General features: G+C 41.5%; 13 protein-coding genes and 1 non-coding gene across 22 annotated transcripts in view; 7 read left to right on the plus strand and 7 right to left on the minus strand.

Moving 5' to 3' along the window:
* Window positions 1-18,016: 18,016 nt before the first annotated feature.
* LOC141005174 (elongation factor 2b-like) lies at window positions 18,017-25,048 on the plus strand. The gene is made up of 13 exons (XM_073476956.1): window positions 18,017-18,153; window positions 19,214-19,428; window positions 19,970-20,151; window positions 20,439-20,650; window positions 20,885-21,063; window positions 21,250-21,355; window positions 21,619-21,871; window positions 22,049-22,244; window positions 22,361-22,727; window positions 22,887-23,240; window positions 23,374-23,556; window positions 23,721-23,853; window positions 24,679-25,048. The coding sequence occupies exons 1-13, from the start codon at window positions 18,151-18,153 to the stop codon at window positions 24,870-24,872; spliced, it is 2,577 nt and encodes an 858-aa protein (XP_073333057.1). The 5' UTR covers window positions 18,017-18,150; the 3' UTR covers window positions 24,873-25,048.
* Window positions 21,465-21,532, plus strand: LOC141005471 (small nucleolar RNA SNORD37). Its single transcript, XR_012179863.1, has one exon. It is a non-coding gene; the product is annotated as a small nucleolar RNA SNORD37 (small nucleolar RNA).
* A 2,053-nt stretch (window positions 25,049-27,101) lies between the features above and the next one.
* On the plus strand, window positions 27,102-31,747 carry hmg20b (high mobility group 20B). 2 transcript variants are annotated; one of them, XM_073476281.1, is made up of 9 exons: window positions 27,102-27,154; window positions 27,536-27,637; window positions 28,850-29,050; window positions 29,335-29,455; window positions 29,609-29,661; window positions 29,754-29,820; window positions 30,072-30,287; window positions 30,596-30,728; window positions 31,098-31,747. In XM_073476281.1, exons 1-9 carry the CDS (start codon window positions 27,107-27,109, stop codon window positions 31,108-31,110), a joined length of 954 nt encoding a protein of 317 aa, XP_073332382.1. In that variant the 5' UTR covers window positions 27,102-27,106; the 3' UTR covers window positions 31,111-31,747. The 2 variants fall into 2 exon arrangements, with proteins under 2 accessions (XP_073332382.1, XP_073332383.1); XM_073476282.1 differs by having other exon boundaries at window positions 29,612-29,661; window positions 31,098-31,211.
* A 1,899-nt stretch (window positions 31,748-33,646) lies between these two features.
* On the plus strand, window positions 33,647-82,805 carry unc13a (unc-13 homolog A (C. elegans)). Its single transcript, XM_073476613.1, has 43 exons — window positions 33,647-33,668; window positions 40,014-40,043; window positions 40,152-40,251; window positions 42,046-42,163; window positions 43,448-43,571; window positions 43,806-43,876; window positions 44,127-44,181; window positions 44,872-44,901; window positions 46,279-46,474; window positions 48,138-48,257; window positions 49,651-50,463; window positions 51,405-51,498; window positions 52,603-52,649; window positions 52,833-52,911; window positions 55,212-55,286; window positions 55,387-55,606; window positions 56,376-56,603; window positions 56,912-57,053; window positions 57,665-57,834; window positions 57,965-58,080; window positions 59,725-59,888; window positions 59,977-60,130; window positions 60,348-60,416; window positions 60,817-60,906; window positions 61,035-61,169; window positions 62,893-63,026; window positions 63,189-63,274; window positions 64,219-64,345; window positions 64,447-64,543; window positions 65,341-65,484; window positions 65,570-65,647; window positions 65,857-65,934; window positions 66,106-66,194; window positions 66,277-66,423; window positions 67,664-67,787; window positions 72,085-72,114; window positions 73,335-73,391; window positions 73,538-73,618; window positions 74,393-74,540; window positions 75,295-75,351; window positions 80,187-80,279; window positions 81,761-81,920; window positions 82,517-82,805. Exons 1-43 carry the CDS (start codon window positions 33,647-33,649, stop codon window positions 82,803-82,805), a joined length of 5,481 nt encoding a protein of 1,826 aa, XP_073332714.1.
* A 2,681-nt stretch (window positions 82,806-85,486) lies between these two features.
* Window positions 85,487-100,828, minus strand: LOC141005379 (unconventional myosin-Va). The gene is made up of 35 exons (XM_073477221.1): window positions 100,455-100,828; window positions 99,737-99,847; window positions 99,485-99,653; window positions 98,257-98,401; window positions 97,981-98,137; window positions 97,737-97,880; window positions 97,553-97,634; window positions 96,997-97,104; window positions 96,789-96,901; window positions 96,415-96,683; window positions 96,213-96,294; window positions 95,619-95,759; window positions 94,919-95,050; window positions 94,683-94,766; window positions 94,467-94,583; window positions 94,278-94,375; window positions 94,098-94,184; window positions 93,561-93,881; window positions 93,250-93,406; window positions 92,877-93,116; window positions 92,568-92,777; window positions 92,293-92,386; window positions 92,046-92,194; window positions 91,720-91,926; window positions 91,501-91,601; window positions 91,281-91,395; window positions 90,944-91,049; window positions 90,450-90,575; window positions 89,824-89,975; window positions 89,432-89,521; window positions 88,451-88,583; window positions 88,070-88,367; window positions 86,920-87,094; window positions 86,747-86,827; window positions 85,487-86,654 (listed from the first exon to the last, which is right to left on the minus strand). The coding sequence occupies exons 1-35, from the start codon at window positions 100,479-100,481 to the stop codon at window positions 86,493-86,495; spliced, it is 4,983 nt and encodes a 1,660-aa protein (XP_073333322.1). The 5' UTR covers window positions 100,482-100,828; the 3' UTR covers window positions 85,487-86,492.
* An 806-nt stretch (window positions 100,829-101,634) lies between these two features.
* mbd3b (methyl-CpG binding domain protein 3b) lies at window positions 101,635-106,978 on the minus strand. 2 transcript variants are annotated; one of them, XM_073476749.1, is made up of 7 exons: window positions 106,875-106,978; window positions 105,459-105,618; window positions 104,755-104,892; window positions 104,459-104,549; window positions 104,098-104,275; window positions 103,446-103,598; window positions 101,635-102,996 (listed from the first exon to the last, which is right to left on the minus strand). In XM_073476749.1, the coding sequence occupies exons 1-6, from the start codon at window positions 106,889-106,891 to the stop codon at window positions 103,451-103,453; spliced, it is 732 nt and encodes a 243-aa protein (XP_073332850.1). In that variant the 5' UTR covers window positions 106,892-106,978; the 3' UTR covers window positions 101,635-102,996; window positions 103,446-103,450. The 2 variants fall into 2 exon arrangements, with proteins under 2 accessions (XP_073332850.1, XP_073332849.1); XM_073476748.1 differs by having other exon boundaries at window positions 106,660-106,963.
* A 6,109-nt stretch (window positions 106,979-113,087) lies between these two features.
* On the minus strand, window positions 113,088-143,473 carry tcf3b (transcription factor 3b). Of its 7 annotated transcripts, none has more exons than XM_073476018.1 (21): window positions 143,031-143,473; window positions 139,974-140,070; window positions 137,587-137,659; window positions 131,424-131,497; window positions 130,668-130,740; window positions 129,364-129,404; window positions 129,005-129,137; window positions 128,033-128,079; window positions 123,142-123,241; window positions 122,945-123,045; window positions 122,120-122,243; window positions 121,912-121,970; window positions 121,107-121,182; window positions 120,460-120,521; window positions 120,058-120,246; window positions 119,189-119,300; window positions 118,826-118,973; window positions 118,476-118,529; window positions 117,560-117,795; window positions 117,303-117,454; window positions 113,088-116,603 (listed from the first exon to the last, which is right to left on the minus strand). In XM_073476018.1, exons 2-20 carry the CDS (start codon window positions 140,046-140,048, stop codon window positions 117,309-117,311), a joined length of 1,923 nt encoding a protein of 640 aa, XP_073332119.1. In that variant the 5' UTR covers window positions 140,049-140,070; window positions 143,031-143,473; the 3' UTR covers window positions 113,088-116,603; window positions 117,303-117,308. The 7 variants fall into 7 exon arrangements, with proteins under 7 accessions (XP_073332119.1, XP_073332118.1, XP_073332121.1 ...); XM_073476017.1 differs by having other exon boundaries at window positions 120,058-120,249; XM_073476020.1 differs by having other exon boundaries at window positions 120,058-120,249; window positions 122,120-122,213; window positions 143,031-143,472.
* A 15,551-nt stretch (window positions 143,474-159,024) lies between these two features.
* On the minus strand, window positions 159,025-175,200 carry zbtb7a (zinc finger and BTB domain containing 7a). Its single transcript, XM_073476425.1, has 5 exons — window positions 175,083-175,200; window positions 174,802-174,920; window positions 165,171-165,734; window positions 163,183-164,084; window positions 159,025-161,057 (listed from the first exon to the last, which is right to left on the minus strand). The coding sequence occupies exons 1-5, from the start codon at window positions 175,198-175,200 to the stop codon at window positions 160,622-160,624; spliced, it is 2,139 nt and encodes a 712-aa protein (XP_073332526.1). The 3' UTR covers window positions 159,025-160,621.
* Window positions 175,201-179,628: 4,428 nt separating this feature from the next.
* map2k2a (mitogen-activated protein kinase kinase 2a) lies at window positions 179,629-190,484 on the minus strand. The gene is made up of 11 exons (XM_073476552.1): window positions 189,616-190,484; window positions 188,782-188,992; window positions 187,034-187,180; window positions 186,823-186,900; window positions 186,420-186,471; window positions 183,593-183,717; window positions 182,786-182,999; window positions 182,542-182,606; window positions 182,353-182,414; window positions 181,570-181,615; window positions 179,629-181,457 (listed from the first exon to the last, which is right to left on the minus strand). Exons 1-11 carry the CDS (start codon window positions 189,702-189,704, stop codon window positions 181,347-181,349), a joined length of 1,200 nt encoding a protein of 399 aa, XP_073332653.1. The 5' UTR covers window positions 189,705-190,484; the 3' UTR covers window positions 179,629-181,346.
* A 3,302-nt stretch (window positions 190,485-193,786) lies between these two features.
* On the minus strand, window positions 193,787-205,252 carry pias4a (protein inhibitor of activated STAT, 4a). Its single transcript, XM_073476679.1, has 11 exons — window positions 205,164-205,252; window positions 202,690-203,071; window positions 202,490-202,574; window positions 202,338-202,379; window positions 202,020-202,110; window positions 200,318-200,446; window positions 199,118-199,223; window positions 198,802-198,875; window positions 198,521-198,681; window positions 197,387-197,538; window positions 193,787-197,104 (listed from the first exon to the last, which is right to left on the minus strand). Exons 1-11 carry the CDS (start codon window positions 205,188-205,190, stop codon window positions 196,830-196,832), a joined length of 1,524 nt encoding a protein of 507 aa, XP_073332780.1. The 5' UTR covers window positions 205,191-205,252; the 3' UTR covers window positions 193,787-196,829.
* Window positions 205,253-208,385: 3,133 nt separating this feature from the next.
* On the plus strand, window positions 208,386-209,948 carry foxq2 (forkhead box Q2). The gene is made up of 2 exons (XM_073475884.1): window positions 208,386-208,886; window positions 209,574-209,948. Exons 1-2 carry the CDS (start codon window positions 208,386-208,388, stop codon window positions 209,946-209,948), a joined length of 876 nt encoding a protein of 291 aa, XP_073331985.1.
* A 24,928-nt stretch (window positions 209,949-234,876) lies between these two features.
* On the plus strand, window positions 234,877-250,783 carry onecut3a (one cut homeobox 3a). Its single transcript, XM_073477028.1, has 2 exons — window positions 234,877-235,915; window positions 250,491-250,783. The coding sequence occupies exons 1-2, from the start codon at window positions 234,877-234,879 to the stop codon at window positions 250,781-250,783; spliced, it is 1,332 nt and encodes a 443-aa protein (XP_073333129.1).
* Window positions 250,784-257,955: 7,172 nt separating this feature from the next.
* On the minus strand, window positions 257,956-275,653 carry atp8b3 (ATPase phospholipid transporting 8B3). Its single transcript, XM_073476426.1, has 27 exons — window positions 275,629-275,653; window positions 274,140-274,231; window positions 273,910-274,023; window positions 272,699-272,797; window positions 272,040-272,101; window positions 270,946-271,018; window positions 270,587-270,657; window positions 269,770-269,861; window positions 269,488-269,646; window positions 267,700-267,788; window positions 267,417-267,610; window positions 267,102-267,310; window positions 265,855-265,886; window positions 265,436-265,592; window positions 264,854-265,042; window positions 264,588-264,700; window positions 263,819-263,986; window positions 263,424-263,535; window positions 263,225-263,300; window positions 263,019-263,142; window positions 261,945-262,131; window positions 261,577-261,800; window positions 261,393-261,476; window positions 261,054-261,278; window positions 259,958-260,096; window positions 259,554-259,684; window positions 257,956-258,135 (listed from the first exon to the last, which is right to left on the minus strand). Exons 1-27 carry the CDS (start codon window positions 275,651-275,653, stop codon window positions 257,956-257,958), a joined length of 3,420 nt encoding a protein of 1,139 aa, XP_073332527.1.
* A 9,350-nt stretch (window positions 275,654-285,003) lies between these two features.
* The window catches only part of LOC141004268 (uncharacterized), a 3,769-nt gene continuing 414 nt past the window's right edge, over window positions 285,004-288,358 (plus strand). The window contains exons 1-2 of the mRNA XM_073475691.1: window positions 285,004-285,133; window positions 285,700-288,358. The exon at window positions 285,700-288,358 is cut by the window's right edge and continues 414 nt beyond it. Of these exons, the coding sequence (XP_073331792.1) occupies window positions 285,709-286,719 (1,011 nt within the window). The 5' untranslated portion in view covers window positions 285,004-285,133; window positions 285,700-285,708 and the 3' untranslated portion in view covers window positions 286,720-288,358. The remainder of the gene's footprint in view (window positions 285,134-285,699) is intronic.

Below are 288,358 nucleotides of genomic sequence, written 5' to 3' on the forward strand. Positions count from 1 at the left end.
TGAGTTGACCCATATGCGCAGCCATAGCCGTCTGGAACTCTTCCTGTCGGGAGATGCGGGCTTCCTGAGCTTGCAAGAGCCCTGTCAGTTGTTCTGCCTCTGCTGAGTCCATACTGGCCAGAGTATACTGTCAGACCTGGACTTAAAGAAGGACTCAGGTGCAGAGGGTTATGCAGATCAAGCAGGTTTTATTTCTTTGAATTGCTTCACGGCTCTTAAGAAACGAGTGATAAACAAACCGGCTATCAACTTCAACTTCTCTAGGTAATTTGCAGGGAGAACAAAACAATGAATAACAGAAAATCACTCCGAAGAGGAAACAAAAACCTGAAAAAACTAATCTACTCTTTCGAGGATTCTTAGCTATGAAATCTCAAACAACATAAAGCGCTCCACACAAGGGAGGTTCAGGAATTTACAAAACTTTATTCTACACTAAATCTAGGAAACAAAAATAAATACTATGAACAAAAAACCACTCCGCAGAGGGGAAAGAAAAAGGCTATAAATCAAGGCTATCTTAATAATGCTTAGAAAAAACTACAACTCAAAATCACTCTTCTTAAGAGGAGGGAAGAAAAAACAAGAATACCAACTTAGACTCTGTAGATGAACACTTGACGTAGACATGGACCATGGGAGCTGGAGACACACGAACGAACATGATACTCTGGCACAGGACAACATGCAGACGCAGACTTTAAGCACAAGAGGGTAATTGGGGACCAGGTGAAAACAATCAGGGATCAGGGGAGACGTCAGACCGGTGACACAAGAGGAAGGGCAAGTGACCTGAAACGAGAGGAGAGTTACTTTTCAAAATAAAACATGAAATTCACAAGACAAAAATCCCCAGACGAGACACCCCTCACCGCGGTGTGACAAACTCTACAGAGTGTTTAGTGTCTTTCAGCTCATGGTTTGGTTTACCAGCCCACAATTTTACTGTTGAGGACACTGTCAACACTCTCGATAACCAGCTGGCAGGACAGCTGGCAACTTGCTGGTCAACATATACATTTAGCAGCTGCAGATTTATCCAGGAGCTGGTGGACACCAAAGCAGAGTTAAAAGGACAGTAGAGATTGGACTTACATTCACTACATTTGTGCACACAAAGATGAGTCCAAATTAAAGTTAATGTTGCTCTGTCTGCTGGATGTGTAAATAAGTGTTACAAACAGCCTTATCAACTTTATTAGGTAATAACAACACAATGCTGTGTTTACAGGTTGTTGCAAAACTGCTGTCATGTCTGGTAAATATGTAGCCAGAGCATGCCATTTAGCTTAGCATATCTTAATATAATGGTAGCATTCTGAAGTCTATTTGCCCGATATCTGCTGGCCAACAAATAGTCAGGCACATAACCTTTCTTTATAGGTGCTGGTAATTGGATTTTGTTACCTTTGGATAAAGTCTGGCTAGCTAGGCGTATCATAGCTGTCTTTATGTAATTGTAAGCTAAATATCTGCTGGATCTAGCTAAATCTTTACTGTATAGACATGTTTTGATCTTCGCATCTAACTGTTTTAAAAGACAGCAAGTAAGAGTATTCCACAAAATGTCAAACTATCCCTTTAAGAAGCAAACACTCAACACAATTACTCAAAACCTATACCTAGATTTATGACCTGCACGTTCTACACACCAAGAAGAACTTAGCTTTTTTTTACAAGGGGTGGACTGTGTCAGAGAGGTGTTGATTCAATGCTGATCTTTGTTATGTAATGACACGTGTTACTCTCACTTCAGTTGTCATACATTTCATTGGGGTAAAATACATATGAAAAATGAGGTCTTGAGGACTCTGTAACTATGGAAAACTTCCACAACCTCCTGCAGTTTGTTTACTGAGCTAAGAGTGAGGGGAGAGCTGAGCTCAGTCTCAAAGGATCTGGAAGGCTTGAAATTCCCTGCAACACTTAGGCCCATATGTTGGCATCTCTTCAGCGTTTAATGTGATTTAAGCTCATATCCCGGCAGGGTAACTGCCAACCTATTTTGGCATGATATTTTTATTATAGGATGGATTTTAGATCTGACTGGCAGAAGCCAGAATAAATAATGTTTTTGTCTGAACAGTACTCTTCTGCATGCTCACCTCAGGGAAATATCCTTATCTATTAAAAGTTTTTTGTCTTTTTTAAATATAAAGGATCATGCAGCAGCTGGCCTAAATCAGTATATACATGTGACCACATGCCAGCATTTTGTAAAAAGGAACAGCAAGGCATTTTTTTCCCTCAGGAAGCCAACTTAATTTCCTATCTTCACAGCAGTGATGCTTCTGATGGCTCAAGCTCAAATTAGAAATGCAGGTGCCAGTTACAAAAACCATCCATCCAAATGTGGCAAGAAAAATCACTGAAGTGAAATCCTCCACACAGGAGAATATCTCAGAGACAGTTTCATTCACATTATACAGAGGCCAATCAAATGGAAATGGTCTGAGCAGCTCTTTTGTTGCAGAGCCTTCAGCTCTGCTTCAAAAGAGAGCGGACTGCACCCAAACTTGAAGCCGATAAAATACAGTTTCTTACCTAAAGAACATTTTTTGGGACATGAAGATATGTTAATAAGTCATGCAGGAAAACATCATTATGTTTGTTGGATAAAGCATGTTTAAATCCTTCTTCGCAGTTAAAAATCAGTAACTCGAAATGTTCGGCGCATCTCAGCTTTTACTGTGCTCAATCTCAAAATAACTCTTTTTATTTTGCAACGTGTTGTTGTGCACACACTTTGTACCCACTACCGTCAGCCTGCCATGGTCTATTGAGACTATTGTCAATAGAGACGTTGTTAGTTGCTCACAGAATGGATTTCTGCCTTGTTGATTGTTGAACACGAAAGCAAAAATGCTGAGTATTGAAATAAGCCCTCAGTCGTTGGGGACTGACACCCAGGACTGACTGACGGATTTTTGTTTAAGTGAGTCTGAGGCTGATCTGCTCTTAAGATTTAATGTACACAGTACTTTCACTGGAGATATCTCAACATGCTGACATACTGTATAAGCTACACAATATATCACAAGGTATTTAAAAAATACACCATCTGAAAACAAAAGACCCCCAACTTTGCAAATAGTTGTACCATTTTGTCTTTGAGGTTACTTATATGAAAGGACCCACATACTGCAAGAGGACTAGAGCAGCAATCTCTTTTGTTGGCACATTCTGCCCTACACAGGATTAGACATGAAGAAAGTTTGGCCTTTGCCTGATTTTCCATAAAAATGAGTTCAGTATCAAATACCTACACATCCACTGAGTTTATTGTATGAAGAACGCTGGTTATGGCATACTTACAGGTGCAATATGTAGTTTTAGGGAAGAAATTCTAATCATCCACTGATTTTCAACGCAATTTCATACTGTTTTATTTGTTTATATGTGGCAGACCCTGCCACCTTTCTAGCTTCAAACAGTGTTCTGGGGACCTTGTTTTCCTCTGAGAACAGCTTGTTTATTCAGTTATGGAAAAAATAAATATTTCTGAGTTTGTATTTTTACCTCATTAGTAATGTAAATATTAAGATTATGCGTTTCAATTTATTTTTCCAAAACTTCAGTGTTCCTTTAAATGTATTGATTTAGTCTTACTGCACTATTTTCTTCTATTCTTTGAAGTACTTTATACTGTTTTAACTACGACAGCATGCATGTTGTTATTTATGGACAAAAATTTTTGCTGTGCCTCCTTAAGAAATGGCACCTAAATTTCACAAAGCTGATGTCGTAAAATTTCGAGTGGCTTCCTCTTCTGCTCACAGTGTGATGTCAGCTAGTAGTCTAACCAGTGTGATAAGATGACTAAATCATGTCTAGTTGTTGAGTTTGATGAGACAAGTATGACATTGCTTTTACCAAGGAAGCTAAATTTAACAGTTGTTAATATTCACTCCATTGTGTCCAGCATAAAATAATAATTGCCAGAAAAATTAAAATCATGTGATTAAAATGTATCCATCAATCTTTTGCTCTTTACTGCTTCAAAATTCTGACCCTTAATAAAAACCCTTAATCAAAATTTCATAAACCAAGTAGCCCAGACTGCCCCAGTGTAATGCTTTGGGTAAATTTCCATACATAAAATCAGATATGAAAATATGTTAAAGATAATTAACAACTTTAAAGTATAAAGATTATGAATAAAGTAGATTCTTACTACATTCAATGCCCAAACATCATTTTCAGGTTATGTCAGGCCAAACTTGAAAGTTATTGTTTTGCTTCATCAGCCCAGCACAGTCTGTGAAAGTGTAACAGAAAACTGAGGACACTGTTCAGCCTTGGAAATGGTCTGCTTTAAATTTAATCCTTTCTTTTCTTGTCACAGGAGAAACACAGTAACACCTCTGTAACACCTCTGCAATGACACAAACAGAACTCTTGTCCTGCAGTCAATAACAATGTTCAGACCAATTCTAAGAAACCAAAACAACAATCTGCTTGTCAAAATTTGAAAACAAAAAAACCTTATATGTGCCTTTGTATACTTGTGTGCACAGCTTTGTTGTCATTGCAAAAAGGTGTATGTGCTCTATTTATATTGGCACTCAAGTGAAAGTATGATAATAATCAATAATTTTGTGCTATCGTCCTTATTTTTCAATATAGTGGCGAAAAAGAAAGGAGAAAATATGCCTCGCAGCACGTTGTTCAGAAAGCTGTCTGGCTGGTAAACCAATTTATTTTCACAGCAGCAGGGAGTGATAAAATTGTTATCTCCTTCATGATGATTCTGTCTGCTTTTTCTCTTTACCTATTTGATATTAATCAGTAGCTCAAATAATTTCTCATCATGCATCACTAGACCATATAAGACAAGAGCAATTCTTATGTAATGTTTGTAGACATGATAACAGTGGAAGAGCGCAACATGTGGAATCAGAGAGCACTATGGTTTGGATGAGTTTTATCTGTTCTGTGGTAGCAGACTTTATTAAACATCTTTGATAGATGGTCAATCATTAAGTTTACATATTAATAACAGTTATTATACAATCACATTATCAATAAGATATTAATATTTTAGTCTTTAAACCATTTACTGGATTTGTAAATGTAAACATTATGATATATCAGAGTACGTTGGTTATGGTTATCATTATCGTTATGTGCACCACAATGTCACCAGTTTGATTCCAGCTGTCGCCCTTTGGTGTCTGTCATCCGTTTCCTGTCAGCCTTTGCTCTCCAATAATGGTGAAGAAATGCCAAATAACAACAACAACAACAACAATAACATTATAAATCACTGTTCCCTAATGTAATGGAATTGTATTGACTTTGATAAACTGTGTATCAATCCCGTTATCAATACATTCCAGTTGATGTATTTCTGTGTGGTGGGACACGACTGGATGATTAGTTTTCTCTTTAGTTTTAAGTCAGAAAATGATGAAATAGAAGAGCTAAAACTGGTTGTCAGGTGTCAAAAAATAAATGATCACTTCCCCTTTAAAGGAGCAGTGAAACAAACCTTATATATGGCTCCGTACCCCTGCAATACATTTTTCTTTTAAACGAGAAAGAGACAACTTGTCATAATGTGACCTTCATTTTTGCTGGAAAAACCAAGCACAATGGCAGACCGAATAGCAAAGTGAAAGCGAGGTTTATGGGGAGCCATTTATCTGTGCGGTCGATATTTACATGGATGCAAAAAAAAAAAAAACTTTTGTGGCTGTTTTGTTTGTGACAAAAACCCATTACTATTGTGTCATAAAGCCCCATCGATTAAATATTAAGATGCTTGTTTTCATGACCTCAGCAAACCGACACACTGTTTTCATTAGTCTATTAAGTAAGAGACAGGAGGACACCTTATGCATGGTAATGTTGATTGAATTGCTGTTATAGAGGGCCAGTGTGACAACAGTGAAATAAGACCTTGAGATTGTGCTTTTCAGAAAGCTGCTTGAAAGTCTCCTATTCAGGACGCACTCATGTTATTAGACCAGATACTAACAGCATGGACAACACAGCAACGTGATAAGTCAGCATGCAGACAGCACAGAATAATCCCCCTCCCGGGTGCATTGAAGAAGAGCAGAGCTGTAACAGGTTGAATATAGGAAGCAGTGGCCATAACAGTAGTCTCATATCAATGTAAAGAGTGAATACAAGTATGAAGATCTAAAAAAAATCAGGCCACTGAAATGCGATGGTTCAGGAAGAATTGCAGTCGACTGACACAGCAAAGCATGATATCAAAGCCCCTTTCAGCGTTGACAAAAGCTGGCCTAAAGTCAGCATGTCAGCAGCTTTCAGGCCTGTGTGTGTGGTTAACTGCATGCAGTACTCCAGTAAGCCGCCTTCTGGCCATGGAGCTGGCTCCAAGCTGGCTTTTGTTTGTTGTTGGCATTGTTTACATTGTGGTGACACAACCACAATAAAATCAAGACCATTGATTTCTCTCCCTTAATCCGACTTACCTATCATGTGACGTATCAGTAACCTGCCCCACAAAACTGAACCACTCTTGATATGAGCGCCACTGCAATGTAGAGGAATACCTTCCCCTGGCTCCTGTTAGTCTAGCTTCAACTGAAGAATACTTGTCAAAGAAAAAGATACTGGAAAAACTGCACATAATTCAAGCCTTTCTGCTGGCACCCCTGTCTGAAGGAGCTTAGAGTGTCCTGCCAGAACTGGGTCATTATTCATTTTGAATTTTTGGGCTGGTTTTCAAAATGCCATTCCCTTTTAAAGCTCGTCTGCATTCAGTGATGTAACGCCTACAAACAAAAAAAGTCAAATGAGACAAATATAAGCTGTCAGCCATTGCCACCTGCTGCCATTTCATTCACACTGGTGAAACACAACTAGTGGCAGCTGCATGGCATAACAGCTTTGTACTCACTGTTGTTATATACGCCTACCTATCCCCTCCACTTTCTCTTCTCTTCTCTTCTCTCTCTGTTATCTCTTATCCTATCTTACAGTCCACATCCATTCAGTCATTGGTAAAACGCACAACATGCTCACTCTGAAAGTAGAAAATAAAGACTACTTTAATCACAGAAAATGTTTTGAAAGTCAAAACCTTTCCATCAAAATACAAACATTGTCTAGTTGTCTAGTGGCACCCATGATTTTTAGAGGGATACTTATATCCTCTTCAGGATTTAGAGGGCATTGTACAAGTCATACTCTCATAACCACTGATTAATAGAAGTTTTAAATAGCCATGATATTGTGGTGCCAACTTTACCATAACCTTCTGCTCAGTTTGCGTTCTTGTTAAACACAAAGTTTGGTGAAAATTGAGAGAATTTTTTAGGAAATAAAATCTAAAATACAGATTTTTATAACCAAGATAAACTGTCTATAAATGTGTGACTCCTTCAGTAAATCAAAAAGACATAACCAAATGATTGAGGTCACAGTTCAACAACAGACTGTTCCCTCCTGCCTGCAGCCTTTCATTAAAGTGATTGCATCAAATAAGATTATAGCACTTAGTGATTATTACCAAATTATGCTTCTGCAACAAAGCATAATAATTTAATTCTTAGCATAGATTTTCACACTCCCGGGAACTGTCTGAGCACAGTGGAGAGATTGGTAGGCACAAACGCAACGCATTAAAGTTATTATGTCATCGTGATGAGATAAAGCATTTTGAATTCACGTTGTCATAGATAGAATGAAAATTATTGGTGTTGACCTTAAAGGTAAGATTTAAAAATCACAAGTGACCCCTCCAAATTCCATCTGCAGCTCCAGTGGACAGGTAACACTTTACTCAGACCTCAGTTTACAGGTCTGGAAATTTCATGGTAAGTATGTGGCAATTAACAAGTAGTAGTAGTATTTAATAACTAATTAGTATTTTAACAGGAGTACATTCAGTACATTCAGCACTAGACTAATCCCACCAAGATGCACCACAGAGCACCACAGGAAATCATTCCCGCCTGTGGCCATCAAACTGTTCAACTCCTCGCTCTGAGTGTCAGACACTCTGAGTCAATAGGAGGACTCTGGACGCTTTGTTTCTCTCTCATTTACAGTGTGCAATGGCAAATGTGTTTTCAACTTTGGCATTATTTATTGCTCTGTACATATGTATATTTATTCTAGTGGAGTGTACATTTCTTGTTTTTGTTGTTCTTGTATATGTATATATATATACATATATGTATTATTATTATTATTATTATTATTATTATTATTATTATTATTATTATCATCATCATTATTTTCTGCATATTTTGAACTTTGAATGGGAGCAGCTGTAAAGTAAGCAATTTCCCCTCGGGGATCAATAAAGTATTTCTGATTCTGATTTTGATTCTGATCATTTCTTTGAAATTACCCCAAAAATACCTCAAGTGCCTCATTTTTTTTTTCTTTGATCCAACATTTCTCCTAAAGTGATGAAAAAGCTTTCATTTTCACATGCCAGAAACATTGGCATATGTTTTCTTAAGCTTGTTTATACAGTCAAGGAAATGAATTTATTCAACAAAACTATTTCACTTTGTCAGATCAAAGGTTTAGTTTGAAAGTTCAGTCTTGTCCCTGGAAATTTAATTTGGTTTATTTTATCTTTTATCCGCATACGTCAAATAAGTTTAGTCTAAGAAACCCAGTGTGACCCCATCTGCAGCACAGCACATCTCATTCTTAGCCTTTGAGTCCTGACTCAGAGGCTGAGATGCAATTAACCATGATGGAAGTGGATTCATGCCTCTGTTGACTAAAATATCATTTTAATTAGTTACCACCCACTTTACATGCCTTTGACCTCAGATATCCAAAAAACACAAACTCAAAATCAATTTAACAATGTGGCCACAGTCTACATGTCGAGGTGTCATTGGGAAAGAGACCGATCCCCTAAATTTCCCCATCGGTGAGTGTGGAGTGTGCATATGAATGATTACCACATCTGATGAGCAGGTGGTGTCTTGTATGATAATCGAGAAGGCTGTGAGAGAAGTAATTCACTCTGCCACCAGCGTAAGAATGCAGTCTTGTATCATAAAGTGCTTTGGTCGGTAAGACTGCAGTCAGTTTTCCTCTCGTTTGTCCGGGCAAATACACCCCCACGCATCTCTAAGCACAGTTACAGAAGAATGTGGCCAAGAGAGGCCTTCCTGCATTTCGGCGTGATGCGTGGGCTCTCACTTTCCAGTAATGGGTTTGCCCTGGTGGTGACTGGTCCTCTGTCTCCACACTCAGGTAAAAAATTGAATTCATGTCAGTTTCAGAAAGCTCACTCACAGTGCTGCTCCTTTTATTCCTACAAAATACTAGGTCATAACTTCATTCTCACAAACTCCCTGAATCAAATAAAAAAAAAGATTGGGCCAGCCAAAAGTCTCAACACACAACCCATAGCGCAGTCACTTTTTCAAAGTGGCATTGATGGATCGTGTGTTTGCAGGCCAGAGGGAGAGGGGGCAGTGCTAGATCTTTACAAATGAAATACATTTGTCTTGTTCTTTTAGCTCCAAACTAATTATCACCTTTCTCTACACCACTTCGTATAAGAATGTACAATCAAGACCCTGACTTTTTCTACAAGTTACTACTTGTGATCTGCTTTGCCACTGCCTTTATGGTACCAGTAAGTGGCAGTCATCTCAGGGAGGTGTATGCCAAAGAATTAGACATTCCAGTGTCAGAAGGCCTGGCCAGCACAAAAATGATAATAATAATAATAATAATAATAATAATAATAATAATAATAATAATAATAATAATAATAATAGTAATGGGAAAACAATTCTTTAAAGTAACCTGGTTCATCCCGCCACCAGGATACAGAGTCATGAACAACTTATTTTGGTTCCTTTAAAGTATTTGGTAATATAATAAGAATAATTATCTTTTCCTGATTGTGGATGCTACAGAGGTGCCAGCAAACAAGCAATATGTGATTTCCCAAAGCATGCCCGTTGCATTAAACTAAGTCAATCATCACAAATGCAAAAATGTTTTTTCCTGATTTTATCTTCCTGTTGACCGCAGTGTTGCGTCAGTCCAAACTAGAAATTTCCAAACCAGAGCAGCTACTTAAATCACTGCAGGCAAAATGAACATGGATGGATAATTTTGCACTCAGACTGGTAAAACCCGGGGGAACTGCTACTCAACACTGACAGCTGCCTCAGGGCTACAGGTACAACACTGTGATGATCACACTCAATCATAATTTCAGTTGATACAGAATGAGTTGGTGTCAGGGATAAATCGCTAGACTGGATAGTCAGGGGACTTCAGCAATGACATGGCTTGACTGAACTGTTTTCTGAAATAGCAGGTACAAGGCACGCAAATCAAATCAACAGTTATATCTGTCATATCTATGACAATTGCTTTGCTTTGTTTAACTGCGAGCACAATTTTATGACAGATGTGACATGGCTGGACAAGCAGACCAGGTGCGATAGTGTTAATGAGAAATTTTCACGCAGTTTACTTCCTGTTCTCTCCAATAATTAACACTGTCAAATGTGTTCATATACTGTAATTCCATAGAATTCATCACATAATGGTCAACCTATCATGTGAGTGGAGATGGAGATGAATCCATGCCCTTACATACACACACAATGACGTCCTGCATTCACCACTTAGCCCTTTGTCATATTGTCTTTCATACCCGTCCATCCATTTGTCTGTGCCGCCCTGACAGAGCTCACTTCAAACAGAAAGCTGCGCCACACGGACACAAAGAAATGTCACACAAAAATGACTTACTGTGGCCAAAGTGATATGTGTTTTTATCAATAATGACAGATGTAGGTGAAGTATGATTTGATTGTTAAAATTGAGGAATCTGAAGCTGTTTTAGTTGGACTTTCCTGCATGGTGACAGATTCATTGGTGAAAGTGCCAGTAAATGAGCAATAACCGATACCAGAGGAGAGGGTTGCATTTAACTAAGTCAATCATCACAAAATGCACAAATGTTTTTTTCTGATTTAGTTTTCCAGTTTTATGCGCTGATGACTGCAGTGCTGCTTGCAAAAAGAAACTAGAAATTTTCACAGCAGGCGACTGCAGATGAAACACACATAGACGGATAATTTGGCACTCAAAACTGGTAAAACTCTAAATCACCATGTGGCTATGATGCCACATGGTGATGAGGTGGAACATCACACTGACCCTCAATTACAGTACCTCAATACAGAATGAGACAAACAGCTAGACTGGATAGTAAGGGAACTTCAACAATAACATGGATTGATTGAACTGTGCTTCGAAATGGCAGGCACCACACAACACAGACACACATATATATACACAAATACAAACATTAAATTATCTTTCCAAAATGCCAAGACAGAGTTTTTCAAATAGCTTAATACAACCCATGTTCACATTTTCCTAACAAGTATCCTGTAGTGGATGTGTTAAGACTCTGACAAGTCTTCCCTGGTGGTGTGCTGGTGTGTCTTTGCCAGGTCAGCGAAATACTGATTCGGCATTTAATCTCAAATTATCTGTTTATACAGTCAGTTAATAGAAATGTATTCATCCATTCATTATCTAAACCTACTGATCCTGTGCGGGGGCTGGAGCCTATCCCAGCTGACATTGGACAACTGAATGAATGAATGAATGAATGAATGAATGAATGAATGAATGTGTTGCTTGTCCAGAGCAAGAATCTGGATAACATGCTTGAGGGAGCAGCACTTTAAGGACAGGAGGATCACCAAAGCTGTCCCTTAGCTGACTTCTCCAAACTCAAAAATATTCTTGTCCCTGTACAGCCTTGTCCCTCTTTCTCGTTCTAGGTCAAATAGAGTGCTCCCATCTACAGACATGCAACTGAAAGTTTGAGTTTCAAATCTTTCTTTTTATAGTGTCTCATATGTCTACATTTGTTTATGGGCTACAGTGCCGACAAACCAAAGAGTCCTCCAAAATATGCTGGTTGTCCTTTCCCTCTAAAGTGACACATTAGCTGTGATTACATGGACAATATTTGAGTGGAATGAGCGAAATCATTTTAAGGAGAGATTCCAACTTGACTGCTTACATTGAGGAAAAAGTAAAGTGATGCAGTAAGATGTGTATTTCAATGCCCTAAAGCATGTAAAGCAAGATTCACCTGGTCCATTCTGACATCATACACCAGCCAATAAGACACAGACACCTACAAAGTGACTGCCAAATGCAAGTATTGTTTGTAGTTTGTAAAACATGAAGACGAAAAAGTCGTTCAGGCAAAATCAGGCGGACTGATTATAAAAGTTGATATTCTATTGTTGTAGGTGATACTTCCTCTATGGGATTTACTTATGGATATCTCTAGGTGATTTGATCTACTTTGATACTCCAGACTGAATTACTATTATTTAATAACAATAATGATATTATCGTGATATCTCTAGAAAATGTATGCATCGAGGTTTGATATCTAAACTTTCCTAAAAGCAGAGGAAAGCCATTTAAAAATCAGTGACATCATCACAATGAAAGGTCTATGGGCCAAGCTTGAACTGCACATATTCAGTGGGCCGCATAACCAGGAAGTAAACCTGGAAGCTAGAAAATTTTTCCGGCGGATGCGCCAGGCGAGCAATTCTCATTGGACTGAGTAGACGGCATCTTTGCTCTCAGTGTGAAGTTCTATTATTAGATCTATGGGTTGAAAAAAACACTTGCAGAGCTAAGGAGGACACGTGGTGGGCGGTACCTGCTCAGGCCTGTGACAATTAACCAATCAGAGCAGCCTGGGCCCTAAAACTGAATGTTCAGACAGAGGGTGAATAGAGGTGCTGCAGCCATGGACAGTATCAGAAAATTTTGTTTTTTCAACATTAAAGCCTTGTTTTCTGATAGATAACCAAAGTAAACTATGAGCCTGTAATTGGGCATGATATGGGACCTCTAAAGTCCTCCTCCATGCAAACGTGTTTTACTTCGCTTGGACTTTTTGACCTTTGCTGTGCAGAATGATGTGTTTTATGTGTGTATAATCAGGTTTTTACAGTCTTGTAGGGATAACATTTCTCCTTGCTTTTTATTGTTTATCTACAAGCTTGATTTTGGGACAGTTGTGGTCTGCAACTTTACAGAAATGTGATGACGAAACTGCACATGCACAGGACTTTTCACCAAGGTAGAAAACATATAGGGCATCAGACAATCATATCAAAATATCATTGATTTTATGTCTTAGAACATGTCTGGAGGAGATTGTTGAGCATTCTACAGAAATGATTTATTGCTCATGTCAGCTAAAGACACACATGACAAACCACATACTTTCCTGGTGCAAAGGATAAGATTATTGCCTTTTATTTGGCTGTGCTACGTGTTAGTATTTTTGAGAGGCGTGGTATGGCAAGTTTTTCCCCACTCGAATGGAGGGCCTAAGGACAGAGGATGTCATTCACTCTTTTTTAATCAACATACTTGGGGAATAAAGTTGATTGCTATTCTGAATATCACCAATTATAAAAGTTTGTTATATTTACACTTTTGTGCTGTTTTTTGTCAAAGAGTTACTTCTGTCAGAAGGAGTCATGCATAATCTTCTACACTCTCAGGTTAGGTTATTTGATGAGACAAATGGGTGTTTTTGTTATTTATTTTCCCCTTCATTTATTATTAATAGCACATTCTTGCTGTTTGCCATAATAATGATACCTGAGAGGGGCTCCAGGGGACAGAGTGCAGCACTGTGCAGTACTTATAAATGAGAAAGTACAAATGTGCTTTGAATATATTAAGGGACTCTGAAGCACATCATTTAAACACTGCTGTGATGTGAGCACCGGGACGTGACAATGATTTGTGTCTTTTGTTTTTCTTCAGACAGAAGTTCAGAAATACCATGGCTGCTGTCTGGAGCTAGACTTGACTGTTATCTTATTAGATATAGTGTATTTTGTTTATCTGTGTGTGATGTCTGGGCTCCTATGTGAGGAGTAGGTGAGGTCAAGGATCAAAGCAACAGAGCAAAAAAGAGAGAGGAAAACCGGATAAATCACAGATGTTGAAGACTTTCAGGCCTGCGTGCATTTCTAAGGATCAGACTGAAGCAAATACTTGGATACAGTGTGTCAGACTTCTGTCTCCTTCTGTCACACGAAGTGCCAGCAGAACATGAATTCTTCTTAAACTTAGCACAACAACAACATTCCCCAAGATGGCTATTGTGGGAGAAATCACATTGTCCCTCAAAATCTTTGGTGTCATTTCAATCCATAGTCAATTACTCAGGCTGAGCAGCCTGCCATTTCTCCACGTCAATCATTCTGTGCGAGTGTCTTTAGATATGACAGCAGGCTGAGAGCTACAGCACAACACTGGAAAAGCAGATCAGGTGCGATGGCGTTAAATGAGAACATTTTACACACTCTCCTTCCTGTTCTCACAGATAATTAACGCTGTCAAATTTGTTCAAATTACTATGTTTGTGCTTTTTGAGCATGCCCCAATTGTTTTCTAATTGAGTTCCTGATGCACCCTCCCTCTCTCCTCGCAGAGTATGAATCATGGAATAATTTTATGCTTTTTAAAGAGCGCTTCTGTGACACAAGCACGTCCATACAATTCATCACGTAATGGTCAATCTATCATGTGAGTGGGGATGGAGATGAATGTACATTCACACACATTAACATTCTGCATTCGCCGGTTTGTCCTTTGTAGAAATACAGTCTGGTCATACTGTCTTCCTTACTGATCCCTCCAGTTATCGACCATGGCGACAGAGACTGCACCACACAGGTGCAAAGAAATGTCACACAAAAATGATTTGCTGTGGCAAAGAGTGATTTCTGCTTTCTATCTTTAATGACAGGTGTAGGGAAAATATTAGTTTAATGTCAAATGTGAGTACATCTGAAGCCGTTTAATTGAAAGGCAATGCATCTGTGAGGTGGTCTTGCATGTTGACTCATTGGTGATTGATTGGAGAAAATCAACAAACCACCAAGATTAGAAAAAAGCCTTTACAATCTCTGTACTGTATGGGTAAAAACCATTTTGTACACCATTAATGACTTACAGGCAGCATTTTATTCAAGGACCTTCCTCTTGCATGGGTATTATGCAGGTATATAATATTTTCTATGGTATTGTGTTAATTGAATATATTCTGAATGTTGGAGACAACAAGAGATGGTCTTACAGGCTCCATTTGTTGCAGCCTCCACTTGGTCAATAAATCCTTTCCTCAAAAAAGCGCAGCAGCTGAAATGTTAGATATTTTAACAAAAAAAGATTGTAGTTTTAAGATATGTGCAAATATGAGTCGCCTGTCTATTCCTAAATGTGTTACAGGTGTTACACTTCAATAAATTTGTATTAAACAGCACCATTCCTTGGAGCTGACATGAGGTAGAAACCCATCAACCTGAAGACAGTGTGAATTACAAAGATTCCTGGATGAAATAACAACACATTTCGTCATTCATGTTCCATTGTTCATTTCCACTGAGAGTTTAAAACAAACACATCCTTTGAAGGTAGAAAGAACATCAGTCTTTAGTCGTCTCCCTCTCCACCAGACTGTCAGTCTTCAAACAAGTTATTTTGTTGTTTCTCCCTCCCTCCCGTTCTCTTCATATGTACTAGTGATGTATAATATAATATTTACCTCCAAAATGTAGTGGAGTGGACGTATAAAGTAGCAGAAAATGGAAGCACTCAAGTAAAGTAAAAATTGTACTAAAGGGCAGTACTTGAGTAAATCTACTTGATTACATTCCATCACTGAGAGCCACAGAGTTGGAGAAAGCCTTGATTATAAAACAAACAGGGTCCAATTAAAGCAACAGGAGTAAAATGCAGGATTGACCTTGTTTCTTTTAGTCAGACTAGTTTAACCTGAAATGAATGGTGTAATAATTCCAGCACGATCAAAGAAGACATCTATCAGGATTTCACATTGATTGCATTGATACCATGATGAAAAGTATTGTTAACCTTGTCTAATTGTCTTAAACACCTCTGTGAGTGCAACATAATCACTGCCTCATTCAGTAAAGCATGAAATGATCATCTCAATAGCGCAGTTCAGTACCTGAGTTTAATGGGACTGGAGTGCTGGAAGCTGAAGTTTCTGGAAGTTAAGCTGGGGCACCATCTGCTGGAAAAATATAATAAGACATGTTGTGAAGAATCTGACAATGACAAAATGAAATATCTGGCCCAACACAACACTACAACATTTTTGTTTTTCATCAGCAGGATAGGTTTGGGACAGTTTCCAGCATTTAAATGATCTGTTGAACCACATTTTTGATTCCTGGTCTGCCGCCCACTTCCATGTGTGACCACATGTAACAGTTTCTGGCCAGTGTTTTCTTTCATAATGCAGCATTGATATTGTTTCATAATCATTTTGTGCTGATAATTATGTTTTTTTTTTCATATTTATGAAGCAATTCATTTCCATTTGCTTTTTTTTGCCAGAGAAGGCAAAGTACAGGGATTAACTACGGAACAGGTGCAGTACGTGATCAAAAAGAAAAGATTGCTGGATAGAAGAATGTAATCCCTGACATGGTTGATTTATTGTACTGGACAAGAAACACATATTATCATTCATGGCAAATGAAAAAACAACAAAAATCTGATTAAAATGCGGTAACATTTTGCATTCTCATTCTAGAATAACACGGCAAATATCACTGCATTTATGATGCATTTATGTGTAAGCATGACTTCAGTGCTGTAACTGTTAAAGTAGGAGCTAATTTTGATGCTGCTGGGTAGCATGATGTATGATAATACATCAGGATTTATTTGTTGATGACATTTTGTGTAAAAAACCTATCTACAGCTTGGTATACAGTATAAATACAGTAGAGTAAATGGTGCATTATGTGCCTCTCAATCATAGTAGACCACCACTGACAGATTACCTTTTCTAGAATCCTGCCTATTTCTATGCAGATCTGAGTCACTTAAAACATTATAAGTGCCCATTTTACACATTTAGTACTGAGATTTGATTACTGCCAATTTATTGAGGAAAAAGATTAGTTATGAATATTATAATCTACATTTTAAACTGGAGTGAGGGACTTGCAGCAGGCCACCAGCACCTGATGACCAGAACATGCATATCCAATATACTTTCAACTTATATTAAGGTCATTTAAGGACTTTATGATGCCACTATGTTCACCAGAATGGACTACGAGCCCCCTGGTGGAGAGGAGGAGGGAAAAAAGGAAGTCTTAAAATGTGGAGACAAAACACTCCAAACAGGAAAGGCATGTGAGCCTCCTGTTTAATTCAGGCATTTTGTAGTATAACCCCATGCTAAAAATACATTTCTTTCACTGACTCTGAGTTACAAAAGTGTGTTAAATATCTGAAAGTGTAGTATTATAGGTTTTCTGTCTTTCAGTTGATTAGTGATTGCATTTTCCTGGTCAAAATATCCCAGCAAATGCAATTTACATTTGTTTATGGAATGTAACTCAGCTCATTGCATTGTATATGAGTTTTATGTTTTGATATTTGCATTTATTTCAGTGAAAGATATAAAAAATAAAAACAAATATGAGGAGATACAGCAAAATCCAGGAACCTTATTATTTTCCATGACCAATATGTGGAATTTCATGGTTGGAAAAGGATTATTCTGTAAAAAATTAAAGTCAGGCAATTTATTTAATTGCATCATAAAAGAAAGCCCCTGGTGTCTGAAGCTAAACAAGACATACAGTATTGTAAATTGGGGAGAGTTCAGTTTGGCTTCTAGGCAAGCCATTCCTTCTCTTTCTTATTGGAGCATATCCTATAAATTAATCATATAAAAATTGTAATTTACACGTTATATTTATTGATATACAACAACAAAAAAAGCATGTTTTAAAGCTATTGATGCCTCGTGTTCACCAAATTCTGGATACAGCGAGTAAATGCTTTGTTGCTGTTTCATTATTAATGGCCGTCGTGTTTTAAATTAATATTGGACTTCTCCTTCGGGCTCCTTCGATTCCTTCGATAAGCAAACTTGTGATCACGAGCAGAAGCAGCGTAATGACATTTGTACGTGACGACGCACAGGGATGACGCACGTATTATAAAGCCCTGTTTTCTGACGTCAGCGGCCTCTTCCCTGCCTATGCCCTCGTGAGGTGGGCAGCGTAAAAATTTCCTGTCTGTTTTCGCCACTAAGCGAATCCAAAACCATCCGCCAACATGGTGAGTTTCTCTCATTTTTTCTGAGTAATTAATGAGTTGTGGGACACACAAGGTGCCTTCGACGTTAGTATTTATAATTTTGCATGGACACTTTGACGGATGCTATGCTACTTGCTTGTCATATCTATGGATCGGGCTTTGATCAAAATGGCAGCCATTTCGTTGTCTGTAACGTTATCCGTTATATGTAATTAAAGGAATAAACTTCTGAATTGTTGCTGAATTCTTGGCTTTTTTACCTCTTTTAAAACATGTTCTGAAAAGGCGATATGCCGGTCGGCCCTTTTGTACAGGTTGAAATGGCTGACGTTGGGAGCCAGTGCTGTTAGCTAACTTTTACCATTGGTGGCCGTTTTGTAATCCAACGTTGGGTGTTTTCTTTGAATTTCTTGCTCAGATCAAGATGAACGTAGTTGTACCAGGACACACGTATTTAAAAAAGGCAGTCTGGGTGTAGGGTTAGCGATATGAGTTTGACGTTGTAAGGGGTAGAGGGGGGGGGATGACTTGCCGGCATTTAGCGTTTCTGGCCCGCCCGGCTAGTTTAGCTTTCAAGCCAGTGTTAGCATCTAGCATAGTGTCAAAGTCTGTACACGTGGCCTACAAGAGCCGACACACCGTGCCGGCTATTAACTTGGTTCAACGTATTTATACCAACTATTATTCAATTGTCATCTTAGTCAAAATATCAGTTGTTCACCGGCTGTACTGTGAAACATCGACAGGGAGCTGTTATATATTTCGGCTCAGTGTAGATGACGGTAACGTCACAGCTGATGTGATGCTGATGGCGGACACAACGCCCTGGTGGAAGTGCAGCACAGTTAACGTTGCGTCAGCAGCAATTTTCGATAAGCTGTGGGGGCAGTGAGTGTGAAGCCAAGTTAAATAACAATCGTGTGCGCACTAAACAAATGACAATATGATAATCCGTGGCCGTAAGTTATAAAAACTGGAAGATGCACAGCCAATGTATTTTAAGACTCTTTTGCTACGTGTGCACTGATTTGTTTGTGTTTTCTCTTTTCGTGAATGCACTAACCTGATTTTGCCCCCTCAGGTGAACTTTACCGTAGACCAGATCCGTGCCATCATGGACAAGAAGGCCAACATCCGTAACATGTCTGTGATTGCGCACGTAGACCACGGAAAGTCAACCCTGACAGACTCGCTTGTGTCGAAGGCTGGCATCATTGCCTCAGCTCGTGCTGGAGAGACCCGTTTCACAGACACAAGGAAAGATGAACAGGAACGTTGTATCACCATCAAGTCTACGTAAGTGTCTAGTCATATTTGCAACTGCACTCTTATACTGTCTCATCTCTACTGTGTTTGCAGTGTAGAGTTTTGTAGCAAGCAGATGATTAACATAAATGGTGGTGTGGGCATACTTTTTTTTTTTTTTTGTTCATGCAGCACCTTCCCAATTTAGTCAAAACACGCTTGAGTGATAATTTGTTCCAACACCTAATAGTTGTCTAAGTGGATTTGCTTTTACTCTAAATCACACATGTGGTTATGTCATGGCTTAAGATTTAGCAAAGTATGCTGTTTGTTTTGAATATCAACATAACTTTAACTACTGTTCTGCTATTCTACTACTGTTAAGTATAAAAACCAATTGGCAGATTTCTAAAACTTGCATTTGGGAAGTCATTAGGTTTCGTCAGTGCTATATTGTAAAGCATTGTATGGAAGACCTTTTGTGAATAGGAAACTGTTTGGATGGCATTCCTCGATTGGGAGGAAGAACACATTAAGTGGCATTTTTTATTTTGACATCTGACTTTGTCTAACAAATTGTTCCAACTTGCAGCGCCATCTCCCTGTTCTACGAGCTGGGCGATAATGACTTGGCCTTCATTAAGCAGGCCAAGGATGGCAATGGCTTCTTGATCAACCTGATTGACTCACCAGGGCACGTTGACTTCTCCTCTGAGGTGACTGCTGCCCTCCGTGTCACTGATGGAGCCCTGGTTGTGGTGGACTGTGTGTCTGGTAAGGCCATGGCTGACCAATCCTCAGCAACATAAATGCCTAATGCAGAATATATGCTTGTCTTGGCTAATAGGTAGTTTGATCATAATTGACTCCAAAAATATCTCGAATGTTTTTCTTATGAGAAGCTTGTTCCATTTAAATGCATGTGCAGCAGGAAAACCTGAGGTGCTAATTTACAAAATAATCAGAAGTGATATGTTAACAATCAGACAAATAGTGTGAAATTGGACTGACAACCTGATCACCTTTCTGTACATTAAACTATCATTGTGTATCCCTGCCAGGTGTCTGTGTGCAAACTGAGACAGTGCTCCGTCAGGCCATTGGTGAGCGCATCAAGCCAGTCCTGATGATGAACAAGATGGACCGTGCCTTACTGGAGTTGCAGCTTGAAGCTGAAGACCTTTACCAGACTTTCCAGCGTATTGTTGAGTCGGTCAACGTCATCATCTCCACCTATGGAGAAGATGAGGATGGACCTATGGGCAACCTCCAGGTGAGTGGCTTCCTGAACCACTTTGAACTCTGCTTTACCCTGAGACAGTAAATTTCAAACATCTGGCAGAATTTGCAGGATAAAAGCCCCTGAAAGGAGACTCAAAATCAATATTTTTCTTTAAGCTTTTGTCTAAAGTAAAATACTCATCAATTATCAACATGATTAAATAAATTTCTTTTAAAGATTCTCATTCGTACTGATATCCTAATGTGGTGTCATGAATTCTCCTAGATCGATCCAACCATGGGAACTGTTGGCTTTGGCTCTGGACTCCATGGCTGGGCTTTCACCCTGAAGCAGTTTGCTGAGATGTATGCAGCCAAGTTTGCTGCCAAGGGCAACACCCAGATGTCACCAGCTGAGCACTGCAAGAAGGTGGAAGACATGATGAGGAAGCTGTGGGGTGATAGGTGAGTCTCTTAAGCAGAGCTTGATTAGCAAATGAAAGCACATGTGATTGGGGAATGGGATGCAGAGGGGTAAGATGCACATATAAGATGGATTTAAGCATAGAAAATGACTTGTTTTAAAATGTTTGTAGAAGTTTGTCTGACAGCTGTATTGGTAAATCTTAACACAATGTTTGTATACTCAAGGTATTTCGACCAGAGCAATGGAAAGTTCCTGAAGAGTCCTACAGGAGCTGACGGCACCAAGTGCCCCCGCACCTTTGTTGCCCTCATCCTGGACCCCATCTTCAAGGTAACAAGATTTGGAGTTTATTTAAATGTTCTTCAGCACAGACATACATTTCCTAATTGGGTAATTGAGTGTCGGCAAATGTTTTTTGTTCAAACTCAACTGTGTGCCTGAAAGTGATGACTTAAACATTCTTCACTTTGACCTGAGTAACCAGTGATGATATTTTTCCGTCTGAGAAGGGCACAAAAGTTGGTTTACTGAAACTTTCTTGGCTGGGCCGTGTTAAATTGCAGCCTACTAATTCAAAATGACTTCCATTGTAGGTGTTTGATGCCATCATGAACTTCAAGAAGGACGAAACCGCCAAACTGATCACGAAGCTGGAAGTCAAGTTGGATACTGAAGACAAGGAAAAGGAGGGCAAGCCTCTTCTGAAGGCTGTGATGCGCCGCTGGCTGCCTGCAGGAGAGGCTCTTCTGCAGATGATCACCATCCACCTGCCTTCCCCCGTCACTGCCCAAAAGTACCGTTGTGACCTGCTTTATGAAGGACCCCCCGATGATGAGGCTGCTATGGGTATGACATTTACCTTAGTTTTGATCATGAACAGGAATTGAAGGTTGTAACATCCACAGCACATGCATGATTTCAGCAATTCCTCTTGGGGATACCTTGGCAGGGCAGCGAGGCAGATGTGGCTTGGATTTGTTGTGGTTCTTGGAGTCAAACTGTCCATTTTTTGTTTTTAATCAGGTATCAAGAACTGTGACCCCAAGGCTCCTTTGATGGTGTACATCTCAAAGATGGTCCCCACCAATGACAAGGGTCGCTTCTATGCATTTGGCCGTGTGTTCTCTGGGTCTGTCTCCACTGGTCTGAAAGTGCGCATTATGGGTCCAAACTATGTCCCTGGAAAGAAGGACGACCTCTACTTGAAGCCGATTCAGAGGTTGGTTGCAACATTTGGACTATCGATCAATAACTAGATATGTATTGGCTGGTATTGGGTATGTGTATTAAATTTATCAGATGTTGGTCACATCTAACTGTGTTGGTCTTTTCTAGGACCATTTTGATGATGGGTCGTTATGTTGAGCCCATTGAAGATGTGCCATGTGGTAACATCGTGGGTCTGGTTGGAGTGGACCAGTATCTCGTCAAGACCGGAACAATCACCACCTTCGAGCAAGCACACAACATGAGAGTGATGAAGTTCAGTGTCAGCCCTGTGGTGAGGGTTGCTGTGGAGGCTAAAAACCCTGCTGACCTGCCAAAACTGGTAGAGGGTCTGAAGCGTCTGTCCAAGTCTGATCCTATGGTGCAGTGCATCATTGAAGAATCTGGAGAACATATCGTCGCTGGTGCTGGAGAGCTCCATCTGGAGATTTGTCTGAAGGATCTGGAGGAGGATCATGCTTGCATTCCACTCAAGGTGATTAAAGCAACTATTGAGTGAACTGATGTTCTTCAGTAAAAACCCATTTACACCAATGAGTTTAATGTAAAATCTATATAAATCAAATGGATAAAAGATGTCTTTATTTTATCCCTCAAGGTGAACATTTCTGCATTGACACTTGTTTTCTTTTAGAAATCTGATCCAGTGGTGTCCTACAGAGAGACCGTGTCTGCAGAATCCAGTGTTATGTGTCTGTCTAAGTCACCCAACAAGCACAACCGTCTGTTCATGAAGGCCCGTCCCCTTGAAGAGGGCCTGCCTGAGGACATTGAGAAGGGTGACGTTAGCGCTCGCCAAGAGCTCAAGGCCCGTGCCCGCTACCTCGCTGACAAGTATGATTGGGATGTCGGTGAGGCCAGAAAGATCTGGTGCTTTGGACCTGATGGAACTGGCCCCAACATGTTGGTGGACGTCACCAAGGGAGTGCAGTACCTTAATGAGATCAAGGATAGTGTTGTGGCTGGCTTCCAGTGGGCAGTCAAGGAGGTAAGTGGTCAGCTAAAATGGTCTTGAGTTCCACTAAAATCTATCAAGTTAAATCATTGTATGTTCTTCCACCCAATGATCAATGTATATACTTATATTTCCTTTACAATTGGTGCCTCTGTGTTGTCTTTAGGGTGTCCTCTGTGAAGAGAACATGAGGGCCATTCGCTTCGACATCCATGATGTGACCCTGCATACAGATGCCATTCACCGTGGTGGTGGTCAGATTATTCCCACAGCTCGCAGAGCTCTGTACGCATGCGAGCTCACAGCTGAGCCCAGAATGATGGAGCCTGTCTACCTGGTGGAGGTCCAGGTAAGTGTCACTGGAGATGTAGTCTGTATTGTTTCTTCTAGTTACCTGAGCAGAGTTTAGCCTTAGGAATAAACCTTTCTTTAATTTTGACGTTGCTCAGACAATCAGACTTTTGCTTTCACAAACAATTTTCTTTGACTCAAAATCTCTTGTCTACTTTGCAGTGTCCTGCAGCAGCAGTCGGTGGAATCTATGGTGTGTTGAACAGAAGGCGTGGTCATGTGATTGAGGAGCTCAGTGTCATGGGAACACCGATGCGCCTTACCAAGGCCTACCTGCCTGTCATGGAGTCATTTGGTAAGTCGTCTTTTAACAAGGGATTCTGGCAGAGCAGCCAGTGTTAATTTTGTTGCTTGACGTTTTAGCTTAGTCTGACTTATTAGGGCAGCATTTTATTAACTTCAGTTAGCAAAACTAATGTCATTTCTATCTGAAAGAGATTAAAGCCATAGATTGAGTCATATGGAGATTAGTTATTCAAAAATGCTGTTTGAAGTTTTATCACACTAAAATTTCACTCACCTGTTTGTGGTCAAGTCTTGTATTCTTGTAGCTGACAGACTTCCTGTCCCAAATGTTTTGACAGGGCTAGGGCTGCTTTTGTTTTCAGTTGGATCATAGAAGTGGTCTTAAGTTTATTTAACTTGCAAGGAACTTGTCGCAACCCAAGATCCTTGCCTCTAATGCAACACGTACCTAGATAGTTTAACTTGGGGAGCTACTACTTAATGACCATGTCAAAAAGGAAAAAGATGAGGTGCTCAGTGTAATTTTACTTGAACCTTACAGACTTAAAACAGTCCACAAATGTTTAAAAGCCTTGGAAATGGTAGATGAAAAAATGTTCCCAGTGCAGTGGGTTGTATGAGTAATGGACAAATTGTGGTCGGTAAGTTTTGTCTTTATAAAAAAAATGGACCAATCATATAACTATGCGTGTTTTGTAGACATTCACATCTTTTTGTACCCTACAAACCCAGGCTGGGAAGCCATACCTATGTGATATTAAAAGCCCCTTTTTGACTAGAGGGGAAAATGAATGTCGTCTTCCACATTTGTTCCACTTTTTACCCATGAGGTAATGGAAGTTATTGAAACATACTTTGCTTTGTCTGTTCCCAGGTTTCACAGCTGACCTCCGTTCCAACACTGGTGGCCAGGCCTTCCCACAGTGTGTGTTTGACCATTGGCAGATCCTCGCTGGAGACCCAACTGACCCCGCCTCCAAGCCCGGTGTGGTTGTGACCGAGACACGCAAACGTAAGGGTCTCAAGGAAGGTATCCCAGCCTTGGACAACTACCTGGACAAATTGTAAAAGCTTGGGACCCCACGTGGCTTTTGCCTCATTCCTCCCCTTCCCAACAAATTATGTCTACATTGTGGGACCGGACTGTACAGAACAGTGAGCACTAATGTTTGCCAAAAGGATTGACGATAATGAATAAACACCTACAAAAATTGTAAACAATAAATAAAGGAAAATAAAAACTACTGGTTCAGGCTATTTTCTTTATGGGGCTAATCATGTGAAAGCTTTTAGACTTTTTCACTCCTGATTTCAAATGAATTGATTTTAAGGACAGCTGTACTGATGAAGCAAGTCAGACTGCTGAAGTGTCTTGGCTGACACAACAAGGTTTACAATATTTCCATAATGGGAGCATAAGACCATCTTGTTCACTGGTATGTGGCAAGGGTTTTTGCGGTGTGGTCAAATCTATTTTTTTTTTTTTTTTTTTTTTTGTGGATGAAACAAAATCTGCGATTTCATTCCGTTGTCGTCCTTCTGAAGATGCAGGAGTTGGGTGAATAGGCAGAGACCTAAAGGAAAAATGACAAGGTTACCAGAGATGCATTTCATTATGAGTTTAGTTTAGCTCTTTTTGCCAAACATTTGCAGGTATACAGTTAATTTTTTTTTCTCATTGTAAGGCGAGTCTTGAGACAAAACAAATGATTCTCACTGGTATTTTGATAGACAATTGTCAGTTTGATATTTTGTAGACCTGTTTGAGAAGATACTGGTATACACTAACAACAAAGGCGAACAATTGCCATAAAATGTCTACGAGACAAATATTAAATTTTTTTTGATGGTTACCACCAGATCTTTTGTTAGTGTAAAAAGGTAGGCCAAGTAATTTGATTTTGTGGCACCCCATAACCAAACAAGCTGAACTTTGTCTCAAATGTTTCCCAGACATGACATGAGCAGATGGCTAAAGTGACTCAAACAAGATAATCTTTCAAGATAAAACGGTTTTGACTGTACCCTTGTAGCCTAAAAACAATATAATATGGTATTATCTACCATATTGCCCTTTTCATGCTTCTAGGTTTGTAGTCAATAATCTGTTTTGAAAAAGATGGGTGGAGCCGGCAATCCACAACCATTGCTGTCCTTTTATTTGTAGGCTTATTCTGATCTGCCCTTGCAAATCAATATCGGGAACTAATTGTCAAGAATCGTATTTGATAGGTAACAGCCAATCATATTCACGGGGATCAATGAGTATGTTTATTTCATGATATTGTCAAAAGGTTTGTTTTCTGATTTTTTTAAGTGTCATCGCTGTGCTCTGAAAGTATTTACCATAAGTGTGCAGTAACCCTGGCTTTTTCCAAGATGAAGTCATAGAAAAATCAAAGAAAATAAGATTATTAATCTAATTCTTCTAAGAAGAAAGTCACATCCACAAATCCAAATGTAATAAATCTAAACCCTGATTTATCATACTTGAAAATTAATTCAAGCAATACAGAAAGACTGTTTTCTCCTCCAGATGCTGTTCCACTCTGTGACCTGTGGAGGGCAGTAAACTCACATGATTCTTAACTTTCCAAAGCACCTGGCACTTAACATTTATTATAACGATCACGACAAGCACCATATCCAGGTAGTCAATGAAAGCATAATAGCAAACGACCACTACCGGTGTAGACTTTCAAAATAAAACGCAGGTGGACTACAGCTGTTGGTGGTGGGTACGTGTTTTCGGCGTGTTGAAGCTCGTGCCTTTTAATCAAACGTTACCCAAGTATCATGGAAACAATTACGATACGATATGAAAAACTTTATTAATCTCCCAAGGGTAAACCTCAGTGTCACCATAAATATAACACAACATCAAGTAGACTAGAGTCATATGGGAGTACTATTTATAAAATGTAGAATACAAATGACTTAAATAAAGTGAATAATGGGGTGAATGTTAACATACACCTTATTAATATGATAAAGGGATACATGATAAATATATAAATAAAATATAAATATGACAAAGTTCAAACAGACTATGCCGCTTTTGTACTTCTAGCTTTTACAGTCATTCGGGGATTTCATAGTAGTTAAAGTCATTAGGGACAGTAAAATAATAATAGTAAAATTAACTACTTACCACTATATTGTATAAAAGTATACTTTTGAGGTACTTGTACTTTACTTGAGTATTTCTCTTTTGTGCTACTTTATGCAATCCTTTAAGGGGGGGGGGTCAGATAGGGGGATATCCAAACAACCAATCATGACTCTCCGCGCCGACCAATCAGATGACAGGCAGCGTTCTCTTCCTGTTTGGCCGAGGGATTCATTATCGGGTGAGTTAGAAGACGTTTATCCCAAAAAGTACGACTAATTCTACAAAATTGCTATTGTTCTAAGTGAATAAACATTACTGTATGTACTGATATATATTTTCCTGTATTTAATATTTCCTTGGGAAAAGTAAGCGCTTTGTTTTGCCTTTTTTGTGTCTGGATATTGCCCGTTGTGTGTGAGAACTGCACAGAGCGAACAGTTAGCCGCTCTGAGCTGCTAGCAGTCAGGTTAGCTTAACAAGCGGCAGAGCTACGGGGGAAATAATGCTGAAATTTACTAGTGTTCGCATCTTTATGTACAGCTTCCTCTATGTTATTCAACACCGAAGTCTTCCCTTGGCATAACCCTAACGGAATAAGACCGTTTTTATACGTTCATAGTCAGTTGCACGGGCGAAGATCATGGGAGGGATCAAACAAGAGCAGAGTGATGCTTCACATCAGCCCAGACCTTCACATTCAGCAGAACAACCACAAGAAGAGGTGAGTCCTCCTGCATCCGACCAGGATCAGCACGATGTGTAAATTGCTTTGATTGTGCATCCTTAGTTGAAGGAATAAGGCTGTCAAGTTTGGCAAGTAAAGGTGTGATTGATCACTTTGTTTCAGGAATAAAACTGTTTACTATCCATTATTGTCTTTGGTAGCTAAAGGTTATTCACACTATTGCAACATCCCTGCAATAAATCCTGCATTCACAAAGGTTATAATGTTGCAGGAGGGGACGAATGATTGTATTGAAAAGAATAGAATAACTTCATTGTCCAGCCGGAGCAGGAAAATTGTCTCTGGTCTCACCCAGTAAAATACAAACACAAACATGTCCACAGGATTAAAAACAAAAACAAAACACATCACGTCAATAAAACAAAGATCTCTCAACTTTACAACTGTCATTGCATTAATACCCAGTGTTCAGCATACACTCCTCCTATTTAAGTTTACTGTAATTAGTTGTCTACATAAAATGCATTTGGGATAGATGAGCCCTGGTAGATGTTGTTCTTTGCCATATGTATTTCATTTATTTTTATACAGGGTATACAGCATATGTGCTTTTTTATGGCAATGTCCTGTTAACAGCTGAGCAGAATAGTAGAAAAAACAAAATAACAGGACAAAGTGTTAATAAATAAAATGGGGAATTGAAAAGAAATAACCTCACTTTTATGTAATACAATTCTGCAGCACCACTAACTACAGCCTCTTAAGTGAGCATAAAGTAAAAATAACACTTCTCTGAAACAAATACCTCACGGTATAACCTTCACGAGGTAGGATTTATTGCAGAGTAAAGTGTATCTCGTGGATCAACACAAGATCAGTATGGGAAACATTTTCAATTACTAAATAATTGTTCTAAGTTATTTTTTAATCCAAATGCCCCAACAACTCTGGTTCCAGCTTCTCAAGTGTAAAGATTTGCTGATCTTCAATATGACAAATAGAAATTCAAGTTTGAGTTTTGACTTTGGGTCAGACAAAAAAGCCATTTTCCCTATATTGTATTTGCTGACATTTAACAGAACCAATGATTCATAGAGAAAATAATCTGCATATTAACTGATATTCAAAAACATTTTTTAGCTGCAACCCTGGTATGTTATTATGGTAGTTTTCTACTGAGCAAGATCGTTTTTACAGATGAGTGAGCAGTCCCAGCATTCATGAAAGTGTTGCTCCCCCTCTCTGCAGCCAAAGAAGAGAGGCTGGCCGAAGGGAAAGAAAAGAAAGAAGGTGCTACCAAATGGTCCCAAGGCACCAGTGACGGGATATGTCCGCTTCCTGAACGAACGCAGAGAACATATGCGGGCCCGATACCCTGACTTACCTTTCCCAGAAATCACCAAGAGACTTGGAGCAGAGTGGACACGGTTAGCCCAGAATGACAAACAGGTAGTTATTCAAGTTTTGCTGCAAATAGCATCATCATCTGCCTTGTTTACTTTTCTAAAGATATCAAATCCTGTTGTTTGATTTGATTTTTAAAGGATATTTCACATCAGTTGTGTTTCTCAGCGCAATATTTGTGAAACGTGTGTGTGCTGGCAAACATTTTTTATGATAAAATGTACCACATGACCATTTTCCATATAACATGCATAATTAAGCACTTGTCCATTAGCAAGACAGAATCTTTTTCTCAGTAAAGCAGCATGACATTATTTGTGCTCTGACAGCGCTACCTGGATGAGGCGGAACGGGAGAAGATGCAGTATGCCCAGGAGCTGAAGGAATATCAGCAGACTGAGGCCTATCAGATCACCAGCGCAAAGATACAAGACAAGAGGATCAAGAAAGGTGACAATTTATGTAATATATGTCATGTTGGTTATTGCCCATGCATGCATAACCACCACATCCCCAGGGAAAATAGCAAGATACTCCCTATGTACTACTTTATTACTCTGTGTCTTGTGAGCTGTAAGAAGCACTTACAATTTTCTCTTTCAGAAGACACGCCATCTGTCATCATCAGTACTAGTTCAGAGTCGTCTTTATCAAAGGTACATGACACATCATATCGTCTCGCTGTATATTCTGCATCTTATTTTTACAAATGTTTCAAACAGCTGAGTTGTCTGATGTTGTCCATTAGGCTTCTGACCTTTCAAGCAGATTCGACATCCCTATCTTCACAGAGGAGTTCCTCGATCAGAACAAAGGTAACAGAGGAACTGGAAACAGGAAATGATCATGCTGATAGATCACAAGCCCCCCTTAACATGGCTTAGACAAAACTGCATGATTACCTTTGATATGATAACCTTATTTCCCTTCGGGGATTAATAAAGTTATCTATCTATCTATCTAAAAGGATATTTCACTGTAAATTAAATTCCATATAGCTTTAAACAGATCATGTAAGATTTACACTTTCATCAAATCCTGCTCTATTTCTCTCTCGGTGGTATAGCGCGAGAGGCTGAGTTGCGCCGGCTTCGTAAGGCAAACATTGAGTTTGAAGAGCAGAATGCAGTGCTTCAGCGCCACATTAAGGACATGTACAACGCTAAAGAGCGCCTGGAGGCTGAGCTGGGGCTGGACGAGAAGCGAACACAGGCTCTGCACCAACACTTGGTGTCGATTAAACACACACTGGTCAACAGTCTGTCAGCAGTTCCCCTGCCAGGTTAGTCAGCACTCAGTTGGCTATATTTAGCCAGAGCGGGTAGACAGATGGATATTAGAAAAATGTATTTGCCATCAAGAATATTTTCATGCTAGATTCATTTTGTTTCATACTATAGTATAAATACATTGATAATGTTAGCAATGTTAAATGACCAGTACATGTAAGTCTTCGATTTCTGGTTATAACAACAGCTGCTTAGAACACCTATTTCCCTCAGGATTGGATTGCCATATCAGTGCTTAAATTCTATGATATTTCACCTTGAGGGGACTTAGAATGAACTCTTCTGTATCTTTTCTGAACAGGTACAGGTGAGACAGCATCTCTTGGGAACCTGGACTCATACCTGAGTCGTCTCAATGGAGTGCTGGAGGGAAACCCTCACAAGCATCGTGCCCTGCTCAGCCAGCTTTGTGAAGTCCTTTCTCATCTGGACAGGTAACTAATGTCTCTCAGACAAAACCTGGTAGGGTTAAAACATAAAAATGGAGATCAGGAGCCATAATTAAGTGTGTCTAGTGCAGACTCTGGAGGAGTGTGATTGATTTTTTTAATTCACTATACTACTATGTAATACATTTATATGTCTTGCAGTGTAAGTAATCCTCCGAGTCATGGCACAGATAAATGCTTAACCCGTGAAACCAAAGATGTGTTCAAAACTTGAACTGCCTGACAAGGAGAAAATTGTCTCAAAAAAAGACGTCTCTTATTATTCACATATTATTGGTCCAACAGGGTTTTCTATTAATTTTGTATATAATTCTCAAGTGATTTTTTTTTCTCTTTTTTTTTTGTCTTTGCCAGTGAGAAGTTATGAGGACACTGCTTTTCATCCTGCAACACAGGGACACATGACCGGCTCTGTTGTATTAGTTCAAGTCAGTGCCATTCAACAGAGCATGTGGATATCTCAAGGAGAGTAAAGACAAGGGTACAAATACTTAAAAATACCACACACGCAGTCCTATCTACATGCCTCTTCTCTATGAATATATGTATTCTGCAGAATACGTGTATTCATGCACATTAGTTTATGTGAATGTAAATCTGTGTGGCATTGTTGAGGCTTTTAACAGTTCAGGAATTTCGTTACATGTAGTTTTATCTTCTGAACCGCATATAAATTTGGATTGACTGCGACCCTGTTGTGTAGTTTTAGCAATTACAACAGGCCCCTGACCTGTCCAACAAGACGAGCCTGTTTATTATGAGTTTACAGTAAATACCATTTGGTATTTGGTGGGTGGGGACTTCGTAGTGTTATCGAGTGCATGAAAAAATGTAAAGGGTGAAATAAAATGTTGGGGTATACATGTTTGGATTTACCAGCGGGTTGTTAAATGGACAAGCAGTTTCACATGGTGTCAGAATATTATTATATATTTGTGAAGTATATTTGTATTTTCTGAAATGTTCATTAAACTACACTGAAAACATTTCCAACAAAAGGTGAATTTGTGCAGTTATTCCTTTTTTAAATTGTTGTGAGCCATGTGTAATTATTTAAAAAGCCCCAACTAAAGTTTAAATCAGATCACAAAACAACATGGTTTCCCCTCTAAAATATGCATGGCTAGATTCCACTAGAAGTTACTGGAAAAATATGCTTTTGTGTGAGCGTCTGATGGTGACCTGACCCCAAATGACAGAAGGTAAAGATGCAGTCGATGTGGTATTCCAGCAGGGGGAGCTGTTGAACTACAAAAATAAAAGCATTGAATCTTGGACCAGTGTGAAAGGTCATATTAGTCTGGTGATTGGCATTTCTTTTTAAACTGGAATGATGACAATGGGATGACCTGTGGTTAATGTGCAACACAGTTTAATACAACTGAGCTTAGCTCAGGTTTTGCCAATGCGATTTGCGGTCACACTATGGTACAGATGATGTGTTTCACTTTTCCGTAGTCTGTTGACTTATGCACCAACAGTTTGTCTGCTCCAGTCAAGTATCACTTAAATCCTGCATCACTCGTGTCTAACCATTACCTTCTTACAGGAACGTCCCTGCAGCAGTCCTCTGTGAAATGTAGAAATCTTAGACTCTTGAATTCCTGCTGCACGCAGCCTAATAACCATAGGCATAGATTTCAGAGAGGACACACTGGACACACACCTCTTAATATTTATGTGCATTTGCCCCCCTAGGTAAAAAATGAAATGATTACTGGGGCAGTATGCAGCCTCAAAAGCAATTGTTGCAATCTGCCATAAATCAGAAAGAAGAAGGTTAAGTTACTTAATTGTCTCCTGTGGGACAAATTCGTCTTAGATAAAGGGACCTGCTGCATCAAACAGACATTACAGTGAAAACACATTAATAAGAGCACATGTGCAAAGATTACCTGTGATAAAAATAACCAAGCAAGTTGATCACAAAGTCAGGCACACTGTTAAAACTTAACAAAGTTAGCACACATCTCCAACTATACGCATCTTGGTATAAAATTTACAAGCAACGACACAACTCTCTTTACATGCAACGATAGGTGGAACCTGCAGTTATTATTATTAATAAGTTTAACAGACAGGGGGACAAATGAATGTTTAGGAGAATGCTGCAGTGCTGTTTTGCTGTGAAGCTCCAGAAATGTTTTGTGGACTACGAAACTTCACCTGACCTTCCATCAGCATGGGGGTGAGTAGATAATGTCCACATTTATCATTTCTGAATGAACCTATCCTTTAAAAACATGCCTTTCAGATGAGATTCTGTTAAAGATGCACAGCATGATGGTATTATAACTGACACTCCTGCTGTCACTGACTCACTGCTAATTATTACCCAGAAGTCCTCTGAAGTAGTTTCCTCAGAAGAAGGCAAAAATAAATGATCACAATATTCTTCACTAAAAAAAACCTCCATGTTCTGATATTATCTCAGGATACCAAGTTTGGATCTCCTCAGACATTTTAGAGTGTTTAAAATATGGAGGGAGAGGCTAAAGATCAGGTGTTTGACAATCTCCACCCCCCCACCGCTCTGACGTCACTGCCAGGAGCTGTCCACAGCAGCGGTGGTGCTGAAGCTGAACAAGATGGCTGTGTGTTGGGGAGCGGAGAGCTGAGAGAGAAGGAGGGGGCGACAAGAGGCTCGAATTTAGACGGACAAGCCATCAAAAAGACAAGAGAGGTTTGCGACGCCGGCGCTCACCCTCCAAGTGGGAAGATTTTTTTGTTTCTGTGAAGCGTAACGAGCTCCTGCCAGGCCCCTGTCCCTGCTGGCGACGGCAGGCTTCTCCATCTCCAGCCCCGACGGTTCATTCACAGGGTGTATATCCATCGCACAGATTAGCTCAATTACGGAAGCTGGTGAAGAAAACTGGACCCTGGACTAAAGGCGCATATAAGAAATGTCATTGCTGTGTGTTGGAGGTAAGAGAAAACTCACAATCCGCGTCTTGGCACGACTTGCTGCCAATTTCCTCAACCTGCTGTAGTGCGAGCGGCTTCAGTAGCTGCTAGTCTTTTCTTTGTAGCTTTTTAGGAATTTACCTGTGAAGATATCGATCCATACATCAGTGTTTTTGGAATAGCCATCTTGCACAGTAATGTTGAAATCTGCTAAAGGGCAGTTTGATGCGAATTCAATTAATAAGGCGAATACTTGACATCAGCTTTTGCATGTTTCTGATCGAATTAATTTTTTTCTGTAATTCACCTTAAAATATTTCACGCCGACAGTCTTGTTCGACAGCCTGTGTTCGTTTCACAAAAACCTGGCATCGCTACAACCGGATCGATTTATGGAGTAGGTGTATGCTTTCTGGCAGCCGCTGTCAAACATAGTAAAACAAGATGTAATCCACTCTCAGTTTGTGCCCGTGTGACAGAAGCGGTGGGTGTTTTTATGTTTCATGTCAAAGAGCTGATAGCATTTTGATTAGAAATCATCTCCAGTGCAGACATTTCGTCTCAGTTTTCATGCGTAATTGCGCGGAGCCAAAAAAAAAAAAAAAAGGCGTGTACAGTAGCCTGCGGGTGTCTTTACAGTAGGGTACTTCTTGAAGCGACGCGATTGGGTGCAGCAGTCTTAAATCCACATGCCTCCTATTGATTGAGCTCGATAATGACAACCACAACATGTTCTCTCTCTGAATAATTCAAGATTCCTCAGTTGTGTCCAAATTGGTTTTCTACTGTATGAACAGGCCCTACTCATCTGTGTCATGACAGTGTCTACTCTCAGTTATCGAAGGTGTATGTGTCTTTTTCTGCTCAACCTATGAGGTTGCCTATGAAGTGACACAAGTAGAAAGTTACCCAACATCTGTTTTAAATGTAAGAGCTTATCAGTGAATCCATGATAGGCTCTTAAAAGTCATTCAGTCGCTGTAAAAAAAATAACATTTTCAAGCAGAGTATATGTGGTTGTATCTAAGATACAGAGATATGTTGGTTTTGATTGATCACGTTGGAGTTTTGGGCTCCAAATAGGAGCGAAAGACTGAAGACTTCCCTTTATTAAGACTGCATTTCTTCGAATTAATCAAATCTGAGTCCTTTGCTGTCGGACATGATTTTAATTGAATTGCGTAACTGTCTAAGGGGAAACTGGCTGGGTGGATTGTGCAGATGTCTTGGGAGTGAAGTACCATTATCCTGTGGATCTCCTGTAACCTTCTCAATAACCTCTGGTCAGTCCCAGATTCCACTTTGGCTCCAAAAGTTAAAGCACAATTCAACACATACTGATCCTGTCATTTATCCCTGTCCTTGGAATTGTGCTTAAAGTTTCATCAAAAATAACGAAAAATGCTCCAATTTTAGGGTGATTAAGTTTTGTTTTTTGTTTGTTTGTTTTTTTTACACCGCCTCTTAACTTCTTCAGGAGAAGTTACAACATTCCTCAACAGCTTCAAACACCGTCAAAAACACCCAGACTTATGAAGAGACAGTAATCTGCTGCTTTCTAAAATCCTCAGTGACTTGCTGTGAGTTTCCCTCGTTGTGACAGTTAATAACAGCTTCCTAATAACTCCTCAAATTAAGAACACATTTGCCCCATGCACTGTGAGACTTGTAGACCAGTTTGCGTTTATTTACTACTCCTGGACACTGGAGAAATGTGTTGCCTGATTTATCGTGGAGCACTGCAGAAATGATGGAAAGGTGATTCCCTCAAGCTTCTTCTTCAGAGAGGTTGGTCCCGGCCTGTAGTGTTTGTAAAGAGGCTGCTTTACTGTTGGCACCAGTGCTCGAGCTGATTGCACAGATGTCAGGAATGAGATTCAGGCTCATTGGTGGTCCCTTTATGTCCTGAAGCTTTGTTGGCATAGCAACCCCAATGGTAATTCAGGTCTCTGCTGGCATTTTCTCATTAGTTTCTATACACAGTATTATAGGCCTGCAGCTAGGTTTATATTGATATTATATTTCTTTCCAGTGGCTCTGAGAAGAATGAGCCCCATGGTAACACGAGTCGGGCCGATAAACATTGCGGTGATCCGAGATGTGTGCATGGTCTACTTCCATGTCTCGTGATGTTAGAGGCAGCCTTTGAAATGATAGCTTGTGCCACAGAAGCTGCATAAGCGTATTCAGACCTGGCAACCAGCCTCTCCCTGTCACCCCCTGTAGTGAGATGCCAATTCACACATAACTTTAGAACAGAGTGAGTCATGAGAGACATCCTCATTAGTGTCACCTTCTTTCACCACAGCACCATCCAAACATCTATTTAAAACTATTTAACATACAGTATGTATTCAGATCATTATGGAAGATTTCCTGCAGGAGAAGTCAGAAAGTCCAACATTAGATTTGAATGAAATTAAGCACAAAGCTGTCCTTGGCTGGTTCTGTGTCTTATTACCATTTCAAACACACTGCTGTGTTATTGTAATAATGACTAGGTAACTGGGAGTCTGGAAATAATTAGGAGCAAAGTTCAGTTGTGTTTTAATGGAAATATATACAGTACAGCGGATAATGTAGCATTCATATCATGTGATTAATGAATCCAAGGCCGCATATACTGTAGGATCACTGTTATATGTGTTATATGTAGCCTTGGAATGCAGTAAATACTTGTACTTACGTTTTCAGTTTCTAAGATTTACCACCACCAAGGAGGTGATCTTTGTTTGTTGGTTGGTTTGTAAACAGGATTACACAAAAGCTACTGAACAGGTTTTCACGAAACTTTGATGGAGGATGTGTTTAGGTGGCTGGTATCTAAGAGTTGATGTGGATTCTAGATCTGGTGAGCTTAAATTATGGTTCAGCAGTTTACAATTTAGAGTGATACAGGGCTGCAGAGTTTGTTCTTGAAATCGGCTTGATCGAATTAAGGAGGACTGTTGGGCCTTGGCTGAGGTATGCGCTCTACTGAGTGCCATTCTAGGTCTAACATGTTTCAGTTAGTCTGTATTATGGATGGGACAATAAAAAGATTTTGTCACGGATCACGATAAAAAAAACTCAATAAGTTGAACGGGATAATCGTACATCGAGATAAACATGAATATCCTCACGAGTGACTTGAAAAAGCTGTTTACTTTGCTGGCGTACAGTCCTATATTGGTTTTACTCAGTCTGTCATCCATGGATGTAAGGGTGGTTTGCACATTGTACGACAGGGAGATGAGGTTACCAAAATGTATTTATACTTTATTTGTGCAGGAGGACCTTGTGATTTATTATTACTTATTTAAGATTCTTTGTTTTTCATAAAAATAGATGTGATGGAATAAATTATACTATTTTCTCACTAAATGTAAAGTGATTGCAGTATGTTGTAGTGAGATTTTACGTTTTATTTTAAACTTTTCAGAATATTTTGATGACAATGGCATAATATCGTGTTGGACGTGGTAATGATGACATTAAATTTCCTGTAGTCTGTATGAATGCAGTGTCAGTCATCAGTGACTACCATTGTGTCATATTCTAATTGCTATTATTGATATATTTCCGGAGGCATACTGCAGGTGTGTGACTGATTTTTCTCTGGCAGTGAGTGAGCGATGCTGTAACAACCTCTCAATCTTTGTCACTTTTTCTCACTTAATTGTGCACTTGAGTCAATTCTCTCCCTTTTTTGTCATAATCTTCAGATTTCTCTTCACTGCATCCCCTGCCTGCAGGTTTATATTGTTGTTCCTGGTGTCGGTGTAATTGCTCTGAATTGTAGGCTCTTTGAAAGCTTTTGATTGGAAAACCTCAGGAAATAAAAAGCCCCTTTTAGCTCCTCTACACCGGGGCATGAGTGAGTGTATTTGTCAAATTTTTCTGCAGCACAGAAAGAGAAAATGAGATTCTGTAATTGCTGTGGAAGGTACTTTCTGTTGAGGGTTTGCAGAAAATATATCACACTCCGTTTTTTCACCTACTCCTCTTCACTCATTCCCCCTGTGCTTTAACTGCAGCGATGGTGGTTTAGTCTTATGCCTGTGAGCTGTAAGCAGCACCCCCCTCCCCACCCACCATCCCCACACTCACACACACCCCCTTTCCGGCACCCCCCACCCCTGTCACACTGAAGTGGTTATTTTTAGTGTTGGGGATGCAGCGCGCTCTGCCCGCATCCGGCTGCACAGAGAGATTAATGGAGCACGAGAGAAAGAGATAGAAAGGGAGCGCACGTGCATACTCGCCACATGGCAGGGGGAGCTTGTAGGAGCGAGCGATGGAGTGAGAGGGAAAGAGAGAGAGGAGCGATGACTGGCGGATGGTGTGGAGAGGACAGTGTATGGCACAGAGTGTTGGCAAGGGTGCAGCCAAGGTGCATCTGTCATTTACTGTCTGTTTAAAGTAAAAAAATAACTCATTTGGACGCCTCTTTGTCAAATGAATATTCAGTGCTTCCTTGGAAAAGCACCCTCCTCACCCCTCCGGCGTGACTGCCTTGTCAGCAGCTAAATCATCAGAAAGGGGATTTTACTTTGAAGTTGGCTAAGAAGCTCCACCAGACCACTCACTCGGGCACCTGCCTCATGAATCAGAGAGATGTTTAAATGATAAGTATAAGTGATTAGTATTATCCAAGGGACAAGGGTTTGCTGAGGTGACGCTATTTTTAGAAGCCAATTTGTCCACATTGATTATCATGCTAGCTCTGCTGTCACTAAGAAAAATGACTCTGAATGAATGTGTTTCTTTGTCATCATCGCTTTTGCCACCCTGGTGATGCTTGATCGGCTAACAGGGAGTGTTTATTTGTTTAGTTCTGTCTATTTCAGAGTGTTGGACTGTGGGTCACACATTATAAATGTACACTTGCGCTGGGAATTTGTTGTTGTGGTCCAATTAGATTGGTTCTAAATTATTCCTTGTATTTCTTTCCTAAAATGTAACATCAGTGAAAAGATGCAATCAGCAGGGATTAAAAAAAACAGAGCTCTGAATATTAATACCTCACTGCTGAACATGGGGATGCTGGGCATCGGCAGGGTGTCTGATTGAATGAATAATGAATAGGCTTCTGACGTCACTGGTTTTAAAAGTCAGTCTGGTACTTTCAGAGGTCCCTGCATGTAGAAGCTGGCACTGGCACCTCAGTGGAGCCTCATCTATTGTGTGAGACAAAAAGCAGTGCTGCTCGGCCTTTTATCCAGCACCCCTTGTCGCCCAGCCACGCAGGAATACATACAAATACATTGTTCGGAGATGACGAGGCATGTGGCCGCTCTCCTCCATGGCATCACCTTTTACTCTCACCTGCACAAACTGTCCTTCTGGCCCTGTGACTCAGAGATCATGACATCTCCTGCTGTACGGATGCAGACTTTCATATTGAGATTGTGGCATTCAGGCCAAAGAGGACAGAGGAGTCCCAGCCTGAGAAGAGCAAGATCCCCCCCACTGTCCCCCCTTCACTCTCTGAAATGCCAGGCTCCTGCCAATCACCAGCCAACCATACTGTCATGCACATGAGCTACAGGCAGAGGCCCGGGGATGGTTTACTCTCATTACAGCTACAAAGTCTTTTTTATGTGTACTTGTAGAAGTAAACAAACAATCTGTAATTTTACTTAAAGTGGAAATAGATGACTATTTGATTTTCCCTTACTCCAAGTGTTTCCCTGTGGTGTTAGGCACCACTGTTGCAAAGACAACATTAGCAGCCTGGCTACTGTCCAACACAAAATAACAACTGTGTGAATTCCAATTTGACCCAATTTGACCTGATATCAGCGCTATGAAAAGGATTAAGTAAAAGAAGAGTTAAACAACCAGTGGGCAGGTTTTGTAACTTACTGATCTAGTAGAAAGAATGCTGGTTTAGAAACCATCTCATGTCCCAGTGGTGAGGGGGAAGGTTCTTTTTCTCTTGCAGTTTGGTAGCGACCAGGGAAAACAATGCCTCTTCGTGTTTTCAGTGAGGCAATGCCAGACGCACTTCATTTGTGCCATTATGCGACCTTCAATTTTCCGGGAAAAATCCAGCCTGGAGGCACACCGACTAGCACAGTGAAAGCAAGGTTTATAGGGAATAAAATCTATACGAGGGTGTTGTAATTTTTATACAGCCATTACAATGTGCAAACAGTATTTACTTCAGAATGATAAGTTACAGCAAAAGAGTTGTCTATTATCAGCTCAAGTATTAAGTATTGAACTTGGGTGAATTTTAAACCACCCTCGTTACAGAGTAAAAACAAAAGACACTTGGAAAAACTCTGAATGTTATATTTGCATGTTTAAAAATGTTATATTTGAGATCACTTTGTCCATAGTCATACTAATCTCTTGTTTGTTTTCTCAATTTGTTTGCAGTGAAGAAAGCCAAGCTCGATGGACCCCAAGGTAAGGATATCATGCATTTAATACTTATTTTTTTACTGATTCGGACTGTTTCATATAAACAAACACACGGTAGCGCGACTAATGGGGTTTGCTTTTTACTTTTTGCAGAGAAATTTAACACATACGTGACCCTGAAGGTGCAGAATGTTAAGAGCACAACCATCGCTGTGCGAGGAAGTCAGCCATGCTGGGAACAGGATTTCATGTTGTGAGTGCTTCTTGTCCTCTTTCACGTCTTCTGCCCCTTTAATCCCACCATGTCTTTTAGCCCCTCTCTTCTTCGGTATATCTTTTTTTTCCCCGAGTCAGTTGGGGCTGAAGACTACACGTTTGTTAGATGGTGTGGAGAAGAGAGCTTATCAGATCCCTGTCGCCCACTCCTCATGCACGCTAGTGACTCGATGCTACGTGAGCCACTCCAAGCATAACACACCCCTATTTAAAAATGAACTGTTGGCACTACAGTAGTCTGGCATCACCAGTGCTGAGCCATCACTGGAGAAAGGTTTGGCTGTACCCTTCATCATTCTACAGGGAAAAGGAAACGCTCTGGCTTGTTTGTATTTCTTTAAACCAATCACAACAGTTCTTGGCTATGCAAAGCCCAGGAGGCAGCAACCGTGCCCCTGCGAAATAGTGTCTGGGGGGACTTGCTATCTCTAGACGATATCTCTAGCTCTGCTGCATCGATTTGGATCATGTGGTAAAACTGCCAAAGAGTGGAAATATTAATAAATTGACTTTCATGCAAGAAATTAATATTTAAGTATTAGAACTTAAAATCATTTCAATTTTCATTTTCAAAATCATTCTTATTTTTAGTTTGACATAGTTCGAAATATAAGAGTCTAGATCTAGTATGAATCAGGGTTCCCATGGGTCCCTTTTTTTTAAAAAAATAGTCATAAATAGATAGAATTTGTGCAAGAAACATACCTTAGGCTCTTTTAATATTTTTCAGGTGTGGTTTGTGAGCTTCTGCTTCTGTGTGCTAGTTCCCATTAAAAAAATCTTATGGTTGTAACAGTATTTAACCTTCATTTGTGTCTCCAACTGTGCCGTGTTGGGTGTTAAAATATCAGGGACTTGGGCCCGGAAAGTGAAAAGTCCTTAAATTGAATGTTTAAGAAGGAGTAAATACCATTAATTCACACAAATAGAGATGTCACCTCTGGGGCTCAAGTCTTCAGCACACAGATGTGCACCGCAGGGCAGCAGGGTCAGCTGTGACATTTATACCAGGAGTTATTTTTGCCCGATTCCTCTCTGTCTCGCTCCCTTTGAAGAGCGAGGGGATGATATAACACCTGTGATGTTTGAGCCGCTGCAGCACAGTTCACACACCCAGTGTAGAGGGTTTCTCCTGGATTCAGTACACCTCTGCCCCTTTTTTCCCCTTTTGTGAAGCAACATACCATTCAGCCATTTGCCAAATTACTTCTTTGCCTCCTAAAGAAACAGAAAGATGCATTTTCATATCAAAGCACTGACTATTATTAGCGTTTGATTCAGTTAAGACAGCCAGTGGGCTTGAGAAGAGGCACTGTTGGACAATGAGAGATGCTCAGTGAGCTGATAATCTGCCAGTCAGATTTTTAATCACTTTACAAATCACTTCCAGACCTTAGCTGTATGGACTGTATATGTTGCTTGATAGAAAAAAAGTGACTCACAGAGTTCACTTTTGTTTGTCATACAGGAGTGATATAGATAGCCTCTGCTTGCGCTCTCTCTATATCATTGACAATCACCTGCTCTTTCCATCTTCGTGCCGAATGACTCATTTCCCTCGGCAGATTGAATCACAGTGCATATCCATCACCAGATTTGAGTGAAGCTCCTGATGGCATAGACTGTATTTCCATTGAAACCTCTCTGTGCAGGGAGGTGTCTGTATACAACCCCGTCTCTCAGCTCTGTATTATCTTACTCCCTTTCTTCTGCTTTTTCCTAACCCGTTTCTCTTGCTCTTAATCCACCTCTTCCTCTTTCTGCTGAGCAGCGAAATAAACCGGCTGGATCTGGGCCTGACGGTGGAGGTGTGGAACAAAGGGCTGATCTGGGACACCATGGTGGGCACCTTATGGATCCCCCTGCGCAACATACGGCAGTCCAACGAGGTACACTCCCTCTCTTTGGCTCAGACATCTCCCAGCATAAGGTTTAATCGGCTACACTTTAAGTACAAGATTAGTCTGGTCAGAGTGATGAATGAGTACAATTATTGAAATAACCTAATAACACCTGACTTTTAATGTTACTTTAATTAAAACCATGATGTGAGACTTGGAGAGTGCTTTGAGTTTCTTTAAATTATCGACATGTTTATGTATGAATATATTAACAGTGAGTAAGTAACAATGTGTAATCAAACAGCTAGTGATACACTGTTGTCGTACTAATGGAGATTATAGTAAGTCACATTGAGAAAATTAAGTTTTGCGTCAGTTCATACTGGAAGTTATACTGCTGCTGCTCTGATCAGCTGACAGCCTCTGATTAAATCATTGTTTCCGATCAGTCACACACCAATCACAGCCCATTCTCACAACAAGGCAGTCCATTAAGATATGGCTTCCTCCTCACATATCCCTCCTACTCCTACGCTGCTGCTAGCACCATTTTAGTTTAGAGTCCTAACAGGGCTCAGAAGTTAGGAACGGCATTGCTTAGGACTCACTCTTGTATACCCTGCAGGGGTTTTCTGCTTTGCGCTCCCCTGTGTTGTCTGAGTATGCTGCTTGGTTAATTCAGGGGACATCTTAAAAATAGATCCATCAGTACCAAGCATAACTGTATTTCCATTTGTTGCAATAAATGGTTAATGAGTAGAGTGTTCTTGACTAAGTAATAATTAAGACAGTTTACCACTGCATATGACAGTGTGTTTTGTTTTGTTTTGAAAGTGGTTAGTCTTGCTTACGAGTTAGTAAACGATTTGTTTTTTTATGTTTCAGTGTTTGTTGATGTTTTTTCCATCTACATACTGTTTTGATTTATAATGTAGTCCTGCTGCATAATATAACACATCTGCTGATGCCTTTGTGAAATATACTCTAATTGGCTCAATCAATAGTACGTGTCACACCCAGGCTCGTTATGTTTGTGCACAAAGAATTGGAATTGGTTAAATTCTGTAAACCACTGAATTGAATGAGATAGTAAGATGGTGTAAGGGACGTAGGTATTTCCTTGGTATTTTTGATTGTCCTACGTATTTAATTAATCTTCAGGTGCTGTAACCAGGCACAGTGACATTCACGAGTCTTGCCATCACTGTGAGGCACCTAAGAGATTTGCGCTATAGTCAAAGCTAATGATAGCCTGATAATTAGTCTTTCCAGTGAGTAAGTCATGTCGCAGTCATATTTCTCTGCCCCTCTGCTTCCTCGATTTTTTTCCAGGAGGGTCCAGGCCAGTGGCTGACCCTGGACTCCAACGCGATCATGGCTGAGAATGAGATCTGTGGAACCAAAGACCCGACCTTTCACCGGCTGCTGCTCGACACCCGCTTTGAACTGCCACTAGGTTTGGCCTTTCATCAGAGTTATATTTATCCTGCCTGATGCTTTATACTGTACTTTGTTCAATAGTTGCTACTGCTAGTCCTAAAACGAGCACATTTACTGCTTATTTTATTGCTGCTATGACTACAGCGCTAACAGTACCTCTAAAGCTGTTACTTTAGTTGAAAGTTCACTCTCAACCTTGGAAGCATTTGATGTAGAGAAACATGTTGCGTGTTTGTGTCGTGTGCTGCAGACATTCCAGAGGAAGAGGCCAGATACTGGGCCAAGAAACTTGAACAACTAAACGCCATGAGAGATCAAGATGTAAGATCCACATCACTCTCTGCACCATCTGTCTTCTATATTCCCTCATCTATTTATTCCTTTCTCTTTCTTTCATAACCCCGTCCTATTGTGTTTCCTTTCCACCTCTTTCTTTATCCTCCACACTCCCTCTAATTACAATCTGTTGCTGCCAATATGAGCAGATTTGCCAAGACAATATTTTTTCCAGCGAAGTAGAATTGCTGGATGTTATTTTTTTAATAATATGCCTGTTTTTTTTCCCCCTCAGTATGCCTATCAAGAAGAACAGGAGCGGCCACTTCATGCCCCATCCACACAGTGCTGTGAGTCCTCCATCCACCTCCTCCTCTTTTGTCCTTTTTATGCCTCCTCCTTTTCCCCCTCCTGCTCCATCACACAGACTCATACTGAGAACAGGGCTAGACAGGATGTAGAAATGAGGCTGATAGATGAGGCAACGGAGGGAAGCTGAGGGACGGAGGGAAGCTGATGTGACAAATCATGCATGCAAGCCTGTCTGAACACTAGAAATGACTTATAGGTGCGAGATGTGTGATGAATGTGAACTGACATACGCTGGGTTGTCAGACACAGACCGCCCTGCCTGACTGTCTGTCTAGTGATGATGACACAGGGGAGCAGGTGGATAAGTGTGTAGAGTGTAAATCTGTGGACAGGAGGGGTTGGTGGGTGGCATGATGCTTGTGTGTGTGTGCAGAGATGGTAACAGCATGTGTGCGTTTTCTGTTCTTCGTTACTTAGCAGCGCCAAGGCCAGCAGCATTTGCACAAAAGTTGATTTTGATCTAAGCTTCTCTAAAGACCTTGTGCTTTTCTTCACTCTCACACGTACATACACTGATGAGCGCTTATATATATACATTTTAAATGATTATTGCTCAGGGCTGCAAATCTCTACATATTTGTTTACCTGGCTCTGTAGACTGCTGATGTGTGTAATTTGTGGCCCAAACCTCATTTGTTTTTTTCCCTCAACCCTTTATCTCCTCGCAGGTAATTGGAGTCTGTGGGGAGATCAGCAAAGTAAGTTTCTTTCAAGCGCTTCTGCTAATGACTTGGAGTAATTCTGTATTTATTGTCCATGTCTCACTTAATGTAATGATCTCCTCGGTAGTTTTCCCCAAAGACTATTAGCTACCAAGAAAATATAGTTTTTTCCTCCACACATCCTGTCTGAACTTCATCTCAGCTCATATCTGTGTTCCCTTGATGGATTTAAAGTCAAGCTGTTAGAATTAAACTGAGTAAAGTTGCAGTAGAAGAAACTGGTGTGGTGTTTGATGAAGATACATTTTTATTTCTTCTTCTCATTTTTCACTCAAAGCAACAAACTTAGCAAGCAGCTAAGTGCTGCACAAACTTTTCTTTGCCCTGATTCTTGTCTGTCAGGTTTGTCTTACCCAAGCCCCCAGGAGGTGCGTCAGGCTTTGAAGCCAATTTTTTATAGTGGTCAAACCATTTGATTAACATTTGGAAAGTCTAAAATAGCTGCACGATTAAATTATTGTATTCCCACTCAAGTTAGCTTGGAGCTAAATCTGAAGTTAGTCAGCTCTGCGCCAGCACTATAGAGCTCACAAGACGGACACTATGCAAAAAGATCCAGGCAATTTTTATACCTGGATGTCAAACTGTTTTGGCTTCATGTGTCACATAACATCTTTCATAGGAATTAATGGGGCCCTGCCTGTGACGCTGTATCCAGTTGTCATTATACATCCATGTTCTTACCTTATTGCTGAAGGTTGTTGGGTCTGGATGCTGCCTGAAATAAATACCTGCAGGTATTACTTGGGGCTGAAAAAAGGTTCTGTGGACTATGCGCAGATATTATAACATATACATAATATTACAAAATAATCTGTATTTGAATTTGCAGTTAATATTCTCCGAAAAAGATTCTTGAAATGGAAGTAACTCAAAAATGAGATACTAAATAGATAGTTGTAGTAAAAATATGACAATGATGTATCAGAAAGTATCTGGTATCTATAAAGGAAACTGATTGAGAAAATGATGGTTACAACACAGAGGTTTACATAGCATTTCCAGTTTTTGTTATCCTACCATTGTTATAGAAAATGTGACCAATTTAAGCATAATTTTTCTATACACTCACTCAATTTTAAATGTTTTTTTCACTGTTTCTCTCCATTTCTGAAACCAAACTTACATCCTTCCTTTTCCAGTGATTGCACAGTAGTTGAAAGTCAGTTTAGCATTTGCTGAATGATTCACATCCTGCATGTTATTATGCAGGTTGTCCTAAATCCAAACTTCATTGGTTAAAACATAAAAACCATCTGAATTATTTACGATACAAATACAGTATAATACAATTCTGACCAATCGTCTCGCCTTCTCACTCTGTCCCGTCTCCTGTTGTGTTTGTGTGAACAGACGAGGACCCAGACAGCGCCGTGGACGACAGGGACAGCGACTACCGCAGCGAGACCAGTAACAGTATCCCACCTCCCTACTACACCACCTCCCAGCCCAACGCTTCAATGCACCAGTATCCCATGAGGCAACAGCAATACAGACACTCCTACACCGATGACATACATGAGCTGGACTACGACCACAGAGCCATGAGGTAACAAGCACCTGACAGCCAACACATAGCTTCAACTGAGACTCGAGTTTTTTGTTTTTTTTTCATGAGATTACCATGGCGGGCTGTCAGAATGTACCAGCAGCAGGTAGAAAGGGCTTAATTCTGGTGAGACAGGAGGAGAAAAACACCAAATGAACTGTAAGATGTTGAAAATGTAATATCCCATCTTAAACAAATATTCTGTAGCATTTATCCCTCAGACAGCTCAGCCCCGACAGACGACCTTGTTTTGTTTCATTTTATTGTACATGGTAACATGTTGTCCCACTGTGCTCTCCTCCTCTAGAGAATAACCCTGGCCTCAGTGTATACAAGCATGCTGGGGCGCACAGTTCTTGTATACAGGTCATGTATGAAGTGGGCCGTTGTGGTTATCTTAACTGTGTGCATGTGTGAATGCGTGCGTGTGTGCGTGCCTGCATCTTTGTGTGCACGTTGAGTGTGTGAGCATCATAAAACCCCATGTGATCTTTCCTGCGCCGACTTCTTGTGCAGATAATAAATGAACTGCTGGACATGACAGTATCTCTGAACATTGTTCGACATGTTTTCAAAGGCGGCAGATGATCAGAATGCATTGCTCAGAAAAGCTGAAGGTTTTGATTTGGTTAGATGTAGATGGGTAAAATAAATCTTCAAGTGCTCAACCTCAGTAGGAGGGCTTTGTGTAGAAACTTAAAGGATACGTTCACTTTTTTCCAAGTATGTCTTTAAACAATATTTAGATGTTTATATGAACATTGAAACAGGTTGCTGTAAGCAGTCTTCTTGTTCATATTGGTCAAGTTCTTTTAAATCGGTCCTTTAGACCGCCTTAGCCATAACTTTAGAAATACATTCTTGCTAACAGTTGCTCCAGTGGAGTGGAGGGACAGTCACACAAAAAGATCTAAATAGACAGTAACTTTGACGTATACCCAGAGGTGGAATGTAACTGAGTACATTTAATCAACAACTGTATGTAAGTCCAAATTCAGACACTTGAGTATTTGCATTTTATGCTACTTTATACTTCAACTTCACTACATCTCAGAGACACATGTTGTACTCCTCTACATTTATTTGACAGCTTTACTTACTGCTTACTTTTCTTGTCCAGTGAAAACCATGTAACTCCAGATATGTTGATTAATTCATCTTATATACTATATAAAGTAATTAAAATGAGATCAACATTAAACATCTACAGCAGTAACATGCCACATACACATAAATGCAATGGTAAAATAATTCCAGAATTTATTATAATAGTTAAACAATTTTACCTTTTACCTGAAGTGGGGTATTTTCATAGTGTGGTATAAGTACTTTTTCTCAAGTAATGGATCTGAATACTTCCTTCACCACTGCATACTGTACACCTACTTGAATTGAATATCTCGGACTGTTGAAGGATCTTGAAATGGCCATTATGAAGAGGTGGAATGATTACAGCGACTTGCTTCATCACTCGCATGAACATCTGACTGTTGTTTTAAGACAGCCTTGAAAAATCGTGAACCTTTCCTTTTAACCGGGCAGTGCAGAGGCTCAGCTCAGGCTTTGGTTAGAGCTTTCTTTGAAAGATTTGCACTGAGCTCTACTGATGCTCCTCTCCCACCTCTCCCCTCCTCCCTACCTCCCTCCTTGCTCCTCTGACCAGACGCTATGATAGTTTAGACTCGGCCACCAACGGGCGCAGCGATATCGACTCAGGCTCAGGGTCGAGCCGGCGCACCAGTCGTCAGTATTCTCTAGACAGTAGGCATTCACTGTCCGATAGGTGGGTCTCTGTACCTCCTCTCCAACTCCTCCTCCTCTTCCTTCTCCTGCTCCGGCCTGTGACTCCGTCTCGCTGTGACGTCAGTGGTGGACTTGTCCCGTCCTCCTCGCTCGCTGTGCTTGCATGCATGCGCTCTTACCCTATCTCTGTATATGTATATTCTATACTTTTCTATAGAAAACTACTGGTCCTGCATCTATATTTACTGTGTTCCTGGTGAAGAATCACAAATGATGTATCATACTCATCTTGGCCATTGTTAAACTCTTGTGAGTTCTGCGCAGTTTTGTGTTTATGTGTGTGGGTGAGTGATGGACAAGCAGCGTGTATGTGTGCGTGTTGTTTCCTAAAAGTCAGAGACAGAGAGGTTAATTGTTGGTGGGAGTTTGTGGAAGAGCCTGTGTGAATCTGTTGTCGCGACAGCCTGTTATTACAGCCTCATCCTCTATGTGAGACTTTAAGAAGAGCCCTGTCTTATTCTGTGTGTCCCATACTTGCTAATTATACACATTTCCACTTGTAAGACAGCAGGAGCCCTTCAGCCTAATAACTGGGCCCTAGCAGAGAGGCCAAGACGGATTACTTTCATTTTCATCTCAGTTTCACCGTGTTGTTTTTTTTCTCTTTGCGAAGAAAGAGGGCAGACGAGTATTTAGACTCACACATTATGCAAGCATTTGTCACTGTCTGTGTCAGTCTTTGTGTTGGATGAGAGATGGTGAGATAGATGATGAATAGAGAAGAACAGGAGTGTCGTGATTGAGTGTTTATGTGTCCGTTCACCCACACTTGTGTATTCCCTCAGGCTCTCAGCCCGATGCCATGATACAGTTCTCTCCTTTACTGCTCCTGCACCACGCATTATTGAACCAACATAATCAATAGAGACGGAACAAAGAGTGTGCGTCCGTGTGTGTGAGAGAGAAATTGTTTTGCATGTGTCTCAAATCTCTCTCTGATTCATGGTCCGTCTCAGTGTCTAATAGCCTCATTCATCATCGTGAATAAATATTATTCACTTATCTGCAAAAAGAGACTGTTTAGTTCTGCCAGGCTAATAAATTACCCTCAACATCTCCAGGTTCACTCTCCTTCATTTGAATAGGTCTATTCATATCTTTTTGTATGGTGTGTGTTTCTGTGTTAATTCCCATTGCAGTTACATAGATGCATCACTAGCGTAAACCCACCTACTCCGAGTTTTCTCACTGGTTGGTTCAAAGTCACCCCTCTTCTCCTATTCGTTAGCTGTCTCCCTCCTTGGCCCCAAAACAAGCTCCTTAAGTGTGACAACCAAAATCTTTGTTGTGTAACTGTGGGACTCCCCTAGTTTTCCTTTAAACCTGTGTGGCGTGTATATGTAACAGGTGTCTGTGTCTCCCCCTCCCTTCAGTCCAACAGACAGTCGTTATGCCTCATCAGGCGAGTTGAGTCGAGGCAGTTCTCAGCTCAGCGAGGAGTTTGTTCCCGAGGACGGCGAGAGCTTGCGGGGTTCTGAGTTCTACGATGAGAATGACTCCTACCACTCCTGCCACTCCTCCGTCAGCTACGGCAAAGAGGATTCCCCAGGCTGGGACGGCGAGGACCCCCAAGGCGTCTACAGCGACGAGGGCGGTTACCTCAAAGACGGAGGGGAGGAGGGGGCGTTGTACGCTGAAGAGGAGGGCGACATGTACAGGGAGGAAGGGGACTACAACTATGAAGATGAGGAGGAGATGCCTTATGAAGAAGATGAAGATATGTATCCGCTTGATGGCACACTCAGCGAGGACCAGGAACCGCCCTACACCCCCACACCCACAAGCACTGCCCCCACCCTGATGCCTCCCTCCGATGGTCTGTCGTCCACCAGGCCACCACTGGAGAAGCAGCCGTCGTTGCATCAGCAGCGACCAGCCCAAGATCAGCTCCAGCCCCCCAGCACAGCTCCTGGTCTACCTCCAGTCACACAGGGCGACAAGTTGCCCCCTTTCAGTGCAGAATCCACCAAACCTCCATTTGCACCCACCCAGCCAGCTCTGTCTACTACCAGTATGTCCACCGCCACGCCTGCATCGCAGCTCTCAGCTGCAGATATCGAGCCCATTGAGCCTGAGCCCAAGTCTGAGCTGCTGCTGGAGGAACCTCCACCTCCCGAGCAGCCTCCCGCAGCAGAGAGTGTCCCCCCAGCTCCAGAAGAGAAACCAGAGGAGCCACCTGTTCCAAGGTGAACACTGTTCAAACAATGTCAGCTTCGTAGAGGAAAAACAAGCTTTCACACACTGTACACACTACATTTAGCTCCATTTCAAAGACATTCAACTGGTGCTTCACATAAAAATAAGCGCATACTATATATTTATTTTAACAGACACAAACAGTGGGGACCACACTTCCAGTTGCCTAAAGGAGGAACGTAGCAGACAGACTCTGGGGTAGAGATCTTTAAACAGGTTGCACAGACTTCTGCTACACCTTAGTTAAACTTCTGATTAAAAGAGTGAGGTTGCAGATTGCAACCAACTTAATACCCCTCGTCTCACCCTCCCCTACGGCAATTCAATATGGCAGACTCTGTTGAATTGGACTGGCTTCCTCTGTAGATATTAAAGGCTCATTTTAAGGTAACAAGAACACAACAGTTCATGGGATTATACACCAGTGAAAACATAGTTATTAATACTATATTCCAGTTCCATGCTGCTAGATCTCACTAAATCCTACACACTGGAACTTTAAAGGGTTACTCACATAATTTAAAAAATAATTATCAAAATCAAAGCGACAGACGCCAAGAAATTCTGACTTTTTGTCCTTAGTAGAGGAGAAGCCCTCAAATATTACAGATTTCCTTCAAAGCATCTTAATGCCTGATGACATCATCAGGGTTATTTCCTCTAGCTGTGTAGCACTCCTTGTGACAAATGAAGTGAGCAACATCAGGTGAGGAAGAAGAAGACGACATACATATTAATTCCTTTTTTTGGAGATCTTAAGGCGCCTTAGCAATGCCCAGGAGATGAGCTGGAGCTGGAGTCCCCCTTTAATGAGTTTGCTACTATTAGTCAATGATAGTTATCTCTTTTATTACTGTACATTCACTACATCAGCTAACACATATTAGCACCAACAGTATATGAATAACTCTTTCTTTTATCCTTGTTTTAGCTTCCCGAAGAGGGAACTCATGGAACCTGGTCCTGCCAGAGCCAAAGCTAACTGGCTTCGACTTTTCAGCAGAGTACGACTACAACTGCAAGAGGTACAGCCTGTGCGTGTGTGCGTGTGTGTGTGTGTGTGTGTGTGTGTGTGTGTGTGTGTGTGTGTGTGTGTGTGTGTGTGTGTGTGTGTGTGTGTGTTCTTAGTGTGTTTTTGTGAACACAGGTGTGGATTTATGTCAGGTGAATGCCCCGTAATATGTCGTCTCTGTTGTTGCTCTGCTAAAATCTACTACTGGAGGTCACTGACTTGTTGCATCATTCCCTGCACGCTCGACTGTTACTGTGTTTTTTTTCCAGCTTTTGTTTACCGCTCCACCATGTTTCCCAGTTATTAGTTGGTTATTGCTGTGAATTATATTGTCTTGTGTTTATCTGTTTACCCCTTGTACTGTTTTGCCATTTCATTATTTTCTTTTCAGTTTGTTGCCATCCTCGTAGCGATTTGCATGTAGTCCGTTCTGATTACCCATGGCTGGAGCAGACGCTCAGGTGGGTGTGGCCAGTAGAGTGTTAATCAATCTAATTTATATTGTATGTATCCTGTGCGGCTCGTAGATGTATGTGAAGCTGTTGTCAGCCTGCTAAGTTTCATTTTCAATGCCCAGCGTTTATACCAATAGTCACTATTTCTGTACGCCAGTGTGACGTGAGTATCCATGCTGTGTGTCATTCTTTGAACAGGCAGGCAGACAAAGAACATGTCTTTCAATAACCGAGCAGATAGAATTAGAAGAATGATTACACGGATGGCCATCTGGCTGTAATCTACTTTTACTATGATTCTCAAATACAGAGAAGCCACTGCTGATGTCAGTAATCAGTACACTCACTCACAAAGACTTAACTCAGCTACACCACTCTCCTAATCTCCCCCTTTTTCTTTCTGTCTCCCACTTGCACCACTGTTGTATTATTCATTTGTGAATTCTGGGAACACTTGCAGTCATTGTGGCCACATGAAATAGGGCTTTTTGCTAAGGAACACCATACAGTATCTTTCCATTCTGTTGTTCTCAGTATAAAGAACAACATAAAAGCACCGTGTACAGTTCTATAATATGCTATGCTTCCCATTCTTCCAGCCACAGCTCTTATGGCACCCTGCTCGTCTCTCTTTCTCATCTCATCTCTCTCCTTCCCCTCAGGCCCGAGGAGAAAGTGTTGGCATCGCCTCTCTGCTTTTATCAGCAGGGTAAGTAACCATGACGCTGTTACTACTACAGTCATTGAAAATCTATAACCTACCAACCAAAAGGCAAGCCCACGGCCTGAATGTCCGAATGCATTTATTGTCTAATTGATTCGTCTTGTCTAACGACTGTAGCTGAAATAATAGCTGGTGTTGAACCCTGCCCTGTGCATGTGTTGTCTCCAGGATGGGTGGCGCTCTGTATAGCATTGACAGCATGCCAGACCTCAGGAAGAGGAAAGCTATGCCTCTGGTCAGAGATCTGGTGAGTTTCTGCACTAATCTCTTTATATTCCCCTGACTAAGTGTCTCACATCTCCCCAGTCCATCTATCACTCAGCTTAGCAGACAGTGCTCTCATCCATTAAACCTTCTCCTGTTTTCCTTCAGATTCTCTCTCATCTTATTCTCCTTACCTTGAATATCTCCTTCTCTTAAGCCTACTGTACTACATCCACAATACTGTACATTTCCCTGCTATTACAGACTGACAAGGCGAGCTGCAGGGCAAAGTGCCACAGGCAAGGTTGGAGGTTTCCTCTGACTGACATTGATGTGTGCTAGATGCTGTCATATAACAGAGCTTTAAGTACTCCACGCTGCCATCATCCCCACTCCTCATTAACGATAAGATTGTTGGAAATATAAATCCTCTGGAGAAAGCTGTCACTCATTCATACAACCCACTTCCTTTGAGTATCTTGTACTATTACACAGGCTGGACAGCATTATCTCTTTTCCATCATTGTTAAAATGTTACACTAGCAAGTACAGATACACATTAAACTCACATTAGTATCATGTATCTGCTTTTCAGGAGGGTAAATGAAAGAAAACCTTACAGGAATGGTCTGACATTTTTTGGATACACCCATTTTTGCTTTCTTACCAAAAGTTAAAGAAGAAGATTGATTGAGCAACTTTTAATTTTTTTTTTACACTTACACGTCGATTAAGCAAATTAAATATAAGATACTAGTTAGTGTTTGCTGGTAGGTGGATTATATTACCTTCAGCCAGAGCCGCGCTAGCTGTTTCCCCCCGTTTCAAGTCTTTGTGCTAAGCTAAGCTAACTAGCTGCAGGCTACAGCCTTATATTCAAGATGAGTGGTTTCAATCTTCTCTAACTTGAGACACAAACACAAATAAGCATACTGTGTTCGTCAAAATGTTAAACTATTACTTTTATTGCAAAATACGTCCTGAAGTGGAGGCTTGTAAAGTTAAAGACAATTTAGCTCTTTATATTAACTGCCAGGCAAAGCTCAGTGTACCATTTTCCTCATCACGCCAGATCCCTGCTTAACCACACACAGGTAATTAACTGTCTTCATTAATAAACACTCACGAAGCACAGACAGGCAGTCACAGGCAGGTGCCCCCATGTTTCACTTCCTCTCTCTGTCACTGCACACACACACACACACACACACACACACCACACACACACAACGTGTCAGAGTGTCTCGGGTAATTGATCGGACAGGGTGGGGTAATGGCTGAATGAACATTGATCACAGGCTGTTTCATTCAGATGTCAAATACTCAAGTCTGGTTGACATGCTCTCTATTGAAGTCTTCACATCTGGCTGTTGATTCACCTTATTTGATCTCCCCCTCATGCTTTTATTGTGGAAATCCATTCATGTTAAATCACAAAAACCACAGTATATGCAGGTCTAGATCTGAAAAGTGAAGCCATTGTGGAAGTGCCTTAAACCTGCATTCCTTCTAATGGCCAACAGGGGGCAACTTCACTGGTTTTAAAAAGAGTCTGATTACATATAAGCTTATGAGAAAATGACCCTACTTCTAACTTGGTTTTTTTTACCCAAGTAAACAGTTTTGTTGGTTTTATGGTCTCAATCACTGGTTTCAGGTCCTCTTCAAGAAAGAATGATGTTCATTCTGTAAATTATTTAGAGTAAAAAAAATGTGGGGGTAGGCGGGACTATATTTTGATTGACAAGTCGCTACCACGGTATGTCCTTAGACTCTCAGTCAGATCCAATCAGGTTATCGTCCCTAGCTCCACTCTCTCTTCCAAATATGGTCACTTCTGCCTCCAAAAAAAAAACAAGATGGTGGTGACTATGATGCTGAACTAGAGGTTTCAAAATGGTGACGGTCACGGTGGCTTTGTCCACTATTTATTACCCAGTCTATGATCTTTTCTCAACATTTCTTTTGCTTCTTAATTCTCTGTGGAAACCTCCTCCTCTTGCTTGCCTTTTTCTAATATTATATCTCTCCCTTGTTCCTCCCACTTTCTCTGCACCGCCACAGGCTATGGTGAGTAACACCAACACCATTTGCTATCAAAACACCTGTGAAGGCATACTAGTTTTCTCGTCTAGCCAGCAAATTGATCACTCTTATGAGAGGAAGCATTTTGAATTCTGCAGTTGGCACCTCTAGTTTGCTGTAACTATTCAGGAGAATATTGCCAGACAGACAGTAATAATACACCTTGCCTCAGAGGCTGCACTGAGATTTGTTTTGATAAAAACTGATATTGAGGTGGGAGCTGAAAGACACTAACCCCTCCTCTCTCCTGCTACTCAGTCCTTGGTTCAGAACTCCAGGAAGGCAGGCATCACCTCGGCCCTGACGTCCAGCACCCTGCATAACGAAGAACTGGTCAGTGCTCATTTACAATGTTAATTCAACTTGTGCTAAAAAAAAAATCTGATTGCAGCACATTGCTGACCCTCTCCTTCCCTCATTTGTGCCCTTGTAGAAGAGTCATGTCTACAAAAAGACCCTCCAGGCCCTCATATATCCCATCTCCTGCACCACCCCACACAATTTTGAGGTGTGGACAGCCACCACGCCCACTTACTGCTACGAGTGCGAGGGACTGCTGTGGGGTATCGCTCGCCAGGGCATGCGCTGTACCGAGTGTGGAGTCAAATGCCACGAGAAGTGCCAAGATCTACTCAATGCTGATTGTCTACAAAGTAAGCAAAATATTGGAAAGAACTGGTGCAGCATTTTCTGACTTTATGTTTTGGACTTCTTGCTGTGACAGTGCTGTTTTTTCTTAATAATAATAGTAAAGTATCCAGTTTATCTATTTTCTCTTATCTCTATTTGTCACTGCCAAGCACAGTCCATCTCTTCCTCCTCCTCCTCCTCCTCCTTCTTCTCTCACTCCTGTTCTCCTATTTTCTTTGTTTTCTTGGGAGGATATTAAAAGCCATTTGTCTCTTGTTGTCATCCACCGCTCTTTTACTCAGCAATTTTATAGCTCTGCAAATATGTCCGCCTCTCATTCATGAAATATGGCCAAGGTTTTCATCACCTACACTTTTACTCTCCTCTGTATTTTAAATTGAAAGCTCATTTTCTTTGTTGTTGTTATCATTTAATAACGAAATACTATTGCCCATTCCCTGCTGAATACTTTGGACATTGTTGCACAAAATCCTACAGCTCTTCCATTTAAATTAAACATTGTACATATTTTTAAAAACATTTTTTCAGATTTTATGGTCAATTTGCAATTTTTTGTTCATGATTCTTGACTTGCATAACTTGTCTTTTATTTTTCTGTACATTGTTCTACTATTTTATATTGTTATACACCAAAAACACTAAGTTAAATTCCTCGCAGGTGAAATCCTTGGCAATTAATCTGATTCTGAACTGTGATAACTAAAGGCCACTTCTGCTTGCTTTTACACATCTAATCCTTAAGTTTCTCGTCTCAATTTTCACGCTAACCAGGAGCAGCAGAGAAGAGCTCCAAACACGGTGCAGAGGACCGAACCCAGAACATCATCATGGTTCTTAAAGACCGCATGAAGATCCGCGAGAGGAACAAACCCGAGATCTTCGAACTCATTCAGGAAGTGTTCGCCATCGTCAAGGCCACCCATGTCACCCACATGAAGCAGATCAAGCAGAGTGTGCTCGACGGCACCTCTAAGTGGTCGGCCAAGATCTGCATCACAGGTGAGGGTCGAGTCAAACTGGTAGTAGCAGTACAGTAGCTTTGAACAGAGCCGGCCATCAAAGTCAGAGGAGACGGCACGTGTCAGGTGTGTGTGTGTGTGTGTCTATAAAAAGAGACAAGCTGGCGTTTGTATGAAGAGAGCACAGGTGGCGTTTGTGGGGCAGTAGAGCAGAAGGTCAGATGATTTAAGAGGCATCTGTTTGCTTGCAAACACACACGCGCACACACACACACACACACACACACACACACACACACACACACACACACACACTGACCAGCTTGCCATTTTTTTCCTTCTTCCTAGTGTTGTGTGCCCAGGGTCTACAGGCCAAGGATAAAACCGGTTCTAGTGATCCTTATGTCACTGTCCAGGTGGGAAAGACCAAAAAGAGGACCAAGACCATCTATGGTAACCTCAACCCCGTCTGGGAAGAGACGTTTAACTTGTGAGTCAAGACCTAAAAAATAAAATAAAATATGTGAAAAGCATTAGGGCTGCAAATAATGATTATTTTCATTACCAGCCTATATGGTTTTTATACTTTCCTGTTAATTGATTTATTGTTTGGCCAACGAAATTTCATACATTAGAAGAAAATGTGATCACAGTTTCTCAGAGCTAAAGGTGACATCTCCAAATTGCATGTTTTGTCCAAACAACAGTCAAACCCCCAAAGATATTGCATTTTCAATGATAGAAAACAGACAAAACTGGCAAATTGCAATTAATTACCAATAGTTTAAATCTATTTTCTATCAATAAACTAAACCCCTCAGCTCTAGTTGTCATAGCGATGTGATTAAACATGTCTGTCTGCTTCCTCGTGATTAAAGATCCCCCCACACATGTATTAAGACACACAGAGAAAGTCTATAATGGTTTTTTGAAGAAGAAAGAAAAAGTATAAGAAAAATATAAAGTCCTTAAAATGGCACCTATTTCTTCTCCCTTCTTTGATATTTACAGTGATGAGACATGATAGTAATTCATCTGGTCTTCTGTCTGTGTATCAACTATATTTGCTACCTGTGGCTGACTCTCGTTCTGTCTGTTTAGCGAATGTCACAACTCCTCAGACCGCATCAAGGTGCGAGTGTGGGACGAGGATGACGACATCAAGTCTCGCGTGAAGCAGAAGTTCAAGCGGGAGTCAGACGACTTCCTCGGTCAGACTATCATTGAGGTCCGCACTCTGAGCGGAGAGATGGACGTCTGGTATAATCTGGGTCAGTTGAATTATTTAGTCCATGCCACTTACCACCGCTTTTGCAGTTATATGAGTGACCTAACTTCTTCAGATTTAGATGTTTTGCAAGTTGGGTAACATTGTTGCTGTATGTCTTTTGCTCTTTGCAGACAAGCGTACAGACAAATCAGCTGTGTCTGGAGCCATCCGCATGCACATTAATGTAGAGATTAAAGGAGAGGAGACGGTTGCCCCCTATCACGTTCAGTACACATGTTTGCATGAGGTAAGCTCAGTGTGTTGGAACAGGCCTTTACTCCGTTACTATATCTTTGGAAATAGAAGACAAAACAATTCAACAAATCCAATCCATCCAGGCCACCCAAAACATTAACACTAAAACAGGCTGAAGAGAAAGTTCCCCACAAAATCCAGAACACACATTTTTCCTCTTACCTGTTGTGCTTGTTATGCATTGCTTTGGCATGAGTCCTGGAGATATCACCTTCTGATGCTCAGAGTGCAAAAAAATACATTTTAAAAACTCATCAGCAATGAGTCTTTCCAGAAGTCCAGAAACCATTACTCAAGATAATCCACAGACCTTGTTGTGAGCAGTTTCATGTAGGGACTATTTTCTCTCAATCGAACTACAACCGCTAACTAAGCCAGCACACTTTACAGCTCAGGACACCATTAGCATTTACATCCTGGACTGTCACAAGCATCTCGTCCATGAGTAGATGCACTGTGATATGTTTGGCGGGTGAAGTTTGACCGACAACTCCAAAACTCGCCAACTAACACCAAAATCAATCTAGGTGGATACATGGTAGTACAGATAAGAAATCAAAATATGTATTTTTGATTTGGGGGTGAACTGTCCCTTTAATATTTTTTTAAAACATTTTTTATACTTTTTTCCATTTTACAGATCATATTTATTCCTGCACTTAAACTTAAACTCGAAGGTCCAAACTCCTTTGACTTCATTGTTGGTCTGCATAATAACATGCACAACATTATGCAGACCATGCCTCTACAGTCTTTATTGTACGTACACACTGCATACTCGATTAATGCATTGCTACTATTACTTTAAGTACATAGGACTTTTTCTAACCACTGTGTGCGTATGTGCATCTGCGTGTATCTCTGTGCAAAGTCATCCCAATGAGCCGTGCCAAACAGGTTAATTCACTTGACTGATGTTCAGCTCCATAATGGATCCATTCCAAATTAAACCTAAGTTAATACTCCGTGAAGTTTGCTTTGCTCTCAGAAGATAAAAACCACTTCCAGACATCAGACACATTTCTAGTCCGGCTCTGTGCGGAAAACTCTCCTGATTGATTGTCGACCAATCACGGCCTCGTATGGAGTCATTACTCGGCCCATTACTCAACAGAGCATATTAGCTGAACCTTGACAGACAGATGACCGCTGTTATTGCTGCACATAAGTGGCCATAAACCGCGAAGCCAACTCTGAATGTTTTATTGCAGCATAACACGTTATGGGTGAGTAGTCCAGACAGCACCTTGTGTTGGCCTCATAATGTAGTTTAATGGTTGTTCAAGTAGCACAGACATTTAAAGATAACCACATCATAGGCTGTAATGTGCTCTGTTTTGTACAATGATACATATAGAAAGTTTGATTACGGCTGAAATGTATAATGATGGAATTAAAGAACACAATTTGAACATGCTGGTTTAAGGGGACACACACTCTTTATCATAATGTAATGGCTTCTCTTACTGTTCCTTACTATATCCCTATACATGTCAGAGCTCTTAATAGCCAATTATTGCCATTTTCTCTTTTTGTTCCTTTCTTTGCCTTTTCTTCTGTATGTCTTCTTGTTCTTTTTTTTCTATACGTCTCCTTTATTTCTCTCTCTAACTCTTTCTTATTTTCATCCCCATAGAACCTCTTCCACTATGTGACAGATATCCAGAACAACGGTGTGGTGAAGATCCCTGATGCCAAAGGGGATGATGCATGGAAGGTCTACTTTGAGGAGACTCCCCAGGAGATCGTAGATGAGTTTGCCATGCGTTATGGAGTGGAGTCCATCTATCAGGCCATGACGTATGTTACTGGCTAAAAGCCTGACGTCAGAATATCGTTATTTTGAAAAAAAAACCTTCTCTTTTACACGTCTGTCTCCCTTTTGCAGTCACTTTGCCTGCCTGTCGTCTAAGTACATGTGCCCAGGTGTGCCTGCAGTGATGAGTACCCTACTGGCTAACATCAATGCCTACTACGCTCACACCACCCAGGCGACCAACAACGTCTCTGCCTCTGACCGCTTTGCTGCTTCAAACTTTGGGGTGAGTCACCGCCAAAAGCATTTCTCAGAATAGAAATTCTCAATAAGTGCAGCAGGTGCCACAGTTATATTCAAAAAGGAGGGAAAAGATGAAATGTATCCTTGCTTTTCTTTGTTTATATGCTCATTTGCTATGACTGAGCCTTCATATAACAAGCAGCGTGGTGTTTCTGCTATATGTTTGGTTATTTTAAAAATCTGTTACCTTGTGTCCACAGAAAGAGCGTTTTGTCAAGCTTCTCGACCAGCTTCACAACTCTCTAAGGATTGACCTGTCCATGTACAGAGTAAGACTGCTCTTCATCTCACTGTTTTCACTCATGTAAACTTTGAAAAGTTTGTGAAAGATGACAAGTACTGGATAGACAAACTGCATGCTAGAACATCAGCCCACCTCCTCTGTCTCCGCTGCTTTTCTTCGCTTATTTCTCCTCATCTTTCTCTTTGTCAGAAAACGGTACAAACAAAGCAGGCGGATGGGTTAATGAGAGTGACAGCTCCTCTGAAACATGCACAGACACATTCAGGAAACACTGCACACCCACACAGTAACAAGTGTTGGAAATTGCAGCGGAAATTGTGTTGCCATGCTGGATCGTGCCCACAGACACAAACACACACTGGACAAGGATGGATGTGATCTCATGTCCTATGGCTCACTGTTATTTTTTTCCCGTCTGACTGCAGAACAACTTTCCTGCCAGCAGCCCAGAGAGGCTGCAGGACCTCAAGTCCACAGTGGACCTCCTCACCAGTATCACCTTTTTCAGAATGAAGGTACTGTCCCTTCATTCAATCTTCGTAAAGAAGAATGTTCAACATAGGGGAGACTAAACATATTTGTTTAATCACAGCGTGTGTACATGACTAGTTTAACTGCTTCTCTCTTTTGTGTGTGTGCTCAGGTCCAAGAGCTTCAATCTCCACCCAGAGCCAGTCAGGTGGTGAAGGATTGTGTCAAAGCCTGTCTCAACTCCACCTACGAGTACATCTTTAATAATTGTCATGAGCTGTACAGCCGCGAGTATCAGACAGACCCGGTAAGATGCAGCAATTTGTTTAATATCCACGTAGGTGTGAGTCAATGTCTCTCTCTCTCTCTCTCTCTCTCTCTCTCTCTCTCTCTCTCTCTCTCTCAATTTCTATCAGTCTTTCTTTGCCAAATGTTCAGTTTGCTTTATTGGCCGTAATTAAAATTATACTATGCAAGATTTGTCGGTTGCAGTTTGAAAACAATCCATTTAAAGTCGTGCCGTCCCCCCCGACTCACAAAGACCAACTGAGACTGACGTTTGCAAAAACAAAGCAGTAGATTAGAAAACAGAAAGGTTTTTTGTGATTGTTTAAAAAAGCGCGGATAAAAACTCCCACATCCCCGCACAACCATCCGGATTTTGTGCTAATGCAGCCGAAGCACATGCATCATCCTCTCTGCTGTTTGCCTCTCTGCTTTGTGCGTGTGTGGATGTGGATGTATCTCAGCCCCGCCCTCGCTCAAACAGACACACAGACCTACAGCTCATAACAAAGACAGAGCAGAGGAGAAAGACAGAGACAGCAATTAACCTGTTCATTCTGACATGTTGCTCTCTCTCTGCCTCTTGTTATTGGCAGAACTGACACTCTGGGTTTGTCAGGTTTATCCGTTGACCTGTGTCACAACCTGGTTGTGGTTACCAATCTGTATTTAGTGGATGTCTTTTAGTGGAGTTTCTGGTTTCTCACAATGCCCTGATAATCTGACACTCTGTACTGTCTGCTCAGCACCGAAGTTTAGCATCCAGTGATTAATGTGCTTTTCTTTTCCTTTTGCTGTAATTTGGTTCACTCTCTCAGAAGGAACACTGACTAATCACTCAAAAATCACTCAAAACTTGGCAGGCAGTTTTCTTCATAAACTGCTAAATAAATCAAAATGACTTTGGAATATTATTATTATTATTATTCTGTATTTTCCTGGCCATTGTCTAAAAATGCGCTGTGACACTATTGCACTTTCATGTACTGTGCATCTACTGTAAGTGTGGTGAGTTCCTTTCATCCTCTCAGTCTGGGAAGGCCAGGCTTTTCCATCCATCACTCCTGCATTGGATTTCATCAGGGATTTCTAGAACTTGCTTTGAGTCCTCATTAAAGCGCCATCCCCATTCCAACTCCCCTGTGAATTTCAAATAAGCATTTTTCCCTTTGAATAAAACAGTTCATCCTGAGGGACGTTGCTATATTTTGTTGAAATCTCTGCAAGATCATTCTTCTCTCTTCAACCCCTGCGGTGCTCGGCTTAGGTTTTTTTTTTCTCTTCCTTCCAGCACATCTTCAGCTATTTCAAAAGAAGTCGTCCAGACAGTTGACATTCTGAGTCTGTTTAAAGCAGCAAACGTTGAATATGTATGAGCTGCTGGATTAAAAACACAGTGAAGACTTCCCCAGTCTCTCTGTCTCAGACAATAAAAACACCATTAATACAATTACACACAATTAAAGGACTACACTTGAAGCTTGACCCATTTGTTATCTTATCCAAAATGTAAGTAGGAGTTTGCTGTGGGCAGTATAGCCTAAAAATCATATCATAACGATGAGGAAAACTGACATCTTTTGGCATTAAAAACTCTGTGACTGAGCATAATACAATTACCTGCATGACTCTGCAGGTTGACAGCTGTTGCCATCTTCCCGTCATATGCTGAAAAGCAAGCTAAACTCCCCCTGAAACGTCTGCGTAGCTTCACTGTGACTCATGTTGTGTCACTGCTTTTTCAGGCCAAGCAGGGTGCCGTGCCTCCGGAGGAGCAGGGACCCAGCATCAAGAATCTGGATTTTTGGTCCAAACTCATCACACTTATCGTCTCCATTATCGAGGAGGACAAGAACTCCTACACTCCCTGCCTAAACCAGTATGTCTCTGTACTCCTATTACTCTGTCTCTTTCCACAGTTTCTCTTCGTACGTCTTAGAAAAAATAACTTTCAGGCTCTCATCTGCTCATTCGGTTTCATACACCTTCTTTATCTGAGTGCCTATACAGTAAGCCTTTCTCCTTTCTCTCCTACATCAAGATTTCCCCAGGAGCTCAACGTGGGTAAAATCAGTGCTGAAGTGATGTGGAACCTGTTTGCTCAGGATATGAAGTATGCAATGGAGGGTGAGTGCAAGTCAGTGATAGCCTGTGAGCCTCTGAACTGACTGAACCTTGTCGAAGAGAACTAGGTTGTTTTTATTTCCATTCAACTTTACTTTTTTACTTCTTTACTAAACTTGGTGGTAATGTTTCAAATAGAGGATTTATGTAGTAAACATATTTTGTAATATGTGATAATTCTCACAAGCTGATGATATTGAAGGACTTTTATTATTAAGCACGTGTATCGAATTTTATGACAATTGGTCAAATTACTTAGGAGATACAGTTTATTAGCCTTAAAGTGCGGGTCCATCCTCATTCTCTTCCTGGTTTTTAAAATGGACATTCCCACATGACATGGGAAAATAGCTCTTTGACTCTAAAACAAACATACTTTGACCAAAATTTGAAAAAAAAAACACTACTTGGAAGCTACAGTATGATATAACAACCTCAAAAACACAAAAAATAATGGACCCGCCCTTTGATGGCCATCCTTATTAGTTAGGCTGTATACTGACAGTAACTGACAGACGCTCATTGTCAAGTTTGGTTGCTTTTGTGTTGAGCCCACACAAGTAATCAGCAAATATCAGATGGATAATTTACAGCTGATTTAGTTAAAAAAAAAACGGGTGCAAAACAGATCCTAAATGTCCCTGTGGGTGTGAGGGAAAAAACAAACTTTTCAAAACAAGCAAATCCTGAAAGGTCATAGTCAGTTTTCTATTAATATTTTATTTCTTGCATAAAATTGGTGTTATTGGACATCTTTTTGTAATGGTCTTGGCCGTCTGAGTAATTAAACCATCGATCGTACTCAACAAGGCGGTGAGGAAGTGTGTTTGCCTCTGGGTCGATATGTCTGTATGCACAATAGATCTGTGGTAATTACAGGTAGATGAAGCCCAAACACCAGGTGAGAGATTTTTACATGCTTTTTTCCTCTTTATTCTTTCTCTCAGAACATGAGAAAAATCGCTTGTGCAAGAGTGCCGATTACATGAACCTGCACTTCAAGGTGAAGTGGCTGTACAACGAGTACTGCAAAGACCTGCCCTTCTTCAAGAGCCGAGTGCCAGAATATCCTGCGTGAGTAGCAACTCGCCCATCACTGTTATGCAACATCAGACTCATACTGAGAACAGAGAATAGATTATTATAAATACATATATATTTTTTGCTCTCCATAGGTGGTTTGAGCCATTTGTCATTCAGTGGCTGGACGAGAACGAGGAAGTGTCTCGGGACTTTCTGCACGGCGCTTTGGAGAGAGACAAAAAAGATGGGGTAAAAGTTTCCGGCTCCTCTCCTCCTTATCTCCCTTTCACTCCTCTGGAAACGCTGAGTCGCTGCTGTTGTTCAGGCAGAATTACTGTAATCCATCCTTTGTAGTTCCTCTGTCACACTCAAAGTTATCAGCCAAAGTTTCCCCCTCCCTCCCGCTCTGCCTCCCACACTCCCCCCCTCCTGCCTCTCCTGCGCTCTTCAAAGGCAACAATAGAAGCGTGGACACGGCGGCAGACAGAGAATTTCTCCGTCAAAGTGCTTCGTCGTATAAAGCGGCTCTTTGGAAGTTTAAACCAGCGTGGTTTAGACATGCATGTACTCAAGGAGGGAGATAACTCTGTGACAGCAGGATATTGTGAATTAATGGTCTTATTCCAGAGTTTTGACTGCAGGAGAGCTGTCCTCACCTCATTACCCAGACTCCCTGGAGGAGCACCTACACACTCACCTCTAGCCAATTAGGGACCAGGTGCTAACCAGCAGCCAATTACAAGGAGACAGACAGGAGCTCCCAGCCGTCACTGGCTGGCTGTGTAACTGCCTGTACGGCTTGTTGGCTCTCGGGAGTCTGAGGCTCGGTACACGTGGGGAAAAGATATCAAAGGTCCAGTTTAATATAGCGTCTAATGGTCCATCTATATGTCTCTTGGAGCCCAGAGGTCACATCTTGCTAGCATCCCCTGAATCCCAGCTGTTCACCTGCTACCTCAGCTGATCCTTAATCACATTCGCCTTTTTCTCTGTTATTTTATTCGTGGTTTTTAATCATCTCGCACTCATCTTTTTCCGCCCTACAGTTCCAGGTCACATCAGAACACGCTCTGTTCTCCTGTTCAGTGGTGGACGTGTTCTCCCAGCTCAACCAGAGCTTTGAGATCATCAGGAAGCTAGAGTGTCCGGACCCGCAGATCGTGGGACACTACATGAAGCGGTTTGCTAAGGTAGATGTAGTAGATTTGCAACTTTCAGTCAAATTATAAACTTTATAAACTCAGTAAAAAACTTGTAACATGTGTTTCCCTCCAGACCATCAGCAATGTGCTGCTGTCCTACGCTGATATCATCTCCAAGTGTTTTGCCAACTATGTGTCCATGGAGAAAGTGGTGAGTGGTCAAAGACTGAATGAAGAGCTTGAGGAGTCCACTCAGCCAAGGACAAACAATATATTTTAGTTTCTGTTGTTTGTAATCATAAACAGGACAGTATCTTTATGCTTATTGTAAGAAGGGTTTCCTTGGATCCGGCACCACCAAAAAAGGTCGATCTAACTGTAAATGTTTTAGTGAGCACTGTGTCATGTTTCTATGCTCAGCCCTGCATCCTGATCAACAACATCCAACAGCTGAGAGTTCAGCTGGAGAAGATGTTTGAAGCCATGGGTGGAAAAGACGTGAGTGAATATCTTTTTTTTTTTCGTCCCTATCCAGCTGATATCCTTCACTAGCTTAGAATTGTGTGTGTATGTTGGTCACAGTTTTTAGTTCAGCAAATCTTAATCCACAGGCGTCCATGAGTGCGTAACAGTCAGCTCTGTTTGTGTGTTACCATGTACTTGCGTTAGCTGTGTGTGGAGGCCAGCGACATCCTGAAAGACCTGCAGGTTAAGCTCAACAACGTCATGGATGATCTCAGCAGAGTCTTCTCCGTCAGGTAGAAACACACTCTGACATAAATGTGATGCATGTTTAGACTGACCAACTTCATTAATCGCTTCTTCTACTTTTCTCTCCAGTTTCCAGCCTCACATAGAGGAGAACGTGAAGCAGATGGGAGACATCTTGGCTCAGGTGAAGGGAACCTCAAATGTGGGAAACGCCAGCAGCGTGGCCCAGGATGCTGACAACGTCCTGCAGCCCATCATGGAGTTCCTGGACAGCAAGTGAGGCAGTCTGTCATTTTCTGTGGGGTCTAAAAGGGAAAGTTCAGCTTCTTTGAGTGCCTTTTATTATTTCACTTACTAAGATAGGCTTATGGTTGTCTTTTTTTGTGATATAAGGGTATGTTGAATAGTATGGGTATCGTAGTTTAAATCAATGTGTAGATGTATGTGAGGTTAGGATGGAGGTCTGGAGTTAGACCAGCAATCCACACACAGGGGTTGTGGTTTCCACAGGTCCTTGAAATCCTTAAAGGTTTGTGAATTTGAGGGGAGCCAGTTTTTGAAAACTGACATAGATGCACATGGTTTACTGAAAGTGCTTGAATTTGTATATTTTGTGCAAGGATAGAAAAGGTTTTATTTTTATGTAGATATTTTTATAGATTGTTTTATGACACTAGTAAATTGGCATGTGTTGCTGTCTGCATGTGTGTCTCCTGCAGTTTTCTGCCATCACTGCTGTTCTCTTTGAGTTTTTGTAAAGCCTGCCAGTTCTCATTATAAAACTTCTCTGTGTTGTAAGAGTAATTAAAGGTGCAATATGTAAATGGTTTAGTTGAAAACATTAAAAAATATCAACAGAATGTGAAGAAACAAAAGTTTTGACGCCATGATGTCTATGTTCTGGGACGGGCCCAGTTAAGCTACTGTGCTAGCGCTATAATCACCAACACTTGCCCGGTGCTCCGAGCTCCCACTCATGTTTGCTAGCTGAACAGCTAACTGAGCTAACGAGCTAATGGCAGCTGTAGTTAGCAGCAACTAGTTACTGTAGTCACATGTTGCCCCCTATTTGTGTTGAATTCGACAAGTGGTCAGTTCTTACATATTGCATCCTTAGCCTTGTTCGGTTTCTCAAACTATGCTTTGTTTGGTCCTTGAATTTCAGGGAATTAGGCTAAAAAAGTTCTTGAAAAGTCCTTGAATTAAATGTTTAAGAAAGTGTGGGAGCCCTGTTATTTTTTCCTGCTTTAGAGAGGAATTTCTGCTTCATTTCACAGTCTGTACAGATTGTTTCAAACTATTACTTATTACTCAACGTTCAAACTTCTCATTGAGACTTAACAGAACACAAGCCTTCTATGATGCAGGGATTTCAAGCAGCAACCTCTTTTGGGTTCAGTCTCCTCTTTTCTTTCTCATCCGTTCTTCAGGAAAACAGCATTTGCCTCCTTCTGTTGCCTATTATTCATCTTCCCCTCATTCCCTGTCTTCCTTCTGTCTCTAACCCCTTTGCCAGCCTGACGTTGTTTGCTAAGATCTGTGAGAAGACTGTGCTGAAACGTGTGTTGAAGGAGCTGTGGAAGCTGGTGATGAACACCATGGAGAAGACCATCGTTCTGCCGCCGCTCACGGACCAAACGGTGAGAGCACTCCGCCCTGCAAAAGCACATACGACCAAACAAACATGCACAATAATATTGCTAAGCCACACATGTTATTTTGGCACCGACTGTGCCTGCTGTACATCCAAGGATTTATTTTTAGTGTGGATAAACAGACAAGTGCACACATTCATACAAACACGCACATCATCATGATCTGTTCGGGCTTATTTAAGTGTGAATGCTGCGACAAAGAGATACAAATACCCGATATGATGTTGACCATAAGGTAGACAGCGGAACAATGAAGTACAAAACATGTAACACACATGCACCCACACAGGCACAAACACACACACCTCCAACTGCCAAGGCAGCCTCAAAAGAAAAAAGGAGGAGGAGGTGGAGAATGAGGAAAGGGAATACAAAGGCAGACATTTTGTGCGTGTTGCGATTCAAGATGGCCCTCTTTTATAAACAAAAGCTCAAACTGCTTCTGCATCACATCTACATGGCATCCTATCCACTTCTTAACCCCTACACAGATTATATTTAACATCGCCCCCAGTGCCTTCATTCACCCAGACAATTAAAATGGAAAAAACTGGAGAAAAAAAGGAGTGCACCATATCATTCTAACACCAGCTCATGGCTGCTCTCCAGTATGTCAGCCAAAAAGTATTTGGAGAGATTCCTGATTTATGAGTAACTCACAACAGAGTGGCAGAACATTAATTTTTGCCCAGAGGATCTGGCCCACTTCCAAAACGAATCATACATTTTGGAAAGCAGCCTCTTGTTTTCTTTTGTTTTGGATATATGTGTTCTTATTTGTGTTTGGTTATAACTAAAGAGCCTCATATCACTGTTAAGACGGTGATCTCTGGTTACCATGTGCGGCGCTCACCAGTATCAACACTACTGGTTGAGCCATAGGTCTGCAGTTATTAGCCCCTGTCCAATTGAGTTTATCCAATAAGAAAAAAGAACGAGGAACAAAATTAGGAGAAGATAGCGAGCTCTGAATGTGTGCAAATGCCACATTATCATCTTATTATAGCTTTTTTTTCCATTTAAAGGTGCAGTATGTTAGAATTGGCCCATTGTCAAAATACATGCTCCAAACAAGTAGGGGGCAGTATTTCACCAGAGTAACGGCTAAGTGCTGCTAACTGTAAGCTAGTTAGTTAGTTAGCCGTGCAGCTAGCGGTCAGTGCTGGGAGCTCAGAGTGGGTGCTGGGGCTGACTGGTTAGAATGCTAACTTCAGTAGATGTCTGCAACATAATATAAAGACGTCTTGGATGTAACGTAAAAACTAATTTTGCTTCACATTCTGTTGATGATGTTTGTTAATTCATAGCCTATTTGGCAAATATGCAAGAATTTGCCAACTGTTGAATTCATACTGTTATTTGTTCACATTGTCTTGATAATTTTAATAAATTCTGAATGTTTTTAACTAAACTTCCTACATATTGCACCTTTAAAGTTGCTATTAAAAGCTAAAACAATTATTTCATATATTCTTAAAAAATTGCAAAATGACAGTGAATTTCCTGGCTCCCTCTGTCCCTGTAGTCAGTCCAGGCTTTAGACAGGTATCAATCGGTCCAAGTCCCTCCAGCCCTGGGGCCAAAACTTGTGTTTTTTTTGATTGATGTGGGGCTCTTTGCAGCTTGACTGACCCTTCTCTCTGGTTGTTGTTGTTGTGATTACTATTACATCCCGCTCCCACCGCTCTCCCTCCACAGATGATTGTAAGTACAGCACTCCTGCGTGTGTGTCTGTCTGTCTGTCCACGGTGGTTGGTTCTCTGCTATATGTGGCTGCGATCTACCCCTGTTTTTTACCCCACATCGCACCCTCTCCCTTCTCACAGCCTCACCTCTCAGAACTGTCCCATCTCTGTTCTCTGTTCAATCCTCTTCCTTCTCTTCTCCTCTTCTCTAACACTGTCTCTCTTTTGAGAAGACAGAAGCATGGTGCATTCCTGACTGGTTCTGATAGGTCCCACTTCCCCCTCAACAATCTCCACCAATCAATGCCCCCCTTCTTCCGCTGTGTCTTCTTCCTGAACACTCTCCTCAAACAGGAAGTGGTGCTCCTCTCTTGCGCCTGGTGTTGCCTTGTTTCTTCTCATGCATTGTGTCCTTTTACTGAGACTCTGGTGGGGTGACTCTGATCTCTCGGTGGCTTGGTATCTGGTGTCCCGCCCCACCCCCCTCTCCCTCCTTCTTAACCTCAGTCGTCCCCCCACTGTTCCCACCTGTTCCCACCTGTTTGAAATGTGTCCTGCCCCTCCCTCCCACCGCCCCACTGTGGGTTTGTTGCTTGCATCTGGTCTATTTCAACACTGCAGTCCTCTCTCAGTATACTGTACAACACTGTACTGTACTGTATGTCTCTGCAGACCTGTCATGTTGGTCTGTCCTGGTTTGATTTCATGTTCTGTTGTTACTATGATGATTTTCATGCTGGTATTATGTCACTGGTCCTCGTGGCTTTTCTTACAAGACGATATTGGTGTGAACCGATGTTGGTTAAAAAACGGTGCATTCAATGTACCCTGCAAAAACAGGTTTGGAACTGACCCTACATGATATAATGAAGCATCTAGTTTAACATAAGAACTTTAACAATAGTCCATCCTGATCTTTGAACTGTAGTGTACGCTTTAGTACACAGCCAAAACGTTGTAATGTCACACAGGAAGTTTTTTTCTAATGAGCTGATTTTACGCCTGTGTTTCAGTCCACATGATCTGTGGCGCTTATCTATTGTTATGTCAAGCATAACCTGTGGTGGAAGAAGTATTCAGTTTCTTTACTTTAGTAAAAGACACAACACTAATCTGTGAAAGTGATCTAGTACAAGTAAAATTATTAAAACTATTGTAGTATTTCTAAAGTACTACAAAGGTACCATTGAGTCTTAGGGTTAGGGTTAGGGTTAGGGTTAGGGTTAATTATTATATTATTGGGTTATTTTTATTGATGAATTTATGTGTAAATAGCATTTTAGTGTTAACTGCTAAGTTAAACTATTTTCACGTATTGTTGGGCAGAAAAATCTGTTGTGCCAAGTTATCACAAAGAGCTTTTATGTACTGAATGCTATGATGTGTTGATTTTACTTTATCTTTATTTAAGGAATAGTTTCTACATTTTACGTTCTATGTTTTTTCACTCAGTTTCTTTCTTGTCAAGAGCTAGGTAAGAAGATTGATACCACTCTCATATCTTTGTGCTAAGTATGTAGCGAGAGCCGGGGGGGGGGGGGGTTATTAGCTTGGCTTAGCATAAAGACTGGAAGTGGGGGAAACTGCTAGCCTTGCTCATACTAAAGTTCAATCCACCTAGCAGCACCTCGAAAGCTCACTAATTAACATGTCATATGTAATCCACACACAAGCAGAAATTATGAACTGACAATTGTGGATTTCCTGGGTGTTACATGCTGTATTACATGGTATTTCTTGGCGACCAGCAGCCAGGACACAGTGCCTTCCTTGAGTCCTGATGCATAGTACTAGCACATAACTACCTGTAAAATCCCAACCCGCCATTGTGTGTGTGTACAGATTAAACAAAAACAATATAATGTGTTGATTTGTGAGCTTTAGAGGTGCTTGTTGATTAATTTTTTGCACCTGTGGTAAAGCCGGGCTAGTCTTTATTCCAAGCTAAGCTAATCATCTCCCCGCTCTACCGCTTCACTTTTATCGATTCTGATTTTCTCATCCAACTCTTAAAATGTCAGACTTCTTCTTCATCATTCAAATCCTGGGATTATTTCATGTCATCGACAGGAGAGGTTTGAATTCCACAATGTGCACATTTTTACTGGACAATGCTCCTGACGTTTCCTATCCCTTATTGCTTATTACAGGTGACCAGGCCCTCGTATCAGACCACATAGTGTGGCCCTATAATTGTAGCTTCCCTTAAAATAGCACAGCAATGTGAGATTGTCAAAATGGGTTTAAACACTTGTCAAGCCAGTGTCATCTGCAAATTTCAAAGCAAATTTTGTCAGCATCCATTTACTCCATGTATGCTGCTCTCGCTCTGTCAACCAGATTTTGGTCAGGTTTGTCTTCTTTGTTTTGTTATAAGTCACAAAATATGCTGCTGTTGCTTCGGAGGCTGAGCTAATTAGCAACGCAAAAGGAGGTGACGTCTCTAGAAGTGAGAAGTATCCTCAATTTTCTTTTTACATTTGGCAAAGCAACATATGCACTTCTGATTGCGTATTCTCATGTAGCCAAATGAGGGTGAAGTCAGTCTGCAGGGACTGGCCACTGCTTGAAGTATTAACCAAATGCTCTCTTTCCAGGGGAGGCTGAAGAGTGCTTCTCACAGTGATGTAAGGACTAAACCCCTTCAGATCAATGTGTCTTGTCTCTCTCCTCTATGTCTTCTTCTCCGTGTCTCCGTCTCTCTCTCTCCCTCAGCTCGCCGGTCAAACAAAGCAGTGGAAATATTGATTTTTCACTTTTGTTTTTACACAACATTCCTCTGTAGTGCTGTTTATATGCTGTGAAATGCTGTAGGAGTAGCCACCTACACTGCCAGCCTCGCCACAGGTCATACACTCTCATCTACATGCGGACATTTGCAGCTGCAGAAACAAGGAGTCAAGGAGCTCAATCGTCACTTAATCCCACTTGGGATTTGAAAGCAACACGTTTGTTTCGTAATTGCTATCTACATTACATGCAAAAAAATAAAGTAGGGCGGGGTTCAGCTTGCAAGATCAGCACAAGTCAAAGCGGCTGAGCTTCACGAAGCAAAGCTGCGAGCAAGTGATGGTTGGCACTTTGACTTGCAGCTTATAGAGCATTTTAGTCACAAAAAGTCTCGCAGGATCAGAATATTTGGCATAAAATAAAAAAAGGCACCGCTATCTACTGTATTTTCTCTCAGTTTAATGCAGCGCAGCAGTGGAGGAAGGCTGGATTACTCTGCAGTGAGCCTGTCAGACTCTGCTTGCCCGACTGAATCTAGTCTGTAATCAGAGATAGGACGTGAAGGTGCAGTCGGCAGCACTTAGGGATATATTCTCTTACCAGAGTAATGCATTAGGCTGGACTTTGCGGTAAATACCTGCATACACCTCAGTGTGTGTGTGTGCCTGCACGTGTGTGTCCATGAGTGCACGAGTATGTGTTCTTTCTTGCCCTCACCACGACGAGCTGAGCCACTTTCCCTTCTCTTCATACTGAAATGTCTCAGTGTGTGTGTGTGTGTGTGTGTGTGTGTGTGTGTGTGTGTGTGTGTGTGTGTGTGTGTGTGTGTGTGTGTGTGTGTGTGTGTGTGTGTGTGGATTTGTGCAGCGGAGTGTAATGTTTTGGAATGAATAAAACACAGATAAGTGTGATAACAGCACTTGAAGGAAAAGGTACCTTGACATCTGTAAAGAGGCTTAGCGGGACTGTTTATGAATGTGTGTGTGTGTGTGTGTGTCAGAAACGTCGCTGTCCTCTGTGTGACACTAAGCCGTTTACTGCTGCCCTGCATTGTCATGATAATAACAATACTCTCCACCTCTCCTTCTCTCCACCTCTCTCTCTCTGTCTCTTCCAGGGAACCCAGCTCATCTTTAATGCCGCCAAGGAGCTGGGACAGCTGTCCAAGCTGAAGGTACAATATGTTTTTACACCATAACGTTCTGAGCCTGACGTCAGTGCTTCAAATCAAGACTTTAATTGCTTAGAAAACATGAGACAGAGCACGTGAAAGGACAGACTGGTCGTTTATGTCCATGCTTCTATTGTTGTCGTCCTCAGGAGCACATGGTTCGCGAGGAGGCCAAAGCACTCACACCGAAGCAGTGCGCTGTGATAGAGCTCGCCCTGGACACCATCAAGGTAGAAACTTTACATGCGTGCAGACTTTAACTTTATTTCTAAGAGTTGATGGGAGGACAGTATGCATGATTAACATCCATTACTCTACAAATTCTTTATTTCAAACATCCTGTTCCTTTGAAATTGGTTAAGAAAGGGAAAATAAGACATACTGTATGTAAAATAGACAAGAGTACCTATTTTACAAGATAAGAAATGATTCAGGGGGTTTAGAGCTGGACAGTGTAACATCACTTGACTGAGCTGCTGTTAGTGGGTCCAGAATTAATAGCAAGTCCTGCTACAGTCAGTTTGTTAGCTGGATTAATTTAGGGTTTTAATTATTTTTCCATTATTGAATTCTTTTCTCTTCTTTTTTTTTTTTATTAATTGATTTCATTATTTGGTTATAAAACATGAGAAAACAGTGAAAAAAAGATGACCATCATAATTTCCTAGAGCCTCAGATGAAGACATTACTGTCTGATTGCTCTCAGCAACAGTCCAAAACTCAAAAATATTCAATTTATTAGAACAATTAACATTTGGTATTTTGCCTGAAAAATAACAATAAATCCCTTTTCAAAAGAGTTTCCAGACATTTTCCTGTCAATAGACTAACAGAACAATCAGTTAATCCGTTATTCAACCAGTCTTGGCAGCTCTGAACTATTGTGTTAAAAGTTTTGATCCCTATTTTCCCCCAAAAATGTCTTCTCTTCCTCGAAAATCTTGCCATAGAAGGTAAGTTACAGCTATGTTCTTCTTTTGTCTGTGCGCCTTTGTATACGTTAGCAATATTTCCATGCTGGTGGTGTGGGTCTGAAGAAGACGTTCCTGGAGAAGAGTCCTGACCTCCAGTCTCTCCACTACGCCCTGTCGCTCTACACGCAGGCTACAGACAAACTCATTAAGACCTTTGTCCAGTCACAGAACTCACAAGGTAACCTAATGCTCTTTATAATGTGTGGCACTCTTCTTCCTTTTTCTCCTTTCTACTTTTTTTTTATTCCGTTTCCAGTATCAGTTAATTTCTAATGTTTCATAATTCTCTGATTGAGGTTGCTGTATCCTCGTTGCTCTCTACGCGGTGTCTCCCACTCCTCTGTTGACGTTAGGGTTTTCCCAAACGCTGAGCTCTATATACTGAAAATATCTTTTCATGCTTTGTAGAGCATGAAGTCGAGGCTGCGCATCATTTTTCTCTCTGCTCTGAAATGCTGAGTCTCCTGGTAGCCAGCCTCCGGAAACACAGAGACTATTCTTTACATGATCTGACAGCTATTTGTAATGAAAAAATAAATACCAACCCCCTCTTTTCTGTGATTCTGCTGCTCAGCCTCCATCCTACCGTCAGATGGCTACACAGCAGCCGTCATATTTGTGGAAGCGCTGATGCTGACACATTGTCCCTGAGCACCGCTGCTAGAAATACCATTCGAGTGGATGGTAGTTTAAAATTTAATTAGCAAAATGTCATGCGGTTTTTGGAGCATTTTTACAGCAGCTTTGCAGATCAAAAGAATTCAAAGTTAAGATTAGAGATACATTTATCTATCAGGGTCTCACGTCTTCAGCGACAGTTCTTATAAATGTTGGTCTGTTTTTCTCTCACTAATTCTTAAATTCGACCTCATATTTCTATATGTTTCTCCTCTCTCTGTCTACTCCCTCCCTCTGCCCCGTCTGTGGGCCAGTGTTCGGCGGGAAGGGGGTGAGGTTCACCACTAGTGAGGATGTTTACCCAGAGAAGGGTATGTGGCACTCAGGCTCAGGGGCCTGAGACATCCAGGACTACCAGAAAGAGACCAAGCCCAACTCCCTTCACACTCCACTCCCCCCCCCATGTGCATCCTGAAACTCCCCTGCCTGCTCAAACTCATCCCAACAGACAAATGCAATGCACAGATTCAACATACTTCCTCTCTTCCTCTCTCGATCTCTGCATTTTTTGCACACACACATACTGTACATGCCCACCACAACAATAACAACATAGACTTTATGCATTCATGCATGTAATGTTATACACTGATGTCTGTATGTACGGAGCTGCACTGAATACATACGCCATGGACGGTATGTATGAGCAGACACTGAAGCATGATGTGCTGACATCAGACAAAAAGAATAGAAATGCATTAAAGTGTGGAGGAACCCTGATCCAGCATGATGTCACCGAGAGAGGCCTGAGGGCCGATTGAGCGTGTGTGTGTGTGTGTGTACACGTGGGTGAGAGGCTGAGCAGAGCCGATGTGACTGAGTGAGACTGTCCTAAAGGTTGCTGAAGCAGAAGCATCAGTGTATCAGAGTATTGTCTGTCTCCAGTGAAGAAAACAGAGAGGAAAGCCTCCTCCTCCTCCTCCCCAGCGTTACCACCCCTCCCGCTGTGTTTGAAATGAAAGACGCCGACGAAGAGGACTAGGATTATTCTGTCTGAAGATGATGATGGCTGCTGGCTCTAGTTTGTCTGGGAGGGCTCCCTGTCCTTGCCTGCTCCATCATCGCACACAAACACAGACAGAGACGGACACATACAAACGCACACATACACATACACGCGGCTCGTTCCCACGTGCAGCGCGGCCCGCCCTACAGCAGTGATGAGAAAGGATGCTCAGTTCACCCTCTCCCCCCCCCCTTCACCAGATTGGGCCAATCAGAAACAGTCCCTCAGGTCAGGTGGTCTGATTTCTGTCACTTTAGATTAGATTCGCAGGATTTGACGCTTGCTCACAAACGCTCAGGCGGGATGATGCAGGAGTCTGTTTGCGTTCGGCTAATTCAGTGTTTGTGTGTTGACTTCATTTGACGCAAGACGCCGACAGTTCTCTCAGATGGACAACCGTGGTTAAGGCTCCAGTGAGAGACGACTAATAAAATACAAAGCTGTGTTGTTTTCCTATGGACAGAAGTATGGAAGCAACAAACGACCGTGCGAATATCTAATTAAGATATTTAACCACCACTGAATACATCATATTGAAATGTAAAAACTACTGAATGGATGGCACTAAAAGGGTGTACTCTGAAAAGCATCTGTTTGAATTTGTTTGGTCTGAATAGCCTTCTTTGAAATTTCCATGAGGTCATTTAAATCTTTGCAGTTTCAAAAACACAAACTAAGTCAAAGTGCTTTTGTGCCACTGACAGGCTCAGATTGTTATTCTAAATGACTGACAACATTATGGAAAGGATCCTATAGAGATACACCTTTTTGTTTAACCAGAAACAAATGTCATATCACAAACTCATTGTTAAGTACGCTTCATTCAAACAGAAACAAAATAAAACTCACTAAAACTGTCTAGGTGAGTCCTTCCACTGTTCCAACAATCACCGACGCTGGTTTGATTTAAATGAACCCTTAATTCACAGAGTTAGATGTGAAAATGTCCTGGTTCTACACTCGGTTTTTCACCACTGCATTTTTTTGATGCCCGACCTTCCTCTTATAGCCATCTTGGTTGTTTTCCAGTTGGCGATTTGAGGGGGGACCTGTAACTGATAAAATATCTAGAATTATAACATTTTTACGAAACACGTTTGTGTTTTAACCGGCGCAGCTTTTCTAGCCTTTACAGCCTGAACGGCCCAGGAAACTCACAGACCAAAGGCATGTGTTGTTATTCACTCAAGTGACGCTAATCAGCCAATTAAATCTGTGTATTGGTTTAAGAACTGTGATTACGGGGGGCCCACTAGCAAAGCAGATGCTTTGTCCTGGCTGCAGTGGCCAAAGGTTCGAGTCCGACCTGCGGCCCTTTGCTGCATGTCATTCCCCCTATCTCCATTTTCTGTCATCTCCCCGAGCTGTCCCATCAATAAAGCCATAAAAAAAGACAAAAAAAACAACAGACAGTCGGAGAAAATCGACAGCAAAAACAGAGCCTTAAAGCATGAAATGACTCTCACATGTTCTTTCTGCCAGCAGGCAGTTTAAAATTAGTGTGACTCATAAATAGGACCGTTGCGTTTATTAAAAGCAGCAATGTGATGTGCCACTACCAGACAGCATAGAGCAAGTTATGAGCAAACATACCCAGGAAATAAATTATTTTATATGGCACTGAACCTGAGTCATAACACAACACAAATTTTACAATTAGCAATTTTGAAACTGGACAAGTTTAGCTACTTGGATTTCCTCTCTGACTTTCTGAATTTGGGATGCCTAAAATAATCTAGTAAATAAGCAACTAGAGCACTAAATAAGCAAGTTTTTTTTTTCTTGTTGCATAATTGGAAGTTTAAAACAGGATAAATCAGACCACACAAATTCAGATGCATGGTTTTCGAAATCACTATCCACCCAGTCATATTCAAATTAAAAACAAAAAAGTTTTCATATTACACAATTAAGTATTCGTTTGCTAATTAAATTTAAATGAATAGTGGAGGTAAATGTAGAAAATAACAAAGTGAGTCCTTCCTGTCAGCAGCTGGAAGTCTATGACTGTAACAAGGATGCAAATTAACTTCCTGCCAAGCAGTTTTCACTGGATAGTTTTTCATCATATTAGAGTAGATGATTAAAGCAGGATGGCTGAACGAAGCTCGACTGCTGCTGATCAGTGATGACTGCAATTCTTACACACTGCAGGCTACGAGCTGCTTTATTTGTAACTGGAATAATCAGGGGTCATCTTTGAATAAGCAAGCGTGGGTGACGCTTTGCTGCAATCACAGTACAAGTTTGATAATTAATGGTTATTCTGGTGAAGATTTTCAATATGGTGCTAAATTTGCAGCTCTGATTGTCGTGTTTATTGAAGGAGAAAAGCCTGCGTTTTTCTTGGCAAAATCTTCCTACATCCCAGCCAGCAAAGTTTCTTTCTCATCTTTTATGGACGTCCTCCACAGAGTAGTCGAGGCCAGATGGATGACTGCTGCTCTCTTTGGTCCTGCTGGCAGCGAGACCAACAATCCCATAATGCTCCCTAGAGAGATGCAGAGCGCTGCATGCCAGGAACACTCTGCCGTCTAACTCCCACAGACACCTTGTTTAGTGGGCGGCTGGTCGAAAACACACACACACACACAAACGGGCTGCTGGTCGTCGCCACAAAGATACCGTTGACAGAGCGAGGACACTAATTAAAACATTGAAAATTAATGTCCATCTGTCACCGTATCCTTCTGGAGATGTATGTGGATCGCAACCACTTGTTCACACGCTGCACAAAACCACATAGAGGCACTGAGGAAAGATTTGTCCACCGTCTCCCTCCCAGACAAAAGAGATGGAACCTGAGTGGAGCCATGAGGGCTTCTTCACCCGAAAACAGTCTTAAGGAGTCAAGCAGCAAAGGACCCCAGGACGTGAGCTTGGGCTCAGGTCCAGAGTTGAGTTATCTTGGATGAAGAAAAACACACAAAAAGTAGTACAAGGACAAAACTAAAACTACACTGTGGAGAAACAGTGTACGGTCCTTGTAATAAGCATCAGTTAATATGTAATAAGACCCTCAATAGTCCTTATAGGATGCTTAGTAACATTAATAAGACTATGTGATGATAATAATAATAATAATTATAATAATTGTATCGTAAATCTGTTTATTTTGTAAGACACCTGCAATTGTTTTTTATAATCTAACAATAAATGTGTTTATTATGCTGCTATTACCACTCATACAGTCTTAATAATGTTAAGGAGCATATAAAAGGACATATAAAGGTCTTATTAACTTTTAACCAACATCAACCAGCCTTAATATAAAGCGCTTTATTTAGAGAGTCTGTTATCAGACGTGCCATCCGTCACCAACAGATCTGAGAGGCTGAACTGCTCCTCTCTTGTTCCCCTCTCTCGTCCCTCCTCTTGCCATGCTTGGGTAAAAGTGTTTACCAAGGAATGGGTGTGTCCACCTGTCTCGATCCATCTGAGCATGTCCTGACCTGATCTATGTCAGGGGGAAACCACACTGTCCAGTTGACCTTCTCCAGCTTCTCTCCTGTCTTCTTCTCTGCCTCTTACTAACCACCCTGCATCCCAACAGACACCTTGCAAGCTATGAGTGGGCACAGATTACCGTCCTCACTGGATCCAAATTATTAACTCTCAGACCGCTGAATTCAGTCAGTGTCTAATGATAATGCAGAATGCCTTACTGAAGGATTTAATAGCGTTTATTTCAGGCCAGTATAACACATCCTCTGGACTGTAGTTGTAGAGTTGTTGAGAAATGTTTTCATCAGCTCATCAGTAAATGTAAAGTAAATGTTATTCTACTATATTAAACACATATGCCCACTCATAGCAGCTTAGTCTGATTGCCCACTTCCAGACCACAACATATGCACAAGCAGATCACTTTGCCTTATTTTAAGTCCTCCTGTCACACAATGATTAGTTCAATACAAATAAATGTTTGGCTTGTGATATCCAAAAGGTGACAGTCAAATCCATTTCAATGTTCAAATAATCAAATTGAAATGGAGTTAGTCTGTAACCTTTCAAAACAAGGAGGAGAATTTGGAATAGAAGGCGTAGTAGTCTGTGTCGGTGTTTGGTCTGTGATAGGAGTCTCATGTGAACACATTCAGAGGTACTAACGAGCCCTCCGCTCTCTGTCTGTCCCGTCAGGCTCTGGGGTGGACGATGCCGTGGGAGAGGTGTCCATCCATGTGGAGATTTTCACTCATCCCAACACTGGAGAGCACAAGGTCACAGTGAAAGGTAAAGGAAAAGATTTGTTTTTTTGCTCCCTCTTTGTTTTCACCTCTGAAAGTTTAACCACGGATCAGTGAGGGTGAGAATTTATTCTGGATGCTGGTACAAGCTTTCAACCATATCATATGGCCTTCATCTGCTTACATTACTTTAATATTGTAATACTTTTATTATATATATTTTTTCGCAGGTAATTAGTAACTTTATCGGAATACAATTTCTAAGTAAGCCTCCCAACCCTGGTAATAAGTTCGTGTATGTGTATGTGTGCGTTCTTAATAAGTCCCACAGCTACTGAGCTTGCATGCCAACAGATCCATCTTGATGATCAAACATGATCCACTAATGAAGATCATGTGGTAAGGTTGTGGCTAGTATGTGTTGTGTCAGTACGATCAGTACGACAAGCTGATTACATAATAAGCAAATTATTACAAATTAGCTTTTTCAAATGTGGCCGTCGCCCCAAAAAACACAACTGAGAAAAACAAAAAAAGTTCCTCAACACCGTCCAAAAATATACACAACCAAAACCACAGAGACAAGAAGTGTTGTCAGTAGTATTCCAGCATCAAACCAGCATGCATGAGTCAGTTTAAACCGTATTTTATCAAAACAAAGACAGTGCTGTATTGAGCCAAGAGCCTTTAATAACAGCTAGAGTCACCAATACTCCAGCTTTAAATACATCCATGAATCTAGATGCCACTAAATCCTACACACTGGACCTTTAGTAACAGCTACGAATAACAAATCCTGTGACTCTACTTTGCCAGACATAGTGCCTATAAAAAGTGCTGAACCCCCTTGGAAAATCTTGCATTTTATTCTTTTACAACATTTAATCAAAGTAGATTTAATATGACTTCTTTCGGTCACTGATGATCAACGGATCAAGAAAAGGACAGTTTTCTGTACATGTTGCATCAGTATTCACCACCCTTTAATAGGTCACACTGGTTAGCACTGGAGCAGCCAACTGGTTTTGGAAGTCACATAATGAATTACATTGAGTTAACGTGTGTGTAGACAAGGGGTTTCAATTGGTTGTAGTACAACAGTATATAAAAGGTATAAATGATAATCAAGAAGCAAAAAATAATAAAAAAACAAATAGGTAAATGAGTGCAGATTAGTAATAAAATACACATTTTCCTGTGTCAAAGGCATTTGGAAAGTCATATGTGATAAAGTCATAAAGGCTGGTGCCTGACTGCTTTCCAGCTGCCAAAGAAAAATATGACTTTGTAATGAAATGAAATCCCAATTCTCCTCCTTCGCTGTCTTAACAAGTATCTGATTATGAGGCCTGAGGGAGAGCCAGTATTTTCTTGTTCTGGATTTTCTCCTCACTCACACTTTTTCTCACTCTTCACACATTTTCTCCACATCGATCTCTCTCTCTCTCTCTCTTTCTCTCTCTCACCCACTCCTCCGCATTCTCTTTCCCTCCATTTTCTCCATCTCTCCCTCTCCGACTGCCTCAGTGGTGGCTGCCAACGACCTGAGGTGGCAGACACAGGGAATATTCAGGCCGTTTGTGGAGGTCTACATCATCGGTCCTCACCTCAGCGACAAGAAGAGGAAGTACGCCACCAAGTCGAAGAACAACAGCTGGGCTCCTAAATACAATGAAACCTTCACTTTGTGAGTGATACTGCTGACAATGATTCTTCAGAGACCTATTATGCTTTTTCCTTTGTTCCCTTTCCTTCAGTGTGTTATATCGGTTCTTGTGCATATAAAAAATCTTTAAAGTTAAAAAGCCCAAAGTCCACATCAACAGAAGCTCCTCTCTCCCACAGAAAACCCTGCTCCTGAAACGCCTCATAATTCCGTGACTTTGTGACATCACACTACATCACCGTGTCACACATTTGCAAAATTGCCTAGCGGCTAGTTCGGCTTGTAAGACTTGATTTAGCACAGCTGCTCTGATGTTTTTAGTGGTGTTGGGTCAGGCATGTGTGGGCTGACCAATCAGAGCAGACCGAGTATCCAGGAGGAGGGGCCTTAAAGAGACAGGAACTAAAAAAGAGCGTTTCAGACAGAGGAGGAACACTGCTGCAGATCTGGATAGTATGAGAAAACAGATGTGTTTTTGAGCATTAAAGCATGTAAACGAATTCTAGTAGTGACCTAAAATAAAATCATGAACCTGAAAATTACCATAATATGTCTCCTTTAAGGTTGTGGAAAATTACAGAGTGCTAACAGATTGTTAACTCTTCTCTCCACTGCAGCACTCTGAGTAACGAGGTGGGCCCTGAGTGCTACGAGCTGCAAGTGTGTGTGAAGGACTACTGCTTTGCGCGAGAGGACCGCACCGTAGGCATGGCCGTCCTGCAGCTTAAGGACGTGGCCTCCAAAGGCAGCGTCGCCTGCTGGCTGCCGCTGGGTAAACGCATCCACATGGACGAGACAGGCCTCACCGTGCTGCGTATCCTCTCCCAACGCAACAACGACGACGTGGCCAAGGAGTTCGTCAAGCTCAAGTCCGACCAGCGCTCTGCTGAGGAGGGCCGGAGCTAAGAGACTGAATTTAAAACCGTCTGAGGCTCGATCAGACATCGCCATCTACTGCCCCGGGGCTCTTCCCGAGCCACTGCTAGCCACTGCCCTGATGATCCAATGTTGTAAAAGCACAGATAAGACAACAATCACCATACATCCAGTGCTGTAAATACATTCATTTCAGTGGAGAGGACACAGTGCTTAACATCACCACTAATTTTCATCAAAAAGCACCAGTGTCTTTATGTTTGCAGATGTTATCAGCCATCCTTTTGATGAAGAAAACATAGAGTTTAATCATATATCGGCTCTCCTCTCTCCGTAGAGGTGAAGCATGCCATACACACTCACACCTCGTTCGACTGGTTAAGGTGAGAAATATCTTGTAGCCTTTAATACTTTGGCGTTCTTTCTCACTTTCCTCTGCCTTTTTTACTTTTACCCCTTCCACTTTCCGGCTCCTCTCGTCCCTTCTCTCGCCTCCAGCCGCTCGGAGAAGGGACTGCAAGTGCCAACAAATAATCGCTGATATAACGCCAAGACCAGCCCTAAGCACAACAGGACCAAACTGTCCAACTGACCCATTTACAACGACAACAAAATGGCTGCGAGGCCTCAAACATTCCAGATATAACAGGTGGGGAACAAAGCACTATTTAGTTTTGGTAATTTTTAATATTTATTTATTGCTTTCTTCCAAATTATATTTATATTTAAATATATATCATATTATATAATATATGAAGGACATATTCAGAGTTATATACAGGATTATTCAATGGACGTGCGGTACTTGAAAGATTGTCCTTGTCCGTCTTTATGTCCGTCTACCCTGTAACAGAGCACACTGCCTGACACCCTCAATGCCTTCTGTCTTGTTGACCCTAGTACTCTGTGTGTGTCTTATATAGTGACTGTGTAGAGAGGTTAATCTGATGGATCCGTCAGAGCGTATGCGTGTGTGAATGTATAATCTGCGTCAGTGAGTGTGTTTGTAAGACGTTCTAATGTTGACCTCATGTAGCCGCCCGTGTTGCCTGTTACCTGCAAATGTAATCACAGGAAGCCATCACACAGAGGACGATGTTCATATTCAGATAAGATTTTCTAAGTGTCTTTTATTTAGTGGAGGATGCCTCTTATAGTTTTTTTTGTTACTGTAAACATTCCACAGTTAAGAAAATACAACTTGCCAAATCAAAACCTGCATGCAAAAAGATGATAAAAAGCTGTCCCTGAGGGAAAAAATAGAGAGCCAAAGTCAAGCCCCTTCCAGTTTCCCTCATGGGACCTTATTCTGGAAAAAATATGTATGGCAGTGAATGGAGAGAGACAAATCATTTTTTGATCCCTTTTGAATTGTGCCATGAACTACACATATGATGTTTGTTAGTTTAAAAGATAATTTTCCAAGTCATGAAATAAGGTCCCATGGGGTCCACCGGAAGAGGCGTGACTTCGGCTCTCTATGTGGAGGTTACAACATCTCACACCCTGCACCCCAGGGAGAGCATGAACCGCTAATGATCTGCCACCCATGATCCCTGATGATCAAAACTGCAGATGCAAGAGAAGTCAGACCTCTGCTAAAGGGCTGCAGATCCAGACCACACCAGGTCTGGAGCTGACATTTAAAAGAGGGCCTACTGTTTAGTAGGGATTTAGAAGCACAGGGGTCTTTAATGCACCCGTAATAACACATTTATACTCTTTTTTTTTTTTTGTCTTTCAGTAATTGTTTATGGAACGACAGCAATTCCAAATCATCCTCCAGTTCAATTTATTTTATTTGATCATGTGAAACGAAATGTTTCGACTTTGAGCATGTCTCTTAATTCTATTTTCATGAAAAGACTTATTTATCTATAAAAGTTGTGTATGTTTTTTTTCCAAAAGCATCCAGCAGAAATGGATGTAGTCCTCAGACTCAAAGAAAGGGTCCAAGTTTAATAAAAACAGGGTGTTTTCTCTTTTTTTTTAAAAGTGGGAACTGATGAGGGCCTCTACCCCCGAAGCACTTGATCATAAAAGAATATAATTTAACAAACCCCCTCTTTTGAACAAGGTGTAAGAACTGAACTCTATGCATCTAATCTATAAAGATCTATGTAGATGAGTCATCTTTTTTGAAGCAGTCTTATAATGTTTACATTGTGGATTATTCTTCTTATTATATCAGCACAAGTGTTTGTCTGATATGTTGTAAATGCCGTCTCTATTGTAATGGGCCAAATATCACAGCTGTCGTAGAGCTGATTAGAGGCTGGAGTTTGTTTGTACAGCTTCTCAGTGCAGAGGAACATAATCTGGAACAGAGAGATCAATTGTCGTTGATTGGCACTGTAAATAGCTCGGATGTAACAAACACGTCGGACTATGTGAAGTGAAGTTTGCTGCTCTTTTGTAGACTTGAATTTTGCTCTGGGTGACTGGGCAGATGGGAATTATGTGGGTATTGGGTGCCCGATTTGGATATGTAGCTGTTATTGAAAGATATAGGGGGGCCGTGTACACACTGGAGATAAATAACATCGATCATTTAACGGGCTCGATTCAGAGCCAAATAAAAACGCAGCACAACAACTACCCATCTACACATGTTGTGTCACTCTCTGGTGTGTACAAGGTCTTTTACCCGAGGGGAAATCTGCACAGTCTTTTAATAACTTTAAATAACATGTACACAACTGTCACATAGCTGAAAATGCCACGAAAAAAATCTTTATTTATTGCTGTTGACAATGATACTCTAGTCAAAGGAATTCCTCCTCCTGCAGAGGTTCAGTTTGCGTGTTGGGGTATCGGACTGGCATGTTGAACAGAAGGTAAGGATGAGGATAAAATGTTAGAAGCACAACGAAAAGCACACAGACACAAAGCGGACAGACATGCATGATCTGTTCTGTCCAGACAGACACAGTCTGCACAGCGACGCCGGTCCTGTACTTCCAGAAACGGTGCATGATAGGAACAATAAAACAAAAAGAAAAAAATGTATTGTGCCAGCACGCATAATTATTTGATGTTTGATGCCAATTGTTGTGTCCTTTATTTTGATATTTTCATTCTTGTTTTCTATTTTTCAAATGTTTGTGAATATATAAATATGTATTACTGATGATGATGTGTAGTGGTACAAAGTACTCGCATGAGAATTTTTTTATACACGAGATGTTTCTAATTTTTTGGGTTGTTTTTTTATTCTGGTTGTTCTTATTGGGGGTCGAGGTGACTGGAACTGCAGTCTCATTGTGTTTCTGCTTCCAATAAAATATGAAAAAAGAAAAATAACGCTTCATTTCATTCCTTGTTGGTCAAACTGTACTGAGATAAAGCTGCACCGTTTGCAATTTGTGACTTTATCCAAATCTCTGCTACCTTTTTTTAAAGAAGTACTTCACATTCCTGCTCCCCATTTTTCTTCGTGTTATTTTGAATTCAGCAGTTAGTTAGCTGAGGTGTAAATTTTAGACATCACCTCTGACCTTTAATTGCATACAGACAAATCCACTGATAATTAACAGATTAATTTAACAAGTACGTGCTACCAGAAAAATCTCAGAAAGCAATTAAGCTCACAACATCTCCTGGAAGTTATTTAAATTTCACAAGAACTAAATTCAATAGTCTGGCAGTTAAATTTGCTAAAACATGAATATATTTGCTCTCAAGCGGCCCCACTGAAGAGGTCTGGCATCCTGTTTTTCAGACTCTACGTAGAAAGGAGATCTTGAGGGAGTCTGGGATGACTAACTGCTCGGCCTGGAGGACGGATGGAGGCGAGTAGGGAAATGTGACAGGAAACACTCGTCTCACATCCATTAGGAGCTGTGGAGGATGACCGTCTGAACGGCCTTTGAGAAGCCCCTAAGAGAGAAAAGACGGGATGCCGCTCACATGAGACACACTTTACTTTGCACTAACACAAACACATAAACCCTTGCAGGTGCAGACAGTACCTGGACAGTACGGATGAAATTCACTGTGACTCGTTCATCGAGGTCACTGTGGGGCGTGTAGAGGGTCAGAATCTTCACGATCTGTTAAACAAAACACATCAGCAGGCAGTTAAACACACTGTAAACGATTTTTGCTCTCTTTAAAAGGCAGATGGAAATCGATAGAGCCCCACCTGCTGGCTGGACAGGGCCGTGCAGGTCTGAACGAGGGCCTGTGCGTCCCCCTCAGTCTTTTTGCCCGCCTGCAGCAGCTGAACCGCCTGGATGAGAGGCTCCAGTGTGGCCACAGCGCCTCCTGCCTGCAGACCTCGGCTCCGCAGCCACTCCTCCAGCAGACTCACATTATAGCTGAGTGACAAGAGAAAGACAGGCTGATTAATGAGTGATCTAATATGTTTACAAGTACTATAATATGGTAACAAGTAAACAGCAATGCGATATACGCATTAGCTCTGCTAAAGAATATTACATTATATGTAGACATATATTGATGCTGTTGCAGGGACGTATTGATGGTATTATTATGGTAATTTTTGAGGCTGTAGTTTGAGTATAGCATCATACAGTCAGCATGTAGATGGAATATTTTCTCCTCCAAATGTAAAATGAGTAAAGCTGAAATAATGAGTTGATTGAATGATAAAAATAAAAAAAAATCAGCAACTACTTTTAAATGACATTAAATTGAAAATTAAGTTAAATAAAATTAAAAAGTACAGTTCACAAAAACTATTAAATTGAATCAAAAGTAATGAAATAAAAATAAACTGAATTAAAATAAACTAAGTGATATTAAGTCGAACAAATTTAATAAAAACATAAATTAAACTAAATGGATTAACTTAAAATAAATCAAATGCAGTTAATTAAAATGAAATAAATACATTTTAAAAAGTTGGGATGCTATGTTTTTTCTCACTTTGCAGGCATCAAAGTCATAACATTAAATGTCTTGTCTTTGTATTGTATTCAATTGAATAGACAGTACATGGCATTCTAACTTATTTTGGTTCAGGGTTGTAATTTAATTTAATCTGATTTCATTTAACTCAATAGTTTTAGTCCTTCATTAACCAAAAATGCCAAACATTAACTGACTCCAGCTTCTCGCTCGTGAGTGTTCACTAATTTTCTTTGTCATATGTCACAGAACACAGACAGAGACAGAGCTACCTTGGTACTAGAAATGTAAGCCTCTCATGGTGTATAGCTTCATATTGGCCAACACTATGATGTCATGGCACGCAAAGCACAAAAGTTGCATAGCAATAGATGAAATTGAAAATGTTCCATATTTATACATTTATCTATGTTTATCTCTACCGTATCTGCATGCCACGACTCCAGCAGCACATGTCTTTCCTCAGCAGCAGGCTGTTGAAAGCGAAGGCAGAGATGACGTAGGTGAGCTGGTGGAAGGCCTGCTCCATCTGTGTCGGGGGCAGAGCCTGACGGGACAGAGCCGTGTGAAGGGCTCCCAGCTCCCTCAGCACTGACGCCATGGTGGGAGCATCTCCTCCTACAGTCCTGGGGTCTGAGCCCGCTCTCTTTCTGGATGTTACCAACTTTACCGCAGAGCCAGACAGTCCTGGGATGATCTCGCTCTCCAACAGAGCAGGAACTGAGGGAGAGATGGAGCAGGAGGTGAGATAAGAGAAGCAGTGGAGGGCAGAGCATTAATTACGATTGGTATTGTGGTTGTACCTATGATGTTTACTAGACGTTTTGCAGTGATGGAGAGGAGCTGCTGATAGGCCTGGATACAGAGGTCACTCAGGGCACGGATCAAGTCACTCACATCAGTGGTCAGTGGAACCAGGTCATCCGAGTCGAGGGTCTGAAAAAGTGATCATTCAGCCATAGATTCATACAGCAAAAAAATGTTCCCAACCACTATTAATTATATTCACCAGAGACTAATATGGAAGCCCTGAGAGGCAAGTTTAAAAAACAAATCTGGAGATCTTTTTTAAGTCTGATCTAAATTGTTATTCTCTCCTGTTTATCTAACATTTCTGAATAAAATGCCTGAAAATAATTAGACCTTTGTCACATATTTTGTTTAGTCATAGTAGTAGTTTACATTATCCTAACAGTCATCCAAACCCATTGACATCTCTAATTTTATTTAAGGTGATGGTGTGTTTCATGTGGTCGCCTGTCACTATAACTTCCAGGTGATATGTCAGAGATTATGTGACTAAACACAACATGTATAAAACTTTCAAACATTACCTTGTCCCTGAATATTTCTACCTGACTCACATCAGATTGTTTAACAACAAAGACAACGACCCCCCCATGCTACTTCAGGATATCATCATAGTCTTTTGCTTTCATCAAGAAGCGGAGGGGAAAAAAACAGGCCACGATAATCTTTGTAAGTTCCTTATTTTCTTTCTCAGCTGTGAAACGGGAAAAAAAATTGGCAGGTGAAAAAGTTCTGGAAAAAAGTTTTTGAAGGTGCCTCTGATTCACCCTAATCTGCCTCTGATTGGCTTACCCTGATCCTTCACACCTCAACTTAACCAATCCAACCAACAAAAGGCAACCATATTTTTTTTTTCGACTGCCAAAACTTCTGTTTGCATGAGTGAAAAGGTTACCTAAAGCAACATTATGTAGAAATTGGCACAGTTTCTGAGTGCAACACAGCTGTCAAGAAGTTCTACATGTTCATCCTACCTGTTTTGGGGAGTGCTGGGTCAACAGGTCGTGCAACAGACAGGCGTTTTTCAGCCACAGAGCTGTCATATGTAGATCGTTACTGTGTTTCTGGAGGGACAGATTAGAAATATTGTCACTTTCAGATAGAACACTAAAAAAAGAAAACACATTTCTCAGTGCCGTTATGTGCTATGTTGAAATATGTGTGTGCAGTTTACTTTCTCATTATATGGGCCAGATTGGTGGGGCTGGACACACACATAGGACAAAACAATCACATTAAAAAGTGTTTCAAAGTCAGCTGTCGATGCTTCTGTGTAAGTGACAACCTGCCCGACATGAGGTGATCTGCCGGTATGTATGCGACCTCAACCATATGGTGCACCGAGCACATTCAGAAGTCAGGTTACCTTCAGAGCCGCCTTCATAGCCGTGACAGCAGCACTACAGAGCGAGCGAGCGTGAGTTTGGTCTCCGCTGCAGTCGGCCTGACGAACACACAGGAAGAGCACGCTGGCAGGCAGACCAGGAGGCAGAGACAGGGCGCTGTCAACCCGGATGTCTGCAGCACAGACAGAGACAGCAGCAATGGCAGGGAGAACATGACCAGGTCACATTTGTCAGCGATAGAAGAGTTTGTAAAGTTTGTTATTGTGAGTCACATCATGCTCAGAGGCTATAAAACTCTGGTCTCACAGTCCCGTAGATGGGTTCCTTAAGCATTAAAGAATCCTCTTACAACATTGTGTCCTTCCAGTGGACATGATAACTTTAAGGAGTCACTATGATGCAGTCCCACTGGTCCAGACAAACTAGTAGTATTTAAGTTTCTACTACGGCGCTGATTCAAATTACCTTCATGCATTTTCTATATACATAACGTTTAAACATTTCTGTACACAGAAAGTTGAATACCGGGATCGCATAGTGTTGGTGTTTATGTTCAATAACAGTAACAACTGAAAGTTAAATGGTCCCTTCTGGATTTTAACAAAGGCAGATAAAGATGAATAAGGCAGACAGGGATCAATCTCACCTGTGATGAGGTTTTTGATTAGCTTGTTCTCATCTCTCTTCCTACATTCAAATAAACCAGTGACTGTCGCTGACTTAGGTCGGGATGGACTTGGGGTCGTCTCTGGACTGAAAGCTGATGGGAGAACTGGAGAGAGAAAACATGACGGAACAGACAACTGAAGCAGCAGCAGAAAACTATAGAGATCCAAGGGAAGATATAAAATACATTCATTGTTTATCTTCGCATTCTTTACTTTATCTTACTTTAAAGAGACTTTACATGCTGTGCTCAAGTTCTTAAATTAACACATTTTCATTAAAGTTAACTTGTGATCTCATGGTGATATTTTTCTAATTATGTGTTTGATTATCATTATTTTTTTAGTACAATCAGTTAATGATTCAAATACAGATACAAATACTTTATTCTGAAAGCACACAGAAAACCAAAGTTGAATTTAAGCATTAAATTATGACATAAATGGTTCCGTAGTCAATCTGAAGAGATCTTACCTTGTGTCAGGAGTCGTCTGAGTGAGACTGTGTTTTTAAGCTCCTTCAGCTCTCTCCTCAGTCTAACACACTCCTGCTCTCTGGCCTCCAGTAGTTCCTGCAAGTCCTTTACACACAAACACACACTTACATTTTGGTTTACATTCCCCAGCTTGTAGCTAACGCTCTCAACCAAACTGACTTTGGGAGAAAACAGTAGAAATAGCTGAGGAGGTGAAAGATGAGGGGAAAGGAAGAAAGGACATTTTTGGGAAGAAGGGAGCATAATACTGTCAATACACAGTCTTTCAGCAGTAACTATTTAAGCACCAGAGGTGTCTGCCTTCATAAGTGGTACCTGTTGCTGTGCAGCAGAAGAAGAACCAGAGATGGCTTGACTAAGCTGCCTCCTCAGAGCCTCCATCTCCTCCTCATTCTGACTGTGCTGGCGACGCAGCTGGCTCTCCAGAAACCTGACACAGAGGGGAGAGATTCATCCACCGAATGTAAATCTTAACAAAACTAAACGGGAAGCAAGTTCATAAACTAATAGGAAATGAGCGAGTGAATAGACTGACTTGTTGGCTACTCGTACAGCATCGTAAGCATGGGCCAGGTCCTCTCCTTTCATCTTCACTGCCGGGTCTTTGGCCACCTCCATCTTCTCCATCAACTGGTCCTGTCGATGCAAACGTGACATTTTGTCTTCATGAGATGATATTGCAAGTTATAGAAACCCAATGTTTTTGCACAAAACTTTTGTGACATTTGTTTGTCCTTCTCCTACATCCTCTCACCATTGGTGTTTCAGAGCTCCATGTTGAGACTCTCCCCTCCCCTGGAGAAGTCACACTGACCCTGCGGACCTCCTCCGGGGAAGGGAAGGCAGATGGGAAGGGTGACAGGGAGAGAGGGGTGAGGGACTGGGGTGACATCAGAGTGGGCGAGGAAGGCTCGAAGCTCAGACTCCGGGTGGAGTCGGTCCTTCTGTGGCCCTTGGCGTGCTGTTGTGAGGAAAAACAGAGATGGAGTTTAAAAATGGTGTGTATGTGTGTGTGTATGTGTGTGTGTGTGTGTGTGTGTGTGTGTGTGTGCGTGCGTGCGTGCGTGCGTGCGTTCCAACCTCAGTGAGCAGACTCATCTCCCGCAGGTTGTCGTATCTCTGCTCCAGTCTGGTGAACTCTCTCAGGAGACCCTGATACTTTCTTCTCTCCTCATCCAGCTCTGCCTTCAGAGCTGCACTCGCCTGAGACACAGCCTTGTGCACACATTCTGCACGCACACCAAGAAAAATAAAATCAGGAAAAACACAGATGGATGAAAGACTTTAAGGGTTTACCTATGAAGGAATGCAGACTACATGATGCTACCTTCTTGTGCTTTTTCTCCTTCAAGCAAGCGAGCAGAGAGTTCTTCTTTCTCTTTGTAAAAACTGTCTTTTTCTCTCTGCAGGACTTGCAACTCCTTAAATATGAGAGAGAATAAGAATAAACGAGTAAAACTCATTAAAATTAGAATGATAAAAGCTTGTCAAAGAAAAGAACGTGTTAATTATGAGCCAACTGGTCTTCTTCACTCCTAATAATACCACCATCACCAGCACAGTTTGAAATGTGTCAAGTTATTCTCGGGTTTGTAGACCTACTTGTGTGAGTTGAAGGATCTCCTGCGCAGCCTTCTCCTGAGCTCTCCTCCTTTCCTCCACCTCCTTCTCGCTGATGACAGTGCAGGGCTGCGGCTTCTCATGTTTCTGGCTCTCTAGTTTCTGTATCACTGCCTTCAAAGCCTGCAGCTCGGTACTGTTGGCCTCTCGCTCTGCTTTCAGGGTCTCTCTCAAAGCTGCGCCCTCCCTGGCCTGGACACATACCAACACAACTTTATCAATCATCTTTTGACATAGACATTTTAGAGCTAGACATGGGTCACATCACTGGATCAAACTCCTTTCACCCACCCCCTGGTCTGCTTTCAGCTGCAGCTGCATCAGTTTGACTTCCATGCCCTTGTTGAGCTCTCTGTACCTCTCCACAGAGCGGGCCTCGGTCTTTAGTTTCAGCAGCTCTCTCCTGGCAGCCCTGCGGCGCGCACAGCACTGCATGAACACCACCGCCGCACGCACCCGCCTGTACGCCCGCCTCGCCAACCACCCACGCACTCTTGCCTGGAGCAGCACGGCAGCACGCTCTGCGACCAACTGAGGAAGGAGAAGAGGGTTTAAAAGTTTTCATTAATTCAGGTTATGTCTATATAATTTTAAAAAAAGTGGATACAAATAATCGAAATTGCAGCAGCTAATGAGGTGGTCAAGGCTGTAATTAAATGCTGACCAGTCTGTATCTGTGGCGCTCCAGTGTGCCCCTGGTGAAGGCCTGGATGGTGATGGTGGCCTGTCGGATCATGAGGAACAACTGTCTGACCACTACCATGCGGTAGGTCTTCTGGATCACCAAAGCAGCCTTGGAGTAGCGCAGGGTCAGAGCCAGCCTGCAGCCAAAATGACAAAGAGGACATTCAAGTGCAGAACATTTCATTTAAAGTTTTGGGATATCAGAAAAGAAAAAAAAAAATCAATAATATCTTTAAACCTATATAAATAAACACAGACAAATCACAGAATAATTTCTTCCTCTGTCCTCACCGTCTAGCCTGAGCTCCTCTGCAGTATCTCTGTATGGTGACAGTCGCCCAGCAGATCCTGGTGTACCTGGTCCGTGCCAGCCATCCTCTGACACGGCTCTGGATGATCGCGGCAGCAACACGCAGCCTTTCAGCTCTAAGCCTCTCCAGAAAAGCCACCTGACCAGCACGGAAGAATACTTTGGTCTTTCCAAAGCAGTACTGGTCCGGGTCTGGGATGAGCTCAGGCAGGGCCTGTCTGCAGGAGGCCTGGGCCTGATCCAGGCTCTGAGGGCCTCGGAGCAGAAGGCGGTACCTGCTGAAGAATTCTTCATACGTCCATCTGGAGACAAAGATTTTTATTTGGCAAACTTAGAGAAAACAGCTTGAAAGTTCTATGTCGAGATAGCTTTTATTTTTCTTTAATTCATTTTACAGCATTTGAATACGAATTCTCACGAATAGTTGACTGCAGGGAAAATTAAATAAAAATCTTATGTGACTTTCTTAAGATGAGCTTCGTGAGAGTTTGTTGAATGTCCATGAAGTTACTCAGTACCTGGATGGAAAACCTGCAGCACTGATGCGAATCGTCTCCAGCACCCCACAGGCTCTCAGCTGCTGGACTGTCCTCCTGGGATCAAACCTAACAAAGCATGGCTGTTAGGTCGCTCAATGCGCACACATTTAAATGTATGCAAACTAAAATTTTGTGAGGACGAGCCAAACAAAGACATACAAAAAGGGTTCTTTGAGGTCGTTGGGTTTGATACAGCGGACGTAGTGAGGAGTGGTGCTGTTGAGAGTGTCCATCAGCATCTGTAAGGACTGACGGAACTGAAACAAAGCACAATGAACACAAGTGTTAAAAGGGAAAATTCTCCACTCGATCCACGAAACACAGGGATGATATATCGTAACGGCTCACCTGGAAGCCCACAGTCAGTTTGTGTTCTCTGGTGGCTCTTTTTCCTGAACGAACACTTCCATTAGCCACAGAGGACACATTTCCCTGCTGCTGGAACAACTCAGCCACCAGCTCAGACTGACACACACACAAACACAAACACACACACACACTTTAGTCATCCACTGGTCACGTAGAAATTAAACAAACTCGAGAAATAAAACATAACATGTCTACCTGACTTGCTTTGAGAATGTTAATGAGCTCCTCGAAGACTGTGTCTCTGTTCTTGTCTAAAAATCCGTCACACTCATACTGCACCTGATGACAGAGAAAAAACTGTTCATACAAATATCCATACCTTGGTTACAAATGTATTATTATTGAGGCTTCTCCCTGGAGAACTACATCCAAATACTCTACAGTTTCCGTCAAGTTTTCCCAGAATCAGTGTGTTGACCTTAATCACTCACCGTGTCAGCAAAGTGCAGCACGATGAAGGCGCTGTTGGACATGCGAGGTTTGCGGAAGTGAGGGTGGGGCTTGCCGGTCAGGTGTTGGTCGTACAGCTTCCGCACCCAGCTCTCATCTGAACCTTTGGGCATCTGATGATCACAGAGAAAAGAGCTCAACACATTTTCATTACAAGTGATGAGATGCTTAAGAAAAAAAGGGACAGTTCACCCCTAAATCAAAAATTCATATTTTCATATTCATGGTTTTGGTGTGAGTTGCTTAGTTTTGGAGATGTCTCAAATATAATGGAACTAGACGGCAGTCGTCTTGTTAGAGAGGCTGGCTAACATTACAGCATGACAATAGGACAATATCAAAGTTTACATCCACTCTGTCACGAGCAAGAGCCTTTGCATGCTTCCTTCTGAGTCGTTGAGTTGAGTTTTTCAAGTGTATCTTTGTTTTTTAAGTTTTGAGTACCACAAGCCATCTTGAGTGCCACAGCACCATCTAGTTTCATTATAGTAGAGAGAAGGCAGAAATCTCTACGGCTGACATCTCCAAAATTTGGCAAATCACACCAAAACAATCAAGGTGGATAAATATGTATTTTTTATTTTAGGGTGAGGTGCCCCTTTAAACTTGGTGTACATACTGAGATTCAGTCAAATGCATTGTAAAAAAAAAAGATGATGAGAGAGGGAGAGGATGACTGACCCTGCACTCCTCATCTAAAAGATCAAACAGGCCCAGTTGTGCCTCTATGAGATTGATGCACTGCTGATTGTCACTGAACTCAATCCTGCTCCAGACCAGCTCCTCCCGGATGTACTCCTCCTGCTCCAAGTGGAATACATGCTGCAGACAAACACAAAATAAAAGTAAAATAAAACCTAAAGATGAGACTAAATGGAAACAATCGCATTAGGGTACAGAGGGTTCAAGGAAGCAGCTGAGCCGAGCGTGTTGTGGATTAAAAATGCTTGGAAAGATCAACACAGTGAAGCCTGCAGGGTACAGACAACAGATCATCACGCTGGGAGGACAGTCTGTGACTAAAACAGAGCAGCACTTCACTCTTTTGTAACTACGAGGAAGAAAAACCTTTATCCTTAAAATAAGAACATCATAATGTGATTTCGGAAACTTTTTACCCCTGATAAAGTACATATACAAGCATTAAAATGTGCATTAACTTGTAAATCAAAAACAAACAAGATGGATATTTACACTGTAAAGAAAAGAAGAAACATCTACTGATTCCCTGAGAAACACAGAGACATAGCGATGTCTGCTTGTCTCATGACTTACCCTGTTGAACTGTTGTTGCAGTTTTTCATTCGCATAATTTATACAGAACTGCTCAAAGCTGTTCCGGTCGAAGGTTTCAAACCTGCTCCGAGAGAGAAGACATGTCAGATTAACACATTTCAGACTACAGCATAATATCTCTAGTGGGACTAAATAGGCTTTGGATTTAGGAGGATGCAGTGTCACAAAGCTCATGGCTCACCCATAGATGTCTAGCACCCCTATAAATGATTTGGCCTTCCCCCTCTGGCTGCGCAGAGCAGAGTTGAGCCTCTGGACGGTCCATGTGAACAGCTGGCCGTAGATGTGTTTGGCCAGGGCGTCTCTGGCTCCTACAGCCTGCTGACCGGACATGGGTTTGATCAGCATCTCTCCTCCTACAGCTAGTCTGCGATGACACAACCAGTGGGCCATCTGAGGTCCCTCCACTCCTAACAGCTTGGAGAAGACAGCCAGGGAGCGGTCGTCTGCCTGAGGAAACAAAAGGACTGAGGTATAGTATATGCATGTGTGTGTTATAGAAGAAGTAAAGCACCACAGAGGAGAATAGAGATAAAACAGAAACACATCTCTTACATCAATGTAACCTTTGTCAGAACTTCTCCCACTGATTTGGATGTTGACATTTCCCAGGTGCAGAACCGCTGCCAGGATCCTGAAGAGCTCCATCTGCTGGTCAGGCTGCACACCTGCATTTTAATAAATATAATGAAAAGTTTTATCTTCATAACCAAGGATATGATTCAATTACGTGCGTGTGTGTGTGCGCGCGTAATTACTCTACCCAGAACAGTGAAAGCATTGCGAGTGCGCTCCAGGTCAGACAAATCATCAGTACCGGGAATCTGCATCTCTCCTCCCTGGCTGGTGTAGCGGAAATGTTCAGGTGCATCTAGAGGAAAACACAAGACACAGTGAGGGTGCATGCGTCATGGTTATTTTCATAGAGCTGTAACAATTAGTTGATTAATTGATTTGATTAGTAGATTAGAATTATTATGATAATTGGATCATTTACACACAAAAAAGTGCCAAATTCTCCCATTTCAGCTCCTAAAAAAGTGAATATATTCTGGTTTATTTTCTCCTCTGTGACAGTAAACGTAATATCTTTTAGGTCAGGGACAAAACAAGACATTTAAGGATGTCACCTTAGGATTTGAAAAAACATTTGTCACCATTTTTTTGACATTTTATGGGCCAAACAACTCATTGATTCATTGAGAAAATAATCGACAGACTAATCAATATCAAAAATAGTTGTAGTTGCAGCCCTACATCATGATATACATTGTGCTGTTGGACTCAGTAAGTGGTAAACATCAGAAAACCAGTCTTACCCAGTTTAAAGGATCTCATTTCTGGCAACTCTCTGGAGGCACACAGCTGGTAGAAGATATGGTAGTTCCTCTCTGCTGATGCCTGACAGACACATTTGCAGGAGTAACATATCACCTTGTTACAAACTAAAGATTCTTATGTGCAAACAAATGTTTTTATCATCATTCTGGCTAAGGAACATACCTGGAAGACGACCCTTGACTTCTCCAGGAGATACGTCCTCATGTTTGCCCCGATGATGTCCCCTTTTCTGCCGAAGCCGATCTCGATGTACTTCCCAAAACGACTACTGTTGTCATTTCGAGTGGTTTTAGCATTCCCGATAGACTGTAGACACAAGCACGTGTTGTTTGTATCTTTAAAAAGTCACAGAACTGACAGGAAAACTCTTATTCCTAAGTAACAAATCTGTTCAAGCATCCATCACCTCCATTATTGGGTTGGAGGCCAGGACCCTCTCCTCCACGCTGGTCTGCTGTGCTGCTCCTCCAACCACAGCAAAGTATCTCATGGTGAATTTGGCTGAGACTGTTTTTCCTGAGCCAGACTCTCCACTGATGATGATAGACTGGTTTTTCTCCTCCCTGTACACACAGATAGAGTGACTGTCAAATCTCATATAGTGAAGTTGAGACAAGACAGTTCTGTATAGAGAAATATTTACATTGACTTTTAGCATGACCTCTAGCCATTGACCTCTGACCTGGTCATGGTGCGGTAGGCTTCCTCGGCCACAGAGAAGATGTGAGGTTCCATGTCGGCCATGTCCTGACCGCTGTACGCATCAATCACCTCCTCTCCATATATGGGCAGCTGGTCGTAGGGATTGATGGCCACTAACACAATACCTGGAGGACAAGGAGAGACAGTGACAGTGTGGATATTGATCGGACTTAAAGGAACAGTTCACCCCAAAATCAAAAATAAATATTTTTCCTCTCACCTTTATCTATATAAATTGTTTTGGTGTAAGTTGCTGAGTTTTGGAGATGTCTGCCTTCTCTCAAGTACAACAAAACAGTTTCTTGTAGAAACTATTTTCTTTCTACTAAACTACATCTGCCAACTGTATCACCACACAGGGGAAAGCATCATTCACCCATGGACGATAGGCTAGCTAACTAAGGGAACTACCATTACAGCTCAGTTAAGGAGGACACCGTTAATGTTTACATCCTGGGCCTTCACAAGCACGAGCCTCTCGTCCATGAGTAGATGCATGTTTCCTTCTGGTGACAGTCTTGTTCGGCAGAGTGTCACCTAGTTCCATTATATTTGAGAGAAGGCTGACATCTCCAAAACTCACAGCAAAAAATGTAGATGCATAAGCAGCACTACAGGGAAGAAAAAAACATCCATTTTTGACTTTGGTTTGAACTGTCCCTTTAAGTTCTCATAAGAAAGATCATACAAATTAAATATTTTGCAATAACTGTATTTTCATCTGTGTAGAAAATGCATGTAATAGTATTTTCTTTTTGTTTGACTTTGGGAATAGTACATGCAGAAACTCAGCATTCACCACGCACATCTAAACCTAAATATAAATCTTTGAAAACGCACTTTTAGTAAAAAGTTAAACAAAGCACATGTCACTCATAGTTATAGTGGATATAAACACACAACCTATTCTATTTTATGGGGATTTAAGCCATCAATTTTCATAACAAAACTTAAAGTGCGTGTGTGGGTTTTCTACCCGTCGTTAAACAAATATGTCATTGAATCTTAAACCAATGAGAGAGTTGCCTCCCTAGCTCAACCTTTGACCTGCTGTCATATAATCAACATTACGAGCTGTGATCATGCAGACAGAAGCACACAGGAGCTGCCTGTAGCTGGCACGAATCTCAAAGACCTTCTGTCACTCATGTCGTCCCACTTCTAGCTGGACAATCATCCCCGTCTGTGTCTGCTCCTTCAGCGCTCACCACAGTATGTGTAGATGCTGCTGTAGTCCAGGAATCGAACCCGCAGGTTGTGCAAGACAGCAGGTTCGTGGAGGAAGCTGAGGGCTGTTAGATCATTCTCCCCCTCCAGGATGTCGGGGTTGCCCAGCGGTGGGAGGTCAGAGGGGGACCCCACTGGGTACTGGACCTCCTGCAAATGGAGAAGGAAGTTAGGAGTTCTTGTTGTGGAGATTAGCATAGTGCCTTTTAATAAGGACTACCTGCTTGTCTCACCTCTCCATTAGCGAGCTGCAGCAGTAGATGTTTCTTTCCAGGACTGTAGTCCTGGAGGAGAAGTGCTGACACCCAAACTGCATCTGGGTCAGGAATCCACACACTCGATCCCTAGCAAAGGAATAATGAAGGGGACATACTGCAGGTTGAGCACACTCCAGGACACATTTGGAGCCCATAAAAGAAGAGATTTTTATTGCATAATATTGCATTTTCTGTTCCAACACTGCTCAGGTAATTGTAACACTTCCTGGCTCCACCCAGACAAGACATTTGTCACCCATCAGCATAAAAAGGCTCCTAAAGAGTGTTAAAAATTAACACCGGTCATCCTGCTCTAAATTGCCTGCATGGATTAGCCATTATCTACTTCTAACATGTCTGATGTGTTTATTAATCTGCTCATAGAACAGATTAAGTTTTGTTCCATACTATTCCACTAACCCACCATTTTTATACTAAGTAGCAATTTACAGAAATAAAGATCAGATTTTTGAAGAACACACAACAATCAGGAAATGTAATCATTTTGGCATTATAACAGATTTTATGAAAGTTTGCATAACCGGGAAGTGGTGACAAGCACATACCAGATATGTTATACAAACATAATAATGGTCAACATTGATAACGATGAGAGCGTTATTATGTTTGTATACCATTCAGTTCCCATCACCTTGTACAATAGAAAAAAAAGAACAATTCAAATCAGTCTTACCTTGCTGTACAGCTCCAATGAAGCCATCTCGACTGCTTTAAAGCATCCAAAAAAACATATCTTTAAAAACTCTACAGGAACACTCTGTATCCTCCACTCTGCTGCACGAGAGCCACTTCGTATCCCGGTGACAGTATTCTGCACTTTGTCCAGGCTCACACAGAGACATGAGGACTGTCAAGTTAACTGTTAATCTGAGGGAGGATGCAGTGATTGGATGTTTGAATCATTACTGCAGGGTGTCCCCTTAGAAACCTACTTTTGTGGGGAGGGTCCAATGCCTCTAAAAACACCTTTAATTACTTTATGGGGGCAATATGAAGTTTTAGGGAAGATATTTTTAAATAGACACAAAAACATTTTTTATGCATAAACAAACTATCTATGACTGAACAAACTGACCTTAGAGGACAACACAATTTCATAATGTTTTACTTTGTTTTGTAGCAGTCTCATTGTGCGGCACTTGCTGTCTTTAGTATTTTGGGCTGGATTTCAAAATCCCTGTCATTGCAGTGGATTCAGATCACCTGTGCTCAGGTTGGATAGACTGGCTCCTAATTAATGAGTTAAAACAGGTTGGGGCATTCCCCTCCCAGCCAATCAGGGTGTGACGACGCCCTTGTTGTGAATGCTTAAGAGAGGTGGGGAACGGCACCCAGGAGAGACACATTCCATTCTGAATCTGTCCATGACACACTGCAGACCCAATCCCATAGACTGTCAACCAGACACTCTGGTCGGTTTAGGCCCCATTCTTTCTAGTTGAGGGAAATTGTGTGTGTGCTTCCAACACCCCAGCTGAGATAGTCACACTTCAACTAGGCTACCTGCATCTGGGCTGGGCCTATTTGTGCAAGTGTTCAAATAGCCTGACGCCCGCAGGTTTTCTTTTGTTTGTTTATTCTTTGGTTATCTTCACTGAACCGCTTGAAACCCAAGCCCCTCTATACACCTTTAGTTTGGCGGACCCTGCCACCTTTCTAGCTTCAGTGTTTTGGGGACCTTTTTTTCCTTCTGAAAACAGCTTCTTTATCCAGTTGTGGTGTGTGTGAGTTTCTATTATCATCTCATTAATACTGTAATCTGAGTTTGAATTTCTTCTCAAAAACTACATAGTGCCCCTTTAATAAATAAATAAAATCTTTTCAAGAATTAAAGACGACACAGTAGCAGCAGATTTAATGACATACCGACTCTTTTTAATTAAGTAATACAATCAAATTCATTTCAGCAATCAGCCTGCTGATATCAAGAGGGGAATTTCATGATTTGGGGCTGGATACATATTCACCATCAAGACCTTGACAAACAAAAAATACAAAATCAATATTCTAAATGAAAAGACATTAAAACTAAGTCTTAGCTGTAATTTGCTGTGTCACCAATCTTGTGCGCGGGTATCTGAGGAGGCAGCATGTGTGTGGTAACATTGACACATTTAAAAAAAAAAAAAAAAGAAATGAACTGAAGCTGTGACAGAAACAGAGCCTTGGCACTAAACAGCAATGTTTCACAACATCAGTAAGCACCTATAATGACGATGATGAGTTAAAAACAGTAATAACTGTACAATAGAAGGGGTTTCAAGTCATTTCTTTCCCGTTGTGCTCAGCCCGTGTCATGTGTACCTTTTATTTTCCTCATGTTACAAGAGTAGAGCCAATATAATCGCTTTAAAATACAAAGCAAACTTTAAATTACACGTTAGTCAACCTTCACCCTCCTCTTCAGAATGACATGTCCCCTCTTTGGTCAATACTGACTCACAAGATAACACACCTGACATGATAGATAATATTTCCTTGATATTACAGCATGAAAAACTTGACTGTCCCCCTCCGACGGAAGTGCACAGGACTCAGACTACATCTGCATCAGTAACATCAGCCGCCTGCAGGCTGGTAACTCAGTATAGTTTCATCTGAACAGGTTCTATTACAAAAGACGTTTTGTGTGTTGTGTGTGTCAGACTACTCATGGAGTGCATCGTAAAATTCAAGACAGAGACAAGTCAAAAATACAAAACATTCTTTTCTAATCTGCCCAAAACAAAAGCACCCAAGATCGACCTTTTTTGCTGACATAAAATGGTGGATTTGACATGATTGTCACCAAAAATACATCCCCATTCAAAGCCTTTTTGTAAAAAAACACGCTTATCATCGAACACTGAATTGGACATACTGTAGTTAAGTTATCTTAGATATTTGAAAGTTCATCTGATGTCATTTCTTTAAAATATTTTAAAATGTCCTAGTGAAAAAAGCTCAGAATAAACCATCGAGTGATTTAATTGGTTGTGGAGTTGTGGGGTCCCATCTAGTGGAGTTAATGAAGAATTTGAGACTCCCAAGTGTTCCCAAGGAGAAGACAGTTCTTTAGGTTGAGCGGGACCAGTGTTAAGTCAGGTTATGGGTTTAAAGTTGGACGCAGATACAAGGGGACAGTTCATCAGGGCTGGACTGCTGTAGGGATCCTACGGGTCATGGTCGTGTGTGTGTGCAGGGGTTCAACAAACCCATCCGGACTTCCCAAAACCCTAGGAGAGGAAAGGATTGACAATTAGAAGAAACAGATGCTCTAATATTTTTAGATTGTAAGGCTGCTGTGCTGAACTGTGTCACCCCCACTAAAGTACAAAACTCATGATTTGCCTTTATGAAATTCAATACAATATATTTAAATATATTTGTATTTTTTTCCTCATAGCCAGAGTAAGTTGCCAGCTTTGTAGCTAGTCCCTTTGTAGAAATACAGCTGGTAACTGGGTCTGAAAAGTCACTTCATCTAGTCATCAAGTTGGCAATAATTGCTGCAACAAGCTAGCAAGAGCCATTACCTTATGATTGCGAATTGACTTTTAACATGAAAAATAATAAGTAAATGGTGAATTACCTAGTTTTCAGAGTGCGCAACAGGTGGGATAGAATTACACGGTCATAAGTTGTCGACGCAGCATATGTCCTCTTAAATTGTCCCTGAACTAACCTGTGCTATACGCTCTCCATGTCTTCACTGCCGTTGCCCTCCTCCTTCAGAGCCTCTCCATCGTTGGCAGCCTCCTCGACGTGGGCCAACATATCAGCCATCAGAGCCTCCTCCAGCCTTTTCCTCACGCTGTACACCAGCTCCTCCTGTTTCCTACACATGAACACAACAGGAAGCGGTTACAGTTGGCAGTTACAGCTGCCTGTTAACAGCCACTGAAACAGCATACAACAGATGGTGTGTTTTTTACAGGGTCACTCCTTATGGACGCCGGGATTTCTGAGCAGAGACAGCTTGGTTATCTTTGGGTGATCGAGGATGACAACAAGTGACGAAAAAATCTTCAAGGTCTTTCCAATTTGGAAGATTTCTCCGTTATTACTGTCCAACTCAGACCTTTTTCTTTTTGACAACCTGGGCTGTTATTCCCTGCTTTTAAACACACTGAAGGAGATCTGAGAACAATTTCTCAAACAACTGTTTCACAGGCACACTTGCCAAAACATTTTCCTCAAAGCCAAAAAGTTGAAACAAAGAACAGGAACTGTATTTGAGATCTGACTCTTGGATACTGGCTCAAACAACTGAGGATAAGGATGTAACACTCTAACAACAGGTGATCTGTGTGCGGAGGTGTTCTGTGATCGCCTACCTGATGTCCTCATCCGTAACTATGAAGGCCTTGCACAGCGGCTGAGCCGTGTTGAGCCACACTCCGGGGTTCTTCTCCACGGCCGCAGACAGCTGGCCGGTGATGGGTGCAGCGCTGGTGTGCAGAGCGCTCGCAATGGCCGACAGGAGAGTCTTGTCTGTGCAGCCTGGGCCAACACCTGAGGGACAAACCGGGTGTTATAAGACTTTCTGAAGAAACAACAAAGCTGTAACTGCACCCAGGAGTAGTTATGTTTTATAAAAATAAAAAATGAGCAATACCGACACGATAAAAAGTCAAATATAAATATATAAACTGTTTATTTTGTCTGATGAATCCGTGTTTATCTTGTATGCATCACCTTGCAGGCCTTTAGGCAGCTCCATTGTTTTCACCAGCTCCTCTGCGATGTCATAAGCATTGAGACCACTGAGTTTCTTCTCCCAAAATAGCTGACAAAAAACAAAAGAGTAATGTTAGCTGCAGGCTGCTTTGACACGAAGAAACCCAAAAATTAAAATATGCTGCTGTTTCAACAAGAGAGAGAGAGAGAGAGAAACTCAGGTCTGGTTCATCCAGATCCAAAGAAGTCACACTGTCAGATAACATGCGTCTCAGATTTTTAATGGGGGTTAACAGCAGGCGGAGGCAGCTCACCTGTCTGGGCTGATCGACGGCTTTCTGAGGGTCCGTCTTTACTTTGTTGTTCGGATGGTTGGTAACCTTGGTGACGGGCTGCTTAAAGATGGAGGCCGTCTGTCTGACAGGGAGCGACGTGTTCAGGTCGGGTTTGCCCTTTAAAACATCAGAGAGCGAGAATGAGGGGGAGTTAAAGGAGCAATTACGAGTTATTCCAAAACACTGTTGATTATAACTACAAGAGGACAAGCATCTCATTCATACAGCTTTTAGAGGCCGTTTCAGTGCCCGTAAAAGTTAAATGAAACAACCGAATGTGTGAAATCAAGTCTGAAAAGAGAAGGAAATAACTTTACTGTTGCTGCCTTTTATCAACACACTGCCAACTAGTTTTCTGATGAAACGTATGTGTTTAAGTTCAACATAATCAGCAGTTATGTACTGTCATTTATTAAAATATTAAAATCGTCCATTGTTATTGAACACTTGATAAAGTTGTTTGGATATTTTAAAGTTTAACAAAACAACGACAAAGTTTCTCTAAAATGACATCAGTGTACTGGGAACTTTAATGTTGCATGTTCTCTAAAATTAATAAAGGTTTTGATAGCAGCGCAAATCAGACGACATGTACACCAATACATCTGATCTGACCAATCCATATACAGGTTCGGGCTCTAATCGGTCGTGTCTGGCGGTCCTCACGAGCCCATCTGTCTCACCTTGTTCTGGTTATTGTTATCATATCGCAGCCTCTGGCGGTTCTTATTCAGCTTGCTCATCAGCATCTTCCCCGTGCGGAAATCAAAGGAGCTGAGGTCCATCTGGTTACCAAGGTAACGGGCCAGCTGAGGCTTGCTCCGAAACTTCTTCCCAGATGGACTGGCAAAGGGAGGCAGAGACACATGAGAAATCACCAGATTAATATCACCTTAAACATCAGGCCTGACAGCCAGACAGAGAAGACAGGTGACACAAACACAGCAGACAGAAGATTAAACACACACACACACGCACGCACACACACAACATGCAACAAGTCAAAAGCAAAACTGAAGCAGAGCACATTCAAGTGGGCAATGGCACGGAAATCACATTACTTTTGTAAAAAAAAAATGGATGCACGATCTTTGATGGACACTCTACCTAAAGCCCTGTTCTCTATCACAAGCTGCACACAGTTTAGCATCATCATGACTTTATATATATAAAAACATACTGAACAACACTGTTTACTTTACACTAGCCTCTAAAAAGAACCAGTGAACAAGATGTAAACATGGCAGTACTAACACTGGACCACATGTTTCAGAATGGAAAGCATTGTGACTCCACTTGGTGGGAGCAACAATATCTGAAAGCCTGAGCGATATGGCCAACAAAAAAAAAAAAAAAAGGAACAACTGTGGGTGGATACGTGCTCGTAAACTCATGCAAATGTATCTTACATCACACACCACAGTTAACACCAGTATGATTGTACAGTTAGCCTACCACAGACTATACAACCGACCCGCCTCCCCCCTCTCTTGCCTCTGTTCCTCATCTTGCTCTTCTCCTCTGCTAAATGAAAACAAATCTGGCGTTGTTGATTCACTTCAAATGGGAAATAAAGAGTATTAACACTGAGTTGTAGTCATCAAAGGCCTCGCCAGACGTGATCTGCTGCTGCTGCTGTGCTGCTGCTGCTAGCCTGCACGGCTGGACAGCCTCTTTCTTATCCAAACACTTGTGAGAGGAGCTGGCCTGGCTGGCCTCGGTGCCCTGCTACAAACACAACCCTCCCTCCCTCCCTCCCCTTCCCCAGCCAAAACTTTAGACCGACCCCCCCTCCTCCTCCGATCACACTGCTGTCTGTTTCCGTCCGCAAACTCGATGTCTTGTGCACCTATGAAGTTTTGCAAGCCCCCGTTCGTGTAGTACCTAAAATAATAGACATCGCTTTTTCCAGCTGACAAACCCGACTTTCTGGTCACTTCTTCCATTTTCCAGCCCTTGGGGAGAGCAGTGCAATCCCACCTTTTCTTCTCCATTTCCCACGCGAGTAGCCTATAAATCCACTAAAAGTTAACAACCAGATTGGATTTAGAGAGAATGTGTCGATTTTTTTTTCGGATGGCAGGCCTATCGCTTCTTACGCTTTTGTTTCGACCATATTACAACATGCGTCCTCGGTAATGGGATCTCCCTGCTAACAACATCTCGTCTCTTTGTCGTCGCGCAGATCGCTCCGCCGCGGACCTCGGCCACATCACTACCTGCCTGTCTCGCCGGGGCACGAGGGCTGCATCCGCATGGATAACATAGGACACCGCGAGGCAAGCCAGGACGAGACAGGAAGTTGGAAGGTAAAGACTTCAGAATAAAAGCACATGTAAGTTTTCAAATTTGATATAAAAACCTCACGATCATATGATTTTGCTGTTCCGTGCTCTGTCTTTTAGTGACCTTGCTGTTTTACTATATTTACACGACTCTAAATTAAAGATATTGGGATTTGGGTGCATACATGTGAATAGATATGTAATAAAAGTCAAATGAAATGTTTTGCATTATTTTTGGGGAGCAAAAATATTCACAAAAGACAAAAAAAAAATTCTGACAATCAATTGAAAAACTAAAATATCCCTAACTATTTTTGAGTTGTGTATTTCTATGACTGTTCTTCAACCCATCCTGTTCTTGTATTTACACTACAGCAGCACAATGTTGTGAAAAAAAAATAACCGAAAGCATATTGTAATTATTTTTGACAGATATCGCATTTCCGATATGATTCACGATTAGTGGGAATGATCATTTTTGCATCACAATTTTTATTTTCACGAAAAAATCTATTCAAATGATTTGTATGCACCAAACAAACATGTTTTTTACGTCCAGAGAACAGGATTTGTAGGCCAGGGCATAGAATGCTGTTTTGTCACTCATTTGACATTTATCAAAAAAATACGATTTGGATATTGGACTTGGCTATATTGCAATTTTGATTATATTTCCATTACTTGAGCAGCCCTTATGTACATCCAGGTCTCCCATAATAATGACATCTCAGCCTCAAGTAATGTTACTAATATAAGAATAAAGAACAGAAATAAAACGTTCAGAATTCAGCTTCAATCAAATTTACAATTAAATTACATTTTTAAATAAATTGTCAATGCAACATGTTTCCAAATGCTGAAAGTATATACTATTTTATAATAAAGTTAAAGAGGCTTTAGTTAGATGAGTTGAAATTGATAATACTGGAAATATGACATAGTGTTTTTGTGAAAACTCTGTGAATATATGTTAGCGAGATCATTCATACTTGGACATGGGAAAAATAGTTTGACAAAATGATATTAACTCACAAACTAAGGTATTTTACGTTGCGCTTTCACATTCAAGTCATGGTCTTCATCTTGAATTAAAATATTTTGAAAGGTACACTATTACTGCTTTTCCACCAAAATTAGCGGGTCTACACAGGTTTCTTAAACGTCAGTCCCCCCTGCTAAAAATTGCCTATTTACCCCATTCCCACTTCCTGGAGGCAGGGCAGATCATCTGTGACTTTTACCTGAAGCATCACTGACGTCATGTTTGGCGTCACTGACGTCATGTTTGACGTCACGAATGCGCCGGAAACAGTTGTAACAGAAGAGAAAACAACAACAGACCCAGTGTGAAAGAAGCATCTGTAAAACGGTGGAAAAATCCTTTTGAGCGTCACAACCCCCGCAAAATGACTTGTTTTACTATCATAATTTGAGCCATTCGGTCCAATAACATTTGAAAAGTCTAGAAGAGCCGCACGATTAAATTATTTTATCCCCCTTCAGGTTAGCCGGGCCGAGGTGAAAAATACCGGGGTGCATGCAGAGTGTACACATTCCCACTGGACACGAAAGCCCGATCTTAGCGGGTGTAAGTGGAATTTTTGACCAGTGAAAAAGAGAGAGAAAAAAAATCTTAATTTACTGATTTTCGCTTAATAAACACACTGTCATCAAAAGACAACACAATTTCATACTGTTACACATTGTTTATGTTAGTCAGAGTCTTCCAAGTAGCTATCTTTCTATGGTAAAACCTTATTCCACTGGAGGACGGCTTGTTTATATGGAAATACATCAAATAACTATTTCTGAGTTTGTATTATTATCAGATTAATAAAAGTGTAAAAGTTCGCTTTCTGTGTGATTTTTTTCTTTTCTTTTTCTGAGCTCTTCGGTTATCCCAAAACCTTAGCTTACTTTCAATACAAGGTTGTTGAATAACAGAGGTCACGTGAAGGTGACTTCCGTTGTGAATAAAAAATTTAAAAAACGATTTGCTCATTTGTTTTGTTTTGAAATGTTTTACCGGAAGTGTGGTATTGTACTCCGTCTACCTTGACGCGGGTGCATCAGCGTTAACCTATGGGAAATATAGATTAGGCTACAGCTACAAATAGACCGTAAATAGCAAACATGCAGATGCGGTGACAACAATCACGGACGCTGCAGAGTAATTAAATGTTAGAGGTGTAGTAAAGTGACGTCCATCACTTGTAGCGTGTCCAGCAACACGAAATGTGAAAGTTTCATGTATGCTAGCTTCGTGAAATTGGAGAGCCGTTTCACCACAATGCCTACCGTTGTCATTCAGACTTGGGAGCCGGCTTTTATGAATGAACAAAGTACATCTTATTGATTAAACACAGTCAACCATTTTAACAGCATGTCATGCATACATGGAGGCTTTGTTTGTGCCACAACGATGCAGAAAGGAAGAAAGAAAAAAAAGAAAGAAAAAAAAACACCGTCTGCTTCGCAAGATTAAAATCTCCGTCGAGATCGCACAACAGTCGACGCAGTACGTTACACCGACTCCATGCTTAATTCAACATTAGCTGTTAAATATCAGGGAAATTAAACATTAATAAAAAAATAATGCTGTAAAAACACCCGACACCCTAGCTGAAGACCACAGCAATGCTGTTTGCAAAATGCGAGATCACCGAGTGCATTTGTCTAATCGATGATAAACACACTTTCCAAAAAAATTAGGGAAACGACACATCGCGCATTAAACGCTTCATTAACAATTATCACCCCCCGTCATGGTTTCATTGCCCTTTACATGATGTACTTACTCGTTTTTATCCATCTTGAAGACACTATCTCGTTTTCTCCCTCTCGCTATGTTAAATCCCTTCTCCCCTCTCCTCTTTCAGTCCCCTCCCCCTTCGATGAGAGAAATGAAAGACATTATCCACGCAAATTTCGCAGTCTGGCCGATAAAATGAGTATCATGTCTCCCGTGTGCCATCAGTCCGGTGATACACGGGCTTCATGTGTGTGATTCATCATGCATTAGGAACTAGATTACCAGAGACTTTACATATGCGCCCTCTTCAATATAACATTTTATTTCACAGAAATACTTTTACTTTTACAGAAAAAAAATATATATATATACACATGACCAGATGAGCAAATTTCAGGTCTACAATGCCACGTTTTTACAGCTGCTCCATGCAAGGGAAAATAGTGTTATATACATGTATGCAGTTGTTGAAAATGTGAACAAAAACAGACACACACACACAAAAAAAAATTTCCTCTCACCAAGTTGTTTAAACAAAACATTTCAATGGCTGGACTACTGCAGAATAAATGGACACGTTTGGATTCATTAAAGATTTATTCACATTAAAATAATACTCAATGAAGAACAGCATTTATATAGAGTGCAGAGTGCAGAGTGCATCGCGTCGTCCAAATTCCTAACAATCCCTCAGTGACTGATTGTCGAGCCAGTGCATCCCCCTTAAGCTTGCGTTGTGTAAGAAATCCACCCATCAGCCCATTCCCAAGCTCTGGTCCTGTAGACAGACACACAGCCCATTCATTAGCAAAATGTACATCAACACACGTGTTTGAATGTGTATTTGAATCCTTCCTGTCTTGGAGTTAGGGTTTCTGACATCCAAGTAAGGGTTTTTTTGGGGGGATAATGGGAGTGGCAGAGGGTTTGGAATGATGTGTGTATATTACTTCAGTAGACCCTGACAAAATCAATATGATGTCTGCAGTGTGATGTCACACTGGATAAGATATCATGGATATTGTCTTGGATTTGTTGTAATATTAGTATCATAATACTGATATCATACTTGATCATTGCAGGAAAGCACAAATAATCAGTACAACATTGAATACACCTGAAATCTGTTGGGCCAGCTTTGCTGAATGCATAATTTTGTCTAAACCTTTAATTTGACATGAACTGACCCACTTTCTATTTTTAAACTAGTCTGACCCATGAGCAAAGCTTTAGATTAGAGAACAAGCTTACAGGAGCCTACCGTAAGCATTGGTTAGTGAGCACTGCAGATGTTTTAGAATAAAGAGTGCTTCTGACTGCCCCAACAAGTTGCCCGGTGTGAGCAAGGTGGCAAACTCTGTTTATCGTTTATTGAAATGTTCAGTTCCAACACCTGGCAGGCCTGCACCTGTCTGTATCTTATCAGGACTGCATGGGTGGAGCTAAAGCTAATGAGCAATCCAACTGAAGTTGGCAAACAGAGTGTGATACATTTACACAAGGGCAACACAAGATAACAATACACTCACAATTAAGTTGTGTGGGACTTTACTCATCCTTGAATTTCCCTTTAATGTACGGCACATGGTCGAGAAATAAACGCCAGTCTGTGAAGTAGATGAGCGCCACTCCGCCAGCTGATCCCCAGAAGACCATATTTGGCACCCTAGATGGAAGAAACCAATGGGTTTCGTAAATGCGACAGATATTTGAACAAAACAATCGACTGCAATACACATATCAAAAGAGACCTGGACAGTTATACAGTTCGATTTCAGGTACCATTATTACACAAGAGACACTTTAGTCAGGATGACAATTTTAAGTTTCAGCATGAACATTTGTCAAAGTCTAGGTACAAACAGACAGTAATGCTGATCCCGGCTCATTTGGTTTTAGTGTTTAATATGTTCATTTTGTTTGATTACTGATGACCAGAATACAATGAATTAGCTTGAACACTTGTATAAAATGTGCATGTGCAAAAGTGAATTAGTGAGAGGGTTAAAAAAAAAAAAATTTTTTTTTTTTAAATAGCTTATGTTAGTAGTCATTTTAATTAATACATTAATTGAAGCTTTCTTTGATTACAATTAATGCAATAATAATCTTTATCACTGTGATCCTCTAGGTTTTTCAGCTGTGTGCATCTTTACACGGACAATCACAGTGCTGAGCATCAAGATGTTCATCCAGAAGCAAACAGGTGTGGTCACAGCTAAGCACAGGTCACAAACCAACATAGTTGAGGGAGAAAATAAAAACATAAATCGTGTCATTAAGGCACGAATTTGATTCTAACATGAATGAATATGTGACTGTGTCAATTGCTGAAATGTATCTGTATTTTACACAAATATGAGATGTGTCAGACTAATAAACTGGCTGAATATCTCAGAAGTTACCTGTGAGATACGCCCCACTTGCTATGTTAGCATAGGAACATGAGCAGTGTTGCACTTAAGGTTAAATACTGTATTAAGGTACTTTAATATCGAAATTTTGAAGTAATTTTGATTTTGTTTATTGGCAATTACATCTCCGAAACATTTGAGGTGGCATCATGCTCACAAACGCTAATATTGACAGGGTCAATGTGGTGACTGCGACTTAACTGTTCACTGGGGAAGATTATGCTAACTAGCCCATCTGGCTAAATCAGTAGGAAATAAACAAGCAGGCTAAGCTACGGCTAGCTAGTGAGGCAAACGGGTCACACAGAAGGACACAAGCGTTGACAGCATAATCGTGAACATGACACAATCACTAGAAATGCATCTCCAGTACTGAACTCCACCTTTGTTATTGATCTAACTTACCAAGTCCTCAGAATAGTAATGTACTTGGCACCGACGACTTTATTTAGTATTTTCTGGACCATCCTGACCGTCCTTCAGGTGTAGATCTGTGCTCCGTGCAATGTTTTCTCGCTGATGGCTGTGAAGGACCCTGAGCTGCCCCTACTTATGCCTGACAAAAATAACAGTGTGGCTGCGTGCAAGCAGCTCAGGGTCGTTTCAGGCCACTATTTCAAAGGTCTCGGTTTACAACACAGAGCTGTTTTAAAAGAACCTGTGTGCTCTGTCTTTGGCAACCACCCAGCTGTATGCGTATCGACTTTGTGAAATCAATTGTGTTAACTGGTATGTCTTGAATTTAATGTGGTGCTTTGGTTGCATAAGCGATTCATAAAAAAAATGTCACACACCTTTGTACCCTAACCAGCTATTGACAATGTAAAATATGAACAAATTCATTTTCCATACTACAGTAAACCCTTTATTACAATGTTTTCCTTTATTTTCCTTTTTATGTATACAATATTCAAAAGCCAGACATTGGAAAAGGTATAATCTGTTATTAAAAATGGCACATTTATTGCTACATTACTGTTATATACAGGACAGTTCTCAACTATATATATTTATATATAAAAAACAAACAAAAAAAAAAACAGAGCAAGAGAGATTGAGTGAGGCACTCTGAGGACCCTGCAGGAGTCAACAGTGTCCTCACTCCATGTCAGGTTGTGTACCTGTTACTGTAATTAACACTCAATAGACTCCCCCTTTTTAGTTCAACAAAGATATGACAAAATTGTTGTAAGCAATTTTTTTATTACCGCTTTCTTATACCAAAACAAGTTCAAGCCCGTCAACTGAACATTTTCCATCATAATATTGTAATTTTTCTGTTGACATTATGTGCTCCTGCAGTTGTCGGGTTGCTTTTCTGCAGATATCAAACTGTGTCAAGACAAATGTTAAGAAATAAGGTTCCCCCAAAGAAATTATTTGAGTATGTAGCTTGTAGGCTAATGGGATGTTCACAGAATACTAAATGACATCAAGTCAGATTTTCCCTTGGAACAAATCGGCAATATTCATTACACTTATTGATCTTGTAATAATAAAAAGCAAAACTTCAAATACAACTCTTTGAAAGAAGTGATTAGAACTTCTCGCAAAAAGTCACCGTCAACGCCATCAAAGAGCAGGAAGAGTAAAAGGTCAGAGGTGAAAATTGTCAACTGGAGACTAAATATACTGAAAGTCACTGCAGCAAAGGGCTTGCACTCTGATATACAGAAATTTTAAATGCTCCAAGTCATTAGAGGCTCCAGCTACTACGGAAAATAAAACTCACTCCCTACATTGAAATTGAAGCAACACATACACTGAAACATGTTAATGTGCATCAAAAGCAGACAATCAGAGCCAAAAGCAGCATCTCTTGAACCCCGCAATGTCAACTGATTTCGCAATATAGGGCAGATAGAAAGAAAACTCATGACCTGGACCCATGACCTCAACTAAAACAGCAGTTTGGACAATATAATCCAGTTGAATAATTAGAAAAAAAGGAATAAAAACTAAACAAGGTCTACGTAACATTTATTTATTTAACTAGATACACTGAAAGAAAATCTCTTTATACCATTTAAACTTCTTCCTGAAAATTGAAAAAAGCATTAGGAGAAGGGAGGGTGGGGGAATGAAACAAGTACCTCTTTAATCTCCATGATAAATGAAATGATATGGTTCACAAAATAAAACTGTCTTAAATGAAAATACAAGTTCAGGCACTGATAAGGTATCACTCTCCCATTATGTCATCTTAAGTCTTGAGAATGAAAAGGCCACACTATTGATTTGTATAGGTCTTTTTCTTCATCTCTTTTCGTAGAAATTAAACACACAAAATGCTCTACCTCCCATTTGTGATTACATGTTGGTAATAAAAACCATTCACAACATGACATGGGAATAACATCACAATAACACTGTTTTGTTCTCCGTATTATCCATTACCTTACACCCAAATACCGACGTCTGCCTCCGAAAGAAATGCGCAGGCTACTAAAAAAGTGAGCTGCACACCGAGAGCCACTTGTTTGAGGGCAGACATTAGAAAAAAGGTGAATTGAAAACTACTATACTGTACTGAAGAAACCCAGGAACACAACTCTGAGAATGAAGGTGATCCACATTTGTATGGTAGCTACATTCAAAAACCAGTTGCATAATTACTGTTAGAGACAAAAATCCCTTCCCACATATCTCCTCAGTGCCTCACTGCATAAGTAAGAACACTTCAACAGGACCGTGGCACAGACGCTGTCCACAAACCCCCAAATGGAAAGAAAAAAATTCATCTGGGTAGCTGATGATAAACCTCACAACTATAAGTGGAATAAAGGATACACCAAACTCTTTCAACATTTTCATCTGTTGACCCTTGTCCTCTGCCATCCCGGTTCAATTTTGAATTTACTTTTTTTTTTAACAATTTCATTTAAATGTCAAATATCCCCTTATTCAGCTCATCTACAATACACTCTAAACTTCAAACTAATATTGCCATTTATGTAAAAAATCTACAATGTATAGACTAACAAAAAATATATATTTTTATATATATTTAATTTTGAAAAATGAAACATATCAGAGTAATGTATGAAGTGAATTTACACGTCACAATTCTCTCAGTAAGAAACGTGACAACAAACTTACTCAGGAGGAAGGCGAGGGGCTGAAATTCAGTGGGAATGCTCATTTAGGAAAAGAAAGCCTCTGTTACACAAAGGCTCGTCTGCTTCAAACAACTGCGGACTGATGAGATCCTTCCATCAAAAGGAATCCAGATTTTTTTTGTCTTTTACAGAACATCAATTAAGGGGGAGAGAAAATTGAGCTGTTAAGTGTGCTGGCATTGTCAGTAAACCATTTCAAGTTAGTAAGAGCACTAAGTGGTGCTGATCACTTAGCAAGTGTCTCAAATGGCTTTTGTACAAGACTTACAATGCACAACAGGTCGACACTTACAGCCAGCCTAAACCTATACAACTGTGCTTTGTCTCGTCTGTGTATGCTTTAGTACATAAAGCAGTACAAAAACCTGAACCTATGACAAGGGATTACTAGAATTCGTGGTCAACAAATAGGAAGAACAGTTTTGTAGTTGACAGATTTACCACTTGGATAATTAATAACTTTCAAGGAAGGAGTCTTCTATTCCAAGTCTCCAGATGCCTTGTGGGACGAGACCGGGCTTCAGTCAGAGGCTGCCTCTGGGTCAGAGTTCCCGTCTTTCATAAGCTGCTTTTGGACTGTCAAAACTTTTGACCTTTCCCTTTTGACCTTTCCGTCCCCTTCCCCAAACATTTGCTGATAAGATCGAGGAAAGGTCACTGAATTTAGACAATTCAACTTCAACTATGGGCTTGGTTACATAACATATGTAAGACTGTACCATCACGCTGGGAATGACATACATTAAAAATAATTGCTCATACACATAAGCAATCCCTCACAATAAATGTTCCTCACATGTAAAGCAATTTGCTTAAATGTCAAATAGAAAACATGTAACAATTAGGCACAAATCCTTGATTCAATTTGTGTTTGTTTAGGTCTCCTTTCTTTCACAAGAGCACCTCTCGGCAGTGTGTGAAGTCCCAATTTGTGGCAGGACAAAAAGTACTCCGGGTGTTCCATCATCTCGTGGAAACCAAGAGGAGAAAAAAAAAAAATCTTACATGTATAAAACAAAGCAAAACTAAAAAAAAGTTCTTCACATTTGAGCTTGTAGTCATGGTTGGGAGTGCGACAAACAGGCTGTGTCAGTTTTGGCAGTATGCATGTGTGTACGAGTGTGTGAATGTGCATCTTGAAACTTGAACGGACAATACACAGACATGTCCACATATATACACACACACACTGAGAATAATGGGTGGAAGAAATCTGTTAAGGCCACATCCTCTGACAGCCAAGGAAACACCACCAGATCTGTAAAAAGGAAAAGACCACAAACAATATGTTACAGCATTGTTACATAACAAAGACATCAACAGAAAACTGAGGCTATGACAGAGCTCACTGACTCTTACAAACTAGTGCATTTTTTTTATTATGTAGAACTAGGGCATTTGTCATTTTTTGTGGCTGAGTCCACCATTCCCAGCCTAAATTCAAGCAACTTTAAAAAGGCAAGAGGGAATCAAGGGAAATTACTGCTCTTGCCTACCAAACACATTCTACTCTTTCTGCGTCACACTTAAAACATTTGAGCCCTTTTTACACAAAGATTGTGCTTTTTTTACACTGAACAAAACAGCGGCATGCCACCTCAGTGCATGATTTTAAGTAGCATGCCGTCTTCCGCAAGCACGTGTAACTCAGTGTCAGCGACAAGTGTAACGTTTTCTATATGCATGGGCAGCGCATAGTATCTATTATTGACTTTCTTCTTTATTAAAATGATGGGAGTTTGTTTGGCTGCAATGTAATCAAATGCACTAGTTGTACTTCTGTTGTATTTATGACACAAGAGGAATTGACTGGAACTTAAGTAATAACTGTGTTGTGTTGCCAAATCAACCAGGACTGAAATCTTTAGGATTATGACTTGAAACTAACTGTAGGTAAGATACATACTGAGGGTTACATCCTAAGTAATTACTTCAGTAGCCAATCAACAAGGCCTACCTGGTGTTACATGTGGCCAACTGGGTTGTGGCCATCTCCTCCCATACTAGGATGGCCTCCTGAGAGCTGCATGGGTGCTTCACCCACCACCCCAGACACCTTCTCCTCCTCGCGGCGTTTTAAACATGCTGCCTTTGGGTTAAGGTTACGCTCTGAAAGAGGAAGGGAAAACAGAAACAGGCCCTCTCAGTATACAATAATAACAGAGGTAAACATAACTGTACTCCCCATCCCTGATGTGCTGCTGCCAGACTGACCTCTGACTTGTTGTTCTAAATTGAGGATGACATTAACGGCTTGGTGCAGGATGAGAAGTTTGGTCTGAGGTTTGTCGTGGCTGAGGTGCAGCTGGCACATCCTCCCAAGCTCCTTAAAAGCCTCGTTGATGTCCCGTACTCTGAGACGCTCGCGGGCGTTGTTAGCCACTCGCCGTTCCTTCTCACGCTCCATCTTCACCTCGGGGGGAAGGTCCTCATCATCTTCTTCTTCTGGACTAAAATGGAAAAGAAATGGTGAACCCACAGGAAGAAGGACATTTCAAAACACATCATCAGACACTTTACTGTTCATGCTACCTAAAAACTAGCATTTAGCTGCTTTAAATTTAGCTTCAATAGCAGGGACTGTACATCCACAGCTGAGCTTTGTGCTGAATGGATGCACTAAAAATAAACTGTGTGAGAAGTTAAAGGCATAATATATCACAATAAGTGCATACTGAAAAACATTATAATTTAATTATACATAAAGAAACGGATTCAGATGATCAAAATGTTTATCCCACAGAAGTTGGATATACTTACGTTTAATAGTATACAAAGCTATGTGTGCTATTGAGCTGTGGCTACAGCCTGCATGTTTTCAGTCATCAAAGAATCTATGCGATTTGTTGTATTGTTTGGCTTACAACTGCAATATTTGGTTGGGAGTAAATGTTTTTCTAGTGTTTTCCCTTTACTTTTAAATCTCAAATCATTTGCAGCTCAAATACATAAATATTCATGTCAGTCATATTCAGTGATGGATAATAAAGTTCAGGGTGTTTTTACCACAATGATTCTGCCAATCAAAAGTCAGATTTTAGACACCATGCTCGTGAACATGCGCTTTTGAGTGATGTCTATCAAGTGCCCACAAAGCACAAGAAATGTATCCTCTATTGGAGAAACTTACTCATCTTTCTGGTCTGAAAGGCTAGAGAGCATCTGGAGGGTCAACGCCTCCTTTCTGAAAACGTGAGATGAAGGGAAGGGGGGGGATTTCAACATTATTAAATACCCAACATCATCTGGGCAATCAGCGGGACACACAGGACAGCTGACACGTGGAACCTTGCATATTAAATGGTGTCCGTTATATTCTCAAACTTGGTAACTGTGTCAAGAAAATCTCCAGCTTTTCAGGACAAAATAGTTTGTACTCTGGATTGTGTGTTTTAACCTAAAACTTTATCAAATAGTTTCTTTTTTTATGCTGTTAAATTAAAGTGCCAAGACTAGAAAACAGAGTAAGGACCACCTTACCTTGTTCGACTGCGTGCTGCCTTGCTTTCCTTCTTTTCATCATCTGACTTGTCTGCAACAGATGAGTTTTCATCATCCTCTTTGTCTTCTCTTTTGATGTCCGAGCTGCTGGAGGAGTGTGTGGAGCGGGCAATACCACCAGGGAGACCTAGGGACACACACATAGATGTGAGGATTATGTTTGAAAGCACTGAAACCTCTCTACCTGGGGCATGTGATACAAGTGATAAATGTAGAAAGCTAATAGAGTTAAGTAGAGATTACTGGAAATGCAGAACCATTTGTTCATTAGCATTGCCACAAAAATGTTTAATTTCAATACCCAGATAATAAACTGGTTCTACAACATTTAATTGGACTTACTGGTAAAGCCTTCCGGTTGGCCAACTGACGGTGTGGGTCCAGATGCGTGATGACCGTGCAGAAGAGTGCTGCTGGGAGGAAGGCCTGTGGGCTCCTCGTGTTTCCCTCCCTGCTAGTAAAGGTAGAGAACCATGACGTGAAGGACAGATACATCACAACTACGCACTTACAAAACAGACTCAAACAGTTCACCAAACGAAATAGTTACTAAATTATGTAGTCGATACAAATGTTATGCAGGTTGTTTGCTCCTATTTTTGTGTGTCTAATGTTATTTAACTCACTAAATATGATGTATAAAAACACAATTACTCTCAATTGCTCAATTTTACTTTTGACCAGCAGATGGCACAAATTATACTATGATTGGCATGTTTTGTTCCTCATGGAAATAAACATAAGTAATCACAGTTTGATTGATTTTTCCTTCATATTTCTTGCCAATTAGAACAGAAAACTTATGCATTTGTGCAGCACATAAATACAATATACCCAGTCAGCCAGTCAAGGTATCACACACATGCACAACTGATATATCCAAATTGTACTGTACATGTTATGGTACTTTTAAGCCATGTTAACAACAACATATCTATTTTAACCTTGATTCTGACAGTTTCTCCAGCAGCAGCTGATGTAATGAGCATGTACATCACCTCCTAACATATCTCAATCTCCACTATGACAGCATGAAAACAAACTCAGTACAGACAGGATTCAGGTGTTCAACAGTATCATCAATGTGATAAATATGAACCAAAAACAAGTGAACACTTGTTTTCTTTGTGTTGTTGTCACACACCATCAAAAGTCCAAGTCTCTTTCAAACCCACACAAATCAAACATTTTGAGCAGAGTAGGTGACTCACCATAGCAGGATGTCTGTTGCTGAGGGCAAGGCTAGCATTGGGGAAAGCTGGAGAGAGGGCCCCAAGGCCACCGTTGTGTACTGAGGACAGCAGGCTGTGCATGTCAGAGTGGGCGCCCTCTAAGCCCTGGCCCACAGCATGGTTACGCAGTACATGAATTGCCTCCTCCAAACGGTCCTCCAGTTTACTCTGCTATGTAAATACAAGAGTTACTGCCTTATATCTCAATAAAATAAGTCATGGAAAGCTTATAAATATACAGAGAAACAATTTAATGACTTACAAAGTGTGTGTACTTTGCTGTCTAAAACTAAAACAAGCTTACAAAGGCTAGACAAATATATTATGACAACTTCTGGCTTCAAATTAGCTTTGATGATGCAGAGAAATGTTTTTACATACCAGTGCGTGTGGTGGCCCTTCATAGTTGGGTGTGGTTGGTCTTTGCCACTGAGACTGAGCTCCTGCAGAGAGAAATAATTGGGACAGTGTTCAGTGTTAATTCTTAACTTAACAGCAGATGGAGCTGCAGACACATGTCTGTGCTAAAGAACATTAAACATGCAGAGGATCATTTTGGCTCCAACAATTTCAACTGATTCATTTTTGTGTGCCAAAAACAAGGTTGCAATCAAACTGAACAAGTTAAATAAATTGGACTGATGTAGGTATTCTGAGCTGAAATTGAAATATTATCCAAATTTGTGGTTGCATGAGTGAGAATAAAGAAAGGATAAAACCACCTGAACTCAGTTTACCAACCATCTGATTGGTAAAATTCACTCAGTCGTTAGGTTAACGGGAATCTTACATCAAAGCAAGGCAGCACCTAACTGATCTGAGTAAAATTATGACAAGTTCTTTTAAAGAATAAATAAGGTGTTTGTGAACATGTAGATTTCTTCATATCGGTGTTTAAGATGAGAATTTAGTAGGAGATTATCGCCTTTTACAGCCTTTAATTGCTTTGACATAACATTTAGATTTTTCGTGTATAAGTAGTAACACTTTGATGCTCCTATTATCTGTATGCCAGAATTGAACTTTACCTGCGATAGCCTGAGGAGATCCAGGAGTAGATGGAGCTGAGGAGAAGTTATTACTGTTGTGGTCCGACGGGTAAATCTGAAAGAATTGACCAAACAGCACAACATTATGGCACATCGTAAGATAACATTTCATTGATTTTCAGTGCAATCTAGTTTAAGTGTTGTTCAAACTATTGCCAGGCAATACAGCAGAAAAAGTCACAACAATTCAGTTCTATGCGTCTATGTGATGCATTGTTTTTTAAAATCATTCAGTATTTATGTCAAAGCGCTCATATGCCTGTCCATAAAACGTTTGAGTAGAATCAAAGGGATACAAAAGATTAAATAAGAAATAATTAAGTAGGCAATTATTTATCAATAGGACAATTAAACCTTGTTTGGCAAATGTAATGTTTTCTGTCAGCCTGGATAAGTTTCAGGGCTCCGACTTTGTTAATGGTAAATTTGCCTAAATATGAAACTGACAATTGTTTGTTTCGTTAAAAATGATGAATTGAAAGGTACACAAACATAATATCTGGGATTCCTGCATACAACAATATTTTTTTTTTATATTTTGGGGGATGAACTGCCATTCATCTGTTTTGGATCAAAGCACCAACAACCAAAATAATGCGAAGATTTTTGTCAGCATTACCATTCGTAGGAATTTGCACTTATTTGTTCTTTCTTCACACGAGTCATCCAACACAAAAGATTTTCATTTTGACAGAGAAAAAAAAAACTCTTGGGAAAATGATTGCTATTGTTTTATTGCCCAGCTCTAATGTAAAAATAACCAACAACAAACAGAAGAACTCACTGAGGCAAGAGCCTTCCCGATTTCATCTCCTGAACTGCCAGCTGTGGTGCCTCGGTTGGCTGCAGAGACAAAATAAATAATGTGAGTCAGATGACCCATTAATTTGTTTTTGGGAGAGAAAAAAAAATAATCAAATGACCATGGGAGTTGAATCTGACAGACGCTACCAAGACACTTGTGTGATAAGCTCATTTTAAAAAGTTCTTACCCATGATGCCTTCTCCGTTGATGGTGGGTGTGTGGTTGTAGGTGGTGGGGGCTGAGTGGAAGCCATTGACTTCGCTGCTGTGCAGAGGATAGTTCTGTGGGGACAGAGGCAGGGGTTGACGCTTCTGGAGAAGGGATAACAAGTAGCTCCATAAGGCACAAACACCCCTCACAGGAAAACAAACCAATGTGACAAATGCATTTAGCTTCATGAAGGAAGTTAAAGGTTTAAATGTTTAACCTTATGTAGTACTTAAAATGTTAACATAAAATTTACTTCATGCAGCTAAGGTAATATATGCAGGCTGCCTACACCTTTTCCACTATCAAATTCGAGCACTTTTTAAGCATGTCAAGTCTTTCCAGTAAATTACATATTTATATGAATATATTTACTGTAAATTATGTTATGTGTTAACATTCTACAGATGGGTGACAAATTAAAAGGAAAACACAGAACGGTTTCATATTTCACTATGTGTCATCTGTCTGTAAGCATCCTATATAACATGGCTGATCCAATGCAAAACAATTAAATAAAAGTAATGCAAATTTTCAAAGCAGGTTCAAGCATTTTATCCAAATTCCAACCACTTTTAGAACCTGGCAACCACATTAAATTTCAAGCATCTTCATTGATTTCCAGCACCAATCGCACCTTGTATGCGGTTTTATTGAACAAAAGGAACTGACACTTTTAAAGAGCAGATGCTTAAATCTTTGCTTCATTGAAATTTACAAGTAACATTAGAAGATATGAGTCATTATAAAGAAAGAAAAAACAACATGAAATGACTAGAATGGGATTGAGTCTGTTTCTACCCACCATCCTGTCCTGTGGGTTAATTGCAGAGAAGGAGCCTGGCTGTCCGATGTGAGGAGAGTTACCCAGCATGGCGGAGTAGCCAGAAGACGACCAAGGGTCTTCTGAGAAAAGCAGAGACACATGTGCAAAAATGAAAATACCATAACAAATAGAATTACGGAGCATATTCATTCCAGTTCTGTCATGATAAAAGATACCTTGCATATAGAAAGAGCCAGGGTAGACAGCTCCTGGCTTGGCACCGGGATATCCTCCATTGTCTCTTGCGTACTCATCACCAGATGTGGAGGCATACACCTAAACAAAGATGCAGACAATGAGCAGGTGGTCTGTGATTTCTTAAATAATTATTATAAACTTAAACATAGATTTTTCATCATTTATCATTCTGGATTTTTTTTTTTTCTTTAAAGATGGTGAGCATCATGAGAGAGAAAGAAGTAGCATGCATCAATCCACCCTATCCTTGCTTTCTGGAAACCATTTAAGTACACTAGCGTCAAGTGGCCACAAGATGGCAAGAGGGAGTCTGCGGGCTATGGAGGCAGGCCGGCTCCTCGCCTGTGGAGGAGAACACAGCGGCCATGCCATGCTGGGCACAGCGACGGCTTGAATCCCAGTGCACAGTGAGCACTTCCTCTAGCTCCCAGGACCCCAGTGACATCGCACTGCCTGGCCTGCAGCCCCTCCCTATAACACACTCAGTATCCACTCGCACACATAGCATGCATTCAGTGAGCCAACACACACACACACACACACACACCCATGAACACTCCGCTGGCAATACCTTCAAACTAGCACTATCACATTCTATATGGCATCAACAGAGGATTGGATTACAGAAAACAGCTCCGATGAAATTCAACATTTTATATTAGCACCTCCGAGAGTCCAATCACACATCCTTTCTACATATTGCTAACAAAAATGGATGCCGGGCCTTCAGTGACAACACATCTCTGCGCTCCAAAGCCACACGGACATGAGAAGCCCTCAGTTTTCACGACACCATCAGCCACCACTCAGTCCGTCTTTTTCCTCTCCTCCTCTGTAGTACATGGCAGACAGAGGAAGAGAGAACGAGAACGGAGGCTATGCTGCAAAGAATGCTAATCCAGAGAAGGGATTTTTTCTGTAATTTGATTTAACAGGGAGAAGTGGAAAGGGAATGGAGAGATGCACTTCTAATTACAGAGCCATCTGCCTGTTCCTGGACCACATCCAACTCCACAGGCAGCTGGGCTGAGGAGAGGGAGCGAAGAGAGGGAGAGAGAGATGGGGGCTGGGATCCAGTCAGCGAGAGAGAGAGAGAGAGGGAGAGAGAAAAAGAGAGAGATTGCAGTGGGTAGGGGGCAAGGGGGAGGATTGAGGGGAAAAAATAAAGGCCCTGATGATTTATGAAATGGGTAGAGAGATAAGGGGTGTTGAGGGGGGACAGGAGAAGGTAATCTAAATGACTTAAACAAAGCTTGATATGGCCAGGGGAGTGTGAAGGAAACAGGGGATTTAAAATGATCACGGTTAATTCAGGGGAAAACATGACGGAGATGGCTTCATTTAACAATAGGCTTTGAGTTGTTCTTTCACGGGGAACAATGTCGAGTGAATCCTGCTGCTCTAGATGGGAACAGAGAACTACACAATGACTGGTGCTGCTGGATAATTGTATTCTCAGGAAGAAAGGGGATTTCTAGGGTAAAATCCTCAACTAATAGGGGTTTAATGTAATTCAGGTTATGACCGTGTAAAGGTCTCTATGCTGGAAAAACATGGGTTGATGCAAGGGGTGGGGAGTAGATGAAGATTAACATCAAACTAACCTCAAACCGCTTTACTCAACCACGAGGTTTTCAACCACATTAGTCCACTGGACAACTAGGGGGCGGAAGAGAAGTTCCTCCATGTTGTGTGATTGTTGCAGGTGAAAGGGGGTGAGAGTTCAGGGGGTGAGGGCAAGGATCTCGTGTACAGGTATCGGTGGGTTACAGACGTCGGGGAGCTTGAGGGGGAAATGAGAAATGGCCTTTGCACTGCAGCTATTATTTGTCCATTTAGTTATTTACAGTCTCATGATTTAAGTAACAAAAGTAGGTAGACGAAAAAGAGAAGAGTATGTTGAAGAGAAGCAGTAGGGAGGGAGTGTGGGAGGGGAGGAAAGACCACAGGATCATCATCAGCAGTCATTAATCTGGGCTCAGACACGGGGCTAAGAGGCCTCGCAAGCACCGCGCCTCACAACTGGGTCACTCACAGGGGGAGGCCCACCCAGGCCATCATGTGGTGAAGCGTAGGCGGAGGGGCTGGGTGAAGTGGGGGAGGGGGGTTCACACACACACAGACATCCCATCATTCGCATTAAAACCACGCGGCCATCGTTCACACTGCGGGGAATGACTGAGATTCAGACAGTGAAACAGAGGGGGCCCTGGCCAGACCAAGTGTTCACACTCAGTCTGTGATGTCGTCACCGTGGCCGAGTGTGTGTACATGCAGCGGTTTCAGCAGCCACTTCAACACGACAACACCCACAGGTGGAGGACAGCACTGATGTCATTTAACAAACACACAGATTTCTTGTTTCTTTAAACAAACAAGGGTTTAAGTGAGCTAAGTAGCAGGTTCACCGACTCCAACTATGAGCCCACTCCGTACTATTAGTCGATCTACTATAGACCCACCCGATCAATGCAGCCAGCTAAAGTAGCTGCATCTGTTGCAACTTTATCTCAAACTACGGCCGAGTCACTAGTAACGCTTGACTTCATTTCCTGACAGATTACGCATCCATGGCTCCATGATTTGGACCTAGTCAGCCATATAAATCCTTTAAATTACTTCATGCATGCGTAAAAAAAAAAAAAAGTCATGAGTCAAATTTAATTTCACTTTTGTTTTTAAATTCTGTGCAACATTTACGAAGATGATAAAATCACAGGGCAAAGACGGGGCTAAAGTGCAGGTATTAGACCCAGGAAACCTAATATTTTCTTTACTTTCACAACATAAAAGCCCAACAACACTTAATACATACAAAACTGGTAAATTACATAATCTTTCTCCCCTTCCAGTGTTGCTGGTGTGCTGTTTCAAGGCGCCGTGCGTGAGGAGATGAGAAGGTTCCGTACCCGGTTTCTTTTAGGTCACTCTAGTCATCTGAGAACTACAGTAGCACGAGGAAAATGTTTGTGTAATGGCAGTATTTCATATTGATGATCCAGTGGCAGCTCAAGCAGCAGGACTGGTCTCTAACAGCAACACTAACACACGGTCAACTACACAGTAGGGCCCTTCTGACTTGAAATGTTTGCCATCTTACAAAGATATGCATCGGTTGGGTCAGGGTCATAAATATCTTTCATGTACACCATCTGTAAAGAAAAATTGTTATTATGAGTTAGTGTTTTGTTAAAATGCTATTCAAACTGAGCAAATGGCCTCTGAATCTTCTTTGATCTACAGTAGCTGTAGCCGTATGGATGGACAGGCTGGACTTAACTGTAGCCAATGGAAATAATCTATAAATGGGCATGATGTGGGCAACTGCTGCCTGATTCAATTCTTTGTCCTTAAACTAACAGTGAGATTCATTCAGTATATATTCAAACATGTCAGGGTGACTTGTGTTTCCAGCTATGTGTGGTTGCCATCATCCACACACATCAGCTGCATCAGCTGCTGGGAATTCTGGGCCCACTGACAAAATGTGACACTTGGTACAGTAAATCAAAGCACTAGATGAGACTTCATACTGCTGCGACTAAGGATCGGGGCTCGATAGCACTCGCACTTGAATACAGTATCAAATCCGCTTTACATGATAAAAGCCATCTTACCTCTTTTACAATTTAAGGAACAATAGTTACAAATACATTAATATTTAGGAACTAAAACTCCAAGATTGATATTCCAAGAAGTGAAACTTTGACCAGGCATCTTAGATATTTACTATTTAGCCAAAACAACTTCATGGTTTCTTTATCTTTTGCTAATGAAAAAAGGAGAAGAGATAAAAGATTCAACAAGAGATTGTTACTGTGGCTTTAATAGAGTGATGCAGGAATAACTCCAAAACCAAGAAATCAGCTCATGAACTTTAAAGTTTCTATGTGTCTGATAAATGGCTGCTAATAAGTAGCGAAATGACACCAAACAGCAATTCATTGACTCACTAGTCCGTCTTTACAGGTGAACTTTAGTTGCAAACTATTCTTACTAAAACTTACACAACTTACTATAAATGTATCAGTCTTCAAGGTGGTATCTTATAGCGTAGTAGGATGTTTAGTGGTGGTGACTTTGAAGTCATGCGACCGTGGTGTAGTTCAGGCACTGGATTTTTGTTGAGGGAACCAGAGGGATGCTAACTTCCAGGCTGACCAACAAAAATACATCATCCATGCAGTACTCCATAAATCCAAGCAGCTCATTACCAACGTTAAAAAACAACCTACTTGAACTCCTCATTCATTGAGCTGCCCAAAACATATGTATCTTCATTGCCCAAATGCAGGAACTCTGTGTTCTTATGAAACATATAATTCAGAATCACACCACTGAAGAAGGTAAGTTGCTAGACTTGACAAGGCACCTCAAAATCCTATAAATTTACTCGTCTACATGACAACCAGACCCTGAACACCACTTGAAACCACTTGAGTGTAGTGTAGAGACAACCACAGTGATGATGTTTATTGGGGCCTGAGTTGCCTGACTGTCAGCTCACTGAGAGTCTGACAGAGCAGAGGGTCTTTACCCCTGTCTGTCACAGAACTGCTCAAGCAGAGTGGGGAAAGCAGTGTGCAAGTGTATCTGTGTGTGTGTGTCTATGTGTTGCAAGTATGTGTAGTGAGGTAGTGAGAGAACTAGGGAGACACACAGAGAGAGAGAGAGAGAGAGAGAGAGAGAGAGAGAGAGAGAGAGAGAGAGAGAGAGAGAGAGAGAGAGAGAGAGAGAGAGAGAGAGAGAGAGAGAGAGAGAGAGAGAGAGAGAGAGAGAGAGAGAGAGAGAGAGAGAGAGAGAGAGAGAGAGAGAGAGAGAGAGAGAACTGGCTGTGAGCTGTGAAGGCGAGCAGAAATAAGCTCTCACCGAGGACGGCAGGCCAGGGGGTTTCCGAATCTTCTTTGGCTGGGTGTCTGCATACAGGCAGGCCGAGACACAGAGAGAAGGTGAGAGACAAAAACACAAATAAAGACTTAGCAAAGACACATTTGCCAATGTTATGTCAGATCAGGTGGAGTCATTTTGTGTACTCTCATTCCAACCACAGATCAGAAAACAGTGCAGACATGTGTGCGTATGTGCATGTCTGTCAGTGTGAATGAACGTTGCTGTGCATTCATCTGTAGAGATTGAAAAGATCTGTCGAATGTAGACCAAAGACAAAACAAACAAAAGAAAAAAAAAAGTGAAACACAATTGCACAAATAAATTTAAGAAAAGCCTTTTTGGTCTATTTGGGTCAATTTCATATCTATGCTCCTACAAGTTCATAAATTGCAGAGGTACGACAGTAGAATGAAATGGGAACAATTATTGCTATACTATCATATACTATTGGTAAAAAATAATAATCAACAATAGATTCATCATTTTAAAAAGGTCCAATTCATTAGATAGTTGAATTGTTGAGTCTCATTCCCAACGTTGGTAAGTTGGGAATGAGACTCAACAATCAACTATCCAACGAATTGGGCCTCTAAGCCAATTCTTGGGCAAAAATGCCATGATTTAGTGCTTCCAGCCTCTCAAATCTTTAGATATTGTGGTTTTCCTAGCCATTATAATTACCATCTTTGGATTTTGGGCTGTTGGTTTTAAGTAAACAAGCAACTTGACCAATATGATCACACTGGCCTCTGGGAAACTAACTATTTTCTGACGTTTTAGAGATCAAACCATTAATCAAGAAAAATAATCTGCATATTATCTGAAAATAATCATTAGTAGCACCCTAGTCAAATCAAATATTTAAAAAAAAAAACAGGAGAGAGAATAGGGTGAATGAAAGCAAGAAGGAAAGAAGGAAAGAAAAAAAGAAAGAAAGAAGGAAAGGCCTACCTATGCCTCCATCAGGCGGCCTTCTCCTCGGATTGTTGGGGTATGACGGGTAAAACTGGGAGCCAGATTTTAGGCCAGAGGGGGACATGGCATCTGGGCTGGGCATCGCTATGTCGCTAGGAAGAAAGCCGGGCTAAGAAAAGAGAAGATAGTGAAACAAGGTTTTACTAATAATACTTTGCGGGGCGTGGGAGAGCACAGCAGTTTCTCTTCTAGGAAATGAAGACAGTTAATTCAAAGTATTTAACATGAAAACAGAAGTGAGAAAACAGGGCTTCCTTAATACTGACGCATTACATGAATTTAGCTCTCATACACATAATGATGTGGGATGATGCAAGGAATAAATAGAAACATACCTGGCTTCCAAAGGGAGGGTACGGTGGCCTCTCATTTTTACCTGTAAGATTAAAGATTGTTTCATTGTAAATGCAAGTGAAACCATTAGGTGTGCACACACATTAAGAGGAAATGGTGTGTGCGAAAACAAATGAAAAGTAGGTTTTTCTAAAGTACAAAAAGTCCAGAGATGCCCTCCCCTTTTTCAGTACGCTCAGCTGCATAAAGCCGCCTGCCAGACAAAACCCTGGGGAAGGTTTCTGCTTCAGTGCCCTAACATCCCCAACACTCAACGAATGAACACAGGCGCACACACACGCACATACATGCATGTAGGCACATACACATTTTGCCACCCAGAAAACAATTGGTAATAACGTATGCACAACAGCTGAATTATCAACATGATTATTTTAAAAATGGAGTGTGACAAGATAACAGTCTCTCTGGCACCAAGAAGTAAATGTATACACTAAATAAAAATGTAATCATGCATGTAATCATGCCATTTCTACTATGAAAGAGTCACTTTTAAAATTACTCTAAGATAGGAAACATTACATGTACAGCATTACATGGACACTATTAGTGATGTCAATATATAAATATTGACATTACCATCAGGCAAAAATATGAAATATGGATATTGTGTCAATAATACACATGATAATAATCAGCACAGACTTTAGGCCTTGTGGCTCTTTTATTTTTCAGTTCATCTGGTTGTCTTTTCACTATTCATTCAGTATAATTGTTCATTTTGTTCACAGTTACAATTACAGAGTCTCTCCACTTCCCTACACTTGCATTTTGAGTTTAAATCATTTGCCAAAGAAGAGACAAAACACTCAGTAAACAAAGTTAAAGATAAATTTGACTGATTTTTTTCCATTTTTTTCTAATCCTCCATACATATCACGATAATATAGTAATTGTGTATTCGTTTGGCCGTGATAATTGTGTAGTGATAATCTGATAAGTTACAGACTGAGACACAAGTTAAACATTCATCTGTCTCGAACTATGAGTGCACAGTGGTACAGTTGATATCTGACAATTTTCCTTAACATTTCATGTCAATACGCTTATTTTGATTTTCATTTATAATTTACTTTGTTATTGTCCAATGTTTTTGTTTGCAGTATGTTTTAGTATTATTCAATTTTAAATGTTGATCATTATCCCTGAACAACACCAGGCAGAACCTGGTGTTGTTCAGGGATTGTGCCGTCGGGTTTTCCTATGAGGTGGTTTTGTGTTGTTAAAAAACCTCAAACTCTATAAACTTTAAGTGGTAAAGGAAGAAAACCAAAGTAGAACATACCAGCGACCCCTGAACTGATGAACGGAGAGGACAAGCCTTCATGCTCACTGTAGTGGGATCCTTCAGCATAGCCCTGTAGGAACACACAAAACATTTTGAGAGAATTTAAAAAGACAAGAAAAAGAAACAACAGTAAACAAAAACATGCAGCCTTTCAAATTGGACAAACAATCTAACACAGCCACAGACCTAAATGATAACCACTCTTTAAAACTGTCCCCGTGTTGTTTGCGCACCTATATCGCTTAGTGGTTACCCTCCCTCTGCTTTTCTGTCTAACTAACAGGATCCATGCCAAACAAATCTGCATCAGCTCGGGGGATTCAAACCGACTTTCTTAATTATCAACTTGTGGTAATCAAAGCCTGCTGCATCTATTTCACCCCCTGTTCCTTGTATTTACACAGAGTTGTGCCAAGACAGTTACAGCGGATGTGAAGCTGCAATTACCGGTGGGCTTCCACAGAGGTTCGGGGCTACCAGAGAGCTTGCCAATGCAGGATCCTGAGCCAAGGTTATTAGGTAGAAAGTAAAACTACCACTTCAAATCAAACATGGCACACGGCATGAAAAGTACTAAGCTGTTGTGGTGGTAGGGGGGAGAGGGAATGTGTGTGCTTCGTCTATGGCAGAGTGATTAACTGAACATGTGTGAGTGTGTGACAATATCATGGCATCTGGTGTTAATGCTTAGATCTCCAAACTTAAAATCGTGTGCGACTTAAGAGTGCGAGCTTGTGTGTATTTAGATCTTACCCGTCCTTGGCTGAAAGAGGGGCTGTTCTGTTCTGCCGAGCCCCAAGACCCAGAGCCGCTGCGCTCATCTATTGCTGCAAGAGGACATATTGTTATTATTTACATGTAGAAAACCAGCATGTTAATCTGAGAGGAGCAAAAAGCAGGTTGGACTAATGCTGTTAAATATTTAAGCAATCCCCAAAATATAATTATTATCCAGTGTGTCACTGCATATATGTAGAAACCCCCTGATGTTGGAGTCATATCAAGAGAAACTGTCACCATGTCCTGCTCTAAACATTCAACATCATTCAGTGGCCACAATGGGCTTGCACAAGCCAGGAGTGAGCATCACTATTGATCAAAGACACCGCTGTCGCATTCAAGATGCAATGCTATGTTACACAATTTCTGAAAAAAATAAATAAGTAGGAAAAGCTGCTCAGTGTACCCATTAGTGTTTATTACGGTCACTGAATAGCAGAAAATTAACCATTCACGTACCTAATGCAATTCAAGAGGATGAAATGGCATCTTATAAGCCACATTCAAATTTCCTCTCAGTCAATCTGACACATACAGACAAATAACAGAAAACAAAACGCATAAAGCCAAAACATGAACCACACTGTTTTAGGTAAAGAAAGGACCGATGTGTGGCACAAAGGAAAAACACAGCCAAAAGACTGGTGGAGCAGAAAACTCCAAAATACCCCCATCATCCCCTTCTCCCTGTCTTATGCACTAATGCTATCCAGGCTCTCTGGAGACACAAGCCTTAATTGCATGCTGATTTGCATAATTGTGCATATTAATGCGGTTTCCTTATGAATATTCATATTTCGTCTTTGATTTTTGCCTAATTAAAAAAATGTGTGTGAGAAAGCAAAAGAGAGTGAGCGGGTGGAAGGAGAAAGCAAGGGGACGAGAGAGAGAGAGAGAGGGAGAAGGGGGAGAGAGAGGGAGGAACAAGAGGGAAGGCAGAGTGAGAGGGGTCTGGGTGAGATCAGCAGCCTGGCTGACGAGCGAGAATGAGTGATGAGACTAACAGAGCGGTGCAAGCACCTACACACGCTGCGACAGCCGTGATCTATGGAGCTGATGCCAATGGCATGGAGAATCAGGCGAGCAGGGAGGAGAGGGGACCTCGAAAGATCGGCCTCGCTCACTGTCACATCGGCCCCGCTGAAAGGCCACGGCACTAATAAAGCGCTGCACCACCGTCAACCATGTCCAATGGCACAGGATGCTGGTGACGGGCTCGCTGCTAAATAAAGACGACAGACTTTGTATGAAGACACTTCAGCCAAAGCTTGGTGCCATGAAAAGTAATATCAAATTAGCGAGATAAAAATCCACTTCACAGGCGAGACGTCAACAATGAGCTTGTCTGCTTCCAGCCAAGAAATGAATGGATGTCTTTTAACTCAGCCACCTTCCTTTTCGCCGCACTTCTAGACACTCTAGCTCCATCCAAATTGATGGCAAACCACAAAGTATTTACACATGTACAACACGCTTTAAATTCGCAACAGGTAACCCACAAAATTACACATCATCACTGTCAACAACAACCTGCACCGAGTCGACCGAATGTAGAAGTAGAGTTAAGAGAATAACTTCAAAATCTTCACACAGCTATTTTCAATACTCCACCCATCCGCCTATGAAGCCTCCATTTGGCCAGCGGGGGTGTAGAGGATAGAGTGAGAGCACGGCTGTGCAGGAGAAGTCTGACAACATTGTTTCACACTTACTGGAGTAATTAACTCGGAGGCAATTAAAACAAGGTGGAGAGCTGCTGAGGTGACACTGACGCTCAGCCAGCCTAGGAGAGCCCAGCTATGCCAGAACAGAGATCTTTCTATTGTTGTTAATCTCTTGTCATGTGTAATATTGAGAGACAACCAAAATGATTAAAACGACCCACCAAGCTTCACATGCTGTTAAAAAACATTAATCAATTGGGGTCACATGCTACACTGGCCACTACATTTGAGAAGATTATATTTAGATCCTGGGTTTGTTTCTGTGTTACTCTTGTACAAGCAAGTAAGCAAGTTTTAAAGACTAATTGTAAAAACAAGATATGTGCTATTCAAAGTAGGTCAGCAATGTACTCCTACATCAATTATTTTGGCCAGTAAAAATATTTTTAGTGCTTTGTTTTCAACAAACCCGTCGCCTGTGACCTAAAAAATTTGCTTTAAGAGTCCGCATTCTCAATGAAATTTAAAGGACAAACACAGATCTGCCCTGATGTGGGCTTTATTTCATCCTCATTTCATCACTTCCTTCAGTCTTGAGGTTTTTATTTCTCTGGTTGCCTGGTAGTGCTGCTGTACAACACATAATAAAAACAATAAAGCCCTCACACCGCTGTTCTCAGCTACTGTAGATGCCTTATAAATAGCTGCAATTGATTATCATGACATCCAATAGTCAATGTGAGACGTACATATCAGTGCGAACACACCTCCTTATGTAGTTTGACAGTTTATAGATTTTTGCATTTACATCACTGAAGCAGAAAGCTTTCAATGGTTCAACAATTCGTTGGTTATAACATAAATGTGGTACCACATTAGTAGTACAATACAATGAAACCTATCATTCCTTGGACTACAAAATATTAATACTGATAATCCATAATTACCTGCTTCTGATGGCTAATACTGACAAGATTCCTGATAATTTTACGTTTTTCCAAATTAAAAAAAAAGTTATTTTCCTGTAGTTTATGCAAACCTGAGCGCATCATAACAGCTCTAATAAGTTTTTAGGTGTAAAAATGTTTGACTCCCTGGTCTGCCTTCTACCAGTTCTTCTACTTCTTCTTCGTGCTTATTGATGGATTGCAACCCAATGTTAAAGGTGTATACATGATGCGTTTGTTAAACCAATGAAAGTAATTTGGCTTCAGATTATTGGCCAACCGATAATATAACTTTCCCAATATCATTTAATTGACTACAGTCTGTACTGATATTTTCATTGCTGCTCTCTCAGTATGTAGATCACACATGCAGGATATCCAAGACTATTTAAAGAGAGTATCAGATCTTGACAACTGCAGTTCATGCTAACTAACAAGTCCAATACAAAAATCTAACCCATCAGACAATGGACAATTAGGCTGAAGCTACATAAAGCTCAACGTGAAGTAAGCGATGAAGAGTTTGAAGAGTTAATTGACATGCCGCCAGAATTGGAAAAATATGGTTAGGACTGAAATTGAGCTGCGCAATTAATCATAAATTGCAAATCGCAGAAACTGCAATTATTTGGTAAACGTAAAATGAGTCAAAAACAGCATAATAGATTATGCTCTGGCCTAAGAAACTTGTTCTCCAGATATAAGAAAACATGTTTGTTTGGTACAGCCCCCAACAAATCATCATCATGATTTTTATAGTTTTTCAGTGGAAATAACAATTTTGATGCACAAATTACCATTTACACTAATCCTGAATCGTAAATATCTGTCAAAATAATCACTATATGATTTTTTTATTACCATGTCTTGCAGCCCTGGATTGAAAATACCCTGAATTATCTACCAATTAGAATTGCACACAGGAAATGTAAAAGGACATCCTGTGTTGGCATGAAAACAACAGGTTCTCTGGACATATATCACATCCATCCAGATTTTGGCATAGCTAGTGTGAATGTACTTCCAGTGAAAGTCACATGGCAAGACAAATACTGACTCACTGACAACCAGAACCCAGAAAAATATTTATTTTCTGAGCCACAAAGCCTTCTCACGGCTGCAGGCTCTGAAAACATCTAATTTATTTGAAGAAGGAAGCCACTCTCCTTTGAGATTTCCTCTTTCTGAAGGCTTAGATTTTCCAACTACAACCCAGCACTGCACAGTGAAATACATGACACAATACTGCCGGCGCGTGCAGGTATACAACTGAGAGAGCAAGAGTCAAACGCGGAGCTAGTAAGCTAGCTACCAAGAGAGACCACATGTGTAAATTCACAATGTTGTTTGTTGTGATCTAAGGGAAGCGAGCCTGTCGCGCCCTGTGTATTTGTGTGTTTGTGTGTGTGTGAAGGGGGTTAGAGACGTTGCCAGCAGCTGCAGAGGTGACAGAGGGGACGCCTGCCTGAAGGCTTGTGGGCTTGGCCAGCTCCCACCACACACCGTCACACTCTGCCTCCCCTACTTCTCAAACATCCCACACTTCTTGCCAATCCTCTCCTCTTTCCTCTCCCCTCCACTCTACCCGACACACCCTACCCCACACACACACACATACACACACACACTGGCCACTGAGGAAGGGAAAAGGACGCCTAATGCAATTAGCACCCCTCTGAGCACTTTTGTGTTGATGAATAGAGGTGGTCTGGTGGGCCACTAGGCTGCTCGCTGCCGTTCCCGCGCTGCTGGCTCCCTGAATATACAAGCCGCCTAAGTGACGTCATAGATGGACACTGCTCTTTAAAGGCCATCATTTCTTTAATAAATAGGTTTCCTGGAACAAGGCCATATCATATTTTGGAAAAGCTATCTTTTGAAGCTAGTTTCAAAAGACCATCTTGTCAACAAATGCAGCCATTACATAAAAAAAAAAAAATAATAATATCCACCTGATCTTAAGCTTCAAGTTTCCTTCCACAAACAAACTTGTACTACGCATGTATATCTGCATATCTCCCTCATATAGACAGACTGTGTTCTCTGTACTATGTGAGTTATAACATGACACAGATCTACGAGAAACTCCTGGGCAGGAATTCGCAGATGTTAGCATTTTGACTCCCTCGTGCTATTAGAGGGTACCTGCAGATCAACCAAAGTTAAATGGGACAGCTTGAAGTATCGCATTAAAATGGGTGTCAATGACCGAGAGCCACACTTTAGGACATGAGGAGGGGGGAAGGAATTAACTCCTCACTGCTTAGTAATTGCCTGCTGTAATAGAAACAAACAGAATCCTGCCTTCCACAGGCTGATCCCTCTATTCAACAAGCTCCCTCTTCCACTCTGGCCACTCACTGCATGCTGGGCCAGTTTAAGAGGCTGCGAGCTGGGGGTGAGGGACATTGTCTCGGACTCGAGCCATTTCCTGCAGATCAGTGGGGGTAAGAGCCCTGTGCCGTGTTGGGGGAGGAGTGTTTTACACTTCAGGGTGGGGGAGTCGTTTCAAGTCCATAAGCCCCTCTTTTTGCCTTTGTTCCTCAGTGGCCAAGTTCTCACTCTGGGGAACACTGGGGAGTGTGACTCGATTTCACACGCCAGGTTGGCAGGGTGACAGAGTAACGAAAGTAACACGACTTACTAATAACATTCAGGAAGAGAGAAAAAGCCCAATCAAAAGCTTCAGGTGCTTGAGGATGATAACTGCAGAGACTTTGCACCTTAAAACAGTTAAAGACTAAAGAATAAGAAAAAATGATCCGACAGATGTTCAAACAAAACTCATGAAAACACATTAATAAATCTTCACAGTTCATACAAAGAATGGAAGGATTTCAGCTACAGTCTATTTTTGTTTCTCAAAGAAGTGTCAATGCTACATTTAGGACAGTTAAAGAGCCAGTGTTGTAGTCCAAATGGATCATTTTTCCCTACAGATAAAAATCAAGGGACAACCTCACCAACAGGCACAGAGCAAGCTGTAGCAAGTCACTAAATGGAAATTTCTCATAAAATCACGTACACAACTCAATCTACTATGAATACAAAAAACAAATACAGGCACAGTCAGTTTCTTAAGAAGAAAAAGTATTCCAATGTAAGCTGTTATGAGTTTTTGAAATGCAATTTTGTAAAGGTGCTGAAGCGACCTCAAAACCTGAGCAAATGAAACGGAAACTGTGTGTTCTCAATACCACCAGGGTTATGTGGGAAAATACTTTCTTGTGCGTCGGATGAGCTGACCTTTGAGGTTCCCTACCCACGGTGAGGTGTGAAGACATGTTTATTTGTACCCCATTTTCACATTTACTGTGACTGCTTATGCACCTAGCTTTAACATTATTTTTTTGTTTCTTTGACAAAACTTGCATGCAGCCATATGAATATCAGCTAAAAATCGCATGAGGAAACTAGTATGTTTACATCAACAAAAAGATGCAAAAACTACACATTTACAAAGACATGCAGTACATTCAAGGCAGAAATGCAGTGTGGGTTTCCATATCAAGCTTAAAAGCTTACCTGATCCACCAAACTGACTGCTGGCGAGTGTCATTGTCCTGTTCTTCCCGTTGGCTACTGGAGGCGCGAACATCTACAAGACAAAAGAGGAAAGATACCGTAACTAACACGGCAAAGGACGGCACACTTCACACATCCTACTTCCACTAATAAATGACATCACATACACATGTCGTTCACTCGTTGTGTGTGTTGTTTTTTCCTGAAAGGCCTTTTTAGTTTGAAAACAGTCGAAAGTGAGATAAACTACCTAAAATCATGTGATTCCATCGTTGATTTAACAACTTGCAGCATAGCAGTAAAAATGTGAATAAAAACTTCAAGAAGTTAGAAACATTTTCAGATCTTTATTTGCAAAATATCACATTTCAAAAATAAGTCTCTCCGTTTTATATTAAAAAATACAAGAGGTATGTTTTTTCCAAAAAAGAAATGCTGACAATATTCAGACATATTTGTTTTTACGCAGTATGAACTTTAACTTTTCGAAACACTGAGGCTGTGGGTTTTGTCACAGAGCCACTGTGGGCTTTACCATGAGCCTGTGGTGTGGTCTAAATATCTGCTATGTGGCATCTTTCAGGGACATGACCACTATAGAAACCCAACCTTTTTGTATCTAGGACACCATAACACGGCACTATTACGACTGATCTCTCTCACTCTTTGTTTTTAACAGTGTCACCTATGCATTCACACAAACGATTTGGACATGATCTCTGTCTCCATTTCATTGGGTCACAGACATCTCAAACATGTTTAGTTTTGCTTTGTATCGCGTCCAATCTAGCACGCATCGCTTTGACTGACCAGAAGAAAAAAAAAGAGGAGAAAATTTGTTTGTACGCTGTTTGACAGTTTCCCACCCAACTATCAATGTCGTATTTAGACGGAACATCTGCTGATACAAACTGGCAGCTGATCAATCTGAGCTTTTCTAACACAAACCCAACGGTCTAATGAGAACCTCCCACAAGCCCCCTTCACAACAATGAGCGTTTTTCTTTCACGGGGTAAGAGTTCCTTAAAATACCGATGGCGTGGCAGAGAACAGGACTACACTAACGAAGCAGCTGACTGAATTTTAAGTCACTGTGAGGGGGCTCCATCTATTACATTCATTCACAACAATAGTGCTGCAATGAATAATCAATTAGTTGTCAACTATTAAAATGATCAACTATTTTTGCTGATTCCAGCTTCTTAAATGGGAATATTTTCCATTTTTTTTGTATTCATCAATGACAGTAAGCTGAATATCTTTAGGTTGTGGACCAAAAAAGACATCTGAGGATGTCATCTTGGGCTTTGGGAAACACTGATCGACATTTTATAAACCGAACGACGATCGATTCGTTGAGAAAATAATCCGCGGTTTAATCAACAATGAAAAAGGTTGTTAGTTGCAGCTCTATGCTTAAAAGAAGTGACTAAAATATAAAGCTAGTGCCGTTTTTCCCCAGTGTTGCACATCATAGAACGTCAACGACACTTGCAACAACAACTCTTAACACTTCCGCCTTGATCCACCGCGCTTTGTCAAAAGAAAATCTTGTGGGACATTAAGTCTGCTGACAAATTTTCATTAGGAGTCACAGTTTGGAATTACCTGTTGTGTCCCATATATAATAATTATCCAGGACCGGCAATTTAGTCTCTCCAACTATTCAATTTATTTAGGATAAAAAAACTAACACAGCTCCATTGGGCCTATGAGATGTTTATGTCAGCGTAAAGCTCAACAAAGGCTTCCCAACAAAATGGAACACAGGTAAATAAAAGCTCTATCCACTTTGTAGATAATGTCTGGAGGATACCTTTGAAAGCATCTCAGTGAAAGTGTCTTCTTAAAAGACTAAAAATATGACAAAAAAAAAGCAGACGCTCTCTCCTCAACCCAGTTCATATATAACAATGTATTTCCCCCTCACATTCTGTTAACAAGGCAAACGGAGATAAAAATTAATTCCACTTTCCTGCGGGCGTTCCTAATTCACTGTTTACATTTTAAAGTGGATACCAGTTCACTGTAGCAAGGATCCACTTCCTTATTGCTGCGTCTCCGCAACACCTACATAATTAATAACCTATATTTAAAACTTGAATTCATTTTCACCAGTCACCCTGAGGTATTTTACTTTGATGTAATCAGCACTACCTCAGCATGCCAAGAATGACGGATGGAAATAACTTCAGCTGACAAGACCTATATAAAAAAATTATCTAAATTTTCCCACTAAATTTCTTTCCTCGCCCCTTTTCCCCACTTCTCTCCTTCAGACCTCCAGCTCTCCTCTGCAAATATACCCACACCTGTATCGCACTGGCTTTAGCTCTTCCTCCCAATGCAACCCAGAACCACCCAGTCTGCTCTCCCACTCTCTTACCGCGCTGAAATCCAGGAGGTCGCTGAGTTCCTTGTCAGTTCCCACTGCAGCCATTCTTTGCTGCTGTTCGTTCATACCCTTCAGTCTCTAATAAACCCTACGAGAGAAATTTGCAGATACAGGATTTTAATGGCACTAGCAAGCACAAAGAGAAGTTACATGTAACTCTTAAAAAACAAAAGAGGATGATGGAAAATAATCAATGCTTCGAACTACTCTACCTTGGCTATATCAAATCCCTGAAGATGATTCGTATTGGCAAGTCGTTAGTGTCCCATAAGATACCAATTCAAGACTATGTCAGCATTTTTCTTAAAGAAAAAAAAAACCTACAACTCTCTTCTTGCTAACACATCAAATTTGTGTTTGTAGTTTTCAATTTATTATTAAAATCTTGTGCGTGTGAGAAGTTGCAATATGAAAATCAACGATGGTGGATATGGAGTCTCAGCTGGCCAAAACATACAGCTCAAATTACTACCTCGATGAAACACGGACTGATGAGGGGAAACAGACAACATTAGGCTACTTAACACTAAACGCTTTAGCCGGGTCTACTTAAAAATGCTAATTTCAGCCAGAAACTGCCTTCCCATCCAACAACTAAAAGAGATACTGTCATGAAATAATGAATACTTTGCCTTTAGTCAAATTACTACCAAGTAATGACTTAAAAAACTGTCTTTCATTTTAAATCAAGCCTAGCAAATAACACAACCATATGTCGATCATTGCTACATAAAAGAGAATGTAATACATTTACAATTACAGACATAATTGGGACTATTGTTAGCCCAAGGAAATAGGGGTGAAAGGCAGAGCTAATGACTGTATGCAAACACGTCATTACCAAATTACCATATGTCAACTCAGAAAGAACCTTGTCAAATGACACAGTGAGCGTGAATACTGGATTTACCCTGTGTTTTGCATTCCAACGCAAGCCCGAGGCCGCTCTCTGATGCTGAGCGGAGGTTCTGCAAGCCTCACAGAGAACTAGTGGATAAGGGGAGCGAGTGGAGGAATAGAGGCACTTGGACACCAACAGGTGGTGTGCTTTTACAGCCTCTTTTGTAATACAGCCCTAGTATACATTGATGCAATTGCATTAAAAAAAAAAAACTAAAGAGATGGATGTATTTGAGGAAATGCAGGTTGGAAAATATAAACTGAATGTATGAGTTTAAGTCAGAAAATAAAAATAGAAATGAGGAACCGCTTGAAAGCAAAATAAACAAAAGTATTCATGTTAATAAAAAACATTTTCTCCATGTATGAAAACAACACATGTCACTTCAGGGGGAGACAAACAGTACAGTCCAAGTCTAGTGAACTCAGGCGAGCATAACTAAAGTAACCTTGAGACAAGGAAAGGAAGTGAATGCACACAACACATAGCCCCAAGTGTAAATAGGCTAGGAACATGGCTGCCACTGTTTTTCCAAACTTTTGGATAAGATGGCCAATCAAGGACAAAATAGGTCAACTTAAATGAACTTAACATGCACAGATACTATCAAACCACTGATCTAAATGGAGCAGAGCACATGGAGGGGGGCTTAATGTAACAAAATGGCATCTTCAGCTACTGCTGGATCAATATTTGAAGCAGGCAGATTAGGGGTCTTTGTCACCCCACACAAGGCAGAGAAGGCAGGTCATTCTCCACAAAAGAGCCTCCAGAGCTACACAGATGCTTTACAGCAAAAAAAAAAAAAGGAAAAGAAAAAAAACTAAAGTGTTAAATGTAAATTCAAAACTGCAAACAGGACTTAAATGTATTGTTGTTTTAACCAATAAAAGGGCCAAATTATTAGTGTTTCTACCTGTGTTTCTAATAAACATGCAATTACTTGAGGATAAGTGTTGTTGACATTTTTTTTAAATGTGTTAATCAAAAGCACAATTCCACCCGCATGTGGTTGTACGTGTTTTTGTTGCAATTAATGCTTAAAATAAAAGCAAAACTAAGCAACTATAACATGTGTTTATGTCCATGCTATTACTACGGGAACAACAAGGGCCGCCGTACTGAACAGGGAGGAAAAAAAAAAGCAAATTCAACTGTTGATTCAAAAGCTGACCGAAAGAAACGGATGTGAACGTCTTGTGCCAGAAACACGTTATTAAAAACAATAACCACTTTGGGTCAGAGAGTTTATAACAATGACAGTAAACATCTAGGGCACCCACAGGATGTAGGCTGTACATTATTTGATCATCTCCGCTAGGCCACATCCAGGGCCAAGCTACTGCTGACAACTAACCCATTCACCATTTATTTTCAACTATGTTGACATCACCCTCCTCTGGACTAACAAAACCATAATCTCCAGTTGGGTCTTCCCCAGTGAAAACAAACGATGTGTAAAACAAGTGCAGCGGCCGCAATCCTGGAGAATAAGAGCAATGCCCCAAACTTCATGCAACAAATAACGGAGCTCTTTCTTCCACATATTAGGGTTCAAGTCGTGCATTATGAGGGGAGTTCAGTGGAGGAGGCGGTGGGGGTGGGAGCATGAGGAATTTCCTGCCAAATGTGCAATAAAATAAAAGTCTAGCTGGTGGCCAGACACTTCCATAAAGGAATGTTTAAAGGGCTACCAAAGGGGTTTTATGGAAAGTTTGTTTCTAGCTTGTGTGTGGGGAGAGAAAAAAAAAATACATGTAGGCCCACAAAACAAAGTTAGCTAAAATGCTCACCAACAATACACAACGTAAAGATTTCAGATTTGCACACACTAGCTAGTGCTAGCGGCGGCGACATACGGTGGAAAAAACAAAATGAGGCTTGTTCGGCAGGACTAACATTTAACGTTAGTCGAGTCTTTTTTCCCAGAACAAAGGAGTAATTTCCTCCTCTCCGTGGTCGATGCGGAGACCATCACACACTTGGCTCGCCACCTCAAACCAGACAAAAACTTACATCCCCCGCTTTAACCACACATTCCCGAAAACTTTTCGAAAATTGCAGGCGTCAAAATAGGTGTCAGTGAAACCCATCGAATTCATGCAACTTCCCCCGAAACATGAAGTGAAAGAAGGTGTTTTTTTTACCTCTCCTCTGCAAGTGTCTGATATCCAACAGTAAAAAGAAAAGCGGAGACTCGCAAGGGGAAAAACATAAAACTTCAAGAGAATTTCGACCTCAGTGCATGAAACGCATTGGAGCACCGTAGATGTCTTCCTTTTGTCCCGGTAAGCCTGTTTTTCACACAGCGCCCACGTGTTTGCTTCAATGTAACAAGTCTGTGTGCAAACAAATCTATTATAGTAACTAATCTCGCGTCTTCCTTTTTTGTTGTTACAACTGAGATGATTTCATTCTTCTCGTAGACATCTTCACCACCTCCGTCCACATTGTCAGACGCAACACCGTATCCCTCCGCACAAAAGTGAGGGCCTCAATGCCAGCGGTGTCCGATTTCAAACGCCTTTGAGAGACGGGGTATTTTTACAGCGAAAAAAACACTGCTTTAACGTCTTCCGGTGGCCAAAACGCCGTATGTGTCTAACCGCGTAGCTCGGTTTTGTGTGCCGTATCTGCAATCCTCAAAATGAGGGAGCGCTGCGTGCACTAGGTCGTCCAGCGGAAGGCTATCGTAAGAAAGTTACCTGCGATTACACAGCAGCAGCTTGACGAGATGGCACGATAAATGCGAAAGAGCTCTGCCAATGGGAAAGCGTGTACGCTTGATTGGCAGCAACTGCAGCCAGTGAACGGCCGGAAATCCAATTTATGCCCGCCTTCTTCTTGACGCTCACTTTCCCTGTGTGCTCAGGGAGGCTGGCTGAGGGGGGCTCCAACATGCCCGCTGACATCATTTTATTACTTCGGTTGGTGGGTCCGCTTTTCGTTTTTTTTTTTGCCAACAAAAACAATATATTAAACACACAGCTTTAAATTATTCTTGTTTCCATTACAATAATAACAGCATCTGTAAACTAAATTATAATTTCAGTTGTTATTGTAAAATTTTGTCTTAGCATGACATGATGCTACATGGAAAACTAGCTGAATAGCTAGTGCTAACTACTATTTTATTTTCTATACCAATACAGCTGTATGACATAAGCTGAATTTTTATTTTTTGAATATTGATTTCCTCATGTATGGGTTGTTATGAAGAGAAACTATTTTTTCTTTTTTCTTTTTTTAAATTTACCTAGCACTTACAGCTAGGCTAGGCTAGGCTACATATTAGCATACATATTCTGGTTCCAAAATAATATTTTGTCTTGCTTTACTTAAAAATTATCATCCACTGTGCTAATGAATTCTGTCCAGCCATTATTCTATTATTATCATTAATTATAATTATAATCATAATTTCTAACTATTACTTTTCATTTCTGATTACTCTGCTGCTTGTTTCCTCAATTTAATGATTCATTGTTTGATTTTTTTCAACAAAACATCAGAAAATAGCGACAAAAAATGCTTGTTTTACCCAGATATCAGTCTATACCAAAAATATTCAGTTTACTATCACATTTGACAAAGAAAATCATCTCTTCCTCACATAAAAGAATCTTTAACCATCAAATGTATGGTATTTTTTTGCTTGAAAACTGACATTAAAAAATAGGTAATCAATATAGTTGCTGATTAATTTTCTGTCAGTCCACTAAGATCAATAGGCGAATCACTTTTGCTCCAATTTTCATGTGGCCAGTCTTTTTATGAATGGGCTGGCAAACATAAGACCAACACACCCCTAGTAACTGCCTGCTCCAGAGCAGAGTGGAGAGGAGGGAGAGCAGAGAGTATAGGATCACAGAGTAGGGGAGGAGGGGGGGAAATAGTTCAGAGAAAACAGTTCAGACAGGGAGGGCACACCGGATGATCAACGCAAATGTGTCTGTAACGTTAAAATGCTGATTTTACAAGATAAAAACACCAATAGATATTTGAAATGAACTGCAGTTCAGTCCCCATGATGATGAAGACAAACTACTTACAGTGGAATAAGATTAGATGACCCCGATAGGCCATGAAGCTAATGTGTTTCCTGCCTTTATTCAATATGCACACAACATCCCTGACACAAAACAAAACACACAATAACCTCTCTTTTGAAAAGTGTATGTAGGTGGTAGACAGCTGTTGTTTTCCACCTGAGGGCAAACCTTGTCAAAGAAGAGGGAAGTTAAGGAAACCTCTCTTTGTTTCTGGTCCACAACCTCAAAAACTACAATTTTATATAGACATACACTCACTGGCCTCTTCATTAGGTACACCTGTACAATAAAATGCAATCTAATACAACAACAACCTTCGTAAAGCTAATTATGTTCAGGTTTGATTGACAATGTCAGAGAGGGATCGAGTGAACTAGGTGTTTATTATTGAGGTTGTAGCCTGCAGTGGTGTTGAAGTGCTTTATATTCAGAGGTGTTTCTAATATTTTGTCCATTCCCATTTACATACATGAGAGCCACTGAAACCTCAATCATAAACATAAAGTAGAGTTATTATCTTTTTTGACAGTGTCAACAAAAACTGTAATACGTTGTTGGATTTCCTTACATCGTAGAGGTGTAGGCTACCTAATAATGTGCCCAGTGATTGTAGATCATACACATATAATATTTTAGAAAGACAGAAAACCACAAAAACCTTCAGACACAGAAAGATTTATGTAAAAAATATCACTATCGACTACTACAAAGGCCTCAGTGACTCAAGTTTTAAGTCACTCTGTGGCCAGGATGCCAATGTTTTGGGTGTTTGCTAAATGAAGATACGGCAAATGCAAATTCTACAAAGCTGCCTAGTGTTATTATGCATCCTAATGCCTCAAACTGTCTGTTTGCACAGAGGTTAGCAACGGGAAGGGGGATTTGCTGTCAATAGGACATATAGGTAAATAATCCATTGGGTGTCCCGTGGGTAAAAGAAAAGCCTCGGCACAGAACATTAATTAGTCTCATGGACCGTCTTAGGAATGTAATGGGGTTACTGCTTGGAACAAACGCACATATGGGCCATAAATACCTTCACAAACATACCATGCACACATTCACATTTGGTCACACACACCAGCATACGCGTGCAGGTACTCACACACATTCCCAAAAAAAAAAAGAAAGAAGGCGAGACAGCCGAGGCATCAGAAAATAATCACAACTATCAAAGAAAGGGCATCTTGAGTTATTTATCTAACACCTATTTGGAATCCTTTCATTGAGGAATGTATTAATCAAAAGATTAGATTTGAACAGATGGAAACATCTGTTTGGGGAAATGAATTTCTAGTGGAGGCTGAGAAAAATCTCTCATATTCTCGCTTTTTTCCAGTAGACGTTAGGCCTTGAGTAAGAATAGTGCTGTTGTCAGTATTAGCAATGAGGCTTGTAAGCCCTCCAAGTAGTTTGTAGTAACAGCTGGGTCTGACATGGAGAGCATGTACAAGGGCAGCCAGGCTGAAGAGAGGGAGGGGGTGGTAGAAAAAGAATAAAAAAACATATATAGTGAGGATCTTCACCTTAATGAACACAGAGTGCATCTAACGGTGACACGAGGTTGAACAGAAATGGGTTGTATAACAGGAAGCCAAAGACAGAAGAAATGTGTTTTAAAGCATTAGCCTCTCTCTTACCTATATTTATTTTTTTACAACTGAATTAGGGTGGCACCACTTTCTCATTGGAGCCAAGGGCAATGGCTGCTTTAATATGTTATTCCTGATATTGAGCAATGCAATTTTACATGCAGCTGTTACAAAATAATTAGTGCAGCCTGGATTATGTGAACATTATAACGCTGCTGTCCACTATATTTTGTTTGTTTCCCGATTAACACGAACATACAACAACACAAACTGACCTCTAAGAGCTCAATTTTATGCTAAAATTGTGTTTCATTATCCACAGTAACGATGGGTAATGTACCGCATGGTAAAGCTCACAGCATCATTATACAGGAGGGACAAAAACAAAAACACAAACACGTCATCTATAATCTCAAAACACATTCACAGTACAATGGACAGTTAAAGGCAGAATGCTGTCACACATGCCCTCGTTGATTCCTCCGAGCCATTCCCAGCTTCATATCTGTAATTAACAACAGATGCACATGGAAAATTAGCATATGTTTGGCACATTGGTGCTAATCGGTCATATATTTGTGCATATTAATGCCATATCCATCTATGAGCACATAGTTTGAATTACATAAATTCACACAAGAAACAACAGTGTGTAATAATGTGTACTTAATCCTCTTTGGGGTTTTTTTAATCAATAATGCTGGAGAACAAATAAAGAGGGCAGTCCTGCATCACAGTACAGATGCCTCACACGTGTCACCTTTGATTCTCACTGCTTTAACCTCCAATCAAAAACAATGTTGTGTTACAGCTGGGTTTAGCCCTATAGCTACCTGCTTCAACACCCTCACATGTTATACACCTTTTTGGCCTTCATTGCCATCCTGCCCTGCTCATAGGAAGCCAGTCATGCAAGCCAAACCACATCACCAGGTCATATCACACACAATGATAAGCCCGTAAACATACAGTATAGGCAGCGCATAACGCACACCGAGCTCGATGGTGAGGCAAGCTGCTCACCTCGTTCCATACTGAGCCCCTCACAGCCTGTAATAGTAGAGGCTTAGGTTTGGGTGGGGGAAGGGCAGAGGTGCACAGGTTTCTGATCAGACAAGAAAACTAGGCCAAGACCAAACAATCCCTCTCCCCGAACAGCCTCTGCAGCCTCTTCCTAAATGCTACAACTTTGTTACAGCATTGTGACAATCACTTGCCCAGATTGTCATTAATGGCGGGGCGACGGAGTGATTTTGAGCCACAACACGTGTTTTTAGAGGCATAACAGCTTCTCATAGCCGGGCTATGATTCATGCTTCCTTACCCCTTTGGAAGCTGTCCTCCAATAAGAGTTAGAGGCTGGGGGTAGGAGCGGATAGATTGATAGTGTTGGCTGAGTGCCCATGCTCAGAGTCTATCTGTGCTGAAGGGGAGGAGACAGGGGGGAATCTATCTGTTGTGCTCTCTGTGCTCATGATAAACTGACTCCCGTCAAGCTTCTTCCCCCCTATTACAGCTCGCCTGGCAGAAAACACCCAAACTCGCACTGACTTCCAACATGTTAAACAACAATAAAATGCGGGAAGAGCGGAGTGAGTGATTCAGACAGGACAATAATCCACAAGGTTATGCTATCCCCCTTTCAGCGATAGTTGGGAAACATAAGCGGAGCAGGGGCAATTGTTTTGGGACAAGTGAGGACAGCCTATCTTCTTTGATGCAAGTATTCAAAACAGCCAAACTCAAAGGGACACAATGAACCCAGATTTCACTTCATCACAAATGGGACCATCGCCAGTAGAAAATACAATGTCTCTCTCCCTTATCCTGAAACTGTAATTCCCACAGAGCTCCACAGTGAGAAAGAAAATGAGTTTGAGGGATTGTCCATGACATTAATCCTCCCAAACACTACAGTTCTAGATCCAATACAGACACACAAACACAAAGCAAATCAACAATCTATTTACTAAAGGACAAAAAAAGAAAACTAAATCAACAATCCTTTTGACTTCTGTCTGCTCTCATTATACAATGACTTTTCCTGAATGCCGCCTTCCTCTGTTCTCTGTTCTAGTGATTTTATGGGACCCCTCCCTGCCATCTTGGATTCCCATTATTGTGCAGTTGTATGGGTGCCCCTGTTCTGCCAACCACGCTTCAGGTACAGTGAACAGAACACCAGCTTCCTGTTTACAAAGCCGGGCAATTGAGAGCCCCAGCACCAGACTGTACAGCTGAGCAAAAGAGCAGATAGGAGACTGCGGCGGTGCTTGAATTTGAGGTTGAATTTGAAGAATGGGAAAGTGAGCAAGCAGACAGGGAAAGTGCAAAGTAGAGAAGGAGTATTCCTACCTGAGCCCAAAAAATCTCTAGCCCAATCTGAAAATAATACAGTAGTCATATATCGAGGGGGAGGTGTGCGAAAAGTCACATGATAACAATCAGATCAGGAGCTGAATTGACTTTAAATCAATTGAAGTAGGCATGTCAGGGCTGCCCAGGACAGGAGGGGGAAGAGAGGGAGTGAAAAGGAGATAGATGTGAGCCCGTGTGGGGGAGGGAAGCAGAGATTGTTGGTGTCGTGGGAGCACTGCAACAACAATAACAGCAGTGTGTGCGCTTGTGTGTGTGTGTCTGTGTGTGTGTCTGTGCGTCTGTGTGTCTGTGTGACATAGTGAATGAGTTAGAGTGGAAGTGGGGATGTGTTATGGCTCACAAAAGTGATGAAATGACATCTCCTTTACTCGAGCACACAGCTGCTATTGCAGCAAAGAACACACTGTTGAGATATCTGGCCTTCTATTTTCTTTGGTCAGAAGTGTCTGCCCGCCTGTCATGTTCTCCTCTAATTAGCTACATCCACACAATGACTGCACTGTGTCCATTGCAAACAGATTTCTGCCCATTCATACTCATGTCATTAATATAATCTGCTTTGGGATACATGACTTCTTATTTAAATGAGAAAAAATACAACAAATCCATCACCTAATTTGATATAAATGTGTTTTGAAGGCTCTTTATTATACATTTATATTCCCCTAAATACTCCCGACCTGTATACATATGATAAAGTGATTGTTTCTAATAACTAAGCTTATGATTTATATTACAGCTCCCAGGTAAAAACAAATACGATATGAAAACTTATGGATATGACAAATTTTTCGGGTTGAGGCTTCTCTCTTTTTGTTGTTTTCTCTATTTCTTTCATCTCTTTTTCTCCTCCCCTCCCCCCTTTCTTTGCAGATTAGAATTCATTAGCAATCAAAGAGCCTCCAGAGAGCTCCAGCTCTTAATTACCTACTCATTTGCATTTTTGCATATTAATGACTGCAGGGTTTTGGTAGGGTTTTTGCCGCAGTGGTTTAAAGGCACCTCAGTCCTCTGTTCTCCGGGGAGGAGGAGAGATGGCCAGAGGCAAGGCTCCAAGCCTGTCCAATTCCCCCCTCTATCCTTCCTGATAGGGGCTGGACAGAGCAAGAAGGAGGGGGGGGGGGGTTGGCCGGGGGCATATGGGATGGGTGGGTTGTGTTGGGGGGGGGGGGGGGGGGGACTACAGGGGTGCACAGGGTAAAGGTCAATGTCCCTTATCAACATAAGAAAGAACACATGTCTTCAGCTCTGCCTAATTATTGTCATATTGAGCAGTTTAAGCACCTGATCTGAACAAAATATACCCTAAGAGAAACTGGAAATCTATACTGCAGAGATTGCTCACGTGGGTTTTATTGAGGACGGCAGCTAGTTTGGATGAAACTCATGTCCCACAGTGTGCAGAGGCAGGGGCATTTTATATCCCTGGAGAAAGGTGTGTACTGGTGAAAATGAGGCTAGTGTGTGTGTGTGTGTGTGTGTGTTTTCCTTTACATTACAGCCTGTCTCCAAGTGTTCAGTGTGAGGGCAGTATGAGAGGCTCATTTACCGTGAGCCTTAATGACTGTGCTGTGCATGCACATGTGCGCGTAAGATTATAAAACCACACCTTTGCGCCTTCGCATATAGACAAACATGTAAACAGAAACAGTTGTAGGCACATGCGTACACACATGCGTGCACACTCACGCGCACATGATTTGAGGGAATAATATGACTAGAGATGCTAGACAACAGCTCCCAGGCATCTCCTAGCCCCTGAAGTGCTGCTGTTCCTCTTATCCAATATGTTTTGACTGCAACAATGATGTCTGAACATGGAAAATAACAGCATATCCCACTGTGTTTTTAGATACCTTACAAACATAACAATTAATGACTTGAAGCCCCGAGACATCTGGCCAACAGGTTCAACACGACTGAATAAAACATTTCATACTCTAATTTATTACCCAGAGTGTGTTTGTATTATAGTAAACATTGAAAAGGGGTTTGATTTTTTTAAAAACAAACAAACTGCAATTTGTTATAGAAATGTGACTGTGCCACATTTATGAGAACTATCAGAAACATATTTATATCCAACATGTAAGACACATACATGTCTCATAGTGCATCCCTGAAACCATACTGCTTACAGAGTTGGCTTAAGTCGACTTAACTGCTATTAGTGGAGCATTATAAAGTGTGTGTGTGTGCAGGGCCTGAGGACTGCAGCAATGTGTGGGCTGTTGGGGTGGGGTTAATGAGCTGTTCTATGACCTCTGTCACCCCACAGGATCGCCTCAGGGAGACAGAGCGAGACAAACAGGAAGACGTGGTGACAACAAGCCCATGGTTGCAATCTGCTGCTGGACTTCTGGGACGAATCAGATTTAAAAAAAAAAAAAAAAAAAAAATAGGTGGCCTAACCTTGACAGATATATCCTCAAACAAGACCTAAGCATATTTTAGTATACACCCTTTGGAACCAAACTATTTAACTACAGTACTCTTGATGTATTTCACAGTGTGTATGCACTATATAAAGTGATGGTTTATTTGTAATTCGAGTGTAAGCATGGCTGTATAGTGTCCATGTTTACACATCGGTGAAAATGTAGATATTAACTTCATCTGTGCTGTCAGTAAAGAGTGAGCAAAAGAATGAATGTAACAGAGAGAGAGAGTCACACAGCAGTGATGTGTGGCTGCACTGTGAGGATCACTGCATCCTCAAATGACAATAACAGTGATATTACTGCCACCTTGTGGTTGAAGTGGAGTACTGACTTATCCTAAGCGGTTGCATTATGTACAGTACATGAAAAAAGCATCAGGAACATGAACATATGTCATTATAATGTATCCCATACAAAAGTCCTGCTATTATTTACATATTGGCTGTGGTGGAAAGATTACTCAAACGGAGTAGTTACATTACTGCAATATGACTCAATTACAAGTAAAATGACTGGTATTAAAATAATACTTTACCGTTGATGTTTAATGCATTATCAATAGCAGCCGTTCAATCAAAGTGGTTTCTGTTTCTCCAAATCTTCAGTCTAAATTTATACCAACTCCTCCTCCGTTCTGCTCAGTGGTCACGGTCACCTCTCCAAACCTGCACCTGCTGCAGGGTTTAGTTTTTCTGTCCGTATGTCAGGGTTTTCACTGGCCCATTTGTGATCGGATGCTACAAAAATGTAGATGAAAGGTTTGGATATTAACTCAGATTGTATTCAGTACTCAATTATGATTTTAAAAGTAACTAAGCAGATTACATGTTGTAATGCATACTTAAGTTCGAGTAAAATTACAGACTTAAAAATGACTAATAAATAAGTTAAAAAACAACATTTACCCCCCAAAATGACTTCATTGCAGTAACTTGAGTAGCTGTAATTAGTTACTTCCACCCCTGCACATTGGACTACACACCTTCGTAAAGCAATCTGAAACAATTTGACACGTGTTAACTGTAAAGTGTAAAGTGTTTATTTTGACCACTGCTATAACTCTACCAACTAAAAAGTTAATTGACATGATAAAGTAACAAGCTGAAAAACAGTTTCTGTTCCTAACTACCTGTAACAGGTTACAGAAGCCAAACGACTGTATTTGAATACAAACTAATGTATTATAATTGATAAGTTAGAATGAGACACAAAATTATCCACGCAAAATTTTGCAACCATTGTTTTTAATAGAAAGATTTTATATTCTTTAAACCAGACAACCAGATGCCAGACATTTTTGGATATATTAAAAAAAAAGAAGAACAGAACAAAAAAAAAAAAAAAATGACACAAAATGGAATTATATGGTTTAGACTTTGTGGATTTAGTGGTCTCATATACAATACAATTTCTTTTCATCGCCAAAAAGTGCAAATTCTCCAAAAATCACCTATACCCCCCACCCCACCCCTGCAGCTTCTAACAGATATGGACTGACAGACTGCTATGCTAAGAAAAAAATAAAACTTTGTGAAGAGAAAGGGATTCTTTAAAAAGTAGATCCACACTGGAGTCAGGTAGACGAAGAAAACGGCTGCTGCACTCTGTGGGTTAAAACGTTCGATGGAGCTGCGCTTTCGGGCCACACTCCGATCAATTAGTGATGTTACAGCAGGTATTTCTGCCTTTGTGATGAACAGAGCAGAGTGTGGTCAGATGTGCAACTAGGATGAAAGTTTTAACACACACACACACACACAAACACAGAAGTTTTCTGCCTGATGTTACTCCGTGTGCATTTACAATTAATGTCCTGGTTTGAAAATTGGGACGATTCTGCCATTTTAAATGTACATCAGAAATAAAAAAACAACTTTGTAGAGGATTATCATAATAATCACAGTTACAAATCAATCTATTATAAATAGTAGCCTATTTCCTTCTCTCCCAAGTTAAACCATTTACTGAACTATGGATTTATTGAATGTTTTTCATGATCAATATTATTCTTTCCACTCTACTGCAATAATCTTGACGTGACATCGATGTTAAGGCCAATAAAATTCTCTGTTCTGATTTGCAAAAGTGCATGATGGTCATTTGGCCGTTTCATCTGTCTTTCATAATCATTTATCGCGATTTATATGGATACCAGATCCAGCCTTTAACTACACAGACAGGGCGTTATTGCAGACAAAGAGATTCTGCAGTGGATACATCACTGCATGTTTAACATTCAGCACAGCTAGCCTTCTCAGAAAGCTTTTGCAACTGTTATACAGGTTTCTTTTTCAAGAAAAGGAGTCTCCCAAAAATGAGATCAAATGACCTTTCTCCCAACAAGATCTGAGACAGTAAGCAGAGAGCAGGTAGGGGGAGATCTGTCCCCCCCCTCTACCTTTGTGTGACTATGCAATAAGCTGCATATAACAGGTATGGTGGTAGTATTACAGAGATGTGTTTGTTTAACGTCCAGATGAGGCGGCAGCTCCATCCACCTTCAATCCAGATACCAAATATTCAAGTTTTTTCTTTTTTTTTTTCTTTTTTTTTACATTTTCATCATATTGTTTTTTTTGCATTTAAATAATCATCTGCACTGAGAAAACAAAAAAACATCAACAGGAACAACAATAACAATAGTGATAACCATAAAATAAAAGCACACAAAATTCAGGATGGCCTTTCGCAAAGTGCTTTTGTTACAATCGCAGAAGCTGAAAAAAGGCAGTTGGATAGCGGTACGCTGGGGGGCCTTTTGAACTGTCGGTCTACATGTCTGTCTGTCACACAGCAGACGGATAGTGAGGCTAAACGGACTGACTGAAATGGCCAACTGCAAAGTGTCGACCGTTTCCTCCTGCCGTCTCGAACTCACATCCTTTACAAATGACGAAAAACTCCAAAGTTGGAATCACAGTATGAAGTTATGGAATGTATCCTAAAATTGGTTTAGGTGACTGAAAACTGAAACTGTCTCTTCCTTCACACCTCCTCCAACCCCCTCTCCCTCCTTTCTCTCCTGTCGATTCCCCCTGCTGAGGGTGTGTGATCTTTGATCAAAGGCCGGTCGGCAGCAAAGATGTAGACTCTGAGTCCAGAGAGAGGGAGAGCGATGGGAGAAGAAAGTATGAAAGATATACCCTCCCCTGCGCTTTTCCAACCCCATCTCCTTTCAGAAAATGTTACAGTCTGACTCATAAGACTGAATCTCCAGTGGCTTCCTTCCCTCCGACAAACAATTCACTGGATCAATATTAAATGGAGAAACAGGCTGGTCACAGCCACTTTACAATGAGGAAAACTGTTCCTGCTTTTATCTCTCTGGGAACTATTATGATAAATATTGGTATGAACAAGAAAGGCAAAGACAGAGATGTAACTTGGAGGGTGATTATTAGACATACCATAAACTTAGCAGACATTGAAACCCAATGCATAGCAGTGTATTTTCCACCTGAGTAGTACTTTACATAAAGACAAAAGAGATCAGCAACAGTCTCCTTGTTGCAGTTCTCAAATGTGAAATCTGTGGTGACCTCCTTTGTGTTACAATTCTTCTCATAATGTGGCCATGCACTGAACCATTGCTCAGCAAATAGGTCCGTCACCTGGGCTTTCTAACCTCATCCCTGAAAACAACATCCAGCCTTCCCCTACCACCCGTATTTAATCCTCCTCCCTGTATGCCAACCTTTGTGTCCCCAGAGACTGAGAAAGACTCCAAGTGCAAACTGTCCCCACTTGGCTGAGAGCAGCCAACAGACAGCAGCCTGCCTCTCTGAAGGACCCAGGGCTGTCTGTGTAAGTGCCAGAGCCACGCTGCGCATAGTGCCGTACTGCATATGCTGCGCTCAGCTTGCTGTGCATCAAGAGCCTGATGGAAAACACACAAAAAAAATCAGGTGTGCAGGAAAAATGACGAAGCAAAGCAAATAGTCCCCCTTCAAATCACCCGAATCTCCATATTAACAGTCAGCCTGTCCTGCTTCGTTTGATTATTTACAGTTATAGTTATCATAGCTGTTGGTTGTCTTTGTTTTATGGCCTTCTCAGATAGATTCATCAAAAATCTTTGATAACAGCATACAAAAACAGATCAAGGTCAATTTGGGAAAACACTTGCAAGTGTTCTGAGACTGTCTCAGTGTAGCCTGTGTTGGAGGAGCCTTGGTCTGGGGCTGAGGTTTGGGACACACCAGTTGTGGATTCAAAGAGGCTGAGTAAAGAGACGTTATTATAAATTCATTCAAATCAAGCTTAGACAGCTAAATTATCAATTTCAGTACCAAGCCAATCAGCTTTAACGATTTGTTTTTAAAATATGGTAAAAGAAATTGAGGGAAGCTGTGAGATTTTTTCAGTCCCCATCTATGTAAGGCACACTGTGGCCCTTCGATGTTTGCACTGTCCACCTGGTGGGAGTGCGCCTCAGCCTCACACCGCACAATACAACTGTCTGGAAACATATAAAAGCTTTAGTGCTGCCCAGACAAGGCCACAAAGTCAGTCCCAGTCTGCTTCAACTAGAGAACATTTCAATTCAACCTTTTCAGAAAGTAAACTCATCCAATTCAGCAGTGATCAACATAACAGTGTGTGCGTTAATATGTGCATTAGTATCCTGGTTTTCGTTAAAAATCTGGATATGGCGTTACGTGGAGCATAAAAACCTGGTTATTCGTATCCCTGTATACATGATCAGAACAGTATCCAGGTTTCTGATCATCTTCCTTCAGGTGTGCCTTGATTTTTCACCATCTTAGTCATTATGAGATGTTTCAGAAACCTTAATAAGGTGTTTACATGTCACTGAATTCTGTTTCCTCGTGTATCCACGTTTCTGAATCTGGAAAAAGCTGTTTACGTTTACAAAACATAACCCGGATACTCCAAAAACCTGATCATAACCAGGATACTATTGTGCATGTCAACACACTCAGTAACATCACTTTTCATTATCATGTCATATCATTATTCAGTTGATTGAACATAAGAAAAAAAAAAATTGAACAATCCCATCTCTGACATATCAAAAGAATTGGGTTCAGTATCTCTGGCACCTGCACACAGTTCAGCTCAGCCATCAGATCAGGACAAACGTGAATGTTTTGAATGTTTTCAGAGTCTTTGCTACTTTGTAAATGCCTAAATGTTGTATATTTGGAATATTTCTTAACATAATAAGCAAATATCATTTGCTGTTATCACACCACTTTCCATCTGAAGTTTCATCCAGAATCTCTTTTCAAGAGCCTTCAGACTTAACAATAAACCTCTATTAATCCAACATGAGATTGGTAGCTTAAAATGTCCAGTGACTTGAATCCAAGCCATCTTTTCTCCTTTGGTATTTGTTGTTGTTGGACGTCCGTATATTTGTTAATATACTTTACATGATTATATTTCTACGGAGGGGTTGGATGGACTCTTTATGAGACCATTGAGTATTAACCACACTGCTCTGTGCTCATGGAAACTCGCAGGCCTTTCTGAGGTCTCCTGCCCTTCTCCCATAAGCAGGACAAGGACATTTAACATTAGTGCAAACTTTTGCTCTCTCAGCTAAAGCACCATTTCCAGTGCTATCAGGCTTTATATCCATAACCCCACCCAAGCACCCATGTACCCCACCCTCCTGGCACAGCAACTCAAAACCAAGACCCCAACCCACACACACGCACGCACGCATACATACAGGCACACACACGCACGCACAGCCATGTAAAATTGTTAGGAAAAAAAATAGCTGTAGCACAACACGTTATTTTAAGAAGTGTAGACAGACAGAACAAACAATACATCCTTAAACCTCTGATTCTTTTGTCCACAAATATACAAGGAGCAAGAGTACTCAAGTAAATATCTGTATGATTCCACACACTTTTCTGCATATGTATTCAAGAGAAGGGCATCTGTGTGTGGCGTAGTCAGGGAGGCCCAGTCTGGATAAATTAAAGACATACTTTCAGTATCTCTAGTCGACAGAAGACTAAGATCGAGGGCAAAAAGCTTTGGTTAATCAACAAACAACATAAGACTTTTGGGGAAATATTAAGGTCCAAAGGAACATTAAGATGGCTCACTTCCTCCACATCGAGACAAAATGTTTAGGCAGTCCATACCAAGTACCACTACATAAAGAGAACAAACCAGGTAGACATACATAGCTAACGTCTGCTGTGGGAGTCAAACTGGGCATTAACAAACCCCATCTTCATCATAACAGAGAAGCAAAAATAGAAACTACAAACTCTCAAGACCTAGCCAACCCCTGACAATGACCAACAAGGGTAAACGAAGAATTATGCAAATCTGCACCAAGAGAGTCGTGAAGTAAACAAGCAACTGTCCAATGAGTTGTTTTACAATATGGTATTTTTGCTTCTGTGGTACCGTGGACCTATTATCACCGTGGTTCCTCAGAGAACACGTGTAGTTATGAGAGTAGCTGGTGAACAGATGGGGTAGACACGAAGTTTGTTTATCCAAGCTTGTCCTGAGACCCTCCAGCCTGCCAGCCAACGAAACATGCTTGTGCACATGCACGAAAAAATATGCAACGCATACATACACACACGCACACACACAGTGCCCTTCCTTCTTAGTCTGCCTCCTCCTTCTACGCCCTTCCTTTACATTAAGACATAAAGACAACTCGCTAAATTTCTTTTAACAACTAACTTCAAGTGCAATCAGTTACATGGATTAATTTAGTCTTGGGTCACAAAACCCAAGGTGATTATATCCGAATCCACCCGGCATCTCTTTTAGAGATCTGAACTCGTATGTTTCTCTTTTTTTTGGCAGCTTGTCGTCAAAACCTGAACAAAACCAGTGAAGAAGCTGGACTTCACCACAATGAACAGACGAAAGGAATGATCTCATTTGCAACTGGTTTGTTTCAAAGTACCCGTTTTGTTGACAAAAGTGCCCACCTCAGTAACAAAGTGCATTCATAAACTGCCTCTTTCCAATTAAGGTGCAAAGGACTGATAGTTGAACTACAGCACTACTGCAGGAATTATAGGGTCGGGATGGGGGTGGGGGGGACTCTAAATCACACGCATGTTCTGTTCTCTTGACTCAAAGGCTCAACGTGCTAGTTTGGAAAATAACATTGGATTTGGAGTAGAAGAACGCAACGTGAATATTTTAAGACTAAGAAATCCAGATGTATGGAGTCACTGACAATATCCAAACACATATGTCAGCTCTGGTGTTTTCCCCTTCTCTACAGGATACCTGGACCCAGTGAGTATGAGTGTGAGTATGTGTGTGTGTGAGAGAGACAGAGAAAGTGCACTGGGGCTGGCAGCTCAGGGTGCATGTTTGAACAGGCTGTGGCTGACTCACACAGTGATGATGTGGCCAGAGCGACCCCGGCTGCCACGCACACACATGTACACAAAAACACACGTACATGCAAACACACTCGCACACTAAACTGCCAGCACCAGGCGTCCTACCCACAGTAACACCAGGCTCTAATATAATAATATCCCCTCCAGGCTGGTTCGGGGGCATTAGAGGACTACAGAGGGAGAGAGAGGGAGAGAAAAAGGCCTGATTTGATCCCCTCCTGCCTGGAAACGTGGCTGAGCTGGGGGAGATTATTTTTTGGAATGCAACAGACATTGTGAGATCCCCCTCCCATTCCCCTCTGTTCCCCTCCCCCATCGACCAGCTGCAGCTGCGCTCCTATTTGGCCTCCCAACTTGGACAGGTATTTATTGCTCTCTTCATCATACAGGTTGCCTCACGGTTGTGTGGTCCCCAGGGCAAAAAAGATTGGAATAAGCATGATACATAAACCACCTCTCACTCCCTCCCCAACACCAGCCCACTTCCTTTAAATATACTTCTCTCTCTCGATCTGTTGGATATCTTTAGTAAAAGCTGTGCAAACGTAGAAAAAAAGGTGCTCATCTATCTCTTCGTCGTACTCTTTGTCACTCTCTCACTCGGGCTCCCTGCCATTCCTTTAACCTGCGGTTGGTTAAATGCTACCCGCGCCTTGTCACACAAGGACAGATTCCGAAAAAACTGCACAAAGTTAAGCACATTCATTCATTCGACCTCCTCATCCTTTGGGCAGGAACTATACATGTCAAGTGTTAAGATTAGGACAAATGGGTGACTCGATGTGTTTTTTTTTTTCTTTTTCGTCAAACATTCATACAGTTTGTTTCGTTCACCCGCAAGCTTCACTCTGTGAGAAATATGACATCAAGCCTAAGAGGAAAAACCCGATAAGTACACCTCAGCATTAAGAGGGGATCAATGTCATGTCACCACCTGCTGTATATACATGTATACAATTATAAAGTGTCAAGTACCCGAAGCAGTCAACAAAAAGGAACGACCAAAATAAAAATTAAGACAAAATCAAATGTGAAAACAGAAATGCTGAAATTGCAGGGTTGTGAGGGATAAGAGGCAACGTAGTCGAGCCAACAGATACATTGACGATGGTAGTGCTTTAAAAACACAAACCCTCCACCCCTCATATTCCCTAGTCCTGCAATTGACGAGCCCCCATTAAAGTGGATTTGACTCAACATCAATTTGTTTTTCAATAAACCATAGATTCTTAAAATGCATTTTTATAGAGAAAGCAACACTTCAATCAAACCCTTGCCTGATTCTTTCTGGAACATTTAGAGAGAAAAAAACTTGCATCAAAATTGTGGTGACTTTTCCTTGCATATGCCATATTGTGGCAATGTTGTTTCTATGGTAACTGTACATTTCAGACCTGCAAAAGAATAGAAAAAGACTTGTTTTCACTGGGAGGATTTGTCCCCGCTTCACCCGTACAGCAGCCAGAAGGTGCTTGATAGACACCTTGCTTAGAGCTCAAAGGCTGTGAGGACAAAACAAATAAAAATCTAAATCAACTGCATAGTTGCTCAGAGTTTCTTTGTATCTATCATACATTTGCCAATGTATAAAACCCTTAATATTATAAAGAAAGAAATGGCCCAGAAAGTGGACGTCATGGGTGCATGATTTGAAGCGTTCTTTGCTCTTTAACAGATAAACCGACTTAAGTGCTTGCAAGTCTACTCCATTTCCTAGAGTAAAAGGAAAAAGAAATATAAAGATTAGATTTTTGTGACACCCTGATTTGGTTTATAGAGGAATAGTTAGTTGTTTTGTTTATTTTAAAGTTTGCCTTTGCATGTTTTTTTCTCCTCTGTTCACTGGCCTGTCTCACAGGCGGTGCAGAGTGACTATGGTGTCCAGCAGTGTCCTTGTCGCCCCTGCAGTCTCAGGGCTCTGTCTCCCCTGCCAACTCCTGCAGCTGAGGACTGTGTGCATGGGCTCCTGCAGCCCCATCCACCTCTGCCGCTGAGGAGGCCTCCGAGCGCCGCCGTCCCCTGATGGTACGAGGCCCAGGGCCTGTGTCGGAGCCCGGGCTCAGCATGCCCAGGGGGGCATCAAGGAGCCCTGGCTCTCGCACCCGAGGCTTTCGGCCTCGACGAGAGGGGATGCCGTTGCAGCCATCCTTCTTGAGGTGGCGGTGCAGGTGATCCGAGCGCACGAAAGTCTTAAAGCAGCTTGAGCACTGATAGGGGCGCAGGCCGGTGTGTACGCGCATGTGGTTCTTCAGGTCGTAGTTGTGAGCAAAGGCAGCACCACATTGCGTACACAGGTAAGGCTTCTCTCCTGTATGCTTCCGCATATGAACCTTGAGCTTGTCCTGCCTGTGAGGGAGAAGAATAGACAAGATCACGTCAGAAAACAGACAAAAAATTTAAATGCACAAGAGGTTCAGCTCACATCCATACAATACACTCATCCAGCTTTACACACACAGCAACATTCAGCTTTTCTTTTCAGTCTCTGTTGCTAATCAGGCTATGTACCATCATGTACCAATACATAATTAACTTAAAATATATTATTAAGTCTCACATTTACAGTGGCCAGCTTAATATGCTTTGGATGGTTTTATTTCCTATTAAACAGTCATCTTTTGGATCTCTTCCAACGCGATTATTCTGTGAGGGCAGTTGGGCCAACTGAGGAGAAGCCATAAACTTTACATCTTTATCTGTGTAATTGCACACAAGAGCACAACTGTGGGCTGACGAGAGAGCTCAATGTTCACTGTGTCAGTCTGCATTTTTATGATTTCTGGTAACTTTTCTTTGAGGACGACACCGTGAAAATTGGCAGATCTAAAAAATGCATGCATTGTGCGAATAGAAAATTTGGACTTAAATGTCCTCTGCAAATCCAAAATCATTTTGAAAACTTGACTTTATCGTTGAGTTGTACTGAATTAAAGATGAGACTGTAAAACGTCATCAGATTTGCAGCCGAGTTCTATCCCCACGAGCTGTAATTTAATTGAATTTTGTGGGTAGGTGCTACTTTTAAGCAAATTAAAGCTGATATGATACTTTCCAATGATTTCAGAGTTCTGTGACGATTAGACTCTGTTTAAAACAAAACCAGACTATGACATTTCAAATCTCATCTCAATAGATTCTGGGACATTTTTTACTTTGTGATGATGTACCGCCCAATAAACTTTATCAGGCTGCCTTGGCCTTCATCTGACTCCTGTCCCTCCCTCCCCCCTTTAGCCCTTACTATCTCTCAAGCTCCCGAGCTCTTTAATCGTCTAACCCTACTGCACCGAGGGCAGAGGGCTCCTAAACAAACAAGCGTAGTTAAGACAATTTGAACACATACACACAAGCACGCACACACATGCCATGTAAGTGGATTAGCTGTCATACAAACAAACAAATAAACCCACTGCAACCCTTATAGGTCTGTATGAACTGTACCTCAAATAGAAAAATTAACAAAGACACTTTTACATAGGTGAAAAGAAACACACACACACACACACACACACACAGGCCGAAGTCTTGGAACAAAGTGGCACACTGACAGAGGTGAATTATTTAAAGGACAGAGTGATTTATTACCGTGCGAGGCACACTCTTAACCCTGATCAAACAGGATTAAGATTACAATACCCCTTCCCACTGCCGGTCGAATTTAGCTAGAAGGCAAATTCAGATTGGTCTTCCCTACCTGCCATGCCAGCAGAGGTTCTGGGTATTTCTAGTCTACTGCATCTATTTCCAGCACAAGTCCACTGATTAATTAATTAAAGGAATGATTTCAAGGAAAAGGCAGGACTCCTAAATACAGGGAAACCATGTGCACTCAAGTCCCTCGCTGTAGACCAGCTACATTTATCTGAGCGGCACATGGCAGATTTCATTAGAGAGGTAAAGGAGTGACACAGAGAGAGGAGGGGTGATGGTGTAACTACTCTGCCGTGGGCAATAATCAACATAACCAGAGATCAAAAGTTCAAATTACTGCATTGGAGCACACAGAGCACCACCCAGGGCCTGTAATCCCCCTCTGTATCAGAACACAGCACTTTATAGCAGCCCTCTACTAGATAACACTGCCTACGAAGACTACTGGCGCAGCCTACTTTTATAGGACCCCTATGTTAAAATTCCAGGACTTTGCTATGAAGGTTGTCACAATAAACCAGACCTTTATAACCACCTGACCCCCTCTCTCAGAGCTGGAATATTCTACATGCCATTTTGCTTAGCATTTGGCTACAATGTGACTTGGCTGGGGATACTTAGTCAGTCGTGATCAGGGAAGGTAAACATTTAGATTCACAAACTGAGCTGCCATCTTAATGCAAAGCTAAGTTGGTTAGTGCTAATACTCCACCTCTTGGCTTTATGGTGTTTCCCACTGCTGGGCTGTTTGTCTACAGTGCCAAGTCCAAGACTATTAGTACATGTGACATGGGGTAGTCACTTCATTAATTGGGCTTACCTGGTAAAGCGCACTTTGCAGATGGCGCATTCATAGGGTTTCTCTCCTGTGTGCGTTCGGATGTGGCGGGGTAGCTTGCCTGCTCCTTGAATGACCTTGGAGCATATGGGGCATTTCTGGAAGGCCTTAGAGCGCATCTTCCTCTCCCCTCCACCTCCTCCTACTCCACCCCCACTGCCTCTCTCTCCAATCCCCCTCTCTCCTCCTCCTCCCACTCTCTCTTGGCCTGTTCTGCCCCGTGATAGCCAGAGCGGCGGCACTCCCTGTGTCACAGCAGCAGAGGCTGTATCCTCATGCTGCGAGCTGTTAAAATAATTCAAGTAAAATTCCATGTCGGGATCGTCCCCATCTCCCTGTTCCTCCCCGGTTGTTGCACGCTCCTTCTGCCTCTCGATGGAGTCCATCATCTGCTGCAGCAGGGCACTGGCAGAACCCCTATCCCTCGCCAATGCCTCCCTACCTCCATCCTCCACCTCTGGCTCCTGCCCCAGCCTAGACTCAGGGGGGAGGTAGAAGTGCCCATTTTGGGATGGAGGGAAGTAAGATGACCCCAGGCTTGCTCCGTTCCCTTGCACCGCCTCCCCATCCTCGTCTTCCTCTTCATCCTCGTCTTCTTCCTCTTGCTCTTGTGTTGGGGCCTGGGCCAAGGCGAGGGCCAGGGGGGAGTAGTACTCACCGGGGCCAGCAGGAGCCCCGTTGCTGGGAGTGCCTCCATTTCCGTGGTTAAAGTGCAGGTGTGTGGGCAGGTCCCTGAGCTCTGGCGTGCTGCAGCTGCTGCTCCAGTGCGCCCCTCTCTGGAAGTACTCCAGGTACTCCCGGGCCCGCACCCCGTTCCCCTGCTCCCTGCCTCCTCTGCCCTTCCCCTCCTCGTCTTCATCTTCATCTCTTCGCTCACTGCCCGCCTAGTGAAACATGACGGGGGAACAAAGAGAGTGAGTGAAGGAGAAATTTAAGGTCAGTCAATTTTTCACAAAAAAAGAGAAAGAGGGGAGAGAAAGAGAGACAGAAGTACAGCAGCAAAAAAGAGAAAAGAGAAAACTACCTTATAAAAGTCAAATTCTATAAAGTACACCAGCTCAGGTGAATTCTGACTTGGAAGTCCTGAATCTACAACTGCAAGGCCTATCAGCAAGGGCAGATCGCTATATGGGTATCCTGGATGTGCACCCAGAGGCTCAGCATGCCCGTGAGCACATGCATGTGCAATGAGGAAATAAAAACTAATTGCCGAAACACATTGCTAACTGGTGGGGGTATGAATGACAATAAAGCAGCACAGAACCCCATTTACGTTTTTGATATGTCTTTGTATCTTCCGAATGTCTTTAAAAGTTTAAGTGTTGAAGTCTTTATGAGTTGTGAAGAGAAAAAAAAACTTGCATTTGCCAAATACTGCAATGTCACAGGTTAGGACCCTCAGAAATCAAAAACCCAGGAGCCAATGAAGCTCTTTGACATGCCCAGCATGATGTGATCATCCCAGTGAAGTGTAGCTGTGATTATCACATGATGTAGAGCATTATGTATTCAGACACAGCATATCACAGCTACGCTTGATCGTGTTGAAGTGTAGCTGTGATATGCTGGGTCTGTAGTCTGGGAAAGAGCATGCTGTCCTGCCACACACGCTATTGGCTCAGAATGAGTAAGTGTTGAACTAACCCCACGGCTGTGGGCGTGTGTTTGGCATAGTGAGAGAGACTGATAAAGGCCATGATGTAAGCCTGACTATGCAGACTATTTAATGAAGGGAATGGTATCATTACCATACACCTCGCCCCCTGTGAGAACTAGATTTTGAATTAGTTATTTTTTTATTTCTACAACACATCAACTCAGCATGAACTGTACTGTATCTTAGATGTGCTGTGCGAAATGTCCATTCAACACTTACAATGGGTTGCTTATAGTGCAACTCACTCATTAAGGCAGAGCAGATCAAATCTCATCTCAAAGCTTAAACTTCTAGTTCTATAATGGTTTTGTACCGGCGGGGAGAGCACTTTGGTGTCCAGCAGGTGTGTACAGACGTCCTGGACAGGTGGGATTTCCAGGAGGCGTGCAGCGGCAAGGATGTCAGCCACACTGCTGTGACTGACTGTCAATGTGGCTGTGTAGGCAAAGTCCAGCAATGCTCCCAGAGCCTCCGCCGCCACAAAGTCGATGTTGTAGATGTTCTGTTGGTCGGCGGCGGCCCCTGATGTGAAGAGCTTGTGGAAATAGGAGCTGCAGGACGCCAGGACGGAGCGGTGAGCTGGGAAATCCCGCTCCTGGGTAACCAGGAGCACGTCGCACAGCAGGCCGCTGAGCCGCTGCTTGTTCAGGCTGCCGAGGATGTCTGCGCTGTGCTCAGGGAAAGGGATCCCCACGGGGCCTTCCTCTGCCTCTCCTGCCCCTCCTCTCCCTCCTCCACCACCGCTGCTTGCTGTCCCCCTGAGCCGCCTTCCTCCCCTCCCACCGGCTCCTGACGACATCTTCCACCAGCCTGCCGCCGAGCCGCCTAGCACAGCCCCCACCCGTGTATCCGTCCTGCCGTCTGTCCGTCTGCCTGTCTGAGGATAGAGAGTTGGATAGCGGGATGGGATGGAGAAGAAAGACAGAGAGGAAAATAATAGATCAGTTTATAACATTCTTTATGTGGATAAAGGGAGAGGGGTATTGATTGTACCATGATTGAAGCCAGTTGTTTGCCAACCGCCAATTAACCTCCAAGAGGATGATGTGAGTTAAATGTCAGAACTTATTTGGAAAAAAATGTTTCTATCCAATTTCCACGTTTTGTCGAATTCTGCCATTTCCATCAACCTTTTCTAATGCAATCATTAAACATGCATAAAAATGCACTGATGGAAACATAGCTAAAGAGAACTACAATGACTATAACAAGCTGAAACTGCTTTATAACAGTATACAGTAGATAGGTGGTTGATAAATTATGATAACTGGTAACTGTGTTTGTAATATTATTCTCTGTCCCATACACTATATTCTTCTGACCTTCATTACAGTGAACTGTGTGCTGACTTTTTCAGTTTCTGTCAATCTAAAGTGATTCACTCTTACAAGTCATCTTTATTCATTAACATCTTGGCAATGACAAATTTCCCTGCTGATTTTTCACACCAAACACATTGATAGTTTCATGTAAATTCTTGTTTTTATACCCAGGAAATCCATATCAAAACCCTTCAGCATGATGTTTCTCACGTATCAAAAAACTACAAATTAAAGTCATTCATTCATTTTGTGCTCTATGAGTGCCGGACCTGAAACTACAGTTAATGCTTTACATTTGGCACATAAGGAGCTCCAAAAAATCTAGTAGCAGAAGTAGCCATTTCAAACACATTAGTCTTTTGCACTAGACTCAAGAGCCTTGAGAGTGTCCCAGCGATGTAGTGTTTTAAGGTATTCTGTGGTATAAAAGTTGAAGATTATAATGCTGTGTACATTTGATTATCTAGGGTATTGAATTTTACCTTTTAAGTGTTATCAGATAAATATATATTTCAAGTTTATATCTAGTTTCATGTCCGTCAATTTTGGGAAATTGAAATAAAGTGTTTGTTCAACCAAAAAAAACCTTGTTTTCATTATGTTGCGGGTCATTGAGACTGATAATAACAACAACAACAACAATAATAATAATAATAATAATAATAATAATAATAATAATAATAATAATAATAATAATGATTCTTATTATGTAACACTATGAAACTGTTTTTTTCTGACATGGTTACTGTACTGTCATTTTGTGCAACCTTTGTCTCAAGTAACCTCAAAGAAACCAAAGACTGACACCACAGTGATGTGCAGCACTGTTTTTAAAGCAAATCTCCTGGCACAACAGGTGTATTTACAGGTTTACCACAAGCATAAAACCAAACAACAGCAGCATGACAAGGTGTAATAAATTAGTTTCTGATAGCACTGTATAAACAGGGGCTCTCAACCATTTTGAATGTATTTTCCCTGCAAAAAGACCATGAGCGTGGGAAATGACTCAGTTAGGATGTTTATGTACAGTATAATGTACGTGTGTGCAGGTGGCTGGGTGCCTGTTTCCTTGTATACATGCTCACATCTATGGGTATGTGTGTGTGTGCATGCACTCGTGCAAGAAACTAAGTAAGAGGTCGTGGAGGACAGATAGGCAGAGGGCAGTGGGGATCAGAGTGCATGCTGGGAGCTGGGCTGTGCAGCTTGTGCACTCGGTGTCAGTCGAGAGCTGGGGAGGAGAGCGAGGGAGGTGGAGGAAAAGGGGGGAGGGAGGCGGGGGGGCTGCCAGAGTAGACCCTGTGGAAAAACTCCACAGGAGGAGGAAGAGGACACGCAACAAGCTGCGAGGGAACAGTATTAAAAAGGGAGGTTGTCAATCCGGTCTGAGCTGGTTACCCCACCCTGTACTGTGTGCCAAGTTTCAGGAAAGGCTGTCCCCTTGCTCACGTGTGGGGGGGAGATTAAAATGATCGACTGAAGCCTGCGCAGTGGGAGGGGGGTTTCAGCAGAACAAGCCATCCTCGATTTCTCTATTAACACACTCACACAAGCGAATACTGTAACATCACCGAGACATCAATAACGCACGAAAAACACACGCACATAAACACACATATAGGGCATCCACCCCCCTTCAACCCTCCTCCCCCTCTTCTCCATCTGCCAGGGAGACCCAGCAGGGGGTGAGGTCGGAGGGGGGGGTTTAGAGGATGCATTGAGTGTGTTGCTCGCTACAAGAGCGAGGCATTCAAATGACATTCCTTTAGATCAGCCCTCCTGGTATGTTTGTTCGCTACACCCCACTACCAAACCTGCCTAACCTGGCTGCCTCTCCTCATTTCTACCTGCGTTCACCTTTTAATTTCTCTGCTGTGCGGTTCTCCCTTCTTCTTCCATTTACAAAGAAACGCCTATGAGACTCCACACCTTCAGATCTGGCAACTTGTCAGTCTGCCTACAGGTCAGAGTTAGGTAAAGCCTTTAAAAAAGACAAAAGGAGAGCATGCATTTGTTCAAATAAAATACAGACTCTGATGGGTCCTAAATGGGTCAATTATGACAAACAGAACATTCAAGTACAAATTTGTACATCCAAATAAGATAAAGAGTGCAGGTTTGCTAATTACTAGTAAAAACGTCTAATGGTTTTTTGTTCCTTACTGTACTTTATACAGTTTTGATAAGCAGCTGACCACAAAGCCTCTGCAAACACTGCCAATTTCTCTTACAAAGCTCTGTTGAAACTGTCAGACATTACACGAGTGAATTTTATCATCCAATTGCTCATCTGAATATGCTGAGTGAGGGGAGGGCAAAGACAAAGAGAGATGGCACAGGAAGGAGGGAGGGAGGAGGAGAGAGTAGAGTGAGATGGAGATGGAGATGGAAGAAAGAGCAAGAGAAAGGGCGACCACATGGCTACCGGTCACGTCCTTCACAGGTGGAAATAGATCTCTGTGAGCCCGTCCAGACTCAAGCCAACCTGCTTTTCTCCAACACACAGCACCTGCACTAGACCTGGCTTTGCTGCAAGCTTGCGTAGCACGTTATCCCCCATACATACACAGCTGACCCTGGGTCACGGCTTTGTGGGGTAAAGACGCTGAGCTGAGAGGAGATAAAACACACACACACACACACACACACACACACACACACACACACACACACACATGCTAGCACAAGCTCGATTCATTGCCAACTAAGCATGGAGGGACTGCTCTGCATGCAGGGCCCACCTGTCCCCAGATAACCTGGAAAGAGCACTAAGAGAGAGGAAACACAGTGCAACAAACCTGATCCTGACACCTCCTCATGGCTTGAAACATTCCTTATCACTAATTCATGCCTGTGGGTGACAAGGCCTGCAGCCCAGCACAAAGCAGCGCAGCAACTGTCCGTGTCCCTGGTGTTCCACTTCCAGGGAAGGGCTGCTCTTCAATGCCCTGTTCGTGAGCAACCCAGGCCTACTTTGCAAGTCAAACAACCGCTTTAACACAGGTCCCACCCATCCCATCCCCGCCCTCGTCACCTCCATCTCATTCGTAACGTCCCTCTGCCCCTTCCCAAACATCTACACACAGCAAGGACAGATATCAAAATTAGGCTTCAGGGACGAAACAACCAACCACAGTCTCCTGCAAAGCGGTTTTACTGTCAGTTCAGCTGACTGTGCTGTATGTTTTTGTGTAATATCTGCGCCAAGGCAGTCACACCCAATTTGCTTGTCATTCAAAGACAATAACATTGACATAAGGCTGTGGTTGCAGTAAGTAAAAGTGGTTTTTATTTTGCCTGATATGTATCATCTATGGGACGGACTGCAGAATTTCCACTCTAAAAGTATCTCTGTCTTTGGCTGACACATACCATTCATTCCTAAATACAAAGGAACAAACTGTTAACCCTGTGCAACCTCAGATGTTTCTTAGATAGACACGGAAATAAACAGCTTACTTGCACATTTTGGGAGCAGTACACAACAACGTGTTTTGAGGTTTTACTGAACTTGATAAAAGGACACAGCAACAATTATTACTATAAAACAAAAGTTATTACAGTGGGCACTGCACTTAATATTTCACTTTAGGGAACTTTTTATTTTGACTTTGATTATTAAGCAAATATCCTCTCTAACTTTCAGTAAGTAGTTTCTTAAACTTTCAAAAAGTGATTGGCTCATAAAAAATAAAGCACAGTTGAAAACTACTTAGCAAGTCAACTTTAAAAGAAGCAATCAGAGCAAACATAACATAATCATCGATCCCTTAAACCATAAATGTTAATAGAGTACAGATGGGCCACTGATTTAATACTGAATACAGAGCAGTTGTTAATTTTACAACAAACACCTTGTGAAGTGTTATTATCTTATTGCTTTTACAAGATTCTATCAGTTTACTCCGGGGAAGACTTTCAGCATTCAGAAGGTGTCAGAATAATTCATATATTTCAACCACCGTAAGCATTTGAGTGCGTTTGCATTAATATTAGAGTACAACAGAAATACAGCAGCAAAGCAATGACTGAAAACATCTGAAAATCTGGTGATTAAAGAAGAAGTCGAACAATTTGGTTGGCCCTTTGCCCTGGTCTACACTTCCTTAACAAATTCTTTACCATTTCTCTTTCCTCCTTGTCCTCATTTCACTGATTACCTTAACTGTCTTCTATGGCAGCAACTCTGCCCAGCCCTTCCTGCTGCAAGAGAATCACTTCAGTCAGGTCAAGAGGATTCAAGGTTGGACCAAGATAATGGAAGATAATCGGAATGGGGAGGGGGTTGCAGTTCGTAGGAATGGCACATTTGTAGCAAGCGCCACAGCCAAGTGACTCACTGCTGCCAGTAGTGGAAGGAAACCTGATTGGTCATATTGGGAGCGAAGCAGGAAGAGGGCAAGTGACTGATAAAAACTGAAGTTGCAAGGGCTGGTCTAGGCCTGGCAGCTCTTACTAGAAACTAACCAGGAAGCACTGCCAAAACACAGACACAAAGCCAGTGAAAAGGTAGTGGGCGAGGCAGGGCGTTAAACTCACAAGCTCACTCATAACTCCTGAGCGTATGGTGGCCTAGGAATCCGGCTCAGATGTCAATGATAAACTCAGATCTCATTCAGTTACCTGGTGTAACCTGCTTCATTAAGAGGAAAGGTAACCACCACCCACAAGTTGGGGAGAGTTTAAAGGGAGGTGGCTAGCAGGGGTTTTAGTATGTCCTTATAAAGGTGTATATTATGTGCTACCAGATTGCAAAGGACCCGAAAAAGGAAATCTGTAGCTGCTGCTTACAATGTGTATAAGCTCTCACACTGTTCTAAATTTGACGATACTTTGCTTTTTTGCTTGTTTGTATCCGTGAGAGCCACTGTACAGCCACAGCATAGCAAATACAAAGAGGACAAAAACACAGACATTGTAATTCAATCCAGTATGACAGCTGTGAATTACTACTTTTGTAAAACTTACATTTTTTTAAATAGTTTTGACACAATAATAGCGAGATGGTAAGAATTTAAATTCTATGGTAGTTTTTGAGTCTGTAGTTTGGGGTGTTGCAATATACAGTAAATCTTTCTCACATTTGCTGTTAGTTACTGTTTACTGTGGCTTTCCAATAAATTAGATTCATAACTTCTTTTTAATCTGTAACCGTTTATATGCTTTGTTTTTTATTGTCTTTTACATGCATTTTAATCTCCATTTCTTAAATTTTTTTATGGCTTTTTTGCTTTTTGTTTTATTGACTTTTGAATGCAATTTTAAACGTATTTGTTATTGTATTTCTATGCCCCTGTAAAGCACTTTGAATTCCCTTGTGTCTAAAAGGTGTCGTATAAATAAACTTGCAGAGCCTTGCCTCCATATGTAAATGAAGCAGACACAATATTAGAACCATTATAATTACAATAATATAATTTCGTTTAATGCCACTTCACCATAAAGTACAGCAACAAAAACAGTGTTAAGAAAACACACACACACAACTAAAGAAGTACTCTCAGCAAAAACTGATCATTTTAAATGAGGTAGTACTTCATGCATGACTTTTGTAGAGCATTGTGCAGGCGTTTCTATTTTATATGTTCACTCCATACAGTGACACAACAGTGTAGCATTATTATCTAATTAATTCACTCATTTCATATGTTATTTTTTGTTAAGATTATCATATCTTCATGAAATGAAAACTACAACACTCTTTACTTTCATGCCAGTTAAAAATATTCTGTTGGTGGACATTTCATTGTGAAGTCATGACTCCTACTACAATACATGGCTTGGGTCAGTAGCCTTTCACAAGCTGCACTGTAACAAAACCACATCCACGGTCTGAGTTCCTTTTAGACTGAGTAACATGCTCTGACACTGCCATGCTGCCAACCAGGAAGTGTAACAAAATCTAACACATGGCTTCTGAAACAGCACTACACTCTAACACGGTGTCGTCCAGCAGAACTCAAGCTGACCAGTTGGTCAGTCCGCAGGCCCGACGTGCCCTGGGCCACTTTGTGCATGCGCAGCCCAACAGGGAAAGAGGACTTCCTGTGAGTCTGTGGCAGGCGTGTAACAGAACCCGCTCTGTTATCAGATGACCAGCTCCCTGCTTGCTCGCTCTCTGTCCCTACTGTCTGACCCTCTCTCTCTCTCCCTTCCTCTCATCTGTCGCTCTCATCTCATCATTGCTCCATCTCTGTCTCAGACTCTGCACTGCACAGTGCCCACCACATCACCCACTTCCCCTTTCCAGTGCTGAGGAGGCAAAGCAGCATGGTCCCACCCACCCTCCTGTATGTCGCTGTCTTTTATAGCACCCACCCATATTCTCCCCTGTTCCATCCCAAACCAATTCACTAAATCAACATGCAGACAGTGTCAGATTGGTCACATATCCCCTTCCTGATCGGTTGGCCTTTCTGCTTGATTAAAAGGAGGTTCTGCTACATCTGTACTGCTATAACTCTATACCACATTGTTTAATATCAGTACAACATACTGACACCTTCAACTATTTTATGCTTATTTTTTCACAGTATATTGAAAATGTGAAAACCCTAAATCACCAAAAAAAAAGACACCATCTTACTCAAAAAAGTGTGAAAATTCAAGACTAGCTTTGCCCCCACCCTGAAAAAACATCCCAGCCTCTTCCTCTCCAACTCTAATTTGATCAGGTTGTGTTGGCCTCTCCATAATAAATGTCCCAGAAGAGAACAGAAGAAGCCCCTTTACTCCCCCTAGACTTCAGCACAACAACAGAAAAACAACAGAGAGGGGTCTGTCTGTCTGCCTAGCTGGGCTGGAAGCTGTGGTATACTGAGCAGCTGACCAGGGGAACCAAACATTAGGGGGAAGTGAGGCTGCATTCACCAAGGAAGAGGCAGATGAAAGTATTCAAACTGTATACAAATGTTTTAATTTGTGCAAACAAACATATGGAGATGGAAAGGTAGCACAAAAATAAGGCTGTTTGGTACAAAAATCTGATTTTGGTTCCACCATATGGGCCACAATATATCAACTGACCACATAAAAAAAACTTTGAACAAACATAATGAATGTTACATGTAGTGCATTGTATACAGCCAACATTTCACTCTAAAATAAAGCCTCAAACTGCCACGGCGACATCACGCAACCTGTCTTCTCAGTCTGTCTGAACCTGCTAGTTTCAGGCCATAGTGGTGTAGGCACAAACATACAGGAATATCAAACTGTATTCAGCCTCACCGCCAAATTGATGGGTGGTGTCTTGGACCTGCCCACAGCCACTGAAGTCCCCTGCAATTCCCCTGGAGTCTATTGTTGGTAACACAGACACACACACGCATGCACACAAGCACACACACAAACACATATGGCGTCCTAGATTAACCTCTTGATGGAATTTACTTGAACTTACTTTACCTTTCTCAGTAGTAGTGGCACAGAGGGTAGCATCAGGACACTATTAACTGTAACTAATTTCGTCTCTGACATTGAACTGAATAAAAAAATCTCATCAACCTTGTTTGCTGCCCGCCTTCTTAAAAGCATTCCAAACACTTTCCCAGCAATTGGGCGTCTTCATGAACTGCGCTTCTTGTACCCTCTCCGTGCCCACACGTTTAAAAAACGGGTTCAACAAGTATGCAAAGCCAAAAACTATGCATCTGGTTATCGAGCAAGGCAGTCAGGGTTCCTGTGAAGTCTTCAAACCACGAGCCACAAGCAAGCGGGACATGACGAGCAAGATTAGAATCTGCTTTTGACAAGATGCTGGTGAATGGGGTGGGGGTGGGGTGGGGGGGGGAAGAAATGTCATGAGATTGACCATGGTGTGAGTAGTTGAGAAAAACTGCAATCGATCAGAAAGTGCACAAATTCTCCAGCCTAGTGCACAAAGTTACCAGAGTTTAAGTTTGAATTTAAAATTGCATTGAAGCAGCGAAATCCAGTTGTCACAAGATGTGTCACATAATCTCCCCTTCAGCAAGAGATGATGCCACAACTGAGGTTTCTCAGACAAACAATTACTCAACAACACCCCACCTGTGCTTTGTCAGCTAACACGGTCGCTATGCCACAGTCTAGCAAACATTTAATGCAGTGGTTTTTGTGGAAATACTTCAACACCACTGAAGAAGAAGAAGCAGCAGTGCAGGATGTGCAACTGTCTTCATCTTTTCACTCTACTAATAATAGCAGCGTTGCCATTTAATCACAGCAGTAGACAAACACATTAAAAGAATATTGAGCCATAATAAGATAAAAACAACACTGATGCACAATGAGCTGCATGCCCATAGTTAAAAAGTTAGCCTGACGTGAATGAAAACTTTACGACACCAGAACTATTTCTGTGCAGCACCTTACACTCAGCACTGACCTATTTGCCATTCCCTCCTTTATCTGCAAGTGGGTCAAGAACTCTGAACTCTATCAAGCCCCATCTCTCTCTCTCTCTCTCTCTCTCTCTCTCTCTCTCCCTCTCACTCTCCTTCACACACAACACGCTATGGTATTTACTTCCTCTGCTCGCCTCTCTACTCCTCTCAGTCAGTCTAAAGACACAGTGTGTGAGTGTGTGTGTGTGTGTGTGTGTGTGTGTGAGTGTGTGGATGTCTTTGGAGTGCTTACCAAATAGGCAGAAAATGTTTCCCGGGCCCTGTCTGCCTCCCCTGCCTGCCGGCCAGCTCTGCTGCCTCCGTCTCTGGGCAGGGCTAGAGCTTTACCAGACAGGAAACTTGCGAGTGGCCCTAGTCATACAGGCAAGCCCTTGCCTGATCCCACACAAACAGACACCTACCCCCCCACCCAAACCACCACCACCAACCCCACCTTCCCACCCCCTTCTGTTTTCAGCCCACAACTCGGCTCCGCATCCCCTGCTCTCATTGGCTTGACAGCTGCTCACTCACCACACCTCCTCGTCGGGATAGGCTGGCGGCTGTTCCCTTTCCTGGATGGCCGAGGGCAAGGCACTCTGGGATATAGAGTTCTGAAACCCAATTCAACCTGCTCTACAGTCCCTGGCATGGACTACGAGTCCCAGCTCTCTCTGCCCTTACCACCCCCTCTATCTCCAAGCCTGCTCTAACGTAAGCACTCAGGGCTGAATTATACACTACAGTATGTTGCTAGCAGGCTGCCAGGTATTAAAGTACAGACCAGCCATCAAACAGGGCCGAGCTTCGTATGAAAAAAAAAAATCATTTCAGCCCCAACTGTCAGAGCAGTAAGCATACATTATAGGTGGATTCTTTCATCCGCTCACACTCAAGTGACATCTCAGACACACTTAAAAACTCCTGACCTAAATTATGACTTATTCCTATCCCAAACAGTCTAATGCCACTACAACATGCCCTGCGCACACAGCACACAACTTGCCCCGCACTGAGCATTTCAATTGCGACTGTCCCGAAAAGTTGCTGCTATTGCTTACACCTTGTCCAATAGAATTTATTTTTGGTTCCTCCTTCCCCTCGTTCAGTACCCCCCACCCTCTCTTGAGAGCCCCCCCTCCCCCTCCTCCTCCTCCTCCTCCACCTCCTCCTCTAAGTGCTTCCACCTGCCTGAAAAGTTAATGCCTTGAACACATCCTATAAACTTTATCTCAAGATTCCCCAGAGATAAATAGCAGTACAGAGGAAGTACTTTAGGAGGATTTTTAAAAAAAAGAGGAACCTTGACAAGGGACTACTGCTGCGACCCACCTCTCCTCTCCGGCCAACCCCCCCACCCTGCTCTCCTTTCTGTCCCCCTCCCTCATTCCTCCCTCTCTCCTCTCCTCCTCTGCCCTGCTCCCCTCTGGTCGACAGGCCCAGGGCGGACAGCGAGGGGATGGCAGGGTGCCTTTTAGCTCACCTGCGATGGCCGTGGTGAAGCTTGTTGTGGGTTAGCTCAGCCCTCTCCTCTCCTCCTCTCCCTCTCACTGTTGTGCAGCTTAAAGCCCCGTATGCGCTAACCAAGCAGCAGCAGATCAACTCAATTCCCTTCCTGGTTTCTGGAGGGCAAAGAGGTCCCTCCCTTTCTCTCTCTCTCTCTCTCACTCACTCTCTCTCCCTCTCTCTTAAAGAAACAGCATTCCCCCTCCGTCTCCTCTCCCTCCTCCCTCTGCGAATGAAAAAGTAAAGTGGAAATTTCTTTGCGCTCCAAAGTGGACAGTTGTCAAAGTCATAAACTCAATCAGAGATGACACAAATCATTAACCCATGCCTTTCCATGCTGTGGTTTGGCAGTGAATGCCAGCCAATGTTTCCCTCTACGGACACTCAAATGTTTTGGTTTGAGGGAAACTGAGTTGTAACTCTTGTCAATTCTCACCCGCCTCATCTCTCAATACTGCTTTCCTTTTCTATGTGAGTCGAGACGCACCCACCCATCCTACTGCCTGAGGTCATGGTGTCCCACCCTGAAAGCAAGCCTTGGCACATTCCAGCACATACAGTAGGGGCTGCCAGCAACCCCCTTGATACACTTTCTGGCTCTGCCTGGTCTCTCTACATAATACCTGCCAAGCTCCAACAGGTGAGGCATCAGAGAGATATTACTAAGTGTAAGAAAAGCGTCTTATCCACTGTGGGGAATGGCAAGTTCCCATGTGTAAATTTACAGCTTTTGCACTTGATGTTGCGCCACTTCCAAACGCCCACCCGCACGCCCCCTCAGTGAGTGCAAGCCAGCCATTGTGCCACGGAGTGGGATGGAGCACAAGATGTATTCAATGATTCTGTTGCACCATAAACCGTCCCAACACACCTGTAAAGGCATTTTAAGTCAATGATTTCTAATACATGCTTGACAGGATGTACTTTTAACAATGTCGCTGCCTGTAAATGGTTGCCTTTTGGCTCCAGTCTTACAGGAGTCATGTCCCACAACAGTGCAGCAGGGCTTGTCTCTGCACAGATAACCATGCAAGGGAATCAAGGGGCTATTTGGCAGGGAGAGGTAGTGACACACCCTCAGTCTAGAGGGCACTGTTCAGCACTGTCTCCGTATAAGCACAGGGGAGTCATAGCTTTCAACCTTCAGAGACACACATGAATTGCTGTATTTGAGCATTTGGTATCATCACTCGCTATAATTTGCAACTCTAAGTGAAAAGCATGCAGGTGGATAAGTTGCAGCCTGAGTGAAAATAAAACAGCAAGGATGTACACTTTCATCTAAATGCATTATATTTACACAAGTTGCCTACTATTCAGTTTTGCCCTGATTATCCACAGTCAAAATTAGTTGCTCTCTGCCCATGGCAGTCTGAGATGATGTCAGACATTTTTATGGCAATGTCGCCTTTCAGTCCAATATAAACTGGTCCTGTCCAACTCCAGACATCCCACATCAGATCTGTGTTTGTCATTACTGTCTGAATGATGGTTTTGATTAAATCTGGCCAAAAAAAGCAAGGCAGTTAACAAAATCCCCCGGAAACAGATTCCAGCTTGACCTTCAAACAAAAGCTGACCAATTAAAGTTAGCACATGTGTGCTAACCGGAGGCCTGGGGTCAGTAGGAAAAAAGTTGCAGTTAGTTAATACCCACTTTATGAGAAGTTTATAATCAGTGTTGTAAAAGTAAAGACATTGTGGTAAAATATTACTTGACAGTGAAAGTCACCCATACAAATTGTCCTTGAGTAAAAGTTTTAAAGTGTCTGATATTAATATATCGCAGTGGTTGCTTCACAGCAATAAGGTCCTGGGTTGATATCTCGGCAGGGGCAGGCCTTTACCGTATGTGTGGATTTACCATGTTCTCCCTGTGCTTGCATGGGTTTCCCCTTGGGTGCTCCGGTTTCCCCAGTACATCAAAACATGTACATTGGGTCAATTCTCTGGGGTTGGTCCTTCACGCTGTACGTTGGCTGACCGCTGCTATTTCGGGATGGGTTAAATGCAGGGATCCAGTTTCACTATGTTGTACAATGTATGATATCTGACAAAAAAAGATTATTCTTCTTCTAAAAGTACAAGTAAAAGTAAATTATACATATATTCACATGTAGCCTACTGTATGTATATAATGTAGGCTATACACTATGGCTCGACAGATTATTGGCCAGGCCAATTATCAGATACCATATTCAGGATTTTTCAGGACAATTGGAATCAGTGTGTTTTATTTTATCTGATTGCTGATAAAAAAAAATAATTTAATTTAAAAATGCTAATGAGCTACTTTTGCTCTGATGTAGCATGTAATCTCAAAAATGTAGTGGAGTGGAAGTATAAAGAAGCAGAACATGGAACTACTCCTGTGAAGTAAATGTACTTAGTAACACTCCATCACTGTCTATAATGTTACCCTGAAGTTTGATTCATTTCATAGGTGAAGCATGAACACTCTCACCCCACTGTCTGATAAACAAGTTAGTTAAATGTTTTTCTAACTTTTTAAAAATATTAGCCTATGTCCTTCATTTCTTTCATAATGTATATATCCGTTTCTATCCAACATAAAATGGACGGAAATTGACGGTTATCGTACCGAGAAACAGTGACGTTGTAACTCTACTGTTAGCCAGTAAGTCACTAAAGTTAACGTTAGCCAAAGTTACTAGCCAATTTTGCTGCTCGAAAACAATAATAACCAATACATCTTTAAATATATAACGTAATGAATATAAATATTGAAAGACCACTTACCAATTAACGCTAGGAAATAGTCTGCATTCACGTCGTTATCCATCACTCAAACTATGTGAAGTCAGTTTACAGTTAGCTTGGCAGGTTCTGTTGCTGTGGGCAGCACCGACACCTGTCAGCCAATCAGAGAGGAGTACCTCAGTATCTATGACAAAACATTTTGAAGGCAGGTTGGGAAAAACCAAAGTCATGTTATGTGTGAAACTAAGTCTGAATATTGATAAATCTGCTCCAAAAAGAAGGTATTTAAATGTTCTAATTATATGGACAACTCATATTTCATTTATTTTGTTAATTGTCTAATCATAGTTTGAAATGTATAAAGAGTAATTTGTTTGATTTGCCTCAATGCTGTTAAAGCCTTCAACACGCTTAAGAGAACAATGTTGTGGTGTGGAAATACTTTATATTTTCATTTTATTGCATTGGTCCAAAAGTAACCAATTTAAATGACTCAAAAAGTACTGGAATCATTGAAATCATACCCACCAGGTACTCTGGGAGGAAAAATACCTAGGATATGACCTAAGTGTTCTCTGTGGTCACTATGCCCTTGACCACAACCACCACTTTTCTGAAAGGATAATCCACAAACTGGCTAACCATATCAATGTATCATAAGTTTATAAATGTATCATGATTTTTTTTTTCTTATTCTGGTTGTGTATACAGTTATTATTGTTTTGTTGAAAGGGGATAAATAAGTTTACTAGTGTGGCACAATTTCTGGTAAATATGCTTTTCCAGAGAGTCAGAAGTGAGATTCACATAAGGAACATGGTGGATATCACTGGCAGTCAAAACAAAATCACAGTACATTCACAAATAAGTTTTATTTTAATCTTTTTTATACATTATAACCATATCCAACACATTTTTATATTATAATAAAATGACTCTTCTCCCTTGTCTTTTACATAAATCAAAAATTTGTATATTAAGACTGCAAAATAGTACTCCTGTAATTTTTGTATATAGCTTTGTACACATACAAGTGACAATGCATTCATTTTGCTCCGAACGAATGCACATTTTGAGGGGAATAAGAAAGGGCAGCCATAAGCAGAGAGAATACAAGAGCTCTAGCAAGACGGCAGGCTAGCAAGTAACACCACCACCACCATGTGACCAACACTGACCTGGGTTAAAATGTTCAGTCAAACCCTTTGTACGATTTCATACTTTTACCACAATTAATTGGGTTAAATCAAAGGGAAAATGTTTTCAAATTGTATTTCAACCCAAGTATTTTCCAAAAGCACACCTCTAGGCTGGTTGTGTCCCAAGAGAAAGCTTGGAGCGCCACACGTAGCAGTACAGTGAAAACATAACCAAATACACTTCAGGGGAAGGTACGGACCAACAACAAAGAGAGAAAAAAAGTCAAATTAGTCAACGTGATTGAAATTTCATAACGACATCGCAGAGATTCAGGCATTTTCATAAAAACACCAGCTAATCATCCCCATCATGATCTTGGGAAATAAAATACACATACAGTATTAGAAAGATAATAAACCATGCTATATCATCCCATGAATACAATTTGATCAGTTTTCTCAATGTCAGGAAAGACATTCTGGCATATATCAGGCCTCCACAGCATATGCCTCCTCCCATGTGAGAGAGACAGCGTGGGGTGTGATTTGAAATGTATGCTGAGGAAACAATGCCAACACAACCGGAGTGTAGATCGCTGAATGAAAGAAATCAAAACATTCAGAGTACATTGATATACTGTTGCATGAATGTGCATACAATAAAAAAAAAACTGATTAGGCATTGAGAAACTTTAGTAGTCATGAGTACCCTCTTTGGTTTGTGACGTTATTCACAAAGTGATCTTGAGAGTCATCGCTCATTTACCAAAAAAAATTACTCCATATACGACCATTTGTCCTGCACTGTCTACTTACAAATTCGATTATTACATTGGAGGTAATTGCAAGGTGTCTGCAGATAATGTTTTTGCATGGATATGTTTCACAAGGGGATTGTTTTGGGAATAAATCAAAGAAATACCTGCAGTCACCTTCAATAAAATTAATTTAAAATTTGCAAGTAGATCATATGTTTGGATTTCTCTCAGTTTGGAAATCTCTACAGCAGGTAATTTATTAAAATACAGTCCAACAAGCCATTAACCATTGCCATAGAAAAGATTAATACAGAATATTCAACAATACAAAAAAGTGTCAATCAATGCAATTTCAGCTGACACACTGGCAGCCCTTCAGTGCTTTTACATCCTCTGTAGCATTGTGGAAAAGTGAGGCTGTGGCTACTCTTGACACTGGCATGGTGGAGCTGTGGCCTTACAGTACAATGACTCAACTGCTGGCCCTGCTGCTGGTGAAGAAATAAATGAACGGGGAGGCCGAAATGTTTTTTAAGTTTACCCAAGAGCTATATGAAAAAAGTGCCAATGTGTGTGATGGCTTGTGTATGTGTAAGTGCAGAATCTTTATGTGTATGCAAGCAAGACCCAGAGGTATGCCAGGGCAGTGGGGGGGGGGGGGGGGGGGCGCCTGTTCACTCAGTGCCGCGGGTGGGAGTACTGGGCTGGTTGAGGCCCATGGTTTTGCACAACCAGCCGGCAAAGTCCACTTCCTCCACTTCTGATCGCTTGATGAACGTGTGGCTCTGAAATAAAAACACAGGGAAACCATTGTTTGTACTGTTAGCATCATAACTTCACAATTAATAACTCTGCAATCAAACTATCAGATGAGTGAAAACAAGCTCAAGCACCCACCATCAGCATCTTCAGATCCGCTCTCTCAGCAGGGTTTTTGATCAAACTGCGGACACAAATGACACCAAAAAGGTTACTGACGTGAGTATAGGATTGCGTTTTTAATAAATTATTATATTGGATTTTATTTTCCAGTTTCTGAAACCATCTCGAACATAACCTAAATCCCTCTTAAAGGTGCAGTTTTGGGGAAGAAATTTTAAACAGAAGAGTAAAATCTGCATTCATTGATTTTTGCGACTGAATAAACACACCGTCTTAAGGAGAAAATTTCATACTCTTTTACTTTGTTTATCTCTACAGGACCCTTCTAATAAGTCACCTTTCTAGTTTCAAACAGCATTTTGGACACTTTATTCCCTCATGAGGTCAGCTTGTTTATTCAGTTATGGAAATATATCAAATAAATATTTCCAAGTTTGTATTATTACCTTTTTCTTTTCCATTTTTGCAGTCTTCTTAAATTATTTCATATAATTCAATTTTACTCCTTTTGCTTAATTACACTGTTTAAGTAGTTTTTTTTAAAATTCATTTTCTACCATTTTATTTTCTCCAAGAACTTTGTAACTTTGTTTTTGTGTAAAGTGCTATATAAATAAAGTTGTAATCATTATTATTCTTTCTTGTTATTTCAGTCCAAACCAACTGATGTCTACAAGGAGGAAAGTGTAGAACTTTAAGCTTTCAGTATTATCTATGGTCCATTAATTTTTGCATAAAAACAGATAAGAGCAATGGGCTTTTCTTTGGTAGCTCAATCTAAAAAAAACTGCTGCTCACCATTTTGTCACAAAGTCCTGGAAGTCATTGGTGAAGACCCCAAGTGGCAGTTTAGGGGGCGGCTGAGGACGAACAAAGAATAAAAAGATCAAACGTGGAATCAATTATACAAACAGAGACTGTGTACAGAGATAGAAATGTGTTTTGTGTTAAAGTAAATTCGTCGTGCAAATCAGTGTTTTCTCAGACCTCATTCACAATGTAGTCCAGAAGTTCAAAGATGGCCATGGCAGGTCGACTGTCCATTCCATGTCCTGTGGAGAAGTCGCATGTCATGGACAGAATGAGAACTTCTTTTTCCCCACCAGAACAAATTAAATCACATCTTAAGCAGGCATTATTCAAGGCTTTTATCCTGAAAACATGAAATGCTGTCACTGCCAAGTCTGTAAAAATCTACATATGCGTTTTTAAATGTTTTTGTGTTTCTTACCGCTAACGGGCCTGCCTGGTGGTCTGGGTCTCTGCATGTTGGTGTGAGGCTCCCCCTCGGCCCCGTCCATAACAGCCCGTCCGAAGATGCCTTCCAACTCTTTGGCGTCTGGTGGGGGGATGGGGTAGCGGCCAATCGCCAGCTCCACCAGGGACAGACCCATGCTCCACACGTCAGACTGAACTGAGTAGTGAGTGCCCTGCAGTCTCTCCGGCTGTTGAGAAACACACGATCTACGTCAGAGGGAGGCAGGTAGAGCCAAGATGCCAGGCAGGAGAGAGGGTTGGGCAGAGGGTTGGGTGGGGAAGGCGCAGGAAGTGGAGGAGGGGGGCGTTATGGCAAAGAGAGTTAGGGTGTGGTGAGGGCAAGAGGACAGAGGATGGGAGGGTTTGGCAGCAGAGTAGCTTTGGATTGTTTTTAGCTAAAAGGGTGAGCAAGGACAGGTGTGTGTGTGTTGGGAATTATGATAAAGGGGCAAGTGTCTCTACACCACTGGTGCTTTGTGGGTAAGAGATGGGAATAGGATGGGACAGGCAAGCAGCTTTCGGCACTGCACCCACAAGGTGTCTAAGAGTGAGGGGAAAGAAGGACGAGAAAGAGCAAGCACAGTTGCCTCGCTCTTTGCCAAAGAGCCCTTTCCTGGGCACAGCCCTCGGCTCTTGGCAGGGGAGTGAGGGAGGGCCAGAGGAAGGCAAGGCAGAGGGCGGGGCCTTGTGAACAAGAGCAATGTGAGAAAAGAGGAGAAGGAAAGTGGGGATAGGGCCAGAGAAAAAGGGGTGGGGGCGCAGGCGTGCAGAGCTGACTCACCGACATGTAGGAGCGCGTTCCAACAAAGGAGTTGGCCATGGAATCTATGAGCTGGCCGCTCACGCCAAAGTCGCACAGCTTGATCTCCCCGCGAGAGTTGACCAGGATGTTGGAGGGCTTGACATCTATGTGGCAGATACAAGCAAATGTAAATTACGTTTCCAGTGAGTCTTCAAACTCAACACCTCACTTTTGATACTGACAATTTTTACAGACATCAGGAAATCGTGACTAAACAAATAGAAAAGACCACGTCTATACTGAATATGTTTACATGCACACAACTTTATTATTCAGAATATGACAATATTCAGTTTGCAAGGCTGATGAAAAGATGCATTGACTAAAGAAAAAGCCAACATTTCTGGCCGTAAAAAGAAACACAACTACTATTAAACATCATGAAAGACTTGCACATTAACAGACTTTTGGACATGCACAAATGTCACAATGCTGATCTTTTCAAGAAGGTGGCTGAAGGAATGAAAGTGGGAAAATGTGTTTGCAGGGTCAGACAAGTTCGCTACCAGTGGAAAACTTCAGCTGTTCCATACTTTGATGGATAAACAACATGTTATTGTACGTCAAGTAAACGGAAATATTGATGGAATATTAATTTGAATTAGCTATGTAAACACTTAAAAGGAGTAAAAACTGGAGCTTTTAGAGCACGTAAACATACTCAGTGGTGTGTTAGTATTATGTCTGCTTGTTTATGCGAGTATGAGTAGGGTAGTAGTAGTGACTTGAATGTACATGTGTCTGTATGACCATGCCCAATATATTGACTGCGTGTATCTGTGTTTTTCATGCGAGATACTAACATGTACAGACTTTGAACACAAATTTCCCTCTGGGGACATCAAAAACTATGCATTTACTTAATAAGACAACCTTTCTGACAGATGGTTGATATCAGATGTAGATTAAAAAAAAATAATTCTTGCATCATAGAATGGCTTTAGAGACAAATACTTAGACCAGGACTACAGCCTGCCGTGAGAGCCATAGGTGGTGTGCTTTGTCTGCGCTGCCGCATTCATCGTGCGAGGTAGAAAATAGCTACAACTCAAACTGAGCCCCTGTTATAAACAAGTTCGGTCCTCCGCATTTCCCGCTCATCACTGAGCAACATCCTGCAAAATAATGGGCTAAGACCGAGCCCTGCAATCTGTCCTCTGTGGTGTGTGACCCCCTCCCACGACACGTGAGGAGCGACTGAGAAAGAGGTAGCATGAAAGAGCGGGAGAAAGACGGAGGGAGAGACAGAGGGAGGGGTCAACAAGGCGCGGCTGCTGTATAATCACATCTGAGAGGCTGCAATTACCGCCTGAGCTCACAGACAACCGTCCTCGAGTACCACCGACCCTGTTGCAATGTTAGACTCCTTTCCACTATATGGGTCTGGCTGCCACCTTTACCAGTACATTTCCTAACAACACGACCACGGTTCGTCCCTGGTGTGCTGTGTCTGCCTTGCACTCTGCTATGGTGTGACTTGTAATTTTGTTTCAACGCAAAGATAATAGTTTTTACAAAGCCTTTTTTTTCTTCATGCTACAAATTTCTATGATCAGGAACTCGTGTCATTCCCAAATAATAGCTTGCCTTGTGGTGAGCGTGCTAAAGCTCTTAGGAGGTTGATGCAGTACATATGGAGGAAAAAGCATGAACACAATTAATACAAATTTGAATGTGAACAGGGATGACTGGAGCCAGCCTTGTTTATGTGGCTGCATTTCAAGTGGTTTCAAGGACAACAAAGTTCATAGACTTCTGGAAATAGCGATCATACCTATATGCTTTTTGTTAGTGTGTTTCAGTGCAGCAAGGATAATGTTAGTGGAAAATTAAAGGATAATTTTGCTTTTTTTATGTGATGTTTTGACCGTCACATTTGCATGGTCTGAATCTCTGCTTGTTGCCTCACAAGCATCAGCAGAATTTAGCCACAGCTAATACTGAAGGGATGGAAATCATTACATTACCCGCAATAGACGTCCATAACCAAACATCTACATTGAATTATTTCTAAATGAAGATGACTGTTCAGAAATCTAGAATACGACAAGAGTTTCCCTTATAGGATCCTCATGTGGGGTTTCTTTACATTCTATGGCTATTCCCAGACAAAAACAACAACAAAATATTTCACATTGATCTCTTTCTAAAACTACTACAACTACCTTGTGGTCGAGAAACTATTTATGTCCCATAACAAATTAGAATTAGCAATCAAAAACATGCCAGTATAATTTCGTCCTCCCATATTGCTTAACTGCTGCAGTAAGGTTTGAGAGGTGCTCATTACATTTTAGCGACGGATTACAGAGACAAACTTAAAAATGTCTTCATAGTCCATACAGTAAACAACTGCAAGACTGTGGTGAAAAATATTTTAATCATTAAGCAATAAAATATAATTAAAAGTGTATCTATTCATTTTTTGTAATCTGGGGATATCTGAAGTCAAAGCTCTTCAGGTTAAAAGCAGCAGTGTAGTTTTAGTATTATTCAGTTTGAGCAAGTTATTTACAGGAAATAACAAATAACCGAAGAAGTGACTGTGATTTACACTGCAGTCTGTGATGTGCAAATTAATAGTGCTACTAGACGAGGTATGTGCACAACACTACCCTCCACACCTTTGTGTAAACATACACCCCGTGATCATCATCATCATCCTAAGCCCAACAATGCTGTTAGTCAATCAACCATCATTTGATTTTGTAAACTAGACGGCCGGTATCTGTTGCGCTGCAGCGATCTGAAGATGTTGCAGACGGGATTCTGACAGCAACGCAATTTATTGCAACACCACCCTCACCTCTGTGCATGATCTGGTGCTTCTCTCGCAGGTAGGCCAATCCCCTCAACACCTGTGAACAAGAGAGGAAAACATGTAACATGACACACAAAAATACAAAATCTCAGACAAGAGTCAAAACAGATGCATGAAAAGTAAGCTTTCCCTGTGCAGGTATCACTTAAAAACACTTGTTGCAAGAGTTTAAGTTGAGTTAAGTGCAGCTGGCTCTACTGTTTGTGACTCATGCATGACATCTAGTTAAGCAACATCACACACCCACAGTGAGCAGTGCACATGTATTGTAACAAGCTTTAAGAATCTTCATATCACTGCCAAATACAAACTATAACCAATTTTAGCATCTGGTGAGCTGTCTTCTACACTACATTTGTATATGTAACATAATAGGTGAACAACTTACAGCTATGCTAACTTTCCCCAGGATTTCTTCTGGGATTCTTCCGGCTTCCTTCAGGACCTGGTCCAAGGATCCACCATCCTGTAGAGACAAGTCGCACTATCAAAATCTGACACTCCATTTAAAAAAATATAAGACAGTGTGTAGTTGTATCCAAACACATCAATCCTGTATCCGTTGGTGGTAGGCCCTCCAAACAGTCTTTGTCACTCACCATGTGCTCCATACAGATGCTGATCTCCCCATCGCTGTAAAAGGCCCCATAGAAGCCCACAATGTAGGGGGAGTTGCATTCATGCAGCACCTGCAGCTCTCTGATAATCTGGTTTCTGATGGCAGGCTTGATTTCAAGGTGGATCAACTGAAGAGGGAGAGAATGAGACCATAAACTGCTGTTCTCACAAACGCAAGAGATGTAGTTACATCATTCACACACTGACCTCCTAACATCTCGGGATAACACATCTCAGAGGTGGCGGTTGGCATTACTATCATACTTTACAGCTTGTCTGTGTGTTCTGTCAGCCATCACAACAAATACTATTTTTTGGATTACTCATTTGAAATGGCTCCAGGTGTGTCTACATACACACAGAATGTCTTAGAATTAAAACACACTTTTTTTTTTTTTTTTAAATGGTGACAACTACGACAACAAGTTTCCAAATCGTTAGTCATCATTTGTAGAATTTTACTGGAAATTCAACTGCCATGTCAACACATACAAAGCCGCATGACATCTAGCATGCAAGCTTATGCTTGTTTGAGTTGCTGCTGCAGTGTCTGTTCGGATTCCCAAGAACTTTCCATTTCTACTGTGCTGTACACCCTGCGTCATCATCAAAATAAGGGAAAGTAGACTAACCAGCTCACTTCAAGTACACAACCATAAACTAGGATTGCTTTAACTGTCCAACCAGTATTTTTGAGGCAGATACACATATCTATATTTGAGAGATTTTTATTTTAGTCTTTTTTAACAAACACATAACATAGGGCAAAAATTGTGATAAGGCTCCCTTTAGGTTAATTATTTGTGACTCAGATTTGTACTGAATCAGATATTTTACAGGGTATCATAAACTTATCAGCGCTGTCCCACAGACAAAATATGTGATGGAGGCACTGCTAGAAGATAACCTCAAACATTTAAATTTTTCTTAGTTGACTTATTACTTTACTTTCGATGGGTTCTTTTTCCAGGGCCAATAGAGGGGTAATAGAGGTGTAAAAATTTTGAATAACCAGTGCTGGATTGTAATTAAGTACAATTTACTCAAGTACTGTAATGTACCATCTTCCTCAGTACAATTTTGAGGTACTTTACTTGAGTATTTCCATTTTCTGCCACTTTCTACTTTCACTCCTCTACACTTATTTGATAACCTCAGTTACTAGTTACTTTGCAGATTCAGATTGTTTAGTGTTGACAGCCAATCAGGAAGTGTTGCGTGCGGGACATTGCGTGACAACACAAACAGAATCGGCTGGGCTGATAATTCCCACAACTAAAATTTACCCAGGTGATTTATCCAATTGTTATGCTCTTTTTCAATTTAGTGTTGGACTCATCAAACTATTTGTAGCTCACATTTGAGGGTCTTAACTCTCCAAACTATACACTGCTGCCACCAGTCCATAATGAGGAAGAAACGGTATTTATTCACATCTTGGTCTTGCCCAAGAATAGATTGGAAAAATCACGGCTTATTGCTGTTCAGATATTTTTGATGTAAACTAATGAGTTTGTTCTTGACGAGCGTGGCATGCTTTTCTTTACACAGCACGTCAATGTGGCTTCATGCAGAAGTGAGCGCAGCAAACCAAACCAACACAGGAGCTAAGGTGCTGTGATAAAATCTAAACTAGACTTGAATTCCTAAAGGCTGTGTTTGAATTCTACTCCATCCAACTGTGACACTACAAATACTACAAGGATATATAATAAATATTCACTCTCACCTTTCGAGCCATCACCAAACCCGAGGGTTTGTGGCGGACCTTGTTGACCACTCCTCCATTTCCAGCGCCCAACTCGCATATGGGGTCAAAATCCTCATCCTTCAGCTCCCCAACCTGAGCTTTCTGGGTGAGGAAAGCTTCCAGTCGTTTCCTCTGTTGTTCGTCCAGGTCCAGCTCTCCCAGTTTCTTTTGTAAGGCCTCGAGGTTGGCTCTGTGAGGAGGAGACAGCGGGGTTTAATACAGACGCAGAGGGAGAAACTATTATACAAGAACATTTAACAACTAAATTTAAAAGATCCCATCCACACATGTATTAAGGCACACATTGAAAAAAAACTCTGACATAGAATTGTGTAGTATAATTACCTTATTAAGATCCTTAATATATACACGAATGGGAAAATATTTTTCATCTCACAAGTTAAACTGCTGGACACGAGAAATCTCCTACTTCTCTCCACATCACACTTATGTACGCTGATTATCGGACCAGGATTGGCATCTAAACTTTTTGTGATGTCACAAATCATGCTCGTAGGCCCGCCTCTTAAAATCAGAGTTTCAATGGGCACTGAGAAAATGTATACTTTAGGCAAATAATGTGAAAACAGCCTTCTACTGTCAAACTGTGCGCATACATCATCCTACACAGTGAAGTTCAAACATTCAAACAAGAAGAAAATCACATTTTGGACTGGAGGAGCACTTTAATTGTGGCCACATGAGACTATTATTAAACAATGCTTGGAGAAAAGCTTACACATACAAATAATTACAGACATTCCCTCTTTAACATAGGTACAATTCATTTCAACCCATAGTAGGGCTACTCACTCAGATGCAGCATCAATGGTGTTGGAGGTGGCCTGTCCTTCCCCAATGGGCTTAATGTTCAAGGGAACGGGCCTTTTTTTGGGAGCCATGTCAGTAACTACCCTACACGACTTTCTTAAATAATAACTAACCTGCAGGGAGCTGGGAAGCTGCTAGTCTAGCCTGTAAGTTGCTCGAAACTCTGAAAAAGCAACAGGATCAGCTCTGGATGGCTAGTAACTTGGCTAGCTAACGTTAGCAAAGTTAGTGTACTTTCGGAAGCATGTCAGTCAGATATTTCGGTAAATAATGTCATGCCGAGGTGCTCTTTACAAGTCAGGTCCTTTCCAGGTGCATCTATAGCGTCAACACATTTCGATTTTTCCGCTTCTTCTGGGTTATCTACCTGCTGCTACTAGCCACTAGCCGCCTAGCTGCTACTAGCTAGCACCAGCTCCTGGAAAAATCGTGCCCTGCGTCTCTCAGTCGTAACGTGCAGCCCCGCGCCTCTCAGCTCGCACCACACGGCAGCTAACACCGGGACACCGACTCGGCTCGCTCTCCCCACCGCAGCAGCAAATTCCTCCGGTGTTTCGGTTCGAGGTGTGGGGCTCTGAAGCGACAAGGGCTTGGGCTCTGGCTGGTAGTGCTTCAATACAGGAAGGAGCAGCTGCAGCATCAGACCTGTGTGACACCCACAGGGAGAGCCCTTCATAAATAGCGCGAGACTGAGTGAGGCCGTCTGACAAGTTGATGCGAGAGATGCAGAAATCTCACGGGAGATGTACGACATCTGCAGTTTGTGATAACACCTCCGGTATGCTGATTTTAATGAGGTAAAAAGCCCAGTTTAACCATATCCACCCCCCCTGCTGCTTTCTTATGTGTTTAATGGCTGTTAGTAAACAAGCTGCGAAGTACATTACTGCCATCCAGTGGTGAGAAGAGGGAACTGACGATAATACAGTAGATCATATTTGGAGTTTGTATTATGAAAAGTAAATCCAGGATATTTTTAGTTTAAAAAAATTACAAGTTCAGGGGAAAACATTTGTTATTGTACCTCATCATTTAATTAAAATTATGTTTGATGTGTTTTGGCTGTTTTCCTACTAAAATAATGAGCCTGTTATGATTAAAGCCTGCAGTAATGCTCTCCGCTCTGTACTCTGGATGTGCAACAACCAGCAACAAATTCATCAATGTTTCAATTATGTAAATATTCCATTTCCAAAATTTTCAAATGGAGCTTGTGCTGGGAAATATTTTGTCAACGGCTGTCTCCGTGGTCAAGAATAAACAACAGGTCCCTGAGAAGTGCTGAGAAATCATGTTATATGATTGAGAGCCACAGAACAGCTACTAGATGAAGCTTTTTGTTACAAAAAATGATTTTATTATGTAATCCTATAAACAAACCCTGATAAATAATGTACTCATCTACGTATCACCCCATCCATATAATGATGTTGGCTGTAAAACTTCAGTTATGCTACTATTATCATGGCATATATCACGTGTCATCATCTTTATCACTAGCACTTTCATTCCTCACAATGCACACTACAAATGTTACCAAGAGGGCAAATAACAAAGGTGCTCCAGCGCCTGGCACCATTGTACTATAGGCTACAAACCTACACATTACACAAAACCTACACACATTCCCAGAATATCCAAAAGTCTGTGATGTATAGCACCTAAACTGAGCTTCCTCACATGTCCTTCACTGTCTGGCACATCACACAAACAAACTTCCTCTTGTTGCTTCAGTTTTTGATGCAACATTTCTGAAGGAATGACTTAGTGAGAAATTAAGTAAGACCTTAAACTCGATTGTTTGATAAATATAGAGGATTATGATTATGTCCTGTTACTTAATACTGGTAAAATGAAATCTTAATCTCTCATTTAAAGGGGTTTTGACTATGATGGGAATATTACTGGTATAATAAAGGCTAAATAGAAAAGATTAAACAAAAAGAGACGAGAGTACATTATTGCTCTTTTCACAGAAGTCATATTGACATGACACAGTAGAAAAAACACAAGTGTTTACTCGGGGTAACATAGCACCTTCTCACACATGCACACATTGCAAACCCAGGGTTATGCTGAGCCCAGGGCACACTGCACTTCTGCTAGCCCTGGGTTAAATGTCCCTGGGAGCGCATGACGCATGTTTACATTGTCAAATAAAGCATGACTGCTGTTAAAGGCCATTGTTTACTTCAGCCCTGTTTCACACCTTTTAGCCCTATAATTAGTCGATTTTCAGTGAATAACCCCGCACACTTAAGGCTAACCCTGCACCAGAACGGGGCCAGTAACCCGTGGCTAAAGTTGGGGTTATTCCACTTTGGAATGAGCCAGGATTGTACCAGTGTGTTGTTTTCTCAGCCTGGGCTAAGAAGCTTGCTTAGCTATTGTCTGAGTGCAGTGGGGAAAGACCTGGTATTGTGTTATCAATGTTAGCTTCCTGGTATTGTTCATGTTGGCTCACTGTCATGACTTAGTGGGACACTTGAATAGAATGGAGCCACTGTTGATGTTATGAGTAACACCTGTACTTTACCTGCTATGACACGTCACAACATCTTCTGTAAAAAGTCACCATTAAAGGGTAGCTCCACCAGTTTAACACACTGAAGTGTGTTTACAGGACTTGGGAAGTACAATTACATGTGTGAAAAAGTAGTTTAAAGCCTTTTGTGACTCCAGAGGAAGCTGCATGTAATGTGATAAATTGCCTCCAGTGATGTCACTCAGTGGCTATGTTGCATTGTGGGTAATGTAGGCGCCAAGTTCCGAAAACGAAGAAGAATGCGTGGAATAAAAAAGGCGATTTCTCTGGTTCTTCTGTATCGATTTTGATCAATTGTTTTTAAACTGTCCATAATGAGTCCAACAGTGTTATGGGAGTGCAGTGCTAGACCAGTGGACTGCTTTTCAATACCTGGCATCTAGATTACCTACAATGCAATTTAGTCACTAAGTGGCATCACTGGAGGCAAGTGATCAGATTACATGAAGCCACAAAAGGCTTTATACTACTTTTTCACAAATGCAGTAGTACTCCACAAGACCTGCAAACACAGTTCGATGAGTAAAATTGGTGGAATCACCCAACATGTGCAGATATGGTGCATCATATGAAATAAGAGAAATTCCTTTTCCTACAACAAGTAGAAAGAGGGAGCAAAAAATAAAATGGCATTTGGGAAATGGTTAAAATATATTTCAATCATTCAACCTTTGTTTAAATCTCGAAGACTCATTGAACACAAAACAGAATAAAAACAGAAAAATGAAAGTTGTCAAATGTTCCAGATATGTGCAGCACAAAAACTAAAATCAGTTTTCTTAGATTTTCGACGTTGAGCATTAGACAATCACTTGAATGGGTCAAATAATAACTATGGTACCAGTTTAATAAGGATGTGATGTATGATGGCGTGATGCCATTAAGGGCTTTATTTATAAATAGAAACCAGTGGCTGTGCGTCTTACTGTTATAAGATACTTGAAAGAATAATGAGGACCAATTGTGTAGTCTTGCTGTACACAAATGCTACCCAATAAAAAACAGAATTCACTTTGATGCAAAGTGGACTTGGTTTCTGTTTCCAAGGTGCTGATCAAGTAGTAGTCACAGCATAAGGAACGTTCTTGCATTTTACTCATCCGTCTTTATTTCCTGTCAATTTTCTAGTTTCCTCTCTGATATGGACCCCCTCTTAAACTACTTTAATAAATGTAAGTGAAGACTACATTTCTACAAGACTGACTCATTCACCTCACCTGAGATTGATCCTACAGTTTTAGCAGCAACTGTAGACATCAGTGCTGGAAGTAAGACGAGATGCATTTGTCTCTGTGGATCCTGTCCTGTTCTGAACACACACAGACGCCTTTTAAAATAAAACAATGGCAGACATGCTTTTTTTTAAGAACTGATTTTAATTAATTCCACACGTCAATAACAGCTGTTAGAATACGATCATTTTAAATTTTACAGTTTCATCCTCAACAGGCATCAAATGTGTCCCCAGATCTGAGAATTTGGTACAGGACATAACAAATCTCCACCTTAACCAGTCCTCCCAGTCCTCTGTGGCATCAGCTTCAGGTGTTGCTGCTTCCCCCAACAGCTTCTTATTGTCTGTTTGCCTATAGGAACAACTGGAGGCGATTCAAGGCTTAATAAAATATTATTTAAATTTTATTGTCTTTTAATATGAACATATAAAAAAACACAACAAACGAAACATTTACATCATGGATTGTAAGCCTCTGCCCATGCTACCTTATGCATTATTATAAGAAGAAGAGATGCCACTACAAAAAGACCAGACCCTCAGCTCTCTCCTGCTCCCAAACAACCTGCAAGCTTAATCTGGCTCAGTTCCACAGAAGCAACCCGCACCACCTCTCATCTTTAACCATAAGGCAAAGAAAAGTTTAGGAGATCCGTTCAAATAATGACCTTCTATACCTATCAACAAATGAACAAAGTCATTTTTTTACATGTAGAGCAGTTACATAGAAATACAAATTGCCTAGTTCAAGACAGGTATTAGAGTTCTTTACATTGTTTTTGCTTCAAAAACATCTTATACAGATGATCCGTTTCAGGGACATACTCTGATGTATTACAGGCAAAAGTGCCATCAATCAATTTCGTGTGGATTACCAAACATTTTTTCACCAGTATATCGATTTTGTCACGTCAAATTGTCAAAAGAAGAGAGAAAAATGGAAGACCAGATTTGACTCGACCTACTTCTTCCAATCATTAACCGTATCAGGATGCACTTGCAACAGTGAGTTCCGGGATCAATATGTAAATGTTGTCTCTGTGTGCATTTGAGCGAGGTAAAAGAAAACTAGATTCTGTGCCGATCAAACTGGAACAAAAGGGATGATGAGAGAGGGAAATACGCAATGCAGAACTAATCTGAGTCACTACTTCATTCTCTCCTTCCAAGCGTCTCACAGTCGAGAGGGACCGCCGCTTTTCTGGTTTCACATTTTCTGATACCCATACATGAGATGGGGTGAGGAAAACTGATCGCAACGGTCAGGGATCCTTAATACTCACTACATGATGGCTTTAAAATAAATAAGCCATAAACGTGGGATGAAGTATCAGACGAAAGTGCAAACAGCTCTAGCAACACAGCAACAACCTTTTCTCATCTTCAAGCAAATGCTGACGACCGAGGATCCTGATCTGAGGAGCAGCCATCACATACTGACAATACTAGTGCAGGTGCAGAGGAATATTAGTTGTAAGCCTACAGCATGTAGCAATTAAAGTCCAATCCTATTCCAGCAAATAGATGTGACCTTATCTACATTGAAAGGAGGCCGAGGGGGACTGTTGGTTGGAGCAGCTCCACTTGTTCCAGACAGGACCATTTGTAATCCAATCAATGACTTTAAGCTTGGTGGGGTTGCACTTATTGACACTTCATTAAGTTTCGTTGTGTCAGACATGTTGAACCCGCCGCAGCAAAGCACTCTGAATGCTGCTTTGACCCGGGGTGGATTCATTCAGAGGAAAAGAAAAGGGAGTGTTCAACAGCACAGCAATGAGCCCAGACCAATTATATCTCAAACCAAAGAAGAGGTGTCCTGCTTTCTGCAACTATTATCTCCCATCTGTACAGAACTACAGCAACTATTATGCAGACTTATTACAAACAACTGTTAAGAGAATGTGAAGCAATTAAATAAATATGATACTTCCAAATGTGGGAAAAAAGGATGACAGCACTTCTATTTCATAATTATCCTTTACCACAGATTTGTTTCTGCTTCTCTGTCCATTTCTCCATCTGGAAAAACATCTAAGGAGGAATCCTAAATGAAATAAAACACCTTCTCTCAGACTGGGGTCTCTCTGCTGGCCAGCTCAGCTAGCCTTAAAACAACAGGCTCGAATCTTCACCACTCGACAAACAAAAGGCACCAAAATCTCATAACCGCTTTCTGTCAGTGAATTCTTAAAATCCATCTGCTTTGGCACAGCTGCCGTACAGTCTGTTTGATGAGTTACTTCCACATGCAATCACCCCTAAAAAGATCCTGTTACAGCGAGATAACTGCAGTAATGTTTAACAGAGTGGCACACTTCCACCCATAACATTTAGCATCCCTGACACCTACAGCTAGCTGTGTTGTCCACAAACTAACTCGCCCTTCAACAAAGATTTTGTTGCTGCAGAGGGAACAGAGCTGCATGGAACGATGGAATTAAAATAATAAACAAAAGATATATATGTAGGAAAACAAATCTCCAGTGTAAAATTGGCTTCAGAAAGACTCATCAATTCTTCTGTCCTCAGCTTCTTTCTAAGGTAGTCTCTGGTCAGTCTGCTAAGTTTTTATGACTGAGGTAGGTTCTCTTTATCTAAAGGACAAAATAAAAATTGAAAGCATCACACATTGAGGCCAGTATTGTGTTCTGCCCTTTCATAATTAAAAGGATAAATTCCTGAAAAAACCCTTTCAAGCTTTGAATTCATTCTCTGAACAAAGAAATAGTAACACAATGGGAGAGGTTTAAATTTGCATCACTCTCCAGATATCTCTGCTTGTCCTTCCCTTGAATGATTCAAGCTCTTTCCCATTAGTTGTTTTTGACCTTTTACCAAAAACTACTGAGGAGCCTCCATTTTCAACCTGTTCGTCACAAAAGAGACAAAATCAGAGATGCAAACATTGAACGCCCATGGCTAAAAGAGCCTGTAATTCCAAGTCAAATACAAAGAGAGATGTGGTGGTGGTAGAGAGGAAATAGTCTGGAGAGAGAGAGGAGAGGAGGAGGAGGAGGAGGAGGAGGAGGAGGAGGAGGAAGAAGAGAATGGGGGTGGGGGGCGGTGGTGCTGGGGTGCTCGATCCATTCAGTCTCTTTAGTAGAAGCAGGACGGTACAGATATTCACTGCAAGGTGACGGTTGGCCAAAAAGAGTTAGAGTTGCTTCCAGTGGTGTACAGTACAAAGAGGAATCCTAATCACTCTAGATTGCAGATTCATTGACAGTGCATGTTTGAGTGTGTGTTTGTTTTGTCTCGATAGAAACCAGAGCTGCTGAAAGGCTCTGATGTCTGGGCATAAGGGAGGGTTGTTGCATCTAGTGGATTACCGTGTTCCTGTCCTCAAGTTTTTTTAGCCCCCTGCCTCTCTGTCTCTGTGTGTGTGTCAGTCTATGAGGGGACAGAGCTGCGGGGTCAGTAGGCAGTGACCAGGTCCTTGTCGTAGTTGTATCGGCCCCTCTTTGGGGCAGGACTGTCGGCGCTGTCCTCTGTGTCCTCACTGTCTCCTCCTGCCCCGCCCCCTTCCTCCTCAGAGGAGGAGTCAAGAGTCAGATCTACCACTGCACCTCCGCCCGGTGCCACAGCGGCACCTCCTGTGACTCCTGCCATTCCAGAGGAACTGCTTCCAGATTTGCCCGTCAGGCTGGTGCTGCTGTGGGCCGGCGAATGACCGTTTGCTTCAGGAATGCCTGCAGACATGAAGGCCATTTAAAAATTGATTACAGTTTATTGTCATTTTGCAAAACATCGAAACTTACGAAGCATCTTCCTGAGATGCATAGTGACGAATGTAAGATAAATAAATTTAAATAAGATCAAATAGTACTGAAGAAGATATATATTAAGATAATATAGGCATCACAAGGATCGTCAACACCCACATTTTCACAAAATACAAGAATAAAAAGAAATAAAAATTACACTAAAACTAATGCACAGAAAAGAAAAAAAGAGGTTGAAGTGAAGCTTACATATATCAACAACAGGATACTCTGGTGTGTTGCTGCGTTCTCTTTCCCTGTCCCTCTCCTTCTCATCTCTGATGGGTCGCCAGGAGCCGTCAGTTAAGTACTCAATCTCCTCGATGTCCTCGCTCGTCTCTTTCAGAATCTCAGATAGCAGCCTGAAATACACACTGATGGTTAGAGCCGCGATATTCTTAAAGTTGTGCTCGATGAAGAAAATCAACAAAATAAGCTTGAATTCTTGGCTTTAAATGTGACTGCTTCAAAACACTACTCTATAAACTTGACAGCATTTAGTAATGAGGCTTTTGAAAGTGAAACCTAGAGTGATCAGTTAAAGGCGGGTCTTTCACACAGGCTTAATTTAAGGAATGCAAATTATATCTCAAAGCCAAAATGTAACACAATGCTTTCAGTCTTTGTGAAAGTGAGGGAGTGCCTGTGAGAGCTGCTAAGAAATTGCAGGAAAATACACGCCCAGAGGGTTGGGGATGAAAATATCTTGAGTATAAAGTTGTTTGATAAGATGGACTGCAGGCTGATTTGCATTTGTATATAAACAATTTTTTATTATGCTCTTCTGTTGGTGACGAAATGCCAATAAGAAAGTACAAAATGTCTTCAAATGCTGACTGATTACAGAGATGCATTTTACACCTATAGCCATTTAACAGTGTCAACAAATGACTGTAGGTGACTTCACAGTCACTTGCAGTAATGAGTACTGTGAAAGAAAAAAGCGTTGAGTCCTCTCGAGTCCCACAATTACATGGTTCTCTTCTAAATTGTAGCGGTGTTACATCAGGTAGATCCAAGAGTCAATAAACAAGCCAATTTACAGGATCAAAATTTTGGAATAAAACCTGACAGCAGGTGCAGAAATACCAAACAACAGATTAACACCCTCCAATGCTATGCAAAACATTCAAAGCTTTTAAAATGAAAACACAGGAGGTTGGTACATGGTTCAACTTGTATCAAGAGTCCTTAAAATGCTCCAACATCTGTGCAGCTTGAATAATCTCCAAGCTGGCCTCAACCCACACATAGCTGAAGTTTCGTCTACCTTTTCAGAATTTATTAAAAGTAGGATGGTGCTTCAGATGTGGGACGAGTCAGAGCATGCTTTTGTCTCCTTACCCATCAATGGTGAGCAGCTCAAAGGGAGCGGGCTTGTCACAGACGGGGCAAGTCCATGTGGGCTTCTTCTCATTCATCTGCAGGAAGAAGACTGCGTCGAAACACTGAAGATGGGCACAAGTTAAAACTCGACATGGCACACCGAGCCGCATCTTCACCAGCTGGGGAGAGGGAGAGGGAGAAGCATGTTAAAATAATCAAGCTTGATAGCAGGACAGATCGTTTTTGGTACTTTGATCCACCTATAAATATGTCAGGTATTATCATAAATGTGTACTCACTGGACAAATGAGAGAAACTCTGAGGCCTGTGGTCGCAATTTCACTCTCCGGATCAAATCGTAGTTTGTCTTGGACTTTACATTAAACACAGACAAAACATTATGAAGTATTATAATTGTGTATTAGACAATATATAGTAATATTCAAAAATAAAACACACAATCCAGACCTACCAAAACAAACAAACAAAAAAACTCAATGACTTCTAGAGTACTGAAGAGACACCGTTAAGTTTTGAAACTATTTGCAGGACTTTAAAGTCACATTTGAAAAACAAAAACAAAAATAATTGGCAGAGTATGTAAGCGACACTTACTGCGTTCACGACAGCGTTCTGCACTCTCAACAGAGCAGAGTTTGAGTTGGCTGAAGAGGTCTGCTGCAGTGAAAACCCTCACTAAATACACTGCCACAGAGTACCGCTGAAAACACAAATAATCACAGGCTGTGAGCACTTATTTTGAAAGGCTACTGATCTAAAATAGAGCATATACACAAACTGAACCTCAAAGCCACTTAAAAACCCTTTAAAACACATGATGTATTATGTTAAGATAAACTGACTTGGATTCACAATTCTTCAGCTCATACTGGACAAAGAATCGAATAAAAATCTACCGTCTGGAACCCACCTGATTATTTAACTGTGTTCAATGCAAGATATCCTCTTACATTCAATGGGCTAATAACAAAAGTCACATCTTATGAAAACACAGCAAATTATTTCTAATTAAGAATGTTAATTAACTCCAGGGTATTTGTTATTCTTCTCTAAACACTGACAGTATGTTTTAAAAAAAACATGTGTTGGGCCTCTCTGCTTAGCACAATCTTAGGTTTTCATGGACTGAAATACCCACAACCCTCACTTGTGTGCCAACCACAAGGTTATGGACTTGCATTGATTAAGTTTGCTGGCAATCAATTCTTTATTCCTTTGTTCCACTTCAAACACAAGAAATGGTTGGTGAGTCTAAATCAGCAACATTTCTCCTCAGGTGCATTACAAAAACCTTTTTGCCAGAATTGCAATGGCACTCCTCTCTTCGTGGACATTATACTAAACATGTTAAAGAATTGGACAAAATATTTTACAAAACAACTAAAGGAAAGTTGGGATGAAAGCTATGACCAAAACACTGGGATATAGAAAACACTATTGACACACTAAAAAAACTAAATACAAAAAACTTTAACCCTCATGGAGTGTTTTAATTATCATTCCAGCTCCTTATCTGGATCAGAATTGACCACAATCCAGAAGCTAGTGAATGTAGTTCAGTTCTTGGCCCTCCAGAGCTTTCTTTTACAGTTATACCATGGACAAATGAGTAGGACCCATGAAACACTCAAAGAACTACATGTCCCAGCTGGCACTGGTGCACCGTGGAATATGCCAGGAGGAGCTGGACGGATATGTTGAGTGAATAAAGACACTTGTGCTGCCATGCTTGACCTTTTGCCGCCACATTCCTGAACTATGCCAAAACACAAAAAAGAAGAATCAGGCTCTGACCTTGCCAAAGTTTCCCCAGGTGATGGTGACTCTGTTGGTTGCGTTGGAGAGATGCAACCAGGGAGTGATGTTAACAGGACGACAAGGACGACGGGGTTCAACACCAGGCTTGTTTGAGGGGTAATAGCCCTGTATATACAGACACACACAAATGCAAAAGAATTCTGTAAATCACCCGATCGATTGTGTTTTTGTCTTAACAATTTGTTGAAATGAAAGGCTTAGATACAATTTAAAAGACAAATTAGTAGCCGGGCTCTTCACTCTGATAGTTGTGCAGACATCTTTTAAACTACAGAGCAAGTTGCAAATGGATGTTAGATTACAGCTAGAGCAACAGTGTTTCTGTACTCTGTATTCATGTGGCTGTGCTTCTGTGTATTAATTTATTCATGTGTATTTAAATTATAAAAGACGTCTTTAATATTAATACTTGATTACACACCAATGTTTTTACATAACAAATTTCATGTGTCAAAATAGTTCAAGTTGTTAAGTTTGACTTGAGGTAACTGCACTGACTCAGGAGAGATCTCTGACCTCGTCCCTTGTTAAAAGTGGTTTATTCAGCACAGTTAGCCGGCTATCTTATGAAATGGGGGGACTAAGGTGTCAGTGAGGTGGTTTTTGTAGTTCCCATCTCAAATGCCGCCACACTGGCTGCAAGTAATATTTTGATGTTTTTTGTTGGCCGAGGTGGTGTAGTATAAAAACATCTTAGAAGCAAAACCACTATGACTAGGTGATATTGTCTTAAAAAATATTGCACAATCAAATATTACTTATTTTTGCCCACATACCTTGATATTGAAATTCCAACAATACTGTAAGGTTGACTATTGGTACTTTAACAAAATATAACGCAATGAGTTTTTTGATAATCATCAGTACTGTGGATATGAAAAAAGGGAGGAAAAAAAAGTTCCTGTTAACCCAACGCTCCATTACAGTAAAGTGATGTAATTTTCTGACCAGACAATTACAGAAATCTTTCGACTTCACCCACTTAGTCATTATACACCAATCAGCCACAACATTAAAAGCATGGGCAGGTGAAGTGAATAACATTGATCATCTTGTCACAATGCAATGTTCTGCTGGGAAACCTTGGGTCCTGGCATTCATGTGGATGCCATTTCACAGGAATCGCGCACCCGAACACCATTACAGACCAAGTCTGTAATGGCAATAGCACTCCCCGATGCTGACCATTGTCGGGGATAATTGATCATTGTTATTCACATCATCTGTCAGTAGTTTTATGTTGTAGCTGATTGGTGTATAAGTGGGTGAAGACAAATATTAGAAAAAGTAGAACAGTCTGGTAGCTTCCGAAAATTCCATCACTTTACTGTAATGCAGGGTTGGGCTGACAGCAACTTTTTAAAAACAGAAGCTGCCAAATTCCTATCAGTGTTTTCATAACATTGACTTATGATTGTTGTTTTTCCAGTTTCACTTTGTGGCTACACACCTTGTGAACACAAAAATGCAGCTATTTCTGATTAGGCTTCCCATCAACATACGAATACAGTCTGTGACACAATATGCTTTTTGTGTGACCAGGCAGTAAGTCTGTCCAAACTCAAACCAGTGACTCACTGACTGAATTTGAAAACATATTGCTTACAGTAATGACTATGGACTTTAGTTGTGTTTGTGTCCCGAAGGTGTGGCTTGTCTCAGAAGAGAAGAAACTCACCGGCACATGACAGTAGGACTGGTTGACTTTGACAGCAATGTTGGGAGGATACTGGTCCTCCTGAACACCAATGGAGTCTGTGTAACAGATTCTGCAACAGAGAGTGATATGAGAGAGGTTAGCATTATAAGAGTGTCTGTTCTGTTATATAAATCAGATAAGATTATGGGGAAAATTAAAATAGTATTTGCACATGCATGGTAAAACACATTTTTTATTTTTCCTTTGAAATCTACAGCACAGTCACTGCCAGCATATTCCAGGAAAAAGGATTGTGAAACATCTGTTAAGTTACAATGGGAATAAGTGGGAACTTACCTAAGAACCACTTGGATTGATCGGATTCCTGGACGAAGCTCACTAAGAAAAGAACAGGTCATGAATCAAAATGAACATTAATTAGAGTTAGACTTTGTGAATTAAGCTGATGTCAACAGTGCAGACGTTGGGAGAATTTTTGATTTTCTTACCTTGCATTTCTTATCTGGTCTGCTTGGTTTGGTGTTAACTCAAATATGCATTGACTGTCCTGCAGTTTCTCATTGTTGTGGGCAACTGTAAATATGTGTAGTGAAAATGTAGTTGAGTTATTTAGTTAAGGACATAACATTTCTACAAAACAAAGGAATAAAATGCAAGGACACAGAAATATCAAACTTTAAACACTCACTTAGCTCTGTTGGTGGCAACAGTGTCTCCAAAGTTTGGTAGAAGGGCAGTGGCACCAACTTAACCTCTGGTGCGGGTGTGGGGATCGGTTTGGAAATGCCATTGAGGTAGTCTGCGCCCTGAGAGGTGGCAGTGGGGGAGGAGCTGAGGGATGAGTAGGCGACTGAGATGCCCTCTGGACGCCGTGCCGCAAGCCAGCCGGATGTTTTGGGGAAGCGCGACTCATAGAGCTGTCTGACATTCTTCAGAAGCTCTGGGCTGTATTCGGTCTGCACTAGCCTCAGCGCACGCCCCACCAGGTCCTGTTTCAGCCCACTTTTGCTGCGGCCCATTGAGGCCAGCAGCGTCTGCAGGTCTGAGACCCGGAAACTTTTGACCATGTTCTAGAGGGGGACAAGGAAAAAGGTTAGAAACACAATACAGGAACGATGAAATCTGTAAATAGTAAAGGTTTGAGTGACAATGCATTGAATTTACACATCCAGACTAAATTTGAGGCGTATTGATACTTGACTGAAATTCAAACTCATTTACTACAGTGCTAATGGCTCTGGATTTCTTATACCTCTGACTTATAACTCCACAATTTTCAATATTTATTCTTTTCTCAATTATTGAAGCTTTTTTCCCCAGGTAATCACAGTCTGATTTTCTACAGCATCCCTTGCTGTGAGGAAAAATCCTATGTGACAAAGTTGTTATTTTCCAGTCCATTAGGTTTATGATCTGTGAATTTCTCTAGTGAATGCATTAAGTTCCTTAACATGCTCTGAAAAGAAGAAACAGAAAATGTGAAAATGAATCCAGTAATTCGACTCCTTGAGGAATTCTTGCCTACAACACATCTAATAAGTTTGCCCATGACAGGCTCAATGCAATTATCTGCATTTATATGCATGTGTGTATACATTTAACATGACATAGCAGTGTCCTAAACTGTTTCCTTCTAAAATTAGCTTTTATCCTTAGTCACTTTAATCCTACAGAGGCTTGTACCTGCCTCGTAATTAGCCACGTATAGTAAGCTTGTAGAGTCATTTTGATCATTCCCTTCTTAAAAAAATGGTGGTACCATAAAACAAACTTTCAGAAACCTGAAACTGCAACAGCAGTTAAAATGTATGACTGCACCTCACATTACACACTATATGGGTCATGTGAGGCACACAGACGTAAAAAAACACTTACCAATTGGACTGTGTTTAGTTTGAGGATTTTAAGAAATATGTTTCAAGAGGAATCACAAACATGTTTAAACACAAAACCAAATAGAATATCTGGTAAAACCTAGAGTTTGGATATTTAAAAAGAGACATGTTTAGTTTGCCTTGTGTGATATTTACATGTATAACGAAATATGTTTACTGTCCATTTAGGTACATTACACCTTAAATGTAAAACTAATCAACTTCCACAAAATGCAGCGTCTTGACAGTATGCCCCATACTGCTGGGCGGCATGTTTATAAGTCGATTTGAGTCACATCCAAACTTTGAGCGGAAGTGAAACCACAACAAGCCCATTTGTTTACTTTAAGAATACACTAAATCAAAGTGTAGACAGCACAACCAAATACCAATTTAAGCTTTAATGTCACACATGTCTAACATACTCGACATTACGAGTCCACATTTCGATTAGCTGCACTAAATGTGTTTATAATACTTGGATAAAGCTGTAAGTGATCCCACTCGGGACACCTATGACAAAACATATGGCTTGCAGGAGGATGTTGATTTAACAGGTAGCAACAACACTAAGTATGCGAATTTGACTGTGGGACAAAACACGGATTATTGTTGGAAAAACCTGAGCCGTCTAGCATTAGCTTTGTCTGACATTGTTGCGTTGGACATCAGTAGCACAGCTGCTTTGTGTCTAGATTTATTTTTTACAATAACGTGGCTGTCCATTGTGCTTCTGTTGAACACGCTGTGCAAAAATGCCGCTATTATGTCAATAATGTTGCAGTTTCTCTAGCCTCACTTGAATATTACCAATGTAGCCTGCGCTTAGCGGCTGGCTAGCTTCTCTACAGACTGGGCTGTCGGTATTCAATCATAGCAACTGGACATTTTGACAGGTGCACAGCTTCATAAACCAACAGGCTAACTACAGACAGACATCACTGTGAGTCAAATAACGTCAAATAGTATCGCACTGGGAAGTATGTTAGCAGCAAACCCCCAAGTGTTTTCATGTTCACATCATTCATTTTCGGTGTCTTCCTTCAAAGCCAGCGTGATGCTAGCTCAACCAACGCACTTGCATAGTTAACATTACCTAGCAGGCTAGCTATGCTAGCACCACAGGCTAGTTCGTTTCGTCGTGACTGTAATACGCCACATTTGTAAGAGTACAAACTCTTAACTATATTCACACAAAGCCGACAGTTTCCCCACAACTGTGCTGAGTTTCAAATCATACTCCCGCGCCCGTCTTCCATCAAACCAAAGCTAGCCAAGCTCTACTTGCCATCGCTTCCACCAGTTCGGCCGCCATCTTCCTGCAGCAGTACCGCGAGAGTCAGAGACGGCTGCTAGTCTTTCACCAATGAAACGCAGAGCCTGCTTTGATAGACGGGTAGCCTCGACCAATCACAGCGAGGTTTTAACCAGAGCCCTACGGGCTGCATGTGAAATGGGCGGGACCACCGTCTTTTAAAGTTACAGTGCAACTTTTTAAAAACACTAAGAGGCAGGTCTCATTTCCAAAATAGGCCTCAGTGTCGATAGTTGACACCACGTGTGAAATTATTTTGATACCCGTGATGTTTCGGTTTGATAGTATTGAGGTATTATGAACGTGTGTCTTAAACACGGTTTAAATTCAACATGGATGTAAAGTATGGGGTGTCAAGTGGACAGGGTCGCATGGTGTGTTCAAGCCCCGTCCGAGCAAAAAAATCCATTTCAGGTTCCGCGCCGGCCGTGAGATGTGGAGCTGATGCTTTGTCTAAGGTATGCTCATAATTGAATTAAAATGAGTAATTAACTAAATACACGCACATGTCAAAGTATAGAGCAGTCACTCCCTGTCTAAAACGCAAAAAGCACATTGTGTCACACTTAAAGCAAAATGTAAATAGGCATACTAAGAGCACACTTATACTCCCTGTCACGATCCAGCCCTGCTTTTCCAGCAGCTCCTCATATGTGGCAAAGAATAGCCTCATGGAAACACACAAATCAATTGAAGGAATTGCAGTATCATGTAATAACATGGTGTGTTTTGTTTTGGCTTTACTTGGATGTGAAACGTCAATAAAACAACGCTGTGTATTCAAAAGGAGAGCAGGCTTTGCCACTATGCTGCTGGATGGAGAATGTTATCTTTGATTATGATTTATAAATAATACATACAGTATGTGATATAGGAAATATAGGATTGAGTTAATTTTTTATAGAGCTTTTCAAATACATACAAAGGCAGTCCTAAATACATTAACCAGTACAATACAAGTTATTTTTGCAATTTTATAATATTGGTTCAGATTTTTTAATTGATAGAACATAAGCCTACATATAAATTAATATAGCTAATTACAACACAAAGAGCTTGCTACTGTAAAGTCATTATGGTGTTCTCCTTTGTGCATGTAAAACGTGTTCTATTATCTAAACAGAAGAGGGCAATATGGTTCAGGATTTGACCTGACTCTCATTTAATTCATTTCCTCACTAAAACTGGCAGAACAAAGTAGATCGCTCCGGATACTGTACTATTACTGTTGTCTGGACTAATGTGATGACAGCTGGGTTTGTGTTGGCCAATATTTGTATCCTATTTTAGGGGGAATTCAATCTCCACAATTCTGTGGTGATCAAGTTAATCGGTGTAACTTCATACACACACAGGCACTCAAAAAACTTCTTTATTTGTGTCAGACCCCAGAGATTTTAAAGTTATGGTAAAAATGGACATTGTTAATTTTTCATTTGATATGACTGAACTGTGTTAATTTCATCTTGTATTTAAAGATTACTCTGAAATTGTCTGATACAAGAAGGAGACAAAATACATATGTCTAATTTCATGTGCAAATGTTTAACATGACTTTGATTTTACTTGTAGGGAAATAAAAGGCACATTTTGGGCACATGGGGAGTCAAGTGGTTAAATAACCCTAGGTTTTAAGATGGATTAGGTGCGTCAGTAAACCTCATAATTAGCCAAAAAACACTCAAGGACCCTTGGCTTTCCTTCATTGTTAATCTTAATTATTCAAATGCCGGTCTTATCAATTAAATATAAAGATAACATACACCATGTATGTCAACATTCAAAAGTGTAATTCACAAGAGTGGTGTATTTGATCTATGAATCACAACATGAACAACATAAACAAGTCTACTGTATTTGAGCTTAAACCATAGAAAAAACTGCAAAGTCAATTCATTTCTGACATTAAAAAATAAATAAACTGGAGCACAAATTACAAAATTTAGAATAAAGTTTAATTAAACAGCGATAAAGTCAAACATTCTTAACACATCATTTGAGAGCACTATACCCTTATAACTGATGGAAAATTGATGAAAATGTCAATAAAATGTGCATTAAACAGTTAAAATAAGTAATATAATACATTACAGTTCAGTAATGCAAAGGCACCATTTTTGTTTTGCTCTCAGAGATGGATCTTAAAAGAAAATTGTTGAACTGGCAAGCAGAAAAAATGAAACATGTAATATCAGGATATGAAAAAGAAAACAAAAAACTTTATAACAACATTTCCAGTGGTCAATAACAAAGAAGTCTCTTTTATTATAATAGCCACCAAGAATTGGAATAAAACTCACAGGACACACAAGTTATAAGTGGGTCATGTCAACAGCAAGGAAAGACTTCATTTCATTTTCCACACATACACTTTACTGTTCTGTTACCTTGTGATTATCAGTGTCTGCACAGTACATTAGTGTCCTTTCCAAAAAAAGAGACTCCACTGAATTTGTTTTGTCTCCAAAACATTGAACTTGACTGATTAATTACTGCTCTTCTTTGAAGTAATTCTTTGGACAGCGTCCGCATGGACAAAACAAATTTAACAGGATAACAGTGGTATCTAAAAGGCCTTTGATTCCAAGCATCCATCCTCTGCACACCACGTCTTACTAAATCTTGAGTGTTTAATCTCCCGTAATTACAAAGATTTGCTGAGGTTAATAAAAATAATCCGCCTCAATTCAGACCCCCTACCTGGACCTCCGCTGTGCCTTCTTTGCCCCTTTCTGTGAGGGATAAATTCACAGTCATATAAATAGAGTCACCTTCCCAACCTCAGAGCACAACTCTTCAATTCAGGAGCAAAAGGCTGTTGGATACTGAGAAAGAAGTTTTGATCGTCAGATTTATCAGAGAGGCGGAAACATTTCATTTAAATTTGTTGCTAAACAGAGTAGCCGTCTTTACTCCTATAGACTGACGTCATTTCCACAGGTTGAGATTGTGTCGCTCGTGAGCACATCGAGGTTAACAACAGTTGAGAGGCTCACCTTTATCTGTGATCTTGTCAAGAGTAAGACTTCGGCGGAAGAGGCGAGGGGCATTGAGGCGATTAGTTTATGAAGGGTCCTGCATTTTAAAAGAAAATAGCCATGCTGTCAAAGTCAGATGCCAAATTCTGAGAAGACTCTTTTGATTTATCACCTGATATTATTCAACTGCTAATTTGGAACCAATAAGACGTCTGGAATGAGTCTGAAGTATCTTAATTCAGGCATGACAATGGAGGACACAAGCAGCCGCACCGGCGGCAGAGAAAGACTGGGACTGAGCTTCACTATTGACTATCTTCTGTTCAATAAAGGAGTCAAAGGTTCTAAAGAAGAAGCGACAGGAAGTCGTACAGCTGAGCAGACAGCAAACAACATGCTAAATCATCAGAATCCTAAACCGAAAGAGGTGGGGAATCGCTCTGAGACACCGGAGAAGTGGCTACAGAGGTCAGAGGTAGAGACTGAAGAAAGGAAAGTCAAATTAGAGGAGGGGGATGAAGAGCAACAAGAGGAGGGGGAGGAGCAGGTGACCACCGCCACATCTACCAGCAGCAGTCCAGAGAAGACGGCGGACAAACCCAACCAGTCGTATATCGCGCTCATCTCCAAGGCAATCCTGGCGTCAGAGCAGAAGAAACTGCTGCTGTGTGACATCTACCAGTGGATCATGGACCACTACCCGTACTTCAAGAGTAAGGTATGTTCGATTCAGTCTCTCAATCTATTTACCTGGTAGGCAGAGAACAAAATAAATGTCATGTGAGAAAGCAATAGTTGTAGTTGTGGAAGAATTCTGAAAGTCTAATTGGGGATCTTTACCTGTGGGACTATTTTCAAATGTATCGTGAACTTGTAACAGCTACTGGTAAGGCAGGCAAGAGAAAACGAGAGCACGTTTGCCCAAAGTCTTTGGCGTGTTTCGCTCGGTCGCTGAAAACAAATGTGGTCGCCATTTTCACGAGCGAAGCGACCTACTTGGCAAAGGTAATCTGTCTGAGTGGTTAGGCAATTAGGTTCTAACAGGGACACTAGATGATCTTCTTGTTGGCAAATTCACAAATAAAGTAATCCTGTTGCTAGGTCGCAAACCGCCTCTGCTATCACCAGGTGCAACAACAGATTGGACGTAGCCTAGTGGATTAAAGTTGATCACTGGTTTGACGTGCTAAAAAGGTAACTCAGGGTGTCGTGTCTTACTGCGATCATATACAGTCTTGACACGCTATCGCACATCCTGCCAACAACAGGACAAGGTGACATCCTGAGTAGGATCAGCGATACTTAAAAGACACCTTTGTTAATTTTCAATTGGGGACTACCATTGTTTAACTCTTACATGGTTTGCAGGTTTAACCCTGTTTCTTTTCTTCTCTTGCTGAAACAGGATAAAAACTGGAGGAACAGCGTGCGCCACAACTTGTCCCTGAATGATTGCTTCATCAAAGCAGGCCGTAGTGACAATGGGAAAGGCCACTTCTGGGCGATTCACCCCTCGAACTACCAGGACTTTTCTAACGGCGACTACCACTGCCGGAGGGCACGACGGAGGGTACGCAGGGTGACAGGACAGCTCCCCCTTTCCACCCTGAGCTCCCCCTACCACCCTGCCCTCATCCGGCCCCACAGAACGACCTGTTGGTGCTGTCCTCAGGTCCAAACAGTCCCTCTGTCCTGCTTGGCACCCAGACTCTACTGGCAATGGTCCAGTGCGCAGCCACAAGTGGCGCTCCACCGGGGCCTGCGAGCCTCTGTACCCTGAGAGTGAATAGTTTTTATTTTTGATGTATGCTCTCGTATTTGCTAATGAATATGTCATTAGGTGATGTTATAATTTATGTGAACTTGGACATTATACTCTGCAAACAAAAGGCAAAGTGATTTTAGGGTCAGTGTTTCAATAAAATGTATGAACCTTATGAATTTGCACTTCTCTTATTTGTATTCTGAATGTTTGTAGAATAACAAAAACACAATGTTTTGTATTAATCTCATTAAATCATATTGAATTCAACTCCTTGCAATGTTTTTAATCAGCTGCCTCAGTTGGGTTTTGTCTCTGTGTGTGTGTGTGTATGTGTGCGCGCACTTGCCTGTGCGAACAGATAGTACTAAAAGTGAGCCCACTGCTAAAATACCACCTGGTGTTAGATGCTAATTAGTCAAAGCTGTCGGGATGCAAAATCTTCTGCCTTAAGAGACTAAAATCGGGCTTTCCAAAGCCGACTCCCAAGGATACGAGGCCAGATAATCTGAGCAATCCCAAATAGTTTCAAGAAATGGGAAGCTTATCACACAGTGTAATCCGTAACCGCTACTGCAGAAAGAGGGGGGACCACGGGAGGTCAGGGATGAAGGAAGCAGAGGAAAGGGAAGGAGGCAGGGAGAGAGGGAGGGGAGGGGACGCTGATTTATTGGAGAGAGGAGGGAGATCTTTTTTAGGGACTCTGAAGAATTACTCAAGGCTGAAACATACAATTTAAATAATGGAAGATATACTAGAGTTCACATTGAACACAGAGTCACTGTCATTATTTTTATTATCGACTAATATGCCTATTATTTTCATGATAACTTGATTAATCGCAGTATGCAATTTTTGTCAATGTAATGAGGGGATTGTATAAAGTCTGAGTGGATAATAATGATAGGAAAAAAAACAGCGTAATGATGCATCAACATTTATTTAATCTCATTTGCTAACCAACATGTCTCGGTGCAAGCTATTTTTTTTTTGGCAAAAAGTGGAGGGGACATGTCCCCAGTGTATATGACACCTATGATTAACCATTTAGACCGCTCATCACAATGTCCCAGAGCCCAAAGGATGTCTTCAGATTGCTTCTTTGTCCAAAAAACCCCAAACTCTTCATTAACTATCATTAATAGAAAAGAGAAGCAGCAAATCCTTATATTTAAGAAGCTGGGACCAGCAAATGTTTGACATTTTTGCTGGAAAAGTGACTCTTAAACAGTCGATTACAAAAATAGTTGCCAAATATTTTCTTTCGATCAACCAAGGCGCTGCACAAGTACACAAAAGTACAGATATTAGAGATTGTAAAACAGAAGTGAGCAATGATCCATGGGGGGCCATAAGGGTATGATGATCCAACTAATTACGTTCATTTTCACTATTACATATAAATAAATATTCAGATTATTTTCACTATTACTAGATATATCGTTTGGTCATTGAAAAATGCTCAACACAATGTCCCAGAGCCCAAAGGACGTCTTCAGGTTGCTTCTTTTGTCCAACCAAGAGTCCCAAAACCCTCAGACTCTTCAGAAAAGCAGCAAATCCTCACATTTAAGAAGCTGAAATCTGTGACATTTTTGCTTAACTCAAACAATTAATGAAATACTTAAATAGTTTACAACTCATTTGATCTACTACTCCTTGAAGCTCTAATGAATACAGCACATATCTGATTGTTTAGATCTATGTGTGTGATTTTTTATTAAAATGACAAAAGCCACACATCATAATGTGACATGAGCTGGAACAGTTCAGTTATAAGGTTTCTCCAAAATATTTCCATATTAAGAATCAAGTCAATTTCCACCTGTCCGGCTCTCACATCAATAGTGAAATTCCTCTCTGACTTGCAAAGGTTGGCATTTACATCCACAGTGCTCCAGCCTAAGAGGATTAGGTCATACATTGACTTTTCTGAAGTTTGTTTGTCTCGGCTCATGTGGGCGTCTTATTTGCAAATTATTGAATATTTGAATAAGGCAATATTTGACATGAAATTAGACTCTAAACAGACAATAATATGTCAGAGGGATGATGCTTAAGAGAGAGAGAGGGTGTGTTATTCTCAATAGTTATTTTCTGGCGATGCTCATTAGAACAATGACAAATCCATCTAATTAATTTTTGTTCACCAAATCTTCCTATTCAATGTCAGCAGCTAATTGGAGACCTAATTTGCTTAATTCCCATGAATTGCTCTCTGCATCAAATCCTCTTCAATTCACCAGCTTTAAGGCTTTAATTTGGTTGCATATGTTTGCTGTACACACACACACACACACTCACACACACACACACACACACACACACAGACATGCAAACACATTAACGTGCAAGAGTTTACATTTCACACAAGTGCAACTCAATCTCAAAAGAAAATTGCAGAAAACACATTTTGCACACATGCAATTGTTAAAATATCTGTTATCTGTGTCTGGTATTTGAGTTTTTTTATAAAAGTTTGAAATGATATACATAGGCAACTGAAATAAACCAATTCTGATCACGTTTTTCCCGCCAAACACAAAAAAACTGTTAAAATACTGTAAACAACATCAATAATGTTCAGCAACAAAATAATAATTAACTACCTTTCTAGGAGCATTAGATTGAGGTCATGAGCTCAGTGTGTGTGTGTGTGTGTGTGTTCATATGTGCATGTCATTTCGTTAATCTAATGAGATGGGCGGAAGGGTGCAGGGGGCCGTAGATTAGGGCACAAAGATTTGTTCCTGATTAGCAGAGAGTGAGGTAAGAAGATCAAGTCCTGCTGAGATGGCGATGAAACATTATGTCCGTGTTTTAATACAATACATTTACAGTGCAGCGGCATTCCGAAGCTGATTCCCCTTCAGCTTACATGCATCTCATTGATTTGACTGTACACTCAACATACAACAGTTCACACAGCAGAGGACGGAGCCTGAACTGGTACGAGCAAACACATCAAAGAGATACACAGGAAAAAGGAAAGGGTTGCCTTTGTTTGGAGCGTGTAGCTCATACTGTGTGTAATATGGAGCACTTTAATGATTTACCCAAACACCAGAGCTGAGTACCGACTAAAGAGGATCCCTGCTTTTTGTCTTCTGTCTCAGTCACTGCATGTATACAAAAAAATTGCAGTTATACAAGTAACTTGAGAGAAAACTCAAATACATTTTGATTTATTTAGCCTTTATTTCCTGAAATGCAGCCTACCTGCATTCTTGAAGAAATGCATTCAAAAAGAAATTAAAAGAATGTGTACTTGCCTTGGGATTTTTCTGTTTTCTCTAAATAATAAAATGATTTTGCACACTTTAGATGCCAAAAAACCACATACTTTTAATTGCTTGACATGGTCTTTGGCTGATATATAGACCTGACTTCAGACATACTGACATTTGGAGCTGTGGAGATCTAAAATCATGAAAGATATTTTATATATTTAACTATTTTTAATCTAGAAATAGTAGCCTGACCAGTTCATGTGTTTGCACAATTTTTTATTTTATTGATTTCTTGATTGTGGCTCAGCATCAATTTGTGTCTGTGCCATTCTTTCATTATGAGTTTGTTTTCCTGAGAATACTGCACTATATTTCATGTATAGATAGTGATAAATGACAAGAAAACATTACACACTTTCTGTAAAATCTAAAACAAAAAGGAAAAAAAAAAGCTTGAAAATAATGAAGAAAGAAACATCCAAATATATATATATATAAAGTAAACAGGCTATACAGGTTAATAAATGTCCAACAATGTGATTTTTTTAAAAGAAAATGTTTGACTTTATTCACTAGTTTTTCTCAAAAATGTTGCTTTCATCGAGTTGCACCTGAACGCAGCCTGTGAACAACTCTCAATAGGCCCAAAGCCTGGAGGAGTCCAAATTGCAAGTCTATTAGAAAGCATGATTGCATAGAAGTAAGTAGTATTTAAGGCTTAGGAAGCGCTATAGTTGAACCAAAACCAGCTGCTATTTTCTGGTTGTGTCCCACCATGAACAATAGCCTGGCGTTACCTCGGCTTCAAAGGCTCCATAATAGTCAATCGATCAGAATGCGAGGCGCTATTCTGCAGATTACTGTTAACAATAATTTGCCTCCTAGTGCACCGTTGCCATCTTTGAAGCAATGTTTTATTGCCTTTTTTTTTCCATCTGCATCTGTCATCCCCGAGGTCCACTGTTTGATCTCTCCCCACCAGTGCCTGCCTCCCCGGGGTCGCGTTGACCTGTTGATTGGCAGCTGCGATCAGACATATGGTGGGACGAGGCATCGACCGGAGCTCCCCGGAGACAAAAGCAGACTAGTGGGGTTTTTTCCCCCTCTTCTCACCGCGCCGAGGAGCCGGAGCTGGAGCAGCGAGGATTGCAGCCTGATCCGACCACTAGATGACGCAAGGTGCAAGCGAATATTTCCAGCACTGCCTCGACCATTTAATGTAAGTGGATGTTGCAAAGTTATCTTCTTCTTGTAGATATAACACTTCATTTTCAGTGCGTAGCATTGCATTATTTATCCTTAATGTACAGTATTTTAGTCAGTATTTTGCCCCACTGTTATTTTCATCAACATAAAGAATTTCCAAGAATGTATTTCTTCTTCTTCTTCTTCTTCTTCTCCTCCTCTTCCTGATGACACTTTGACCCCTATAAGACACCCAGGCCTCTTGCCCAGCTGTGTGTCAGTTCACTAGGGTACCTCGACCAAAAAGCACAGATGTGATGCTCAACCTGGTGTACGTGTGTATGTGTGCATGATTTCAGCATACAGAATGCAAAACACCCCCATCTCTCCTCCTATAGTGAGCGTTGCCATGGCGATGCATCCCTGGCCGAGGTCTTGCAGTGATCTGCGCTGACCCTGGTTGGTGACCTCTGACATTTAGGCCATGGCCAGGGTCAAAAGGTCAGCAATGGCCAGAGGGCAACAAGAGCACTTCCATGATTGGCACTCTGACACGCTCGCTGCCCCCTTCATCTGCAGCGCTCACCTCCCTCCCAGTTTGCACCTTCTCATTTGCATTCGTTTCAGCTGCAGGAGGTTCATCCCACTGTTTTGCATTGCCTTACCTTAGCAGGTAGCCATGCTCGCAGCAATGCAAGGCTCAATATTGTATAATTTGCGCTCAATGCTGCTACACATTCCAGGATTGTCCGCCTCGGTTTTGTGTAAATGGTGATGATAAAATGCAATCTCCAGCAGGCTAACGTCCTGTATCATGACGGTTATGATAGCAGTAATGATCATCAGTATTCCCATGGCCCCTGCAGTCCACTGTATGTAAGGATATTTATAGTTCTTCATGTGATAATGTGTGTGTGTGCGTGTTTGTTCATTTCTAAGGAAGGGGGTGTGCGGGGGGGGGGCGATGCACCACACTGTGCTTCTTCTCATGGGGAATAATTACAGAATCGTGGGTACTAAAAGTCATGTGACCCTAGCCTTCTGCTCCCAAATAATTTATCCCCCCGGCTGATAGCTCGTCAATATCAATTTATTAATTTAACAGTTCTGGACTGATAAAAGGTAGTGCGCACAGTTAGCCTGCTGAAATGGGGAATAAGGATGAATTTTACAGTGCAGTGTGGTGTGAGAGGGGAAGGAAAGAGGGAGAGACTGGAGGACAAAGCGAGGGGGAGAAACAGCACAGGGGTGATCAATGGCAACACAGAGGAGAGAGATGCATATTCACCGAGCAAAAATGGGCCACCATCGCTCATATTCCAAGGCTATTGAATGAAAGTTATGAAAATTAATACACTTATTATCACCATATTAAAAATTAAGATTGAAGACAGCACGTTCGTTGTATTGATATTCAAATGCCTCCGATATATTGATCAGCACAACCCAGTTTTTCGCTAAGCTCTTCGGTGTGAGCCTGTGCGAGAGGAAAAAAACGTGTTTTACAAGAGGAGCTTCTGAAGATTTTAATTAAACAACACGAAGAAAATAACCTTTTGTCTTCAAGCTGAGAACCCTCAGAGGTGTTTAATGCATCTTCCAAAACAAAGACACTCCGGAAAAACACATATATGTGGCCTCTTACATGCGACCCCTCTTGACCTCCCAGCACTTCCTCTGCATCTTGATTTTTTTAAAAAGGGTGATGAATTTACATCTGGCATAAAGCAGAACACATATATCATCCGGTCTCCGCCACAAAACAGTCAACCTGGAACCTAACCTATTCCCAGAGCCATTACATAATATCCCTGAAGGAGGCTAAAAGGTATTTTAACAAGACCCACTGCTCTACGACCTTTGACCTCTTCTCAGTTGACCCACGAGCTCCTGACCCCACTTACACTAGCCGGGGACAGTGGTGGACACAGATCCTGCACACTTCCTGCTGTGAGAAGACAAAGAGGGAGAGATTAATTTACAAATTGATGCATGTGAGGATTCAGCATTTTCTGTCGGGAGCTGACAGGTTTGTTCAATGTGTTGATCTATCATTCTCTCTGTGTGGTTTTCTCCCCTCTTTTATCCACCCTGAAACGTCAGGAGAAGAAACCAAATGGCCGCTAAATCCGCTCACATCTTGTTCTGTATGTCGGCGCATTATATAATCCTTTCTTCTCTGCAGGCTCCGAGGCTCCCCTCACACGGACAATCACTGTAGTGGATTCTCCTCGGGTCTTTGGAGAGCTGCGGGGTAGCGAGTGTCAATAGAAGTGGAGTGTGTGAGTGTGAGAGATGATAGACTGAGGTTAAGAGGTGTCAACACAGAAAGAGAGAGGGCTCGAGGACTCTTCACCGGAGCCAGCCTGACACTCTGACACTCTCCTCAACCTCTCCTCTGATTAACCACTCTAAAGACGCCATTGAGACACGGATGCTTCACACAGACACAGACACAAACGTGCTGATTCGTATATCCCGCTCTCTCTCTCTCTCTCTCTCTCTCTCTCTCACACACACACACTTCTGTGTGAAGCTCCATCTTATCTGTGTGTGTGTCTGTGTGTCAGACACACATCCGCTCTGAGGTGTGGAAACCTGAAGATGTGTTGTTCACAGTCACACAAACTCTCTGAAAGGTTCTGGCAGTCAGGAATGGATTTGTTACACCTCTGATGTGCCGTATATGTTCAGCCAAGTGTAAGATACAACAGCGCCATCCCACAGGGCTTTGCACTTGTCAGGTGGTGTAGTCCAACATACAAACGGCAGAACACACACTGACATACATTGTCACTCACATTCACACATACACTGAAACACTGCTTCAGTCAGGCTTTGTCTAACTGTGTGACCATCAACCAATGTAAAAGTCTTGCGTATGTATTGTGAACACTTTTGCAATTTCCTCTAATTGCTTGTTTCGTCCTTTAGAGCTTCACACGTCTTCATGATTGACTCTTGGTTGAAGAAGACTGGAAGCACACAATGTATGTAATCATCATTTTGTCAATTACATGTATTTTTCATTTCTTTATTTCCTTCAAAAACACGAGATCAATGGTTTGAAAAAGGTCATACCTTAATGCTGCAGTTGGTTTTGTTTTGCTACAGTTTACTTTTTTCCTGCAGGGAATTAGATTTGATTGTGTTCACCAGAGTAACCGCCAACTGCTGCTAACTGGAGCTGCCATTAGCTAGTTAGCTCAGTTAGCCGTGCAGTTAGCAGTCCTGAGCTGACTGGAGAGCTCGGAGCACCGGGGAGCGTTGGTGTTTCATCGCTAGCAAAGGAGCTTTGGAGTAGGAGGGTCTCAGCGCTGGCTAGCGCCCTCCTTTGGAGGTCTGAGATATGCTATTTGACCGTCGCCTCTGGAGGTACAATGTGGTATTATGAGACAGGGTGGTCCTGGGCTAGCTGGCTAGCATGCTAACTTCAATAGATATTTCTGCAATGCAGCACGTCTTTGAGGTAATGTCAAAACTATTATAAGTGAAGTATTACTGAGTTGGCTTTGGTTTGAGGTCTGAGGTGTGTTTGGTTAGTTTAGGAGCGCTGTAAAGGTTTTTTTCCGGCTTATGGCCGTGTGAACCAGCGTTTGTGCTGGAAGACGGTCATTAGTTTATGTTAGCAGACACTATTTCTAAACTAACGTTAGCTACTGTTGCTCTCCGTTATTGGAGCAGAGAGAGGCACTGAGACGAGGCACTCGAGAACTTGCATAGTCACATCCTTTCGTCATGGAAAATCTGACCCAAGTCCTTCACAGAGAAATCCAAAGTCTAGCAGCATTGAACAACTTTAACAAATTGTCAACGGGCAACCGAGAGAGACGTGGAAGGTCTCATTTTCACGTCATGCTACAATCCGCTCACATATGGTCAAGTAATTAGTGCATGTAAATTGTTACAAATTGTTACACAGAGCCCCTTAAACACAACATACTACCAAAAGACGATAACTTATCCCATTCTACATTGTGTATGGAAGTCTTACTGGCCTCTTCCATGCACTGTAGTGGAGGTGCTCTGTGTGCAGTTCGATGTAGGTGAACTAACGTTGAGTTGTGTTGGTTTTGGCTTGACTTTGTTAGGTTCTGTGAGCTGAGTGTGATTGTTTTAATTATTTATGGAAAGAGTGTCTTAAATCCATACTGCATAATAATTCTATACACCTTTATCTACATACTAATTGTCATAGCGTACTGTTTTTGCATTCAGTATACCAAAAATCAACATACTTTTCATACCAGCAGCAGATGATGCAATAAGTGGATCAAACTCCACTCACTGCCAGTTAAACTTATTTTTCTGTTTTCTAAGATCTTTCTTGAGCTGTATGATAACCCACAATTTATTTTATTTTCTCCTACCGTGAGCAACTTCTCCATTTCTTTTGTACATTGCATTATGGAAGAATAATGTCCATTGAGAGCACACTCAAAAATCAACCCTGTTTAGTATTGCATATTAGTTTGTCTACAGGACTTCATCTTCTCACTTTACCAGTATCAATATACTGCATACTCAAGACCTGCGCAGAATTATTCCTCTTTCACACTGGACAAAAAACCTACCAACACTCGCAAACATCTGGGTTTTGTCATCAGTGTGAATGTGTATAATCAGCATTTAATCCTGTGTCAATTGACACTACAATAGTCACAGGTATTTATCGGCTCTGGTCTACTCTTACCTGCTTTTCCAATGCATTCGTGATGATGAATATGACACACAACAAAAAGGAAAGGCAAACTCGTCTCCTGGCAATGTGAAAAAGTCAAATGCCTATTTTTAGCGGGTTTACCCACTTTTAAAAACCTGCACTAACCAAAACGCTAATTTTGGTGTAAGCGTGCAATCAGTGTATAGTACGGTTATGGGACACAGAAGCACTCTTTAAAAACTCTTCTTCTTGATTTCCTTGCATCCTTCCAAAGACTAAGCTTATTTTATTTGGTGCAGCCAGGCTCAGTCTTTCTTTCATCCTTCTTAGTGTTCAACATTAAGTTAAGCAGCAGCTGAAGAGGTTCTTGCGACATGGCCTCCCCTCTCCATCATGCTTTAGCATAAAGCAAATGGCAGTTCTCAAGTGACCAGACAAAACTGCACAGAAATAGAGATATAATGCACACACTGTGTGGGCTATGGATTGTAGAATGTGAGAACACTGCATGAGTCAATACCTAAATGAAGAAAGATGCTGATGTGAATGTAGATATATGACTCATATCTGTAAGAGTTGACATGCAGGCGGGCAGGTTCATGAATCTTAATAATCAAAAATGAGAAGCAAGTAGGCTGAATGGTGTTATACCAAGATATGTCAGCGTAATGACATGTGAGCATTTAACACAGATAGTCACGTCGACAGCGACGGATATAAGACCTCGAACAACTGGTGCCAAAACACAGGTTCTCTCTCTCTCTCCCCATCCCCTCCCTTTCCGCCTCAAAACCTGTGAGGTAGAAAATAGGCAGATATGACGAGGTGGGGATGGAGGGAGATAAGCTGAGGTGGAGATAGAGACAGGTGAAAGAGGTGAGGGTCAGAGCACATGCTCCTCTCGGCCTTCCTCACTCCAATGTTGTTTTATTAGCCCTGTCAGATTGTAATTTGCCCAACAGTAAACATACAGAACGGGCTTAATTAAGAATTTTTGAACGGGGATACGGTCAAGTCCGGAAACATTAGAGAGATGCAACCGGGTGTCGTAAAGATTGATTGAGACGGAGGATGGAAGGACGTGGTTAGAAACAGAAGGTGGAGGGAGGAGGGGCGGCAGTGGTGTGTATGTTACAATAGAGGGGTATTCTTGTGTTGCTCAGGGCAGTAGGGTGAGATAAGTTTGGAAAGGTAGGGACAAACGATTTTTAATGCATTAACAACCCGGCTGTGCGGGGCAATAACAAGGACATGATCAGCGTTAAAATGTTTGACATCCTGCTTCGAGATCAATGCGTCCCGGACAGGGCACACACACGCAGGACGCATATGCACCTCAACTACCGGCACAGATAACACACACACACATACACACATGCACACACCAACAGGGCGCAGAGCACGTGGGTGGTGCATGAGTTAACAGCCTGCAAACCTCAGGGCAGTGAGAGGAAAATAAAAAACAATACCTATATCCATAACAATATCCGCAGGTAAAAGCATCTTTAAATCAAAACAGAGTGAGGGAGCATCTGGAGCTGATTGTTGAGAGCTGTGCGGACTGCGTAAAAGGCCAGCAAAACTAAAAGAGTAATGAGCCTATCCATATCTCCCTGTGGACCTTAAGTTTGCATTCAATACATTATTTACAGCAGAATTTTTACTGAGGTATAGGTTCCTCTCAGGGGTGTTTACAGACTAGTGCTCTAACTGCTTTCCATCGCCCTGCAGTTGAGTCGAGCGAGCTTCAGAAGTAATGCTTCCAGCTTGTTTCCCACTCTTTACGAGCCCGTATATGTGTGTTTAACATGAAGCTAAGTAGTGCTATCGGACGTTCTCGCATGTGAAAGCAGCATTTGGAGAACAGGATAAAATAAAATAGATATCTGCACTTTGTTTTTTTTTGTGTTTATTTAAAGCACTCTCTTTCTGTGCAGAAGCTAAACAAATTGAAAGACATACTTGGTTAAAAATCACATTTTTTTTGTAGCGTTTTTTCTTCTAACTGCTCTGTTTAATTTACAGTCCTGTTATGAAATAAGCAGCTTTTATCACAGTGTTAATGGAATACTAAAAACAAGTAGATTTCAAAGACTTCGTGCTCTCAAGTGATCTACATTCATGTCACAGTCGAGTGAGAAATCAACTACTACCAGCGCTTCCTCTGTAACTGTTTTGTGGCAGGTCTCAGTTTTCATGCTGTAAGTGGTCGCAGCACTAATATTATTCATATTTGGTTACTTGTTCATGATTAAAGGTCTACTTCTACATACTAGGCCTTTATGCTTCATTGTGTTTTTTTGTTTTGTTTTGTTATCTGGATTACAATGTTCAATTTACAATTTTATCTAGCTGTGGGTATGTTCTTCAGGCTGCTGCTTAAAGTATGTGGAAATGTTAAGGATGAATATTTAGATAGACCACGAATATCTCTCATAAAAGAGCCCTACTTCTGTATTTTAACTCATGTGGCTTTAACACACAATATATAACTTCTGCTGCTGGAGATGCCTCAATAAAAACAATGAAAACAAAAGCAGTAATTAGATGACACCTTGAACTAGTGTGGGCAGAAATGTTCAAGGAAGACATTATGTTTAAAGTTTTATTCACATAATGTTTAGTCACATTTGCCGACCTCCTGCCTCACTCGCTGACAAATCATCTCGTGTTCCTGGAAGTTGTAGCAATGCAGGCAACCAAATGAAACTCGCCATAACCTTGAATAACATTACAGATTTCTCTGGGTTTGAACATTGTTGGAAACATTTGGGATAACGTATGTACACAACTCAACGAAATATATAACAAAGGTCTAATGTCTAATGTGGAAATGTTACATATCATGTCTTTACATGGGCTCTGTGGAACATGTGTGTTGTGCTGGAAGTCCCATATTTTGGACTGTCGCAGAAAATCTGACCTTAGTCCTTCACAAAGAAATCCACAGTCCAGCAGCATTAAACAACTTAAACAAATCATCCCCAGGCTTGTATAGGCAACTGAGAGAGATGTGGAAGGTCTCTTTTTTCACGTTACATTACAATCCACTCACATACGGTGAATAAAAAAGTGATTAACACATGTAAATTGCTCCAAATTGTTACATGGAGCCCCTTTAAATAAAGAACACATACACAGAAAAGGTATGTGGAAATGTATCATTTGTGGGCTTTTACCATTGCAACACTTATCTGTTTTTGAGATTTACATGCTGCAGACTGCGTACTTTTTTACCCTCTCGAGTGTCTAAAGAGGGTGATAAAGTGGTGGAAGTGCCCTGTTGTGGGTTGCAGGTCCCTGCCGCTGCAGTGTATCCTCCAGATTGAATGTTTCTTCATGTTCCAGGTTTATTATATCTCATTTATGCTCATTGCAGATGCCCACTTGGCTGCGCTTGTAGGTTAGTTTTATGTCTGAGGTTTATGTGAGTGTAAACTAAGGATTTGGATATTTCTCTCTTTTTAATGCTGGTGCACAGACGTGGCCAAAAAAATCAAATATTGGCAAGAAATCAGAACTAAAGACCTTCGTTGTAAAATTCAGAATATATGATTTGATGAGGTTAAATGCTGTCAGCTGCAGGTTTCTGGTGTAAATAATTTTTCTGTGTGCTGCTTTTAAAGCACTGTCTTCTAGATCTGAAGGATTTTTTTATATTAAGCCCCCCTTCCTCCTCCTCCTCTTCTTCTTGCAGCCAGAATGCACACAAGCTACTGTAGCCTGAGAAGTCCCTGCTCCCTTTGTCTTTGTAGTTCAGCAGCTCTCGTCCAAAATACTGTAACTTCTGGGAAACGGGGAGGTCTCAGCTCTCTGCTCGGAGAGCACAACAAGCAGAGATGCTTGCTCCATCTCTTTATGACGCTCTCTCTCCGTCTTTGTCTCTCTCGTTTCAAATAGACTATTTGTCATCTCTGAAATAGAGCATTTTAAAAATTCAACCTGGAGCCAACCCCCACCCTAACTCCCCTCTATTCTCACTCTCAATTCCCCAGACTCTGGCCAGCTACGATCAATAGCCTATTGATCAACTCTCTCCATTCCCATTACACACCAGTGCCAAAAGAGCCAACCATTTTCCCTGAAAAGCTGATCTGGAACATATTTGCAATGGTAAGGTTTCTCTAATTTCAGCGGGTTATTATTAAATGCGTGTGGAGTGCTGTTGTGCTGTGAGGTTGAGTGGTGAAAGCGCCTGAGAGAGGGCCTCGGTAAATGCAGTTACCTTTTAATTGAAAGGTGTTGCACTGAGGTAAAGTACAGTATGGTTCTCCACTTAAGGAAAATAGGAAAGGTGAGAGCGTTACCACATACGTAGAAAGTAATTCTTTTTCCAGTTGTTTCTACTTCATTTCTCTCCCCCGCCCGCTGTCTTTCTCCTCTCTCTCTCTCTCCCTCTCTCTCCATAGACAATGCTACGGGCAAAATCAATACTGCAAAGAAAAAAAAGAAGGCATATTTTTAGCCTGTTATTATATGAGCTGTATGAGGAAAACAGTGTTTGTGGGAAAGACAGAAATGCCAAGGTGCTGATAAGAGAGAGATTGGGCGGGAGAGATACAAAAGAAGTGAAAGAGTGAGAATGATGGCGGTGGGCTGCATACAACGGAGAGTCTAATGGAGATGGATCAAACCAAGGTGGAGATAAGATGGGGTAACTGTGAGAAAATGGCTGATGTCTTGACCATGGATGTAGCTATGTGGTAGTGAAAGGAAGATAGCCGCAAAAGGACGCGTTGATGAGGCTTTTCAGATCAGATATATGTTACCTGAACTCTCATTTTGATGTTTTGATGTCATTTTACACGTCCTGCACAGTAACACAGAGACGCTATTAATACCTTGTTATGCAGCATGTTTCTCTGTGTATTGCTGTACACTACACCAGTTTCCCTCCTGCAGCCAATGGCTTTCTGATGGACTCCCTCTCCCTAACCTCCTTTCGGGCTCACCTCTGCGCCGCTGTCAGTCAACCTCCAACCCTCCTCCTATTGGCTAGAGATGCTCTGTTGATCAAATGGCGGAGTCGTCCAATTGGCCGGAGAGCTCAGGAGGGGGAAGGAAGGAATTGATTTATCTGTGGTATTAGGGGATCAATTAATCCCCATTGTGTGTGCCAGCACAGATAGTCCGATGTGTCTTATTTGGTATGGCTTGTTTCTGCTCAGCCAAGATAAGAGTCTCTCCCATCACTTCCCTCTATGAGCAACAAATCAAATCAAATCGAAAGGGATGACGGCACGCAGAGGGTTCCTCCCCAGGCTGTGGCTGGCTGATCACAATAAGGGAAGGCCATCAATATGAAAAGTAGTCTGTGCAGAATAAATGCCGCTCATTTGAGGGCCGAGACGTCTGCCCTGTTGCTATGACAATCCAGGGGTGAGGATATAAACATGACTTGAGTTGTCTTATGGTCCCATTTACAATTGAGTGATGACATTTAATTCAAATAACACAGAAATACAGTGTGCATACAGCCAGAGCTGCAACGATTAAAAGGAGAGGTCCAAGTCTTTCTGCTATACTCTCATGCCCACAATTAATTGATTAGTTGTCAAATTAATTTGCAAGTATTTTGAGAGACGATGCATCGGTTCGACTAATTCTTTAAGATAAAAACGTCGAAACTCTTTGATTCTCAGCTTCTTAAATGTGAATATTTGTGGTTGTGGTTGCAAGACATCTGATGACGGGCTTTGGAAAACACGAGACAAACATTTTTTCACCTTTTTCTGACATATTATAGACCAAAAAATTGATTTATTAATTGAGTAAATAATCAACAGATTGATCTACATGGGTATGTAATTATAATTTTAAGATTGATTTGATAAAAGGTGAACCTATCCTTCAATCAATAAGTGCATTACAAGCCACAATTTGGTCATTTTTAAAGCAAAAAAGCCTCAAAATGGCGGCTCCCACCCCTCTCAAAATTAAGATTTCCTGCTTTTCTTTTACTCACATGATTGTGAATTTAGCATCATTGGATGTCAGACTATTGGTCAGCCAAAAGAAGACATTTAATGACATCGTCCCGAGCTTGTGATCAGCATTCTTCACTATTATCTGACATTTTATAAACCAAACAACTGATTGATGAATCGACAAATTAATCGACAATGGAAATATGGAAATTCTTTGTTGTTTTTGTATTAAAAACAGCTAAACTGGCTCAACTTTAGGATGCATTTCTGCACAGAATGAGGACTATAGATTTTGTCCCTCATTGCGTACACCACAATCGCATTTGGAAGTGTTTTCAACTCTTTCTACACATATATAGGCATGTGATTATTGTTATAAGATAGACTTGATAAAATGTGAACCTATCCTTCAATAGATTAGTATCACAGGCAACAATTTAGTAATTTTTCAAGTAAAAATGCCCAAAATGGCACGGACTTCCTGCTTTTCCTTGTCTTATATGAAAGTGAATTGATCATTATTGGGTTATGGACTATCAGTCGGACAAAAGAAGACATTTAAAGACTCTTTTATCACAATTTTCTGACATTTCATGGACCAAACTCTTCATCGATGAATCGACAAAGAGTTCATCGAGAATGCTTCATTGCAGCACTACGTACAGCATCTCAATCGTACATGTTGCACATAAAGAAAAAGCCCTAAATGCTGAGAAACCAGGAGGAATCCAAGTTACACACCGTACTGCACATTTCTGAGTGGGAAAGCAATCGCAGCCAGGGGAGGAGAGGGAGAGGGGTCAATGGACCGATACTTGCCGATACTCGCTCCGAGATGACAGTGAAAAGAAAAGGTAAGAGAGACTAGGATAGAAGTGGGTGCTAATTCCTACTTTTCAGTTTAAATAAAGATTGGAGCTGGATAAAAGCCATTAAGGGAGAAATCAGACAGGGCATGCTATGTAGGACAAGAGCTGACTGCAGGGAGGTGAGTGGTGGGATCGATACTCAGTCGATGCGCTCAACACCCAGCTCTGCACACACACACATACACACACACATGGAGGGGCATGTGGTATTGCCGGGCATCTGCATGTTTGTGTGTGTGTGTGTGTGTGTGTGTGTGTGTGTGTGTGTGTGTGTGTGTGTGTGTGTGTGCAGCAGTGACTAATGGAGAAAGAGAGAGAGAGCCCGGAGAGAAAGAGTGCATGCAATATACAATTAACTCTCTTTTGAGTGAGGGAATATTAAACACAGGCTGCTTGTGCGGACTGTAATTTGTGGTGATAAAAGTATTAAAGTAAAGCGCTCGGACAAAGATGGAGGGGTGGACAGCTGCAGAGATGGATTTATCTTCGGAGGCACGATACAGTTAACAAAGATAGATGTTTCAAAAGAGCGTCTTCAGCTCCGAACCGGAGCCTCGATACGACTGCAATCACTCTGCATTCTGTCCTCCCCTCCTCTCCTCTGTCTTTCTCCTCCGCTTCTTCTTCTTCTTCTTCTTCTCTCCCTCTTTATTTTACCTTCTCCCTCCCCTCTCTCTCTCCCCCCTTCCTCTCTCCCTCTCTCTCTGTAGAATTGATCGACTATGTCTCCTCAATCCATCTCTCCCTCTGTCGCTTAGCAACGGGTGCTCTATCGGGTGTGGAGGGTGGGAGTTTCACGAGGGGAGGGATGGGTGGGTGGGTGGGAGGGAAGAGGGGTAGGATGGGAGCTGTGGGGGGGGGGGCATGTATGGGTGTGTGGGTGGTGGGGGGGTTAAGCAAAAGCCAATTGTAGTTGATTCCACATTTATTCTGACTGATACATGCTTCCCTTTCATACTGTGTGTGTGAGGGTTTTACTACTTGGCTGATGAATATAAAAAAAGATTTACAAGATAACAAAACGATGCTGGCAGAGGGATGTTTCAACGTTTATTCTTTCTCTCTCTCTCTCTCCAAAAAAAAAAAAAACGTGCTGGAAATGTAGCACAGCGAAAAACTGTTTGATATCAGAGCCAGGATGACTAGTAGTAGGTCACTGGTTCTGTTTTGTGTGTCTGAGTGTTACAAATCCGACTGAGCAGCCCATCACTCTCCCTGAAGCTGTGTCACTGTTTCATACAGCAAGCCGTCTCTGTGAAAGTACAAAAGCACACCGGTGAGAGCCTCCACTTTAAATTTATCTGCGCTTCCTTTTTTCAGTTCCAACAACACAGAGAGAAAAAAATAAGCGAGAGACAGAAAAAGCACAGAGTTTATGCTGTTATTACTGTTGCAGCACTTTCAGAAGATTGCAGAATTATAAGACACAAATTAAAAACAAGTGGTGCATAATTAATACAATAAAATGTGAGGGAATAGAGAGAGATTGTTGCGCATGGATGTGAAACAAAAAGCTATGTAAAGTGGTCCATGTACAATCCCCCGGATTAACATGCGTGGGGGAATAAGAATAAGCATTGTTCTGTTTTTAAGACCTTATCCTTTTGATCTACACTTAATGTCTGATCCCCTTTGAGGAAGATGTGTAGGCTATTCTTTAAGCCGAATAAATCCAGCGTTAGCAGTGCTTAAGATGGGGAGAAGCTGTGTGGTTTAAAAGCAGCAGGGCACGGGGAGAAGAACAATGAAGATTGCTCTTAACTAGCTTGTGAGATAATACACACACATTACAATCTATAATCATTCTAATCTGCAGTCTATAAAGGAAGACTGAACGTATAGATACGAGGGAATCATATACATCCACATCACAACCTATGATCACTTTAATCCACAATCTAAACACACAGAAGTACTGACGTGTGTGTGTGTGTGTGTTTGTAGACTCCACAATTAACCATATATAATTACAATATTCACGATATGTCCTTTAAATAACACATGATGATTTGTGTGAATAATGCAGCAAAGATGTTCAGTCTTGTGCATTTGTTGAGTGTATCTTTATGTATAATTGTCTTTTTTTTTTTGGTTACAGGCTCTCTCTTCACCTACCTATACTGCCAGAAAAGAGACATAACACACAGTAAACAAAGTTAAAGATGAAATTGATTGGTAGCATTTCTTTTCCCAATTTTCTAAAGGTATTGGGATAAATTCGTTATCGTGAATTTGTTCGGATACGATAATCGTGTTGTGAAAATCTGATATTGTGACAGGCCTGATTTGGACGACGTTTACTGTGAGTTATTTTGATGTGTGATTTCACACACACACACACACACACTCTCCTGCAGACACACACTTCACCTCACTGCAGTTAAACTGCGCTGACATCGTCAGTCAGACACAGGCGGTTAGCTGATGGATTGTAAACACCGGATAAAAACATTAAAAATGAGTCCAAAGCTGCTTCGCTTCATTAGCATCTGTGCAGTTTTTAGACCAAAGTCAATTGACTTTTCAATCAATTTAAGAAGAAAGATAGATAAAACCTATCTATCTATCTATCTATCTATCTATCTATCTATCTATCTATCTATCTATCTATCTATCTATCTATCTATCTATCTAGTTAACATACGCACTGAAATAACTACATTATCTAGTATATGTGAATCTGTGCAGCTGGTTAAATCAAAGCAAAATAATACAAGAGTATTGGCAGCAAAATACAATTGTGTGAAGATGGGGAATAAGACACACACACGTGCACACACATCACACTCCACAGTGTGCTCAAACATGTCTCAAACATGTCACAGAGGTGTCGATGTTGTGATTTTTTGCAGTTTTGTCAGCACACTCCCATGCCTCATTACTTGTGTCAGTATGTCACCCTATAGACCTGCACACACACACACACACACACACACACACACACACACACACACAAAATAATACAATTTAAAGTCTCTCAAACTTTCTCTCAGTTGCTGTGTAGCAAGTGTTTATAATTTTTATTCCTCTATTTAATGCTCCATAATAAAAATAAATAGAAACAGATAAAAAAAAGAGAGTAAAATAACTTATGGCTCCCATTTTAACTTGGGTGTTTTATTTTGGTGAACTCCTAACTCATCTTTGCACGAGACTGTACATGCACATCTGTTGTCTTTTTGCACATGTTTTTACACTGTCTGTGTAATTGTCTTCCTCATTATGTCTGAGTGTATGTGAGTTTATATTTTTCAATCCTTTCTTTAAAAAAAAAATGTTTCTAGTAAATATTTGTAAATATGTTAGTCAGGGCACTCAAGGTAAAGACATAGTGAACTAACAATTTAAAAATCACTGATACCTTTTTATTTTTATCTCTGCAAATGACAGTAAAGCCTTTGAATTCATATGTATGTTGTTTATATATATTTTTGCTGCTGTCAACACATAAAGCTCATTAACGCTCCGAGGCCTCGCCAGCTGAAGTTGGAGGTGTCCGAAAGAAAGTGAAAAAGCGAGTTAATCCGTATAACATTCAGTAATCCAGCCCGATCGGATCGATATCCTATTGAATGTGTTTGTGATTAGTAGCTCTATTGATCGCTGCAGTGACATCACGTGAACGCACCTGAGTGATGGTTATTTCGCCAACAGCTTGTCGGGATCTGAATAAATCTCTGGAGGCTTCAATGACCAAAATAATCACGTGCGTTTTCATACATTTGTATTGTTTCATAACGTTTCGATCAATTGGACGAAACGCTTTGTTTAAATGCATTTTTTTTGTCAAATTGTGGAATTGAGAGGTAAATTGTGAAGGACACACAAACACGAGGAAATCAGTTAAACAATAAATTAACAAAATAAAAGCTGCCACATTTACAACCCTTTTTTTGGGTCTTTTTTCAGCCCTGTCTTTTTCTTTTAATAACAACACACAGACTTTTTTTTTTGGTGCTTTTCTTCATTTACTATCCTTTATAATATATATCCAAATTCATTATATAGACTAGGAATTATTTCTGACGGGTTATAAATCGAGAAACATCTTACCGTGTTGATTATTGATCTGTAGGTCATGCCAGGCTCATTTGGCACCTGTTGTCCTAAATATTTTTAGAGGCCTGCTGCTGCTGCTGCTGCTGCTGCACTAAAACGCGTCTATTTCTACATTTGCTGACTTTCATTTTGAGTGAAACCAAGAGCAGAGCAGAGATGTGCGCCCAATTCTTTCTGCCAATCGATCAGGCTGCGGATAGATCGATATGGCACCAGGGCTATTGATCACTACGGTCCTCTATTGCTGGGCGCTTTCAAATGCAAATGCACCTAAATAATAATCTGTGGCAACTCACTAATTCCTTAACAAACTGCAGGCAAACGCTTTACAAACACAAGCAGGTTTCTTTTTTCTTTCTTTCTTCATTTATTTATTTTTTAAATGGCGGCCTTTTAAATGAGCTCTGACTGTGAAACACGCAGCTTTAACAGTGGGCCGCCGTTTAAAGATTTAACAGGACAAACAGGTAACATTCAGAATGCAGCGTGACATTGATTTGGCCTGTAGCCTGTTGAAACTTGGTGGAGAGTGTTTGACGGCAAGGTGATAAGTGAAAGGTGCAGTGACAGTAAAATAAATAAATAAATAAATAATGAACAAGAACAAAAAAATAGTCCCTAATTAAATCTATATGTGAGGTGTTTTTTTTTAGTTGTTTTTTATAAACATGTTCACACGTGTGCATCTAAGATGTTAAGATTAGTCATGTAAGTGCCTCTCACCATCACACACACACACACACACACACACACACACACACACACACACACACACACGGTTAGTTAAAGTAGAGCCATAGGCAAACAAGGCAGATGTTGAGAGTTTTTCTCCCCAAACAAGGCCATATCAGTGTGTGTGTGTGTGTGTGTGTGTGTGTGTGTTTGTGTGTGTGTGTGTGTGTCGGGGATGAGAGCAGCAGCAGCAGCAGCAGCAGCAGCGCCCTGTCCGTCCCGCTGACTTGCTCAGAGGCCTGATCAATGCGACATTACTAAACACTGCTACTTAACTTTTGCCAATAGCCAGATTCAAGTAAATATACTTTAGAATACATTAAGCGTGATGCATCAGCCACGGAGTCATTCAAGAAGTCATGAAAAGATTAGTCTGTCTCTATCGAGTGATTCCTGGGAAAATAGACAAGCTTATATACGGGAGAGCTGGCCCAGTGGAAACACCTCTCATTAACACCCAGTGTTTCATACAAATACAGGGAGATACAAGGGAAGTTACAGCTTAAAATGCACCGTCTTTAACATTTATACATCAGCATGCACTGTCAGTATACACACGTGTGTACATGCTTACTGTATGATATCAATTTCATGTGTATCCATTCAATAGCCTATTTATTTCCTTTGCACTATTAGTAATGACACAATGATGTGTTTATATAGATTATTTTGCAGTTGGTCATTGGTGCTTTATATATACATATATTTATAGGATATATTTATTTATTTATTTTGTATGTACACCTATTTTTGTCACTTACTTGTGTACATAACAGTTCTGTCTGTTCTTGCCTTTATTTGTGTAGCTTTGTTGTCCTTGTTCTCAGCTGTTATGTCTCGTCCTGTGTGAGTAAGTGCACTGAGGACCATGTAAAAACTTCCTTGGGTGTGTGTTTAGCCTACATGCTCGGCCAATAAAGCTGGTTATGATGGTGATGTATAAAATAAAATAAAATAAAATAATTGTGGGTGACTGCTGCGTAAAAAATGTTCCTGTGTAAATTAAAAAATATACATTTTACAGTTTTATTTGAAAAATAACAATACACACACTCACATTCTTTCATCAATAATAATAACAATAATTACAATTTAGTAAAAGTAAAAATAGGGAAATATAAATTTAATGTGTGTTTTTTTTTTACAGCACTCAGCCAAATGAAAAGCTCAGCTCAAACTTTTCAGCTGAGTGCTCTGTGGTCACTTCCTGTAATGAAACTGCCTGTTGAGACAGGTCAAGCACATAACAGAACTTAAGCCATTTTAGCAGAATGCATTTTTGGCCCCTATCGATCCTTCAGAAATGCACTGAGCGAAGCTCCGGGTTCAGCATTGATTAGTTGATCAGCAAACGACAGCAGTGCTTAAAGATAAAAAACAAAATGCCCTGGGCCACGTAAAGGACTCAAAACTAATGGCACTGAATGACCAGAGTCCTGCGTGAAATATCATAAAATGTTACAGCTTCATGAGAATTTATATTATTAACAAATAAATTAAAACACACACAAAAGAGTGCTGGACAACCGCTGCAGTGTGTGTCCGCGTGCGTGTAAAGTCGATGCCAACGTGGTGCTGAGGCCACCGCCTCGCCCGCTGTTATTAATATGAAATAAATCACCGGGTCTCTGCGGCATCGCCCCAGTCACACCGCAGATATCGACACAGTTAATATTTCATATTGTATTTGCCATAGGATATGCTTATTTAAGTATTCGAAAACAGTACATTAAAATACAAATTAAAACTGAGCTCTAGGCAGATCCATAGATTTTTTTTTTTTCTTTTGGTGGGGCTGGGTTCACTCTGCATTCAGATTTTATTTGGGCTGGGCTGCATGAAATAGAAAAGAAGTGCTCTGTGATCAGTTTCCCCCCACGCCCTGTTGACCCCAACACGCAGAGGCATCACGAGCAGAGGGGGCGAGTAAGAAATATAGAAAGAAATCAGAGACAGGTCCACAAGTTCTTGGTGGAAGTCTGAAACTTTTCAGCGCCTTGTTTTGGGTTGTAAACCCCGGTGAATTAGGAGCAAGGAGCCGGCAATGAAAGTTAACATCCATCACCACCGCGACCAATAAGCTGCTCTGGCCGGCTGGCTGAGCACAGATGACGGATTCGCTGCTGTGCGGGCTTCGGTAATTCATTTTCGATAGCAGTGGTTGCTGGGATCAATACAGGGACATTAACCCAAGCGGACACTGCTGTTCTCCTGATGGCACAAGCCAAAAGCCACCATCCCCCGTTGGCAATCAGCGAAGACACAGTTTTTTAGGGTCGTTACAGTGTGCCAAGGCCACTGATATCACAATTCATCAGTGGAGTTATGGATGGCGTTGACCTAACTGTTGGTAAACACTGGTCAGGGAAATTATTTTATGCAATTTGCAAATGATTAGTGATGCCACTTCCTGGATTGTTAGACTATTTTTCCCCCAGCTGCGGGTCGAAAGCCTAATGGCCTCATTTTACATAACATCGGTGGAAATGCCAAGGCTTCTTCTCACACTTGTGTTCACATAGTTTACAGAGCAGCAGAAGGCCTGCTGACACACACACACACACACACACACACACACACACACACACACACACACACACACACCACATCACAGTGTGTTCAAACATGTCACAGAGGTGTCGATGTTGTGATTTTTCAGTTTTTCAGCACACTCCCATGCGTCATTATTCGTGTCATTATCTCACTCTATAGACCTGCACACACACACACAGACACACAGACACACACACGCACGCACACGCACATAATTACATGTAGCGATCCTGAAATAAATGCGTGTGACAATATCACATTTTTACGCACATTTTACGCACACATCACCGCTAAATTACATGCTGTGCACTGCAACATCACCTGTTTCAATAAACTGATTGATACCTGTAATACATAAAGCTACATTTATACCCTGTTCACACCAGTTGGTAAAGTATTTCGACAACTTCACTGCAGCTCAGTTTCCACCCCCAAAAACGCGTGACTTCTTCGTTAGCCCTCCACAGAAACCGATCCCTCGATCTCAACGTGCTGCCTGCTGTATCGCATCCATAGTGCGGGCTCCTGCAATAGGCACCAGCCTATCGATGCACCTCCTGATCCATACATACTTTGACATTGATGGATTGCTGACCTGGATTGACGTCAGCTAGCAGCAAGTTTTCATACAGAAGTTTGTCAAGGCACGAAAACATTATGTGAGAGTTTGTGAGGGGGAGAGTTTGATTCTCGTGGCCTGGATCCGAGGAGCAAAAAGATGCCAAAGGGGTCAAAGCCTGGAGGCTATGATGAAATGAAACTGCACAGATTTATTCAGCGAAGGGAGAGAAATCACTTGTAGGAAAAGTTATGAGAGAGGAAGATTTGAGCGTTTTACTTTCCAGTTTGGAGACAAATGTGATTTGGTTCGGGGAGCTGGTTATCATTTAAACGTGCCAAAGGTCAAACCGCGCGGAATCTCATGTTTTTAACTCTCAAAGACATAATTCACATCTACAAATAAATCTTAAATGTATGAGTGAGGAGAATGAAGGCAGGGGGCTGTAAGCTCTGACCTCCTCTTCAAGACAAGCTGCGGTTTTCCTCTTCGCACTCGTGGCCTGATGTGACACATGTCAATTAATATTTAACCTTCAGGAGAGGCATCACATGCGCTGCTGGCGCCGTGTCAAACGCTTTTATCAGAGAAAACAAGACGCGAGCGCTCCTTATCCGCCTCAGTGTAAATGTTGCACACGCTGCACAGGATAAACTCTGTGTTTTATCTTAACAAGTGTCTAATGCAATCTTTTTCAGGAATTCGAGGCTCACTGTGCAACAACCCCGTGACATAGGGGTCAGTGACGTCAGATTGGCCCCAGACAGAGCGCGCGAGTGTGAGGAGGATACACCGCGGGGGCGCGCACATGCGCACAGGCTCGGTCTCATCTTAACATGAGCGCGAGCGCGTCAATATACAGAGAGAGAGCAGAGCAGCGCTGTGGGTACACAGGAAGGTGCTCCACCAGCGAGAGATCCAGGCACCTTCACACACACCGAGCTGAGGTTTTGCGGCGCAGTTTTGTGTGGCGGCCGGGACCCGATCTTTTAAAACCATGCTGGATTGACTGCAGAGAGGCAACTACAATCAATGGCTTGGCTTTGAAATCGTTCAAAATTTATTGGAAAGGAGTGTGAGATAGAGCGACAGTGAGAGAGAGAGGGAGAGCAGCGAGGGAGAGAGCGAGAGAGTGGCGAGAGGGGTGGAAATAAAGATCATTTTCAACGATGGAGCTTACAATGGAAAACATTGGAAATCTGCACGGTGTGTCTCACTCCCATCAGACGAGCGACTTAATGAACTCCCCGCACGCGCGCCAGTCGTCGGCGTCGCATCGGAACTTGGTGTCGCACGGACGGTCAGCCATGGTGTCCAGCATGGCCTCGATACTGGAGGGAGCAGGGGACTACCGCACAGACCACGCTTTGTCTGGGCCCCTGCATCCGGCCATGACCATGTCGTGCGACTCCGGGATGAGCCTGAGCAGCACCTACACCACGCTGACGCCGCTGCAGCACCTGCCCCCCATATCCACCGTCTCGGAGAAATTTCACCATCCACACCCACATGCTCACCATCATCCGGCGCACCAGCGACTCGCGGCCGGGAACGTCAGCGGCAGCTTCACCCTGATGAGGGACGACCGCAGCCTCGCCTCCATGGGTAACCTCTACGGCCACTACCCCAAAGACATGTCCGGCATGGGGCAGCCCCTGTCCCCGCTGTCCAACGGTCTGGGGTCTTTGCACAGCTCCCAGCAGACTCTCAGCGCCTACGGTCCCGGAGCTCACCTCTCCAACGACAAGATGATCTCCTCGGGGGGCTTCGAGTCCCACGCAGCCATGCTGTCCCGGGGCGAGGAGCACCTGGCCCGGGGTCTCGGGGGCCACGGGGCCGGGCTCATGGCATCCTTGAACGGCATACACCATCACAGCCATCCGCACTCTCAGGCAAACGGGTCCATGCTGTCAGACCGGGACAGGCAGACGGTGGTGGGAGGCGGGCAGGGAGCTGGGTCAGGGCAGGTGGAGGAGATAAACACCAAGGAGGTGGCACAGCGAATAACGGCAGAGCTCAAGCGCTACAGCATCCCCCAGGCCATCTTTGCTCAGAGGATCTTGTGCCGGTCCCAGGGAACTCTGTCTGACCTGCTGCGGAATCCTAAACCGTGGAGTAAACTCAAGTCTGGCCGGGAGACGTTCAGGAGGATGTGGAAGTGGCTCCAGGAGCCCGAGTTCCAGCGGATGTCGGCGCTCAGGCTTGCAGGTGAGTGAGGAGACAGCTCCCAACCTGAGTGATGTGGAGGGATCAATTAGAAGTCAATGTGGCGAGACTGTCAATAGCTGCTCAAACAGACATTACTAGAAGTTATTAGTCGATTGTATCGAGTAAAACTTCATCACGACAGTTGGGGTGTTAAATGTTGGGGGAAATCTATATTTTGATTGATGCTACAATCCATGATAGTATAAACAGACGCTGTGCAACGGTGGAGGTGTTATAAACAAAAGAGTGGAGGCAGCTCTCAGCAGCAGTCTGCACAGATGTGTCTGTTTTTACGCACATATAGAGGTTTTACGCAAGGGTAGAGCATGGACACACACATCCCTCTCTCTCTCTGCCTCTCTCCCCCGCTCTCTCTCACACATGCAAACAAAAACAGAAACCAAACAAAGGAAATCAAAGCAGGATGCGAGCAGAATTGATTACATCTCACAGCTATTTCTTTACAGGTAAAACAAACTCAAATCCTTTGTATCAAACTTGATGTAACACTCTGTTACCCCCGCTGTCAAATCAGCGCGTCGTCGCAAACAAGGCTCGTCTGAGGCCTGGCCAGAGAGTCGAGGGGGGGAGCATGACCTCCTATAGATCAATACTTCAGGTCCAGGCGTCCCCTTTCAGAGTAGCACACTGATAAATGATCGATTTGGATCAGAGAGACAGAGACACAAACAGATGCGTCTTTCTCAGGCCTGTGTTGTCTCCAAAGTTGGTCTCAGGGCCTGTTTTTCTCAGACTCTTTATCGTGGTTTGTGATGATGTAAAGGACAGTTGAGTGAGAGACAAACTGTGACACCGTGTCTCCATTTTGTCACCCTGAACGGTTCATCCTCCGTTTGGATTTTTATCCCGCTAAACGCTGTGATTTGAGCCTTCCCTCCCCGCCCCCTTTAAACACTTACACCTGATTAACAAGAGGCAAATGAAACCGAGAGGGGTTAAAACAGAGATGTGTGTGTGTGTGTGTGTGTGTGTCTGTGTGTGTGTGTGAGAGAGAGAGAGAGAAAGAGAGAGCGAGAGAGAGGGAGCGAGGTCCCCTCTCTCATCGATGTTTGTGTAAAGGCCGCTGTTTAGACGTGCCGCGCTCCCAAACGTCAATCAGCTCTTCTGTGTCGTATTTCAGCGAACAGTTCAATTAAGCAGATATAGTGGCATATTTTAGTTCCAGTCAATGCCCTATTGAAAAGCACTTAATGGCATGTAAATTGTTCCTTTGCGCATTTAGTGGGGTTCTGGTAAATAAAGATTTAAACACTCCACAATTGTCTCTTTAAGTGCCACTGCTGTTAAAGCTAATTGGGCTGTGGGGTTTTATATCTTCCACACCCGGCATCAGGATAAAACCCCCCCAATCCAATTGACATGTTGGAGTGCACACCTTCTGCATATCTAAAGGTTGGACAGGCCCAGGAGCTGCACATAGGTGTGAAGATGTGGAAATCAGGGCTGCGCTCTTATCTGAAATTGCTCCAGTGGTGATAGATTTGATTTTGAAATGCACATCCGTTCCATTAATTTTATTTTTCCTCCTTCAATCAGCAGATTTTCCAGCGCGTAGTGTGCGTTGTGCATTAACCTGCTGCCACAATAGGTCTCAGAGAGAGAATCCCAGTCGGGGTGGAAATGACAAATGGCGCGTATGTAAATGAACGGAGCAACATTTTACTTATTGCATTTAAAAATCACCATTATCCTCCTCGGAGCGCATGTGGGGCTGGGAGTGGGAGTTTGTGAGTGTGCTGGGGGGGGGATGTGATGCTGAAAGTGAGGCTGGGCCATACTCGCTCGGCCACATCAATCAATAAATTCAAATTACTATTCCAAATTCATCACAGTCACACAAATCAATGCAGCTGCCCTGCTTAGCTAATGCGAAAATGCCAGTGTCTGCGCACACACATGACAATCCACCCCTGGAACGAAAAACAGAGCAGAGATAGGCCCGTTTGGAGAGGAGGGGGCGACGTGTGCCCTTCACGCTTAATATCTCCTAATGCAACGAGGGCAAAGAGCCACAGGCTTTCCCACCTATTGTGTTGAGGACAGCTTTAACCTTTGGATTGCTTTTTTTTTTTTTTAAAAATAAATAAATAGACACATTTTCTCAGCATCTCAACCGACTTTATTAATAAATATTCAGCTTCATTTTAAAACTGCACATGTAAGAGAAAGACGCGCGCGGAGAGGTGAGGTTTGGGAGGCGTTTAAAGATCGCGTTAACGATGAAAACAATTCGTCTTTGCATCTGTGTTGAATTCCACACTCCATCTCAATGTATTTGGTCGGGTCAATACAGCCCTGATCGATAAGGATAGCCAGTGCATCTATCAATTATCCCGCCTCAGCACTCTCTCCCATTGGTCTCTCCCCTGGAGCAGAGGAGGGGGAAGAGGAGGAGGGGGGAGGCTGGAGCCGGAAAAAGGGGGGAAATAGGACAGCTGTTATTTAAAGAAAAAACAAAAGCACATTTTTTTCCTCATTATCTTTGCTTGTAATCGTGTTCTGCGTGTTGTCACTCATGTGTGCTTTGAGGCTTTCGGGTTAGAATAAAACACGACATTTTTTTGGAAACACAAAATATTCTGTTACATCACAAATCATCCCCTTGAATCGTATTTCAAGTGCTGGATATCCTTCATTCTTCTGTGTGACAGTGATGGGGTGCCATGGCATCCTTCTTCCCAAAAAAAAAAAAAAAAAAAAAGCGCAGTTGGTTTATTACCATTTGAATGGCCGGAGACACGTGCCAGGGTGTGCAGGTCAGGACCCGCAGGACACGCAGGGGAAACATTGTAGAGAATGAGGGGTGAGAGGCCTCTATTCATGTTTCAATGGACTACACGCCGTTTACACAGGCCTAATCCTGGAGCAATACTCCTCCCCATCCACCATCCCCCTCCTCCTGCCGCCACACTGCGCCCTCTCCCCTCCTGCTCCTTTGCCAAACATATTCTTATACACCTTTGATATCATTTGGCTGCATCAAACTCCTAAAAGATGACTATTCTACAATGAAACAGATTTATCTTCATATGAAGGTTTACAACCTGCTTTTATTCTGAAAGGAGCCACGGCGCTGTCCAGAGTGCTGAAACACGCGTCCTCCTCCTCCTCATCCTCATCCCCGCTGACCTGCAGCACCCTCCTCTCAGTTTCGAGGACAGTTCAAGGTGGCGAACAGGAGTTTTCACCAACACATAGTTAATAGCATTCGTGTAGGCCCTAAACACCATTATTTCATCCAACAGCTTCCTCCCAACGATCAATATTACAATCCACAATCGCGTCAATCACACCACCCTGCTGCACCCTACTTTCCAGTCGAGCACGAACGAGCCGGGGTTTCCATTTAAATCATTTCTATTTCTTCTTGCTGAATCCAAACTGGAGCTGTTTATTTATTTATTTATGTATTTATTTTGGTGATGAGAGCAACACAAATAGTCCAGAGTCTTCTTCCTGTTTTTTCCTTTTGGGTCATTTAATCCAGGATGATGGGTTTAATTGGACGGGGGCATTAAGATGTGATTGAATCTTAAAACAGGATTTCTTTTTTCTTCATGAAGAGATGGCTTGATGTTAGCCTGCGAAATGATCGATTGCCACTTTAATAATTGATGTGTGAGGGGAAGATAGGGGGGTAAACAGTGCAGCTGCGGTTTCAGAGCCTCGTTGTTCGTTAAGCACAGCAACGTGTGCTGTAAGTACTGAGACACGCATGTACAAGCATCGCCTTTGAAAACCCTCTGGTGGTGGTGGTGGTGGTGGTGGTGGGGGAGAGAGCAACAGTCATTTTCTTGAGGTTTTACCTCCAGGCTATTTGGTTTTTAAAATCCCGGGTCCATGCGCAGCTCATTCCGCCTGAAATGACATCTCACGGCCTTTGCATCATTATCTGGAGGAGGAGGTGGTGGTGGAGGAGGTGGTGGTTGGCTGTGTGTGGCAATGCATCCAAGTCTGAATCTGCATAAATGTAGAAACATGAAACTACAAGGCTCTTCCTGTCTGGTTCTCCCGCATCACACAGGACAACACAGGCGAGAGTAAGCCTGCATGCGTGTCGCCTTCCCCCGCTCCTTCCCTCCTGTGTGTGTATGTGATCGGGATGTAGAGTGCGTCTGCGCCACATTGTTAAGGCCGATCTGGCGAGCCCTGAATCTGTATCGATTTCCATTCCCCGGCCTCTGCTTTCCATCTCTGGAGCTGCGCCATGCAGCCATGCAACCCCCCCCCCCCGACCATCACCACCACCCCACCCCACCTCCCCTCCCCTCCACCCTCCATCTCCGCCATGCAACACCATTTCTCCCATTAACGTCTCACCCTTCAAAACACACAGCAGAGCGACTAATAAACCGCGTGCTCTGCTCTCGCGCCGGTCAGAGTCGCTGACTCGTCGGCGGCTGCGCGCTCGCTCCCTGCGCTGGAGACGGATTTAGCAGCGTGAGACGACTTTAAGTTCACAGACGGTTAACCTCTTTTTCTCGCTCATTATACATCCCACCCACACTCTTCCGGTCCCGCACACACCGCTCTCACCAAGTCGACCTTATTATTCAAAAATAATGTAATTTTAATAGAAATCAGATTAGCGACAGAAGCTGCCTGCTGCACGGTATCCAACATCCTCTCTCTCACACACACACACACACACACACACACACACACACACACACACACACACACACACACACACACACACACCTCGATCCAATTCACACAGGGGGCGTGCTTAGCAATTATAAATGCAGTAGAGGTCTGGGCTCTGTACAGTCTCGGATACCGTCTCTTCTATTTTAGATGATCAATTCCTACGCTACTCCGTCGCCCCCTCGCCAAACCGGATCGATAGGAGAGAATGACCTTTAAATCAAATTGCTGGCAGAGTCGACTGAATGCACGCGGCTTGCATCAAAGGGTTAATGGTACTTTGTGTGTGTGTGTGTGTGTGTGCGTGTGTGCGTGTCCTTCCCTCACAAAAGGGTTTAAGATAATCCCAATTAAATGTCATTATTCCTCTTCGCAATCAGGGGAGGAAAAAGCAAAACGAAACGAGGATTTCTTTTTGTTTTCTCTAAATGTGTGTCGCGTTGGACAAACAAATCGTCCCGTGGTGACTTTTGACCTCGACACAATCTGCAGTGGTTTGCGTAAGATGGGAGACAAGTGGCGGCTCCAAAGAGCAGAGCTGTTGTGCAATTAAAATGTTGACCTGTGTGGATGCAGCCCGCTGTTATGTAACGAAGGGAAGCTCCCAAATAAATAAATAAAAAATCTGGGTCTACACTACAGTTTCCTCTGCTTCATCTGACAGCTACAACAGAGCCAGTGGAGTCTCCCATCTTCTGATTTTTTTTTTTTTTTCTAAAAAAAGCAAAAAGTTACCTGAGATGTCAACACTCGCTGGTAAACAAGTAACTGATTACTTTTTTTTGGGAGGTGGTGCTGGTTATAAATCTGCATCCAGCGGCGCTGGAGCAGCAGCGAGGCGGCATCTTATCTGAAGCCCTGACAGGCCATCGGTTATTAAAGGGCCGATAATGGCTTGTTTAATGCGCAGCCTAAGAATACAAGGCAAGGACATTGTCCACGCAATTAAAGAGAAGAGGAGGCACCACTCCAATTGAACACCGCCACAGCGAGAAGTCTGTGAAATCTCTTAAATCAAGAGGACGAGTTCAGATTATCACGCTTGTTGCTTACGTTTTAATGTGGACATGAGACATTATCTTTGAGACATATTTTCCTCTTTTATTCACGAGTTTTAGTAGAATTTGTTTCACCCATTAAAGGAAAAACAGGATTTTAAGAGCCAATACATGATTAAATGTGTGTTAAAATACTAATGTATGCTGCAATCAATTCTGAGTCATGTAAAAAAAAAGAAAAAATCAAAGAGCAGGTGAAGAGCTCGATGGGCCTTTTTGAAATGAGAGACTACAGATGGTTTGTACGGAACCTCTGTAAGTCTCTCTGTACAGGGTCGATCACAACAAAACCGCAAACACACACACACATGCACACACACGCACACACAGCTTATCGTGCCCACAGATGCAACCCGAAACTCCGGTTGGGCAACCCCACACAGATCAACAAAGGAACAAAACGACTGTGAAATCAATTGATGAACGAATCGATGTCAGCGCGCGCGCAGCCTTTCATATCACATGTTATTAAATATAACGAACAGCTCGCGGATTATTCTGCAATTAATAATTTGCGTTTAATTTGTTGCTTTACTGAGCCGGTGTGGCAAAACAAACAAACAAACAAAAAAAAAAAAAAAACGCTGACTGTTGTTTGTGCAGCCAGTTATTCAGGATTTCTGCATGTCTTGGAAAAAAACCCACTGCAAGACGTGTGTGTGTGTGTGTGCGAGTGTGTGTGTGAGAGAGAGTGTGTGTGTTTGACTTTTCTATCGCCAGAAAATAAGAACATTTATCACAGACTGTAGTCTTAATAATCTGATTTACACCATCAAATATAAATCCAAAAATTGTCATTATTTACACTCATGTCGTTGTTGTTTTTATTATTTTTATTATATTACTCTTTTTTTTTATTAGTAGACCTCATATAACTTTTTTTGTATTATTATTATATGTGGTCAGAATTGTTACAAGCAGAATTAATTATTAAAATTATCTGGGACTGTCTTGAAATAGATAGATAAATAAATAAATAAATGATTTATACACTTTTTAAAGCCAATTTGATTTGCAAAAGACAATAAATGCAGCTTCTTCAAAATAATAAACCTTAATAAGAATAATAATTTTAAAAAAGCTCGAGACAAACGTGCTGCAGAATAATAACCACGCGTTATTTATTTATTATCATGTAATTTAATATTCTTTGTTCAGCATTGCGGGGAGAATAAACCATACAAATGCAATCACACGTCAGCGCAATAAGAAATATTTCTGTTGACTCTCTGCTCACATGATTGAGTGAAGAACTGTATTGAACTGAATCTGGAAAAAAAAATTCCTGCATATTGAAAAGCTGTCTGACTGTCTGTCTGTCAACAGTGGCCCCATCAGCTGACTGCAGATCAGCTCGTTCTCCTGCGACACATAAGAAATTAGCAGAGAGACTGACAGCTGACATTTGACGAATATGAGCACGTTTAGATTAAAAAAAATCCCGTGATGCAACTTTTTATTCACACTAATGGTGTAAAATTCAGAAGAAGGTACACATCTGACCTGAGTGATCTCTGGGTATCTTCAGGTTTGATCATCTTGATGCATCCACACAAGACAAAAAAAAGAAAATTAGTTCAGTTACTTATTTTAATTTTTCTCCCTCTCGTCTGTTTCTGTTTCAGTTTTTTTTTTTAAAAAAGTGTGTGAACTGTTGACAGCGGTTGAAAAAGGAGCTTAAAGTCCTGGCAAAGGTTTCCCGCATGAAACACAAACATGAGGAGAATATTCCTCTAAATGTTAAATGATTTTAATAAATTGATCATGAGGTGAATTAAATTTTAAAGCAGCAAAATGGTTTATTTATTGGTCACTTTTAAAAGTAGGCTTTTTGAGTTTTTATTTATTATTATATTTATTCTAACATTTCACACACACACACACACACACACACACACACACACACACAGTCTCAGGACTCACTCCTCTCTCATAATTCCTCTCCTGATGAACTGATAAATGACGCACAGCGGGCTCACACCTGTTGTCTGCGGGCGAATGAAACCGCACGGGCACAAAATAAAGCGTCACGATCATTACCGCTATATCACGCATAACTGGTCAAAGCAATTATGAATGAAATCAATGATAATCGCAGATAAGAGTATCGCTCTAACAATGGGGCCACTCGCACAAATAAGTGGCACATGCAGACCAAGGCTGCTATTAAACCGGCAAAGAAAAAAAATAATAATAATAATAACGCACGTTAAAAATTCAGTCAGAGGCTTCTCTCAATGGCTCAGTGCATTTAATTATCTAAAACCTCATAAGGAGCGTGATCATCACAGGCAGCAGCCTTTACTGATTATTGATTTTCTTTTTTAGCACTATGCAATTTCTTAGCTTTACCACTGGGCTGCTAATAACACGTTGGTGTGAAAACAGAGCTGATTAAAATCATATTTCTCAGGTGCGTCTTGCGCATCTCCAAACTTGACTGAGAGCGTCACATTGCCTGGTTTTTGTAAATGAATTTTTTTTTTTTTTTTTTTTTTTAAAAAGAAGCGAAATGTTGCAGGCAGGGAGACTTAAGTGAGGTTGGATGTGGGCGAAGGTGTAGCTGAGTTCAGGTTGAGTGTTATTGAAGTGCTGCAGAAGAAATGCCTCGCAGCTGAGTCGCGGCACAAGGCAAACAAACAAATTGTGTCGCTTTATCAGTATATTAACACCAATTCTCGCTCATTACATTAAGGGGTATCGAGCTGGAAGTGTTTGGGCCTGGCGAGAGAAAGAGGGAGGGAGGGAGGGAGGGAGGGAGGGGGAGCTTGGCATTGCCCTGCAGCCACACTGAAATAAATGCCACAGTATGGAGACAGAGGAGGGCCGCGCGGATATGCACGCTGCCATCAATCTTTAGGGCAACAGCCCATGAGAAACAGCATCCACGCTATTTAATAAATACACTTGAAGCTTACACATCAAACTTGCCCAATCATGCTTCGTGCAATCAGGAGAGGATTGAAGCTACATGCAAACAGAGTGCAGTGTGTGTGTAAGAGAGTGTGTGTGTGTGTGCGTAAAAACGCGCCGAACCGTAACCGGTAAACATGTTTATTGGTAAATTAATTAAATCAGCAGAAGCTGACCCCCCGTCTGCTTTACAAACAGGGCTTCAGGAGAGCATTTCAAAGAGAGAGGAGGAGTGTTTGGAATAATCCCACATGCAGATGTGTGATCGTGGTTTCATGGAGCACTACAGGCGCAATATTAGGCCGTTTGACTTTCTCATTATGAGCAGGAAGGGCAGTGCTGATCAATAAGTGATTAATGCTCAAGATGGACTCACATCTGCAGGGACAGAGGGGAGGCCAGAGACAGCTGCACACAGGTGATCACCATTCACTCTTTTTGTTTTTTACTCTCTCGGATTTATTTTTTAATTTATTTATTTTTTTAAAAACGTAAACCAGGATCATCCCGCTTCCTTCCTGGTGTGTTTTCGCGTCTCCACCCCGTCATGACTCTCCACCACCACCACCACCACCACCAACACCACCCCTCCCCTCCGAGGCATAATTAATTGGACGAACTGAATTTCACACACGAATTATTCACGAATCTATCGATCGATATTGAACACCCAGGGCCTTTCTCTTAACCTCGCTTGGTTTGTCGTGAAGCGAGGAATATTAATGTCATCAGTGGAAGAGAAATAGGCCCGAGTTGGGCCGTTTTCACCCGAGCGGAGAGGATAAGTTGGAGAAATCACTCATTAAAGAATTTAATAGTTTAAGAGGAAAAAAATTAGGAAGATTAGCTGCGGTGTGTTCATGTAATATTCTGGTAAATAAAAATGTAAAATAGGAGCCAGGATGGACATTTTTTAATCAGTCTTTGTGTGTGTTTGTGAGGAGCCTGAGGGATCCATTCAAACTCCTGTTCACAGTCTCACACACATCTGTGCAGCAGCAGGAGGAGGAAGAGGAGGAAGAGGAGGGTGTACACCTCAAAAAACACCAAACCAGGATTTCTGCTCTTGTCCGGTTCGCTCTTTGTGCATGAGTTTATGTGCGTCTCTCTGCTCGGTGCCTACTGTAGCTCTAAAAGCTGCAATGATCGATTTTTTTCTTTTCTACGCTGAGCTTGGTTCAGTAATCAGGGCCCCCTTCCTCACCGATCGATCGATATTGATTACTAAATCCAGCGCCTGTAGCAAAGGCAGCGCACTATGGCGCCCCTGTGCAGCCGGGGCCACGGCGAGAGCGACACCTGCCGACCGAAACGGCACAAAGCAAGCGGGTCGATGAGGTGGCAGGACGTGACTGGGCCGGTGGAGACAGAAGCTGGCACTGTCTGAGCACTGAGGCAGAAATAGTGGCTCACTTTTTATGTGCTTCTTGCAGAAAATGAGTCTTAATCTTAAGGTTTAAATAGTCGAAAGTCCTCAAAATTGTAATTAAAACCACAGACCAGCTTGTTGGTTTTCTTGGCTCCTCAAAAACAGGATCCATTCATAGATTTCAGAAGAATCCTCTTTCTGTAACCAGATTGACTCATGTTGATTTTACTGCCTGAAAAACACACACAATGACAGTGTCAAGTTAAATGGTCTCCACTTGTACGTCAGCCAAAATGTTGCTACTTATCGAGCTCATTTGATTCATTTTCATTAAAAGAGAGGAAAAACATGTATTTATCAAACACTTACAATTTAAAGGTGTTTGGCCAGTGTGTATGTGTGTGTTTGTGTCATAACATACCTGTGCAAGGTCACACACACACACACAGACACACATGTGGACAAATAAGGGACGACAAAGGTCGTACACTGGATTGAGGCTATTCAGGCGACCTGAAAGCTGCATACATTAAATGGAAACTCGTAAATCTATATTGATAATAATATTAACTGTACAGCTCCAGCAACAAAAAGGAAGGAGGTCCGATATAAATGTATATGTTGCAATCATATCGGTTATATGAGCCAAAAGTGTCAGAAAAGTCATATGTGAAATCTTAAAAATCTGTTATATATGCAGCATTTTCACCTTTTATATCAATCAAAGAGAATTCACATGGCTGTTCTGGAGCTTCCCAGAGATGGTGTGGTGTTCCCAGAGATGTTCAGGGAGGTGGAGGTCGTCTGGTGACTGTGGAGGTAAAGCACACGCTGCTCCTCCTCGGTCTTCAAATAGGCCGACACTGCTGTTTAAGGCTCGTCGTCCTGCTGGGAAACAAATCCTCTTCCACACAAGTTAAAGCCGGACGGGACGGCACGTCTTTGCCGAGTAGATGCGGTAGCTTCTCTTCAGGTCAGTGGGGAGCTGATGCAGTGCAAGTCCTCCCCGCACATGTGGTAGAAGTAGAGTGTCCACACATGTGGGTATTTTGAGGTTTGTGTTTGCAGCAGTAAAGTTAAAAACTGTGATTTGTAAACAAGAATTTGTGAACATTTTGGTTTTATTTGGTAAATAATTAATGTCAGACTCACTTTGTTGTTGAAGAAATAGTTTAAAAACTGTTGGCTGCACATCCCTGACCGAGTTTTAGTGACTAAAGTGTGTATTTTGCTCAGCTGGTTTTATTTAGTGGATACAAATGTTCTGTTTGCGTAAAGATGGAGGCTCAATATATTGTTTGCCAGTTAAAGGCACTTTAAGGTGACCAAACCAACTAGAGTGTGTATTAAATTTGCTTCTATAGTAGAGTTTGGTGACCCTGAAGACAGCAATTTGACCTCAGATGTTATATTTTTATCTCCTCGGACAATGGAAGGGTTAACTAGGAAACAGGATAACACACATTAATGAACAACACTCAATGACTGCCATTTTATTAAATATATGACTCTATAATTTGGTCAGTGTCTAGATTATAGGTAGAGACATTACCAAAACAGTTCACACCGAAAAGCCTTCGTGGTTTGGTGTCAACTATTTGAGAAAATCCCCCCAAAATATATGTGTGGAAAAAATAAAATAACTCATTTTTACACAAGCTTTTCTCAAATGTTTTTATGCTAGACACATTTCAGCCAATCAGCCACAACTGACTTATGCCTTAATAAGAAGTATGAACTGACTAAACTGCATTTTTAAATTACAAAAAACATATCTCGGTGGTGGACTCAGACCAGAATGTCTCTTTAAAGATGTTGTTGTCATATTGATTAATCTATTTTCTAATAAATCTATTGTACGAGTCAGCCTGCCAGCGTTACATCTTGTTGGCATGTGGTTGTAGGTCAGTGTGACTCGAAGACAGGCAAGTGCTTGTGGTGTCATTAGATTGAGAGGAAAAGACAACAAAAAAATATAATTTTAGTGAATGCAGGCCTCATTAATGTGAAGGATTCCCTCACTGAAGCTTAATGTTTTGTCCTGCTCGACCTGTAGAGACTTTAACTCACTGCGACAATGTGAAATATATCAGCTTAAACGCATCGTATGTAATTTCTGCTGCTGGGTTCTTCCATTCAAAACAAAGGAAATAAAATAGTGTGATGATGTCATGAAGCAGCATGGGATCATGGGAGTTGCTGTCTTCACTGTTAAACAACCACCATCGCTGGTAAAAAATCTATGTGGTGGAAATGTTCAGGGAGGATGTAATTTATTGAAGTTTTATTCACGTTACGTTTAGTCACGTTCGCTGACTTCCTTCCTCCCTTATTGACGTATAATCTGATGTTGAAACGCACGGTTACCTTGAGTAAAATTACAGATTTTTCAGGGTTTGAACATTGAACAATAAATAACAAGGGTTGGTAACATTAAAACATTTCATTGGTTGTTAACACTCAAATAGCTCTTAACGAAAGTTTAATTTACTATCAATGTACCATTTATTAATGATGGTTATCATAAAGAGTTCCTGAAACATCTAGTCCTTTTCGAGGCATATTAATGCAGAAATGCTAGATAGTATACCTTCAAAGGTCCAAACGATAAAGTGGAAAATCTCCCTCCTCTTCCTCATCGTCATGACAACCCTTAATCCGACAATAGATCACAGCATCATATATGATAACATACATACTGTACCGTACAAGCATGCATTTAGACAAATTTGTATATGGCACATTAGCATGTGTGTGTTTGTGTGATATACTGTACATAGCCGTAGTGTTGATGTGAAATATGAATATGATGGATGGGCCCGTGTGCAGGTTAGACATCTGTAGTAAACAGATTGGACTGCAATGGCTGATCAATGGGCTCTGTTCCACTGTAATTAGACACACAGCGCCACTGCTTGGCTCCAGCCACTTCAGCATAATCACAACCTTCCCCCCCTAAACGCACACATCCGCACACTCATGCACACACACACACACACACACACAAAAAGCACATAAAAAAGTCTGTCCTTAAATGCATGAAGACACACACTCACACACACACGCGCACACACACACATACACAGCGTGGGAGTGAGACATTATTGAAGGCGAGTATGAGAGTATCAAACAATACGGACGGCAGCAGGTGGAGACCCCACAGGGATGGCATCTCTCTCTCTCTCCAATTTGCTCTCGTTTTATTGAGACAGTAGGGAAGCTGAGAGCGACACAGGCAGGATTTCGATCCTCGGCCAGCAGGGGAACATGTGGCTGCAGAGGTGGTGCCTTAACCTTACACACACACACACACACACACACACACACACACTCCTTCTACATCATCTCTGGGTGCCGTTTCTGCCTCTTTTGAACGCTGCACCTCCACTCGTCTGCTGCTTTCCAACCGTCTCCTACAAATACCTTGAGTTACAACACACTTACCCACAATACAACATTCTATTAACTATTAATTTCTGTGTTCGCCGGTCTACAACACCCCCTCGGACCCCCTCCCAAACGTAAAAGAGTGCACTCGGTGTGTTTTCTTTTGAAAATTGCTCTGCGTATGGGAAGGGGCTCGTAGCAGCCGGTGCATGCAACTCTCGAGTGTTTGTGTTTGGGGAAGGGAGGGAGGGGGGCAGTGGGTTATAAATACCCTCTCAGAGCTCAATAGAGTGGGCTCCAGTGGGCTATGTTTGAAGTAGCAGACTGTAGACCTGCTGGGGGGGGATTCTGACCTCAGTCCCTACAGAGAACCCCCCAATTCCTACAGCAAAGTCGGTCAATATCTCTCTTTCTCCTTCACTCGCCGCCCCTCCCTCCTCTTCTCAGCTCCTCTCTTTGGTTCTTATTTATATATATATATGTATATATATATATATATATATATTATCATGCAGCTTTATATATATATATATATATATATATATATATATATATATATATATATATATATATATATATATACACACACACACAAATGCACACACTTTGTATTCCTCCTCCACCTTTTCTGTTCTTTTCTCTCCAACCTTTTCTTTCCCTGCCTCTCCTCTATCTCTCAGTTCCACACACACACACACACTCACACAAAATGCTTACTTTTGTGCAACAGTCACTCAGTCCCCCATTGCGACTCAAACTGCATTAATATTGAATCAAACAGCAGTGTCTCCAGCTAGCAGGCAACAGCCAGTCCCACTCCCCCCCTCGCCCCCCTCTCCTCACCCCATCTTTCTCTCACCGCAGGCTGGCTCCCTGTCTGCACTCTGCAGGATGGAAGGAATATTCCCACTGGGCAGGAGGCATGGATTAGCTTTAAATCAACTTTAATATGGCAATAGAGATGGAGCTGTAGAATCTCTGCTGGTGTATAAACTAGTTTTTATGTGTTTAAGTATTGGCTAATGATACATTTAGTTAACTTCCCTCCACTCTTCTGTCTTTGTTATTTAATCAGGAAAACACGTCACTTTTGTATATTTACCTTGTTTTGTGTTCTCTTTTCCCCTCTCTGCCTCCCACTCTCATCCCAATCCCTCCCACCGCTGCCATCCACACCAAGCCTGCAAGCGCAAAGAACAGGAGCAACACAAGGACCGCAACACGGCGCCCAAGAAACAGCGTCTGGTCTTCACTGACCTGCAGCGCCGCACGCTCATCGCCATCTTCAAGGAGAACAAGCGTCCATCCAAGGAAATGCAGATCACCATCTCCCAGCAGCTTGGCCTGGAGCTCAGCACCGTCAGCAACTTCTTCATGAACGCGCGCCGCCGCTGCGTGGACCGCTGGCACGATGACCACGGTGCCAGCCCCGGGCAGCCGGGCACATCCGCCACCACCTTCTCCAAGGCCTGAGAGGAGGTGAGGACCTTCAGAGGGCCCGGGGACCAGGTTGGAACAACAGGCGACATGGGAAATTGGCTGTGAGACCTGTCTTTAACAACCCAGCCTGGCCTCGACCGTCTGAATGTGTCCTCTGCCCGAAAAAAAATCCTTTGTGCCATGCAATCATCTTTTTTGTCAGTCAGAATTTCAAGCGCTCACCTGAAACAAGCATAATCTAAAGGTGAATTGTGAAGTCAGGTCCACTCTGCATTACTCACATAAGGACAATCATTGATTCTGTCTTTTTTGAAAGAAAATCATTTTTATGGCATCTGACAAAGTAAAGAGACACCAAAGATTTGATGTTTTTTGTTGGACGGTACCAGACATATACGCCGGCCTCCTTCCACCACCCAAGTAGCCACAGATTCTGCTTTTTCTCCCAACTCACCTCCTTTGTGTCTGCCTCTTATGAGTCTCTCTCTCTCTCTCTCATCCCCTCTACGCCGGCACACGGAAGGGCGAAAAAAGAACGGCAATAAATCTGACAACAGAACAGCACATAGTCTTATTATCCAAGCCCCATCCTGCACACACAAGGCCGTCATAAAGAAAACAACGCAGCCTATGAAAAAAACAACAAGGCTTTCCAATTCTCCGCCTCTACCTCCCCCTCCTCCCGTAGTCTCCTTCATTCCTCGGCCAAAGGTATTCCCTGATGGCCAGCCATTTCAGAGAGCAGCTCAGCCTGATCATACGGCAAACTAATGAATTGAAAAATGAATCGATGCAGACGGAGAGAGAGAGCGGGGCCTTGACCTCCTCCTGAAGGTGAAACTCAAGACGCTCGGCAGTAAGATACTCAGGTCTTCCAGGCCCAGGTCTATATTTTTTTGCACAGATGTTGGAGGCCTGTAGGGAGACATGTCATTGTTACTCTTAGCCTGAGCCTAGAGTCTGTGTTTCTCTGACCAACAGGAGAGGCGGGCGAGATGTCTGGACATGCTCTTTGTTCTGCTGGGAGCTTTCCCTCTGATCAATAACTTGAGAACCGAGCGACAACAACACGCTCGGGCATCCAGCCAACTACATTACAGCTGCATATGAAAAGCTGAATGTAAGAGGAGCACATGGAACCCACTGGAGATGGGGACACAAAGGCCTCATAACAGCAGCAGCAGCAGCAGCAGCACACCTCTCCCTCCCCGGTCCTGCCTGCCTGCCTGTGCCGGCAGAGCAACAGTGCCCCCTGCTGTCGATAGCACAGACCTGCATCCAGCAGAGCAATGGGGCTTAGAGTGGAGGAGAGGGAGGGAAGAGCCACTAGATGCTGAGGAGAAGTCATGGCACAACACATTCAGGCCCTCGCAGCTCTTTGAAGGCAGATCAATAGCTAACCATTATCCTATTGTTGTTCCTCATCCAACCAGCACTGGTGAAGCCGGAGGAGGGGGGATGGTTAAACTGAATGCTGAAAACACAGGGATTTAGCAAAGGCAGGGATTTATTTAGCCAATCCAAATCTTAAAGAATCCATAAAACACAAGTACAGAAATAACACGAGGAGGGGATAGAAAAGTACAACAGAGTAAAAAGTAACAGCTTATCGAGTCAGACACATATTAGGAGCAGTGGAGGTTTAATTTATTTTTTGGAGGCTTCATATTTTCTCAAATCATTCTTCCATTCTTTCATTGCATCTGTTTGCAAAAAAAAAGGCTCTCAACAGATGTGATCAAACCAAATCTCCTGGTTATTCCCACACAAGGGTTATCAGTAGCTAACCCGAAGCCTACCACCACACTCAGCCGTCAAAATGCTACAATAATTAGTGCCAATGCTTACTGCCTTAATGCGAATCAAAGAATATGGTACTAGGGTTCACACACAGCTACAGTGCGCCCCCACTGATGACGGGCGGTGTGTGCCAAAGCAACCAACAATCAGCTTTTAACTGAATTAAAATATACTTTTTTAGTAAAACAATGAAAAAAAGAATCAGATTTTAAGGCATACAATAACCAAACCTCAAATGATACCACACACACACACAGTATGTGTTACAAATACAAAAGGAAATGTCTCCGACACATAACTGGACACATTTTGAAGCAGAAGAAAAAATCTCTCATTCTCTCTTTGGTTCTCTACCTCCTCTATCCCTCTAACTCCCATTGCCCCCTTCTCTTTCTCTCTTCCTCTCTATATTGATGCGGGTATTTAATTAGTACCATAGACACAAAGTTTCTATTTCTTGTTACTATTGTGCTCTGTTGTGCATAAGTAAGGCACCTTGTTGATAAATCAAAAACAAAAAAGGAAGGACTTTTTAAAAGGAAAAAAAAAGAGGGATGCAAGGACCGAGACCAATGAAGGATGTTTTTTTTTTCTTTTTTTCTTTTTTGCATTCTGTGTGAATATAGACTCGGATGAGACATTTACCACGAGAAAGAGAAAAAAAAAGAAAAACAGGGAGCTGCTGAAGAGAAGAATAAATGACGGACGCTCTCTCTCTTTTGGCATTTCACGTCAGAGACTGTGCTACTCTCAGCCCCCTTTAAGCTGAGCCCCAAGAACGGGGGAAAAACGGAGGGGGACGAAACATGACCTCCAAACGTCCCGGCTGAATCCGTGTGTTTTATTGGAGGCTGGGGTTGGGAGGGGGGGGAAGCTCGGGACTCAATAGTTATCTGTATGGTCTTAAGATGCAACTGTAGCATTTCCAACAATGTAGTCAGATTAGAGGTGCAGATTAGATAAGAGGTGGTCATTGTAGAGGAGCTGATGGAGAGGTACTGACTATAACTTCACGTCGCTGTAAGCAGTGAGTTAACGTCGCCAAAGGATGATGAGCTAAAATCGATTTGTGGTATACAGTTCAGCGAGCGTAGGTAAATAGCTAGATTCAGCTCTAGGTATTAGGCTGACAAAATGACATTTGTTTGTAGTGAGAACCAATGTGGCTACCTCACTAAGCTGAGTGGTTTGTGAAACCGCCACTAATACCAAAGATACTGCAGCCTACCGGTCCCAAACTGCCTAGGGGGACAAACAAACCAAACCAAAAAAAAAAAAAAAAAAAGCCCCCCCTCTTTGCCCAAACACACTGACTATACTCCACACACACACACACACACACACACAAACACACACATATACATTCATACTAACAGCGCAGTCGGACTGCATCCTGCCACATAGGAGGAGGTGGCTGCCTTGCAGACAGAGTTGAGTGCCTTTTCCCTTCAACCACGGGTGGGACTGCACTGGACACACACGTACACACTAACACGGGCACACACATCAATGCGGGTGCATGCATATAGCTGCACACCCATTTACAAACATGCACACATTCAGACAATGCACCCATAATTGGATGGACAGAAAGGGGGGCCAAAGAGAGGGACACATAGTGGGGGCTGTGTCAGCATTTTCTCAAATATTGACTTTCCATCTTGATACACTAGAATACAAGCACTTTATCATGTAGAAAGTCTATAAAACATTTTCTATACACTATTTATTTGAAACAAAATTATATGTTACTCCTTACTCTGTCAGTCTTTGTTACTGTATCGTTGATCTTCTAGTAGCTCGCAGCCTTTGTGTTTTTTATTTTTTCCTCTCTCCGCCCGGTGTGCTCAGACTCTCAGCCGCTCTACCTCTCTCGCATCAGAGATATTTTTGTGTAACAGAGAAAGAGGGGGGTAGAAAGGCCGAGGCTCTGAGCGCTCGGAGGGATGCTGTAGTTGTAAAATCTTACCACTAAATGTCTCTCTCTTCGCTCTCTCTCCACTGCGTGCAAGCACAGAGGCTGCACTAGAAAAGTGTGGAAGACTCACTGACAGTTTCTAGACACAAATTCTCTCCTCCCTCCACCTTGTCTGTCCAGTCGACCTCTCCCCCTGGCTAGTGCTAAGACTCGGTAGGCGTGTGTTGACAATTAATTCTGAAATACCTCAAAAACCTTTCATGTAAACTTTATGTAATTTAGACTGAAAATAATACTGCTAATGATAACAATGATTATGAAACTATGATACTATGATAGTTAGTTTTGGAACTTGTGACTTGAAGCTTTATACTGTTAAAAATTCCTTTTATTTGTTTGCTCATTTCTCTCGTACGTTCTCTTGTTTGTTTTTGCTACGGCATGTACTTACTGTTTTCATAAAGGAAAAGACATTGTGAATGTTTCTGTGGAGGGTTTCACGAGAAAAGAAGAGACAGAAGAAGAGAAGGCTAGACTAGAGAGAGTGAGGGGCAAGAGCTGCTTACTTCAGACACGATGAGTTCAAAGCTCTCTCCAAGGCGGGTACATTTAAAGGAAAGAAAAAACAAAGGAAAAAAAATTCAAAAATATGATTTGGGCTGAATTCTAAACCAAAAATTTGATGTTAAACCAAAGGAGGAATAACCTTTTACTCATTGTTAGCTTTCTTCTGCCTTTAAGTTGTCTTTTCTCTGAAAAAAAAAATTCACAGTTACTTTTGAAGGTTCCTGGGTGTGTTCAAGTGCTCCTGATGTTCTTAGAATATTAAAGACCAGCACCTCCTATTGAAAAGAAGGTGCACTTTTTTTTCTTTTGTGCATGGATATTGTATAACTGTATAGAAACCAACAGGAATGACCTGTGATTTTGTGGGGAGAGGAGGAGGATGGAAAGACTTGGGAGAGGGTGGAGAAGGGGTGGGGGATATTTTGGTTATCAGAACAAATGAAAAAAAAAAGGGTGGGAGGATTTGGGTTTTAGGCGTTGGATGGGTCCTTGTTTTTAAAATTTCCGTCACTGTTGGATTCACTGGTTGTGTGCATGTGTTGTTGCAACCCTTCCCCTTTTCCCCATGTTTCTTTGATGTATATAAACCCAGACAGTAGGGGGCAGTGTGTGCTGGGGGAGGTCAAACTCCTCTCCTCCCAATCAATAGCATTCAATCTTCATTCCTCAGCTTGTGGTTCTCGCTCGGGTCCTGAGATGTGTGTCTTGCTTTTCCAAAGACGGGCTGTTCACTTGGAGTTAATCAGAGGGACACACACAGGCCCGAGCGGCCTTGAATATACCTGTATGTCTGTCTACATGCTTTTCTTCAATCTGTGTATGTGTGCTCATTTGTATCTTTGTGGAAGACAAAGTGTTTCTTTTTTATGTTCCTTTGCTATGGGTTGCAATATTTGTCATGCGAAAAAATTTGAAACCATTTCTTACTGACTGACCGACCAACCAACCGCAGAACCATCTGGCAACCGATAATCCGACCTGAAACGTCGCCAGCATTTGCTGTCAAACAGCATATGCGTGTCTTCATTTCGCTGTGGGATCAAAGGCTGCCGATGGGACTGACGTAGACACCCCCAGTCACACTGTGCTCTCCCTCTTCTGTTACCTGTTAATCAATCAGAACCAAGTGTCTTTGTGATGGTAGAAGACAATCAGTTTCAAAACAAGAAAAAAGGTAGAGAGAGGGCAGGCCAGTGGGGAGGAGAAAGGGGAGGAGGGTAGAGCAAAATCAAGGGAAAAGAGGCTCTCTGAGTTGTGGCGAGCTGTAGTGTAGAACGACTGCCCCACCCGCCCCTCCACTCTTCCAAACATCACATCTCCCATCCCTTCACGTCCAAATCTGTTCACGACACTCCAAACCAAAACTCACTACACATTTTAAATCCACTCCCTCCCTGTCACATCTCACCCTCCTGCACTCCTACTGCCGCTCTGTAGTGCACTGCAGGAGTAGAAATGAAGACATGTGGTGCAAAGACCATGTTTCCCATCACCCGCCATGATTTTCCTGCTAATCTAATGATGATGTAACCAGCCGCGAGGAATAAAAAAATGGCTCCGGTTGGTGGCTTTTGCACAGAGAACTATGCAAACACCTGACCCCCCCAATCTTAATCGTTGCTGCTGGGTCAGAGTGTACAACCCTCAACCTCCCGTCCCTCCCCTCGACATTTAAACACTCCCGCTCACACTTCCATGACCTTTCCCCATTCCCCCTCCCTCCCCTGAGCCCAGAGCGGGCAGAGTCGCCCCCTAGTCACTCAGGCTACAGTAGAGAGTGGCTGGGGGGAGAAGAGCACTACAGCGGCACACGTTTCACCAGACTGATGTCGTACAGCTTTACACGAATGCCCCAAACTGCCATTGACATCAAAATGGAGTCCATGTTGATGTTTGCAAAGCTGATCCTCCCCGCTCATGGCTCCATTGTACTACAATGTTTGACTGTCTTTGTCCCCAGCGCCAAGGAAGGGCCACAATCAATGCAAAGACGCTTACATTGTATTTACTTAAGTTTACAAAGTCGTCTGGAGATGGTGGCTTATATTGCACTCGTACAGACAGACAGACACACAAACAGACACAGGCACATGCTGGAGAGGGTGAGTCTGCCTTTTGAGAGTGTTTGCTGAAACCAAAGATGAAATCAGAGGTATGACAATCTGGCTACCAAACCTAGAAGACAATGTTCAGCTCTCTGGGCTGCTCTACGGGTCCTGTGATTTACCGGCCATGTGGATATTCCACCTATTGCACTTACACACACACACACACACACAAACACACCCTGGTGTAAACTTCCACACACACATACTCCTCCGCCCACACAGAAACGAGGGACAAACCCACTCACGACGTCTGGTCAGAAAGCCTCTTTTCCCTCCTCCCACTGCAGAAGCCGGAGAGCCTGTGGAGGACTTTTAGTTTCACTCTAGTTGAGACTTTTTGAGAAGGAAAAAAATCTGAGTAATAACTGTTACAGAAAAATAAAAACTTAAAAGGATAATATGGGTAAAATTGCGTGTTTTGAAATAAATTAACAAATAAAACAATTGTAAAACAAAGCTGTGCTGTCGGTTTATTGTGTTTGGTTTGATCTTCAAAGGAAATCCCCTGTGACCCCAGCAGATACAAAAAATATTTTTCTTCTTCTTTTTTACCACAACAGTCTCGAACAACAAAGATCAGATACGTTCATGCTGAGGTAAACTGTCTATGTAAAAACATTACAAGATATAAAGTAGATATGTACAGTATGTATTTTGTACATGATATGTAGCAGAAGATAGTAACCATACAAAAGATTCAAGGTTCTACTTGAAGTACAGACATGAAATGAATCATCTTTTTAGCTCTAAGTTGCAGATTATATCTAAATGATCACATTTTTTCCCATATAAAAACCTAAATCAGTCATTATTCACAGTCCGTTTGGTGCATCGCTATTGTCCTTCATGTGAATTTTGCCTTGTGAGGTCGCTGATGTGATGTGGCGCCCGGGCCCGGCTCCCTGAGAGAGGGCGTAAGAGGACCGGCGAAGAGACGTTCCTCGCCTCAGATGCGACCTCAGCTCCACCGGCTGATGGGACGCACTGTGGACCTACATCACAGCCGGGTGAGAGTCGCATTGTTTACATGCACACCAGTTTCCGACAATTATTAAGAATATGACAACATCCAGAATATGATGCAGGTTATGTAAACAGCATATTGTATTTGGATATTCTGAATTAGGCCTTTATTCCGAATATAGCATTTTCTGATTAAGACACATAGGATATGCTGATATTATTCAGGTTTTAGGAGTGTTCTTTGGACATGTATATATTCAGACTATCTCAATTGGGGTTTTGAACGCAGTTTGTGGCACATAGTCTCTCGCCTGTTTACATTCAGCTCAGTGTGTTGCCTGACTAACGGTTTGTAAGGCTGGGGTAGAGATGCACGCACAAAAGAAAAGGAGAAACATGTCTCCTTTTAAACATCAGCTGGAGTTTGAATAATGCACAAATTAGAGCGTGACAGATACTTGATCAAACTTGCAACAAATACATGTAATGGTGGCAGGATATTTTACAGTTTAACAACAGTAACAGGGAATTTATAAATTATGAAATAACCGAAGCACCTTTTTTGGTATAATAATCTCTCTCTCTAAAAAAAAAAGTTTTCATATCAGACAACATATGCACTGATGCTGATATATCTATGACGGGATAATATTGGCCAATAATATCAGTCAGGCTCTAGCACAAATATCGCAACTCAGTCCTTTTCCAAAAGGAGCTGATCATTAATCAGAGTATGCACAGCTGTATGTAGACGGGAATATTTGTGGGATATTAATTTTCATTAGCCATAGACAGCTTTATAGACAAAATGTCTTTTTCATAATAAGGGCAAAAACTGGAATATTTTCTGCATGTGAACTAAGTCACCGGCCATTTACAGTTGCAACTGTTCATGCTTTCAGTTTTAGAGAAGTGAAACCTCAATAATATATGAAGGTGAATGGGAAACAACTCACCTCATCTCAGATTTTATAAAACAAAGGAGTGGCACACAAGCTCAGTCTCCAAAATGCAACAGAATGGCAACCTAATTCAGCATCATCCCGAGTTGGCCCTTATGTCAAACATTTAGTTATTTTTTATTTGCCAATAGCAGTGAGTACATTTTCCCATCAGAACCCAGTAGGATGCACACAACGGGAGAATTATCACTGAGAAAGTAACAGAAGATATATGGTAACTTTTTGCTGCAGTTGCAGGTTGTTTGGAGACATTTTATGAAACCGTAAAAAGTCTTGAATTGTTGAAAAAAGGCTGAGATTGATGTACAGGAGCTGACTTGCTGTGTGCTTTTTTTCTCTCAATATTTGTAACTAACATCCAGATGAATGCAAAATGTTTATATTTACAGTTTTAGTTTTGCACTCTTCCCTTTGTAAATTTTTACTCCACCTCTCTTTCTTACTGTCCCAATTATCTCTTTGTGTTTGTCGTGCAGATGTCTCACCTTGTGTTTGTCACGGACGGTGAGAATAACATTGAGAGCGTAGGCGGTCAAGGAGGGCAAAACAGCCGTCCAGGCAGTGAGCAGAGCTGTGAGCCACACAACTGGATTGACGAAGGCCTTATCAGATGCACCTAATGAAAAACAAACAAACACAGAGCGGTCAAACCTGTTCACAGGAGTTATGACACATCATCAGATCAACAGAAAAAAAGAAAAAAAACCTGAAATAGCCATTAACATTGACATTTCGTCTTGCGTGTTTGGTTGTATGTTTTTGTCCACAGTGTTGATATTATTTGTCTCCATGTGAATCAATTCCAGCAGCTCCTGCCGTAATAGATGTTGAAATAGCCACAGCCAGGAGCAACATCACTCAATTGACAATGAGATGAGCAGAAGCGTACCGATAAAGACATAGTCGCCGGGCGATCTCTCAAACAGGCGGGTGTTGTGGGTGATCCTGGTAAGAATGAAGAAAATCACAAAAGAGACACACACGGCTGCTATATTGAACTTGGTCCAGTATTTGGTCACCAGCACAACCTGAAAGACAAACAGAAAGAATCACAAGAGATATGTACTTCTTGATATACAATAAAGTCGAGTACAAATGTATTTGTTTCACAAAATAAAATGAGATAGAATAATGACTTTTTATTTGTTTAATTGAGATTGGATCTTCTCCTTCATGCAAAATCAAGAAGACTGTGTCAGCACAACTCCGTATTAATGAATCTCTAAATAGGATTTCAACAATTAACTGTAAAATACAACTAACACAAGTGAATATTCCATTCAAACATTCCTGCACCAGATGAAAGAAAAGACAGTCGAATAGAACAAAATAGAATAGATGGGGGGAAAACTGGATAAAATATAACAGGACTGTATGGATCAGGACCACATAGAATTGCTCGGACCATGGCCATCATCAAACTGCTCATTTTGATCTCAACTGCTCACCTGCACAATTTTGTGACTGTGTCTTGCACAGTTGTGGTATTATTGTGCTGACAAAAATCTGTCCGCAGACACACAGAGAGACAGATATATAAACACCTGGCAAAATACTCAAAACTGCTTCTGTGATGGTTCCCCGCTACAAAATGTGTCTCCAGAACCACATTTTGCCATGATAACACTGGGTGGTCAAGACTTTATGAAAAAGCATAATACAACCCATGTAAAAAGACAATATTTTGACTTTTGACAGTGTAGTTATTTCAGAAGCTAAACCATGAAGATTTTGGAGAGCAGCTAGATTAGTTAGCATTACATATTATTGCAATGGGAGGTTTACTTTTTGGACAGAGAATGAGTAACAAATGTACCAATGTGTGACGTAACGTAAAAACATCACATTATGACATCAATAGTTAATTATCATTTCATAGAGGGTGGAATCCTTTTTGATAATCCAAAAATAATTGTTTCTATTTATATTCTTTTATCTCTTAAAGTTTCTGTACTTCACTTTTATCTATGAGGTGTGATCCTGACCTCGATGGTGGCAGTGAACGTGGCCGCCATGGCGACAGTGACTGCCATGGTCTGGTAGTCGAAGGCTGTGTTGTAATACACTCCAAACGGGATAAAGAAGAGAACAAGCGATGTGTAGACGGCATACAGGAGTGACAAGGCCAGCATGAGAGGACTGGAGAGCTCCTGTCTCTGTCCACACTTGTACAGCTCTGGCCACTTCAGGCTGCTTTCTGCACTCACGTCCTACAACACACAGAGGCAGGATGAATAATGACCCAATATATCTGAGTGCTGATGATCAAATATATATATATGACTATTGAGTTCATAGAAACATTGTCTCTAAAACTGTCTTACCTGTTCAAAGAAGGCCACAAGCATAATTGGGGTCGCTGTGTAGAAGACCGTGTAGAGAGCGATAAACCACGTCTCATACAGAGACTGCAAGACAGATACAGATGGTGGAATAAATGTTTTCTCCCTGATAAACGTCAGTTCATGAAGACTTTATTTCATTAAATTTCACCCATGTACATCTAACCTGAGCACTGAAGCCATTGAAGAAACCAAACCATATGTGCACGAGAGCAAAGCCGCAGGTCTTGAACAAGAAGTAGCGCAAGAAGAGGGAAATGCGCCTGTAGGACCAACGCCCGTGGACCAGCAGCAGCCTCTGCAGGAATCTGAACTGGGACAATGCGAAGTCTGCGTTCTGCACTGCCTGACCTCCCTCGACTCCTGCTATCCCCACACCAACATGAGCCGCTGGTGTCGGGGAAAGAAAAGACATAGATCGAAAAATTAGAAGGAAATGTGAAAACATGAGAACAGAAAGCAGAGTACATTGATTAGTAGGTTTTCTCTAGAATTTAGATCTATAAACACGTCTTTACATTTAACTTGACTCACTCTTGATCATGTTAACATCATTGGCACCGTCCCCGATGGACAAGGTGACTGAGCTGGTGTGCTTTCTGACCAGTGTGACGATGTCAGCCTTCTGTCCAGGTGTTACACGACAACATAGCACCGACTGACACTGTTCTGCCAGTCTCATGAACGATGCCCCCCATTCTGGTTTCTGGTCGAACTCTGCCTGGAGAACGACACCATCAAACAGCTCAGTTTAGGTTATATTTAAATAAAATGCATCTTCCTTTCATTGGAACTTTGCCTTTGCTTTCCATGTTTAGTTTCTCTGTTTACAGCTTTGTAATTTGACAGATCTTCTTTTAAGGCATTTTAGTTCTGCCAGTATCTTTTAAGTATCTTTGGAGTTACAAATACACAGACAATCGTCACCTGACTCTGCAGTTTCCTTCAGATCGAGTGTTTAACTCATTAATCTGTCGTTTCGTTCAATCTCACTGCTCTCATCAGCAGTGTTTTCAGATGCAGCAGCTCTTCAAGCTCTATAAACACACCAGACACTATTTGCTCAGCTGCAACAACAGACAGACACAGCTAGCGACTTGCTGATGAACACAAGGAGAGCATTTAGCAGCTAAAAAGCCTGACATTTTCTCTCAGGAGTTGGTGGAGACCAAAAACAGAACTACTATGTGAATATTAGACTTACAATTATCTGTAGGCACAAACATGACTCCAAATGAATACTAACATGGCCCCTCATCCACTAGATGTATAAATGTGCATCTGCATTTCCAAGTGCTATTATTGTTGGTGCTGCTGTCACAAAGACATCTAGGTCACTTTTTGTTTTCCTCGCAGTAGTGGTTACCATAAAAACAGGACAAAATGTTTATGAGTTTATTCAGTCATTTAGTCTAATGGAGATGTTAAAGCAGACAGAAATAGCACCAGTTAGCCTTCCTGTGAGATTTCGTGCCCGGTGGCAGACAAAAACAGCATAGTGAAAGAAAGAAAGTATCATAATGAGTCATGTGCAAACTGTATGACAGCAGATATTTGACCCATTAAAAACTACAAAGGTAAACTATTTCCTGTATATCTGGTGTTTACCAGCTCAGGTCCAGTGAGGACCACAGCAGTCTTTGCTCCAGCCCTCTCCTTGTCTACAACCCACAGGTCCGTCTGTCTGGCCTTGGAGAAACTGACCCCCGGGTCTGGGGATTGGAGTATCTGCCTGCAGGAGCAAACACACAAAGATCAATGAGATGGCATGAGTGTGTGTGTGTGTGTCTTTGAGTATTTTTATCATTGCTAACCTCAGCTCCTGCCATTCCAGTAATCTGGTATCAGGATCCAGTAGTTTGCAAGAGTATCCAATATTCACTGCAGTCTCTACAAGGAGGAAGAGCAAAGGAGCAGGAAAGAGAGGAGGGAAAAAGACAGAGACCACAGTGAGACTGTGTTTACTGTCAAAATGGTGCCATTCCCACCTCCTGGTACAGTATGTAACAATACCTTTTTTGTCCCCTGTCAGTACCCATACTTTAATCCCAGCCTGTTGAAGGAGAGCAATAGTCTCAGGAACGCCCTCCTGAAGCCGGTCCTCTATCGCTGTCACTCCCAGGAGCTACAAAACATGAATGTTAACCTTTGTTTGAAGCATTTCTATAAAATACTGGATTTATAAGATAGTAGCAGGACTGTGACAAAGAGACAAAGAGATGATATGAGCGACGTTCAACGTAATTACATACAAAAATGTATTTAATTTGTCAAAGAGTAAAGGGCAGAAATCATTAAACACAGGCTTCATTATCTGTGTTGGTCATCCTGTGTCATTTATCAGCTATACCATTTTAAAAAGATAACCTACGACACACATGTAAAAATTACATTGAGGAAGAGCCCACCTGCAGCTCTCTTTCCATCTGATCATATAGCTTTTCCAGCACTGCTTCACGGTCACAGGTCGCCATGGCAGCAGACTGGGCCAGAGTTTTACTCCACTGCTCCCACGATGCCTCAGGAACCGATCGAACCGCAACACACAGAGTCCTCAGACAGGCCTGGGCAAACAACTGACGGAAGAGAAGTTCACACGTTATTTGATAGGCTGCACATTATTTACTGAGTGATTGTTCAGGCGGAAGTGAAGAACTGACAAAGAAAACATGATTTAAACCCTCATGGCATGCCTCAACTATCTCAGCAGGAGATCGGTGGGTCTGATCCTTTCTTGAAAACTCTATTGATGAGGCAATTGATTATAAAAATGGAAGATATACAGAGGTGATCGTAACAATGGTGATGTCATTCATAATAAAAAAAATATTATATTAGCCTTACAAACTGATGGTGGGGATGTTGTGGGCCAGAAGCTCATTAAAAGTGCTCGCGAGAAATTTATGTGACACAAGAGATAAACATCGGCTGCTGCAATTAGTGAATGTCATCTTATTTGCTGACAGGCCGATAGTAGTCAACAAGGCAGCTGATACCAATGTTCGTCTGATATATCGCTGTATCCCTCAAAATCACCAAGACTTCAGTTACACATTTTCACATAAGTGTGAATACAAACTGCTTCATTAAGAGATAGAAACTAACTAACAGAGTTTCATATAAATAGTAGACTCAATAACAGCAGACATTAATTGTTCAGCAGAAACTCCAGTTCACCTCCAGGGCTTTTTCAGTCCTTTCCTGATATGGACAGTCCTTCTGCAGCCTCTCCAGGATTACTATGTCGGCCCCTTTACAGTACAGCTTTAACCCACCCTCTGGCTCCCGCACTGAAAGAAAAAACAAAACAAGTTTATCTGGAAAAGAAGTTGACATGAGAGAACTTAACATAAGTGCAGAAAAGGGAGGTGAGTGCAAAAGACTGCAAGAGATGGTAAGATCGAAATCATGTTGTTGGTGTGTATTTAGAGGGCTAGTCTCACCCAGTACAGACATGCGTCGTCTCTGGCTGGTGAAGTCCAACAGGGCCAGCAGCTGATATTGGCGGGTGACACCCAACTCAGAGACAACGATAAAATCTCTTGTCCTGGAAAGAAAGACCCAGCCCAGCTCCCTGGCTGCACCAACAAGGGCTTCCTCATCTGGGGACGCAGCCTGGTAAACTGGAGCCTCTGGAGGAATGCGGTCAACATGCAAAGTGGAGGTAAACATGTCGTCCTCTGGGAGCAGTTCATTATGTCATTCAGTAACTTTTTATATTGTGATATCAGATTCAGACCAGTGATTTCCAGGGATGGAAAACAACTAATAAAAATGTAGTTTCAAGTTTTGGCAACATTAGACAAAAAAGTGTATGAAATGAAAAAATACAGGTTATATAACCTTTAATTGCCAATCGATCAGACAAAAAACACAGTGGAAACATGGACTACATAGTGAGATTTCATCAAAAACAAACCAGGGTTCTCTGAAGTATAACCTGAGGACTAACAGTTTTATCAGATGGAGGATAAGAATCTAACTACTTTGATCTGAATACCACAAACACAACACAAAGACACAACCTTCCTTCCACTCTGCCATGACAGTGTGACATAAAGACAGCGCTGAGAGGAACTGTCTGCTGAGCGGACACATCTGTCCTCTGAGCTTCTCCATCAGGCGGGGAGCCGACATGAACAGTCCACCGCGCGAGAAAGGATTCCAGCTTGAGTCCATGGGCTGCAGACGCAGAGGGAAAAAGATGGTACACCAAATGTTACTGTGCTGTGAAATTATACTGTGTCGCAACTATGGCTAATAGAGTCGAATTCTGATGGCAGCAGAAATTAGGACATTAAATCAGGCACATGGACAAGAAAAGATGCACCCTGAAGGGAGATTAGAGAATATCTTTGAATTAGGTTGGAAATATAGAGGGAGGAGGTGAAGACAGAAGGAAATACAGTTCAAAGATGCCAATTTGAGAGTAATGATACAGTACCTTTACATCCTCTGCCCTGACAGATGCATCCCCTGTGAAAGTAGGGAAATGACTATATTTAGTGACTTTTAAAAGTATGTGAAATAGAGGAGAAATATGTGCCAGTGAAAGACATGCAGAAATGCAGAAAGAAAGAAAGAAAGAAAGAAAGAAAGAAAGAAAGAAAGAAAGAAAGAAAGAAAGAAAGAAAGAAAGAAAGAAAGACAACCAGGAAGTGGCTCAGACGTACGACATATGGTTGCTGTGATTCAGACAAGGTTTCAGTTACAGTTGTCTTCAGTGGGCAGAGCTGTGTTAAATATTTAGATGGACTGGTGGCTGTTGGATATGAGCATGTTAAGTGTCTCCTGCTGCCTCACCCAGCGTTTATGTGAGGTTGCCTCCCCAGAGGGATCATTGTTCCACTTTAATCCAGCGGGGAAACTTTGCTCTCTGGTAATTATCAAACCCTGTTACATAAATCAAATTAATGCGTTGACTCAACAGAATACAGTCTTGGAACTTCACGCATTCTTGGATACAGACTGAGAGCCAAACAAGCACTCTTGAATAAACACAGATATGATAATTGACAGAGTGCCATCACTACTTTTCTATGTTGCAATCTTATATATTTTGTTTATATTTATAAACATTTCTTTCTACTGAATTGTGTCAGGTCATCTGATTAATAATGGCCTGTTACAGTACAGTTTACCTACTGACATGCCGACATAGGGGACAGTTAAAGCTGCCAAAAGTCCTGTAAAGATGCATCTTGAGAGCATTTTGCATTCATAATTTTATGTACATCCTGTTGAAAAGGGACAGGAATTGATAAGATTTTATTGATAACAATGCCCTTTATAGATTCTACTTATCAGTCAGTTAATTTATCAATTCCCTCTTGATTTCTGATCAAAAAGCGCAACTGTTTTATTATGCCAGGTCTCAATAATCATCCATACTGCTGAAAGCGAATGCTGAGGTAATTTTGATTTTATTTGTTGGCCTTGGCAGGGGCTGAGGTTGTTAAAAAGTCTTTGAGTGGTTGGAATGTTAATTTCCAGCTACCAGCGCAAACTGAGGTCAGATACTTTGTTTTTTGATAACTAGAAGTGCTGTCATTGGATTGCTTTCTTCTAAAAATGACAAATTAAAATACCACAGAAATGTAACTTTTTGATATTAAAGATTAGTTCACTTGATTAGATTAGAATAGATTAGATTAGATTAGAATAGATTAGATTAGATTAGAGATGGTTTACCATAGATCTCTCCAGCTATGCAGCATTGTCTGAAGAGCAGACGGTTCTGGGTTAGTGTCCCAGTTTTGTCACTCAGCAGGTATCCCACTTGGCCGAGCTCCTCGCTCAGTGAAGTATTCCTGGCCTGGGCCGGTTTGTCTGCCTGCTGCCAATACATCTCCAGATCCCAGCCAATAAACTTGCTGTGGACCGTGTGGATCAGCTCGAACCTGTGGATGCACACACACACAGTATGACAGCATGTGCAAAAACACAGGTGTATTCCTACCTTCTGGCTTTTGCTCAGATAAGTGCAGTGTTGTTGATTGAACTGACGTGATGTAGAGAGCTATGGGCATGGCCGGGCTCAGCAGGATGATGTAGCTCCAGAAGATGAGGAACCCTGTGTAGATGGGGTTGCCATCAACCACCAGAGGAGTCAGAACCCCTGTGTTGCTCATGACCCAACTGGAAAACACGCCACTGCCGATGGCGAGGAGCAGAGCTGCCAGCAGCACGGACAGGATGATCTACAGATCCAGAACATACACACACACAGTTTATAATAACTCCACAGGATGCGTCACGCTTGTCATCCCCCTGCCCTTCACCCACTCACCCCCATCACCACTTTGTTGAAAACTTTTTCTGTCCGAGTCGTCTTCACTCTTAGCTTCCCGCAGTTCCTCAGGATCTTAGTGTCCGTGCCTGGTGCAGAACAGACAACTATTAAACGCTGTAGCTGCGGCGGCCTGGCCGAGCGAAGTTGGGAGTCCATTCTGCAGCCAGAGGGCGAAAGTTCAAGCCCTCGTGTCAGTGAGTATCTGCTGATGTGCCCTTGAGCAAGATGCTGAATCCCTACCAGTTCCGGGGGTGTCTGACCTCGCTGTCAAGAGGTCAGTGGGAAGAGAGAATTTCCCTTGCAGGGATCAATAAAGTATCACATTATGTTTTCCAGTGATGTTTTCTTATTCTTACATAGACTGCTGAAGGACGTTAAGCTGCATGTGTAAGAAAACATGAAAAAAAAAACTGAGAGCGTGTTCAAGGACAGAAACTGATTCCAACTAAGTCTGACTACAACAACAATATGTCAACCTTGATAATTCACAGTGGACCATGTCAAGTGTGTGTCAGGAGGGTTGGAGTTATAATCAGGCTGAACTGGGGGTCACTCCAATAGACAGTCTCTGATGAACAGCATAAAACCCCTCTCTGGAAGAATTTGATCTATTGATCTGCTTTACCAGAACTGAAAGGGTCATAGCAGCGAGATCCATGACACCTCTGCCTGGTCCAGTAATATCCGATCAATGATCACTTAGAAGACAGGAGGAGCCTGTAATCTGCCAGACGTTAACAGACCCACATTTAAGACACAGCTGCAAGAGTTAAGTACTGTCCATAATTAGCAGTATAATGTATTCCACATAATAAAATTTGTCATTGAAACATGTGGAGGCCACAGTCGAAGGTTAAATAAGGATAGGTAGACAAAACATTTTTGCAATAGTTTTGTATGCAAAATTGAGTCAACTAATCGAGTAGTTGATTGGAAGAAAAATATTGTCAACTTTTTGATAATTGATTATTTGTTTCAGTCAAAATGTCAAACATTCGCTGGTTTCAGCTTCCAAAATTGAATGATTTTCCTGCTTTTCATTGTCATTTATGACAGTAAATTAAGAGTTTTTTGGGGTTTTGAACTGTTTGATGACATCACTTTGGGATCTGGGAAATTTCAATTTTCAATTGCACAATTAATCAAAATATAAATGAAACTGCATTATGACTAAGTGAAATATCCAAATCGCAAGAAGTAGCTATTTCTTTTGATAAAGCGAAAATATGTGACAAAACAGCATTATAATGAAGTACTGCAGTGCTGCAGAGATGTCCTGGCCTACAAAGTTTGTTCTCCAGATGTACGAAAACATGTTTGGTGCAGATCCCAACAAATGTCACATCATGATAATGCTTTTGATAGTTTTTTCAGTGAAAATGAAAATTGGGATTAAAAAAAAAGATCATTCCCACTAATTGTGAATCATATTGCAACTGTGATATTTATCAAAAGAATCACAATATGATTTTTCAACTGTATCGTGCAGCCCTTATCGAGAAATCAGTGGCCAAATTACACAATAATGAAAATAATCATTAGTCGCAGCCTCTGTTATCGTCCACCTTTTGGGACATTGAGCCATATATGAGGGATTCTCTTCATCCGGTTGCCTCAGTGTCATTTATAGACTCAACAGACTAGTTTGACTGTGGCAAGCATCCATTTTATTAAAAAAAACCTGTATCATCCTAGCCCTCGCTAACATCTCCCAGGCATAGCCATTCCACAGAAATCAATGTTGATATCCCCATGTCTAAACTGAATAAATTCTTCTACATGTACCAGTGTATATGGCCAAGCCGTAGGCAAACTGTGTGTTGCGTAGGACTGTTCCCCTCAGGAGGATGTGCTGGTTGTCCAGCAGGAGACACTCTCCTCTCCAGTGCAGCTGGCCTCTGAAGGTGTACAAGCGTTTGTTGGGCTCCTCACAGAGGACCACGCCTGTAAAATGTAAGGTTACATTTTCTCATATGTTTGACAAGCATTCATTTCTGTTAAAAGTTTACTCTACTTTTAAATAAAAATGAGCATGTCTGAATTTGCACTTCAAAAACATTTATTCACCATCAAAGGCAGCAAGCGCTTCCTCTGAGGGGTGAGAGGTCAGCTCGTTGTGAGTAGCACTGAGCGCCTGGCGGTACTTGAGGTTAGTCTCTCTGTGCAAAGACGAGAACACACTTACACATTAAATCAACATTAAAACAGTTGATCCATTCATCAGACATAATTAGAAGTCAAGGCAGTGTGCAGCTGGTTATGCAATATTAATTTTTTTGGTTCAGAATCAGAGTGGGATTTCCATATTTTTAGCATTCTGGAGAAATAAATTTAAGCCTTTTGTCTCTCAAATAACTTCATTAAAAGGTCTTCACTCTGTAATAAACCACAAGGTGCTGTTAGCCCTATAATTTGTTTTATCTGGTAACAAAAAGACAAAACCACATTAAACAAACTGATACTGTTCTTTCTCTGATCCCAACAATATAACGTCTGCACCCAATGGTTTAGTACACCTTTTACCCTTTGATGAGCCACTACTAAACCTCAGATGTGCAGGACGGGACCCTCTGGCTGTTGTAGATCGTATAAATGTTTTAAGACCTTTAAAGTTGACCACATTTTTTGCCATCAAGGCTACAGAACAACGTGCAAAACTTGGGCCTCAAATCAATTTTACATTTAAATTCACATCCTAAAACTTCTTCTTAACTTCCTATTCCTGCAGTTGTTTTTAATATTATATATCTTACACTTTCCTAATTTAATATAATGCTTAAATGATGCCCCACTACTACTACCATGACTAGTATAATCATCAAGTAAATACAAAACAAACATGTATACGAGTTATCAACAGAATGAGACTGACTGCTTTTCTTACCCATCGATATCTGCTGTCTCGACATAACACAGACTGTAAGGCTCTGAACTGCACAGGAGGAGAAGGTCAGCCTGAGAAGAAAGAGACAGAAAGTAGAAAAATAAAAGAGAGACGTCTCAGTGGAAAGTTCCCTGAAATACAAATAGAGCTTTGGAGCATTTATTCAAATATCTCAGGCTGCTGCTGCGTGCTGCTATGCTGAAATGTTTCACTTTATGAAAGTACTTATCTATAGAAAAGGTCAACAAAAATTAATTAATGCAATGTTATTCTACATGCAGGACATGATTAATCAGACACGTCTTCACAAAATCTATATTGCTGTTAATTTCAGTATTTGTATAAATTTAAAGTCTCACAGGGATGACTTGGTCTTTGTGGATTCGCAGTACATCTCCCACAAACAGATCCTTCCACTGAGCTGTACTGAAACTGAGACAGAACAGACAGAGTGATCACATGGACAGAAATAATCCACAGCTTTCATATGCTGAAATTTCACATGATTTGGTGGTCACAAATCTCCTAAATATGCAGAGCTACCATGCATACAAACACAATGACTTTGTTCTTTGTTTTTTTATGTAGTAATGTTTTACTAGACTTCATATTGAAGACGCAGAGATCAGTTATCCTATACTTAAATGTAAGTAAAATATACAATCAGATTGAAAATATAGGACTGGAACACAAACCATCACTGCACAACAACTATATTTAAGTAATCACTGTTTTCAGATGCTGTGAAGTAGGGATATTAAGCATCCCTACTTCACAGCATCTGAAAACAGTGATTACTGTCGATAACCGATATGCAGGTAAATATTTTGGCCAATTACTGATAGCAAATGTACATACTTTGTCCACTTAATTAGAGAGAACATCAAACCTCTCCTTTAAAAGAATATACATTTTACTATGCTCACTCTTAAAGTGATGGTCCACTGCCAGATGCAGACATGATACATTCTAAAAAATGTACTTTGAAATACGTACTTTTTATCACTAAGTAAACTTTCAAATGAATCGTCATATATGCGACAATACGAGCAGTCCACGGTATAGCAAAACATTTCTGGGTGGGTCTTAAATGTTAATGATATGCAGATTTCATTATTCTTCATTGCATTTTTGAGACAGTGACCTCCTCTCTGGAGGATACTGTACAAATGATAATGAACCTGGAATGATAAGTTAGTCCGCAGGGGATAACAGTCTCAGAAACAGACTGAACCCAAGGTATCTCTGAAGACGAGAGAAGATGAGCTTGGTCATACTTCTTGTCCTCTGACACGTGTGGAAAATGCTCTGTGTTTTCGCCCTGCACTAATGCACAAAAGGGACCATCAAGTGATTCACTCATTCGCACTTCATTAGAGCTTCATTAGAGGGCTGTTTCAAACTGGAACTGGAGCTGTGTCCTGAGAGAATAACCCACTCTCTTTGTCCTCACCTCTGGGATGTGAGCACGTCACAGGGTCGGGAGTTAATCTGAGCGTCACTGCGTCTCCGTGCCTGGACCAGAGATGGAGAGAGAGAGAGGCCGGAAAGAGAGAACGAGGGAGGGGAAGAGATAGATTTGAGAAGCGTGACAAGGATGGAGAGAAAGAGTGATGGACGGGGAGCATGTGAGAGGGAGTGCGGGTGGCCGTGAAAGGTTGAACAGGAGAAAGGAGAAAGGATAAACGCCATTACGGGGCTCGACAGTGACACCAGCTGGGAGATTTACACCCTCCACTAAATGATTAGTCAATATAGAGGGGTCAAGCAAGCGTTTCACCCAGAGCTGTTAACGACCGTAACTCAGTGATGCACTTAACCAGAGAGTTCTCCATGCAAAACATCACGCTTGCATTTAAAAGGAAAAGCTTTAATGATGGGAGAGAAAATTAATGCTACTGGGTTGACTGGTATTGTCAGTGAGGAGAGGACAAGGAGTCAATGAGGACAATGAAGGAGAGAAAAGAGCGTGTACATGCTTAAGTGTCAGGTGCATAAATGCATGCGTGAGACGGGTCGTATATTTGTGATGAAGCTCATGCGTTTGTGTGTAAGCGGAAGTATATCCGGAGGAGGGGGGGGTGGGGTCTACGGAGTGACTGGTGGTCTCACCATGTCGTTGGCAAGGTCTTTTAGCCCTCGCACCGTTAGGACGGTGATTAGTGGGATGATGGTGATGTACCAGGGTATGGATGAGATGGCAGGGACACACTGAAAACCATGGATACACAGGAAAACCATGGATACACAGGAACATGATATTTAAAGCATATACATGCATACACAAAGTGCTTCAACAAGTCATAATAGTAAAAAGCTCCCGAGGAAGGTTGTAAGTGGAAGATAAATTCATGATGTTGAGGTTAAATGACTGTAGGCAAGGCCATTTTAATTATTTTCACCTCCGCCAAGGACATTATGTTTTCACCCGTGTCTGTTTGTTGATTGGTTTGTCAACAAGATTACAACATCCATGCATTACGGAATAATGCATGAATGTCCTCACCTCTATATAAGAAAAGTAGTTAAAATCAATGTAAACATGTTGGTCTTTAGCTTGGATATGAAAGTAGTCAGCATCGTCTTAGCTCTTTTGGCCAAGTTCCAAAATTTGAGCAGCATAGAGGGTAAAGGCAGCTTTACCATGATTAGTTTTGACACTGGGAACATCCAGTAATTCTGAACCAGGCGACCTGTGAAGTCTGTGGTGGACCAGCAATAGCATTTTGAAGTTTAAACTGTGAGACTGGAGTTATGTGCTCAGCTTTTTTGGTCCTTGTTACAACCCTGCCAGCAGCATTCTGGATCATCTAAGTGCTGTCTTAAAGATTGCAGTGTGGCCAGTATAGCCACTTTAGACATTCCTGAATGAAGTGAAGGATGGAAAAATACTTATAGTACATATCACTTGTTCATTCAGCTCATATCTATTTATAAAATGTTATGTAAAAAGATGTCACCGATTAGGCAACTTGGACTCATTAAAGATGATTTATAGCTGTGTCTTAACAGACTACATGTCACCGATCACAACACACTAATCTGTCAGGTACATTTAATCTAGAAGAAACTGGATATGTAGATCACAGTATAAGGAACATATCAGCATCATTCCCATGACTTCAGACTGTCAGCACATTACAAAAATTTTTTTTAAATGTTGTCCCAAAATCCAGACAGTTACGCCTCTTTGGATATTGTAAACATGATACAGTAAAGACTACTCGTGAGCCTGTAAAAGAAATCAAAACCAAAAAAATAATTTTCTCGAGTCAGAGCGTGATAAGACAGAGTAAGAGAGAACGGCAGAGCCTTCATCTGACCTGCATCACCATCATGAGGAGGAAGTAGAGATTGGCCACACGCTGGAACTGCTCAAACAGCGTCAGAGGCAGGAAGGTCAGGGGGGAGTATTTGTAGCTGCGCAACAAATTGTCCTGGCGACCGACAAGAAGAGCAACAGGGGGAGAGAGAGGGACAAGAGAGACATAGATACTGTATACGTTGTTGGGTTTGGTGTGAAGGGAAGGAAGTACATGCATGGCTGACTCACTGCGTATCTCCCCCAGCGGAAGCACAGAAAGGATTTCTTCTGTTTGGGTTTGTGGTAGTGGCGGCTGTTCGCTCTAACCTCCCATGTGAGGCCTGTCAGACACATGTAAGGCAGAGTCTTAGCTCTCAGAGACCATTTACACACAATGATTTAATGTATCGTTTACATTAGCAGGCAACAGATGGATGTGTGTGCGTGTGTGCTGCTGTGAATGTGTATTAATGTGCCAGCGTATGGATGGGACTGCTGTTAACCGTATCTCAAAGGGATTCTTGCATCAGCCATACACAGCCTGAGGAAGGCAAAACTGACTCTCATAACATCTGTTAAAGAAACATGATCAACTAAAGGAGAACATTTCTATCTAGATAAAAGATCACATGCAGGCTGCTACACAAATATGACACTAATAGTTCATGTCATATGAATGTTATAGTATATTTCATTTCATTTCAAGCGTTGGACCAACAGCAAAATTCTGGGTTGATACCGATGTTTAAAATTGCACGATATATATTGGGAAATGTATCATATTGGTTATCGGCCGATAATGAAATCAAATAGAGCCGATAATATTAAGGCAAATTGCTTTCATTGACAAAAGCAACATTTGAGCACCCTGATACAGTAGGTGTTGGTATGCACCTTTAAAGTTGGTTTGCGATCCGCCAAAAAACACAAAGAAGAAGACTACAAGAAAGAGAAGAAGAAGCAGCAGAAGAAGAAGAGGATCACAACGCAATTGCAATTTGACATACATGTTTCACAGGGGTTTAGAGAGAAGGGAAAAAGTCTTAACAAAAAAAGGCTCATTAGGAGCTGTGGAATAGCTTCAGGTTTGCGTAAGGAAAATAAACTTCTTTTCATATTGTATTGGCTGTGAGAAGCAGGTAAATACTGGTTATCAGTATCGGCTGAAAAAAATTCATATCATGTATCCCTATATAAAATAATAATTGTTCCAATAGCCAATGCCAGTACCAATGTTTTACTTTTGTTTATTTTGATTTTGTTATTATTTATTATAAATCTTTATAAATCTGTATAAAATGTAACTGTTTTAAAGTCAATCAGCACTTCATTACACTACTTTTAAACAATCTTTAATATGACCTTCTTTCAAATGAAAAAAGATTATTTTCTTCTTTTTTTTAAGTATTTGCTTCAAAAGCCTTTTTAGCTTGCTATACATCTACCTACGTGATCATTAGAATTTTTCAGTACTCATATAACCTCGCAAAGTGATGTCACAAGCAAGTAGCTCATGAATGTGCAGGCACAAAATTAATGTGACACAATAGATAAACATCAGCCGCTGATATCTGTGAATCTCATCTTATTTGCAGACAGGCTGATAGCAGGCGAATATCGGCCGATAAGTCGGTTCATCCCAAGTCGGCTCCGAAAACATCTCAGTAAACACAGTGAGATAAAGAGACAACGAGCAGCAGTTGAAGGAATTACAGGATGGAGACAGAAAGAGACGTACCAGATTCAACACTCTCCTTGGCCATGATGCTGCCGAGACTCAAACGTTTGTAGACTGCAGTTGCGCTACACAAAGGACACAACAGAGTGAAATAGCTGCAAATGTCCCTCTATGATTCATTTATCAGTCTAGTTACTCATCACACTGCATTGCCATGCACACCGACAACAGACCAAAACAGACACAAATATTCACCGCTGTTGATCCACACAGGCTCATTACATAAACCTTACATATGCACCTTACATATGCAAACCTTTACCACTTGCTTATATAAATAAAATGTTACTAATGTAAATTTTAGGCAAATCCATTTTCCATGTGATGAAATTCTGAAAAATGTACCAACTCTTCTGGTTGCATGAGCAATCCTGGTGAGAGAGGACCAAGGCTTCTTAGATCTAACAATCGGCATCAAACCTGCGAGGATTAATAAGCACAAGAGCTGTAATTAATGACTGTCACAATATATTTTACTCGTTGCCAAGTAATTAGCACGTATACCACATTTGTCAACAAACACAGAGCAATGCCGTGAGGGCATTCTGATTTCACTATTAATGAATCCTGTTTGTAGAGCTGTTAATAGTCACTTTTTTTTTAGATAAATCATGAACAGAAGCACATAAACAACCCACGCAACAACAATGACTCATGCATTTACCTTCATTGTTCGCCAGCACTGTCTCGAGCACTATACAGCACTTGCAGCCAGGTGACATAGCTGAGCCATCAATCATGAAGTCCTACCACCCGCAGCTAGAGATTAACTTGGTCGTTTTCATAACCATTCTTCAGCTGCTTTTCCTAACACTAACCTGTTTCACCCATCCATGCCCCTCCTCCCCTTCTCTTTCTGCTAATCCCTGTGCAACATGTTTCCCAGACACGCCCTTCTCTCGCTCCCAGGTGAAGGCTCGGGTATCAGAATGTATTCCCAGTGCAGCTCACCTGAGGAGAGAAAGAAGGAATGGAGGAGGGGCGCTAAGGCCACTGTTTAAATCAAATCATTGGTCTGTTTATCTTATTTTCTGCAGCTAATTAACTGTACAAACAGACATTTTTAGTTGACGGAAGTAACCTACAACAAATTATGATTCCAGGCATACTTACTGGGTGAACTTTATTTTTTAACAGTACGATAAGGTAGCTTTTCACCATGCAACAGTGGGAGTATTGGTTTACAGCAAAGTGAAAGCAGTAGCATTTAGGCCAGCACCAAACTCCAGGTCACATTTAGTGACTCTTTTTCTTTCTCAAACAATATCCCTCTATATATATACATAATAATTATGATTATAATTTATATAGAAATCAAATCTGACTAAAGTCAGTCTTGCCTACAATCTAGTTCATACTGAGTTGCTAGAGTGGCTGAATGGTGGTCATTTGAATAAGCAAATGCCACTGAGCTATTTAACACTGTGCTTCAAAAACATGCAAATTAAACTATGTATGATTAGATTAGGTCATATTCAAAGTTTTGTTTGTACTGTATGTGAAATAAGCCTCTTAGCCTCTAGTGTTAAATGGATCAGATGTGTACTTTCACACTAAAATAAAATATTGAACCAAAAGTTTCATTCATATGTTCTGAAAAAGATCAGGTATACATTTTTAAAGTACTTGTATTCAGTTCAAAATTGCTTAAAATATACACTGTCAATGTATAAAAAAATACTAACATATTTTTCACATTTTCAATCTTAATATTCATCTTTAGACTAAAGTCAAGCCACACATTATTTATTTGAGAGCTTCAGTTAACCATTCTGCCGTCTTCATGAATCTAATGCCACCTGGTGGAAGTCAGCACCCACTGCAGTTTAACCATCACATGAAGGTCAAAAGTTGACAGCAATGGCACGTCTTGACAAAAGGCAGCTCGCTGAATTCCACTCATTGTCAGTTAAATGTACTTTTTGTGGTCTCATATCTGTATGTCTCATTTCTCTTCCATATGAAAGTGAGGTCGTCCCCACAAATGCCACATATCAGCACCTGAAGGTGTCTGTATCTTACGTCTTACATGTGTGTGTATGTGAGTGGTTGTGCATATCTAGGGCGATCTTTCCTATCTGTATTTACAGCTGGGCTGCACAGCAGAGTGGTTAAGATGATGTGCCGGTGGCGTGGCATACGTGCTCTCAGGCCTCCGTGAACAATGACAGACAACAGGCCAGGCTTTTCCACCACAGTTTAACCGTTGCCCATCATGGCTGCCAAACCTCACAACCATGAACACACAGGAGAACAGTCCCTTTGTGCCTGTGGGTTCTTGTCGAATGCAAATTCGAACAAAGAGAGGATCAAGCTTCCCCTAGCATTTATATAAATGTATTACAATCTATAGCCCGTATTTTAAGTTAAAAACAAAAATAGAATTCAAGTTATAATAAATCAAAGCCAAATATTGAATTCTTTCATCAAAATAGAGAAATGTTCAATTACATAAGACTGGTGAAAGCAGAAACGAGCAGCATGAGAACTTAAAAATTGACATCTTAAAGCAAAAGGCTGGAAAATAAATACAACACTTAAAAACCTTTTTTTCTTACAACAATTATCACATATGTGCATGTGTACATTAAAAGAGTTGTTGCTCTTATTGCTGCTTCCGTCCATACTGGCTGTAAACCCTCGTAACACTATTCAAAAGTAAGAGATGGGGAACAAACCCACAGTCCTCATGTGCAAGAAGACATTTTAGCCAATGGTAAGCTAATGCTAACAGGAGGCCTCAGCAGTCTGAGTCAGTCAAGTGGGTATTTTCCCAAGTCATGGTCTCTCATGTGAAAAATTCCTTCTTTGGTTTATTGTTCCTCTGCCACTCTGCAAGGAAACACCGGTCAGGGACACAAAAATGTTTCTTTCTACTAAAACGATAGTAATCTTGGAAAATACTTACTTCATTTGACTAACTCAGACTGCTGAGGCCTTATATTAGCTTATCTTATTATTGGAGTGCATAGTAGGGTTTTTGATGTTTAATATTCATGTATTATCAATATGTGAATTATATTTTGTGAAAGACTTAAAAAAAGCGAATATATCCTTTAAATGAATACATTTATGTTATATCTGAGACCCTTACAGCTAAAAATAATATACACATATAAGATATATCTTATGAGTGGAAGCACTATGTCCCTGCTAGAGGCAGTAAAAGAAGAAAAGTCAAAACCAGTGAGAAGTTTAAGATGATCTCACATTACTCATGCCAGTTTCTTATGGGCCAGCTGCCAACAGGAACCAAGTGCTGCAAACATTGATAACACTTCTTATTTATTTTTACACCTTTTAACTTCTTAGAACTTGCCTATTGACAAACGCGTCATTTGTTATATTTATATGAGAAACATTTCCACGTCACATCTAGCTAAGATTCACATTCTTACCGCAGCATCAACAGTGAGAAAATCACAAGAGGAGGAGATGACAAGTTTTAACTTCCTCATGTTTTGTTCATTGCAAAATGGAAATATGAACAAACTACTAAACCATAAATGGTTTGAAATCCACTCAACCCTCTGCAGTAACCATAAAACTCCACATCAGTGTCATCAATGTATAATAACGCACTTCTCTTGAAATTCAATTTAGCTTTTTTCTCTCCCTTAAATGATTGTTAACTGACACAACGACGAAACATTCATGAGCACAGCAAGATGTCAGTAGGAAACGTTTATTTTAACTGTATCATAATTATCACTTGAACCAAACCTCACACTCGACAATGAAAACCACAATTAGCAAGATCCACCCAAAAGCAAACACATTCATTATCTATCTGCAATTTGTCACACTATCAAAAATACAGGCCAAGTTTCCACTACGTGTTTAATGTGAGCATGTTTGTTCTCATCTTGCTCTGTATCTCACAGGATCTCAGCAGGACACGACCTTCAGACCACCCCTCACAGTGAGTGTGAGAAAGCCCTCTGCTGTGGTAAGCTTCTCACTGTTTGGCCTACATTGCCATGTAAGGTTTTCGTGTAGCTGAAGAAAAGAAAAGTCGCACTACAGCTGACAATGAAGAGGCGATACCCTCCGTGCTTGCTGAGGCTCAACTTCCTGTACAACGTGCTTGACAGCTCAGCCGTGAGTTAAGGAGCAGGAGTCAGGCCAGCAGACAAGAATCACCCCAAGTATCACACAGCTCTCCTGGAGAGGGTTGTAAAATAAATTGGGTTCAACGTGGCATACAAACATGTGTTAAATAGGTTCAGATGAAACCAAAAGCAAAGTATTTCCATTGAAGTGGACTTAATGTACAGAATCTAAGTGAAAGTAGAACATGGTCGGGGTTTAGGTGGGAGTGTGTTTTTGTGTGTGAGGAGTGGGGGGTTGATGGTTTATGACAACAACATCAAAGCTTATGGGAACCAACTAATACGACGAACCCCCACTGATGAGTCACTCCATCACTTTCGCCTGAAAAACGAGGCATCACTGTGTTCAGTGAAATCTGTGGGCGCGCTGAAACACAGGACTGGTGACAAAGTAAAGGGACAGCCCGAAGAAATTACTGAAGAAATATAACAACACACAGCTGCAGTGCATGGTGCAATTAAGCAAATAACATCCAGCTGTGCTTTGTGACATTCAATAAGCTGAGCAGGCCCAGACGGCAAGAGGGCAAGATCCTGTTGACTTTGAGCTTCAGTCACAACTGACTGGCTAGTGTTAATAGGAACAGTGACTAAAGTGACATCTGCGTTTTTCGTCAATTGGAATGACACCCGTAAATAGGGTCAGAAATTGAGGTCGACAGCGCAAAATTGATTACCAAGATGCTCCTGCATTAGTGCGATATTTAGGGAAAACAGAAGAGCAACTCTTCCTCTGGTGAATGAAAATATCAATGCAGAAAGTGACTACTGTAACTTACAGTAGGGTTGTAGTATAATACTATCGTTACAAAGATGAATGCACGTTTGAGAGTTCAGTGGTGTTAAAAACCTCAGGCGCTGGTCGACAGGTGTAAAAATGTGATATGATCAGATGAGTCATCCTTCACATTATTCTCAACAAGTGGGCGAAAGCATGTGTGGCATACAAAAAATGCTCGATTCCTACAGTGAGATCATCACTGCAAGTCATTCTTGGAACCTGTCAGCTATTGTCTGATGCTCTCTGGTGACAAAGGTCAATGTTTTGGGGCTTCGAGCATAGCTAGTTCATACCTGAATATCCAGGCCAAGACCTCCTCTTCCATGCATTGGTCATTGTTTACAGTCTGATTAGCAATTTGAGATGCGAGCATATAGAGTTGGAGACGACACTGGCTAATCTGTATAAGCTAATAAAAAACTAAGTCGTTGTCAGACAATAGCTGATAAGTTGTGACGTTGCAACTCAGCCAGTGTGTTCGGAGTTCCCACTCTTTGCTCTTAACACAGACACTTTACACGCGAGCGACCAAAGCCCACTCAAACGTGATTGGTCAATACTACTCGGACTACGCATAGAAATAGCAATTCGTTGCATTCCAAGAGGGGACAAAGTTGTCATGAGTGATCGCCTTTTATTCATGAAAGATTTCTATCCTGATGGGAGTGGTCTCTTCTGGGATGACAACGCCCCCACCCATGTGGGGAAAAGGGCTCACAGAATGGTTTGAGAGTATGAACATGATGTGAGTCATATGATGTGGCCTTCACATTTAACAGATGTCAAACCACTAGAAACCCATGTTGGTTTCTCATTTAATTTGTTATCCATTTTGAATGTCAGTAATGATAAAACTGCGGCTTAGAGGATATGTGGTAAGACTGTGGTCCTGTGGAGTGCATACCGAGATTTATATAGTTATGACGTGTTGTTTTCTAACTGGTTATGTAGAAAGCACAGCCTGTCAAATTATACGGTATATGACTGGATTGAAGAATACCAAACTAAGAAGACCAAATGTAAAATATGGTCACAATATCCCTCTCTGTTGCGGAGTTATGATATAAATAATGGCCAAAAAAGTGTATTTGCAGAATATAATGATGTCACAGTGAATCTGGCATTTGACCTTTTGGATATAACTCACTCATAGTATTTGTCATTGTTGGCATTTGTGTGAAATGTCATAATAAACGTATTAAATCTCAAATGTGTTTTGTGAGGTGACAGTGAACTCTCTCTCTGACCTTTGACCACCAAAATCTAGTCAGTTCACCCTTGAGTCCAAGTGGATGTTTGTGAGATATTGTATTCTTGAGAATGGGACGACGGGATGGATAACCCCAAAACATGCCTACGACTTATACTGTCGTCAGCGCAGAGGCGTAAAAATAGAATTTAACACCAGCCATGTCCTTAAACAAAGGTTCATGTGGAAGGGCCACAACATCCATATGCTGTAATATGTTAATCAGAATATGAGACAAATATAAACAAGCTTGGTCAGGCTTTAATCAGCTGTGTGATTCTCTTTCAGATGGAAGTGTTCACTGAACTGTTCACTGTATTGTGATAAAACCAACCGGACATAATATTGTTCAAGATAAATCAACTGACAGAGCGATCATGTGCAACATGCAGTCAGGATGTGGGTGCTGCCGCACAATGAGAAAGTGGCAGCGGTATAAAAAATCATGCCCACCATGATACTTTCTGTTCATGTCTATTTGAACCGTGAATATGAGCCATCCTTAACAGGAGCACACTATGCAGTACAGTCAGTCAAAGATTATTAATTCCTGTCTCAACAATATATGAGTCTGTGTGTGTGTGTGTGTGTGTGTGTGTGTGTTTATTTGTGACCATGTTTATGTGTTTCCTTCTCAGCAAAACCATCAGACTAATCAGCAGAAATCAATACAATATGATATGTTACTACCTCTTTAAAAATCTGGAGGATGACTGAAAGTCATACCTGACTGTTGGGACATGGCTGGCTGTGGCCTCTGTGGTTACAGTGAGTCAGAAAGAAAAATCTGCCGAAGTTTTCTTCAAAAACAGAGCTGATAGCTCAGAGGATATTCCCCTGACAATCCGGACAGCCCCCACACTCAGTAAAACACAATTAAATCTTCACAATAGTGGTCTCGTACGGCACAGTCTGGTTTTGCTACTTGGTTTCGTTGTTAAGTGTGGTTGAACTGCAAATCAGGTGACTTCACCTCCTGTGGGGTGAAGCTGTTTTCATGCCCGGCTGTCTTTCTTCACAATAGCCCAGCTTGAAAGAGGAGGTTGCAAGGATGGGGCTTCTTCTATTGACCTGAATTCGCCTGAATGATGGGCAGGTTTGTAGCTGATATTTCTGGTATTATCAAGTGACAAGATGCCTTGTTCCAATATTACTGAGGACGTGAGGAATGACTTGATTGAAGACTACATGAACTACTGTTGGTAGCCTTTGAGGCTGTGGGAAAGTGACTACAGGACTCTCCAATGAAAGATATATGGATTGAAAGCACATGAAGATTACAGAAGCTGATACCATGCAGTGGATGGTATCTGGACCAGCAAAGGTGAATGAGAATAGTAAAAGCTACACATAAGACCTGAGTTGCGGTGTGGTTGACAGCACAGAGCCAGCTGAAACGGTCGAGGAGAAAAAAAACTAAATAAATGTCTGCAGCACCATTGGCGGCCTTGTGAGGCTCTGTTTGTTTCACACCGGATACAATTGTTGGATTACCACCATTGGGTTCTTATCATGTTGAAAGGCTCACTGTACATTTTAGTATGTGTGACATGCTATCATGCTAACCAAAAGCATGGCACACACCTTATACACACGGACTGGCATGTTAACATGTACAGTGTGTTAAGCATGATGGTATTTCAACATGCTCACATTGAAGATGGATCGGTGGACCAATCAGTGTGACGTTCAGTGCGGAGTAACCATAATGCAAACCTTACAAAACAGGGCAATGTACATTAAAATACATTTTAAAATGTAAAAATAAATTACTGCTTCAAATTAAGACAGTGACACCTTCAGTAATTTGACTAATTTAGAAAATCCTGAAAAGCAAAAATGCAACACATCACTTTAAAGGGACAGTTCACCAGAAAGTCAGAAATATATATATTTTTTACTCTTACCTGTAGTGGTATTTATTCATCTAGATTGTTGTGGTGTCACTTGCTGAGCACTTGCAGATAGTACTTGGACTGTAGTGCTGAAACCGCCAAAAAATAAATTTGAAAAACTCAACAGCAGTGTCTCTTTCCGGAAATCATGATGCGGTTTCTCAAGATAATCCACTGACTTTGTTGTGAGCCATTTCATGTAAGAACTATTTGCTTTCTACAAATGACAGTGAGGGATGTAAACACTAATTTGTGTCCTTGTCTAACACTAACATTGTCCTCAACTGAGTTGTATGTGTCACCTTTCTGCACGCTTTCTTCTATGCAGGGACACAGTTGGCTGATGGAAAGAGACATTGCTGTTGAGGTTTCCAGTGCAGCGCCACAAGCCGAGCGCCATCGTTCCATTTTATTTGAGAAAAGACCGACATCTCTGCAGCCAAAACTGGGCAACTCACACCAAAATAAGCTAGATGGATAAAGAGCCCTACACTCAAGAGGAAAACTATGTATTTTTGATTTTGGAATGAACGGCCCCTTTAAAATGTTGCAGCATGATATAGTGACACAGTTAGACTGTACATTTACAGTAATATGTGCTAGATCTCTTCAGGGAGGAGGAGTTACAGACACAAAAAATGTACAGTCGAGCGTGCACATCGATGTTTTATGGTGCAAAGGGGTTAACTAATCTTTAAACCAGCTTATTAAATAAACATCTCTACAAATGTGAATGTATATTGTGTGTGATTTATTTAATTTTTTTAAAATTTATTTTAAAAATTGTTTGATTTATCTTCTCCTTTTTTGTCTTTTTTAGTTTTTTTTACAAGCTATTAAGAGTGTTGTACTGTACTGTTTTAACACCAATACCCTCGGCTATATCATTCACATTCTAATGCAAACTCGTGTGTTAAGTCTGCTGTGGTTATATATATATATGCATAAAGTGTAGTGGATACACATCTGCATCAGCGCATTGGTGATGTTCTGCAGGCGCTGTGCAGAAACAGGAAGAATCAGAAAAGTAGGTCAGGTGATCCAAAGTGACTCATTTCAGTATCACCTGTCGATTTGAACTTGACCACACTGTTGCCTTGGACTTCCGCACTCCCAAGTGAAGTTGCCTGATGAGTTTCCACAGCAAGAAGAAGAAAAAAAAAAAGAAAAAAAAAAAGTCAGCAAGAGGTCACAACCCGATTGGTTGCATGCGGACGGTAAACCTCGAGCGCCGCCCAGCAGCTCTGCTCTCTTCAGCACCGCTCATTGTGATTGACAGGTCGGTTCAGCCCCTCTCCGGGCGGACACGAAGCGTCCTCAAACGTATAGCCGACGTATAATTAAACAAATGATTTGAGTGCCATGTCAAACGTTGTACGCTGCTGTGTGTGTTGCAGATTTACAACAAACTCTCTTAAAGTTGATCCCGTCCTCCAAATCATCCCACAGGTGCCATCTTTTCATCCAGGTCAGTGTCTCATCATCCTTTTCGACTTGATTCATGGGAGACGAAACGTTAGTGCTTTAATCTAATCTAATCTTATCTAATCTACTCGTTTGCTTCCTTAAATGTGTCTGAGGTTGATGCCTTTAAATAAATCTTGCAACACATTACTGTCGTCTTTTTAATGTTAACCCTAAGACTCATTTATGAAGTATTCATGAAGTATTCAGAATACTCCACTACATGTTAAAATCCTGCATTCAAAATACGTTTACAGAAATGTTGCTAATGCATTAATATTTATGCAAAATGAAAGGTTGTATTTTGTTTTTCTTTTAAGCTATTTTATTATATTGGGTATTATAATCTTTGAGTGCATGAGCTATGATTTGTATGTGGTCCGAGATCTAAATCTAACACAATGTAATATCCAAACAAGAAGCCACAAAGTAAAATCTATCAAGTATTGTCATTTTTAAAAAACTTTTATTGTAAAGTCTGGTTCGATTTAGCAGTAATCTGAACCTTAAGATATCATAGACTAACTCAGGGAGATGTTTTTAAGCATATGTTTGACTGCTTCCCTCCAGTCTAGAGCCATGTCAGCCTCCAGGACCCCCGACCGTCCTTCTCCGTGCGAGTCTTCCTCCTCAGTGGACGGCGGTACCTACATAGACTCTGATCCCGGCCTCCTCTTCCCGGTAACACAGTCCTCCCTGCTGGCTCGACGTCTCCTGCGTTTACGCGCCTGCAGCAGCCACGGCCCCGTTTCGCGCCGCAAGAGGGAGATGATCCCCCCCGACAAGAAGGATGCCGCCTACTGGGACAAGCGACAAAAGAACAACGAGGCAGCCAAGCGGTCCAGGGAGAAGCGGAGGCTGAACGACCTGATGGTGGAGGGTCAGCTGCTGGCTCTGAGCGACGAGAACGCGCGGCTGCGGGCTCAGGTGCTCAGCCTGCAGTATCACAGCAGACTGAGCGCAGACAAGAGCAAAGCCGCTTCCGCTGAAACTTCTACCTGGTCTTTATCACCTAGACCGACGCACATCCCGGCACTCCTCCAGGCTGGACTCAGCAGCCCAGCTTCTTATCTGGGGCAGCAAGAACGAGCGATCCACCAATTTGAGGCCAGTGCCAGAGGTGTTGGTGGATTTGATCCCCAAACTTCTCTCGCGCAGCAAAGTCTCTTCCACTTCCCCGGGCTCCGTGTCCGCTCTCCCCGAGCGGTCCTGGAGGCTGAGATGGAGGCTCAGCGACAGGTCTCCTACAGCGACGACATCCCCCAAACCACCGATGCGTCTTCCGGCCGAGCATTTCTGCCCACACCTGACACACTTCACCATGCCTCCATCCTGTCATACCCACCTCCAAACTGGCTGGTGCCCCATGTGAAGCACCCGGCAATGTGCAATAATTTCCTGCTGCCGTGGCGTTCTTCCTACCGGGCTCCACCGGCCGTCTACCCCGGCCTGCCTCTCTACGTCCAGGAGAGACAAGGCCCGGCTCTGGGTGTGGAGGCAGACATTCAGAAGGGGCTCAAGAGCCGGTTCAGCAGCGCACCGGCAGGGCTGTCTCAAGTAGAGATGCACCTCACTCCAGATGGACACTGACGGGACAGTTTTGACTGTCATGGCGTTCATTACAAGGAGAGAAAGAAATGCTGCATTCATGTCTTGCAAAAAACAAACAAACAAACAAAAAATTTACTGCTGTGGTTTGATGTTTAAAATCGCCACTGAATTCAATACACGCTTTATAATTTAGATAAAACACCTGAATGCAACGCCATTCAATCTGTTATTTGGTCACAGTGAAAACAGGAAAAAAACGTTAATTATCCAACGATACAGATGAGGCCTGGGGCATATTTTCCGACGAACAGGAGGCATTTAATTGCAGCCTACAGAAAGTCAGATTCACTGCCTGACGTGCTGTGGTTTCAAATGTGTTCATCACAGTGAAACATCGCACGCACCAACCAGTCAGCTCCTCTCGACCTTTGCAACAAATAATGTCACAGCTAATCTGAATCTTTCACTCGTTGTTTTGTGTTATTATTATAATGTAGTATGTCAGCATCGTGGCAAAATATGCAACACGTCATTCCAGTTCCTTAATTTGTCGTAAATCGGGATATAAGAAACATTAATTAATCCACCGGGTAGATTTGGTTGTAGGGGGCTTCAGATTTAAAGTTTAGGACTCTTTGCCGTTTAACTGCGGTGAAAAACACCAGCAAGTGAGCCAACGAAACTGGGTGCTTGTTGACTTGGTATTTCCCTTTATCCCCACTGCGTGATTTCCCAGCAGACCTCGATTGAATGGAAAACCAAACGTTGAACCGTTCATTGGTGTGCAACAGACTCTGCATGACACACCGTCCTCCACTGCATGTGGTTGTGCCACTCTTAAGTGCTTCATTATAAAGTCAGGAATATCAGCCTCATGCAATAACCAAATGCTTGCAACTAGATCGCGAAATAAGTCTTTTGTACTGTAATAACAAAAATAAAATAAACGTGAGGTACTTTCCACCTTCACTGAAATCTCTCTGCAAAGTGTTTCTGCAGCAGTTGGGAAATATGATGATGTTTTGAAGATCAGTAGGTCCTACATGAAATTTGAAAAAGAAAATGTATCCAAATGTTTAATTTAAATAATAAATGATCCCAAAGAAAATTAATCTCTGACCTATATATTGTCAATTATTGCAGCCCATGTTTGTATCACAAGAGGCTGCATGCAGCAACGCACAGTGTTGTAAAATTACTCAAAAGTCAAACATGAGTAAAAGATATTGTGTTGAAATATGAATTTGGTAAAAGTGCAAAAGTTACCCATATGAGTAGTACTTGAGTAAAAGGCTTAATGTGTCTGATATTAATAGTACTTAAGTATCAAAAGTACATTTTTGGCTGAAAATGTACTGAAGTACAAGTGTAAGTAAATATACTATGTGGTCGACCAGTTTGTCTGTTTGCCAATATAATAAATTAATTGAAAACTGTGCACAAATGCCCTGATACAGCATGTAATCGGCAAAGTAACTTGTAACTAAAGTTATCCAATAAATAAAGCGAAGTAAAAGTACAATATTTGCCCCCAAAATGTAGTGCAAGTATAAAGTAGCAGAAAATGGAATCGTAGAATTGTATTTAAGTACTGTACTTGAGTAAATGTACTTAGTTACATTCCATCACTGGGTGTAAATGACAGTCAACGTCAGTGATTGCATCATCTAAAAAGTTT

The sequence above is a fragment of the Pagrus major genome, chromosome 11 (assembly GCF_040436345.1).
Source record: "Pagrus major chromosome 11, Pma_NU_1.0".
Lineage (NCBI taxonomy): Eukaryota > Metazoa > Chordata > Actinopteri > Spariformes > Sparidae > Pagrus > Pagrus major.

Excerpts from the sequence above, each read along its gene's own strand:
- LOC141005174 (XM_073476956.1), top strand. Across the intron at positions 23,241-23,373 it reads TCCAGTGGGCAGTCAAGGAG|GGTGTCCTCTGTGAAGAGAA; the intron begins GTAAGTGGTCAG and ends TGTTGTCTTTAG. Across the intron at positions 23,854-24,678 it reads GCCTGTCATGGAGTCATTTG|GTTTCACAGCTGACCTCCGT; the intron begins GTAAGTCGTCTT and ends GTCTGTTCCCAG.
- hmg20b (XM_073476281.1), top strand. The coding sequence starts at position 27,107 with ATGACAGGCAGCGTTCTCTTCCTGTTTGGCCGAGGGATTCATTATCGG. Across the intron at positions 27,638-28,849 it reads CAGAACAACCACAAGAAGAG|CCAAAGAAGAGAGGCTGGCC; the intron begins GTGAGTCCTCCT and ends CCCTCTCTGCAG. Across the intron at positions 30,288-30,595 it reads GTCAGCAGTTCCCCTGCCAG|GTACAGGTGAGACAGCATCT; the intron begins GTTAGTCAGCAC and ends TTTTCTGAACAG.
- unc13a (XM_073476613.1), top strand. The coding sequence starts at position 33,647 with ATGTCATTGCTGTGTGTTGGAG. Across the intron at positions 66,424-67,663 it reads ATGGAGTTCCTGGACAGCAA|CCTGACGTTGTTTGCTAAGA; the intron begins GTGAGGCAGTCT and ends CCCCTTTGCCAG. Across the intron at positions 74,541-75,294 it reads CCAGTCACAGAACTCACAAG|TGTTCGGCGGGAAGGGGGTG; the intron begins GTAACCTAATGC and ends TCTGTGGGCCAG.
- LOC141005379 (XM_073477221.1), bottom strand. The coding sequence starts at position 100,481 with ATGGCTTCATTGGAGCTGTACAGCAAG. Across the intron at positions 97,881-97,980 it reads CCTCCAACCCAATAATGGAG|TCTATCGGGAATGCTAAAAC; the intron begins GTGATGGATGCT and ends TTGTGTCTACAG. Across the intron at positions 91,602-91,719 it reads GGAGCTCTGAAACACCAATG|GACCAGTTGATGGAGAAGAT; the intron begins GTGAGAGGATGT and ends TTGCATCGACAG.
- mbd3b (XM_073476748.1), bottom strand. The coding sequence starts at position 106,769 with ATGGAGAAGAAAAGGTGGGATTGCACTGCTCTCCCCAAGGGCTGGAAA. Across the intron at positions 104,276-104,458 it reads GCTGCCTAAAGGCCTGCAAG|GTGTTGGCCCAGGCTGCACA; the intron begins GTGATGCATACA and ends TTTGTCCCTCAG. Across the intron at positions 103,599-104,097 it reads GTTACGGATGAGGACATCAG|GAAACAGGAGGAGCTGGTGT; the intron begins GTAGGCGATCAC and ends GTTCATGTGTAG.
- tcf3b (XM_073476017.1), bottom strand. The coding sequence starts at position 140,048 with ATGAACGAACAGCAGCAAAGAATGGCTGCAGTGGGAACTGACAAGGAA. Across the intron at positions 117,796-118,475 it reads CTTTCAGACCAGAAAGATGA|TCCAGAAGAAGAAGATGATG; the intron begins GTAAGTTTCTCC and ends TTTCCATTTTAG. Across the intron at positions 117,455-117,559 it reads TTTAGAACAACAAGTCAGAG|AGCGTAACCTTAACCCAAAG; the intron begins GTCAGTCTGGCA and ends TTCCTCTTTCAG.
- zbtb7a (XM_073476425.1), bottom strand. The coding sequence starts at position 175,200 with ATGCCAGGGACTGTAGAGCAGGTTGAATTGGGTTTCAGAACTCTATAT. Across the intron at positions 174,921-175,082 it reads TATCCCGACGAGGAGGTGTG|GGCCACTCGCAAGTTTCCTG; the intron begins GTGAGTGAGCAG and ends CTGTATGACTAG. Across the intron at positions 165,735-174,801 it reads AAACATTTTCTGCCTATTTG|ACAGGCAGACGGACAGACGG; the intron begins GTAAGCACTCCA and ends CTCTATCCTCAG.
- map2k2a (XM_073476552.1), bottom strand. The coding sequence starts at position 189,704 with ATGGCTCCCAAAAAAAGGCCCGTTCCCTTGAACATTAAGCCCATTGGG. Across the intron at positions 183,718-186,419 it reads GCACCAGATCATGCACAGAG|ATGTCAAGCCCTCCAACATC; the intron begins GTGAGGGTGGTG and ends TCTGCCACATAG. Across the intron at positions 181,616-182,352 it reads CAGGACTTTGTGACAAAATG|TTTGATCAAAAACCCTGCTG; the intron begins GTGAGCAGCAGT and ends TTGTGTCCGCAG.
- pias4a (XM_073476679.1), bottom strand. The coding sequence starts at position 205,190 with ATGGCGGCCGAACTGGTGGAAGCGATG. Across the intron at positions 198,876-199,117 it reads AGAACGCTGTCGTGAACGCA|TCCAAGACAAACTACGATTT; the intron begins GTAAGTGTCGCT and ends TTTAATGTAAAG. Across the intron at positions 198,682-198,801 it reads GAGTTTCTCTCATTTGTCCA|CTGGTGAAGATGCGGCTCGG; the intron begins GTGAGTACACAT and ends CCCTCTCCCCAG.
- foxq2 (XM_073475884.1), top strand. The coding sequence starts at position 208,386 with ATGAGTCTGAAGTATCTTAATTCAGGCATGACAATGGAGGACACAAGC. Across the intron at positions 208,887-209,573 it reads ACCCGTACTTCAAGAGTAAG|GATAAAAACTGGAGGAACAG; the intron begins GTATGTTCGATT and ends TTGCTGAAACAG.
- onecut3a (XM_073477028.1), top strand. The coding sequence starts at position 234,877 with ATGGAGCTTACAATGGAAAACATTGGAAATCTGCACGGTGTGTCTCAC. Across the intron at positions 235,916-250,490 it reads GTCGGCGCTCAGGCTTGCAG|CCTGCAAGCGCAAAGAACAG; the intron begins GTGAGTGAGGAG and ends ATCCACACCAAG.
- atp8b3 (XM_073476426.1), bottom strand. The coding sequence starts at position 275,653 with ATGGCCAAGGAGAGTGTTGAATCTG. Across the intron at positions 263,143-263,224 it reads CTGGAATGGCAGGAGCTGAG|GCAGATACTCCAATCCCCAG; the intron begins GTTAGCAATGAT and ends TTGCTCCTGCAG. Across the intron at positions 261,801-261,944 it reads TGATGTTAACATGATCAAGA|CGGCTCATGTTGGTGTGGGG; the intron begins GTGAGTCAAGTT and ends CCCCGACACCAG.